This window comes from Ptychodera flava, chromosome 21 (assembly GCF_041260155.1).
Source record: "Ptychodera flava strain L36383 chromosome 21, AS_Pfla_20210202, whole genome shotgun sequence".
NCBI classification, from domain to species: domain Eukaryota; kingdom Metazoa; phylum Hemichordata; class Enteropneusta; family Ptychoderidae; genus Ptychodera; species Ptychodera flava.
This window is the reverse complement of record NC_091948.1, coordinates 22,765,622-23,009,414: the sequence shown is the minus strand read 5'-3', so window position 1 is coordinate 23,009,414 and position 243,793 is coordinate 22,765,622. Positions and strand designations below refer to the sequence as shown.

The 243,793-nt window shown below is 36.8% G+C and overlaps 13 protein-coding genes and 1 long non-coding RNA gene across 20 annotated transcripts; 9 read left to right on the top strand and 5 right to left on the bottom strand.

Moving 5' to 3' along the window:
• Positions 1-229: 229 nt before the first annotated feature.
• Positions 230-23,655, top strand: LOC139121751 (monomeric sarcosine oxidase-like). The gene is made up of 6 exons (XM_070686881.1): positions 230-334; positions 12,507-12,645; positions 13,099-13,240; positions 20,507-21,082; positions 21,718-21,858; positions 22,358-23,655. Exons 2-6 carry the CDS (start codon positions 12,511-12,513, stop codon positions 22,609-22,611), a joined length of 1,248 nt encoding a protein of 415 aa, XP_070542982.1. The 5' UTR covers positions 230-334; positions 12,507-12,510; the 3' UTR covers positions 22,612-23,655.
• Positions 14,268-15,623, bottom strand: LOC139120992 (uncharacterized). Its single transcript, XR_011549187.1, has 2 exons — positions 15,378-15,623; positions 14,268-14,495 (listed from the first exon to the last, which is right to left on the bottom strand). It is a non-coding gene; the product is annotated as an uncharacterized lncRNA (long non-coding RNA).
• A 516-nt stretch (positions 23,656-24,171) lies between the features above and the next one.
• On the top strand, positions 24,172-34,783 carry LOC139121754 (peroxisomal sarcosine oxidase-like). Of its 3 annotated transcripts, none has more exons than XM_070686886.1 (7): positions 24,172-24,266; positions 28,636-28,781; positions 29,153-29,294; positions 30,205-30,780; positions 31,084-31,224; positions 32,653-33,510; positions 33,615-34,783. In XM_070686886.1, the coding sequence occupies exons 2-6, from the start codon at positions 28,647-28,649 to the stop codon at positions 32,892-32,894; spliced, it is 1,236 nt and encodes a 411-aa protein (XP_070542987.1). In that variant the 5' UTR covers positions 24,172-24,266; positions 28,636-28,646; the 3' UTR covers positions 32,895-33,510; positions 33,615-34,783. The 3 variants fall into 3 exon arrangements, with proteins under 3 accessions (XP_070542987.1, XP_070542988.1, XP_070542986.1); XM_070686887.1 differs by having other exon boundaries at positions 24,182-24,391; positions 33,615-34,452; XM_070686885.1 differs by lacking the exon at positions 24,172-24,266 and adding an exon at positions 25,750-25,868 and having other exon boundaries at positions 33,615-34,452.
• LOC139121750 (monomeric sarcosine oxidase-like) lies at positions 34,776-43,165 on the top strand. 2 transcript variants are annotated; one of them, XM_070686878.1, is made up of 6 exons: positions 34,776-35,710; positions 37,113-37,251; positions 37,720-37,861; positions 39,076-39,651; positions 40,822-40,962; positions 41,494-43,165. In XM_070686878.1, exons 2-6 carry the CDS (start codon positions 37,117-37,119, stop codon positions 41,751-41,753), a joined length of 1,254 nt encoding a protein of 417 aa, XP_070542979.1. In that variant the 5' UTR covers positions 34,776-35,710; positions 37,113-37,116; the 3' UTR covers positions 41,754-43,165. The 2 variants fall into 2 exon arrangements, with proteins under 2 accessions (XP_070542979.1, XP_070542980.1); XM_070686879.1 differs by lacking the exon at positions 37,113-37,251 and having other exon boundaries at positions 35,614-35,710.
• A 1,432-nt stretch (positions 43,166-44,597) lies between these two features.
• Positions 44,598-52,611, top strand: LOC139121755 (monomeric sarcosine oxidase-like). Its single transcript, XM_070686888.1, has 6 exons — positions 44,598-44,699; positions 47,300-47,441; positions 48,405-48,546; positions 49,295-49,864; positions 50,313-50,453; positions 50,914-52,611. Exons 2-6 carry the CDS (start codon positions 47,307-47,309, stop codon positions 51,153-51,155), a joined length of 1,230 nt encoding a protein of 409 aa, XP_070542989.1. The 5' UTR covers positions 44,598-44,699; positions 47,300-47,306; the 3' UTR covers positions 51,156-52,611.
• A 339-nt stretch (positions 52,612-52,950) lies between these two features.
• LOC139121752 (monomeric sarcosine oxidase-like) lies at positions 52,951-67,117 on the top strand. Of its 3 annotated transcripts, XM_070686882.1 has the most exons (7): positions 52,976-53,070; positions 61,562-61,734; positions 62,781-62,919; positions 63,687-63,828; positions 64,645-65,220; positions 65,881-66,021; positions 66,488-67,117. In XM_070686882.1, the coding sequence occupies exons 3-7, from the start codon at positions 62,785-62,787 to the stop codon at positions 66,739-66,741; spliced, it is 1,248 nt and encodes a 415-aa protein (XP_070542983.1). In that variant the 5' UTR covers positions 52,976-53,070; positions 61,562-61,734; positions 62,781-62,784; the 3' UTR covers positions 66,742-67,117. The 3 variants fall into 3 exon arrangements, with proteins under 3 accessions (XP_070542984.1, XP_070542983.1, XP_070542985.1); XM_070686883.1 differs by lacking the exon at positions 61,562-61,734 and having other exon boundaries at positions 52,951-53,070; XM_070686884.1 differs by lacking the exons at positions 52,976-53,070; positions 61,562-61,734 and adding an exon at positions 60,824-60,887.
• Positions 67,118-69,142: 2,025 nt separating this feature from the next.
• LOC139121747 (amiloride-sensitive sodium channel subunit gamma-like) lies at positions 69,143-95,724 on the top strand. Of its 2 annotated transcripts, XM_070686872.1 has the most exons (11): positions 69,143-69,854; positions 76,972-77,204; positions 77,398-77,504; positions 78,616-78,779; positions 79,123-79,236; positions 79,764-79,887; positions 80,247-80,325; positions 80,983-81,040; positions 93,105-93,193; positions 93,635-93,710; positions 94,365-95,724. In XM_070686872.1, the coding sequence occupies exons 1-11, from the start codon at positions 69,207-69,209 to the stop codon at positions 94,506-94,508; spliced, it is 1,836 nt and encodes a 611-aa protein (XP_070542973.1). In that variant the 5' UTR covers positions 69,143-69,206; the 3' UTR covers positions 94,509-95,724. The 2 variants fall into 2 exon arrangements, with proteins under 2 accessions (XP_070542973.1, XP_070542974.1); XM_070686873.1 differs by lacking the exon at positions 93,635-93,710 and having other exon boundaries at positions 69,165-69,854; positions 94,365-94,523.
• A 5,185-nt stretch (positions 95,725-100,909) lies between these two features.
• Positions 100,910-114,791, top strand: LOC139122256 (uncharacterized). Its single transcript, XM_070687686.1, has 3 exons — positions 100,910-101,032; positions 111,491-111,700; positions 112,204-114,791. The coding sequence occupies exons 1-3, from the start codon at positions 100,915-100,917 to the stop codon at positions 114,789-114,791; spliced, it is 2,916 nt and encodes a 971-aa protein (XP_070543787.1). The 5' UTR covers positions 100,910-100,914.
• Positions 114,792-127,135: 12,344 nt separating this feature from the next.
• Positions 127,136-133,852, top strand: LOC139122255 (amiloride-sensitive sodium channel subunit gamma-2-like). Its single transcript, XM_070687685.1, has 7 exons — positions 127,136-127,762; positions 130,335-130,501; positions 131,137-131,246; positions 131,847-132,010; positions 132,636-132,743; positions 133,428-133,545; positions 133,848-133,852. Exons 1-7 carry the CDS (start codon positions 127,259-127,261, stop codon positions 133,850-133,852), a joined length of 1,176 nt encoding a protein of 391 aa, XP_070543786.1. The 5' UTR covers positions 127,136-127,258.
• An 884-nt stretch (positions 133,853-134,736) lies between these two features.
• LOC139121746 (degenerin unc-8-like) lies at positions 134,737-136,939 on the top strand. The gene is made up of 3 exons (XM_070686871.1): positions 134,737-134,869; positions 135,168-135,243; positions 135,882-136,939. Exons 1-3 carry the CDS (start codon positions 134,835-134,837, stop codon positions 136,245-136,247), a joined length of 477 nt encoding a protein of 158 aa, XP_070542972.1. The 5' UTR covers positions 134,737-134,834; the 3' UTR covers positions 136,248-136,939.
• A 6,108-nt stretch (positions 136,940-143,047) lies between these two features.
• LOC139121745 (amiloride-sensitive sodium channel subunit gamma-like) lies at positions 143,048-160,056 on the bottom strand. Its single transcript, XM_070686870.1, has 11 exons — positions 159,767-160,056; positions 152,247-152,694; positions 151,705-151,895; positions 151,280-151,386; positions 150,364-150,527; positions 149,931-150,023; positions 148,030-148,144; positions 147,315-147,393; positions 146,736-146,867; positions 146,443-146,518; positions 143,048-145,319 (listed from the first exon to the last, which is right to left on the bottom strand). The coding sequence occupies exons 2-11, from the start codon at positions 152,685-152,687 to the stop codon at positions 145,164-145,166; spliced, it is 1,554 nt and encodes a 517-aa protein (XP_070542971.1). The 5' UTR covers positions 152,688-152,694; positions 159,767-160,056; the 3' UTR covers positions 143,048-145,163.
• Positions 160,057-167,405: 7,349 nt separating this feature from the next.
• On the bottom strand, positions 167,406-177,371 carry LOC139121744 (amiloride-sensitive sodium channel subunit gamma-like). Its single transcript, XM_070686869.1, has 9 exons — positions 177,158-177,371; positions 176,735-176,841; positions 173,425-173,588; positions 173,045-173,137; positions 171,224-171,338; positions 170,638-170,716; positions 170,125-170,256; positions 169,839-169,914; positions 167,406-169,142 (listed from the first exon to the last, which is right to left on the bottom strand). Exons 1-9 carry the CDS (start codon positions 177,265-177,267, stop codon positions 168,987-168,989), a joined length of 1,032 nt encoding a protein of 343 aa, XP_070542970.1. The 5' UTR covers positions 177,268-177,371; the 3' UTR covers positions 167,406-168,986.
• Positions 177,372-205,133: 27,762 nt separating this feature from the next.
• LOC139121743 (amiloride-sensitive sodium channel subunit gamma-like) lies at positions 205,134-211,997 on the bottom strand. Its single transcript, XM_070686868.1, has 10 exons — positions 211,517-211,997; positions 209,888-210,066; positions 209,558-209,664; positions 208,570-208,733; positions 208,141-208,233; positions 207,563-207,677; positions 206,812-206,890; positions 206,452-206,583; positions 206,193-206,268; positions 205,134-205,797 (listed from the first exon to the last, which is right to left on the bottom strand). Exons 1-10 carry the CDS (start codon positions 211,952-211,954, stop codon positions 205,642-205,644), a joined length of 1,539 nt encoding a protein of 512 aa, XP_070542969.1. The 5' UTR covers positions 211,955-211,997; the 3' UTR covers positions 205,134-205,641.
• Positions 211,998-218,602: 6,605 nt separating this feature from the next.
• Positions 218,603-235,194, bottom strand: LOC139121742 (amiloride-sensitive sodium channel subunit gamma-like). Its single transcript, XM_070686866.1, has 12 exons — positions 235,090-235,194; positions 234,138-234,580; positions 232,583-232,666; positions 227,483-227,658; positions 227,047-227,153; positions 226,430-226,593; positions 226,016-226,108; positions 222,670-222,784; positions 221,556-221,634; positions 220,304-220,435; positions 220,004-220,079; positions 218,603-219,738 (listed from the first exon to the last, which is right to left on the bottom strand). Exons 2-12 carry the CDS (start codon positions 234,576-234,578, stop codon positions 219,577-219,579), a joined length of 1,629 nt encoding a protein of 542 aa, XP_070542967.1. The 5' UTR covers positions 234,579-234,580; positions 235,090-235,194; the 3' UTR covers positions 218,603-219,576.
• Positions 235,195-243,793: the final 8,599 nt, after the last annotated feature.

Genomic DNA, 243,793 nt, shown 5'->3' with positions numbered 1-243,793 from the left:
TTACAAAAATTGAGTGATTTTGCTTTGACTCTACTAGTAAAAAAATTGCCTTGAAGCAACCTAAGGGGAAAAAAATACTGCAAAGGTTGGTTTAAAAAAATTGTCACCATACCCATGTCCTCCAGCCCCCCACCCCTAAAATCTAATGGGCCATCCCTAAACTTGTAATCAGCTATGGTGACGTAAAGCAGGACGCCCGCCAGGTTACAAAAACAGAAGTGATCTCAAGATGGCGCTGTTCAAGTCAGCTGATCGACACACACAAAACTGACACTATTTGCGTTGTACAAGAGCGGAGACATGAACGGTTATTAGCACTGCGCAGCAAAATAAGGTATGAAACCATCACCTTTCGATGTTTACTGTTACAAATCATCCCCACAAATCTACGGTTGTCCCTGATGATATCGCTGCCGTTGCAGAGTTTCCTGGTTGTTGTATTTTGTCCTGCTTCAGTACTTGAAACTCTGATCGTAAACGATATCCAGCGTCGACCATCCAGCTCAGGCCAATTGGGCAAGGACGTTTGCAGCCGTACGAGTACAGCGAGAGTGTCCGGCTTTGGCTACACCGCGGATGTACAACTATTTTTGTACTTCCATCGCTACGCTACCTCCCAACTCAAACTTTCCGTAGCTTAGCTCTGCGTACAGTGCCTGCGTACCGTTCGGCGTTGCCGTATAACGCCGGTGATTCAGGACTATGTGTAGCCATGGAGGTAGAAGGAGAGAATCTCTCTTTCTACCTCCATGCTTCAGTCTCTTGGCGTACTATGACGCATCTCGCCAGAGCAGATACTGTCCGGCATATCTGAGGTTCACCCAACGATCTGAGCACCAGTCTATCACCTAGCTTTATAGTCTGCTGAAGTTCATTCCTTCAGTTTATTCTGTTTTGATATTTATATGCCAACAGACTTGGAGATGTCAAGTCTCTGCTACCTCCATGTTCTGCCATACTCTTTGCCATCTGTACTCCGTTTGACCTTTGGTACATATATGCATGCTACCCAATTGTTATGCAAATGACCATCAGTGTGAGTGTTGATGGCTGAGTATGCTCTCTTGCCATCTATACTCTACGTTTATATTGAGAAGGAATGATCGTTTTCCCAATATTAAAGAATCGCAATAGAGATAAAATGCTTAATTTCATTTCGGAACCCACTGTATACTCCTAAGATCACCGGACTGATCTGTATGTACGTACTTCACAAATTCATTTCATTTCCAACATTTTTTCTTTCTAATAAATCTTATGAATGGCATCATTGTCCCGTCTTTTTAGATAGCAATGCTATCTAAACTCCCAGCAATCATATACCGGAGTCGCTGACAGCAGTAACCGTCTTTGTGAAATAACGGTATATTCACGGTCCCTCTGGTATATTAATATCATGTCAATGGGCTTTTATAAGCTCCGTATCAATTTCACTTTGGGACCCATCATGTACCTTTGAAATTAATCTCTCTTCTCAAAAACCGAATGCTCTAAAAGACTTGCTGGCTGTAAGTATAGAATAGCAATGGATTACAGATTGCAATCACATCTGCCGTCTATATACTCCTGCCATCTAAACTTCATCCAATGATATCAATACTCCCAGCAACCATTTCTACTGGTAGTACTGGTCATGCACCTTGCTAGCTCACAGTGATCTGTCATGTCATTGTCAAACTAGTCATATAAAATAAATTTACTTATAAGAAAAATATAACAACAAATGAACAAACAAAACAACAGTTGAGTGTAGATGACAACAAAGTACAGCAATTGAGTATAGCTGACAGCAAAGTATAAATAGCAATGGAGTACAGATGACTGACAATGAAATATATATAGCAATGGAGTATAGATGGCATTGAGTATAGATGGTAAGTATATATACACTTGCCATCTATACTCCTGCCATCTATACTCCATCCATTGCTATTCATACTCCCTGCAACCGTTTCTACTGGTCATGCACTATGCTAGTCCTTGATTTGTCAAGTCATTGTCAAACTTTAGGTTGAAAATAAACTGAATCCTCATGAAACATAACAAAGAAACAAATAACGTACCCTGTTCTTGGTTATTTCTCATCATTTTGTCGCTTTTGAATTATTTTTGCACCTGGTTAGTAATGGTGTAAGATGTGGAATTCACGTTCATTAAAATGTTTGCCCTCCCATATGAAACTTTTATTTCAGAAAGCATCATACTGGAACTAAAACAGACAAAGGTTAGCAAAAGATACCAATGGAGTATAGATGACAATGGAATATGGATTGCAATGGACTAAAGACCGGAATGGCGTATAGATGGCAATGGACTATAGATGGCAAGTACCCTTGCCATCTATACTCCTGACATCTATACTCCCTGCAACCATCTCTACTGGTCATACACTATGCTAGCCCTCGGTGATTTGTATAATTATTGTCAAACTTATTGTCTGAAATAGAATCTTCATGAAATATAACGAATAAAGAAATAAAAGATATAATCACAAATTTCCTGAGTGGTATCGAGTGCAGAGTGTAGGGTGAGTGAGATCTTTTAATTTGCATAACAATAGGGTGATGGACATGCATAATGTCCTATGGAGTATTGATGAACGCTCCCTGGTCATCAAAATTAGTCATAAAATCATAGAAGTCCTCTCATAATGCTACACTACTGGTACACTGAATTTATGTAACCGACATTTGGTAATTAATCAAACAGTAATATTTAAGAAAACAAATTACTGGCTTGGGGGGTTTCGGTGTGATGTTTCTGTACAAATCATACCCAACATACAAGATTATTAGTCAGTTATTTAGATTTCCACCAAGTTTACCCTTTTGCTGCTCATAAGCACATTTTTGGTAAATGATAACTTCATAGGAACAAATTCCCATTTACAGTTGAGCATGCAACTACACACCAAATACAAAGGTGCGATGTGCAGCAGTTCTGAAGTTACAATTGGACCAGGGAATTCAATAGTTAAGATATTTTACCATTGTTTGGGCCAGAAATAGCAATAATCGTCCCCAAAATAGAATACTGCAGGTTTTGTCACAATTTTAACAAAACTGATATAAATCATCCCTTTAAATCTTCATATCAAATTTCAAAGCAATGGGAGCATATATTTCAGACAAGATTTTTTGACAAAATGGTGAAAATGACCCAAAAATATAAATACACAAAATTTACCACAATTTGAGCAAACCTAACAGAGGTTAGCCCTTGGACTATGTATTCCAAATTTCAAAACAATTGGACAAGTTGTTTACAGGTTTTTTTGACCAAAAGAAAAACTGCCTTGAAATACAAATAAGAAAATTTAGCTTTATTTGATCAGTTGTAGCTTAAGTCACGTTAAGAATCCTGCATACTATGCTTCAACCAAATCTTGCCAGTTGTTGCAGAGCGTTGGCAATCTGCAGGATTTTGACTGTTTACCTCTTTTGAATACTTTTGACACTAACATTTTCATTCAACAAGTTCACATCTCCACCCCATTGTGCACCAAAATCGGTATTTGAGTACTTGATGTGGACCAACATACACACGGCATAGATACACACATTCTTACATGCATGTAAAGCGATGTATTAATTGCACTGATAAAGTTTATGTGCAATGTGTAGTAGTGAGTGTGTAAGTGCAAGTGCTTCATGAACTCTACAGCATGTGGAGGGATCACAGTCAGAAAAATTACAACTTAGCTTGGTTATTGAACCACCCCTATATAAGAGTGGGGTTTTGAACGAGCGGTTTGACTGTGATGTCTTCGCTAGAAGACCTAGTGCAGTCAGTACCTTGTGAGTTGGAATCCGATCATAAATGTACTGATTACATACATACATACATACGTACATACGTACATACATACATACATACATGCATACATACATACATACATACATACATACATACATACATACATACATACATACATACATACATACATACATACATACATACATACATACACAGATGCCACTGACTTAAAACATAAACTCTCTTTAGTATATACACATATACTAAATGTGAGCTAAATTTCTCATTCAGTAATGATGATCAATATACTCTGTATACATATATCGAATTGTGCTATGTTTTTAGAAAAGTGTACCACTTTTTAATCGGTGTTTTACATTCTTTTCTATTACTTTTGCATCATTCCATAACTGCACTAAACGCTTCAGTTCATTTCAAAAAAACCCCCAAAACAAAACTAGTAGCCCCCTCTACAGTAAGTGAGGCTACCCACAATTCCCCTTGCTTTGTGCACTCAGACACTATTTGCTCAAGGCGTCTTCAATTTTATCGGTTTCTGAACAATTTGAAACGTAGAATTTAATTAGAGGATTATTGGTTAAAACTGTGTTCCAAAATTATTGATTATATTTAAAGTTAAAGAGTAAATTGAAAAAGAAGTCGATGTTTGGAGGTGCTAAAATTGTACACTTGTCAAGATAAAGTTATCAGCAACTAAGATGGTCTCATCAGCATACCACCTGTCAGACATGCAAATTTCCTTTGTCACAAACATAAAAAAAATCAATACCCTTTCTTTTGCCAACACAGATGCAATATGACATCAAATCGATTCCAGCAATCATTATCATTCAAGGCAAATAAATACCAGGTCCAATAAACAGTAAAACAAACACACAAAGAAACATAAGATCACTGACAAAATCGGTAGTACAATCTTGAACCACTATATAAGTGGTGGTACCAGGTGTCCGGAATGGGTAAGCGTACCCTGCTAGCATGCTACACCCGTCAAGATTGAACTAGTGTGACAAAGTTATTGTACGGTAATTCAGCTATCTGCTAAATTACCGTTCTGAGTCAAAGTCGGGAATACTGTCTTTCATCATCTGAGTGACAGATTTGCCATATTTAGATATAAGATCTCCATATCTACCATAGAACTTCTTAAAAGATCTAACCAACCTACTTTGTGAAAATCCTTGTCTCACCAGCTTTAAGACTAATAAGCTGTGTCTCTCTTGAAAATCTCCATATGAATCACAAGCTCTACAGTATCTCAGTAGTTGTGAAATGTACACACCATAAGCTGGACTCGACGGAATATTACTGGTCAAGTAGGGAAAGTTAATGATTTCAAAATTAAAATCATCCCTTTTATCATACAACTTGGTGTGTATTGCATTGTGTCTAATTTCAATAAATAGATCAAGATACGATGCTGAGTTCATGCTCTCCGTTGTTTCTTTAATTTCTAATTCATCTGGATATATGTGATGGAGGTAATTAGAAATTCCAGGATTGTTCAAACTGATGAGATCATCAATATATCTATAGGTATTATTAAAGGACTTTGCAACGCTTTTAGATCCTGAACTATGAAGAGTCTGCATGAACTCAGCTTCATATGAATACAGAAATAAATCAGCAAGAAGTGGTGCACAGTTTGTACCCATAGGAATGCCTATAGTTTTCCTGAATGTCATACCGGCAAATGAGACATATATGTTGTCAATTAGGAAGTGTAGCATCTTAATTACTTCCGTATCAGTGTATTTGCATTTGGCATCACTGTTGTTACTAAAATAGCCTGAATTGTGTTTGATGACAATGTAATCATACCTACGACTGCCATTCTTGTAAAAGAAGGCCTGCTTAACCAATGATGACAACCTAGTTTTAAGCTTGTTGTGTGGGATGGTGGTGTAAAGTGTAGAAAAATCAAATGTGCGGATTGAACCATACTTGCTTTTGTTGGTATCTAGAGTATATAATAATTCTTTAGAATTTTCAATATCCACATCTGATTAATCCCACTCGTTTCATAAACCTTGTCACAATATCGTACCAGACCAGATTTGATGGTTGACAAAATTATGGTCAAGAGTTGTGACAAGCGTTTGGTTGTACATCTGCTGCAACCTGCTATAAAACGTTGCTTATATGGATTCTTATGGATTTTGGAATCCAATATAGTCGAGGTAGAACATTGTCATCATTTGATAGCAACTTATTCCTTTAGTTTCCTTGAAAATATTCGGGTCAGTCACAATCAGGGTGCTCTAGACAGATTTCGACATGTTGCGCTCTAATATAAAAAATGTCGAGCAAAATTAATGAAACATTGTTCTTAATATGAAATAACCAGTAGAACCAAACAGGCCCCATCGCAAAAATGGAGATGTTGTGATGATTTTGAGCTGAGCAGTGAAAAAAGTACCCTAAAAATGGGTCAAAATGGGCGTTACGCTGTTTCATCTGAAAAAGCACATTTTGTAAACTCGCTTTTTGAAACTGTTAGATTATTTTTTTCGATTATTCAGAATATTTAAAGTATCATATAGCATTCCTTCTTTCTTTTGCAAGTTATTTCATCTGAAGACATGGATTTGAATGAAAATGGCGTGATAAAAAGTGAAATTTTTGTGTCGTTACGCTTTTTATATTTTGACAACAGCATTGATTTATCTCTCTATTATCACTTGGAAAACATTACCCTAGAATGTTCCTAAAACATTTATTTGATAGGAAGACCAACTGTGATTAGTTGGTACTAAATATTTATAGGGTCAACGTATTGATTATGAATGACAAATCATGATAGTTGCCCACATTTTTTGTCCCAAAATTTTGTAGTGTCCGTGACACCCTCATAACTTTCAGCCATATTCATATAGTAGAGATCTGATGTCATTAGCCAAAGTGGCCCTGTTTGCCTTCCTTATGTGTTATAAAAATATAATCCATTTACCACTTGTATTGTTTCAGTATATCAAAAAGGGGCCAAATGTAGTGTCCGTGACAGCCGTAGTGTCCGTGACACCAAATACCGGTACATACATTACTTGTTACAGTGATTTGAGGTGGTAATTCTATTGTTTACCAGCTGAAGTTACATTTTTATAAGAGAGTAACTTAGTTTTTGAGTAAGACATCAAATGAAATATATTAAATCAGTGAAAGATGTTTTTTCTACCTTTCAAGATTGTAATGTTAAAAAACTGTCCTGTGAAATAACAGTATAGGGGTTTAAAAAAAGGAACAGCAATAGTGTTAGCAGTTACTTCCCGATATAACTTTAAGATAGAAATGTTATTTATAGTGAAATTAAGGCATAACACTGAACAAACTAATTTACTTTCACATTAAACCACTTTCCATTTGCAACTGGCTTCATGTCACGGACACTTCACCTAACAAGTGGTTAACCAGTTTTTACTGCATTGACATTTAAATTCACCTGACATCTGAAATAAACTTCATAGACCATAATAAATCCTTTTTAAAAACAAAAGAAAATGTGTTTTTGAATTATATAAGGGGGAAAGTGGTTGCAAATCTGACTATTTATGATGATGATGCAGTAGTGTTAGCCCCAGTAGATCTCTGTCAACAGTGATGCATATAAGGGGAGGGTGTATGTCCCTCTTCAAATTACTTTTCTGTTTTAACCCTTTGTTTGCATTATAAGGCTGTATTATTAGTGTTTGATGAAATTTCAGTCGTGTGTTTGTTGTTAAGGGAAAGCTATGGTGAGACATAGTCTGATCTATCTTGTGATGTCTATTGAATGCTGTGATACTGAAATCTGTTTGGAAACCCAAATGTGTGGTTTCTCCAAAGTCGCAAAGTGCTGTCTTTTATAAGTTTTTGGGTCAGATATTTTGTTGTTTTTGTTATACTAGTTGATGTTTTCACGTGTTATTGGCTTCATATAACATCAATATTCCTATATTTTATCTTGTGTTGAGATTATTGTTAACGTTTTGTCTCTTTTTGTGAACTTTGTTTTGACAAGTGTGTCTTTTATGTTCTTGTTTCTTTTTGTGGGTTATTATTAGGTGGTTTGGGAAAAGGAGTTTTAATGCTTCGGCCTTTTCAAGTTCCTGCCAGTATTTTGCAAGACTTTATTTCAAGTCTTTGGGCTATTCAACAATAAAGTCTACCGCCAAATATGTGGCTGTTTAATGGGCTGAAATGGATTGCTGGGGATTGCCATGATTGCATTTCATAAACTGGAAGTGGAAATCACCTCTGAATATCAAAATGTGAAGCACTTTTGGAAAAGATTCATGACATTTTCATAATTGTTACTGGAACACAAAACCAACTGGCAGAGTTTAGCTATAGAATAAACAAAATGCACCCACATTTAAATTTACAGTTAAGAAATCACTAGAAAAAAATAACATTTCTCGACGTCAAAATTTAGAAGGTCCCAAGGCACAACCAAGACAATATTTTGGATATTAAAACCCACACAAAACTAATTGGAACATTCCAATACCTTGACAGAGAATCATGTTACCCAAATCAAATTTTAAAGGACTAATTGAAGGTGAAATTCTCAGATACTTCTGTACGTCCAATGACCCAAACGATTTCAAGGAGATAGTTGATTTCTTTACAAGCAAATTAATTTACAGAGAATACACGGAAAAAGAAATAACTAGAATTACAACAGAAATCAAACACAGGAATTGAACTCAACAAAAAGTACAAGAAAAATAAAGAAGGAAACAACAAATAATCTAATCTTCACAACAACATATAGGCCATAAACTAAAACAAAAGACTTGAAAGAAAGTCTTGCAAAATATTGGGAGGAACTTGAAAAGGACGAAACATTAAAAACCCCTTTCCCTGAACCCCCAATAACAGCCTACAAAAGAAACAAAAACATAAAAGACACACTTGTCAAAAACAAAATTCACAAAAAATCTCAACACAAGATAAAAATATGGAAATATTGGCTTTATTTTTTAAGCCAATAACACATGAAAACGACAACAAGAACAAGCATATAAAAGTCAAAATATCTGACACAGGATCACAGCATTCAAAAGACACCATGTGCTAAATCCGACTATGTCTCGCCATAGCTTTCCATAAACAAACAACACAAGACTGAAATTTTATCAAATACAAATAATACAACCTTATAATGTAAACAAGGGGATAAAAGAGAAAAATAACATTACGGGACATTCATCCTCCCCTTATATACATCACTATTGACAAAGATCCGTAATGGAGCCCACGCTATTGCAGTACAACCATAAATAGTCAGCTTTGCAACCTCTTTCCCCCTTATACACAATAGACGCTGACCAAATACTTAAAATACTCAAGTCACCTACAAATATCACTATGAGTGGCAAGAGAGTATTTAATACTCTTCATGACTTTAATTAGACTTCTGATATAGAGAATCTGTGTTTAATATCGTCTGTTAAAACTGGTAAAGAAGTTACCTCTTTAATTATTCAAATATGTATTGTCCGTGACGCTACTGAAATACAGATCACAATAATATGTTGGAAACCAAATGTTCAGTAAATCATTTTTTGTTCACTTTATAGTGTTAATAGGACAGTTTTGTATTGTTTAGCATTTGTACATACCAGTTATCATTGTCTACATACCAGTTATCTCAAGAATTTTGCATTCAGTGTTGTATTTCTGATAAAATTTCCTGGTTATTGTAAAATACCAGTACTACAAATATTCTTTATGTCAAACTTCCTTAATAATATGTTTTTGATTGTTTGTAACCAATTCTTGTCATAATTTTATTGTTATTACAGGTTTACTGGTTATAATAAACAATAGTTTATTTCACACACATATACCTGAATGTGTAGTGTCCGTGACGCTTTTACCATACAACAAAAATGAATAGAAAACTAACAAAAAATGAGCAAAATTTTGCTGCAAATACTATTAAAGACTTCAACAATTGCAGTAAAAAAATAATTTAAATGTACTAAAGCGCAAATCGTAAACTAGAGGAATCATAAGCTCATGGGGAGAAAAAAATGAAAATTTTTTTTTTTCGTAACAAATCATTTTGCAGGAAATCATGCAAAGCTGGGTAAATCCTGATACATTCACCTTATTTTCTACAACAGATGTATATATTTTCTGGTTAAACTTTTAAAAGAATATTTGTACAAATGTTGTATAGTCTACTATGTTATTTCTCCATCAACTCATAATATTTTGTAGTGTCCGTGACGGTGTGTTAACACAATAAAGAACTGGTTGCCATGGAAATACTGAGAAAGTTTGGTTCACAACTTTTCAAGCAAATATGTACCAAAGCTTAAGCTTTGTGAATTTAGTAAATTTAGATATGTGTCTACAAGATGAAATTTTGACAAAAGTGAAACACTCTAGAGCACCCTGATTGTGACTGAGCCGATTGCATATGGCTGTCAAAATCTATGTCGACAAAATTACAAAATTGCTATCTCCTCCGCGGAAAAGGGGTTGATCTTGTCATTATTCACAGTGAGAAATCAGAAAATTGTGATTATCAAAACTATGTTGCCAGAATTTTAAATACGGACCGAGCTGTTCTATGTACAGAAGATATTTGCTTCAGTTCAGATCTCCGTGTGTACAGATCATGGAGCATTGTGGGTAGCCTCACTTACTGTGCCCTCCTTCTTCCTCTCAAAATTTTTAGCATCCCAACTTGTAGCTTTCAATTTTTTGAGTGACCCCCTCACATTCCTTCGACCCCCAGGCCGTAAATAACGACGGTTCCCTCATCGAGCGCTTTTAGTGCAGCTGTGAACGTAACCCACAAAGTAGACCTGTGTTACGGCCTTGACGTCATGTCTATTTTCATGCATGATTAATGATTTAGGCTAACCTTGAATACTTTAAGAGATAGGGGACAAACTGTTATATTATTCCGACAATGTCATCAATGTATTTACAGTAATATTATTGGTATGGTTTGTTGACCATGGCTTACTTATTTTTAGCTCATTTGCACATTGAACGAACTATTGTAATTGGGGCATGTATGACAAACTAATCCTTTTTCTTCCAAGTTGTAGCTATTTCTGTGGTTTGTCTATGGCGCTTGTTAGAAAGAGGATTAAATGCACCGAAATTAATCGGACTTCAGAATTTCATTGTTCACAATGAGGTAAATTTATGCGAAAAAGTTTGATTCGCGATACACTTTAGTTTATTTATATGTGAGGTTGGCATACTGATGATCAGTTCTTTTGCATATTTTATTGAATTTCTGTAATCAGAATTTGTATCACATTATTATCAGAACTCTGGAGTGCATAGCTAATACTACAGTTTAGGTGTTCTGAAGTTATGATCATGACACATTGGCAGACTATGAACTATTTGTATGCGTCATTAATTTCTATAATTTGGCCCTTTTCTATTTTTACGTACTTTAATTTATTGACGAGCATGGCATACTGAGTATGAGTTCACTGCATTTGCATAATTAATGGATTGCTGTCACTAGTATTTGGCTGTATGTAACAACTGAATGTATGGAATTTTACCAGAGTTCTGAAGTACGTAAGTCATACTTCGTTTCGTAATGGTTGAGGTTTAGATAAGCGAGACATTCTGATTGTCAGCTTTCCTAAATATCCAATGAATATTTGTAAGTGGTCTCTGCAATGATACTATATAATGATATTTGAATCAAAAGACAATAAAATAAGATTGAAGATAATTGCAGTAATATCAAAACCCTTCTTTCCCAGCAGTTGATGCTCTTTGTGTGTCTGCGCACCATAGCATTTATAAACATAAAGGGTTATGTATTTGGTTGACCTTCAAATGAGGTCACATCACATGTGCATACCGTAACCATGTATGCATTACCGAAATTGAGGTCACGCGCAAAATTGAGGTCACGCGTATATACTGCAGGGAGGCATCATGGCGCGGCGCTGTGCTCCGAGTTCTGTGTTAGGAACTTCGCAAATTTTGCGTGTGTAATCAACCGAATCTTTTGGTTATCATGGCGTGAAATCTACAATGTGCAGTGTTGTATTATATATCTCCATATTACAAGAACATCATCATACCGCACACATGTACCATCTTCAGGAAACTTAAGGTAGCTACATACCTTATGGACACATTGAGACTTTTACTTTTTCCTCCGTTATAGAAGTCCCGAACCCCAATAAAGTATATATTTTCTGAAAGCCCTGATATTGGGAAATCCAACCGTTTACAGTACACAGTCATAATTTGCATAATAGTCACGTGGTAAGCATTTTGCTGAACCTTAAAAAATCGGTTTTTCCTCTCTTTAGCTAACACGCTGCACGATTTCCGGTGAAATTTGTGCATTAACAAGCCTTAGCAATACCCTTCAAATCAGTGTTCTGCAATTTTTTCTCCATTCAAATTATATGGCGCGGCAATTATAATTCCTTTAAAACCACCTTAGTCTAACACCTTTAATAGTGCATAACAAAAAAAACAAAGGCATAAACAGGATATGCGAGACACAGATTTTAAGGATATTTCCAAGCTTTTATTTAAAGATATTTTCAAGCTTACGAAATATTTCAACCGCATATCTCTCGGAAAAGACGGGGTTTAATTCCTATTTTAATGTAATCCACATTGCATTATAGTATCAGATTATTGATCATAAGCGGCAATATAGTCTCTCAATCGGCGCCTTTGGGCATTGATCATGCAGCACATATCTTGAATGCCTCCTCTTTATTCTTTACTTCTTTTAGAACTATGGCAGCTTACAGTCACAGACTCTATGATTTATGTATCGTTGGCGCTGGTCCTATGGGGTCGGCAGCGGCCAGGCATGTAACACTACTTAATCCTAGGTTGAAAGTCTGTCTCATTGGACCGAAAGAACCAGAGGTAATCGTAATTAACGTAGGCGGTTTATATTTGTGGACACTTTAGTTGTATTGCCGCTGTATGTTAGAATGGACCAAGTGAGTAAATCACACAGCATGTGATGGCATTTATCCAAGTATGTATGAGGTCGAGGGTATAATGTTATCATAGATCGGGTCAATGTTACATACGGGGTCAATATTACTTTTTGAGTTAGTTACATGGACATCTACAATTTGTAATTTGTGAGAAGCTGAAGTAAGCGGTCGAAGTGACAGTGCTAGAATAAGTAACATGTTTTCACAGCTTTAATCTTTAAACTGCACGGCACCAAAATCGTGATATGTATAAACATTGTGTCTGTGAAGGTTAAAATTTCAGTATTTGCAGGTGTTGTTATGCCCATTTGCTCACTGTCTACCAAAGATACTTAAAACCAACCGAAGCACTCATGCTTTTTAAAACTATTTTTAGGATAGACTTGCTTGCAGTCACAACATATTCGGATCCCATTATGACGAAGGCCGAGTTATAACAGTGCTATTGGAAGATCCTGTCTGGAATGAACTCACAAGAAGAAGTGTTAAAAGATATAGAGATCTTGAACAAAAAACAGGTATCGTTAAATCTTTGAATTGTGTTCATTGTTTCGGTTAGGGACCGAGCACAATTAACGGCAGGGGGGGCCGGAAGAGAAAATGGGGGGGGGGGCACGAAAAAAAATGAGTATTCTTGGGGTGGGCCATGAAAATTCCAGGGAAAGTAAGGGGTGGGCCACCAAAATTTTTTACAACATGACAGACAGAGAATATTTTTCAGCATTTTTGTTCCCTGTTGAAGCTGGAGTTCCTTGTTAAACTTCTTGTAGAATGATGAAATACCAAGTCTTAAACCTCACAATGCAGTTGTTATGTGTAAAATGAGCAATATTATTATTGAAAATTGACTTCATTTGTCAACAGTAATAATGGTTGGTAATGATACAGAGGCTCGGTTGAAACTGGTTATTTCATCATGCTATAGGAATCCCTTATAGAACAGGAATGCCTGTCAGTACCATGTGAAATTAGCATTCACATGGCTAGTTGGCATGGCTTAATGCATGTGCATAGGGAATAGGCAGTCAGGCAGTCCACATTCATTTCAGAAGCACGTTGGTAACATGTGTATAGGCCGAAATATTTAAATGAGCTAGCCATTCGCATACATGTGAATGAATGGTTATTCTGAATCCACTCACATGTATGTGAACGAATGGTTATTTTGAATGCACATATGAATGACACGGTCATCCTGGCAGAAAAAGAGCACCATGAAAAGTACTGATTTGACACCCGATTTCACTTATTTTGATGTTGCCGTTATGAATTTGGTAAACATTGCTACATTTGCATGTTTGCAAGGTGTAAGCAAACATCATAAGCAAACATCAATAGTGAAATCAAATTCCAGTAAAATCAAGTACTTTTACACAGCCTCTTTCGGTGAATTATATGATACAATTGGTTGGATATGTAATTTAACCATATTTGGCCTAAAACTAAGACAGGCCAAACAGAGTTAAAAGCAACTCTGACTCACCTGAACACAGCAAACACAAGCAGACTCACCTTTCCAAACGTTAAAAATAAAAAGCACAAACATATCTGTAAGTCTGATGACCAATTTAATAAATTTTTGGCTTTAACAAATTTCATAGACACAGTGAAAAGTGATTTAGTCAAAGATTAGTTTTTAAAAGAGTTCATTTAACTCTGGCCAAGTCTCGTCTTTCATGTCCTATTTTGTTTGAAATTTGACATTGAAGACTTCTTTACGTAAGTCATGATTATTCTTGCCAAATTTCTCTTGGGCCTTGGCTGACATGCACACTGAAATGAAACAGAAAGAAGAGAATGAACTTAGCAACATTTATTAAGACGACAACTTTACAATAAAGTTTCAGAACATGTGTGTGATTTGTTACATACACATAGAGGAATTTTTTACATACATCTTTGCGAGTGCAAAATTAATACATTGAAAGTGTAACATATATGTCTAGAAATGTATTGGGCTTGTGTACGTTGTATTGACTTGACTAGTTGCCACAGCCACTATACCGATTAATTTATGTTCATCTTTACAAAGTGAGGGCATCACAATTCATAATTTGAATCAATACAAGAAAGTATGTTAATACATGAGGCAAACAAGTTATTGAACTCATTAAAAATTACAGCTGCTGTCCCTTGAAAATTAAGACGTATCACATTTCTAAATATTTTTTCTGTCTTTCAATACAAGGCTTCTTACCTGGCAATATCATATTAACAATGGATTTTAAAAGTAACCATGTACAAAAGAAGTAAAAAATGCAAGTAAGACCGGGTGGTACAAACAATCATAAGTTTACATAGCCATGTTCATCCTACGATCTACCGGTAGTTTGGGTTTTTTTTAATATTTTCATTTCGCCTATTTTTTTTATAGCAGTGTTTTTGCACTGAGTGAGACCATGGACGCAAACTAAGCTTAGGCGTTGTTCAAGCCCAGCTTTGTTTGCGTTAATGGCCAAACTGTACACCTCCCTCCGCCCTGTCCAGGTATACAGATACGTACTTTCTTTTCACCCCTAAAGCTCAGGTTAAAAATGTCGGGCCATATACAAAACCAAGCTTCCCAGGAAAACATCAATGTGCAGAGAAAAGCCTCTCTATAAGGCATACTAATTTCGTAATTGCCCTTTATAAATATGCATTTCAAATACTTACCGGATGAATGGAAAATTATCGTCCACGACGACTTGCTATCTCGGTCACTGCATCCATGGAGGTAGTAGGTAGTAGGTAGTCTGAACAGCCATTACTTCAAAAAATCAGTCTCATTTGAGAGATGCAATGTGATATCCGACAACGATCGTGTGGGAACACAAAGCATTGGTCAAATTCGAAAGGTCAAGGGTCGTGATCGTCGCAAAATTTTGACATTTCAAGTACGCGTAAACTGTTCCTTTAGATTTTTCCAATAAGCAAAAATGACTTTATATAAAGAGATCAGTTAAAATACGGACGTCCAACACACTAAGTGAACCCTGTTGCAATTCTGATCAGCCTTGTTAATCCAAGCGTACTCATTTACGGGACCCTTACGTCATACCCTGTTGCGTCCCGTCCACTCTTCCAACACAACTCTTTCCAAAGTCACGACATCATACATCGTCAGAACATGTACCCACAGGCGTACGGAACGTTTCCTAGATCGTCGTCGGATGGGAAGTGACGGACACTGCACTGTGAGGCCGAAGGCCGAACCTCGGTACTGTATAACAATACAAGGTATGTCACGGAAAAATCGACCGGTGGCCCGAAACAAACGAAATAAAGCATCTACCTCAAAAAAATTACATCGACCGGTCGGAAATACCTTCAAACTTTCAAATCTTTACTCTGGTTACAGAATTCTTTCAAATCTGCCAGTTATGGGCGATAATTGACTGTCCGGCGAATACTCGCACTTGCATTGCCACTCCGCCATTTTGAATAGCTTTTTTACTCCCAAAAGCCTTTGCGAGTGGACGAGTGACCCCGTGACCCCACAACCGCTAAATTCAACCGTTAACCGTTAGGTAAATTTCATACTGTCAGTGAATACAACTTCAGCTATCTGGCAACAAGGCAATCAACGCAAACCATTGCTTCGGCAGCGTGATGTTCAAATCCCGCCATCTGACATTTGTAAACAAACTCTTCACGGGGTCACTCGTCCACTCGCAAAGGCTTTTGGGAGTAAAAAAGCTATTCAAAATGGCGGAGTGGCAATGCAAGTGCGAGTATTCGCCGGACAGTCAATTATCGCCCATAACTGGCAGATTTGAAAGAATTCTGTAACCAGAGTAAAGATTTGAAAGTTTGAAGGTATTTCCGACCGGTCGATGTAATTTTTTTGAGGTAGATGCTTTATTTCGTTTGTTTCGGGCCACCGGTCGATTTTTCCGTGACATACCTTGTATTGTTATACAGTACCGAGGTTCGGCCTTCGGCCTCACAGTGCAGTGTCCGTCACTTCCCATCCGACGACGATCTAGGAAACGTTCCGTACGCCTGTGGTGAGAACGCTAGTCCATCCGGCTCGACTTTTGAACGGTTTGGGGATGAACAGTACCTGTACTGCGTTTCCATTAAGTTTTATGTAAGTTGTAATCGCGAAAGTTTTACAATGGCAGATGCAGAACCGTCGCAAGTGTGTTCGTCGTTGTGTGATGATCTGACGTACATGTACATGACTGCACATCATAGCCAGTTGCTGACGGACGTACGCGAAAACGTGGACCGTATGAGAAAAATTTAATGACAGATCCAACCATATTACGTCTGGAAATGTGAGTACCTTTCAATAGAATGCAGGTTCCGATCATATGGAATATTAGCGGTGAACATGTGTTTATTATTGCACATTTTGAAAATAAAAATAAACGATGTTTAAAATTTGATCTGTGCTGATTTAATTTAGAGGCTGCTCACAGACGTTTGTAGCCATCTGCATGACTTCCCTCTTGTCATATTCATTGGTTTATACTGAAAATCCCTGGTCTCGTTTTTTGAATGGAGATGAATGAAACCAATGCTAATTATATTTAAGGGATAGGCTGTAACTTCATTATTTTGGCAGAAATTGTGTTCTTCGTACATCGACTACAGGTTTTTCTCTCTTTTCAAAATCATGTTAGCCAGTATTGCTAATGTTATTCTATTTCCTAAAACACGTTCAAATATCCAGTCTTCACAACCTGTATTATGTACAGTCAGCATTGTTATTGTTGGTAAACACATTTTGGTCTGGACTAAACTTCAATTGAACACAATAACAGTGAACTTTTATAATATACATGCACACAAAGTGTATGTTGGTTGTATTGATAATATCAACGAGCTAATCAACTTAAATTTGTGAACCAATGAAGTAAGTGCAGTTGATACATAACAAAAATATTAACAAAATCAAAAACTTACAGCTTTATACTGTCACTTTAAAATGGCAAACCGTTGCTTCTGTAGCCACTAAATATTTAAGTCTGAGAACAATTTAACTGGTAAATGTGACCCATGTGGCATTTCTATAGTGCAAACATGAGTAATTTCACCTGAAAAACTTAACCCAAGTAAAATCAACTCTACACACGAGTGCCGCCTAATTTATTTAAATTAAATAGACAATAGGGATGTGAAAACATGAGAATTGACAACAAGTCAGTCCTTGGAGTTTATTAATGCATGTCTAAATTTTTACCGCCACATGTGTAAGCTACCATTCAATCCATTGATTATCTTCCCTTCTATCATGAATTCAATAGGACTGCTAATGAATGGTTACTTCACATGGCTGAGTCTGATTTCACATTCATAGCCAGTGATGAATGTTCAAATTTTAACATGTCATATTTCCAATACTGGCATGTGGCAGGTTGGACTGCTATGGACTGCCTATTTTTCCTCAAATAACCATTCAACCTGTTCCACACAGGAATGTGGACTGGCTAATAGGCAGTTCAGAACTAGAATACGTAGTGGACACACAGGAAAAAAATACTGAAAAAAAGGGAGGAAAAAATGGCATTAATGGGTCTTTTATAGTTAGCCCATGAAGGACTATTCCAATGGCAGACTGTCATTACAGTGGAGTAACATTGAATATCTTGGGTAGTCATAGAAAGGCAGACACTGGGTGTGGAAAGTGCATTGAAATCACAACGGTCATGTTATATATTTTTCCCCAACATCTGAAAACATCATACAGATACTCAGTTGAAGTTATTTTATTTGTTTATTATTTATATATTTATTTGTTTATTATTTATTTCAAGAATGCAAGAATGTTGTTTTCACTATAGCATATATTAAAAGTTATAAGGATTATATATATGTGTACAACTTTGTACCTATGTAATCTTTCTTTTTGGGGAGGGGGGGCCACAAAAATTTTGTTGCCGGTGATGGGGGGGGGGGCCACTAAAATTTTTGCTGGTGTTAGGGGGGCCTGTAAAAAATATACGCACCACATATTTTCTCTTCCGGCCCCCCCCCCTGCCGTTAATTGTGCTCGTTCCTTAACTGAGTGAGAATTTTGTATAAATAGAAAAATAATGTATTTATTTTTAGTAATTTCAGTTTATGTTGTCCTTTGATATACATCTCAAATGCCCTATGTATACTGTAGACTGAGCTGTGTTATTCTCTCAGTGTCCTAGCTGTGGAAATGCAGCTATCTGTTGGGGTGGGGGGAGGTGGGGGTAGGTGGCATGCGTGGCAATACGGGTCAAAGGTCAACCCCGCCACGGATAGCTGCGGGCCAACTGGTGGCGAAAATGGGTCCATTACGAGGACACCACCTGTGTCGGAACTTTGAACGGCACAATAAACCAAAGTGAGTGTAATTCAATAAAATGACCTATACCTCCCTGAACTCTGATTATTGCTCATTCCCTAACTCCTTTTGTGAACAAAATTTCTGGTTCGTGTATGTAATTTGCTGATTTTCCAAGGAGTACTCAAGATTTTTATTCTTACCGGCGGTCACGCTATTCACGTTCGAACGCGCGATGTCCTTATTAGCATATCAATGGAAGTCAAAGTTCGCTGCTTGAGTGAAAATCTTGAGTACAGGCTTGTAAAAATCAGCCGAATTACGTAAACGAACCAGAAATTTTGTTCACAAAAGGAGTTAGGGAATGAGCAATAATCAGAGTTCAGGGAGGTATAGGTCATTTTATTGAATTACACTCACTTTGGTTATTATTTGCCGTTCAAAGTTCCGACACAAGTGGTGTCGTTGTAATGGACCCATTTCGCCGCTAGTTGGCCCGCAGCTATCCGTGATGGGGTTGACCTTTGACCCGCATAGCGACACGCGGTTCCCCGCCAACAGATAGCTGCGTTTCCACAGCTAAGAGTTTCCTCGCTGTCTTTCTGAGTGTGTATCTTTTCAATGAAAAACATAGAACCAGTATATTTATTGGTGTGTCTTTGCATTGTATGCTTACTAATACAGGCGGAGAAGGGACTCAGCGCCTGACAGTATGTAACATCGACGCATTAGAAATGAATAGTGTCATCTTTGTAGACTTTCCAGCAACTCTGTTTCTGTATCTTGATGACCTCTTGCTGGCTTCGAGAGGAGACAGTGAACAGTAAAATGTTTTGTGTTTGAACTTTGTGCCAAGAATTTCCCTTCAAAATGCCTTGAAATTCAGTGTGTTTTGGTTACGCTTGATGTGGCAGTGTACTTTGTTCATCGCATGACAAAGTCATAAGTACCGGCAACCTGATGTTACTTTATTATGTGCCTGCATAATTCTTTGCTTGTCGTGAAGCCTTTGGATTCTATATACTCTTACGTATTACAATATAACATACCGATCATGATTTAAAGGACCATGTTATTTTTTATTCTCAAGTTTGAAAAGTGTAAATTTAGTCCGAAAGTGATTAGGCATTTTATTCATCAACAAATATTGGACAGCAGAAACAAGGCATCCCTTTCCAAGAAGATTAGTTCTACGGAAACATGTTTTTCTCGGCCGGATGATCCGTCGTTATAAATTGGCGCTTATTTCTTTGTTTACATTAATTGATTTGGGTACTTGGAGTGATTTAATCTCCAGGTCGCTCCCTACCCACTTTCTCTTCCATAATAGTTAATGTACATACTCTAAACAGAATACATGAATCTATCCAGCTGTAATGTATGTATTTGGTATATTTCCAGTGACTATATATATAGGGGGGGGGGGGGGGGGGCTATCGTGCTTTGAACTGTTCCTTTTTGAATCCTTCAAAATGCAATCTTGAAGGGTAGCCTCTATATCTCAACATGTAACACATTTATTCTTATTGTCATTTCACAGGTATTGAATTTTTTACCGATACTGGGCAGCTCGTAATAGGTAGGCAAAGTGACCCTCATATGAAAAAGGTTCAACAAGTAGCTGCAAACATGGGGTCGCAAGCTCAAACATTGGATAGAACGACAGCAATCGAAAAATTTCCCTTCCTTTCGATCAGACCGAAGGATGACGCATTATTTTATACAAAGTCTGCAGGATTTGTAAGTCCAAGGAAACTAGTTCTGGCACAACAGGCAGCTGCCATTTCCCAAGGATGCAACGTATTCAATGACGTAGTTGATAAGGTGACCGAACTTGACCAATCTGACGGATCAAGGTGCATGGTGGTAGCCACAGCAAATGGACAGACATATTTTGCGAGGAAAGTTCTTTTGACTCCAGGAGCATTTATTGGATTTCGGGAGTTACTGCCGCCTGGAAAAGAACTTGACCTGGCACTGCGTAAACAGAGTCTTGCATTCATTGAAGTGACAGAAAGAGATGCAAGTAGACTGAGGAACATGCCTGTCATTGCCTGGAAAGACAAGATTGATAAAAGACGCTGTTACATTTTGCCACCCATTAAATACCCAAACGGTAAATATTCAATGTCAAGTTAATCAATTAATGGCAAATAGTACGGTAGTGTTACTTGTGCAAATAATGTATACCTTCCTGGACATAAATGGAGGAAAGGAAACACCATGATGTACGAGGCGAACCGAGTACATTATGGAGTGCAAAGTTTGCTTGAGTTCATTATGAACTGTGAGGGGTGCATTATGGCTATTATTTTATAGTTTTGGGACTGCCAGGGAATTTGTAGATGTATAAAACATCTAGAGCCACAATACTGGATAATTGGATACATTATCAGTAATGATCAGGGGACATCGCAATATTTACAGGTATTGACAAAGCTGTCATGGAATATCTTGTAGGGTCGGTATTGACATCTTTGTACAACCAGTCACTGGATTGATACCGATTGGCATTCTCTCTCCTACCCTCGGCATATCTCGGCCTCATTGAGGGGAGTCTACAAAACGTTTTCACCTCGGATCTTGCAGTGTATACTCAGTACTTAGTAAATCTCCACATTCAATAGTTGAATACACTACAAAGTATCAAACCGATATCAAAATGAAAGCACACAATAGCACTTTGTCATTCTTTTACCATTTGATCAGATCATTGGTCTTTTAATCAAACAATTTCGTTCTTATTTCCAGGAAAATATTATCTTAAAATAGGACGACGGCCAGAGGAACAAGCTAAATCGATGGAAGAAGTTGTTGAATATTTAAAGAGAGACCCAAGTCATGTCGTTGCAGACCGACACGTTCTGGATTTGTTACTGCAGCTTGTTAAAGGTTCAGCCACAAGATTTTTGTTTTTATCCATACAGCATTTTATGTTTTTATTGATATTTGACACAAGAATTCCAATAAAGTTTATCGAGACCTTCCTGAATAGTATTAAAAGTGGTCAAATACATGTTGAGACTTCCATCCCTTGCCTTTTTATCTATTTTTCGCAAGCATGCGCTTTTCAATGAAGATTGTTTGTCTCTAGCGGATGTGATGAACCTATTAGTGAAGTCTAAAAGGCAAATACTTTGATTGGTGCTGAAATGTACATCACATTCAAAACGATCGATTCACTGCGAAATAAACACCTTGTTATGACAGAGATCATGGTACTTTTAATCGAAAACAAGTTGAATTCATCGCCTGTTTATGTGAAATATGCATCATGTCAAAATTTAATTTAATAGCTGTATTTATGAAAGACGCAATTCAATTTTTCTGAAGTGAATATCTGTTACGAGCACACCAATGAGGTGCTAAGTTCTATTGTCATTAATTACAGGTATTGAAGTTGTATCTACTCGTGGAGACTCGTGTGTTTCAGCCCACACCCCAAATGGCTTGTTATATTGTGATATGGTAACACCTAGGCTGGGAGTCGCGACTGCTGGCAACGGTGCAGGTGTCACGGGATCGGATGAAATCGGGAAAATGGCCGCCCGGATGATGATTTCTGGAAGTTGGGATCACGATCTTCCACGAGAGAGCTTTAAGGCAAAGTTTCGAGAGAAGTTGACATTGTCGGCTAAACTTTAGTAAAGTAAGCCCTTCTTGATCAAATTTCCGTGTGTAATTAGACACAAGCTTCCTTAAATTTTGTCGTTTGCTATGGACCATATGCATAGCGAGCAACACAGGACCATACTATAATTTGCAAACTAACGTACCACGATATCAACCGATTGTTCAACTTGGAAACAGGTTTTCGGAAATTATTGAAGACTAATTAACAACATCATGCACAGCTGAAGTTACGCCAAGACATCTCTGAACGCTGCATGTAATTCAAGTGCAATCCTGACTTTGGAGAAATGAAGTAAAATACGTACTGCAGCAAGTCTTTTAGTCTCATAAAATATGGCCTGAATAACCACGGTGGAGGACGACTTAACTTCCAGAGTTTTCGCTTTCAACGACCGTTTACAGTGAACAACAGGGCAGTATAGGCCATCATTGCTACAGTTATCACATCTGAACTACACATTCTTTGATACCATGATGTAGGCACATCACTGCGCCACCTCGTTTGCCTTTGGCCTGTCACTGCAACTCTCATACAAAAACTCATATTTATTTCTTGAGACCATATCAGATATTTGTTTGTTTGAATCAGGCCCGAGACAAACTATATGCTCAGCTCATAGCTTTTACCCAGACAATATGTGCATGCTGTTCCACGTACAGTTACTCAATCGTTCAATGTGAATAGATAGAGAGGGAATCCCTCATATTCTGTCAGAACCAACAAGTACAATTCAATCTGGCAACTGAATACACACCTTCGGTTTGATTTATCTGCTGTAGAATACTACAAATATTTGTCCGTAGACGAAACTTCCATCCCAAACATTTTGCGTTCAACATTCTCTTGAAGGTATACAATCACGTGTGATCTAAATGTCCATATATGGTCAAAGGGGCGCTCCTTCGCATCAAAAATGTCCATGTGAGGGCGCTATTTTTAAAAAGCAGCCACCCGTTTAAAATCTGTGATTGGTTAGATTTTCTCTTTCCATGGTAACTGGTAAAATTGGAACAGGTGATAGTATACCTTTAACACAATAAAGATATTTGAGTAGATTAATGTGATTCGTGTAATTATTTATGTGTGCGAGAGAAAGTACCTTTTTCTTTTGTACGTGTACAATAAGCACATAAAATATAGAGTATAAACATTCAATATATAAGTGCACAAATTTATATTGCGGTTATCATTATTCTCCATTTATTTTCACAATTCCCCCTTTCATTTTCGCAGTTTTTTGAAGTTCTTCACTCATTTACGTGTTTTCGAGCCCCTTCCCCAATCGAATCTTCCGCCTTCCATGGGATGCCTGTACACAGCCATGAGCTTATTATGACCCCATTTAGTCATTCTTGATTCTATATATTGCACCCCTTGGTTGAGCCAGCAGTTTAATTATTTCGCGTTGAACGATGCCGTGTATAGCAGGCGAGTGCGAAGAATATCAACAAATAAACCTAAATATGCATTCAGTGCAGTTGTAAGATGAACAACTGGCCATGCCGTGACCTTCAGAGCTACACAACAAGTCAAGAAGGCGCTGTTAAGGTCAATGACTGCACACAAATATGTAAACCTGACACCATAAATAAAGCTTTCGTTGTCCAAGGCCATGCACAAAGAGCGACAAAGAAGAGGATACTATTGCCACGGCGCAGCACGTAAGGTATGAGACCATCTTCATTTCAATATAGTGTTAAGTGCTACCAATGAACCGATCTATTTCACTCTCTCAGCTAATGACATTGCTGCCATCGCAGTTTTCACGACAGTGTTTCAAATAAGCATCATGTAGGTTTGCTCGATTGCAGTAGCAGCCACTAAAACATGTCAGCGTCTACTACGGCCAATCCGGGGTCACTTGTTATGATTATGGCGTCCCTCTGTGCTTATCGTGAATCTTGTCAACATATGTAATTTGTGTTTTTTATCCTCGGAGAGTCAAAAAACATTGTTGGCATATTTTCTTCAGTTTCCACTTCGTAAAGGCCAAATTCACAGTCATTTGTTTAAGTAGTAAATGCAATTAATTTAGCATTGTAGTATGTAAAATTGACAATTATTTTTATGTAAATAACAACAGTAGAAGTTTAATGGTGTCGGACAATATCGAAGACAGTGTACAGCTCATAATACGTGATGAAACTTTGTAGGGGCATGATTTTTTGGGGTTTTTTTCACCCGTTTGTATAAATTTGTATGCAATTGTAAGGGTTCGTGTATTTTGCAATTGTATTGTTGAATACATGCTATGTGAAGTAAGGGAACGGACAAGTTTTCGACCTGAGTGCCTTAGCAACTATATTAACAGGAATTAATGTATTTTCCCGTTTCCCTGAACCACCCATAGTGGCTCTATTGCTAGTTCACATCATGACATAGCTCAGGGTCACATGGCGTAGGCTGTAAAATTCTGGACTCTGCAGACTTGTAGCGGCCTAGACTGAAACGATATACAACAACCTACTGTCTATGAACAACTATGTGCTCTATGGTTGTACTCGGACAAGTCACCTTTATTCCTCATGTTTCTCCTATAAACTCCTTCCACATATTGTGGACATTCTCTGTTCAGTGAAATGCAGCATTTCTTTAACCCTTCAACATACTATTGAACTGTGCATGCTTTACTAAATAAAATAAGATACCCATTGTAAAAAATAATGCATGCTGAGACAAATGCCAGGGGGCTGATCATATATAGGAGACACAAATATAGTCAATTTCTTACTATGATTCTTAAGGTCTAAGACAGCGTATGCCTGCATAGGAGAATATTGACTAATGGTTATGAATCATGATAGTTAGAAACTGACTCATTAGACCAGAAAAACTAGCTTAAGATATTAAAGTCAGCTTAATCTCAGGTTTTAGTTTTAATGGAGTGGTAGTGTCATGTCAAATTTAAGGATGCTTTACTTTGCGTGTTGTGTATTACTTTTCACGCATGAGTGTTTATTTCTGAGAATTATTTTCGACCGACGACGGCCACTTTCGACCGACGACGGGGTGAAGGCCAAAATAAAGTGATTTTTGACAGATAAGCACGTCTTGTCTCACTGATACTCGCCCTGTACACATTTTCTGACACTGCAAAGGACATCAGCGCGAGTGAGAGAGTTCATTATCTCCTGCCCTACTTTGTGCTGGCACCGGCAAGTGAACTCTGACATTTGAACTCCTAGACTATAGGAATGACCGGGAAGCAAGCCTGTTGAAACATCGCTGTGAAGCAGCACGAAACGCTGCCAAATTACAGCAAAATCAGGTATGGTAACCCTCATCGTGTAACATGAAGTACTCGCATAATACCCGTATTAATGAAGAAGATGAAATTATTTTGTAAGATGAAGAGGACAGGCGATGATCTCGACCGAGCTGAGCACTTTATTTGACGTTATGCGCGATGCTTCATCAGCAAAATTTCATTAGAGGAAGCCGATCAAATTTAACCTTAAGCGGGGTCAGAGTCAGGGTAAAGGTAAGGTTAAGCTTTAATTTATTTTGGTTGATTTGTTTCCACCGAAGGATTAAACGGAAGCTCACTGCTCAAGGTTGCACTAAGTAAGTACCCGGAACTCATATAGAGGTCATGTCCTGTACGAATGCAAGCACCTCAAATTATAATAATATTTTGCTTTGCGAGGGGAAGGGAACAAGAGCACAGGAATTCATTGCCAGAATCTATTTGACAACGTAATGCATAATTAGCCGACGTTGAATCCGGCACAGTTTTCGTCGAGCGTTTTTCGCGAACTCACACTTTGTTCTTCCGTGCCATTCTCTGTGCGGCATCATCCAGCTGTTCCAGATATGGAACCTTTGCCGTGCAATACCTAAATATCGCACCGGAACGTGCTGTGCAATATTTGAGATAATACACTGCTGCTCTGGTCCAATATCTACATATGAGTACTGCAATATGTAGAATCGGTGGATGTTATCATACAGAGAATAAGTCTGAGTTCGTGATGTGTGGCAAGAAACGGCATATGTGCAGACAACAGTTCAGCGATAGTGGACGTATGCTCCGCTGTTTCTACAAGTCTCTGCTGTCTTTGATGTATGTGCAGTTACTTTATGTTATCAAGCAAAGTTGTTATTGTTGAACTGTTGCCATTACTTGTTGCTTTGGCCCTTTCTTGCTGTCGTCTTGGTGTAAACAAGTCAATGTCTGCTCAACTCGATGTCAAGGGTACAAACCCGAGTCTGGAGGGTGTCACCCGTCAGGTTTATCTTCCGTCGTCAGGTCAAGGCCATTTGAGCCATGTGACAGGACTTTAGCAAAACAACTTATCATTTATTGAATAGTAGACTCCGACCTACGCCCTCAAAGTGTAAAATGAAAGTGCAACAAGTTCCGATGGTAGGATATCGCATCAGTGAAGCAGCAAGTTTTGAGAGAGTGTAACCAGAGACACTTTTAATGTGTAAATATATGGTAATCTGACTCATTTGTAACTAACTTAAGGTAGCTACATACTTTATAGACACTTTCAGATTTTTACAATTTGTACATTTACAATTCTTGGTTATATCCTTCAAATCTGTGTCTGGGATTTCCTTAAAATACATTTGTTCTATTAAAGGTGTTAGACTAAGGTGCTTTTCAAGGAATTGCAATAGTCGCGCCATATAATTTAAATGAAGAGAAAAAATCGCAAACAAAGATTTAAAGGATATTGCCAAGGCTTGTCAATGCATAAATTTGAACTGGAAATCTTGCAGCGCTCGCTAAAGGGAGGAAAACGTTTGTCACGTGACTATTATACAAATAATGAATGTGTACTGTGCGCGGTCAGATTTCCCTATATCAGGGCTTTCAGAAAATATATATTTTATTGGGGTTTAGGACTTCTATAACTGAGAAAAAATACAAAGCTGAAAGTGTTCGTAAGGTATGTAGCTATCTTAAAAATCTGCAGTTTAAAGTACCACTTGCTGGTACTCGAAACTTTTCTCCTTGAGATTTGAAAAATGTCCCCTCCTGTTCATTACCTTTACCTGATTTCTCGTGATATCCCCTCCTTCCTCCCTCCCTACTGTCGTACCCCAACAACAAAAGTCCCCAACGCCTTTTCTTTGACAGATGGTTAAAGTAAACCTTTTATTGGTGTGAGTCAGTATACCGAGAGACCAACTGCATAATGGTTATATTAAACTGTATATTCAAGGATGGCAAATTCTATGACAATAAAAGATATGTGACAGGGTTGAAAATTCGTATAACTGGAGCACTGCAGTCAATAAAGGGGAGTGCAGTAGCCACAGTCAAGCTGGAGCATCTTTTGAAAAAAAAACATTTCATAAATTATTATTTCATATCTGATTTAGTGTGACACTTTACTTAATTTTGACATGAACATCATTTTATTCACAGTTTTCCTTCAAAATAGTTTTATTTGTTCATTGCTGGTTTCCTTGGTTCCGGGCCTATCCCATGTTCCTTAGCATTAAATGTTGTAAGAGCCTACCAGGATTCATTGAAGTTGCGCCCGTCAAGCTGAAGAGAGTAAATTTTCCATCTGCCAAGTCAGTACCCCAGCTGACACCAGCATGGGAGGGAGGAGGACGCATTCACTTCAGAATTGGTGGGAGATGTAACCTTGACAATCCGATTTCGAACAACAAAGCACAAGTTCTACGTACACTGGTCTCAAAAGCCTCCAGCATAGCATTACACATAACATTATACACATACATATAGTAATAGACATGCACACTGTCCATTTTGACACTTACATCATATTTCAATTTTTTTGCTGCTGCATAACAGTGGGGATTTGTTAATTTGCAGACATGATGGTACATTCTGTGGTTACTTCCGAGAACATCGCAAAAGCTCACGTGTAAGATAAACCAAAATAGTTTTGACCATCGTACTTTAAAACCTATGCTGTTCTGCGTCGGAGTATGAATGAATGAAATGAAAAGTAGGAATATGATTCATATTGCATGGAAGCCAAACGAAGCCGTTCTGAGGAAACTTAATGTGAAGTGTCCATCTCGGAACTATTTTTTTTTTACTTTTTCAGGTTGAATTATCATGGCAAATGATATTCACAAGCTCTATGATTTGTGTATCGTCGGGGCTGGTCCCATGGGATCGGCGGCAGCTAGGCATGCAACACTCATCAATCCCCAGTTGAAAGTCTGTCTCATCGGACCGAAAGAACCGGAGGTAAGTTAACATTTACCTTTTCATCAAATTTGTCGATATAATTGTATTACCTTGTAATAATGAGCTCACTGAGTACCTATAGCATATGTAATACTTACCCTGATAGATATGGCATCATGGGGAAAACGTCGTCATATATATTAAATTTTCAGGTCAAGTTTGTTCACTGTAGGAATCTGCAGTAGCTTGTGAAATGTCAGAAAGGGTACTGTCTTTTGGCTGCAATCTTGGCAAGCCAAACCGCACTGTGATGTGAGAAGTTTGGAATTTCAGTGCTTACAACTGCAGCTGTTCCTATCTTTGTGTCTACCAAATTTAAAGATATCAGGAGATCAGCTAAAGCTTTTATATTTTTTCTATACTATTGTTAGGATAGGCTTGCTTGCAGTCATGACGTATTCGGATCTCATTATGACGAAGGTCGAGTTGTAACGGCGCTTATTGCAGATCCTATCTGGAGAGAACTTGCAAGCAGAAGTATCAATAGATTCAGAGACATCGAAGAAAGGACAGGTATTTTATCTTGTTATCATCTTCTAGTGCTTTTCATTATTCTGCTTGAATTAAAACACATTTTTTATGTTTCAGTCCTGGTTCAAAACTTTGTTCATATTATAAAAAAATCATGTGTCAACGTTCTCATCATTCCTCCATTGTGTGCAGTTTTATTCCATGTGGATCTTCGAGCTCTGCCTTCAAAAGCTACATGTAATATTTGTTAACATTTTAAGGACACTGACTAATTCATGGCACGGAAACGCTGGCTTACTGTATTTTCCAGACAGATGAAAATTGTTATTTTAAAACATCAAGATATACAGCATAGCAGATTGTGTAGCAGTAATAATGTACTATTGACTTGGAATGAACGCGTTTTCTGTCGGCACTTAAGCATTACATATTAACTGCTAATGGTTAAAAATCCGCTGATGCAGAAGTTCGTAAAAGGAAGGTCCTTGTCTGCGAAAGCACCATTATAATAGTTTCTGGCGAAAGTGAGGACATGGCTAAATTAATTATATCTCCGTCCTTCTATTGCCCAAAAATGATTCAAGAAGGACCAAATCCGTTAACAAAGATTTTGGAGATAAAAACAATACCTTTCTTTCTTCGGCAGTATTTTTAGTATAGCGTTTCTCTCGACTCGATGATCCGTTTTGCCAGATCGCTCATTGTAAAACAGAAGAGGGTATAAGGAGGTAACTGTAGTCCTTTCCACTACCTTCCAGGCCGCTCTTTACCCACGTGCACTTTGTCCTGACAATACTTGTACCTTTCCAGATCACATGGACGTATTCAATTATTCGTTGAGACTGCAAGAATAGGAGGTTGTCCCGCTCTGCTGTCAGTCCCTGCATTCCACTACTTGTGTAGCCCCCATATCCTAACACGTTACACAATTTTTCTCATGATCATTTTATAGGTATTGCATTTTTTACCCAAAGTGGACATCTCTGGATCGGTAGGAAAAGTGACCCCCGCATGGAAAATGTTCTAAAAATTACTGAATGCATGGGTCCGCAAGCTCTGGTTTTGGACAGAACGATGGTTTCGGAAAAGTACCCCTTCCTGTCGATCAGACAAGTGGATGACGTTTTGTTACAAACAAAGTCTGCAGGGTTCGTAAGTCCACGGAAGCTAGTACTTGCGCAGCAGGCAGCTGCTCACTCTCAAGGTTGCGACATATTCAATGACGTTGTGGATAAGGTGCATGAAGTGGATAAATCCGACGGCTCGAAGTGCATGATGGTAGCCACACTAAACGGACACACATATCTTGCAAAAAGAGTTCTTTTGACGCCGGGAGCCTTTATCGGATTTCGGAGCTTGCTTCCTGTTGGAAAGGAACTTGATCTGACGCTGTTAAAACAGAAACTTGCCTTTATTGAACTCAACGAAAATGACGTGAGGAGACTGACTAATATGCCTGCTATTGCGTGGAGAGTTGAGCTTGATAAAACGCTCTGTTACATTTTACCACCTATCAAGTATCCAAATGGTAAATATACAATAAAGCATTCGCAAATGATGCAGTCATGTCATTGTCGTGTAAGGATTGTAATGTTGCAATTGCGATATTCGTACAACTAGTCATACTCACGGACTGATACTAGCAGATTTTATTCTTTCTCTTTGTGAATATTGGTATTAAGGCTGTGTACGAATTCGATATTCTATGACAAAATTACTTCAAAACCACAGACAGAAAGAAAAGTTGTGAAATCAAAGAAAGAGTCTGCGGCATTCCTCCTCAACTTGAACGCATTGTCTTTAAATTGAACGATTTTGTTCTTATTTCCAGGTAAATATTATCTTAAAATAGGACGTCGGTCTGCAGAACAAGTTAAAACGAAAGAAGAAGTTGTCGAATATTTAAAGAGAGACCCAAGTAAGGTCGTCGCTGACAAACACATTCTGGATTTGCTACTGCAGCTTGTTAAAGGTATATTAAGTCATAGGTCTGTTGATATGTTTCAACTTCGCTCGTCGTGTATATTCTGATACAAGATCTTCGAGGAAACTTCTATAAAACAATCATTTGCAGCGTCACAAATTTTCCGATATACTACCCATAACACGAAAGCGGAGCGTTTCGACTGTTTGCAACAGTCGTTTCTTTTGTACGCAGTCAGTGTAAAAGTATCAACGTTTGGTTGTTTTGACCTTAGCGCAAAGCCATTAATATACGCATATTGTAACATTTTTACTCCGCGCTTTCTTGTCAATCAAGTCGTTTCCCGCAAACAAAAAATTTACCTGCAACATTCTGTCGAAGCATGTGCAAACGTGATTGTTTGAGCTCGTGTGAGGGGCCTGGGTATTGTTAACAGCGTTTTGATAGAAACTGCCATTGTAGCAACTTTTGTCGCTACTCACTGCGCTAACCGTCAAAACAACTACAGCGACTACAATTTATGATTGTTGCAAACAGTCGAAACGCTCCGCTTTCGTGTTACGGGTAGTATATATTAATCCTTCACTTATGTTTCCTTAGATTTTAAATCAGGAGTATCCGGCATTAAAAAGGGTACCAGGGCGGGAACTATCAATTAGTGCAGTATCAGGCAAAACCATTGGTTTGCACATAGAAATGCATGAAAACCGCATTGAAATATTGTCATTTTCATGGAACTTTCTCAAAAGATTTCGTATTTTAAGTCATTATGAAACGTTTATCCTAAACATGATGTCATCGTGCTAGATTTTATGATAAAATTGCAAAATTAATTCTTTCTCCATAAAATGAGATACAGACGTAAAATTGCTTACCTGGTACATTTGTTATAGATATCATTGGGTACCTGCATGTTGTGGTCAGCAACACATAAAATATATTCATACAATATCTTAAGGTCATTGAGGAATATATTAGAACTCTGTGCTGTCTGGACTGGCGTTGTTTCAGTCTTAATAAACTCCGTACAAGTTTGAGGACTGGCACTGCTCAGAAAGTAGGATGATCTGCACAAAATGCAAGGGTACGGCGTATTTCTGTACGTTGTATCTTAAAACTTACGACGGGAACACTACTTTTTCTCAATACATTTCTTATTCACTGTAGCCTACAACATAAGCAATTATAAAGGAAATGGCAATAATTTTACTTTTGTGCACTTATCAGTCTTGAAATGTTCGCCAAAATGGTCAGTGTGTAGCAAAGGAAATATCCGCGTATAACAAAATGACTGTGTTTAATCGAAAATGGCAAACATTTCAGATTCATTGTATCTCAACGGTTTCATGGAGTACCAGCATGCAATTTCAATATTTCTTTGAATAGCTTTGACCATGGAAGAAGCGAATTATTCTTTAAAATTATCTCCTTTAAGAGCACACCAAAAGATTTAATGTTTCATCTTGTTAATTACAGATATTAAAGTTGTATCGACCCACGGGGACTCGTGTATCACAACCCACACCCCGAACGGCCAGGTGTACTGCGATATGGTGACACCAAGGCTCGGAGTTGCGACTGCAGGACAGGGAGCAGGTGTTATGGTATCTGATGAAATCGGAAACATGGCCGCCCGGATGATCATTTCTGGAAGTTGGGATTATGATCTGCCGAGAGAGAATTTTAGGGCAAAGTTTCGATCAAAGCCGGAATCATAGGGTTAAATTCAATCGTAAAGCCCTTCGTAGATCGAATGCCCTAGCATGATGCATGTACTAAACGCTTTCAATCGACTCTGCAAGAATTTCATACCGGCAAGACAATCTCATTAACAAAACTATCTTACTTTTTCAATTTATAGTTTTCTTACAATCACAGGAAGGATTCCATTGCTTTGAAAACAAGTAACCATAGTGTTGTACATTACGAGGAGTCATAGCAATGCGATAGTATAGACACTTGCGGATTTCAATGACATTTCATTTGTGTGTTCAAAAGAGTTCTGTTCATCCGATTGCAGATCTCTTGCAAGAAATCAGGACAACTGTATGACAACCAAAATAGCTACCTGGTGAATAAGGTCTTGTAGTACCAATATTCATGTATTAAATCCCTTAACTGGAACAAGATATAACGCGTGGCAAACAGTAACATGCTCAAAGTCGTCTTCGCACGCGGCACACATAGACACCCACAGACACAGTCTCTCTATCTCGCTCTCTCTTCATAGTACATATATGTTGTATAATCATATCTTTGCATGTACATACATACATACATACATACATACATACATACATACATACATACATACATACATACATACACACATACATACACATACATAAATACATACATACATACATACATACATACATACATACATACATACATATACACACATACACACACACATACACACATACACACATACACACATACATACATACATACATACATACATACATACATACATACATACATACATACATACATACATACATACATACATACATATACATACCAATACCAATGGAACAGATCAAGAAGTGTGCAAATTATCACTGACACATAAATGCCATTATTTTGCAAATTATGAATGGACTGTTTAGCAGCTTCACCCACTGTCGTCAATTGAGTGTATCGATTTTCTGTCATATTATTTGTTGTGGTTGTTTAGTCGGCATTATGTATTCTTAAGGATGCACTGTTTCACTGAGCAAACTAATGTAGTCAGATTAAGCGATTTACAAATGATATATGCACTAAATTTATGTTTAGTTTCACCGGAGGTTATTCAAATTCCATGTCATAGCTACATACAAAGAGGAACATGAATATTCCATCAAGAATGAAGTACCCGTTATGTCACTGTTTGTAATCTGGTAATGTTAAATATCTTTACAAATATAGACAGTTTACTGAACAATCAAAATGAGATATCGAAGATTGAACTGGACAACGAGTTATAACTTCTGACAGATAGATAGGTTCCAATGCTGTGATGCTGAGAAAAACAAACGAATTAGAAAAAATTATAGCAATTAATGACGACGTCTGTATGGTTGAATACGATTAATCGTGGATTATTATTGATAATTAGCAAAAGATGATGGATGTAAATGATTTCAAGTATGGATGGGCACTTTTCCCCATTTTTAAAAAGAGGGCGTTAAGGCAAAGTGATTGCATTCATTACTGTAACATAAAGTCATAACATGATAAGGTTGTGAAGTATGTCTCCTCTTTTAGTGTAAAAAACATCAAAAAAAAAAAAAACTTAAAGAGAACGCAATGACTTTGTTAACATCTTGTATATCACATTCCAAACTTGAAATTTTAAATCGTGAAAACTTTTAAAGTGGTGAGTAATAGGACACTTTTAATCGGATAACAATTAATACTCGATAATTACAATGTCTCTTCTGTCATGGCAACATAAACAGACTCCCTATATAATTTTATCATGCTTCTCCGTGACGTAATTAAAAAAAAACTTAGCCATGGCAACGAGGGGAGGGTAACCATTTTCTGAGCAACCACTAGACTTTTAGGCTGTAATAAGTTTCTTGTGTGTACAATTACAAGCCAAACTATAAATGAAGGCAAACATAACAGCTATATTGTCCCTTTTGCGATCACATTCAATAGGTTTGGAAACAGGATGACTTCCCCACCTGTCAGGAAAAGAGGACATAATTAACATTTTGTATAAAAGAGGCATTAACTGTACTTTTGACTAATAATGTATGTTTTGTTCTGTGTATCGACTGAAGTTTCTTGTTCTACTCCCCACAGCATGTAAGAGTAACAAAATGCTGTTTGGCAAATACTCTGTGTATGCATGTTTAAAGACCGACACCATTATTATTGATGACAAATGAATTCTAATCCGGTCTTGAATTTCAATTTTAAAAAATAACAATGCTAACTGTACACATATGGCTGTGTTGGACTTTTCATGACGCTTCAGGGAAGAGAACAAGAAACTGGATGGATACGCAAAGCAAACCCACCAAAAAATTAGCGAAACATCATAGCTTAAAATTGACAACCCAACACATATTTCATATCAATCGAGTCCCCCTCCCCAAATACCTTCAAGTGCCCCAACATGCCCTTGATATTTTCAAGTCCCCCACCCCTCAAGCGGTGTTTATGAATACAGCCTTAGCTCGGGTTTTAGTTTTAATGGAGTGGTAGCGTCATGTCAAATTTATGGATGCTTTAGTTTGCATGATGTGTATTATTTTCTCGCGTGAGTTTTTATTTCAGAGAATTATTTTCGACCGACGATGGGGTTACGGCCAAAATAGAGTGATTTTGACAGATAAGCACGTCTTGTCAGATACTCGCCCTGTACACATTTTCCTTAACTCCTGTCCCACTTTGTGCTGGCAACGGCAAGTGAACTCTGACATTTGAACCTCTGGGCCATACAGCTGCGTCATGACATTGGAATGACCGGAAAGCAAGCCTGTTGAAATATCGCTGTGAAGCAGCACGAAACGCCGCCAAATTACAGCAAAATCAGGTATGGTAACCCTTATCAATTAACATGATGAAGTACCCACATAATACCTATATTAATGTAGAAGATGAAATTATTTTGTAAGATAAGGAGGACAGGCGATGATCACGACCGAGCTTAGCACTTTATTTGACGTGATGTGCGATGCTTCTTCAGAAAAATTTTATCAGAGGAAGCCGATCAAATTTAACCTTAAGTGGGGTCAAAGTCAGGGTAAAGGTAAAGTTGACGTTTTATTTATTTTGGTTAGCTTTGATTTACACCATTTTTCCTCCGAAGGATTATAAACAAAAGCTCATTGCTCGAGGTTGCACTAAGTTAGTACCCGGAACTCATAGAGAGGTTATGTCTTTTATGAAACTCCGGTGAAATACAAGTACCTCAAATTATAAATACAATTTTGCTTTGCGAGAGGAAAGGAACAAGAGCACAGAAATTTATCGCCAGAATCTATTTGACGATGTTACGCATAATGAGCCGACGTTGAATCCGGCAAAGTTTTCGTCGAGCATTTTCATTAACAACACAATATGTGCCCACACTTTGTTCTGCCGTGCTATTCTCGTCAGGCCAAGGCCATTTAAGCAACATGACAGGAATGGTATGACGTTAACAAAACAACTTTGACGTTGGTTTACCTTGCTCGGAGGTTATCCATTATTGAACAGTAGATTCCGATCTACGCCCTCAGAGTGCACAATGAAAATGCAACAAGTTCTGACGGTAGGATATCGCGTCAGTGAAGCAGTGGGCTTTGAGAGAGTGTAACCAGAGATTGTTTTCACATGCAAATACGGTAATCAGACTCGTTTTGAACTACTTAACTCCCCAAACCGAATTATTCTCTGTGCCCGTTGTGGAACCGTTTCAAATTACCGCTGGAGGTGCCATAATAAAAAATGTCACCCACTAACGAAGACAAAAAATCCCGCCCGCTGATTCCAAAATCGCCAAGAGCGCGGCCCTTTTCCGCCCACCTTATCAAAGGGCATTTTTCAAAAAAGTAATTATACTGTCACCGTGTATTCCTTTGAACATCAAAACGCCTTCCCTTTAATCTTAGTGGGTGTGTGTGTGTGTGTGTGTGTGTGTGTGTGTGTGTGTGTGTGTGCGAGAGAGAGAGAGAGAGAGAGAGAGAGACAGACAGACAGACAGACAGACAGAGGGGAGGGAGGGAGATGGGGAGGGAGTGAGACATACGAGCTTGTACAGAAAAATGTTAAATAGTCCCGTAGGATTAGCAACGTACATATCTTTATTTGATTTACCGTCGTTCTGCCAATTTTACTGTATTTCACATTCAAGTGGCGATCTTTCTCCTGATTATAGTATGATACACTGGGTAAAGTTAGAAATCATGCAGCCTTTATCTTGAATGACTTGTCTTTATTTTTAATTCTTTTAGAACAATGGCAACTTACAATCACAAGCTTTATGATTTGTGTATCATCGGGGCTGGTCCTATGGGATCAGCAGCAGCCAGACATGCAACACTCATCGAGCCAGGGTTGAAAGTTTGTCTCATCGGACCGGCAGAACCCAAGGTACATGTCATCGAACGCAAAATTAAATTTGGCAATAGCAGTGACAATCTCTTGTTTACTATAGATTGCAGAATGTGCAGTTGCGGCAATTATGAGATGCGCGTATCGTCTTTTCCGGCAAAGCTGATACAGAAGAATTTTGCACCCACAAAAAAAACATTACAATTCATCATAATCCTGGGTGGGAGTGTCAAATTGCTTGATCAAAGGAGAGGCCTTCTCAGAAAATCTTTTTTTAATGAAGATTGACCCTGTCGTCTCCTCGTGCGCCGCTTTTTCTGGCTTCCGTGACCTTGTAGCAATGACTGTTAAAAAGTGTTGTGAAACTATGTATAGTAGTGATTCAGGCATCCAGGGTGTTTGCAAGTCTGTCGTCATGTGTTTTTTGTTCTCTCTAAGCTGTTTGACATCGCATATGCAAAGGAAAGCAAATTACATGTTGAATTTTTCTATAAACTTTTTTTCCAGAGTAGGTTTGCGAACTGCCATGAAATGTTTGCGTCTCACTATGACGAAGGTCGAGTTGCAACAACGTTTATTGCAGATCCAATATGGAGTCAACTTTCGAAGAGGACGATCGACAGATGTAGAGATCTTGAACGTAGGACAGGTATTTCAACATTGTTAAATCATTTTGCGTTAATTTATTCTCCGGGACTGTTCACTAATGTGTAAATAGGAAATGCATTATTTCAGTGACTGTCGTTTCCTTTCAAGGCCTTTTCACTATCTTGCACCGTCAAAATAGATAAGACTGCCTCTTGAAGAAGACAGCAGGCGGTTTTGCAGACGAGTGGTTATCGGACATTTTTCATTATTTAGTATCAAATAATTCTGTAATACTTAAAAGTGTTTAAGGTAGAACGCGCCTCGGGGACAGATATTCGGACAATCAAACTTCTACAATTCTTTTCTTATCTACTACTTATGGGGGCTCATTTTAAAGTTCTTGGAAAGAAAAACTTTCACTGTCTTGGTTCTTTGAAAATCCAAAATTTTATATCCCCCGTAGAGTTAACACAGGGATGGCGGCCATTTTGAATTTCAAAAATTGCAAATGTTAGGTGATTTGTTTCGCTCTTTCCAAACTTTGCACGGTGACCCAGATTTTTATTTTTGATTTGGTAAGAGAATGGTTGAAAGTTTCTTAGGAAAGTTTGAGCAAAAGTTTATATAAGTCTTTCACTTTCGAGGTGCATACTACCTAAAAGTCCCACAAGCTTTGTCTTTTAGCATTATTTTTATGATTTTACTTTCAAGCTAAAATAAATTTGTGAGAATGAACTAATTTAGGTGTATGTATACACTTATTATTAGCTACCCGTTGGAACTGTATATGTAATTTTGAACAAGATAAGGATTACACTGCCATTAAATGTTTGCCCAAACATCAAGTTAAATCGCAGACCCATCCGGAAAAGCAAAAAACGTGGATACTGTGCATATCTGCACTGAAATCTTATTATAAACTGCACAGAGTAGTCCAGTGTAATGCAAAGGGGTGAATGTTTTCAACTGTGACATTGTATGTTCTGTTTCCTTTGTAATATTACCAATTTTTGAAAATGGCGGGAAATCAAATTTGCCATTAAAATTCGAATTTACTTATAAAATGTTTAACAAAGGAGTGGTTTCCTAATGCAGTAAAAGCCCATATCCCTTATGAGGGTAGAATTCAGAGAATACCAGGAGCGAATAGAAAGATATATTTTAGGTCAACAAATTTCAAGAGGTACAGCTAGTGGGGCTTTAATACAAATCACCGCCGTCATCACTCAGATCATTTTAAGCGTGCTTTACGCAGAATGTATTTTTTCTTTATAGGTATCGAGTTTTTCACCGACAGAGACGAACTGGTTATTGGTCATAAATCTGACCCACATATGAAATATATCTATCAAGCAGCTGTAGATATGAAGAACAAGGCTCAAATTTTGGATCGAACTGAGGTTTCGAAGCAATACCCGTTTCTGTCTGTCAGACGGAAGGATGACAGCATTATCTATTCGAAGACCGGAGGTTTTTTGAGTCCAAGGAAACTAGTTCTTGCACAGTGTACAGCTGCTCATCTACAAGGGTGTGACATATTCAATGACATTGTTAATCAGGTGACCGAACTGAACCAATCAGACGGTTCGAAGTGCATGGTGGTAACCACAGCAAATGGACAAAAATATTTTGCAAGAAAAGTCCTTTTAACACCCGGAGCCTTTATTGGATTTCATAATTTGCTTCCCCCTAAAAAGGAACTTGTCTTGACGCTTCTGAAGCAAGATCTCGCCTTCGTTGAAGTGGGAGAAAAAGACGTATCGAGACTGAAGAAGATGCCGGTGGTGATTTGGAAAGACCAGATTGATAACATATTCTGCTACGTTTTGCCGCCTATTCAATACCCAGATGGCAATTACAACTTACTTTATCAACTTTGCAAGACTAATCGATAATGTGATGATCGCATAGTCACAAGAGATCATTTAAACGCTTGCGGATTATTGTTTACTGGGATGCACTACCACAGATGAGTATACGGGGGAGCATCATTTTGCATCAATGTGGTACAGCTCTAGTCCGATCTATCTTTCTTTATTGATTTTTAAAGTGACTTATTAGTTGGTAAACGTATTTACAGACCGTTATCTATAATATCCAAATATTTAAAATTAGTCTTTTTGCAAAAGGAAGAAGCTAGAACAAAAGGACCGCCGAGCAACTGATCTTTCAAAAAATACCATTAAAAGTTTTGACAAAGTAGAATTTTGAAACAGGTTCGGAGCAGAGAATATGTCAATATGAAAGTTGGAAGATATTTCACGAAAATCTGCTTTAATTTAAGAAAACTTTACTTTCTTTCAATTAAAATAAGGGATTCACAGACGAAACGAGTTGATTTATGTACGAATTAATGCCTTGAAGAAGAAGTATTGCCTAGACTGACAGATCCGTCGCTCGAGGGCAATCTCTTGGCTGGAAAGCACCTTGAGCGACGGATCTTTCAGTGTGAAGTATTATCCCACTCATTGTGTTAATCACCAGCTGATAAGTAGTATATAACGTATATTAGTTAAAGTGACCCTGCTGCTGTACATTTACAGTATACTTTTATTTCACAGTTTCTTTGATGAAATATTAAAATACAAATGTTCAAAGAAAAACAGCAAACGGGCAACACAAGATATAATATCTGTTAATCTCATGCAGTTACCCCGTTTCCAACAAAATTTGAAGTGTTTCAAATGGTCTGCTGTTAACTGATATTTTGAAGGTGAACGCTGTCGCGAGATCTCGTAATCAGGATGAGCAGCAAATAGCGTATTTATAGCTGAAAGTCGACTTACTTGACCTTGTCAACTTGAACGAATGCTCCGTGAAAGCAATCATTTGCCTCAGGCCAAGCGTAAATACTGGCCGACGGTGGGGAACATATGCTTATCACAATTTCTATAATCTCGTGAGATTAAATATCAATCCATTATTTCATAAAATCGTTACATGCAAGTGACGTAATAGAGTACTCATTTGTTATTAGACCCAAAAAGAATTTCTAGAATTTGTTTGATTTCATTTTCTTAGGGAAGCACTATATCAAAATAGGCCGACGCACAACTGAGGAACTTTGTACCCAGAAGGAAGTTATTGATTATTTACAAAGAGATCCCTCAGAAGTTGTAGCAGACCCACATCTTTTGGACTTGCTTGTAGAACTCGTGAAAGGTGAGATTATGAACTATGTTACAGAGCAAATTCCTTTTTGTGGCAAAATGTCGAGAGCAGACTTAAGATATTCAGCATCTATTAACGTCGATAAGAATGACTGGCAAGTTATTACTAGCAAATGCTTTAAGTTGCCACTGCTGGTTTATTTGTACTAGTATAATTGTCCGGTCGCTTTGGACAATACCGTACTTATAGTTTTAAAGGTCTCAATTCCGCGTTTCTGTTGCATTGAGTCCAATTTTGTTGCAAAATACATCTTAAAATTGTGATATGTCTTTTGAAAATTTGTAGCTAAGTCTTCATAAAACAACTTTCGAGGCTAAGCACAATATCACAGCAAAGTGGAGTTTTCTCGTATCATTTTCCTACAATATTTGCCTCGTTTACATCTAGTTTTAATTTCATATAGTCACAAGCGACGTTTCATAGAAATTGAATGTTATTTTACGTATCATTTTATGTCTAGAAAATCTAAACCCAGAGCTACCTCGTAATTTCATATCCTATTTTCTAACTCACTTTGTGCAGATCTCGAGGTAATTTCGACTCATGGGGATTCCTGTGTCACAGCCCACACCCCTTCAGGCTTGTTGTACTGCGACATGGTTACTCCGAGGCTTGGGATTGCGATTGCCGGTAACGGTGCCGGCGTCACGGCATCAGACGAAGTTGGAAATATGGCCGCCAGGATGATAATCTCAGGAAGCTGGAATCACGATCTTCCGAGGGAGAAGTTCAGGGCAAAGTTTAGGGTCGCGATTAAAGCGAAAATCTCTGCGAGACTTTAGCGAAGACCCTCCAGTAACTTCGTGTACTAGTTTCCTGTGATATAGTAAACGATTCAGATCGGAGTCACTAATGTTTAAAATGTTGCTCTTTCTTGATATCTTTATAAGACGCAAGTAATAAAACTACTTACTCAACGCAAAGGAATCGATACCTACTCGTTCGGATAATTGATGTGTGCGAGACTAATGAACCAACATAAATAAGAGACATGTAAATTATTTTTTCATTCCAGTACCACATTTCAAAAGGAGATGAGATATACATGTGCAGAGAAGAGTTTCTGATGCATTTAGGTGCCTAAGTTTCCATAAAGTTAACCTTTTCAAGGAAAACAGTGTTCATATAGTGGAACAGCTCTTTTGCAAATCCCATACAATGAACCAGTGCTTTGAAAAGACAGATGACCTAAGATGTCACGATGTGCACAATTCCTGAACAGCTTAATGTGCTCACAAAATAAATTGAGTATCCTTCACTTCACTAATGAATCAAAGTATAAACAGAAAGATAAATTAAAATGCCTACACAATATCTCTCATATCATTCACATCTTAAGGCATCACTGAGCAAGAAACTGCCGTAGTAGAGTAACACTAAAAAAGGGGAAATATAAATTCAAAAAGCAGTTTATCAGAATCCCCACAATTCATTTAAAAAGTTGGTACAAGTCTATCAATAAAATGTAAAGTTGAATGCGACGTAATAGAGTAATCGCGACGGTTATTTCTGACTGCCGCGAGATTCCGGGAGAAACTTGCCGCAGAATTCGTTCACTCTATACGCAGGCGCAAATTCATTATGCAGCGCTTTCATGTGGCTTCACACATGTGCAGCCGAAGCAGATCGTTTTCCGGTCATCTCAGTGAAAGTGTTTGACACGAAGGTGACATTGATCCTTCATAACTTGCTGAAACTCAGTTTCCTTGCGGGAACTGTCATAGACTAAATTTTCGTTTGCCTTGTAATCTCAAAATCTGCTTAAATGTGAGTGAACAATACGAACGGTGAGACCTGGGCCTGCGTTGCCATTATTGTTTTGTGTCATTAATACTTCTCCATTGGTGTGGACCATGAGATTATGACGAAATTATAAAATAAAGAAATTATAAGAAAATGCGTAGCACTTTTATTCGAAAATTGTATAATAGATGCAGATTATTCATGTAACTTTCGTGTCTTTGATGCCCATAGAGAGAAAATTAATTATTTCCAGTGAGGTGTTTTTGAATTACTCTGAACCAACCAGTGATGGTAGTTCATTAGTGATTGGAATATTTTCCAAATTAGTCTACATATCATGCAACGACTCACGTTAAAAAGACTCTCGGAGGAATGCAGAACATCCTCAGTTGGCCATCACTGATGTGTAACCTTGCACCTAAGTAATAAATCCAAGAAGATTGATATTCGCATACTTTGTGAGTCTCCACTCTGTTCAAGGCCCGCTGTACCGCTAAACCGGCGATGCACTTCCCCAGATCGACTAGGACCAGTGATAACACTTTGTGGAGATAACGAACAAGCTCACCTGGATATGAGGACTCGTAACGGGAGAGCCTAATCAACGAATGTGGGAACGGCAGCCACTTCAGCACGATGCTGAAGAGACCACCGATCGGCAGCGTAAAGTCATACGCGTGGACAACAGCGATGATATGCATGGCATTCCCGGGATGGCATTGGTCCCGGCATATTTCGAGGTCGTAAGACGAAAATGCACGGAGATGGCAACAGTACAAGGACTAAGTGCAATGTAGAAACGGGGTATTTTAGACACAACTAAGAGGAATCAGAGTATGTCTGACAGGCGAGGCTAGGCATTAGGCCAGCCAGAGAAGATCCGAAATTACATTAAATACTCAGACTTTGGGATTACATTATTCAGTCTGCAACAGAACCACATCGTATCGGACATTGAATTAGCTAAACTGTAGTCAGAGTTAGCACTGATCAAAAATAACTTGCAAGATTATTGGATCAGCACTCAACTGGAATTGCTATGAGTGGGGTTATTTCTTGTACGGAGCTCCCGTGAAATTTTAGTTTTCTAAAATTGGAATGAACATACGTCAACAGAGTTTCGTGTGGATATTAATGTTTTCTTATGTAGGATCGAAGCTTTCCATTACAAGAATAATCAGTGTGCGACGCACGTCTGGCATGCTAGGTGACCTTTAGTGTCTCTAACACGATATATTTTGTCCTTGTAGAAATTTGATAATACTGTGGGAACGATCAAGGCTTTTGTCCGTTACAAAGTGGCCTAGAGGAGATTGCCTATCATGAGTGAAGACTCTCTCTCTCTCTCTCTCTCTCTCTCTCTCTCTCTCTCTCTCTCTCTCTCTCTCTCTCTCTCTCTCTCTCTCTCTCTCAAATCTTTCTCTGGTGTGATGTCTCTCTGCAAAATCACCATTGATATGAACTGCATGCTCTTGCATATTGATTAAGCTGGGAAATGTATACCAAGCTGGTGAGAGTGGAATATTACTGATGAGGTGTGGGAAATTTATGATACTAAAAATCACCTCTTTTGTCATAGCCTGGTAGAAAGGTCACCATTAGAGTAAAATTCAAGGAAAATATCCAGTCATGAAGCAGAAGAAGCCGTTTATGTAGCGCATAGTCAAACAATTTGCTGTTACAACTTTTTTCTATTTAACCTACGAGACTGGTCTTTCAGTCTACCTGAAATACATTACAAACGCCCTGCGCATTATAACAGCTACGTGTTCAAGCGCCCCCATTGCGCCAGAATGTCAGCAAGCAATACGCTCGGTAAAACTTATCTCTTATTCTACCCTATGATGGCGCTATGCAGGTGAACTCTGACATTTGAACTGTTCATACACGCTACACAGTTGACTAGGGAATGAAAGAAAAGAGTAGGCGTCTTGCAACATCGGACTTAAAGTAGCAAGAAATGCGCCAAGTTACTACAGAATAAGGTATGACAGTCCTTATAGTGTAACATGAAACACTCACATAATACCTTTCTAAATGTGGAAGATGGGATGCTTGTAATAATTGTGTGCGAAGAAGAGGACAGTCAACAATAGAGTCGTGACTACAACGATGTCAGTTTAATATCGTACTCAGGGTTCTTTTTTTAGCTACATGAAATAACCGTGGCACCTATCAATGTTTCCACCACTGTGGTGGGGAGGAGTGCGGGCTTAGCATGGAACTTTGCGATTCCCCCTAGCGATGTCAAATTCCTCACCAAAACGTTGAAAAATATGTCAAATACCCAGGGGGGATAGAGGCTACGTGTAAAGAATTGAGGACCTGATATCGGTCAACGTTCTGGGCACATGTTTAGCAGTTGCCCATCGGGTCAACGATGATGCGATGGACACTGCCACATTTGCGCAAAGAGTTGGGATCGAATTGTGAGGCCGACGACCGAACATCGGTTTGTGTACCGAGGTCGGCCTTCGGCCTAACACTTCGATCCCAACGCTGCGCGCACCTACAACCTAAAATACTGCGTATTAGTACGAGTATACTGATTTCTTTGTTTCCGTACCGGGCGAGTTGGTCTTTTGACATGAAAAGTTGTCTTATGTACAACTTATACATCGAAAACATTGTTCAACTCCGTAGAATCTTCCTGGGATCTCCCGTCAAGACTCAGTGTCGAAGATTTCCTCAATAAAATCACGTTGGATTTTCTAGAAGTGCTTTCCAGTATGTGGTGTTGTTTTTATGTCATGACCGCTGACAGCATATCCAGTTGTTACCGTTTTTTTACTGTCATTTTTTCGAAGTCGGAAAGAAATTTCGTGTTTTCGCAGCGAAAGCGTTGAGCTCAGTGGCAGTTGTTAGCAGAGAGAGTCAGTATTTGAGGACGCCTCAATTCTGTCATCGACAGCTGAGGTTCAGATCACTTGGATCAACAGTAGATGATTGAGTCAGTCACATGGGGACATTTGTTGGAAGATTAACTGCTGTCTTCAGAAACGTTTTCACTTAATGACAGTTCTTTCTTGGAAAAGAAACAAGTGACACACTTCTGCTTAATGTCTCCCGCTATAATCTCACGTTCTCAGCACACTTTTCAAGCACATGCTCATGACATCAAGTAACCATAAAAACGCGACGATAAACCTGTCAACGGCGCACAAGTATAATTTTCATTTTCAATATGTCTCGAGTGCCATGGTTACAATTACAGGCTGTTGTCGGCGCTGCGGTTGCTATGCGCATAGATGTTCTGCCAGAATAAACTTACAATACTTTATTGTTAAGATCAACCATTTTACATTAAGCTCTCAGGGTGCGCCAGCTGTGAAAAATGCAAAACATACATGTATTTATCATCAAAAACTGACATCTGGCAGCAACACTGAAGTTTCCATGCCGTGGTATTTTAATAATTTCTCGCTGGGTTTTCTGTTTGTCCTTCATTCGGAAAACCTGATGTCGGCAAATGCCGTAAAACGTGACGACTGTAACGGAACGTCGCAAAATAAAATGAAAAGTTTTTAAATGCCAATAGTTACTCATTTGCATAGTGACAACCTAACAGATAAAACAATCAGGAATGATGCCGTATTAAAAACATATATTTTTTCTATGATCTGTGCAATTTTAAAGTTTGTGCACAACGAATCTAATCACTCTAACTATCTTGGGTGTTCTGCATTGTACTGTAGATCTTCAAACTAAGAATCTCTCATATAGTATGGTACCTATTGAAGACCATCCTGAGGAAACTCGATCATGAAGCATCCGTTTACCGAATGAGTGTTAAGGTAAAGGGCGACGAATTCGGACGCGCACACGCTTTAGAACATTTCTGCGCAGATTTAACTCCAGCCTGCCGCAAATGGGTTATTTTGTAGCGCATGTATTTAACATCACCTGTCATTATTGAAATTGCGCTTTTACCTAATTTTTTGACCCAGTCTCTTAGAAATACATATGACCTTTAATCTTGTCATATTTTGACCCCTAGGAAGCTGGTTTTTATTCAATATGAGCGCAAAATTAACATTTCTCTCCCATTTACATGGCGCATATTACCCATTCACCTGGAGATATTGTAAAAAGTAGCGTGGTGACACCCTTTTATTAAAAGTGTAAACTAAATGGTATTATGTCCGGATTTTATTCGCCAAGTTTGGTCAAAATAACACCATCCAAAGCGACAGGAAAAAAGTTTGAAAATCATGTAGTGATATAATTTCGATATCGTCATTTTGTAATCGATACTTATGTTAAAATTTCTTTACAAACATCATGAAAACTATACATTCGATAGATATGGATCTTAATTCTTTGTATTTATTAAAATTAACTCATTTGCTAAGCGTTTTATTATTGCTTTCTGTAGTTTAAGTGAATTATATCATTTTTATTTATTCTAACGACGCCATTTTAACTTCCGTTCCATGGAAACGAACGTGGTGACCCCTATTTTTTATTTCATTTTTGCACTTGCACAACGTTCAAGAATATTTGTGCAAAGTTTCAAGAAAGTTACACCACAACCTAATTTTGACGTAATTCGTAGTACTTCACCTAAATATGTTTTTTCTTGTAGAATAACAATGGCAAATAATATTCACAAGCTATATGATTTATGTATCGTCGGGGCTGGTCCAATGGGTTCGGCAGCAGCCAGGCATGCAACACTCATCGATCCCCAGTTGAAAGTCTGTCTCATCGGACAGAAAGAACCAAAGGTAATTGTACTTAACGGAGAATGCGCCTCGGAGTCAGATATTAGGAGTCTCAAACTTTTACAGTTCTATTCTGATCCACCATTTGTGGGGGCTTATTTGAAAGCTCTTGGTGTGAAAAACCTTCAGCGTCTTAGTTTTTCGAAAATCGAAAATTTCATTTTTCCCAATAGAGTTAACATAGGGATGGCGGCCATTTTAAATATCGAATCTCTGAAATCGCGGTAAATCGGTTATTTGTTTCTCCAGTACCATAATTTGCACGATGACCACCAATTTTAATTTTTGATTCTGAAAGTGAATGGTTCAAATATTCATGGAAGAATCGAAAGTTCGAGCAAAAGTTTAAATCTTTCACTTTCGAGGCGCAATACCTTAAAGGGAAACAGTCGTATAGGAACTGCATCTGTGTGAATCTTGTTTACAAACAACGTATATCGTGCACGATATCTAGATGTACCCCATCATTATAACTGCAACATTGAGATTATACGATGTTGATTATTACAGACATGTTTTAACTTTCATCAATCACCATTGTACCTTGGATACAGTGTGTGCATTGGTCATATGGGTCCTATACTACCTTTGAGAGCAGTCCCGATGACTGTATCCCTTTTATATTTGCGATATTGATTTGTCGGACCATAGACCTAATGGTTGTAATAAACCTGAAGGAAGAAATTGACTCATCAGGTAAATAATTCAGTATGTGATAAGTGTGACATCATAAGTTAGGTCAGTCTTAATTATGAGGTTATATAGAATCTGCATGCAGCAAGTTGTGGCAGTAAAAATGAGGTACGTTCTTCAACCTTTACGCCTATTTTTGACAAACCACAACAAACAAATGATATGGAAACGTATTGTGCTTGTGATTTAGTACTTGCAACTGTTCCCCTGTCGATATCAAGCGTCTTCCAATTCAGTTAAACCATTCATATTCTTTTAAAAATCTATTATTAGGATAGACTTGCTTGCAGTCACGACATATTCGGATCCCATTATGACGAAGGTCGGGTTGTGGCAGTGCTTATCGGAGATCCTATTTGGAAGGAACTCACAAGAAGAAGTGCCAGTAGATTCAGAGATCTCGAACAAATAACAGGTACTGTCCACTTAAACTTAGAATTATATTGTTATTGTTTTTTTTTCGGTTAAGTCACAAACGGATAGTGCAAGTCATTTTAATCTATGCTGTGTCGATATCTCTCAATTACTACCTGCGTAGGATCTCCAAATGTTGGGATCATCCGGTATCATCCTGTAATATACGTCTTTCAGCGCCGAATGTTTGCCCGTCCATCGTAAAACATTACATTAACAGATCAAACAGATACTCAGTTCACATAAGTATTTGGTTAGTAGATGGATGACGGGCTACAGATTGGCTAAAACTATACTGGCTCAGAATATGTCTAAATAAATCAAAATGTGTAAATAAATGAAAATCAAAAACGTGGAAACTAAGGCCGATCAATGGGCTTTGATATTTAAGTCCGAGCAATCTTCAGTATCATTACACTAGCCTTGTTCATTGGACAGTTTTAGTCACATCTTGATAATTTTATCATTTTACACATATACCCCTTTTTAGGGTATTGCCTTACACGGGAAAAAACTTCTATTAGGCCTATGGAACGAAATGCCTTCGCGGCTGCTCCCTTATCACTTTTCTTGATAATACTTATTCCTTCATTTCAAGACCAGGTATTTGAAAGTCTTTAGATAGCACTTAATAGGGGTCATCTGAGTCGTGCTTTGCTTTTAGTCCCGAGTTCCCAACAGAGCAGCCTTTCAGGGTATAAAATATGTCTCGACGTGTCACACATTTACTCTCATTATCAATTTTTTAGGTATTGAATTTTTTACCGAAGCTGGTCAGCTGATAATAGGAAGGGAAAGTGATCATAACATAAAAAGGATTCAACGAATTGTCCCAAGCATGGAGTCACAAGTGCAGACTTTGGACAGGGCAATGGTTACCGGAAAGTATCCCTTCCTGTCAGTCAGGCAGGCGGACGACACCATATTTTACACAAAGTCGGCCGGTTTCGTAAGTCCGAGGAAGCTCATTCTAGCGCAGCAGGCAGCTGCCCGTTTTCAAGGTTGCAACGTATTCTATGACGTTGTTGATCAGGTGACCGAACTTGACCACGGCGAGTCGAAGTGCATGATGGTAGCAACAGCAAATGGAAACATATATCATGCAAGAAAAGTTCTTTTGACACCAGGAGCCTTTATCGGATTTCGGAAGTTGCTTCCTGTTGGAAAAGAACTTGACCTGACTCTGCTTAAACAGCATCTTGCCTTCATTGAACTGAGACATAAAGATGTTAGGAGACTGAGAAACATGCCTGTTATTCGGTGGAGAAGCGAGATTGATGAAAAGAACTACATTTTGCCACCTATTAAATATCCAAATGGTAAATATACAGCGATGCGTTAATTAAGTTATTCCAAATAGTGCGGTGATGTTGTTGTCTCTTATGATATGCCTACATTCACGTCCCTGTGTAACATTTTTGGGGAAAGCGCCCTCATCATGCATCCATGCATTTTTTAACGTATCACGCCCCGGCCCGGTGCCTAAATCTGGGAAAATGCGTGCATTTCTGAACTACCTCGATTCTGGTTACTACGCGCGTTACCGATGATGCGACATTTATACAACCGATCACTGGATTTCAGTCAAACTCTAAGTATACCTTGTTATAGTAATGTGAGAGTGCCGTATTTTAGAGTAATATTTACTTCAAAATATTCCTGCAACACAGCATGCAGGAAGAAGGAAATATGATATCAAAGCACGCACTTTCTCTTTGTGAATTAAATTCATGTCTGTAAGTAAAACAATGTCTTTCTCGTTGCCAGGTAAATATTATCTTAAAATAGGACGAAGATCAAAAGAAAAAGTTGAAACGAGAGAAAAAGTCGTTGAATATTTAAAGAGGGACCCCAGTAAAGTCGTTGCAGACCCGCATCTTCTGGAATTGCTTCTGGAGCTCGTTAAAGGTTAAACCAGAGATTACTTTCTTAATTTGTATCAGCTTTACAACTTTTATTTCTGGTAATTTTTTTTTGATACAAGAAATACAAGGAACCCCTAATGAGGATAACTTTTATAGAATAAGGTTCTTTCATCAATTTTCATCAGTTGAAAATGTTATTTATTGTTTGAAAAACAGGTTTCTTTAATCAATGTAAGTAAATACTAAATATTTGGTATTTTCACAGCCCGTCACGTGTCTGTGGATGATTCCTCGCACCTGACGTAAGAAATGAGAAACGTGCTTTCAAGTCGATTGCTTTGAATTGTATGTACTTCAAATTTCAAAGGAGAGAGATAGAGCTATAGTGCGAAAACAGAAACATTTTTGGGGTAATTGTATGTAAGATATGACCATCTTCTTTACAGTTACTTAATTTACAAGCATACCAATAAGGTGCTTAGTTTTATTGTCATTAATTACAGATATTGAAGTTGTATCGACTCATGGAGACTCGTGTGTTTCAGCCCACACCCCAAATGGCTTGTTATACTGTGATATGGTAACACCAAGGCTCGGAGTCGCGACTGCCGGCAACGGTACAGGTGTCATGGCATCGGATGAAATCGGAAAAATGGCTGCCCGGATGATGATTTCTGGAAGTTGGGATCACGATCTTCCACGAGAGAATTTTAAGGCAAAGTTCCGAGTAAAATCGAAATTGTAGGCTAAACTCTAACCACGAAGATCCCCCTTGATCAAATGCCCGTGCATAATACGACACAATGTAAATTTCATACCCTAAAACTAGGACAAATGCTATTAAAAGCAATTCGACTTTTTTATTTATCTGGTTCGCAAAATCACAGAAACTTCAACTGTTTCGAAATTTCAGTAAGTAAACTACTAAATTCATAAAGAGTCCAGAAAGTGCGACGAATTTGTGGCTGCTGGGCTATGTTTCGGTACAAAGTGAGGATCTTCTCTTTAAATGATTGTCGGTCTCTTAATCCGACGGGAGCATCGTGTGACCATCATCATTAAAGCTGGTTAAAAGTGAGTGCACACATTGTTCTTGACAAAAACTAGGATCTTATACTAATTTTCTGTCAAATAATCCCCGAATCATAAGATGAGATAACACCTTACTTACGGTAACCATTCAGGTCACTACTATGAGAACGTTGCTTCTGTGAGAATGTTATCCGCGCCCAATACTCAACAGATAAGAAAATCAACTGCAAACGTCGATGAATATTACAGTCACCGTAACTTTTTGTCCGCTATAAATTGGAAAGGCTGAATGTCATAAATGGAATGAAACTCTGAACGCAAGACGAAGAAATACCACAAGGTTGTGCTGTGTGCCTCCTTTGTTTGTGTAATAAATTCTAAAGAAACCTTGGATTCTGCTAGTATCGAAATAAAGTACACAAGCTCTATACTCATTTTATCTCTTAAGGTAGGAGACTACCCATGAATAGCGCAGTATCAGTCAATTTCATTAGTTTGCATGTAGAAATACAAGAAAACATCCTTGTAATATTGTCGTTTTCTTTAAATTTTCACCAAAGACTTGGGATGAGAAAATTACATTCAAAGAGTGGTGTCACCGTGCGTGATTTCTTGGTAAATGCCAAGGTTATTCCTTTCTATACAAAAGAACGTGAATAATGCTGACTCGGCGGTTTTTCCTTGTGGCTAGCGCTTTTGATAAATGTATTATCATGTAACTTCAAACACGATTGGAACTAATTTGGGATAATTGGATTCTGAAGTAATGTCAGTTTAATTTGTAACTGTAAGCTCATCTGCTTTTTTTAAAGTTATACACTTGTTTTATGAGAAATTTGTTGCAACATTCAATATAGGGTACCTAATATTTTTGAGAAATTTAAAAACATATGAAGATCCAATTATCCCAAATTAGTCTCGATCGCGTTTTCATCAACTGGTCAGCAACACTCATTTTCCGTATACAATCTTACAGCAACGTGTAAAGGACTTTTTGAACTATACACCGCAGGAAATGGCGATATTTTAGTCTTAATCAACTCCCTACATCATGTTTAAGAGCTGAATTTCATTTTAAAGCGGTAAAAACTACATAAAATCAGAGTTATGTCATATTTCTATAAGACGCGTCTCAAAAAGCACAGATGGAAGACTATATTTTCTCTTCATTTTTCTTGTCTCATTCTGTACCCTAGGTATACGTGTGTTTGCTGGAATTACCAAAACCATACCAAAAAGTAAACTGTTGAATAAGCTTGGTGATGGGGAACTGTAGGACTGCCTAACTAAAATGTTGGACGGAAACCCCGTTTTTCTGGGTTTTTTTGGTCATATAATTGATTAGAGCATAACATATGTAAAAATCCGAAAGAAATTACAATACTTTTTGATATTTAGTAGCCCCCCCCACCCCACCCGAAGTGTTCCACCGCCGCCAGGTACGACAGCGAGAAATTTACAATTTATCGAAGTAATCTCTTATTCTACCGTATGGTGGCGCCTTGCAAGTGAAAATTGACTTATGCTCCTACACGTCATGCAATTACGTCATTAGGAAGTGGAAGGACAGGCAACCAAGGGTGTTGAAACATCGTCGCGAAGCACTACGAAAATACACCAAGAATAAGGTATGGCAACCCTGAAGTTCACTCATAATACCTATATAAATATAGAAGCGTTACGCATTGTGAGAACACCGTTAAGTTCTGTGTGTGACCTCGTCTGGCAACATTTTTCTGATTCACACCTTATCTTATCTTTTGTAAGTGATTGACAGTAGATAACAAGTTCCAAGGCTGTTAGGGAGCCGTCACTTTTACATCTCTAGGGGTCGGAGGAATCGGAGGGGAAAAGTCACTTAAAAAATTGAAAGTTACAAGGGGCACGTGCGGTTACTCCAAATGTGGAGAGGAACTTGAAGAAAGGAGGGGGGAGGAACAATTTTTTGATAAATGTACTGAATCATTTAGTGCAGTTATTAAATGACACACACAATATATATATATATATATATATATATATATATATATATATATATATATATATATATATATGGGTTGACCTTTGACCCGCATAGCAACTCACGCTACCCCGCCAACAGATAACTGCGTTTCCACAGCTAATTGAGGATAGGCCTTGGTCATTTTCCACAGTGCTGATTGTGTGAACATGCATTTGTATTGTGCATACGCCAGGGTCACATAGCGTGTACGTGAACTTATGGATAGGCCGGGGTCAGCTGCGGGGTCACCTTCTGCTTGTGTACATGTACTGCGTAATTGTATCGTGAATAGGCCTGGGTCACAGGTGTCCGGAGTTAACGGTGTACATGCATAGAGAGAAGGGATACTATGCAGTATATACTATACTCTATACTATATACTAGTACTCTATACTACACGGCAACTCCACGGACCTGTGGCCTGGGTATTCTTATTTGTACGGGTCATAATATTTGCATGAAGATAGGCCCATGACGTCGTCCAGTTGAAGGTTTACCACGCTGCCACCATGGAGCTGGTTTACCATGCCGCCACCGAGCTAGCCGGGCTATTGAGGCTACATACAACGTTGAGGCCCTAGGGAACAGTTGTCATGTCCGTCCTCATGGGTTGGGTGGGGTAGGTGTGTCTTGGTCTCAGCACAGGTTTCTTAATTGCTGTCATACGTTTGAGTATGATATATATTGCCAATATACCATCAACATAAAATGTCTTGTTCGTATTAAACTGGTTTTCTGAAGATTTCTCGTTGAAGTTATTCTCTTCACTGCATCATAGACCCTAATTTTCTCTACAGGCTACGACTGCATGCATTTTGTCATGTATTTGTCCTGTGATAATCTTAGCTGTTTTATCATCAGTTAGTTTGATTGCTTAATGCGCCAAGCGAGTGTAAGTTACTTTTGTCAAAGTTGACCCAGTGATGGCATGTAATCCTGTGACTGTGTCCACAGATTAGTAGCTTACCCTTGCTTGCCATGGAGCATTAGGCAATCAGATGCATCAGATAATAGACAAAACACAGTGACAAAACTCGTCAAAGGACAAATGCATGACAGAGTGAAGAAGACACAAAACTTTGCATAAGCAGTTCCAACAAAAATCTGAGGCACCAAAAGGTTGGGAGCTTAAATCTTTATTGGCAATACATATTATAACGTACAAAAATAAACGATAGCAACAAGAAACCTGTGCTGAGACCACGACACACCTACCCACTCTCCACTCATGGGGATGGACATGACAACTGTTCCCTATGGTGAGGCAGGTAGATACGAACATATGTATGTGCTTTTCAAATTGGAAAGTAAGCCAATCATAATCTCATGCTCAAGCTTCAATAGTGTTAAGATGGGTTTATTTAGTAGCACTATAGAGTAATAAAGTACTTGATAAATACCATTGCTCAAATTTATGAGTGCTAATAGCTTAGTAAAATCCGGGAAAATAAGCAAGCCACACCCACCAAAAACTAATCAGTTCTTGCCAATTGCAAACTGAATCTATATACCAGATTTAATTCTGATCTGATGAGCCGTTTTTGAGATATTGAGCACACAGACAGACAGACACACAGACAGACAGACAGACAGACAGACAGACAGACAGACAGACAGACAGACAGACAGACAGACAGACATCGCTGCGACATATGCTCACGTGTGTCAACACGTGAGCAAAAAATGGCTCAACACATTGGCTATTAAATTATGTTAGGGAGCCTTCAGTAATTACAGGGGGGTGGGCGGGGGGGGGGAATTGGGGGGAGGGTCACTTTTTAGAAAACACTTCAAGGGGGAGGGTCACTTTTTATAAACCTATCTTGGGGGGAGGTCACTTTTGACAGAAGCTGATTTTATTGCCAAAACTTTGATTGTCCTTGTGGTATTTCCTGAATAGGAAATCATCAACAAATACGTACACATTATCCACAAGTTTCACAAGCAAAGAAGATGCAGTGGTATCCTACATTAAACACCTTGAACAGTTAAAACTGATAAAAGACAAGCGACAAAAACATATGCAACAGGTGGAAAAGTGTATATCAATTATCAAATGTACATAAATGCAAAGATATTGTCAGTTTTATATAGGAAAAAATTGTGCATAGTTCTCTCATAGACCACCATGTACAGTAAATCAACTTTTCAGTGAAATTCCAAAATCAAATTTCTTGCACAACCATGGACTTATAACCACTCTAGTTTAATCAAAAACATTGATATAAGTAATCAAGTGCACATATACATGCACAGATTTACCTAGTTTTGTATTGGAAAAAATTTTTCATAGTTACATCATAGGCCCCCATGCATAGTGAATCGAGTCAACATTTCGGTGAAATTCCAAAATCAAATTTCTTGCGCAACCATGGACTTGCAACCACTCTAGTCTAATGAAGAAAAATAATGCAAATAATCCAGCATACATAAATGCACAGATTTATTTAATTTTGTACTGAAAAAAAATTATAGTTTCATCATAGACCCCATCGCATAGTCCATCGACATTTTGGTGAAATTCCAAAATCAAATTTCTTGCACAACCATGGACTTGTAACCACTCTAGTCTAATGAAGAATAATAATGTTCATAATCAAGCATACATAAATGCACAGATTTATCTAATTTTGTACTGAAAAATAAATTATTCATAGTTTCATCATAGACCCCCATGCATAGTGAATCAACTTTCGGTGAAATTCAAAAATCAAATTTCTTGCACAACCATTGACTTGTAGCCACTCTAGTCTAATGAAGAACAATAATGCAAATAATCCAGCATACATAAATGCACAGATTTATTTAATTTTGTACTGAAAAAAAATTATTCATAGTTTCATCATAGACCCCATTGCATTGTCAATCGACATTTTGGTGAAATTCCAAAATCAAATTTCTTGCACAACCATGGACTTGTAACCACTCTAGTCTAATGAAGAACAATAATGTAAATAATCCAGCATACATAAATGCACAGATTTATCTAATTTTGTACTGAAAAAAATTATTCATATTTTCATCATATACCCCCATGCATAATGAATTGACATTTTGGTGAAATTCCAAAATCAAATTTCTTGCACAACCATGGACTTGTAACCACTGTAGTCTAATGAAGAACAATAATGTAAATAATCCAGCATACATAAATGCACAGATTTATCTAATTTTGTACTGAAAAAAAAATTATTCATAGTTTCATCATAGACCCCCATGCATAGTGAATCAACATTTCGGTGAAATTCCAAAATCAAATTTCTTGCACAACCATGGACTTGTAACCACTCTAGTCTAATGAAGAACAATAATGCAAATAATCCAGCATACATAAATGCACAGATTTATCTAATTTTGTACTGAAAAAAAAATTATTCATAGTTTCATCATAGACCCCATTGCATTGTCAATTGACATTTTGGTGAACTTGAATTCCAAAATCAAATTTCTTGCACAACCATGGACTTGTAACCACTCTAGTCTAATGAAGAACAATAATGTAAATAATCCAGCATACATAAATGCACAGATTTATCTAATTTTGTACTGAAAAAAAAATATTCATAGTTTCATCTTAGACCCCCATGCATAGTGAATTGACATTTTGGTGAAATTCCAAAATCAAATTTCTTGCACAACCATGGACTTGTAACCACTCTAGTCTAATGAAGAACAATAATGTAAATAATCCAGCATACATAAATGCATAGATTTATCTAATTTGTACTGAAAAAAAATTATTCATAGTTTCATCATAGACCCCCATGCATAGTGAATCGACATTTTGGTGAAATTATAAAATCAAATTTCTTACACAACCATATGTAAACACTCTAGTCTAATCAAGAACATTAATATCAACAATCAAGACTACACAAATGCAAAGATTTACCTATTTTTGTATTGGAAAACACTATTCATAGTTTTATCGTAGACACCATGATTGGATAGCCTGAACCAACTTTTTAGGTGAAAATCAGAAATCAATTTCTTGTACACAAATGCACATTTTACTTCCCAATTCAAGCAAAGTACATTTAAATACATTATCGAACATACATAATATACAGATATAGCATGTTTTGTGGGGGAAAATTGTCAATAATTTGCCTGATAGACTCCATGTATTATGATTTGATATTTTTGGATGAAGCTCTAAATCAGCCACATCTTGCCTTCTTATAGTTGCACAAAATATGGTGACCCTCCCTCAAATGTATGAAATACTATATCTCTTAAAAAATTCTTGCGTGACAAATTGCGACTGTCCCTCCAAAAACACTAGCCCTTCCCTCTGTAAGTTGTCCCTAACATAACAATTGAACCAATTGTTATGTAAATTAGCTGATACTGTTTCCGTTATTCCTGGGGAGAATACCGCAGTGGTTGGGGGGAGGGTCAAGTTTTAGAATGTCGGACAAGGGGGAGGGTCACATTTTAGACAGGAGGATAGGGGGAGGGTCACATTTTACGTTACAGGTGTGCGTGAAATTCCCCCGGCCCACCCCCGTGTAATTACTGAAGGCTCCCTTAGGACTTGAATGTTATAAAAACTCTACAAGAACTCCTTCAATTCCACGAATATTGTAATTTAATCCATCCATCACTCACTCAAATTCACCATTGAATACAGCGACACCGAAATCTCCTTCTTGGACACTAAGATGATGATGAGGGAAAATAAAATACACACTACGGTTTACAGCAAGCCAACGGACAAACACTCTTACCTCTTGCCGTCATCGTGTCACCCTCGTCACATTTTTAAATCAATCCCCAAGGTCAAGCCCTTCGCTACAGACGTATATGCTCATCCACTGATCTATACAATAAAGAAGTTGAGAACCTACATAGACATCTTACGGATAGAAACTACAAGCAATCATCAATCGTCACTGCAATCAACAAAGCAAGAAATCATTCCCGGGAAAAACTCATTAACTACACAAAAAATAAACACACTGATCAGCCTACGAGGATTCCATTTGTGCTGACGTACCACCCGTCACTACCCAGCATCTCCTCCATAATCAACAAACACTGGCCTATCCTTCAATCAAATCAAGAAACAAAAGTTACATTTGACAAACCACCTGTTGTAGCATTCCGACAACCACCAAACATAAAGAAAATGCTGGTAAAAGCCCGGACTAAAACATCCACACAGAACGACACAGAACCAGGTACTTGTACACCCTGCAACAAATGTAGAGCATGTCCCCACATGTTGAAAACAAAACAAAATTCCATAACTAACCAACTCACTGGAAAATCTCAACCTCTTGTCGGACATGTAACATGTAAGGCCGCGTTCAAAAAAAAATGGTGAGGGGGGGGGGCTGGAGGAATCGCAATTGAAATCTTATTTTTTTCAGATCCCCCCCCTCAATACCCTCAAAAATTTTCAAGTCCCCCCCCTCGATACCCTCAAAAATTTTCAAGTCCCCCCCCCAAATTACCATATAGCCGCATATTAATTAGGAATGCACACAGAGTAAAAAAAACATGTAATGTGTCGTTCTGCACGCAAATGTTCAACACTACCTCTTATCAGCAGGTTGTAGAGCCATATACCTAGGGCAAGTTCTTAAATTGATTCATTTTTAAATGCATCAGTGAACTTTTTGGATTTCTCAGTCTAAGCCGACTTGAGTTTATCCAACTGTGGCCAGTTCAATGGCACCAGCTGAAAAGCACACAAAATGACAATCATGAGAGAGTATGAAATTTGTGTATTCCTAGCTACGTTTAACCAAATTGTGAAAAAATGAGCACAGTGACCTACCGAGAATTTTTTTTCATAAGTACAAGACATATGTACAGCTTAGATGCCACTTATAAAATGTTTTACAAAATTGACAATACTGGAAGGTTAAAATATTCCATGAAATTAATGTTTTAATCTCAGAAATTTTGGGTGTAATAATGGCAAATTTGATAGAAAATTAATGATTCCATTTAGTCACACATTTTTCATTTAAATTAGAGTCTTTACTGTTCAAAGTTTTACTTTTGTGTTATTGGTACGATGAGATGTGAAAATTTCATTCACTGCATGAACTTGAAATGAATGGTTTTATATATTGATTTTAAGTGATTTTAGAAAAACTGACTTTTCATCGTACATATGATCAAGTATGGTGACCCCATCTTTTTTCTCTAATATTTGATTCTTCTCATATGCCAGAATTCAAATATCCATGGTAACTGTTAGTCCCCTAGTCTTCTATGCGTTGCTCTCTGGCTGGATCTTGTGTACAAGTAGATGTATGTTTCACTGTCAATTGAGTGTCCTATGACCGAAACTCTTCTTAAACTACATCAGAGTCAGAGCTACATGTATCACTGTCACTGCCAGTATGTAGTAGCAGGGCAGTAGTTGTACTAACTTTTTATTTTGACAATATTTTTGTTCAGTTTATACAATTGTGTTCTTGTTCTACTCCCTACAGAATGTTGAGCTATCCAGTATTCAGCTTGCCAACACAGCCTACGTGTACCGTGCATTTGCATCATTCAATTATCACCAGTATTTAGACAAACGGGCTTTGTTGACAAACTGAATATTGTGTTTTCAGCAGCATGCTGTAGAGAGACACCAAGAAACTGTGTTTGATACATTGCATAGAAATATTGAAAAATTATAAACAGTTGTAGCTCCTGCCCCATTACAAGGCCAACTTGTTCTACGAAAAATTAATGGCATTCATACATTTTTAGACTTTTTTGAGATTTAAAGACATAAAATATGACAAATCGGTTCTAGATTTTGTTAATTATTACTAACATTAGAACCATTGGACGACATCAAATGTTGGGAGTCAAAATATTTTCAGGTCCCCCCTCTATAGGCAGAGCAAAACTTTCAAGTCCCCCCCCCCCTCGACTACCCCAAAAAATTTCGAATCCCCCCCTGAATTCCTCCAGCCCCCCCCCTCACCACTTTTTTGAACGCGGCCTAATACACGCAATATCATCTACGTCATTATCTGTGATAAGTGTAACAAATTATACATAGGCGAAACGAAGCGTGAACTCCATACTAGAATTAATGAGCATTTATACAGTATCAGAACTCATAAACATACTCTAGTAGCCCACCATTTTCATGAACCCGGGCACAACATCAATAATTTTCGTTTCTCTGGTTTGTAAAGTGTATTCAAAAGCAGATAAAATAAGAAAGCAGCTTGAACTTCATTTCATTCATAAGCTTGGTACACTGTCACCCAACGGCATCAATAAAAAGGACTGGTGAATAAAGTACAGTTCCTATAGGTTTTCAAATCCGCTTCATCTACAGCTAGGGAGTCCTTTCCTCATGTCTGTAAGTTGTTTGTTCTGGGGAGCCCTCCCTTCATTGTATTTCGCGCCATTGGCTTTGTACGATCCGGCCGGTCAACATCGCTACTTTTAGACTGAGTGTTCACTCGTCTTCTGATTGTAAGTTCAAAACTTTTTTCTTCTCGTCTGTACAGATTGATTTTTTAGCTATAGTTCCTTTTATAAACCAACAACTCAGCTTTTCGAATAGTTTATTAATGTTTTTACGCCAGTGTTGCTCTCTTTCGTTTTTACTAGTCCCATATTTACTGTAATTTGTTGTTTTTTAGATTCCTGATGAAGATTCCCTGTGTGGAATCGAAACGTCGAAGTTTTAGAAATAAACTCTATTTTGGAACAGAGTCTTGTTTTTCATCCGCTCAATACTACTCTCAAGACCAAGTTTCATTGCCATCTGGTACCTGCTACTGTAGTTTGACTGACACCAGTTCTAAAAACAAACTCGTTATAAAATGTTTAGTGATATACTCAGACAGTGTGTTCAGTAATTTTTTGTGTAGTATAATGTTGTAATTCATGTTGTATACTGTGTCATGTGTCGGCTATATATTATGTGTTAGAAATTAGCCATGTCGATTGAATTTTAGTTCACCTTGATTTAGTGAACAGAATGGCAACTCTGCGCAAAGGATTAAGATACTGTTGGTATCAGCACGATCTGCAGCCTCAAAGAGCTTATGTAACTTGTAAAAGCCCTCTCTTTTTGTATGACTTGTGACATTTATCATACCAATCCATTGAGAACAATTTTTTGACCGTTATTGTGTTATTAGCGAAAATATCCTCTGTGTGGCCAGAAGCCTATACGAGGGCTGTCCGGAGACCGCGTGTGTGTTATTGCCGCCGGATCGGCTACAGTTTCCCTGGGAATTTGCAACCATAGCAACGGGACAGACTTGGACTCTGAACTCGGGTTGAGTTGAATGATATATATACAAGGATAGAGGTGCGTCTAGAGCTGGCTTTTGTATAGTTGCAGAATTGCCTGTGAACATACTTGTTTTTCCTTTTTACTCCCCTTTAATACGGTATCATGTAATTAGTCGTAGTTTTATTTGTTTATGGTGAAGATCGATATAGTAAACCTTTTTAAGTGTACAACGCGACACAAATTTAAATTATTCCCTCTTTTCTTGTTTGGTCAATATACATGGTCGATGTTGTGTATTGGTTGTCAATCTGGGACAGTCTAACTTCAAGTTACAAAGTTTTCATAATTCATTTTCAGATGATGCGTGATGTCGAGTTATTCACACCAATTCGCACACGACAGCACTTTTAACTACTTTACAGTCACTTGAAAGGAAGAGAGAGAGAGAGAGAGAGAGAGAGAGAGAGAGAGAGGAGGAGAGAGAGAGAGAGAGAGAGAGAGAGAGAGAGAGAGAGAGAGAGGGAAGAATGGTGGGGGAAGTTGCAATCTACACCGACATTAAATGCTAGACTTGGTTCAAGTCGATGAATTTTAAAAAAATAAAATCATTTATAATAGTTTCTCTTGTGTTTCTCCTATTTCGTACAAACCTATCCGGAATTTGGCAGCTCACGCCAGGTTTTCCCAGCGATTGAATGCGCCACGTTTGAGTCTGCGCAGTGGTGAGTTAGTTTCTGCCGGATTCACCCTGTGATTCCGGGTGAAACTCCGCTGTATAGCGTTCACCCTACTCATCGCGTCCACTCACGCGCGCGTTTCACATGAAAGCAGAATACAAATCATTGCGTTCACTCCACTCAAACATTCACAAATCACAGACTTGAACCAAGTCTAATTAAATGCATGAACTTGTAGAGAACAATTCGAATAAGTTCTCCAGGAAGCTAAGCGATGTATATAATCCTTGCTTAATTCACCTCATTCTTCCTGAAGTTATTTTTTATGTGTTCCACATTCCGTCTAATTACATGATGCATAATCTTGGATAGCCCCTCCAAAAGTTAATCGTACAGCATTTATGTTGAAAGACAGTTGTCTTTTCTTTTTTTCTTTTGGTATAGAACTATGTCAACTACTATTCACAAGGTTTATGATTTATGTATCGTCGGCGCTGGTCCTATGGGATCAGCAGCGGCCAGGCATGCAACACTCATTGATCCACACTTGAAAGTCTGTCTCATCGGACCAAAAGAACCACAGGTATGTCATTGAATAAAAATGGTCATAGCAATTGTAGTTACAATCTATACAATCTACTGTTTATACATATAAAGATAGGAGAACGTGTCATTTTTGCTATCATAAGAATGAATTTGTCGCCTCTTCGGTAAGTACATTTGGCAAATAATGGAAAAGTTAACTACGGTACCGTAATTATATAGGGTAACGTTGCTTCATAAAACCAGGGACGCCAGTCAGAAAGTCTTGTTGCTTTCATAATGAAGCTTTGCCAAAGTGATATTCAGATATGCTGATATCTCTTGCGTAAATAGAAGTGCCTCCAAAGTCGATGCAATCATCCGCGGGACTCCAATAGATAGTGAACGGGTGTGTGTCGCCCAAATGGGGTCATTTTTAACGAGCAAGATTCCTAAAAATGGGCTATTTTTCTTCCGAAAAACTCAGTAAGGGTCAGAAACAAAGGAGATTTCCCCATACTTCAGCAAAAAAATAACATGTAGTAGAATAGCGTAAAAATGTCCCGCTATTTGTCAAGAAAATACCAAATAATGTGTCATATATTTTGGATTGTTCATTGGTAGATATTTTCAACTCCTGTGTCATACCTTTGTTAAAAAATGTAGTGGAAGTGCCTCCCCCACGTGCAATCACTGTTACAGCAGGGCTGCGGGAGCCGCTACTTATGGTTTTGGCCCTGTGTTTGTGCCATGACTTTTTACATGTTGCGAAAATATTGGTGTAATCAACGCTAGAATACAGGTCGGCGTTTTCGACTTTTTTTCCAGAATAGGTTTGAATACAGCAATGAAATATTTGGGTCCCATTATGATGAAGGTCGAATATTAACAGCGCTCCTCTATGATCCCATATGGAACAAGCTTTCAAGAAGGACCCTCGACAGATGTAGAGATCTTGAAAAGAGGACAGGTATTGCAATATTGCAAATTTGAAAAATTTATTATAAAATATTATTTATTTATTTATTTATTTATTTATTTATTTATTTATTTATTAGACCTTGTTTAACAAGGATAGCTTGGTCACCTCAGTCTGGAAAGAGTTTATCTCTCGTGGGCACTCAAGATTTACAAATCTAAAATACAACCATCATATAGAAACGTATGAAAGGAAAAATACAACATTTATAAACAACACAAAGACACGTTAAATTCTTCCCAATAATGTTTTACATAATTGTATTTAAATGACGCAAGTGCCTCCGAGAATTTATCTCCAATTTTCAGTTTTTTTCACTAAAAAATTATTTTGCTGTCGTCAGCAAAATTCTCTTAGACTTGGTGTATTTAAGTCGTCGGTGTAAAAGTGATATGAAAAGGTAAATGTTTGAATTTATGATGACTGTTTTATATCAATTTGAAAAGTTTAAACCAACACGGCTATTTTAAAACTTTGAGAGTTTTCGCAAGCATTGGAGGGTTATGTACTAAAATATAAGTAGAAATTGCACTGTCATTGTCAATGTCATTTGTCTACTTCTTAATCCAGTGGATATATTTCGCTGTCTTGCACTGTACCATATCAAAATAGCACACACACTGTCTCTTGAAAATTGTGTGAAGTTTTAAAGTTCACACCAGTGTGCGTGTTCAAGTTTTTCACTAGAGGGATTCTAAAAGTTTTTCTGTTATAGCAGTATTTGCAACAAAAAATATCACCGGTGTCATAATTTTATTCCCTCTTCACGATGCTTAATAAAGCGATGGTATGTTTTTCTATTCACAGGTATCGCGTTTTTAACCATTAGAAGCCAGCTGTTTATTGGTCGAAATAGCGATCCCCACATGGAAAATATTTGTCAAGCGGCGGCAAACATGAAGGAGGCGGCCCAGATATTGGACCGGGATGTGGTTTCGAAACGCTACCCCTACCTGTCCGTCAGATTGAGCGATGATGTCATAGTTCATACTGAGGAAGGAGGATTTGTAAGTCCAAGGAAACTAGTTCTCGCACAGCAGACAGCAGCAAATTTGCAAGGCTGTGACATATTCGATGACGTGGTTGACCAGGTGACTGAACTCGACCAATCAGACAGTTTGAAGCGTATGGTAGTAACCACAGTGAATGGACAAACATACCTTGCAAGAAAGGTCCTTTTGACACCCGGAGCTTTTATCGGATTTCGCAATTTACTTCCCCCAAAAAAGGAACTTGACTTGACGCCACTCAAGCAGGATCTTGCCTTCATAGAACTGGGAGAAAAAGACGTAACAAGATTGAGGAAGATGCCGGTGGTGATGTGGAAAGATCAAGTTGATAAAGTGCACTGCTACATTTTGCCGCCGATTCAATACCCAAATGGCAAGTACAAAATGCACTATCAACTTTGCGTGCGTCGTCGATGTTTTTATTGTCACAATCACAGAAAGCGATCATCTATAGTTAGCAGTTCAAATCTATCCCTCAGTGACGCCAGAACAAACGCTTGCAGTTCATTGTGAGCACATAAGGAAGAATGCGCCTCTGGGAGATATATTTGATCGAACTCTCAAATTTTTAACAAGCCGTTCCTGATCTATAGCCACATGGTGTTCATTGTAAAACTCCTGGATAAATAAAAAATTTCTCCGTCTTAGTAGTTTAAATCGAAAGTTTTATTTTGCCCCATGGAGTTGGCAAAGGCATGGCGGCCATTGTAAATTTCAAATATCGGTAAACGTAGAGTAATTTGTTCCTGTATAGTACAAAACTTTGCACCGTGATTTCATTGAGAAAAGTTTGACCTAAAGTTTAAGTCTTTCACTTTCGAGGCACATACTACCATAAATATGGAATGCAGATGAGTAATGTGAAAGAGAATGACCACTTGGCATTGTGCTCTCAACATGACAGAGCACTAAAATTCCGATCAATTTTTTCTTTACTGCATTCAATTTTCATAGTAACTAATAGATTGGTGAATTCACGTACAGAGCTAAAATATAGAATATCTAAACTCTATAGTGTCTTTAATTTTCCCAGGGAAACACTATATTAAGATAGGACGACGCACAACTGACGAACTTCGTACACAGAAGGAAGTGGTTGATTATTTGAAGAGAGATCCCGCAGAACTTGTTGCAGACCCGCAGCTCATGAACTTGCTTTTAGAACTCGTGGGAGGTGAGACCATTATCTAACATCTGCAGTGCAAAATCTCTCAGTTTGGTGTACAGTGTTGATATGGTACTGAAATTAAATACCCATTCGTTTCTATAATAATTTGCTTCGCCAAAATTTGATTTTACCGTCTCTGTAGCCTTAAAACTATTATGCTGGCTCTTCCTACAAAAATCTGCATTTCATAGGTTTGTTGCGGCAAGTGAAGTCACACTGCAAAATATTCTCGAAGATTCTTATGACGTTTGCAAATTTATAGATATCAATGCACACTTACATTAACTGTCTGAGCCAGATACAATAGGAAAGTGGGGTTTTATGTTTTGAAAATTTTTAAGTGACTTTGCTCCTGGCGATCCTTATTTTGTATTTAAAACCGAAAGTGTAGCTTTAGGTCTCACTTACACTTTGATCCCAGAATATCTCGATTAAGTGCTAGCCGCTGAATTTCCATCTCGCTTTCCCTCAGATATCAAGGTCATCTCAACTCATGGAGATTCCTGCGTCACAGGACACACCCCCACGGGCATGTTGTACTGCGATATGGTAACGCCAAGGCTTGGAGTCGCAGTCGCCGGCAACGGATACGGCGTCATGGCGTCGGATGAAATCGGAAACATGGCCGCCAGGATGGTCATATCTGGAAGCTGGGATCATGACCTTCCGCGAGAGAGGTTTAGGGCCAAGTTCAGAGCTAAGCCGAAAGTGTCATCAAAACTTTAGTGATACAGAAGAGCCAGGATGATCTGCAAGACTTCTCAGTTACTGCTTAACTAACAGTAGTGCATGATTGAGCACAACTTGACCCGTTTATGACAAAACATTTTATTTGTGAATATCGCTTGTTTACCCTGTTGTTAATCTTTCATCAAAAGGCATATTTCAAACGCATTACTTGTCAATTTTTACACCAATTTTCTACATTAACTTTTTAATTGTGATTTTACGTTTTTCACTGAGTAATGGTACAATTTTTCCGTTAAACAACATTTGCGTATAGTCCATTTACCGATCAAGATCAGAAAGTCTAAGAAGTTTCCAACATCTCGCGTGCAATTATTTAAGTCACAATAAAGTAAAATGTCTTATTCGTATAAAATCGTGACTTTAGTATCATTTGTGAATGTTTTTATAAGAAGTAAAAAAGAACTATAATCAAGCAAAGGAATCGATACCATTTTCCTGTAAATTTTGGTATCCGAGACTATGAAGACACAGCATGAGTAAACAATTTATGCTTTGCACCTGCCAAGAAATCGGTTTCCAACGTGATCACAGTACACGCACATTTCCAGACATAACGAGAAAACAATTCCATGTTGAAATGCATAAATCGTTTGTGGAAGAAAAGTACATAATTACAATGAAGCAGCCCTAAAAAGCCGAGCCTATTGAAACATTGAGCTTGTCACCCCCCCCCCCCCCCCACGGAGTCCGCACAGTTTGAATGAATTACTGATCGTGGTGGCCGCGGCCAAGATATGTGGTTGACCCTAGGGTAGTCTTTTGTAATCCTTTGCTTGAGTTACTCTTCTACCGATAATGTTTTGCGAGCAACGGACAACATCTTTACTCTTTAAAAACAAACACAAAAATATTTATACAGAATACATGAAGTCTCATAAAGAGTTGAGATCCCTGACCCGTTTTGTTTTGATGTGCTAGGGTGCCAGTGGAAGTCCTTCTGTGACAAACTAATGTGTTACCGCTAGATGGCGCTGTCTCACAGGTTACCCACAATCAAAACGAATGCCCGCGGCAGTCATAACGATGATGGCTGATTCCGTTATAGCATATACCTAGAAATTTTATCTTTTATACATTACTGGAACGTTTCTGCATTATATTTTAGATTTGCTAAGCCAGTTGTACATTGTTAGCTATGTCTATATCTCAAAGTGAAATTGACGAGGCACAGAAACACTGAGAAATCGAACGATAAAACAACATAATAAATCAGCTATTACCTTTATGGTGTACTACTCATTTCAGTTTCCAAATAATCTTGTTTGCGCGAGCATAGAAAAAGACTAGCAGCCAAACTGTAGTTTAATGGCTCACACAATTTGACCATACAGCTCTTCCGTTTTGTATGAAGCAAAAGAAAATGGGAAACCTTAAAGCATGCGTATCAAAAGAATTCGTCGCAGATGAAATATTACTCGAATATGGTGTTCTTTTGACTGGTGAAAATTCAACAGATGGCGCTTTTATGTCTTTTACATATCTGCAGCCACAGGTCTAAAATGTACTCGCCGGGTACAAATGTAGGGCTCCATATATCGTTCGTTCTCAGTGGTTTCAGTGGTCCCTGGTGATAACCGTGCGTTTTAAGTTAAAGTTTATGAAATGCAAGTCGACCGGTCACCATTCGGATATCCTAAGGTGGAAATTGGTTAAAAACATCGTGGCTCTTGTCACTCTCGGGGATAAAAGACGGCTATCCGATATCAAAGACAATCTACAATGATAGTATCATTTATCTATGACGAAGTAGCACGGCCAAATGCAGCACTAATTAACTTAAATGATTCTGACGCCAGACAGGTTTGTCTTGTAATTCTGGTGGTACGTGGTTGGTGTTTACCAGTTAGTTCCTTCGTGTGCTTGTCGTAATGATATTAGCATTACTAATTGACCAACACACTATATAAAGTACCTCATTATCGTCGTTTTGATAATATGTGTCCCAATAACAATTAAATGTATTCAACTATATTTCATAACCAACATGGACGCGTACCTCGATTATGCTCCCCGCGGAAGTTTGAGACCTCAACGGTTTGAATAAATCTCAGTAATTTCCCCACCGGCTTTTCATTCCTATACAATACAGGAACCAATCGCTAATAGTTTGTGTACGCATTTAAGCTTCCATTTATGGTTTTTATGGTGCGAATGTTTTCTACCTTCTGTGAAAATGAAAATGAGCTCAGACACACATTTTGTCCGGCGATGGGAAAACTCGGTGACTTTCACTAACCGTTTAGCAAATCGGATCCTCACAATATGCGCACTGTAATAATTCATTAATTAATTTGGTACCAGTAACAACGTTAAATTTCCTTTTGACATTTGTATGTTGTTAGAGTTGAAACGTTCCGAACCTAGGGAGTATCACGTGGTTTGCCCGCTAGAGGGGAAAGTGAACGCCCATGAAAAGGTGACGCACTTTAAACGTCTTTGACATGGAGCTTAGTATTAAGAGAACGCCCGTTAAGGCATTCGTAAGACAGCCTTCTGTGGCTATTGCGATGGCAGATATCGACCGCAGTCGGAATGAATCTTTCGGGGTTCTCTTGAACAACTTACTGCAGAACTCGTCAGCTCACGGGCTGCCAAATATCAGTCGCGCATCGTCCATACCTCAACGATTGATGTGGTTTATCTTGTTCTGGGGTGCCGTTTCTGCTTTCGTCATCATCAGCGTAGACTTGGTAGAACGCTTGCTCGCCAACGGTGTTAAGGTCGACTATGATATGAAGTTCAGCCGAAATCTGCCTTTTCCTGCTGTCACGATCTGCAATTTGAATCCGTTGAGAAAGTCCGCTATTGAGAAAAGTGGCAACGACGACCTTCGAGAGGCATTCGACAAGAATTGGACCCCACCTCCTCGGCCAACGAGACAATATTACACACTCCATGCTCGTACCAATCCACCCAGAGAACCGTCGACAACGGTCAGAATTCGTCCCACAGCCTCAGACATTGGACCGATACGAGATGTGTCCGGAGATCAGGGCGGAGAAAGAACGAACATAAGCGGTTCCCGGCCCCTAGATTCTGCTCAATCAGTAGCAAACGAAGGCACACAAACCTTCGACATTTTAAACACGGTGAGTAGCAAGCGATAGCACACAAACCCTCGATATTTTAAACGCGGTGAGTAAGAATTCTGTCATGGTGGACGACCGTAGAGAATGGAAACGCGCACGCGGCAAACGAATCTAGTCGCGTTTGATCTAATACCTCCTCCCTTCTCTCAATTGAATGATGAACTTTAAATTTTTATGATTGTCAAGTTTAGAAATGATCTCGTATCACATCTTGTCATATTCAACAATACAAACGTGTTATTCAGAATCAGTTATAACTGACCCGCTGTTTTTTACACTGTTAGGCAAAGGTGCCATCTGTTGCTCTAATTATTGCCTGCTGTAAGTGTTAAGATTTTTTTAAATCATTAAAATTATCTGCTCACCGATACTGGCAATATTTCTAATGGTTCATTATTACAGATGTCAATTTGAAAACAAAAACGTCGCAAATCAATAAAAAAATTGTAATTGATGATTTTGTCAATGCTCATTATGCGTGTGGTGTGTTAATTGAGTACAGCGACAAAACAAATGATTGGCTTCCGACAACATTAAGCAGGTTTAATCTAAATAAAAAGATAATGAAACGAAATGTCTCGCTGGGTTATGAACACGTTATAGGATTCGGAGACAACGTCAAAAACAGTTGTACCTCGAAATGAGAAAATGATAGTGTACTCTGATTATGTAATAAGTAATCTTCAAATCGAAATACTTTATTTACTCCGTTAATCATTTATCAGTCTTTCAGTGTTAATGCGACTAACTCCTTTTGGACGCAAGGTGCATAAATTTACTGATGCAATTACATCATTGGTAACTATACTGCAATATTAACTGGACACCCTTTATTGCACTAGATCTAATGAGTTAAATTGTCTGATGCACGTGTTTGTCTGCCTAATTGTCGATAATTGATTTTGTTACATTTTTTCCAAACCAAATTTTCTTATCAAAGATTACATGAAAATCCCCTTATAAAAATCTGAGAACCTAAAGTTCTGTATGGTAGCAATACTTTACTCGAAGGATGTAGGGTCACATGTTTGGGGTAGAAAATCTCAATTTTGGTATTAATGATCAAAATTAATTTAGGTCAAAAACTTGGCACTACATTATGCTATTGGATATCTCATTTGAAACCGAAGCAAACGTAGAAAATAACTTTAATTTTGTTTAATTTACATTATCTATTGTCATTTTTCAATGACAGAGAGGTTGAAAGACTGGCATTCAAAAAAGTGATCAAAATCATGATAACCAAAATTGAAATGACTTACTGAAAATTTCAGACCCATATTGCCAAACAAAATTGTTGTTTTGTTATATTGAATTTAAGAGTGATAATGTAAAAATTTTACTTAAGTTTAATTCAGCCAGAGCAGAGTTACTATTTTAAATGTTGTAAATGGGACAGGTAAAGACGCCAAGAAAACGGGCGATTTGGATAAATGTGCATAAATTTGTACGTTTTAGTCATCAAACTTACGACTGTTTGTTATGCTGAAAGGTGAACCAAACCAATATTCTAATGTTTGGTCAACAAATTAATAAAAATTGAATGAATCTTCGCAAAAGAAGTGATTTTGAGCAAAATACTCCGTTTTGTACATTGCCAGCTTAAATGATTATTAGTGTTTTCTCATTGGAGCCTGAGATTTTTGCCGACTTGCACATTTTCAGCCCCAGGAATGCTACGATCTGGGGCCGCTACAGCTTCGTTCAGACATCTCACACGAAATAGCAACGAAGCAGGAGTTTCACTTTGTAAATTTTGAATCCATATAAAGGATTAATATTGACCCGTAGAGTTACATTGATTGGCTTGTACATTTTGAAAAAAATTCCTGTCAGTAGCTCTGGACAATCTAATAAATAAAATCTTTAATCAAATAATCTGATAATTCTTTTAATACTGAAAATCGGACTGAGTTAAGAGTAATTGTAATTTAATTTTGGAATTCAAGCAAACCAAGCTGGCGGATGTCTTCGAACAGACAAAGTGTTATTGAACTTACTTGATTTTTTGACAAAATGGATGAAGTGTTGTTTCCAGATTAGTCACAGATTTAATGGGTCGAGAACACTAACAGCACCTAAAACTTTAAAAATCAAACAATGGGATATGCATAAAGTGAGGCAAAATCTCGAAAAAATGTATATTCGAACTTACGTCGTCATTATTATTATTTGAAATCCGATAGCAGTAGTACATTCCAACTTTTCCCCACACAGAAACTGGGCAGTTTGGATTATTCATACCTATCTTAATCCTACTGTTCGTAATGTTTATGTTGTAAAGACATCTATCGCACACTTTAAACACCTTTCCCGGGTTCTTGAACCCGGTTGGTCAAAATTGGCTGTTCTGGCCTTTTTGATCACCCCTCTTAAAATGCTTGGATAGTTGACTTGGAAAACATTTTAAGCCAAACACCGGAGACATCATGAGACACGAACAATCGCAACAACACCAATTCAAAGAAAAGTCAAATTGGACTCCACGAACAGCAAAAAATACAAAAACCTGAAAGCTATCTGAAGCTGCTAAACTCGCACTTCTAGAGATACCCTTTCAAACAAGGAAACAAAACATGTCGCGTGCCCAAAGCATCGCGATAAACCAGCTTGCAAACAGTAGACAAATTCCGTAAAAAACCTTTGACAAGGGTCGGGTTTTGTCTTTGTCAACGCAAAAGATTACGTACACGAATGCGAAAGGCAATTACGCAACACTAAGTATTATACACAACTAGCAGTGACGACACAGAACAAATAGTAAACAAAGTACACGAACTATTAAACAAAATGTACGAGAACAAACACATCGATCATGATACTTGTAAGTATCTTGATCAAGAAAACATAAAATCCGTACCCCGCAGTGGTAATTATTGCCTAAAAATTCACAAACCTCGGCAAAATTCTAAAAGACACACTATTCAAAACAAAATTTACTGAAGTAAAGAAACATAGAACAAACAAACTGAACCACCAAACGGACTCACAACGAGACCCAAACATTAATATACTTGCCTCGCTACTCGAAGAGCAAGACCACTAAAATGCATTAAATAATTTTTCACAAACACAAACTAAGGAAAGAATCTACACTGCGACTGATGAGAAACCACACTCGGGTTCGAAACGCAAGCGTCAAAGGGCCACTCTATCAACTCTGTTACACAATAGGTCCGGCTGCGTCTCGCCATAAGCTTTCCCCACACAAACAAAACATTACCGTACACACTGATCCAAACTTCCCTACAAATATCCGAGGCGAAACAAACATTTTGTTAACACAAACAATCGGATAAGAATGTAGGAACACATTTTTGAAACGAATCAAACACAAACTCGACACAAAAACATTTTGGATAGTTAGGTGGGAGCGTCTTTCACACTTTTTACATTCATTGCTCTCGTGTGGGGGGTTGTCAACCTGATGTAATCGCAAATCCTCAGATTTCCATCTGATATAGGTATGTACGTAAACAAGAAAAGTAAACTCATGAATTTTAATAGACGGGGTGGCTGAGACCAATTTCAATAGAGATTGGTCTCAGCCACCCCGTCTAAGTCTGTGTGGGGAAAAGTTGTCATGATAAGGAAAGCAAACTTGCAGGCTACAAACTAGAAAAAACCTTGTCGCAATGATAAAGAATTTAATGAACATGATGATATAAATCACCCTTCCTCCCTTGAGCAAGCTCGATGAATCAGAATCTTTATCAGCTCACATGCAGAGCAAACAATAAATATCAGCCAATACCATTGCCTTGCATCATGTAGAAATACTACTAAAACATCCTAGTAATATCGTGGTTTTCCTGCACCTTTACTAAAGATTGAAAATGAGAAAGAATTTTTACAAAACTTATTCAAAAAGTAGAGTCTCCATGCCAGATTATAAGATGAAGTGGCAAGATCTCTCCGTTACGTACAACGTGCGGAAAAATACTCCGCAGTTTTTATCAGTGTTTTTAATGAATACACCATTGTTTACCTTCATTCCGTAGTCAGCGGGAAATATATTTCTTCATACAATCTAAAATTTATTTGTGAAGGAAGGTTTTAATACTTTGCTGTGTAGGAAATAGCAAGGCTTCAGTCTATATCAGGTACAGCGTACATGTTTCAGGGCTTACATATGCCGTAAAGATGTGGGAACCGCACAAAGGGTATGGTATATTCCTGTGCGATTTATGTCTACACGCCAGTCAGGAATGTTAATTTACCCTTTCTCTTGATATTACCTGTTTACTGTACCCCAGATATTTACAATTATAGAAAGGACAGCCCAACTGTTTTTGAAATGGAAAACTCATAACTACATGTACCAAGGATTCTATCTTCACTTTGCGTCATTGAAAGCGGATCAAAATATGCCCCCACGAAGTGCCCTTTTCCGGTCATAACCTCACGTTCGTCCTGAGCTTGAAGCTGCATGTGTATCTTTTGATCGATGGGACACCGTTCCCAGCAGCCTATTAGATATTATAAATCTTACTTCCTTGTCTGTTATTTCCCTTATACATTTTCTGTTCTGAATGTATGATTATAAGACATGGATAAGCGATACAAAAACGGGACAAAAGTATGTCTCTTTATACCATGCCAAATTCATTACCCTTACATAACCTCGTTATGGAGATCGAGTTGAAGCGTGACTGTCAAGAATCCAGTGTATTCCAATGTAAACTAAGAACGTGAAAGAAAGGAAATATTTTAAAGAATTTTTAAAAGTCGATTATTCCTTTCATGTGAACTTCCGTTCCGCAAATGTACTAATATAAATTGGTGTTTCAATAGAATTGTTCCTTTAACTCCTTGATATTGGATGTCTGATTAATGTTACTGATTTTACCTAAGGGTGGGCGGATTGAATAACATGATTGTTAAATTACACTTCCTGTTATGGAGGTATTTCGCTGGTTTAAGGAACAAAAGCTAGATTTGCACAGCACTAAGGTCGAATATCAATAAAAAAACTCGCATCTACAAGCTCGTGTTGATGTATACAACGACTACTTGATGATAGTAAAATGACACCGCCATCGACGCAAAGCCCCACAGCACGGCAAATTTAATATACTCTGACAAAAGAAGCTAACCTTAATGCGTTTCCTGATGGGTTTTACAAGCTGAGTCATCGTCAGTTTTTTAATTTAAAATCGATGCCACACAGCGACAGCTCACATATATCACTAGGCGTTTTGATTCATCGGGGAGCCTCCGGTCACACACGCGATTTTGTCAACATGTCACTAATGTCTCTTTGATCGTTTCGTTTGCTATCGTTTAGACTTAACTTGACAAGTTAGTCTGAAAGTAAAGAAAATATACGGCGATAAGAATATCGTAAACAACTTCACGAGATAAATCGAGCGATAAGTGACTCTTTGTCATCTGTAGATGTGAATGGGAAAGCGGCGTATTCTAAAGAATAATCACATTAATGCATCAACGTCAAAAGTCATATTCACGATGTTTTTCCAAATCGTGTTAAACATAATGGCCCGGGAAGCGTATGGTTTGTTAAATTAAAAATTGACGTGCGTTTATATTTCATAACATTCACCACTGCACTGACACAATACGGACTGATGCTTTCTAGGGATGTTAAAGTTTATACCTGTATTTCACAATAATAATGGGCAAATGACAGGTCATCAGAAGCGCATATGCCGAGATTTCATCAGTTTTTCAAGAACAGGGTGTAAGACTTGTTATAGCGTTAAATTATGAAATGCTTCGTATCACATTATATCATTTTAAATCATGACATAACACACAGCATAATAGCGACACCATAAACATTTCGATAAAATTTATAATGAAATGTCGTCCATCGTCCCACCATCCCATTCTCCTTTCCAAGTTGGTTGTCGAAGATAATATCTTTACCTACATGTCAGCAGTTAACAAGTCTAGTATGTTAAAAAGAGTTGATGAGGAAAGCCTACAAAGCAGTGTAGTGACTTAAAGAACTGGGTCTGAGTCTGTGCCAGAATAATGATAAACACTTTACCATCACGCGTCGACCTGGGTCAGTACCGTGTTGATATCAGTCGGCATACAATTAGAAGTTCCATTTGAATTAATGATCTGTACAATTGAAGATAGTCTTTTGAAATCGCACGAATATGAATTACGATGTAAAGAGTGATCGTGCTGAGTTGGTTGTTTTGAAAACTTCTCTTGCAACACTTTAAATACAGAACAGGCGCAGAGAAGTGTAAAGGATAAATTAAAATGACATCTGCACTGAGGGCGTACAATCGTGAATCGAAGTCTGCTCGGAGAAGCAGACGATTAACAAGATTTGGAGTAATACATACTTTTTTTCGGTGGTAGAATTCACCTCAACGATATTGCATTCTCTTCAAACCGTAAATTTCTCCGCTTGCCTACAGCATGTGCAAACACATCGCATATAGTGCACAGAAACCGTTTGACAGTGACTCCTATCTTGGTGAAAATCCTTTTCCGCAATGTTAATCATCATTGTAAAGTATTGTGGCACTTTTAAGTTTAAACATAGCACAATTTTCTTGTTTGTTGTCTCGATAAAAATTCTTCATGGCTCTTGAATTATACTTTCAAGATTCCTGATGAAAAGTGCTGGAATACTGTGTTCAGAGGTTTCGTCGTTTATCGAATATAATACGGTTTGTCAAAGTTTTGATTTAAATCAGGCAGAATGCACCTCTGGGATTGATATGCGGACTTTTCAAACTTTTATAATATTATTTTGGCCTACAACTTGTAGGGGCTTATTTTGAAGCTTTTGTAGTAAATAAAGTTTTCAACGGCTTAAGTTTGCGAAAATCTGAAATTTTATGTTTTCTCCAAAGAGATGACACAGGGGTGTCGGTCATTTTGAATTTCAAATATCAGTAAATGTTGAATAATTTTATTTCTCTAGTACCAAACCTTACACAGAAACCCCCCTATTTTTATTCTTGATTTCGAAAGAGAATGATTGAAAGTTTGCTTATGGTGAAAGTTTGAGCATAATTTTCAGTCTGACAAATAGGCTGAAACCGTTGTTTACATCTAAGTAACCATGTAAGCTTTGGTCACGGGTACCAGCTTCATTCACTTTTCCAATGTTTTTAATTTGATCGTTCAGGATGAGGAGAACAGCGAGGGTGAAAGTAGTTGGGAATCAGGAGAATATGACGACTGGGATATGGACGAAGCACGCGAGGAATTGTACACGCAGCCTTCTCAGTTCTGGAACATGACGACCATTTTCACCCAGATCTACTCCAGTCTCAATGCATCAGAAAAACAAGATATGGGGCATCAGCTGAAAGATTTCCTCATTAACTGTCAGTGGAACAATGTCAGATGTTCTACACAGTAAGTAAATAAAAATTACAATTTGTCAATAACAGAAAGTTCTAAATCACGAGAAATTTTATTTACATACTCGTTTTAAGAAAAGAATGGAGGCACTGTAATGACTTATTTCAAGATCCAAAGTCAGAATAGCTGAAAAGCTTCAACTTATATCTACTTGTATTTACGGAGAGTTTTATATGATTACTTACAGAAATTTCACGAAATTTAGCAGCTCTAGATACGGCAACTGCTTCACATTCAACCATGGTCAGAATGACTTCGAGATCGCCTACACGAACTACGCTGGACCGTTTTACGGTAACAAAATGTCCCTTAATTATATTTTAATTATGTCGGTTTACACTTTAGCAGTGTGATGAATACGATTTACATTTTAATGATTGACTCAACCATAGCAGTACTATAGAGACGGTCTAAAGGCCAGCATTTAACAAATGCATTGTTTTAATTCGACAAAACAGAAAGGAGTTTGTCTCTCAGCGTCGTGCGTACCCCGTGTCGGTATACCTTCTCAGTCTGTTGTTCGGCATTGGCTTGAATATATATAAAAAAAAAATGAAAAAAAAAAATATCTGTGGAGCTTAAAAGTGTTCTACACACTGCAAACACTGCAAAGAATATCAACAGTGAACGTGCCGTCGTTATTGTGCTGTCGTAGGAATTGCATCTGTATTTCCACAGCCTTTTGTTGTTGTTTGCTAGCAGTGGGCTAGATCTTTAGAGCAAAAATTCAAATATCTGACAAATAAATAAAGGTAAAAAGAAATTTAAAAAGCGAGTATCACCGCATCATTTTTATGTACAAGACATAGGATAGACAAACCTATAATATTTCGGCCTTAGTTTGCAGTTGAAATCCGCAAGGCAATTGTCTTCCATGAACTGACACCAGAATACGGCCATAGACACCATTACAAGTTGTGGAAAATAAATTGTGAAATTTTGATGAATGGTCTGCGAAGAAAAACAGATGATAAATTAGACATCAACACTGCGAGCCAAGAACTTTCCGTGGCGTCTCCGAAGATATAATACTGACATAAACTGCCTCCGAGACGCTCGTCCGCACATTCCTTACAAATGTTAACATACCTCCGAAAGATGTCATGAAATGAAATCACGACAAATAGAGAGTATCATCGTAAAGTTAAAGCAAAGTTTTTTTTGAAGCGTATCACAATATATATACATGGAAAAATGTTGCTGTCGCCAAATCTCTTCTGAAGTTTCTTGTTCACAGATATTCAAGCATCTACAGAGCCACTATATGCGCACTGTATACAAGGTCATGTATATTATAAGTTTCATTACTTGATTAGAAGTCGTAAGCTAGCTCTCTCCCTCTCTCTCTCTCTCTCTCTCTCTCTCTCTCTCTCTCTCTCTCTCTCTCTCTCTCTCTCTCTCTCAGGCCTGACACTACAGTTGAACATTGAACAGGACGATTATCTGGAAGAGTATTCGGAAACTGCTGGCGTTCGTGTGTTGATCCATGCACAGGACGTGGCCCCGATGCCCGAAGATGATGGTTTTGATGTCAATCCAGGTGTCCTGACATCGATTGGAATCCGAAGGGTATGATCTTCATGGGTTGTAATTTTCATCGATGACAAAAACGACCAAAAAAACAATTTTTCAGTTGTTAGAAGCATTTAAAGTATGCGTACTCGCTTCGAAGAGATATTAATTTCATCGAAATTACTACAAGGTCACCAGTCGATCATAGCTAATACACGTACTGTCCGAGAGTCCCGGCTTCTTTCCATATGTAAATGTACACTTACGAACTATACCGTACTAAATATACTACCTACAGTACTCGTGTTTCAAACCATTAACATAATAAGACTAGTATCACTTTTGTAATCTGTTATTCTGAATTTTTCACAAACATGCATCTTATTGTTTTTATTTTCAGACGGAAATCACACGTTTAGGAGATCCATACTCAAATTGCGTTTCCAAGACAGGTGACATTGGACAGTATTCAAATGTCTTCACTGATATGTTCAATGCCAATTATTCCCAGGAGGTACGTACAGTTTAGTATGACCTTGTCAATCAGCTCAGTCACAATCAATGATTGTGTTCAATGCTAACGTCATAAAACGAGATCGCAAGTTATTGGTTATTAAAGGTAAATCAGAGGTTCATTAGAATATTTTACGTCCAGTTATTTTCGTTTACGATTGATTCTACCGACAGTGTTTGTTGTCTTCTTAAAAATGTTACCTTAATCTTTAAATATGTCTCATCGGCTTCAAATAAATGAAATACAAGTGTGTACATAAAATAAATTGATAAATCAATAAATACATAAATTCTATGCAAGAGACCTGTCGGAGAAGTAGAATCAATTTCCGTATAGATTGTTTAATTATTGGATATGTTCCAAATAGTAATTGAATACGCTCATATATACATATACAAATAAATAAATAAAACAAATAATAAATAAATACAAATAAATAATAAAAAATAAATAAATAAGTTATGTGTGTAATGTCTTCCATAAGGAGTATATATTCTCTTAGCTCGTTCATCTTCTTCCCTAACTAGACATGTATGAAAGCTTGTTACCTGACACGCGTTGCTGAAAGATGCGATTGTTATGACGGCAGGTACCCCAAGCCGAATTCAACCGAGGACCTGGATTTTTGCAACACCCATAATAACACTCACTGTAAGTAAGATAGATTAATGTGAGGGCGTGATTCCGAACTACTCGAAATAGATTAATATAGTCACAATCTATGACTTTAGTGCGGCTGTCTTTGGTCTGATAATTCTTGAATGGATTGGAAAGTCTATGTTGTTTCAACGACGTGAAACCCGGTGAGAATCTAAAGTTAAAACACAAATCCATTCTCTATGAAACGTGACTGTTATTCCTAAGTATTTAAAACATCGAGAAAATAATAGCCTAACGTAGAAACTAAAGATACCTTTCCCCTGATATTTAAGCCACCAAAAGAAGCCAGAATTCAACGTGGCTTGGCAAAACTGGTTAATTTACCGAACGACACTCTTATTTTTTTTCAGACAGGTGCGTGAAAAATATCGAAGAAGAAGTTCGAACCAATTCGACATCATTTAGATGTGACAGCCCTCAACCATGCGAGTAAGTTATGATTTTGAAAATCGCATTGTTGTGTTCGAAATTCTCTGAACTTGTAAAACAGGCCGTTGATGTGTCGTATATAATTGTTATTGATTTTCGTTTCATTATGATCACCAGTGCCCGTAATATTACTAGAATCAAGACTGTCTATTCTTTTACCTATTGAGTTGTCGCTCGTTATGTACTCATTTTTGTGATGACAATTCAATGCTGCTGTTTTTAATCCACTGTGAAGTGAATGTTACAACGGCTCTTTCGTCACTATATTTTCAGGTATGGAATGTGCTCCGGGGATAAATATTCAGACTCTCAAACTCTTAAGTTGTTTTCTGACCTACCACTGTTAGGGGCTCAATTTAAAGCTCTTGGTGTATCAAAACAATTCAATGACTTATTTTCGAAAAATCGAAAAAAAACCTATTTTTTTCTCTATTTACATAAGGATGGCGGCTATTTTGAATTTCATATAGCAGTAAATCTCGGGTAATATGTTTCTCGAGTTCCAAAATTTGCACAGTGACACCCCCCTTTTTATTTTGATTTGGATAGAAAATGGTTGAGAGATTCCTTGAGGAACGTTTTAGCAGAAGTTTAAGTCTTTCACCTTTGAAGCGCATACTACATCTTAAACAACATGACTTCTCCATACTTTTTCAGGCAGGTTACCTACACGACGGAGTTTTCCACAGCCTACTGGCCTGCGAGGAATTCACAGGTAAGAAATGGTTATACATGTACGCATCAGCTAGCTATGTAAAATGCTTGGCACACGCAGGAACATGACTATTTTACATGCATCCGTCTGTGCGACAGACGCTTGGTATTAGTCCGTGGGCTAGAGGGGTCTACGTGCACCCCCCCCACAGGATAACAAACCTGTATTTTTCAGAACCCTTGGGATCCCTAGAATACGAAATGGAATTTTACAGAAAAAATATAGGGACGCAATAGCTGTTATGGTCATGTTTTGAAGGGTACCGCAAAATCACGATTTTTCAAGCCAAATGCATTTTCGTCAAATCTGTCTTCTTGTAAGTCAAGTGCTGAGCTCATTTTTAACATAACCTCACTTGTTTGGTATCATTAGAAAGGGAATTTATTCCTCTTTAAGATGACATATTGCATTATGCAATATCTGCTACAGTTTTTGTCAAATGTAACCAAAACTTACCCCTTACCCCAAAATTTAACATTACAAATTACAGAAAATCTCAATTCTACCAATTTTTTAGCTAGGCATAATGAAAAATGCAATGCTTTGTCTGAAATCTGTTTTATTTGGTACAGGGACATGTAAGATTATGAAATAGACTTTTAACAGAAAAAATATTGGGAATCTACATCTGTAACAGTCATATTTTGAAGGGTACCGCAAAATAATAGTGTTGCAGATTTGCATGCATTTTTGTTAAATTTGTCTTCTTATAAGTTATCTGCTGAGCTTGTTGTTGAATATAACCTGGTTTGTTAGGTATCATTAGAAAGATAATTTACTAATCTTTAGAATGACATATTGTAACATGCAATATCTTCTATAGTTTTCATGATATATAACCAAAACTTACCCCATACCCCAAAGTTTACATTGAAAATTTCAGTCATAGCTAAAACCAAATTCTACCATTTTTTTAGCTTGACACAAAAATTCTGGCCATTTTTGCTATTAAATCTGTTTTATTTGGTACAGGGACATGTCAGAATTATGAAATAGACTTTTAACAGAAAAAATATTAGGAATGTACAGCTGTAACAGTCATATTTTGAAGGGTACCGCAAAATCACAGTGTAGCAGATTTGCATGCATTTTTGTTAAAATTGTCTTCTTATAAGTTATCTGCTGAGCTTGTTGTTGAATATAACCTGGTTTGTTAGGTATCATTAGAAAGATAATTTACTAATCTTTAGAATGACATATTGTAACATGCAATATCTTCTATAGTTTTCATGATATATAACCAAAACTTACCCCTTCCCCAAAGTTTACATTGAAAATTTCTGTCATAGCTGAAACCAAATTCTACAATTTTGTTAGCTTGACACAAAAAATCTGGCCGTTTTTGCTATCAAATCTATTTTATTTGGTACAGGGACATGTCAGAATTATGAAATAGACTTTTAACAGAAAAAATATTGGGAATCTACATCTGTAACAGTCATATTTTGAAGGGTACCGCATAATCATAGTGTAGCAGATTTGTATGCATTTTTGTTAAATTTTTCTTCTTATAAGTTATCTGCTGAGCTTGTTGGTGAATATAACCTGGCTTGTTAGGTATCATTAGAAAGATAATTCACTAATCTTTAGAATGACATATCGTAACATGCAATATTTTCTATAGTTTTTATGAAATATGACCAAAACTTACCCCGTACCCCAAAATTTACATTGAAAATTACAGTCATAGCTAAAATCAAATTCTACCATTTTCTTTACCTAGACATATAAATTCCGGCATTTATTTGTATGAAATCTATTTCATTCGGTAATGGGTCATGTCAAAAATATAAAATAGACTTTTAACAGAAAAAAGATTGGAATTCTCTAGTTGTAACAGTCAGATTTTGAAGGGTACAGCAAAATCTCAGTATTCCTGACTTGCGTGCCTTTTTGTTGAATCTATCGTCTTTTAAGTCATCTGCTGAGCTTCTTATAGAATATAATTTAAGTTGTTAGGTATCATTAGTAAGATTATTTACTAGCCTTTAAAAGGGCATATTGTAACATGCAATATCTTGTACAGATTTTTATGAAATATGACCAAAACTTACCCCATACCCCAAAATTTATATCGAAAACTACTGTCATAGCTAATGTCAAATTCAAGCAATTTTTAACGCAGACATAAAAAATAAAAAATTAGGCAATTTTTTTGTATGAAATGTGCTTTGTTGTGTACTTGGCCATATCAGAAATATGAAATGAACTTTTAACAGTGTTACGTGCAGAGAAAACGAACAAAAGGGTGAACTCAGCAGTTAACGTTTAAACAAAATTTATTACGAAAAAAAAACTAATTGCTAAGTCAGGGATAGAGTACAAGCTTAAAAGTGTACAGACTACTTATCTCAGCTGGGACGGCAAAGCTCCAGTCTCAGAGTTGTAACAGTCAGTTGAATGAATGAACAGTCCTTGCAGGCTTGCAGCTGCACAAAGTCCACAGTATAAATCCAGCGTTGACAGTGAAGGTCTTGAAAAGTCTTGAGAATGACTACTGCTGGAGTTTATAGTAACACACAAGAGACACGATCCCAAAAGTCTGACTGGAAGCTGAGCGCGTCCCTCTTTATAAAGGCATATAAGAACAATCTAGAACTTTTATTGACATGCTAATTACAGTTCTAAAATTATCTCCCTTACACAACTAATCAACTTTCCAGAACATTCCAAACATGACTATTGAATTCAAGGTTGTGAGGTCATCAAGGGCAGTGACCTTGGGAATGTTCTAGACTAATTGAACTCAGGTCATGATGAGTGTGGGGTAAATGACCTACATAACACACCCCCTCTTCAAAAAAAAAGAAAATTTTCAAAGAAAATCTTTCTTTTGCAAATGTAATCTTGAAAAAGATTTAAGTACTCAAAATTTGTTTTACTCTAAAGTAAAATTTCTTGAAAGTGAACAACAATAAACTCTAAATACGAGAGAGACAGTCTGCAATAAATTGTCTCTGCCTTTGATATGTCTAATGTCAAGATTAAACTCCTGTAACATTAAACTCCATCTTAGCAATCTCTGATTTTTGCCTTTAAATTTCTGCAGAAAACAAGAGGGTTGTGATCAATATAAACCACTATGGCTGATTTGAAGAAGTAACATAAACTTCAAAATGCTGTAAAGCTAATATCAAAGATAAACACTCTTTTTCAATTGTAGAGTAGTTTCTCTGGGATTTGTTAAATTTGCGTGAAAAATAGCAAACAGGATGTCCCATGACTATCTTCTTGCAATTTGTTGTTGGAAAACTTGAAATGGCACTGAATTTGGCATAAAGTATGCATGGCAAAGTCCGGTTATTTTTACTGAGTTCGATAAAGTCATTGTTCGGCAAATACTTGGCTTCCTCCTGGAGATATTCCGCTTTCGCAGGATTCAGTCCGTCTGGATGTTGTTCCACTGGATTACTGTCGCAGACATCTTCGTTGTGGTAGATGATGTTTGTCCTCGTTGGAACATCTTGGAACAAATGTTCATGGATTGGTTCTTTCAGCTGTTGTTGGTGTTCTGGCTGGAGGTGTGCCAACTTTGTAGACTCCAGCTTCTCCAGGATTTCTGAGTTCTGAAGCTTGACCGAGCCCAGCTTTGAGTTTAGAGTATTTTCACTCAAGTCAGTTTCAGTATCACTATCTTCATAATGGTTTGAACTGACTGCACTGACAGGCTGAGTTATAGTAGGATTATCCCTATCAAAATATGGCTTAAGCATATTTATGTGACATAGCTGTTTTTGTTTTCGCCTGTCAGGTGTTATTATGATGTAATTTAAATCACTCAATTTCTTATCAATTAGATATGGCCCAAAGTAACGAGCATGGAGTGGTTTGCCAGGAACCGGAAGTAGAACAAGAACTTTTTGACCTGGTTCAAACTTCCGTTTTGAGGTGTTTTTATCGTATTTGGTTTTCATTGACTGCTGAGATGACTCAAGATTTTCTCTGGCTAATTCACATGCTTTAGAGAGTTTTGTACGAAAATCTGACACATATTGCAAAATATTCAGACAATCATCATCGTCTGATAGGAATTTCTCTTTAACGAGCTTAAGTGGCCACGGACTGTATGTCCAAATACAAGCTCAAATGGGCTAAAACGAAGAGACTCTTGAATTGACTCTCTAACAGCAAAGAGCAGAAAATGAATTCCTTCATCCCACTGCTTCTCTGTGTCAAAACAGTAGGTCCTAATCATGTTTTTTCAAAGTTTGATGAAATCGCTCAAGAGCACCCTGACTTTCTGGATGATAGGCGGAGGACCTATACTGTTTAATGCCTAGCTGATCCATTACTTGTTGAAAAATACCAGACATAAAGTTGGAGCCTTGATCGGACTGGACACATTTAGGGAGGCCAAATAAAGTGAAAAATTTGACTAAAGCTCTCACTATAGTCTTTGTCTTTATATTTCTCAGTGGTATGGCTTCTGGGAACCGAGTTGATGTACACATAATTGTCAACATGTACTCATTTCCTGATCTTGTTTTTGGTAGGGGCCCAACACAGTCTATTAGTATCCTACTAAATGGTTCTTGAAATGCAGGAATTGGCTGTAAAGGGGCCTTTGGAATGGTCTGATTTGGCTTTCCTACCATTTGACATGTGTGACAGGTTTTACAGAAATGTGCTACATCCTGCCTGAGATTAGGCCAATAAAAGTGACTGAGAATTTTATGATAAGTTTTCCTGACTCCCAAATGACCAGCCCAGGGGTTTCATGGGCTAGGCGCAATATTTCAGCACGATAGGGCTTTGGAACAACAATTTGATGTTTTATAGCCCAATCGTCATCAACCAAAACGTCTGGAGGTCTCCATTTACGCATGAGAATACCAGATTTTGTATAATAGGAAACAGAGCTATCTGAAGTTTTACCTTCATCATCACCCTGTCAAACAAAGACAAAATATCTGGGTCTTTGTGTTGTTCTGCAATGAGATTTGATCTAGAAAATGTCTGACTTTGGTCAGCAGAAGTTTTACTGGAAGTTTCAAATCCACGAGGGATAACGGAAGGATCCGTGTCAAACACCTGACTGAGAAAGGTGTCATTTAAGTCAACATCTGTGACATTATTTTTGAGAGTATTTTGATTCTCGGAAGTTTTCTTTGACATGGCTCGAGTAATAGCACATGAAGAAATAAATCGGGTATCTCTTGTTCAATTGGCTCTGGATCCTGATCTAAACTAGGATTATCAGTCACAAGTGGATTAGTAATGACCTTGTCCCCAGCAAGGTCGTTTCCAAGAAGAAGGTGAATCCCTTCAAAAGGCAAAAAAGGCCTAATACCTAAAGCCACAGGTCCAGAAACAAGTCCGAGACAAATAGACATTATGGAGAGGAACAGGAATGTAGTCATTACAATCTACCCCCTTAATAAGAACTTTAGAACCTGAAAATGACTTTTCAGAAACGGCAGGGTATCTGCCAACAAAAGAGACTGGGAAGCCCCGGTATCTCTTAAAATTTTGACAGGGGTAGCGGAAGAAAAATCACTAGAAAGTGATATAAAACCATCATGAATAAATGGTTCGAAAATACCCATAATGCTATCTTGAGAAGAATTGACCTTGACCTCATTAATTGGGGATGAGAGGGGTTTAACCTCAGAAAATGTGTTGCACACATTATTAGACTCTAATTGAGTTGATGAAGAAATAAAGCCGGTGGCTTAGATCCACTTTGACCACTCTGACCTTCACGTTTTCTTTTCAATTTGAAACACTCTGACATTAAATGGCCGTCTTTCTTACAATAATTACAAGAAAGTGTACCAAACTGTTTGTCAGAAGGAGATTGAGACTTGGGATCTGATGATGTGGGAGTGTTACTTGAACTCTGTGAACTGTTGTCATTTGATTTCTACTGTCCTTTGAAAAATTCTTGGATGAAAAGGAGGAGTTAAATTTACCTGCATTGTTTCTGTATGAAAAGGACTGGGATGGTTTGCTGAGAAATGAAGATTTGTGGGTCAATGAATAATCATCGGCCAAACGTGCAGCAACCTCCAATGTATCTGCCTTTTGTTCATTGATAAACGTCTTGACGTCACTCCGGATGCACCTTTTAAATTCCTCAATCAAAACAAGCTGTCGTAATTTGTCATAATTCTGACTGACCTTTTCAGAAGAGCACCAACGATCAAACAGTTGTTCTTTTGTTCGAGCAAATTCAACATAAGTTTGATCCTTCACCTTCTCACAATCCCTAATTTCTGACGGTAAGCTTCAGGCACCAACTCATAGCCCTTGAGAATTAATTCCTTCACAGAATCATAATTTGAAGCCTGCTCTACTGACAACTGAATGTAAATTTCTCTGGCTTTACCCACCAAGCACTCTGCAAAAGCATAGACCAGGACTCCTTAGGCCAATCCAGACTCTGAGCAATTTTCTCAAAATGAAGGAAATATTTATCAACATCCTTTTCTTGGAAAGGGGGAACTAACCTGAAATGCTTAGTGATGTCAAAACTGTCTGAAGGGAAGAATTTTCCTGACTTTCTAAGCTCTAAACGTCTCATTTCTAACTGCAGTCGGTGTTCTGCTAATTCTCTTTCCTTTTCTTTTTCCTCTCTTTCTTTCTCCCTTTGTCTTTCTTCCATTTGTAATTCTTTTTCTTTCATTTCCAATTCCCTCTCTTTCTGTCTTTCTTCCATTTCTAATCTTTCTGCCTATCTTTCTCTCTCTGTCTTTCTTCCATTTGTAATTGCATTTGTATTTTTTCTTTTTCTAATGCCTGTCTCTCTTTTTCCATTTGTAATTCTAGTTTCTTGATCTCCAAATTTGTCTGCATTTCTAATTCTAATTTTCTTAGTTCAAAGGTAGACTCGGGCTCATAATCTTTCGAGGTGGATTCCTCAAATTGGCCTAAATTAACTAAATGTTTTGCAATGTGGTACTGTATTTCCCGCTTGCGCATAGATCTTTTGACATCTACTTTAAGGAAATTTGCCAGTGCTATGAGGTTGTCTTTTCTGAGGGAATTAAATGTGTCCTGATCAAGGTCATCCATAAATTCGTCTGGCTTGAATTCCGCCATGATTGAATTTCGCTGAGTTCACAGTATACAGTAGTTTTGAAAAGGCAGGCAAAATGTTGTCAAACGGCTCAAAATATTCGGATCCCGGACAAGCCCCCAATTTGTTACGTGCAGAGAAAACGAACAAAAGGGTGAACTCAGCAGTTAACGTTTAAACAAAATTTATTACGAAAATAAAACTAATTGCTAAGTCAGGGATAGAGTACAAGCTTTAAAAGTGTACAGACTACTTATCTCAGCTGGGACGGCAAAGCTCCAGTCTCAGAGTTGTAACAGTCAGTTGAATGAATGAACAGTCCTTGCAGGCTTGCAGCTGCACAAAGTCCACAGTATAAATCCAGCGTTGACAGTGAAGGTCTTGAAAAGTCTTGAGAATGACTACTGCTGGAGTTATAGTAACACACAAGAGACACGATCCCAAAAGTCTGACTGGAAGCTGAGCGCGTCCCTTTTATAAAGGCATATAAGAACAATCTAGAACTTTTATTGACATGCTAATTACAGTTCTAAAATTATCTCCCTTACACAACTAATCAACTTTCCAGAACATTCCAAACATGACTAATTGAATTCAAGGTTGTGAGGTCATCAAGGGCAGTGACCTTGGGAATGTTCTAGACTAATTGAACTCAGGTCATGATGAGTGTGGGGTAAATGACCTACATAACAACAGAAAAAATATTGGGATTCTATAGCTGTAACAGCTGTATTTTGAAGGGTACAGCAAAATCTCAGTATTCCTGATTCGCATGCGTTTTTGTTAAATCTGTCACCTATAAAGTCGTCTAATGAGCTTGTTGTTGATTATAACCGGGTTTGTTTAGTATCATTCAAAAGTTAATTAAATAGTCTTTACAATGACATATTGTAACAGGTAATATCTTGTATAGTTTTCATGGAATATGACCAAAGCGTACCCCATACCCCAAGGTTTATATTGAAAGTACTGTCATAGATAACGTGATCAAATTCCGTGAATTTTTAGCTAGACATGATAAAAATAGCTCTGTTTCGGTATTAAATCTGTTGTATATGGTACTGGGTCATGTCAGAAATGTGAAATAGACTTTTAACAGAAAAAATATTTGGACTGTATAGTTGTAATAGCCATATTGTGAAGGGAAATGCAAAATCGCAGTACCGCAAATTGGCACCTTTTTTGTTAAATTCTTCTTCTTGTAAGTCATCTGCTGAACTTATTTTGTGACACAACCTGGCTTGTGAGGTATCATTAGTAGAAAATTTATTCTTCTTTAAGATGACATATTGTAATATACAATGTCATACATAGTTTTCGTGGAATATGGTCAAACTTTACCCCATACCCAAAAAGTTTAAATCGCAAATTACAGTGTATCTTAAATTCTACCATTTTTTGCTGCACATAATACAAAAGGCAATTCTTGTTAAAATCTGATTTATTTGTTACAAAAGTATGTCACAAGTATAAAATTAACTTTTAACTTGAAGATGATACAATTTAGTAGCCATTTGGATCATTTTTGGAGGGGGAACCCATATATTGCAAATGTATGTGTTTCGGCAAATTTGCCCTGATACCTGGGTACCCTTCCAAATATGATCCAAAAGGCTACAAAATCATATTATGTTCTTGTTAAAATTAATTTCATATTTGTAACATACTTTTTAACAAAAACACATATTTCATAGATTGCATACAAGCATTGCCTTTGGTATATAAAGTTAATAAATTGTAAAAAATGGTAGAGTTTCAGATTTGCAGTAATTTGCTGTGTAAACCTTGGGTATGGGGTAAGCTTTGGTCCTATTTCATGAAACCTAAACAAGACATTGCATATTACAATATGTCATTTTAAAGACTAGTAAATTACCTTTCTATTGATACCTAACAAGCCAGGTTATGTTAAAAATACAGCTCAGCAGATGACTTTTAAGAAGACAGATTTTACAAAAAAGCAAGCGAGTTGGCAATACTGTGATTTTGCGAGACCCTTCAAAATATGACTGTTACAGCTGTAGAGTCCCAATATTTTTTCTGTTAAAAGTCTATTTCATAATTCTGACATGTCTCTGTACCAAATAAAATAGATTTAATAGCAAAATCGGCCAGATTTTATATGTCTAGGTAAAAAAATGGTAGAATTTAGTTTTAGCTATCACTGAAATTTTCAATGTAAACTTTGGGGTATGGGGTAAGTTTTGGTTATATATCATGAAAACTATAGAAGATATTGCATGTTACAATATGTCATTCTAAAGATTAGTAAATTATCTTACTAATGATACCTAACAAGCCAGGTTATATTCAACAACAAGCTCAGCAGATAACTTATAAGAAGACAAATTTAACAAAAATGCATACAAATCTGCTACACTATGATTTTGCGGTACCCTTCAAAATATGACTGTTACAGCTGTAGATTCCCAATATTTTTTCTGTTAAAAGTCTATTTCATAATTCTTACATGTCCCTGTACCAAATAAAACAGATTTAATAGCAAAAACGGCAAAGTTTTTTGTGTCAAGCTAAAAAAATGGTAGAATTTGGTTTTAGCTATGACTGAAATTTTCAATGTAAACTTTGGGGTACGGGGTAAGTTTTGGTTATATATCATGAAAACTATAGAAAATATTGCATGTTACAATATGTCATTCTAAAGATTAGTAAATTATCTTTCTAATGATACCTAACAAACCAGGTTATATTCAACAACAAGCTCAGCAGATAACTTATAAGAAGACAAATTTAACAAAAATGCATGCAAATCTGCAACACTATTATTTTGCGGTACCCTTCAAAATATGACTGTTACAGATGTAGATTCCTAATATTTTTTCTGTTAAAAGTCTATTTCATAATTCTTACATGTCCCTGTACCAAATAAAACAGATTTAATAGCAAAAACGGCCAGATTTTTTGTGTCAAGCTAAAAAAATGGTAGAATTTGGTTTTGGCTGTGACTGAAATTTTCAATGTAAACTTTGGGGTATGGGGTAAGTTTGGGTTACATATCATGAAAACTATAGAAGATATTGCATGTTACAATATGTCATTCTTAAGATTAGTAAATTATCTTTCTAATGATACCTAACAAGCCAGGTTATATTCAACAACAAGCTCAGCAGATAACTTATAAGAAGACAATTTTAACAAAAATGCATACAAATCTGCTACACTATGATTTTGTGGTACCCTTCAAAATATGACTGTTACAGATGTAGATTCCCAATATTTTTTCTGTTAAAAGTCTATTTCATAATTCTGACATGTCCCTGTACCAAATAAAACAGATTTAATAGCAAAAACGGCCAGAATTTTTGTGTCAAGCTAAAAAAATGGTAGAATTTGGTTTTAGCTATGACTGAAATTTTCAATGTAAACTTTGGGGTATGGGGTAAGTTTGGGTTATATATCATGAAAACTATAGAAGATATTGCATGTTACAATATGTCATTCTTAAGATTAGTAAATTATCTTTCTAATGATACCTAACAAGCCAGGTTATATTCAACAACAAGCTCAGCAGATAACTTATAGGAAGACAGTTTTAACAAAAATGCATGCAAATCTGCAACACTGTTATTTTGCGGTACCCTTCAAAATATGACTGTTACAGCTGTAGATTCCCAATATTTTTTCTGTTAAAAGTCTATTTCATATTTCTGACATGTCCCTGTATCAAATAAAACAGATTTCAGACAAAGCATTGCATTTTTCATTATGCCTAGCTAAAAAATTGGTAGAATTTGAGATTTTCTGTAATTTGTAATGTTAAATTTTGGGGTAAGGGGTAAGTTTTGGTTACATTTGACAAAAACTGTAGCAGATATTGCATAATGCAATATGTCATCTTAAAGAGGAATAAATTCCCTTTCTAATGATACCAAACAAGTGAGGTTATGTTAAAAAATGAGCTCAGCACATGACTTACAAGAAGACAGATTTGACGAAAATGTATTTGGCTTGGAAAATCGTGATTTTGCGGTACCCTTCAAAACATGACCATAACAGCTATTGCGTCCCTATATTTTTTCTGTTAAAATTCCATTTCGTATTCTAGGGATCCCAAGGGTTCTGAAAAATACAGGTTTGTTATCCTGTGGGGGGGGGGTGCACGTAGACCCCCTCTAGCCCACGGACTATATGAGATTTCGCACTGGCATGAGATTCAGAAACTGTCGCTTAGGAATGTGTTTTGGTTTCTAGCACTGTATTTGTTTATTACACCTTTAAGGTAGTTCGAAATGAAATACTTAATCTTTTGCTACTGTCTAAAAAAGTCAAGAAAAAAAGGGGGAGTGACCGCCCAAAATTTGGTACTTAGCCATAGCAATAAATTACTAAAAGTTTAAGGATAAAAGTTTTCAAAGTTCGAAATGCCCACCATAACTGTGTTATCTTTGCGAAGGAAAAAACATCCTTATATTCACAAAACTAAGCTCGTGAAGTTTACTCACTTCTGGAGCTATAAAAAATACTGCACAAGTGGCGGACCAAAACAGAATTGTAAAAGTCCGAAGATGTGTTTCCAAGGCGCATTTTACCTAAAACAGTATTGTAAAGGGCACACAATATATCCTCGTACAACACTCAACTGGGTGCATGTGGATCAGCTCACAAATTGTTCTCGCCGGTAAAATCAGAGTGTACACGGAAATGAGAGAGGAAGACAGACAGATTCTCCTGTAAATTGTAAGACTCAATCTATAGTTAGGATATTTCCCCTTTATCTTTATTCAAGCGATATCTGAAAATAGTTCATTTGGGGGGAGAGAGAGAGAGAGAGAGAGAGAGAGAGAGAGAGAGAGAGAGAGAGAGAGAGAGAGAGAGAGAGAGAGAGAGAGAGAGAGAGAGAGAGAGAGAGAGAGCACGTGTGTTTTCTAGAAAATAACCTTCACACATTATATCTTTCAAGTCGTATTATACTACAGTGGTATGCGTGATAATTTGACTATGCATCTCCATCACTTCAAACAAAGCACTGTCCTACATCATTCAGTGCTGCCATAATATCTATTTTTAATATGTTCTCATTTTCAGAGGTATGTTAATGACTGGTTGACACAGAGAAACCGTGAGCTTCATCGAATGGTGATGAAACAGGAGGACTTGAACGAAGATCTCGTCAGGTAAGCCATCGTTTACACAAAGCAAAATTTACTTCAGAAATATTTTTTGAGTCGGTATCCTTGTCATAGCAGGCGTCAGCCTGAACCGTTTAGAATTCGACATAGTATTTTCGAACATGACACTGACGGCATATCACAAACCAGTTGTTCAATATCAAGTGACAAAGGGAAGACGCTTTATGCTGCAATCTCATGCATTTCGAGTCCTTCTGCCCATTCAAAATATAGCTAGTTATACTCTGACTTTAAGATAACTCGTGTTACATAATTTTACACTTTTTTATTGAATTGTATTCTATTGGCATCAGGTACACGTTCCGGGAAGCATTTCCCCTTCTATCGATACTTTCTTATGGCATTGCGTATCCCTTAAATGCTAAATCACAGTTCTTTCAGATGTTAACGCTATAGACATGTCACCTTCTGTTTCCTTTTCCCAAGGTTGAACATACTCAAACTTCGTGTTTACTATCGAGATTTGAACTATGAGACCATCACACAATCTCCATCTTATACGGTGAGGCAATTTTGTTCAATCCTATGAAATTCCTTACTGTTTTCATTGTCCTAGCCATTTCAAACAATGTTCAGCATGTTTCATGTTTGCTCCTAATCTGTGATAGAGCATACAGCGATCGAGTCGTTTTATATAACTTATGTAGGCGAGGGAACAAGAGGGCACAATGATCAATTTTAGTCCGCAAGAGGGCGCTACACGGGGCTAGCCAAAGTAGTAGAATGTTTATTGCTCGCCACAGATCATGTGAAATGGGATACAAGCTTTGAAAGACGGAATGAAAGTAAATGTGCGTGTTGTACTTGCAAGCCTAGTTTCATCTTGACTACTCTGGTGAGCTCAACCTTAAGATAATAGTTGGTATTTCAATGTGATAGAAAGATAACCGGCGATTAATTTTTATTTTGAAATTATTTCTGAGTCTAAATACAATTCTCATTTTCAGTAGCATTTTAAAGTAGGCGATGAAAATTCTATAGTTGCTTACATTTAACCGTAAGGGAGAATGCACCTCAAGGGCGCTTTGGCACTCAAATTTTTAAAGGGCCCTAATTGTCCTGAGGTAAGGCTTAGCGAAAATTGACGTGGCGCGTGTATTATCTGTAGGTATCAATCAGTGAATGCTTTACGTTGTATTCTTTTCATGCAACACAGAAAGAAGATTTACTGAGCGACATAGGCGGCCAACTCGGTTTGTGGATTGGACTTTCAATGCTGACTGTGGTGGAGCTGTTCGAATTCTGCTATCAGGTTGTTCGGGTATTTTGCGCTCGCGCATGCTCACGAAGGAGAAAGTAAAGCAGTGCAACTGTTGGCAATGACAGGCTACACAATGCAAGAAACGAGGCACATGAATATTTCACATTCATAAAGAATCATCAGCATAAAATTTCAATACCAAAACAATGCTCATTAATATAATTTGCATAAATGAATACTAATATACCTCGCATCTTGCACAAATAGTGACCGGAAGCACGATTTTGTCGGGATCACGATTTTGTCGGGATATCTCTTTCATGGTGTTAAACAGTGTCATAACTTGTTTGGGAGTTGTACAAAGGATTATATTTGTCCTTTTTTAAAGTTCATAAAATAACAACACACGATGAGTGCTATGTCTGCGAAAGTGAGTGATATGATTTCAATTGAAGTTAGAATGCGCCTCGGGGACACATATTCGGACTGTCAAAATTTTAAAATCCTTTTCTGATCAACAACTTGAGAGGGTTCATTTCAAAGCTTTCTAATAAGAAAATTTTAACCGCCTTAATTTTCGAAAATCGCAAGTTCAATTTACCCCATAGAGTTAAACAGGGATGGGGGTCATGTTGAATTTCAATTATCAGTAAATGTTCGATGTTTTTTCAAGTACTAAATATTGCATGGCGACTTCTGATTTTGTTCTACATTTAGTATGAGAATAGTTGAAAGTTTCATTCTTGAAAGTTAACGGAAAAGTTAGTCTCACTTTGAGAGGCGCACACTCCTGCCAATTACGTATTGGCTTATATGCACCTCAAGTATGTGCACAGGAAACATCTTTGTGAATATTCTTCAAGTACGCTTAGGAGCAATTTCAACATGTACTAAGTTGCATACGATTGGAACTAATTTGGGATAATTTGATAGTGAACTTATGTAGGTTTGATCTGCAAATGTAAGCTCATCTGCTTTCCTCCTTAAGTAATATACATGTTTTATGACTAATTTGTAATATTGCAACAATCATTTACAGGCACCAAGCACTTTTGAGAAATTTGAAAAATATAGAGATCCAATTCTCCAAATTAGTTCCAATCGTGTTTTTGGTAGAAATCACAAATCTCTTTGCAAAAGAAATTCGACGCAGACTATACTATAATCAATACAAATTTCCTATGGAACGAGGCATAAAAGTTTCACATTCAGGATCGGTTGTAAAATGTGCAGTGGTGGCCTTTCATGATTGACCATATCAACCTACTGAAGACAAATGTATTGTTTTGTTAATTAACCCATGCTCCCATAATTCAAATGTGATCAAAGACTTTCATCATACCAACTGTTCCCAAAGTTTTGTGAGATTTTTTAGCTGCTCACAGTCTTTCGAGGATGCACGTATACCGCCTCATGCAGAATCTCATGGAAGTTGAGAGTAAACAGTCCTTGAACTTAACATGCAATCTCCGAGTTTCATTATGGTCCGCCTTGACAGTTTTTAATATGTCGTCCGTGGGATACAAGTTACGTTGAAAGCACACAAACAAAAGTGCGTATTGAAAGTGCACATATTAGGTAAAGTTTGACTCGAGTATACTATTGCATTGGGCAATGCCCAGTTTGCCTAAATATCCCCTAATAATATATATATATATATATATATATATATATATATATATATATATATATATATATATATATATATATATATATATATATATATATATATATATATATATATATATATATATATATATATATATATATCCCTGCGGTGTGATCAAAAAGAGGCAGGGCAATGTTGTGACACCCCCCCCCCAAGGCACTAATGAATGGAACTCTATTTGCCGTAGAGGGCAGTCTACCCTTGAAAATATGAAAACTACAACTGCATGTATATAAATCCGATTATCTTTCTATAATCGTGGTTATATATATATATATATATATATATATATATATATATATATATATATATATATATATATATATATATATATATATATGGCAAAATAAGAAAAATGAAAGAAAATTTTTACTGTTTTTGTTTGATTTTTAAACCGTAAACTATTATATAATTATTGATATTATGGAACATTCTTGAACATATTGTACCATAAAAGTTTAGTGTCAACAGTCGTTGCTTTATGGTAATTTCAAAAGCACCGTGTTCACATCATTTAACATGACACCTTGATGTAATTTGGAATGCGATTGTAAGTTGGAAAATTACATTTGTGTATTTTAAGTATATCGTGTATTACACAATCATCGTACATGCAAGTTTACATGTATATTTTATATGACAATCTTGAATAGTTTTGTATATATACGTTCCAATGTCACTATGGAAATAAAAGTAGAACAGTAAGGTATCGAAAGGAAAGTATTTCTTGCAGCAGCCTAAAAGAATTTTGCCGTATCGATGGAATGATCATTTTCAATATCGACATTTTATTGTAGGTTTTTAGTACACCTGTGCCATTCCATGTGATGCTTTACAAGAAATAATAAATATCGTATTATTTATTATGTAAAATACTGACTGTCCATGTTGAATGACGTGTAATGACTTCCTCAAACAATTAGTAAATTTGCGGGAATCTGGTGAAAATCACACACCCATTCACTGGGTAGGTGGAGACGCCGGACAAATTATATGTATGAGAGGTGCGACCATGCGAATGTCGGAAGTTTAGACAGGTCTCGCCAACTGGTAAATTTCATCTTTTCACAAAACCATTAAACATGTTTCGAAGGCAGATATATTGATTTTGGGTATTTTCGACCTTGACCTAATTTTTGGAGGGGAAAGTTGAGCTGTTCGTAACTGCCCTCCCACTTGCGTACGCGGAAACTTGCCCTCGACTAAAATTATGATGCTCATTGCCCTCCAGTATCTGTGGTCTGCCCGCTCCCCACAACATTTTAAGCTCCCCACTCCCTCTCCGTACTACTGAAATTTACCATTGCCCACTAGATATACATAATCCCACAAGTACATTTCATTTACGCAACTATTTATCTATCACGCAGATTGCGGTTGTTCTGTGATATATTCGTATGTAGCCCAAAAACTAGCGGACCGCTTGACTGTCCCTGATCACTTGGCTTTTATCGGACATATGCAACAGTTGCAGACCGGCAAAGTTACTGTGGGACAGTCGCGTCTACTTGCGTAAAGTGATGTAAATATGTGAATAATTTACCCGGTTTTGATTTATAGCCATGCCTATACAGACTCAGGACACTGACTCACTTTTTTCAGAAGTAATGAAGAGCGCCCTCTTTGGTATACGTACGGTGAAGCAAGGGTGACCACAACAATCTCGAAATAGACTCTTCAGCATTCTGTCGTGGAACCGAACAAATTTAGTATACAAACGCAGAGTTTTAAGATGATTGGCTAAAATTAGTTCCTGAAGATTTAATTGAGAACTGGCTAAACACCCATGTAAGTTTTTGATGTGTTGCTCTTCTCTCATTGATATTCATTATTGACAGCCATTTACATACAATAGTTCTTGAGATCTAGTTATGTATAGAAAGTGTGAAATACATTTACAGCTTATTGAAAATACTGTATTCAAACTTCAAACTTTCAATTTAATGAAATTCCTATCTTGCAACTGATATACCAACATTGTCATTAAAACACAGAATGACTAAATTTTTAATATATATATATATATTATATATATATATATATATATATATATATATATATATATATATATATATATAATATATATATATAATTTATATATATTTCACCTTTTGTTTTACCTTTGTTGCGGAGGGGAGGGAGAGAAGGAATGGGAGAGTCACTCTGTTTCCATTAATTAGGGATTTATCCACTTTTGAACATCGATAGAAATTAATCCACCCTAGGCCGCAGAAACTGCCCGGTCCCTAAATCAGGACTGGGTATTATCAGGGATGGCAAGGAAGCAAATAACAATGCGAGTTCTTCAGACTGAAATATTCCTTATCTACGTACATCCCCTCTCCTGGAAACATGGAGAACATCTGAAAGCGATGCATTCTTCAATCTGGAGACACCTGGGATCTAATGTAATTACTAGTCAGGACTTCAAATGAACGAAGAAAACAGCTCACCATTTTTTGTTAAAGAATGATTTTGTATTATCATTAAAAACAATTTACTCATGGACACTTCACCTGACCATGTCAATAACAAAATGAATATTTTATTAGAGAACCACATTATTTCAAATTTACAATATTGTAAATTCTCTGTGGCTGCCATACTGTTAAGCACATATGGAAAAAAAATTGCCTCATACACACTCTCGTTTCTTTTCAGTTTAAAAATGCTCTAAAAACGTACTGAATAGAGCCAAGACTTGATGAAATAAGAGGGTTTGTTTTGAAAAGTAGGTTTGTAGGATGTATTCAAGCTTCACATGATAAACTCCATCTTAAAAGCAATTAGAAATAAATAAAGATGAGCGGCTCTGCTCTGATAGAAATGAATTATATTAGAGAATTAATGTTCTGATTTTGTCAATGTGAACAAGTGATGATAAGGTGATCACTATTGGACTAAGACCCATTACAAAGAAGGAATTTGTATACCGAATTTAAGACGATTGGAATGCTGTTTCTGAGAAGTTTATCTGACCAAAGAATGGGACAAACCTACGCTTGTAAAATTAGACTCTACTCATATCGTCTCAAGATTTTGTATCAGTCGGGTTGCTGCAAACTGTTCCGAGTGATTTAGTTTGGAGGGAAAATATAGTCCAAGTGTCATATAGTCTCGTATACCCAGACTGCGGGGCTTTGTTCCGGCCGTTTCTGAAATAAAAAGGGTCTCGTATATTAGTCATATCGTCATCTCAAAAAATAGCTCCTTCGTGCTTCGTTATTGATGGCTGCCAGCAAAGTTCAAAAAGGTCACTTATCGATAACCAAGCATGAAAGAATGTCCAACGCTGGTTTCAAACAAACGGAGTAAACTCGTGTATCAAGAAGGGCTGCGTGGAAGCCATCAGGCCGGACTACGTTTTGTCATTACGCCACTGTCGCGTCTGTCGCGTCTATATGCAACATGCAGCCGACCAGGTCCCATGTTAGGCACGGATATCATTGATCTACCTGTGGTTTACGTGACAAAATGGCGTGCTTTTTATGTCGAGCTAATGTATGGCATCGCAACAATCGAAAGAAGTTAATCATTAATGGTTGTATGGCATCATAATGGCAAACGAACTGAAACTCTTAACATCACATTTGGCCTCGAAACCTTTCCCTTATCCCCTAAACGAAAGTATAGAAGTGTGAAAATTTGAAGAAGAAATTTTGACCTTAAATTTCTCCATATAGGCTACAGTAGCGGTGTATGAGGCATTTTTGAAATAGGCTGTTGGACGGAAGTTTGTAATGATGAATGGTTTTTAAACAATAGACATTTGAAACCAAAAATCTGATCGGACCGAGTACTGAGTATCGCATACGATACGCTTCCAAGACATAATCACGGCAAACAGTTTAAGCAAATTTTAGCACAGCAATCGAAATAGAGCCAAAGTCATCCCAATCAACGCCTTCAGACTATTTCGTCATGCGCAATAACATGCGTTCAATTTCCACGTCAACAAAGACATGGAATCAAGGGAGTATTCAAAATATGTCGAGGCGGGGATAGATTCAGACCCTTTTACATTAAAGTCTATATAGGTTTTTATAATTTGAATTTACAAATTAGCAATATACCTTTGCGCATAGTTAGCAGGAAAGGACCTTCAGTTGGTACGTGTGCTTTACGGAAACAAGAATATACAATCATTCAGCAACTACACATCAATCACATTGCCTAATTTGTCTGACTTTTGATATATTGAAACGTTGACGCACACTGATATACACATGAAAATATATTTATGTCAAAATGTGCCTTCGGATAGTCATTCGTTTTTATGTTGTCTCATAATTGTCGCAGATACGTCTACATTCTGACAAAACTTTGTACCAAGAAAGGTCTGTTCAGATTCGGAATTAAAATGTCAGTTACTGATACTATTTGGTGACGATCCAAAACAAAATTATAAAGGGTGTTGAAGTATCAGAAATTAAATAGAGGTATTTATAGACTCAACTACTTACGTCGGTTGGAACACAATGAAAAGTATCCGAAATTGCATTCACAATAATGTTGTTACAATATGTTTCGGCCTTATTTTAACTGTCAACCGCACAAATGAAAAGCATGAAAACAGTTATTGCCTGTTAGACTACTTGATTAATTGATTGGTTAATGTTGATTAATTTCATTCGAATAGGAAGGTTGAGAAAGGTCAGGGGGATCCTTAGATTAGAAAAAACACACTTTACTTGAAACCTCGTTTTCAAAATATTGATAAAGATCTTTCGCCTTCAAGTGAGACCAACTAAAGCATAAAGCCATTACCCCCCCCCCCCCAATCCATTTTTGACGTTGCCCTGGGTGCAGTTGGGCCCTCACGACATTACAACAAAAATGGCTACTTCACAGCATGGTACTCTCAGAAGTGACGAGGACGAACTCGCAAACAAGACGCCAAGGATCGACGAATTCAGACGTTTACTGCTCAAAATATCTCAAGAGATTCCCAAAGGTATGTATCCTCATTATATGTATTCCGACATTTACAAATAATCTAAAATTGCACCTGTGAAATTGAGATTTAATACTTGACTACAGCGACATGCTCCAGCAAACCTCTCTGCTGTGTTGGGTTTGGACTCTCAAATACAGCAGCAGTCCTTTGTATACCAACTCAGTAGGATTATGGATCCAAGCATGGAGGTAGTCTGGTACGTCCATGGTCCCAGAAACCACTGATATTACGCTGCACACCAGTCGATGGATATACAAAGTAATATAGATATTAGCGTTTTCAGATAATATTTCACAGAAATGTTGATGCTGCAGCGGTTTTGTTAATCAGTGGAAAGCCATATGATTATGAATACCTTATAAGAAAACTTGTTTCTGTGTTTGATTATGTAGAACTTCAATTCTATGCAAGTTGAATCACTTTGAAAGCCCTTATTGCCTGGCGGACTTTGCTTTCGTAAAAGGGAACTTAAAAGGGAATTAATGGTAAGCTAACAGATATTTGTAACGGAGACCGCGTTATGTATATGGAGAAGACAAAGGAGGAGCTGCCGAAGTTTATTAAAGTAGGCATGTTCCAAGCGAGACTGTTTATAGCATCGAAAAATGATAACTCAATTCAAAAGACGTGGTGCAGCAATTGTTTACAAGAAGGCCATTTTCGGAGGCAATGTCAAAATCAAGTTAGATGCAGATTATGTAACGAGACTGGACACTTTGCAAGAGACTGCACATCTGCCAAAAAATTCCATTCAAACTGGCAAAGACCCAATAGGTGATAATCATTCATTGGGAACGGCACTCGATACAACCCAGTCCACGAATTCCAGCAACTCTCAGTCAACAGATGTGTCATCAAGTCACAAAAATGCACCAAAGTCACGCATAGAAGCTGTAAACAACCAACACGGTGAAGGGCCAAAATCTGAGCCTTTGTCAAAAACTACTGGAAAGCGTGAAGGGGAGAGAAATCTGAGCATTCCTCTGAGTGACCAAAGCAAACCACCTGCAGGAGTGTCATCGTTGGCTACATCTGCTACTCAGCGACCAATTACGTCGTATTTTACCGAGTTTCAAGCCGAGCGCGGATCATCCCCTGTGCTACAAACATCGGACAAGGAAGAAGAAACCGCGAAATGTGAATCGTCAACCAAAGTGAGTGTAAGCGACGACAACAGCTTTGTCGACTGCGACACTACAAGAGAAGTTCAGTTCAATGTTCAGTTCAGTTCAGTTTGATAAGGGAATAGATATCCTATGCTGGATAATGGAACATCCCTCTGTTGTGGCATAGTAAAAGCTGGTGAAAGTCAAGATTTTCCGTGCATGTAGCGGTCAAACATGTTCTTGAAAGAGTTAACACTGTTTGCGTTGACCACCCAATCTGGCAAGCTGTTCCATAAGTTGACGATTCGTGGTGCAAATGAGAATTTCCTGATATCCAGTCTAGTGGTTGGTTTTATCAGTTTGTGCGCGTGGCCTCTGCTCCTTGACGATGTGTTTAAATTCAGTGATATGTTACAGGAGTCAATGTGGTTTACTATTTTGTAGACCTCGATCATGTCTCCTCTCTCTCTGCGACTTTTAAGACTTGTTAATTTTAAGACCTGCAACCGTTGCTCATATGACATATTGTGGAGTTGTGGAATCATTTTTGTTGCCCGGCGTTGAACTTGTTCAAGGATACTACTGTCTTTAACTAGCCAAGGTGACCATGCCTGAACTGAATACTCAAGTCTTGGTCTGACTAGTTGCTTATACAGTCTTAAAATAATGTCTGTAGATTTGCATGAGAGTGTTCTCTTCATCATACCCAGAACTTTATTTGCCTTCTTAGCTGCTTCTACACACTGCCGTGACGGTTTCAGGCTTTTATGGACGATAACTCCAAGATCCTTCTCTTCATCTATGCTTTCCAAAGGGATACCATTTATGTTATAAATATGATTTGTGTTTCCACTTCCGAGATGCATTACTTTACATTTGGTAATATTGAATTTCATTTGCCAGTCACATGACCACTTGTGTAGCTTATCTAGATCTAGCTGCAAACTCTTTATGTCATCGTTCTTGCTTACAGTTCTGTATAGCTTAGTGTCATCTGCAAATTTCTTTACTCTTGAACTGATGCCCACCTCGATGTCATTTATGTAAATTAGAAATAGGACTGGGCCGAGGACTGAACCCTGAGGAACACCGCTAGAGACAGACTGCCATATAGATGCTGAGCCGTTTATCACAACACGCTGTTTTCTGTCACTTAACCAGGCCTCAATCCAGTTTGCGATATTGCCGCGAATTACATGATTTGCTAATTTATTGCAGAGTCTACGGTGTGGTACCTTATCAAATGCTTTGGCAAAATCCAAATAGACAACATCCACCGGGTCTCCTCCGTCGATAAACTGCGTAATCTCGTCGAGAAACTCCAACAAGTTGGTCATACAAGATTTACCGTGGCAAAAACCGTGTTGCGAGTCAGTAATAAGATTATGTTTTTCCAAGTGCGTAACTATCCGATCCCTGATGATGGACCTCAAGATCTTTCCGCATAGGCTGGTTAGGCTGATTGGTCGGTAATTTCCTGGCTCACATTTTAGACCTTTTTTGAAGATAGGAGTAACATTTGCTACCCTCCAATCGTCCGGCACATTTCCTGAGTTCAAAGATTCGTTGAAAAGCAAGGTTAACGGTAAAGCAAGCTGCTCAGCACAATTTTTCAAAACACATGCTAGGATACTGTCAGGCCCAGGTGCTTTGAAGGAACAAAGACTGGTAAGTTTCTTGACCACATCTTCTCTATTTATCTGCACACTGTGTAACTCCTCTTCTTTGGATAGACTACTTGTCATGACTAGTTGTGGTAAGTTCAGCATATCTTCATTCGTGAAAACAGACACAAAGAAGTGGTTTAGAATGTCAGCCATGTCAGCATTTTCACCAATAAGTGCTCCATTTCTGTCGGTCAGAGGTCCTATTGAGTCCTTTGTTTTCTGCTTAGAACGAGCATACGCAAAAAATGCCTTAGGATTATCCTTTATGTGTTTTGCTAGGTTAATTTCATACATTTTTTTGGCTTTCCTAATCTCTGAGATGACGTAGCTCTGTTGCAGTTTATATCGTTGATAGTCTTGTAGACTTCTGCTCTCGGTATAGATACGCCAAAGCTTCCTTTTCTTCCTCACCTGATGCAGCACATGACTCGTCATCCACTTAGGTTTAGATCTGTTCTTGCGCCGCTTCATTGGAATACATTGAGAAGAAACAGTGTTTACAGTGTCTCTAAAAAATTTCCACATGTCGTTTGCTGTTTTTCCGTCAAGATTATTGTGCCAGTCAATATCAGCTAAACTTGAAGACAATTTGGGAAAATCAGCTTTGCGTAGATCAGGAGCATAGCCAGCTGGTGATGAATTTACAGTCACTACTTGAACTTCAAAATCAATAATTACATGGTCACTATTACCAAGATGGCCGATTGCGGTAGCTTTGTTTATCATTGTTGGCTCACTAGACAGGATCAGATCAAGGCAATTGTTTTCTCTTGTAGGAAAGTCAACGTGCTGAGTCAGAAAGTTGTCTTGGACACACTGTAGGAACTTTTCACCTTGATTGTCAGACACGATTGATGACCAACTGATGCCAGGGAAATTAAAATCCCCACAAATAACAGCATGGCGAGCAGCTGCCTTTGAAAGTACCTTGTATAAATTATTATTGTTTTCTTCAGAGCTGTTGGGTGAGCGGTACACAACACCAAACAATAGAGGGGGAGCTCCAGTCAAGGAAATTTCACACCAGACTGAATTTGTGAAGTTGTGTTCTTGTAGCTTGGTGACTTCTACAGCCATGTAGTCTTCTTTTACGTATAGTAGTACACCTCCTCCTCTGCCATTGAATGTGTCCGTTCTATCTTGCCTGAACGGAGCATGATAACCACTGAGACATAACTCAGCAAGACAAATGTCGGCATATGTCCATGCTTCTGTGATGGCAATTACGTCATAGTCCCCTTCAGTGATTAATGTCGAAAGTTCGTCACGTTTATTCATTATACTACGGGCATTTGTGCAGATACAAGATAGCGTAGTTTTCCTCTCCACGTTGACATCATGTAAGTGTTGGTTCAGCTTGATTTGATCAGGATACTTGGACTTAGAGATTTCTTCATTTAATATATTACTATGTACACTATTTACATGCTGGTCTCTCTCAACTAGTCGTTTTTTGTCTGGTCACAGTCATCCAGCTGGATAATGTGGCCTCTTCTTATCCTCAAGTTCTTTTCACCCTGGTCAGTTCTCCTTTTTAACTCAGTTCTCAACGCCTGATCTTCCTCCTGTTGTTTTCTGGTTAAGTCGGGGGTGATGTACACTTTATTTAACTCCTTGTCGTCACTAGATTTTAACTTCTTGGCGTTCTTGAAAATCCGTTGTCTGTCGGCTTTTTTCTGTAGTGTCATTTTGATTGGTCTAGAATATGTTTCACCTCTCCTCAGTCCAACGCGTTGGACTGTGAAGTCAGCATGAGTGATATCGGGTAGACCTATCTCTTCCATAAGTTGATCCACTAATAGCTCGTCACTCTTTCCTTCTTGCTCTTTACAGTTTTTTATCATCACATTACTGCGTCTTCTCACTATATCCACTTTCTTCCCTTACGTATCGGGTACACTATTTCTCAGGTCAGACACACTGTCTTTTACTTCGTTCACAGAATCGTCTAACTGTTTTAGCGATACACTCATGTCTTGCATTTCCTTTTCCAGTTTTTCCTGCTTTTGTTCGAAAGTACTCATCATTTTCATTATTCGTGCGGCGCACGTGTTACACTTTTCACAATACCAATGGATTGGGCTGTTGTCATCGTTCGCGTTTACACTCAGAAACTCGTACGTCGTTTTTGACACGTTTTCACACACGATGTGATGCCAAAAGTTACATATTCCACACAGAATAGCATCGTCGCCTTCCTTTACACCCTGCTTACACGTTCCACATCTGCTGATGGACTCTGTCACAGGAGAACTGTCGACTTTGTCTTTCTGTTTTGACGTACTACCTTTTCGGTTTGTGTTTTGTCTTACAGATGACCTCACCGCCGCCGCCATATTGGATACTCAAAGACCACGTTGTAGTTCAGAAGCTCAAACTGACGCTACTTTCAGGTCGATGGTAGAGCAAAAAAAACCAAGTTTTACCTTCACTGGAATGCAGGATACTTCACAAACACATAGCAGAGGTTTATGACGAAAAAACTCAAGAACAAAACGTATAAAACGGGGGGGCTAGAAGCGTGACTTTAACTTGACCGTCACCTCATACAGCGCCCTCAGTGAATTGTTAGAAGAAATGTCATACCTCGCACCAGAGTCACCACCCATTCTTCCGAAAGACAAGCACGTAAATGACAACGAAAGGAAAAACAGGAAGAGAAAGAGGAAACAGAAGAAAAAGTGACTATGAAACTGAGTATTGTCACTCTGAACGTGCGTGGCCTGAATAATCAGGTAAAACGCAGAAATATTTTTCATTGGATAAAATGTCAGAAAGTGTCTATTGGAATTTTACAAGAGGTTTATGGAGAAAATGATAAAATTTCTCTACGGGAAAAAGAATGGGGCGGAGAAATTGTTTTTGCTGAAGGTACCAGCAATAGCAAGGGAGTCGCCATTTTAATTTCTCGTAACTTTAGCTTTCGTGTTAATAGTGTTTTCAGTGATCCCGATGGTAGGATCGTGATTGTAAATGGCAATGCATAATGGTACTGGTTTCTCAGTATGCAGTGTTTATGCACCAAATGATTGCGTTCATAGGAACGATTTCTTTTTAAGCTTGTTGAATGTTATTGAAGAGAATTGTATGTACCACAATATTATACTTGCTGGCAATTTCAATTGTGCTCTCAAGGAGAACGTTGATAGAATGCCTCGTTCTGCTCGTCGTGACAAATCCTCTCGTTCACTACAGAGAGTGTTAAATCACTTCAACCTAGTTGATGTCTGGAGAATTTGTAATCCCTCAGCTCGCCAGTTTACCTGGAGGAGGCTGCAACCAAATCCAATCCACAGTAGATTAGATTATATTTTTCTTTCACAGAATCTGGTTAAGTGTATAAAAAAGCCGATATACGGCCTGCCTTGAAAACAGACCATATGTCAGTGTATCTTGAAATTCTTCTTGAGGTAAAAGAGAGAGGTCCAGGACCATGGAAATTCAATAAGCAACTTTTGAAAAGGCAGAAATATGTCGATGGCATTCGAAATGTCATTACACTTTGTAGAGATAAGTATAACAGTATCAGTGCTAAAGCCAGGTGGGATCTGACTAAAAAAGATATCAGAGAATACACCATTAATTATACTTATAATGTGAGTAAAAATAACAGTCAGGTCGTCCCGCAACTAGAAAAACAGTTGTTGATAGTAGAAAAGAACATGATTCATGAGCCTTCAGATACCAATATTGAATGTTATGGTACAATTAAGAAACGATTAGAAGAGCTGTATATGTTGCAAGCTGAAGGAGCACAAATACGCTCTAAAGCTGCATGGGTTGAAAAGGGTGAAAAAAGTACAAAGTATTTTTTGGGATTAGAGAAGTCGAGAGCGATTAAAAAAGAGATGAAGGTACTTTACACCCCACACGGGGAGCACATCACTGATACAGAGCATATTCTTGAAGGGCAAAAGCAATTTTATTATAATTTGTATGAATCAAGGGATAGAGAGATTGACTTGAATGAGTTTTTAGGTGATACACCTGTGCCTCAATTGACAAATGAACAGAGAGACAAGTGCGAAGGAGAATTATTAGAAAGGGAATGTTTCGCAGCGCTTAGTAGCATGGTTCATGATAAGTCCCCTGGTTCTGATGGACTCACTGCCGAGTTCTATCAACAGTTTTGGCCAGAAATTTCAGATCTTGTTCTTTCATCTTTGAATGAAGAATACAGAAGTGGTTCCATGTCTGTTTCTCAGAGACGTGGAGTCATCACCCTTCTGTAACCCTAACCCTGAGGTGCAGAGGGAGATCTTAATAACTGGCGTCCAATTTCACTCCTTAACACTGATTACAAGATTGCCACTAAAGCTCTGTCTAATCGATTGAAACATGTCCTTCCGTCAATAATCCATAGAGACCAAACAGGTTATATAAAAGGACGTTATATTGGTGAGAACATTCGTTTGATTTCTGACATTTTTCATTTTTCAAAGAAACGTAATGTAAGTGGTGCCACCATTTTCGTGGACTACGAAAAAGCTTTTGACAGCGTTAATTGGTCTTATATTGATGAAGCGTTACAAAAATTTCAGTTCGGTCTTTCGTTTCGTCAGTGGGTAAGAACTTTGTATACTGACATTCAAAGTTGTATTCTCTATAAAGGCTGGTGTTCTAGCTACTTTAATATACATAGAGGTGTTAGGCAAGGCTGCTCTCTTTCAGCTTTGCTATTTGTACTAGCGATTGAGATGCTTGTCTGTAAAATAAGACATGATAATGATATAAAGGGTTTCAAGTTACCGAAATATAACAGCAGAGTGTATGAAGCAAAGATTTCACTTCTTGCAGACGACACAACTATTTTTGTACAAGATCAAGCATCTGTTTTAAAAGTGCTATTTGTTATGGAACAATGTCATAAGTGTAGTGGGCTAAAAGTCAACAAAAATAAGACAAAAGCAGTGTGGCTGGGTAATTTAAGAACAAATGGTAAAAATGTTGGTGATATTAACTGGACCCAAGAGCCTGTGAAAACTCTAGGTGTTTTCTTTGGGTATGATTCTGAGCGTTGTAAATGTCTTAATTGGAACGATAAAATTACTTCTCTTGAAAAAGTGTTACAGTCCTGGGGTCGACGCCAACTTTCATTTTATGGAAGAGTTCACTAAGTCCTTAGCACTGTCCAAAATAGCTTATTTATCTGCAGTAATTGGTATTCAAGATGATATTTGCTGTACAGTTCAGACTCCAATAGATAATTTTGTAAAACGTAAAAAGAAAACATCAAATAGAGTTCTTGAAAAAGATTACCATTGTGGTGGTCTCAAACATGTAAATGTCAAGCTTCAAATGCAGGCGATTTCTGCAATATGGGTAAAGAGGCTTGTTGAAAGCAAAGGGGAGATATGGACCATTCTGCCCTGGTCACTTTTTCAATTAGATCAGACAACAGATTTGTTACAACAATTTACTTTGTGGAGAACTGTTCCAGATCACATCAAGTCACTGCTACCAGAGTTTTATGTTAATGTTATAGATGCATGGTACAAAATTAATTGTAAGAATAAGACAGTTAATTATTTACAGCTTGGGTGGTCAGAGAGATATAGATGCTTTTATGCAATACAGACGATTGAATATGACTATGCTGTAGTCACTGGCAAGTCAAAAATTACTCTTCATAATTTGAAAGGCAAGACACTTTATTGAATCTTATTCAGCAACACTTATGTAAAACCTCAAGGAGTCTTCAAAAATGGTGTAACAATTTAAATGACACAGCCAGAAACAGTAACAGTCATAGCAGCATCTGGAAACAAGTTTACAGTGTAACCAATGAGACAAAACTGAGAGAATTTCAATGGAACTTCTTCTACGTGTATTGCCATGCAACAAATATTTATATTTTTGGAAATTGAAAGACTCTATGTATTGTCCTCTTTGTCATCAAGTTGACTCCTTAGAACATAGATTTTTATATTGTAACATTGCTGAAAGATGTGGGAAAAGATTGAAAATGTAACCTGTAGATTTATTGGAGAAAGGGTGAAAATCACACGATCAATGAAAATGTTTGGTGACCCCGTTGAAAAACATGGTCATCCCAGACATTGTAATACGGTAATGCAACTTCTAATTTTATCAGGAAAATGGTGCATGCGTAAATACTGGATATCAGAAACAAATATTCCAATTGGAATTTTACTTAAAAAAGAATTTACTGTACGTTACAATATAGAAAAGACAATGAGCACTAGACCTGATGTAATGAAAATTTACGAGAGAATTCACAACCTTTTGTAAATTCTTTATGTGACCTTCTACCGTAATACATTAATGTAACTCTGCAATCACTTGATTTTTGTTTGTAATAAAAGAGAAAAAAAAGGGAACGGAAAGTTATAAAATTGTTCCGTTTTAGAGGTGTGTGCTGTGGGAACAAAGTCGGGAGAATATGGCCGCATAAGGATGGCGATGACGTCATTTCATGACCATTAAGTATTCAGTCGTAGGACCCCCTAGAAAACATATAAGTTTGCCTCAAGAGCCTCAGGTTCAACGTACTCTAGCCGTTGTTGCTGTAAGAAATGAAAATATGCCGGAGCGTTGAATGTTACTATAAAGGTCTACGGCAATGATTAAATATGTGTCACGAGATAAACAACTCGCGCGCCCTTTATCGAGGAGTGCAGGCCATGCCCGCAGGAGTCCACCTACCGTGACGTAGTGATCACATGATGTCAAGAGTCAAACGTAGTATGTTTGTTATAGGATCAACGTCGCGAAAATAATTTGATCTACGCTATGTTCACCCTCCTTGGGGAATACCGTATGTTTAGACGAAACTAGAAATTCATATGTTGAGGGTAGGTGACGTCAAGCGTATATTTTTTCGACTGTTCAAAGTTATTGACTTGAAGAGAATCACAATATAATGAATTTAGTTTCAAGACGCTCAAACGTGAAAGCGTGAGTATAAGCCCACTTTCGTAGTCTAGGAATTCATTTAATTTTGGAATTCTGGTTAATGAACATTCTCTCCACTGTATTTATAGAATGATTATAGATTTATATTCCCAAATGACTGTTCAGAATGATTTATTATCTGGCTGTTAATATATTCATACTGCGTTCAGCTTGCTATTTTCAGTCCCGTTTTCGATTAAAATGTACCTGGCAAATGATTAAGTAGTTTCCATTGAGCTAAAGTGTATGGGCAAGTAAAGATTACATCCTACTACTACAATGTCAAAACGTTGTGTGTATCACTGCAAAATCTGCCGATTCTGACCGAAGATGTATTATCATATGCCTTCACATTAAATATCATGCACTTAAAGTATCTCAAGTTGTCGGTTATGATCGGATATAGCCCAATTCTGCCGAAAGAACTCATTCCTTTTTTTTCTGTGCAGGAAGAACTTGAAATTGACATGACTGGCAGTCATATTTTACTATCATTGTCGGATTACGCTCAAATTACATGAGCTATGATCATTCTGAAAACAAAACAAAACATTACATTTTGCTTTTTACGAGTTTCTTAGCGTAGAGGAAGTATGGCATGAAAGTAAAACCACCTTGTCTACATTGGTTATGATAGTGTATAACACCTGATGAATGATTTTGTTCTTTCATTAATTCGCCTGAGTTTTCGTACTTTTTTATATAGGCCTCTGTGTCTTCGAAATTTTCTAGCAGTTCGTATTTGATATATATATTACTCGTTACAGAAAAACTTCCGTCTTTAAAATGGTTGTGCGGAGCCCAGCTACAAAGACAGACACTGGATAATATCGATTCACCGATTGGTCTATTCTCGGAACTGATGGATCGAGGCCTGATCGGTGAAGATAACAAGGCGATGCTAGTTGACTTGTTAAATGCCGTTGAGCTGTATGGATTAGTTCAGAAGTACATGCTAGCGAACAATCAAGCGTCAGGTATTATTTACTTCATTTCCATGATTAGATTATTTATATTTCTCATTATTTGTGCTTAACAGTCCGAACGACTTAACATAATGTGTACAAATCGACCTGATGGATGTGTAGTTACAGGTTGAGCGGTATTCTAATATTACTGAGTCGCTATTATTGTTATCATAGTATCATTGCGAGCTCCGATTCAGACAGCACATTTAAATTCTAATGCAGCCGAAGAAGTGTATAATGAAGTGTTGTAAATACACTGTGTGCAGTACATCAGTACGCACAAAATACAGGTGCCTCTGTATTTTTTAACTCATGCACCTAAATCTGAGAATGAAATAACAGAGTCGCCGTTCTAGAATTCGGAGGCCAAGAGCATTTGGTCCCATTGGTGCACGACAAGGTAGAACCAGGTGAAATAAAACACATTTAATTTGATTCGAATATATTTATTCTTATAATACTGCAGTCATACGGTGTTAATTACCGCACTTGTTTACAATTATGCTATCTAGATCTCGACGGAAAGAAAGCCAAGCTGATCAAATTCCTGAAGGATTTATACAAACGTCATTATGCTAATGTTCAGCCGATTCCCTGGAATGACGGCCTGAAACTTGAACTGAAGGATGTCTACACCCGGCTTGAAGTTAGAGAAGTAAAAAGGGGCTCCGCAAAAGTTGGTAAGGATCTAAATGATCTCCATGACATTTTCCAACCAAACAGTGAAGGAGACCGTGCAAGGCGTGTGCGAATAGAGGGCGCCCCAGCTATGGGAAAGTCAACTTTATGTAGGAAGATCGCCTATGACTGGTCTTGTGACGGGCTCAGTCAATTTTCTCTGCTTTTCTTTTTAGAAATGAGACATGTAAGTAAAGGCGAAGTGGTCGATGAAATCTTCAATCAACTGCTGAGCAAAGATACCGAATTTACTAAACAAGAAATTTCTGAATTAATTTCCCAGAGTGGGGAATCAGTTTTATTTTTGTTTGACGGGCTAGATGAAACCAGTGATGCAATTTTGGAGGACTCTGACATTCCTGATCATATCAATGAAAAGTATTACAGTTGGTGTATAACTCTGATCACCACTAGGCCTCGTCTCTGTGATGAGCATTTAAGTCAGTGTGACTTACATTTGATCGTGAAAGGGTTTACATCTGAGAGTACTAAAATATATATTCTTAAGTATTTCCAGATCGACAAGGAGAAGGGAAAGAAGCTTATTGATGAAATCAGCAAAAGGAGGAGCGACATGAGTCAGATATTTGTAAAAGATCTTCTAAGAAATCCACTACACATTTCATTTCTATGTATACTTTGGGAAGATCAAAAAAGAGAGGAAAAACTCGATTTTCCGGAGACGCTTTCCGGTTTATATCTTGAAATCCTGGACTGTATTTTAAAACGATATTGTGTTAAAAAGAAAATACCTTTAAGTAAGCAAGGCAGTGTACCCCCGGAAGTCCTAAACGACATAACGAAATTGGGTTTAGATTCACTTAGGGCGTACAAAAGCAACAAATCGGATTTCAGACGGGATGATCTTTCTTCTGAGACATCACTTGAATTGGGATTTTTGGTCAAAGATCTCGGCCATTCAAGAGTCAGGATACAGGAAATTTATTATTTCTCCCACAGAACATGGCTTGAATTTTTCTCAGCGTTACACATTGCTTTTTTATTGAGAACAGGGTTAACGGAAGACCGCGCTTTTCAGAACGAAGGTACAAAACATTTAACGCTACTCAAATTTGTCGCTGGTGTTACAGGTGTAGAAGAAGGTAAACTGTTTTTTAGGGAATTCAATGAACGCCTTACATCATCAACCATGAGGGGAATCTGTTGTGAATGCATATGTGAATCAAAAAGTCCTAAAACTTCGATCACATGTGTAGATGCATGTAATGTGCTGACAGTGATCTATTGTGGAAATTCAGGGAAAAAGGTAGACGCAAAATTTATCTCGTGCTTACAATCAGAAGCACACTTTATTGTAGAGAAGAAGTCTTGCACCTTTGACTGTTTTCTTCATATTATGAAACTTAAGCAGGGTGTCTTTGAAAATTTGGTTTTAGTTGGACCAAATCAAACAGAAATTTCTAAATTAACAGAAACACTCAGAACTCTCTCATTAACGTTGCATTCTGTGATGGTTTTCCTGTCGACTGATGAAAGCGTGGTTAAGGTAATTGATAAATTATCGGACATGATAAAAGATGACTCGGTACAGGCACCAATTACATCTCTGACAATAGGATTTACCGTTTTATGCAATATTTCCTTTACAGAGACGAGTGCTTGCTTGGATAAATTGTTCAAAAGGATCGAGGAAAATACGATGATAACGGAAGTATCAATATGTATAATGCAGGATTTTTACACTGGACATTTTTTCGATGCCTTCAAAAAAATCATACTTACTTTGCTAAAATTCTGCAGTAAAAATATACAGATTGGAGGCTTTTATTCAGCACTCCACTCTATGGGGAAGGACTTGAACAGCACCCTGAGAAGCTTAAATACGCACGTCAAATCCCTCTGCATTTATGAGGACAACGACGCTCTTGTAGACAGTGAAACACTTACTATACTGTCAGAGAACACAACATTGAGTGATATATCAATAGGTGTTTTGTCACCTGAATCAATCCATGGTGTATGTGACCTCATTAGACGTAACACACATGCACTATCTCTGTCTATTTACGCTGCAAATGTTGATCATTGCGTCTCTGTACTAGAGGCGCTGAAAGAAAATAAATCCCTCAACAATTTCAAAATCGCGATAAACGCGGCGACGTTTTTGGAGAAAGTACTTGAAAAACTGATGAGTGCTTTGCTGATACCCATCAGCAAACATATGGACTCAGGTCAGAGTGGACTGACTTCAATCAAGGTTTCTGCAAGAAACATTTACAACAAAAGATATGATAAGATAAGTAACATGATACTATGGCAACAAACAAAAGGTGAATGGTCGTACGAAACGGAGCTTTTATTGGATTCTATACAATTTATTTACAGTACAAAGTCTCCAATCACTGTTCGGTACCATCAATGGCATACAATCACGTACAGTTACGATCAACAAGGTTCTTAACGTAATTCATAACTCTCACATCATGTTCAAAGACAGTTGGTATTATCTTTATCATTAGCGCCCTATTTATGTATAGGTTTATTTATATTTTCATGCATTGATTTATAAATTCTTCATTTATTTATTTATTTATTTATTTGTCTGTCTGCTAGTCTTTTGCTTAATGTTCGTCGATAAATCTTTGTTAGCCTATTTGCCACAAGTTACATGATGTAACGGTCGTTGTCATTAAAACAATCACAAATGATTTAAATGTATGCACTGAGAGGCAACCTTTTGTATCTAGGAATTATACTCGATCCCAATACTTTCGAGATTAGGCCGCTTTATTGTACTTCAGAGTGTAGGAAAACTTGATGCATTAAAAAGAATCGATATTTTACCAACCCGTTTTGCGTGTCTATCTCTCAGATTGAGCTAATCGGAAGATTGTTTTAAGGCATTGAATGCAATTTCTTAGTTGTCTTCATATTAACAAAACGCAGCACTCTGAGAAACTTGTATTGCGTTAACATTCACTGTGGTAGGAGTGTACAAGTAAATTGACATTCATTTTTGTTATCGCAAACATCAAAACTGAGAAAGAAGCCGAGCCGCAAGATTTTCTGGGTAATGGAATGAAGTTCAAGTTGCTATCTCAGTGCTTGTTGATTCAATGCAGTGGCATTTTTAGTTGCTTCCAAGTTGTATTTGATCACAATGAACAGGAAAGTCGGGAATTACCGAGGAACGAAATTGAATTTGAAGATGCATGCATACAAAATATATTTACAAGCATTGTCTTGTTTTCTTTCAAAGATGATCTTGAATTTTAGTAGTCTTTTTAGCAGATGAAGACTTCTTGACGAGATAAGTTGTCAAAGATTTCTATCGCAAATGTCTTCATTTCAACTTTCTTGCATTTTAAATTGATTTGAATATTTTAGAATACAAGGGAAAATACATATTGAGAAATTGATAACACACTGCAGGTGGGCGAAATTTCCACTCCACAATCAACGGCCCTGGTTGTTGCCGCCAAGAGATCATTTGATTTATCATGATTCCCCCCCCCCTAACAAACTGTACAATAGCCATTAATAGTCGCGCCAGCGGCTTACTGACTACGCATGCGCTTATTCATAATATACTATGCGAGTAACCGGAAGTGTACCCTTCTTTCGTGGGTGCCGCCATGTTTTTTTTGAGTACTCGTAAATAAACAAATACGAACAAATTATTATTATATAACATGCCATTTATAAAATATACCTCTTTATTAGCCAGTAAATGTTATTATATGCACCTTGTCGCTGATACAGAATATCGTTAATATAGATAAAGGGAGAAAACAGTCGCGCATATGAACGGTGGCATACGCAAAGAATGCTGGGATTGAATTTTAGAAAAGCGCCTCCAGTGTCAATAGTTAAATTCAAAATTGCCAGTTTTTAGACGGAACGCTGTAGTTTTCAGCTTGCAAGTGGAAGTTGGGCAGTGCGGTTACCATTGCAATGATAATGATTGCATGATACGTCCCTTGTTTAACGCAACAGGCTGTTATCAATGTAAAACTTGCCAATTTTTGTCCAAAATTTTTACACGTTACAGAAAATCTATAGGCCTACCTGCACTGCTGCAGGGTTTGACGTCCGCGCGTGTACGTACGTGAACTGCTTTCATCAGAGGGAAACTGGGCATAGTTGTAATATATACGTTTATGAAGTAACAATTAATTACATTTTATCTGAATCAATACAAATAACATCGCCAATCTTAACCCCTGGCGCGACACCAAGGGCTGAGCCCTATATAATATTATATATATGATGCCGTCACAAATTTTCATCAATATCTGCACATAAATTTTAATTCGAATGCGGTATCGTTTGCTTAGTTTTATACAGAATGATGTTAAATTTCATTGAACTTCAAGGGCGCTTCACCCAACAGAGCGTATTCTGCTAAAAATCACTTTTTTTTTCAAATATTCTTTCATTTTAATTAATTGTTAGCCCAACATAAATACTGGATGGGTTAACCTTCAGGCAGTCGTATGTTGCGTGGTGAAGAAGTGCTACGTTATGCAGATTTATGCAAATCACCCGCTTTTCTGGCTTCTTTTTCTTCCTATTTCAAGATTTCCAAAGAATTTAACTCCACTCTGGCTGTGTCAAATTTTCTGAAATTTTCACATAATGTTCTTTAAATGCTACATAAAAAACCAACTTATTTGGCAATAAAGTTTTTAATTTTTTAATAAAGAAGCATTTCAATTTTGCTACTCATGTTTTTAATCACTTTTTTGAGTGTCAGTCTTTGAATCCATAGTAGTCCAGTCAAAATAGGGTTAGACCCACCACAAATTGCAACAGAATTTTTTTCTTCGGAATGCATTTCAGAGAGGTATCCAGAACAACATATTAAAAGTTTACTCGAATCCACCTTGGGGAAATATGTCTAATTTGCATAAATCAAATATGGCGGCCAACCATCCAACAAAATAACATAATTGGCTATATATCACATGTTAAAAAAGCTATTTCAGTTATTTCAAAGTCTGACACAAGTTATTTGGCTCAGGGAATTATTTTGGAGGTATTATGTTTCATATGGGTACTTCATTAATTTGCATAATTCCAATATGGCGGCCAATATTCCTACAATAGACATTTTCGGTCATATACCACGTATTAAACAAGCTATTACAGTGATTTTAAAGTTAAAAGTATATTTCTTTGGCATGGACAAACGATTTTCGAGATGCCATGATTTGCATAGGTAATTTGTTAATTTGCATAAATCCAATATGGTGGCCAACATTCCTACAAAGGACATTGTCGGTCATATATGACGCATTAGGCAAGCTATTTCTTTGATTTTAAAGTTTTAATATTTTTCTTGGGTATGAAGAAACACTTTTAGTGGCTCAATTTTTACAAAGGCCCTTTGATAATTTGCATAAATTAAATATGGCTGCCATATTAATGCCCCATGGCTTAATAGCTCCTAACATAAATAACGGTTTTGCTATAGTTTTTAGCACTAGGAAATTATCAAGAAGAAACTGTTAAGTCCTTGGACATTTATTTTTAAAAAATTTTGATTTTTCTGTGTATGACGACTGTTAATTAATGTTAGTCTTCTGAATGATATATTCTCTTTCTAAATATAACATTGAATTCATCTGTGTGTGGCATTTTCGAAATTTGTAAGGGTCTTTAACACTCTACAGTGTCAAAGCATGTAATCTGTAATGTTTACTGTTAAAAAAGGGTTGTTCAAAATCTTAAGTTTTTAATTTAGACTGAACCCCCTTCTTATGGATGGGTGCATCTTTGTAGGATCCCTTAGATGATAGGCAAGAAGTCATCACACATACCAGCAAAATACAATAAACACAACAAAGCTAAAAAACAGAAAAAATGATATGACCGAAATAAAAAATGTCGTAATACACACAAACTTAGCAATATTACAAACAATGTCAGATTCAAAAAAACTTTCTGGACACACAAACTCAAAAAATCTGAAAACTGCATGCTTTAGCAACGACTTACAATTAATTAATTAAAAAAGGGTTGTTCAAAATCTTAAGTTTTTAATTTAGACTGAACCCCCTTCTTATGGATGGGTGCATCTTTGTAGGATCCCTTAGATGATAGGCAAGAAGTCATCACACATACCAGCAAAATACAATAAACACAACAAAGCTAAAAAACAGAAAAAATGATATGACCAAAATAAAAAAATGTCGTAATACACACAAACTTAGCAATATTACAAACAATGTCAGATTCAAAAAAACTTTCTGGACACACAAACTCAAAAAATCTGAAAACTGCATGCTTTAGCAACGACTTACAATTAATCCAAACACATAATCCAACTATTACCCAATACAAAGAAGTACATCTTGAGTCATTTTTCCAAGTGTCATTTTTCCAGATGTACATGTTTGTATCGTGTAACAGTTGGATTCTGTTGGGCTAATGAGTTGTTTGAATTAATTTTAAGTCTTTGCTAAGCATGCAATTTTCAATTTTGTGAGTTTGTGTGTTGATCAAGTTTTTAAGAGTCCGACATTGTTTAATTTGTCTGTATTGTGGCATGTGTTATTTGGGTCACATTATTTTATTTTTTGTGTTGATATTATCTTCGTTGAGTTTATTGTATTTTTGCTGTTATATGTGATGACTTCTTGCCTATCGTCTAGGGGGATGTACCAAAGATGCACTCGTCCATAAGGAAGGCGTTCAGTCTAAATTAGAAACTAAATATTTTGTCCACGACTTTTTTAAAACAGTAAACATTGAAGATTACATGTTTTAACACTGTAGAGTATGAAGCACCTATAAAAATCACAAATAATGCCGTACACAGATGAATCCAATGTTATATTCAGAAAGAAATTATTATTAGATGACTAACAATCATAAACGGTTGTCATATTTAGAAATATCACAAAATAATTAAAATTGCATGACTTTCTTACACCTCAATAGTAAACGCACATCAACATATACGTATTTTAATCCGTTCGGAAGTCATATGTAAGTCTACCAAATTTGCTTTAACATTCTTATCAAATAACAATATATTCATGGGGTATTTTAACGAATTCAGGTGTCACAGACACCTATTAAAATAAACTTTTATTCTTAAATGGATCGTTATTGTAAGTAAATTTATTGTATATTTTCTACATTTTTAAAAATAAATGTTCAAGGACTTAATGTGGAGCTGCACGTTGCCAACACAGTTTTTTTCGAAGGAATATTTTTCATCTAAGATGACAAGGAAACCCGTACAAACTATTTTGTGAAATGTAATATTTCACTTGAAACAAGAGTAAATCCTCATTCTAAAATGGCATGGGCTGAACGACTGACTCTCAAAAAAGTGCTTAAAATCATGGTTAGCAAAATAAAAATGCCTCTAATTCAAAATGTAAGAATTTTATTGCAAAACTAAATAGTTGTTTTGCTATATAGCATTTAAAAACACAATGTGAATACTTCAGAAAATATGACCCAGCCAGAACAGAGTTATATTCTTTGGAAATCTTGAAATTCAGATAAAAGGGAAGCAGGAATTCGGGTGATTTGCATACATTTGCAAACATTAACCCTTCTATATCATACAACTTACGACTGATTGCCAAGCTAAAAGGTGAACCTAACCAATTTCTAATCTTGGGTTTACAAATAATAAAAATTGGAAGAATATTTGCACAATACAGTGCGTTGGTTGCAGTGCCCTTTTGACATTTTTTTCTTGATATTCCTGTTCCTAAAATCTCTACCATAACCTTATTTATATTACAAGCTTTTTGGGCATTAATTTGGCAGCCATATTTAATTTCTGAAAATCATCAAAGTATCCTTTAAAAACATTGAACCACAAAAGGTGTTTCTTCATGCTCAAGAAATATAATTAAACTTCAAAATGGCTGAAATAGATTGTTCAATACATTTTATGACAGAAAATTCTTTTGTATTGGATTTATGCAAATTAAAGAAGTGCCAATGCAAATCATTGCACCTCAAACATCATTTGACCATGCCAAAGAAATATACTTTTAACTTTAAAATCACAGAAATAGCTTGTTTAACCCTTTGCCTGCTGTAATTTTTTACACCAAAATTTAATGCAATATTTTACCGATTTCTGTGAACTTTTCTGTACGGTTTTTTCATAATTTTGGACCAAATGGATATCATTTTTCAGCAGCTACATATTTTATCAAAATTTTAGCAAAAAGCAGAAAAATTTACTGTGGTACATTTTATAAAGTTGACAAAAATAGACTTTGGCGCCAAAAGGGTTAATACGTGGTATATGACAGTAAATGTCTTTTGTAGGTATGTTGGCCACCATATTGGACTTATGCAAATTAACAAATTATCTATGCAAATCATAGCATCTCGAAAATCGTTTGTCCATGCCAAAGAAATATACTTTTAACTTTAAAATCACTGTAATAGCTTGTTTAATACGTGGTATATGACCGAAAATGTATTTTGTAGGAATGTTGGCCGCCATATTGTAATTATGCAAATTAACGAGGTGCCTATTTGAAACATTATACCTCTAAAATGATTCCCTGAGCCAAATAACTAGTGTCAGACTTTGAAATAACTGAAATAGCTTGTTTAATATGTGATATATAGCCAATTATGTTATTTTGTTGGATTGTTGGCCGCCATATTTGATTTATGCAAATTAGACATATTTCCCCAAGGTGGATTCGAGTAAACTTTTAATATGTTGTTCTGGGTACCTCATTAAAATGCATTCTGAGAAAAAAATTCTGTTGCAATTTGTGGTGGGTTAGGTGCCAAAATCTCGTAGATTGACTGGACTATAGTGTGAAATAAATAGTCATTTTTTAGCTCACATTTGGTATACCAATGTGAGGTAATCGTATAAGCTGAATCAGTTCATTTGCATGCCATTTGCATGTATGTATGTATGTATGTATGTATGTATGTATGTATGTATGTATGTATGTATGTATGTATGTATGTATGTATGTATGTATGTATGTATGTATGTATGTCCGTCCACATCAAAAACAGCTAAACCGCAGCACCTACTGTCTTAGTATTTGGTGTACAGGTGCACCTAGGGTTGGAGATGTGAATTTGTTCAAATGAGCTTGTCAGTGTCAAAAATATGCAAATGAGGGGAAAAAGGAAAACCCTGCAAATTGCTAAAACTCTGTAACCGTTGGTCAGATAGGGTTGAAACTTGTTGCGTAGGTTTCTTTAGGTATTCTAAAGCAGATGTGTAAAATTTAGAATGAAATTTGCATGTTTCTATTTTTAGGGTAATTTTTCAGTTTTTAGTCAAAAAATGTTTAACTCTGAAACCATCATCTGATTGCTCTGAAAGTTGGTATACATGTTCCTCAGGATGACATCAGTCAAGTGTATACAAATTGAATTGAAATTTTTATATTTGTAATTTTGGGGCAATTTTCCGAATTTTTGGTCAGAATTTTTTTATTCAAGTAACTAATCTGATAGCTTTGATATTTGGTATACAGGTTCCTAAGGTTGATCCAAATCAGTTTGATGAATATAGTGAAGATATCTTGAATTTTATATTTTTGCTGAATTTTTTGGTTATTTTTGTCATTTTAAGTAAAATTTCTTCTTCTCTGAAACAGCCCAATTGCTCTCAAATTTTGATTGGATGTTTGCAAGGGTGTTACCCTGCTAATTGTTGAAATTACGACAAAATTGGAAATATTACTGTTTTGGGGCAATTTTTGGTATTTTTGGTCAAAAAAATCGTAAAAAATATTTTCATTTTAAAGCCCCTGGACAGACGGCTTTTACATTTGGTGTACAGATGTCCAGGGATGACAATAGTTAGATATGTGGAAATTGTCCTGAAATATACAAATTAATTTGTATTTTTAAGACAATTTTGTCATATTTGGTCAAGAAAACTTGTTCTCAAAATTTCTTGTCTGATAGCTTTGTAATTTGGTACAAAAGTCCCGAGGGATGTTATTAGATAAATTTTCTGCTCAAAGTGTTGGGAAACCCACAAATATTTATATTTTAGGTAATTTTCTTTTGTAACCTTAAATGACCTACACCAACCAAGGATTTGTTGTGAGACAGTTTCGAAGGCTGTGAACATAATTTTGTCTTGTTTAATATCAATTTGTAGTAAAATTTGATCCTGAAAACAGAGCTGAGGTAAATTTTTTCATTGCGAACCAATTTTTGCAACTTTCGCATGTAAGACACACAAGAACTGATGAGAAATTTGGATCCAGGATAATTCCAGATGTCATAATCCCCCCACAGTGGAAGGAATTTCACTATCTGTAACTGATTTAAGTGCTGTTTACATTTGAATGATATAGCACTCATAGTATAATTAAAACATCCCCAAAGTTGTAAATATACTGCCAGCTGGTCTTATGTAAACATGGTCAATCAAGGGGTGGAACATTTGATATTCAGGAGGGGGTAGGGGATAGAAGATTGATGAGGTAGCATCCTTTTTAAAAGATCCCTTTATATTTTTTCCTACTCTTTTTTCCCCACTCTCCCACCTTTTCTTTTTGTCAACTTCTCTGGCTAATTTTTTGTTGACATTTGCTAATGTATATAGGATCTGCTTGTCCCATTGCTATAGAAGTTGATATGCATAATCCTAAAGATGACCTCCAGCACCTAAGTTGACGACCTTACTTGCTTTTGTCATTCTTGTTTCTCTGGTTGATCTTTGGTACCCATACTGGTATGTACCAGTTCTGATAAAATGTGAGCGACACCGTATAATTGCGGTATTTTTTCTGGTACAAAACAATGATGATGACCAGGTGACTTCTTACCAGCCTGATTCCTTGTACTGTACTTCTGAATTGAACGCTACATTATGCAAGCATCTGGACTTGTACATTTTCAGGAGAACTTCATTGTGCCATTTCAGCCTGAGCAATTCAATAATTTGTGATTCACTTATTAAAGACCTTTCTCTGCAAACGATGAAGATTTTTTCAGCACAGATATTTTTTGGTAAAGAGAGTCTCAAAACGAAGTAGAAGACGATTTTTAAATTTGTCAAATCCGAGAGCCTTGAGCTATCACCAGAAGATGAGGAAGTCCAGACTTTCACACAAAGCCGATAATGACGATGAATCGAAAGCAGGGAAATCTAAACTGAGTTTCAATATTAAAATGTGATGTTAAACTGTAAAGCTAAAAATGAAAAGTGTCAAAAATTAATCTTAAAATAAAACTAAAAAGCGCACAAGTTTTATGATAAAACTTGAATATAACATTGTAAAATATATGACTTCCAAACTTCAAATTAAAGTTCAAGCAGTTAGACTTGTCAAAGCAATAAGTACGCAACAAGTGGAATATTATAATACTTCACATCGCATTTCAATTAAACAGCACATGTTAGACAGCATGATCAGGGGAAGTTGTGCAGAACATGGCTTTCATTTGTTAAGATAGAATGCGCAAATGGGCAGTTTGCTGGACATTCAAGTTTTTTACAATGCTTACGTGGTCTGCTACTTATATGAACTCGTTTTGCAGCATGTGGAGTGAATCATAAACCCTCGAGAAATATTCTCGAGAGTCTGTGATTGAATGAAGTTTTCACCGTCTTGTTAATTGTGACAATCGAACAATTATTTCCCCAGAAATGTAAATTACACGGGGTGAACGTAGCATTGCCGAAACTGAAGAAATATGTCACGCTTTTCTGCTCGTAGTCTAAACTTTAAAGTTTCTGAGGTCAGTATCATGAAATTGATTGGGGGGGGGGGGCAAAGAAGTGACGTAACCTTTCAGTCCTAACATTTGTGCATTTACATCAATTGTCTGTCACTATATTAGTTCAAGCACTGGAGGCAAACGACTGCTATACTTATTCAGACGTCAGCAGAATTCTTTAAATAGATTCAGAAAGTATAGTTTTTTCTGTACCTGATCATCGAAGGCAAAAAATATGACAAAAATGTATTCATTTTCAATGCTCATATTAAAATAGAAGAATATGATTGCTGCACAAAATAACTCATAAAGTAATTCGTGTCACAACAATAATTCGACATACTATTCGCTTGTTTTTTTGGATTAATCCATTTTCTATTCTCAAAATAACTCTAAAAGAGATGACACGTAGTTGCATATTCGGAACTTGACAGATTGAGTACATTTACTATATACTCACCCTAAGAATCAAGCTAAAGATCTTAATTCAGAAAATTCATAAACTACATTCACTGCTATCAAAGATCAGGTAATAGTTTTTACATTTATTAATACGACTTTCTATTTCATGTGGGTAAAATTGACACGTAATGCCCTGATGTAGATGTTTGTTATTAAGAACTGATTTCATTTTTTCAATTAATACATTCGGTATGAAACGATCTTCATTGTCACAAATACTGTCTCCGTCCTAGAATCATGAGAATTACTTCCTTCAATGGAAGGGTTATCTACCCTTAAACCGAAATACATGTAATTAAAATCGTCGAAATAACATGGTTTTACACTTTCGAATTAATCAACGGAAAAGGGACCATTTTATAGTGATATCAAATCTCATCTACAAATAATTAAGAAAAGTGACCGTTCAACACAAACAAGGAATCTTTATTTTTTTCATATAAAGAATTTGATAGGCAGGGTTTTCCCAAATTCATATGCAGTATAACCCACGATATGTAATTCACACAACATATGCAGTATAACCCACGATATGCAATTCACACAACGGTTGTGAGTGTTTTGGGCAAAAGCATTTACACGAGACTTCCCCGCAATAAAAAAATCATCCTTCAATTTCCAATGTGAAAAGCTTAGTCTTCTCGTTGCATTGCGCCCTCACCGATAAAGCTTGCTGATAGCCTCTTTCGTATGAACGATGTCGCTGTAGTCATCAGCACGAAGCACAACATGTACAGATGTCGGTTACGAAGTAGGAACCATAATAGAATGGCAGGTATTACACTATTTTTGCCTCAGGTACCGCACAATTAATTCAATGTACAGGAAGAATCAAATATATCCAGTGTGGGCTTGCTAGTATTTAACAGATGACCGTTGTCTGTTGGTCACCGCCGTAATTGTTAGAGAAATTGAACATTTTCATTCAATGGATTGGGCAAATAACTCTTTTTAAAATACAATTCGGATACTACGACTGGGTGTAAAAGTTGATATCCGGATCTTTCATCGGTCGAGAAAATAACTGCTTGTTTTGCATTAATAAATTAACGTATTATGCTTTTAAAGAGTCGTTACGGTGTGTCAAATCAAAGATATCGATTTTGACTTTAAACTTTACTCATTTCCATGCTCTTAGTGTTCCATAATTCAAATGTTTGTAGTTTGTGGGAGCGAAAAAAATCCGGAGAAGTATTTGGTTATCGAGTCCGACATCTGTTATTAACACGATTGGAATTAATTTGGGATAATTGGATGGTGGATGTCGATTTCATCTACAAATGTCTCCAGTGCTTTTCTTTTTACGTTACACACTTGTTTTTTGTTTTTTTTTGAGTAATTTGCAATATTGCATCATTCAGCTATACGGCACCAACACTTTTGAGAAATTTGAAAAATATGAAAATCTAATTATCCCAAATTAGTTCAAATCGTGTTTATTATTGACAGAGACGTGTTCCACAAGTATGTACATCTCATTTTGGTACCGTATTTTTTCAATTTTGGAGATGGCGCTGTTTACGTTCAAAAGTCGAGGTTCTATAAAAGCGGTGACCTCAATGCCGAGGTTCTACAATAGCAGTGACCCCAAAAGTCAGAGTTCCATTCGTCCCATCACAACAAATGGGGCTATTGGAGTTCTTAAAGCACGTATACCGAAGTAACTAACATTTAAGAACGAACTAACATTTAAGAACGAACGTCGTCTGTCTTTTCAATATCGTGCTGAGATATCTAGAATGTTTGATGTCATCGTGCAACCGTCTGATATGTTAAACCAAAGGAAAAGTCTAGCCCTCCTATTGAAAATAATGGATATTTTTTCGAATCCATATTTGGGTAGAATCTTCAGCATTTTCCCTAGGGATTTTCGACTTGGAAAACGGCGTCAACAGGATGGAAGCAACTTTGAAGGCAAACACCCTGCTAATAACTTACTGAGAAAATTAAATTTAGAGCGTCACATTGAATACAATTTGACTAGATTCTGGGTCGGTCGGAAAGTTGAACGTGACTTTTAAAAATGACTCATTCTAAATGGTTTTCTTCGTTATTATCAATGTTAAATTTTTACTAGTTTGTTGATATAAAATGACTTGGTATGTCGTACATATACGCCGTAGTGTCTTCACTCTAATTACATGTATCTCAGGACCGTGACGAACCTGCTTTGTTGTCATCACAGAGTACATAGCATCTATTGTGTGATATAAAGTAGGTTATCATAGTTGCATTCTCAATTTCGTTTTCATCGTACCCCGAGTCTTTTGTCGACTCAAATTAAAACTGTTCTGTGTTTGAGATTTGGCGTTTCATCCAGTCTTTTGCATATGGTAGAAATTAGCTTTCGCTAGTGATTACGTATTCCTTCCGTTTGCTCTTATAGAGTTCAAAGTCGTGATGTCGACGACGTCGCTAGCACTCTCTCTGCTGTCTTTAACAAACATACCTGTCTGTCTGTTTACTTAAATTTCTCGGCCTCCGCCCCGATCCAAGGCAAACGTCACGATCGAACAACTATTACCTGGTCTTATTTGCAAAAGAATACAGCTGCTTTCAGATGCAGATGAACTGTGTACACTGTTCTTGCCAAGATTTGTTCAAACCGACTAAGAATTTGATGGCTATTCAGCCATTCAGAGTGAGACAATACCGAGGCCTTGTTAAAGAACAGTGGGAATCCTTGCGTCACATAGGACCGGTGACCGAAACTTAGTGTCAGTGTTGTTGACAAGTTTACAAGTTTCATCCCATGAAGACGGTCGGACATCGATGGCGCGAAAGGACACGGACGAGCGCAGCTTCCGACAGTTGTTTGTTGAGCTCGTCCAAAACAGCTCCGCTCACGGGATTCCGAACGCCGGCAGGGCAAAAACCAAATTTAGAACGGTAGTATGGTCGATCATCTTCGTCATCGGCGTTGCTGGCTTCCTCTTCCAGTTTTCCGAGCTTTTCATTCGTTTCATTGATTTCCCCGTCACTACAAACGTTGATGTGACATCCAACCGGTCCCTGGTGTTTCCAGCCGTGACGATCTGCAACCAGAATCCGGTCAGAGTCTCGGCCTTGGAGTACGCGTCGGACCCGAAGCTGAGGGAGAATTTCGACGATACCTACGAACCTTCAACGTCATCTCAAGCGCCCCAAGATGTCACAGGTAACACGGCCTTCACGTCGCCGGACATTGCATCCGCCCCACCAATAGGAAACCCTCCACCACCTCAGGGACGTAAACGTAGAGCGACTGATTACCTTGAAAGGCAAGGAAACAAACAGGTAAATCGCATATACTGTAAATTTTGTCCTGACCCTTGAATGTATTACATATAGTTACTTACGTAACTCGTTGTCCTGGATGGTTGTTCGATGAGCCATGCATGAAGTCTTAGATGTGTGACGATGCACGATTGATTTTTACTTGTAATTGTTTGATTGAATGGCGATCGTATGAAACTGAAGCTTTCTTTCGATGTAAATTCTCGGTATGTAGCACAAAAGGCCTTTCATTGCCAGGCAACAATGCTCATATCAAGGATTTAAATTAAAAATTTTGACTTTAAAAGTCACGACCGTCCTTACATGCAGGACTCCTTTGCAGACAATTAGCTTTATTTTTTGATAATATTTATACTTTATTCAGTGAAACAAATAGATATGCTTAGTAATTTGTCTCCTTAACTCTCGTTTAATTACAATTACGCTTGTAATTAAAGGGCACTGAGTACAATACGGTGTAATTGTCGACAAATGAAAACTTATCGACCGGAAAATCAGTTGTCAGCCTTGACAAAGGCTGTTGCGTTGTAAAGTTGAATAGTAGGTGTATGTCATGATTTTCGAAGGAGAAAAAGAAACTGTGTTTTATTTATTGAATGAATGGAAATACTAGAAAATAAGTCAAAAGCTACAGAAAATGGGTCTTATAGATAGGAATGTTGACGTGTGGAGAATATTAGACGGGTGGACGACCAAGGAGGGGGTTAGCCTCCCTGCATCCCTATCCATATGCATGTCGCTCAAACACATGACTGTCTTCAGTGACTTCAAACTCTTTAGATACGAATTGTTATCAATATCTTATGTTGTGTGAAGATAGCAAAATTTCAAATTTGACTCTTTTTTTCTTTGAGATGTAGACCTTTAACGGTGAAGCTCACGCAACACGACCTTGCCGAATATTACGATCATAAGCTCTTGATTCACTGCAGGCGAACCACCAAACCGCCACCGATGCAATGGAATAATTCTATTGCATCAGTGATGGTTTCGCGGTTCCCTTGCATTGAGTCAAGAGCCTGTGATTAGGATCAATTTGTTTTCCGCAAGCAACTGCCTCATAACCGTGTTACGCTACGCTCAAGTGAAGACTAACCGTGACTTAATATGTAATATGTTCCCTTGACGTTAAAACCAATGAAACATCAGCGTTCATTTATTCTCGACATTGTAAATCCTAAAAACAAGTTGATTTCCACTCTAAGACTTTTCAGTGTTAAAATCTGAATTTTCGTCAATACAGATACTAAATCTGTTCTGAAGTCCATTCCATAAAGACTATTGTTAGATCTGATGATATGTGAGTTAACTTGAACAGATGTAATTTAAGCAAATTTACTATCGGTCAAACTGAGAGGGAGTAGTTATTAATTGCATGTACTTTCACGCCATCAAGTGCACAATATCGGTATAACTTGCATAATTTCCCGTCATTTGGAAAAAAAACTGTCATACTGACCAGAATTTGAATAAGATTTACAGTATTTTTTCACGGAAATCAAAGTAAGTATCATTGAAAACGTAATGTTTGTCGCCGTCAGTAGTACGTAAATTTAAGAAAAAAATGATTATACAGTTTATAATCTCGTACACTACCGTTTTAATCCTTTTTTACTGAAACTAAACAATCTGCCAAGATGGGAGACATTCCATCCCTTTAACTAGAATCAACTACAGAAACGTAGATTTCCTACCGAGAGAGGAATAGGAATTCAAAAATGTCGTGCAAGCCAAAACCTTTTGATAATCAACACGCCTATCAAGCAAAATTGTAGGCGGCCTCATGTATTTGTATGTTCTCTGGCGATAACATGCAAGGTCGGTGCATCTCACACCGTGCTTCAATGCACTGTTTTTTAATCACTAGTTCAAACACATCATGGCACTATTGATCGGACATAATTAAATGATCAAATATGTCTGGTGAGATTTCACAAGATGAAACAATGACAGCTTCAAAAACAAATATTTGTTTGCTTTTACTTTCTTTGACCTACCTCTGAATGGACACGCCATCGATCGCTGGCTAGTTATGACATCAACCTTTATCAACCGTAATTGTGCTTAGTGTGTCTACTGAATCTATAATAGTCTAGCGACTTTTTCAAATTCAAAAGCAATCTGAATTGACTCATCAAAACGAAATTTTCATCTATCAAAATGGTTTGTATGTATGTATGTATGTATGTATGTATGTATGTATGTATGTATGTATGTATGTATGTATGTATGTATGTATGTATGTATGTATGTATGTATGTCTTGTTTATCAATAGATAATGATATGTTCAATACATTTAATGTTTCAAACTAAGGCAAATACTATGCAAACACTCAAAATGACACATGGGTATTACCTTTAAAGGTAAGGGAATCGATCCCAGGGATCGAGTTTGTTCTAGTCTGTCAGAGGATTATGAAATTGTCATAGCCTTTTGTTCTCTTTTGGAATTGTAATCCAGTAAGTAAATTTCCTGGCAAGACAATCTGATGCCTGAACCATGCCTTTAAGGTTATGACTCGTAGATTTACAAGAACAACAACTACAAAGTGATAAATTAATATCTTACAGCCTCCTTCACCTGACAGCTATAATGGGCCCTCGGCTGGACTCGCACAAGTGTCCTTGTTGACCGAGTTGATGTCAAAACTGTCGATAGAGGAAAGGATTGAACTTGGACATCAGGCGCAGGATTTTATCGTCAACTGCACATGGCAAGGGGAGAGGTGCTCGTCCGAGTAAGGCATCAACACGTTCTTTCTATGCAGTGTGACTAGAGACGTCGATGGTAGAGACTCTTCCTAGACTATATGGATGTCCAGGCTACGGATTTACATAGCGTACAGCGTTTGGTTAAAAATTATACTCTTTGGAAACATAACGCTATCAAACCTGTGATTCAGATCATTTTCATTCACAATACGTAGTCATATTGTGAACACGAATCAATGTCGATTATATGTCAATGACATTTGTAAGTTTGAAATTATGTGTATGTGTATATCTAACTCTCGATCTCTCTATGCTTTGTGGTTATAAAGGGATATATATATATATATATATATATATATATATATATATATAATATATATATATATATATATATATATATACGTATACCTCATATTTGTGCATATATACATATATATATATATATATATATATATATATATATATATATATATATATATATATATATATACGTATACCTCATATTTGTTTGTTGTGCATACAACCAAAGATGTTACTTACCGTTCAACCTTGGTATTACAGATATATTACAGAAATATTTTGTCACATTATTTTATCGCAAAGAAGTCTATAAATGACTGTGCTACACATTGATACTGTGTTTTCTTCTGTTTACCTTCAGCAATTTTACTGTATTTAATAATCCTGTTTACGGAAACTGTTTTACTTTCAACGGCAAAGACGTTGCAGATGGAGATGTTCTGTTGACGAATTTCCCCGGTCCTCTTTTCGGTGAGTTGGTGATCAAAATACACTTTTTAACTCATGAGAAAATTGGTATCCCGCTGAGGCTATCATAATGAGATAGTAATCTAACCATAAACATAATTTACAAATGTCATTGGATTTAATTCCCGTATTGTCACTGAAATATAATACCCTTGCTGGTCCGTTCGTCATTGACTTTGGCAAAGTTAACCCGGTGATAATTAGCGACAGCGCAAGCGTCAACAGATTTGTAACATACCCTTGCTTGCTTCAAGTTTGGCGCATTAAGCAATCAAAAGAATCAGATAATGAACGCAACACACTGATAAAACTTCGCGTAAGATTGTCAAATGACAAATACATGACACAGTGAAGGAGACAAAAAAATCTTAATTTGCATAACCGGTGCTAAGACTCCGAAGGACTCCTATCAAAGTCAAACGTCAAGATAAAATAAGCAATAGCAATAGAAACTTGTTCTGAGACCGAGACACCTCTAACCCCACCCAAACCCTGGGGACGGGCATTTAAGCAACCCCCTACGAACGTAATCGTACCTTCGATGCGACGTCGAAATTTTCTTTGTATTCTATATTTATGACATTGCTTATTTTATTCTACCAGGTTTAAGTTTGCAGCTGTTTATCGAACAGGGAGAGTACCTGGTAGATTATACTGAGATAGCAGGGGTAAGGATCGTCATTCATGACAGGGACAAAATGCCATTTCCCGAAGACACAGGATACACTGTCCCTCCGGGTGATTCCACTTCGCTAGGGGTAAGACGGGTAAGTATTGGCCAATTGAAACTGGTACTTGAACAAAATTCAACAAACCTGCAAGCAAGAAGTGACATTCTGTCTTCCCGAGATTACAGAAGTCCATACGATGTTTATTTGTTTGCATGTACGTATTTTACGGAAAGCTTCAATATGATAGCCTGCTACTGTAAACAGAGCAAGTGTTGACACTGTTTTGCTTTCTTGGACCGTAAAGCAAATAAAATTCGATTTATTTCGTTGCGAATGGCCACCATCGATCGATAAATTACCATCTTTGGCGTTAAGTGTCCTAGTTTGACACATACCAGTCGTGATTTTAGTTCCATTGTCAACAAAAACTGCCTACATACAGTCGTCTCCTCTTATGCACGCAACAGCTGCGTGAAAGGGTTTGTGGCAAAATAGCGAGTAGATGCTGTTTCGCACGTTTCATACCCAATTCTTCAATACAGATGGTATGTATTTACCGACATCGACTTTTTCATTAAATCATCATACTTTACGATTCATTTGATATGTCAGTGCTCAATATTAACTGCATTAGTTAACTGTAAAATGACTTATTAAGTGATAATGGTTTTAAAAAGAGCTTGACGACCTTTGTTTTGACAGTTGATTTGTTTCAACTTAGGTGGAGATAACGAGAAAGCCTTACCCATACTCAAATTGCGTGAAGAAATATGACAGTGCATACAGCAATGGATACAGCGAGCTGTACGGTGTTGGCTATAGTGTTCAGGTAAGTTTGGCATTCGCGTCTTTTGAGTTAAACTCGCTGATGATACTGCATTCACCTTAAAGAGTGTAAAACATTGTGGTCTGCACTTAAAATCATATGATATTACACATCAGTGACACCACTCCTGCGTTTTTTCTAATCACCAAATCGACTTTACTCTGATGGTCGAGAATATTTTTCAAATAGAAACACGATTGGAACTAATTTGGGATAATTGGATAGTGACGTAATGTCTGTTTCATCCGCAAATGTAAGCGCATCTGCTTTTCTTTTTAAGTTATAAACTCGTTTTATGAGTAATTTGTAATATTGTTACATTCAGCCATGATAGGAAACCTAACATTTTTGAGAAATTTGAAAATATGAAGATCCAATCATCCCGAATTAGTTCCAATCGTATTTAGAGCAAACACATGAACGTGCTTTAAATCTTCTGATCAGTAATGATCAACATTGGCTTCAGAAACCATTCACCTATACGAAACGATTTCTCTACCTGACATTTTTGGATACGAGCCAAGTGTGGAATATTAATTTAGTACACTCTTGTGCCAGCATTTCCGTCGCACTGGTATGAATGTGCACAATCGCAAATCATATGTATTACACATTTGTCTCGCAACAGAAGACAATTCTAAAGCTACTTCAAAATAGACTCAGTAATCTGAGCGTTTTCTGCTTCAGGCGTGCATGAAGGATTGCTATCAAAGGCACGTCATTGAGAGGTGCCAATGTGCAGACCCATACTACCCCTTCGACGCTGATCAATATCAACCATGCTCTTCAGAAGACAGCGACCAAAGTGAGTCTTATGAAAACTCTTTCTTCTTATTTCGTACTTCAAGTAATTGAATATGTTATTATGATAACGGTCTGCTTTTGGCTATCCTTCTCCTTTGTCCAATGGTTTATTGGCGTATCTCTTTACGGATACTTTCTCTCACCACATGTTTCTAATACACCAGAAGGAATTGAATTGAATGTGATCGACAAAAATATGTCAGTTCATGTTTCCACAAGAGCCACGCTTACTTTTGGTATACCATAGTATGTCGACAAGCGAAGTATAATCATGTCACTACTCTCTCTGTCTTTGTCACACAGTTTGAGAATTAAGGAAAAATGCACATTAAAAATGCACATAACTGTCGTAGGTGTAATATTTGAATATTTGTAATGTAAAAGTATAATGCCTAGGACTTATAAGGAATATACAATATCAAGTTCAGACTAATTATTTTTGCGATAATAAAACAAAATTAAAACAATAAAATTTCGGATTGTAATTATAGAGCTGCGTCGAAATAATCTTGCCATGAAGTGGAAAGTTAATTAAAGGCACACACACGAACTAATACTGGTATTTTGAAAACAAATTTCAGTGTACTGTAAGGCTGTCGTCGGATACGAATATTCTACTCAGTCTTCCGATGTGTTTTGTGACTGCCCTCAACCTTGTAGGTAAGAGTAATTATGTTTAATACCGAAGTTACGTATTCAGAGTTTCCGTTTTCTAAGCGTGATGACGTCAAAATGACACCTTTTTAGACATTCTGTACGATCGCTTGTTCGCATTACAAACATTTCATCTGTGACATTTTCATGAACATTTCAGAATTCATTCCCCAACTTTCATCATGTTAATATTTCTTTCCTTACAGCGACACGACCTTCGTGAGCGAAGTATCAGCGGTAGCGTGGCCGGCAAAGATTTCAATGGTTAGTGAACAACCTTTAAAGCTACGTATATAATCATAATCTCTCTGGTTTCTTAAGATTTCGTATGTGTATCAATGGACGGTGATTAAGCTGATATTTACTAATATTGCTCTAAGCAGAGTATTATGCAAATATATCAGTTACTGGTTTACCTTTGTCCTATTCCACAAAGGAAAAGGTCGCCAAATGTCATGCAGAGCTACCAAGAATTGAATTTTCAAATTAAAGTACGCAATGTCAAGTAATTGAAACAAATGCAGAAACGGACGTAGAGGGCGCACATGCATCACGACATAAATTCGGCAACTTATCTTTCAGAACACCGTATTCAGCAATTTGAGACAAAGCAGTGATAAGTTGGCCGAACTGATCATGCAGGATTTAAGTACCGGAAACGGAGCGATCAGGTAAAATGCTTTCAAAATAAAATAAAAACGACGAGGATGAGTATTAACCACTATACACCAGAGAGTCTGCCCTGCAAACTGGCCTCTGTTCTGAAATGATGTCAATTAATACTCACAATGAGTGCAAAATCGTACTTCAGGTTATAGGACCGGCCAGCTCTCTTTTGATTTTGACGGAAAAAGTAATATACTTATTTATTTTCATCTCGAAACCCTGACTTCAATAATTTATCAAGCGTACCAATGATGCAATACACTCCCCGTGACAACAAACAGTTTCTACGCTTTATTTCTTCAGTGAAAATCTACTACGAATCGATGTCTACTACCAGGAACTGAATTTTGAAACCATTTATGCAGAAGCCGCATACGTGGTATGTATTCTGAGTACATAACGAAAGGTTTGAATATAAGATTTTAATATAGGGGAAGATATTATTTGAATACGAGTATAGAATACGCTTCGGGACAGATATTCAAACACACATTTCTCTAACGCCTTTAAGATCCACAGCTTGCGTGGGCTCATTTGAGCTCTTGGGGTTAGAAAAAGTGTGAATGACTTAGCTTTCGAAAGCTAGCAATTTTATTTTGCCAATAGCGTTAACACAGGGCCATTTTGAATTTAAAATATATTATTATTAATCTTAGGGTGATGGTTGAAAGTTTCATTGAGGAAAGTTTAATGAAAATCTTTCACTTTCAAGGCTAATACTACCCGGAACATTGTATTTTTCTAAAAGAATATTATCTATTAACAAAAGCCCTTCCCGTAACCCTACATAGTCACAGCCAGCCATCATCATTTCACGCCTTTACATTCTCTTTGTCTATTGAGGCTTGCTTTTAAGAATTTCATTTTCTAATAATGACTGTGGCAAGGCTTTTTTTTGCGATCAAAGTTGCCACAATTGTAATTTTGGTTGCTGCACGTTTTGCTAGTCATCGTGTTAGTGTGAAATCTGTATGATAATCGTGACTTAACTGGTTCGATTTTCCCTTTCCTTTTCAGTGGAGTGATTTAGGGAGTGATTTTGGTGGTCTTATCGGCCTGTGGATCGGCGTTTCCATACTTACTTGTTTCGAGTTTATCGAGTTTCTTATAGACCTGGCCAGTCTTGCCATCGCTAGGGGCTGCGCACGCCCCAAGAAGTCCAAGCCGAGAGATCCTAAGTTTTCAGATCACAGCAAGGATGTTTTCTACCTTGAACGGAGACAGCAAGTGTCAGGGACTGCGTCACCGTACTGGTCAAACGCTATAGAAAGATACGACTCTCATTACAATCAAAGACACAGGGCAGAAAATAGAGTTATGCCTTACAAACAACCATTTCAACAAGGAACAGGTCGTGGAGACCAGTCCTATTCGTATTATTGAAAAATAAAACCCGTCCGAAAACACAGTACAAAATTTATTAGAATGTTGTGATAAAGATTAAAATGTTTTGTCGTCTGTATTTCCGAAAATATAATTTTCTTGTTATATATTTTAATATTGAAAGATACACGCAGAACAAATCGAGAGTAAGTCTAGTTGCTTTACAAGATATGCATCTCGAGGCATTTTCTTTAGCCATGAAACTATTACGCACTGCACAGGTCTTTGATCTATATTCTGGAAGAGCAACAATGCGAGAGTGATGTAGTAATTTGCAATCTTACAAGCTCCGACATTAAATCATGCCTGGAATAAACTCGACGTGTTACGTGTACCATGCAGAATGAGACGAATCTGATACATTTAAGGGACCGTTGATAATAAAAGCTGACGCACGACAGACGTAATTCTTTCGTTTAGGGGGGAGAGGGTAAAAGCTCATTTCGTTTTGTGTGCGTCAAAATCGCATAAGGATTTTCTATTGTTTTCGAAGTGCGACTTTGCAGCGAGAACGCAAAACTACCTTCACGTTCATCGAGAACACAATGACCGCAAAATACGGAGACAGAAAAGACAACGAAAAACATTAATGTGAAATAAAAACTGTATGCTTTTTCAACTTGAAACATGTATGTGAAACATTTTCCTATGTGCAAAATACATTAAAATATTAATGTCTTAAAAAGTGAAAAGCGTAAAGTGGAGGTTTATCAATTAATGTGCCCTTCCGGTATTTTTTCATGAGCGTGCGGATCAGAGAGGTGCGTGTGGGTTTGTCAGAAACGGCATCATAATACAAAATTGATTTCGCATAAGAAATTTCGTTTTGAGGGGGGAGGGAAGGGGTTTCAAGAAAAACGCAGGAATTACGTTTCTTGTGCGTCAGCTTTTATTATCGACGGCCTCTAAATACACCAGGTTACTTAGCGCTAAGTTTTTAATTTTAATTCATCTATATATATGGCAATTAAATTTTGAAGTTTAGAATGTGCAGTGATAAAAATGGGTCGTACGTTTTGATCAAAAATAGGACAAGACAGATAGAAATAGAGACTAGAAAAGAGAGAGACTGACGGACGGACGAGGGATGAGAGGAAATTGGCAAACTGATCAATTAACTCATGACAATGTTTCTGTTCATCATGTCCCATTGAAGGACACAAAACGATTAATTTACAATATCATGCAGTTTAGCTTGTTGTCCACAAACTCTAGGACACAAATTGCAAGGCTTTGTGCTTGACAAGTATTCTATTCTAATGCCAATTGACATCAAGAACGTATTAAATGATTAGTTTGAAAAAAGGGAAGACACACAGAGGTCAATGTACTCAAGGATTTAATAACCAGCGATACGTATAGCTTAACATGTCGAAAGAAAATTAAATTATCGACTCATGCTATCGTCACAGAACAAGTTATATTTTGTATTACAAACTGAAAGGCACAACGCTTTCGGGTTCCTTCATGTTGTTCAAATCGATAAATGCATTTTTTGTCATCATATGAATTAAGCAACGTCTTCTTTACCCCCACAGCGGCAGGCCTTGGGAAAATGCAATGGTGTTCAACAGGACGCCTATACAGTTATATACGTAGACAGTGCGATGAACGGATCGCAGGGCACCTCTTTGAGTAAAGATCAATGAGACATTGATAACTCAATATCATTATGACGTTTAATGCGGATCCAGTAGCTACACAACAGAAACATGCCCTCACTCCTTTTGAATGATGAACGTTTTTTCGTTAGAAAGTTGAATACACTCTGCAGATGCTAAATTTGATACTTATAAAACAAACACGGCAAAATCGGGTACTGTTTTGGAATTCAAAAGTGTGTGGGAGTGGACACGGAGTATGCTGCATCTTTCAGAGATAGAGATATTTCGATGCTTAGTCCATGAAAGAAGGCCTTGAGCTCATTATAAAGAAATTTCCAGCAACACGGAATTATTCACGTGTGAAAATAAATTGTGAAACTAATGGAATGAGCACAACATCAAGGTAGAAAAATTAATCACTTCAGTTTAGATAGAAAATAGTGAAATTAAAAACGTCTCATGGTAGCCTTGAGCTGCTTGAACAAAAGCGTCTTTGCAAACAACAATGTTGATAAAAGGAATATTCACCACAGCCTGCAAGAGGTCTCGTCCAATGAGAACGGCGTATTGGCGTACTTGACAGTGATACAATATCATTTAAAATAGTTGACAGCATGATGTTGCTGTATTGTTAACCTCATCCAGCCCGATGTATTCAGCTGCCAACTTGTCATCGGAAAAGTTTCTCACATTTCCATTAAATGATTCTTTCAAAGTGCCACCTATACATATATCATGCATCAACATGTCGATCGAATCGTGAGGAAGTACCCGACGGTAAGATGGACGAAGTGTAGAAAATCTTCTACACAAAATCGATCTTTTGACCAACGAAGTTCTAAAATCAAATGATCAGATACAAAAAAGCATATGATAGAATTAATAAAGTAGGGGTCGAAATGAAATGTTTAGGATAGATTAATACTCTATGGCTAGGAACAAAGTGTTATGACTTTTGGGATCAATCGGAAGAGACATTACGAAAGTTCATCGAAAACACTTGACTGTGGATTTGAACTCGTGCATAGACTGGATACATATCGTAGCAAACTCAACAGATCGCTACCCAATTCACCCTAGCCAAAGACCTGAAACTTTAGAGACAAACGAGAACTTCATCGTTATCGAGACTCGATTACCATTTGGAGATGATTTTCTGGCACAATTAAAAAGGAGCCGTGGAGCATGTATGCTATGCAAGTTTGACAGTGGATTCATAGGATACTATTGCCAAAACACTACCACCTTCGAGATTTTTGAGGTGAAGCTGCATGTTGCCAACACTTTTTTCAAAGCTATTTTCTCATCAAAGATGACAAGGAAACACCCTCATACTATATATTTTCAAAAAGCAGAGATTCAAAAGGTTAAGTATTGTAGCAGTAGTTTACTCAAAGGATGAAACCTCAATTTTGGTAATAATGATAACAATAAATTTAAATCAAAAGCTTGACACTATTTTCTGAAATGTAATATTTCACTTGAAAGACGACTATTTTTTTCATTACCTATCCTCATTCTAAAATGGCATGGGTTGAAAGGTTGACACTCAGAAAAAGTGATTAATATCATGAAAAGCAAAATTTAATTGTCTCTTATATGTATGAAATAGTCGTTTCGTTATATAGAAAGTAAGAAACATAATATGAAAATTTCAGAAAATTTGACCCAGCCAGAGTGGAGTTAAATTCTTTGGAAATTTTGAAATTTGGGAGACAAGCATGAAAATCGGATGATTTGCATACATTTGCATAAATTAACACTTATTTATTACGCAACTTACGACTGCTTGACAAGCTAATAGGTTAACCCAACCAATATTTTAATCTTTGGCGAACAAATTAAGTAAAGTTTAATGAATATTTGCAAAAAAGTGATTTTTGAACAAAATACACTGTGTTTAGTGCAGCGCCCCCTAAATTATCATGCAAACTGTAAAATTCAGATGATCAAATATACATTCCGTTCTGTGTACCATACTGCATTGAAGTCGAATTAAGTTTTTTTTCTAGGTTAGACCTAATTATCAGAGAGAAAAAAGAGATAGACGCAAACTCAAAAGGAACAGATTCACATTGTATGTGACAGTGGATCCTGTAACTGAATTGCAAGCTTTGGTAAATAAGGAATGAATATAAATTTCTTCATCGCTATAATAATTTTTTTATTAAATATTCAAGATTTTATAGTATTTTCATTACATTACTAATAACTTTATTGTTTTCTTTTCAATATTTTATGGGTTTTCTATTACATTATCTCAACACATTCTAATTCTATATATGTTGCTGATATCTCTGTCCGCTCAATTTGTTTATCTAAAAATGAGATATCACGGGTCATCCTCTTTTAAAATCTAGTCTTTTTCAGAATGTCAACTTTTGAATGCACTTAGAGTGTCATACTTGTACTGTTATATTGACTTTGTCAGTAAAGCCGGGCGGGATGTCTTGTCTTCTACTTCTAATTACATCGCTGTGAATATAGTCACGATTGAATGACCAAGTTTAATTCGTCTGATGTCTTTCCAAGCAGAACAACACGCTTTTGAATCATTAAACGTATTAATTCATTCTGAAGGTAAAACCGAGAACACCGCCACATTAAGCACGTCATCGTCTTTTTGATATAGTCTATTTAAAAATATTTCTAAGCTGTTATCCCCGGTGATTCAAAAAGAACTACTGCAAAATGTGATGGGTCTGTAAATAGATTTTGTCCCATTGAGTATGAGCATGGACGCACAGATACTTTGATCAATTTATATTTTTAATGAAAAGATTGGCCAAACGCTCTGAGAAGCCTCTGTTGACGTAAGTAACTGAAATTATGTGTTAAAGTTACTGCATGCAATGAGAAAGGTCTGCTAATGAGATGCAGTCAAAATTACAAAGTACGCAACATTAAGGGTAGAACAGAAGTGTTTACGTTATTTCACTTTGGCATTTTAATGGCTTTGTTACATTTGTGAACTTTTTGGTTCATTACGTAAAAAGAAATGCCCATCAAATCAGTTTTTACTCCAGTGATCTGTTTCGTCATTGACACTTAAAATTAGAAATAGAAAATAGAAATCACCTTCAGCTTAGGTGAAGGGTTATCGCAATTTGGAAGGATTATCACGATAACAACAGCTAATGCACAGATATGACAGTAGAAAAAGACAATGAGAAGCTTTGTCGGCTAATGTTTGTTTAACAATGAAATAAGTTGTCATAGTCGATGTTATATCCAACAGCTAGGTCATCATGTCATCAAGGTCGGTCCAATTCTACAGATATTGCTATCAACAACCTATATGTGAGCTGGCGGACATGTAGGAGTTTCACGTAAAATAATTGGTATCTGAATATTTAATGAATAGTGTGTAAATTTGACTATTATCTCAAGAATTGTATATGTACTTAATTTGACGAATTCCTCTAGTAATGTAGATAATAAAAAGACATTTGCAAATTAGATGACATTCATGTCTCTGCGTGAGGGACAAAAGGCTGTAACTTTTGATGATGTATTTGTTTACTTTTCTTTTTAACGTCTATTGTATTCCTCAAAGGATGTTGACATACACGTTATTTCGCTTGTCAACACAGCCGGTACGTGTGTATAGCCTGTGTTGTTATTGTTGAAAAAAGAATTCTGGTCTGGGCTACAATTCAAATGTAAACTTGGAATAAAGCGCATTTACATGTGTAGAGTCTGTGCTCCCAAGATAAATAGATGTTTCAACATGCTTTGGAGTGTACAACAAGAACTTGTGATTGGAACACAGACGAAGTATCGAGAAAAAAAAATTATCAGAGGATGCTGCTACTATATCTGTATTGAAATAACACGCTTTTCAAACTAGGATGATCGGAAAAAACAAAAGCGTCAATATTTAGACATTTACAATATACAATGACATGGCAGTACCTGCTGTTCGCATCTGATTGACGTTCTTGAAGAGTGAATTAAATATTTAAGTATTAAAATGACATACCGAGAACTCGAGATTGATTTGCTGTGAAAATGATTGAACAATAAGGATTCTTAATCATTAATCTGAGGACTGCCAAGAATTTGTAATATATTGCTAATAATTTTTGTGCTGGAATTTTGACAGTTTTCTGCTCGAACAGAAATTATAGCGGCAAATTTCCTAATACGCCCAAGTGACTCGGAAAACGACCTTATTAATGCTTCTCTTCGATGTTATTACAGTTTTCATTAAGGTTCTCGACATGCGCGAATTATTTCCTTTCTTGTTAATTGGAAATGGGCCTTCTGAAACGTAATTCATCTCCATTTTATATCGAAAATGCTTTTCATCAAGGGGCCAACAAATAGGCTGGCCAAACATTAAAGAGATATTAGCCACAAACACTCGAGTGAACGATTCTCATAATGAAACTACTCCTGCGGGCGTAATTTCTTCTACTTCAGCACTTCCTAACCCCGTAACATAAATTTCATGTGTGTGAATTTGAATCAATGATGTGTTTTTAGTGCGATTGGAGTAGTCAATCATAAAGGTGCTGTGATAGTAACGGGACCTCTATTTGTAAAACACTGCTATCACCATATATTTGCTTCTGAACAACACCTCTTACATACCAAGAGCAAATTTCAAGGTCATCGGTTCTGTCTTTACAGGGGAAAAAAATTTTTTTATGTATTACATTTTTTTGTTTTCCATACCTTTTCGTGCAAAATGTAACCTCATTTGCATTAAAGTACTCCGAAAACTCTTCGAAAGGTTCTGATTAATATATCCTAAATGCTAAATGTTGAATTTCAAGGTCATCGATCCTGTTACTATTGAGCAGGTGATTTTAAAGTTATTTGAATTTTTATGACACCCTTGACGTGTTTTTTTTTATATTATCTGCGGCGCTAATTTTTATAAGTCAGAGATTTGGTTTTCATGGGCTTGTGCTGAATAGGACCCTAAAGAGTATATGAATAATTATCGGCTCCGAGATATTATAGTGTATTTCATTTTCATTCTTGTCTACATTAAATCTCGACAACTTTTGTCATCGTCGAATATAAGCAATGAATGCCATGAAGAAAATCAAAGCCACTACGTTGATTACTCAAATAAATGGCAGCTGAAATCACAGCTGCCATGATTCATGAACAGCGAGAACCAGTCTACAGTACCGTTAGCAATTTCAACTGATTTTCACTAACAGATGACAACAAGTCGACGCATTTTGTTAGTGTAAAGAACTTTATTTATCAATATTACACCAGTGTTTATATTTCCTACTATGTCTGTTCCCTGATTGACATAAGATACAAGAAACGGCCTCGTGACCCAGTTCAACAGTGAAGTCAACTTTGTATCGAGTGCAATTTTATGACGTAAATGCATAACGAATTTACAAACATACAATTTCTTTAAACTTTCTACGTCCTGATACCAATCAACGGTTCTAGTTTCAAAAGCTAAAAATCAATTTGCTGAAATACAATTAATTGCACATCTACATCTGAGGTCTATGAACATTACGTCCAACTGACGTAGGAATTCAGTGTGGTATTAACAAATTACTAGTGCTTTGTATGAATTACCACCTTTTGTCAATAATTGTAGTTAATAGGTTTGCTGTAGCCTACTGCCCGATTCTCCACCTAAACGACTGCAAGTTTTCATTAAATCGTCTTCTTAGCATCAGTGATATTTTTCAAGTAACCTAATACTTTGCAGGTACACATAACATATAGTAAGATGACCATATTTTTGTGATAGGTTTTGTCTGTAATGCTAACATGTAAAGTGTATGGCGCACGTCTGTGCTCATACTTTACAGTGATGTTGTGAAAATACATAGTAATACAAATGACTAGCCAATGAACAGACAACAGTTACAAACAATTCTGTCACAATTGCAAAAACCTGGACTTAATTATGTTAAATTGCATTTACCAAACTATTTTACATATATAAAATCATTAAATTATCTTTAAAAGTGCATAATTTTCAATAAATAGCAATAGCAACGTATATACTAGACAAGCAGGTTTAATATGTTTCAATTAAATTAGCATGAAAGATATGCCAAAACAGTCTATGTCATTTATTGCTAAAATTTACCTAAATTTTTGAGATCATACAATACAAATTTAATGAAAATTGCAGGCTAATGACTGAATATCACGTGCACTTACACTGTGTGCTGTCAGTTAGACTGTAGTGATCGATGTCTGTGAGTAACAAAAGTAATTTACGTGGTTAGTCAGAGTAGGTTATGAAAGTAGTAATAGCTATATAGGGTATTTATAAATGAAAAACGGTGCTACGACTACATGAACTGTCGGATTAGCAGACAAGATGACACGATTTAAAGTTTAGGTAATTAATCATCAAGCGTCCTATCTGGGTAATTAATCATCCAACCTCCTAACTAGCTCACTTGTGGCCTGACTTCACGACAGGCATCGCACCTATTCGCTCATTTCCTTCAGCAAGTGTCGGACATACTTCTCTTCTCGTCCTACGGTTAAATTCACAAGTTAGACAGCAAGCCTACCCTTATCCTCATACATAACTTTTGTATTTTACTGTATTTTACTTTGCAAATGTATCATTAACTGCTTAAAGTTAAACTGCTTCGACTATTTTGCGTGATTTTAAATACGAACAACTTGTTGTCTATGATAGTTCTGGCTGTTGATTGATGGTATTCAGAAGTCAGTTAATTTTGAATACATTCTTATCTAAATATAATTGATTGCAAATTCCTCATAGATAAATAGATTAAGTATAATCAGATAAAATACCTGACATGCGTTTGCAGGTCATAATGTCTTCTCCACAGTTGATATATCTAGGAATATTTCTTGGTGAGGGATATTCGGTATAGTCAACTGGAGTTCAACATCTTAACTTCTTAGGCTAAATAGTAAGTGCTATTTAAACTTAATAATTTAAAAGTAGTTAAAATACTCATATGGCAGCCTCATTCAATGAAATTAAAAACCTTACATCCTTATAGGAACCGTTAATAATATATCAGACAAAATGAAGCCAAATTCTACAAACAGGTTCAGTTTTGTCTGATGCTCTTAACGAAAAAGGGCACGTTAAAGGACCAGACTAATACTTCTCAGTGGGAACACGACGAATAGTTAATACTTATTCAAGAATGTTTACTGACTTGTGGATTTAGCTTCCTAGATTATACTAGATACACCTGACAGAGATGGTATTTAGATAATTATTTGCGTGTAGTAAACAGTTATTTAAATTATAACTTTTAATTTCCCATAAAAGTCAATGGTTAAAGCCATCAAATATTTTATTAAACAGAGTTTGTCAACATAGCTACGCCTTCGTGTTAGCATCATCCAAGACGTTGCGTTTCTTTGGGATTAAGCAGCAGACTTTGCCTACAAACTCCAAGAACTCGAACAAAGATATCACCGAGGCACCGATGTAAAGACCCATCAAGCCGCCAAGACTACTAAGCAGGTCTATGCGCTGAAAAAAATATAAAACAAATAGATATATAAATACGCATAATATAGGCAGATTAGAAATGGTATAGCTTAAATAGAGTGACGTGCATTTTCTTTAGTTCGGTAAAGTATTACAACCATTTTCAGTAATAGAGCGCGAAGCCACTGCAGTGAACTGCAATAAAACTGCTTACACTAATTAGTTTCAGCTGTAGCCGTGGCCACTTTGGTGTTGAACAAGGCTACTAGATACAGACAAAAAGTCTGCTTGTACAAAGGCAAAACTAGCTCTGTCTGAGGCTCGGGTTGTAAATGAGAGTTTACGATTGGCACCCTGTGTTCAAGATTAAGATACAATGTAACATTACCATGCACTGGTCCATGTACAAATCTTTTTCATATCAACTTCCCCAGACAAACTGTCTGCATGGGACATACAATGTTGTCGACTTTGCCAGCTGGCTACAGCTGAAACTAATTAGTGTGAGCAGTTTTATTGCAGCTCACTGCAGTGGCTTCGCGCTCTATTACTGAAAATGGTTGTAAGTAATTATATTGCGTATGATGGCCGTTAAAATTTCCTAGTAATTTAACTAACTTTCTGATGATGTCATTACAGTATTTAATTCAGGATGAAAGAGCCATAAAAGTGATGGTATCAAACGTCTCTTTCAATAGTCTTTGGATGATATTCTGTCAATCTATCATGTCATGTGTTACCGCTCTTATACAAGGAATGAAAGGAAATACCTAACAACAACAGTAAATGCTACAACGGTTGTCACTGTAAAGAATAAGTTACGAATAATAAGTTATGGTTCAACTAAATGTCTTTTTCTGAAATGATTAGTAATTTCAGAAAAAAGGACGATTCAGTAAATCCTCAATAAAAATGAAACTCACATGAAAGGCACCCAGTCACCTAGCGAAGACACAACTGCTCGGCTATATTCCTATCCGAATTTATAAATGGTATGAGAAAGCTACAGAGTAATGCTAAGTCTGAACGTAGAATAAGAAATTGAGTAACCTTAGCTACGCAAACCTTGGTACAAAAAGATATGCAGGAGAAACCTCTGGCCTTTAAGTTGCCAGGTATATGTTAGATAATCCCATAATTTCAAGGCTTTGAATCTAGGACTTACACCAAAGGCTGGCTTTTCAGTTATGCTTTCAAAGTTCAGCTCAGAAAAGTAGACCTTTAATTTGATCAGATTTCGCCTGAAAGTAATAAGAAATTGATTATCGGCAGCAGTAATAAAAACAATAGGTTACACTGACGTGGTCTAAGGCTAACAAATTGTGATTTTAAGATCTCGACGTGTCGTGATGGTGCTAATCTGAAATTAGTCTGCAAATAATGCCCTGTCTTATCGATAAATGTCCCTCTACTGTTCAGCGTTTTATTGTATTTACAAGCGAACAAGCCGTGGCTTACCTCGATTCCTCAACCGACAACAACTGTTCAGTTATTTTCCGACTTTTCTCGCTGAGACGCTTGTAAAGTTTGTTATCGTATGCATCGGATGGCCACTGGGACATTGACAACGTCTCTTTGTATGATCTTCCCCTGTAAAATTCATTCATTGATAATATACAGTCGTCAAATTTTATATTTTGCAAATGTAAAGTAGACGACGGAAAGCGGAAATATACGTAGTATAAGAAATGTTACAGATTATTTTTCTACCGAGCATTAACACTTGCATGACAAAATTTAAAAAACAGTGAAAAACAGTGCACTAATTTGCATAATTCCTCAGCTTTAGCAGATATTATACATGCGATTGACAATGAAATAACGTTGGTATTCAAAATAACACCCCTGAACAAAACTCAGATGTACAGTTGGCGAATTTCCCACTTGTTACTTTCTACATGGCATCGTTTCGAACCAGTGATGAGAACTGCAAGAAGACGTAGCAATAAAAAGTCCATATTTAAATGTCTGATTTTAATCAGATTAAAGGCTACAATTTACGTGCATTGGCAGTAAAATGAGTGATAAAGGTCTTACCTGCAGGGTTGGTGACAGTTCTTTCTACAGCCCAAAGCGTCGATCTTCTGTTTCTCAGCAACTTCATTCATGCAAGTTACTATGTATGAAAAAGGAGCAACAACAAGGACAATTACTCCACTCTATTCGTTTACACATTTCAAGCTTTGCTAGTTGTTCGGGAATAAATAACAAGGTGCAAAAATTGTATCGTCCAGGCTCTGTAAACTGTATTTCGTAACTAATAGCGAACTGTGTAACGTGTTAATTCAATGAGTATTTGGGGCGGTGGCCTACGCGAAGGGATCAATCAGCAGCTAAGGTAACGCATTGTCTATAATCTGTCACATGAAGTAAAGATTGGTTTAGCTAGATATAGTGTTTTGCCTTTGTTTGGTAACAATCAAATCAACGTAGTTAATTTATATATGTACCATATGAAATCATTTGTATAATTGACCTCGATGAGGAGGCAGGATGTGCGTAAATAATTTGACTAATCGGAAGGTAAAAAACATAAAATTTGTCCAATAATCATTTCAAGTCTAATAAACAATAACATAATTCTAAGCCAATGATATCGTGCCAGGGGATGATATCGGATCCTTGATTCGATTTAAAGTTACCTAATAAGAGAAACCTGTCACGTGTATATATTTACAGCACGTGATGGATGACCCTTTCGTCGGAATGAGAGGATAGTTGTAGTCTTGGTGTTTCAGGAAATGCTACTTACTTCCCTTTTCCTTGTCAACACATGGCAGGATTGTCAGATCATCGTTTGGAAGAGTAGTATCATAACACTGACATTCTTCGATGAGGTTCTTCTGATGGCAAGTTTTCACACATGCCTGTAGAGAATATATGTCTTTTAGTGTACAAAATGGAGCAACAATCAAATGTATTTCCTTCAGTGTCCTGGCAAAAATTATGCGAAAACGTATCGTAACATCTATTCCTTCAACTAACATAACCAACGGAAATGAGAAAGAAAACACTGGTCTTCAACGTTTGAGCAAAAGTGCTATATAGCCATTGATATTTTTCTATAATTTTTTAACCTCTTTGAGAATTTGCGGTTTTAATTTTTATTCTTCCTTGTTACAGAAAGACAATAGCGTAAAGTTTTCTTGACGAAAGTTTGTCAAGAGAAAAAGCCAAAATGTTTGATTTTCGAGGCGCTAACTACCTTTATAATTTGAAATGATGTAAACTTTCAGTCAACAAACGTATGTAAAATTCAAAAAGAGCATTCCAGTTCATAGAAAGATGTTCATTCATTTACTTTATATTAAATAAAGGACGTGTAGGAGCATAAAGTTTAATCACAACTAGGATCATTCTTTCATGTAATCTGACAATTAAGCGAGGGTCACCATCGATCTCTATTCACTTACTCTGCTTCTGTAAAATTTCTTTTGTGTTTTTGTTAGCTTGGCAAATATCTGACTCTCTGAACATTCCACGTGCAAATTCGAAGTAACAAACCTACGCGAGACTAAAACATTTCAAGATTCTTGCATCAAAGAGAGGTTCGATGAAATATCTTCACAAGGCTGATAATATTGTATTATATTTTAACCGCACATTTTCAAAAAAGGTTTGAAAAAGTAATAGAAAAATATCAATAGTTGCTATACAGCACTTTTGCGCAAACGTTGACGACCAATGTATTCTTTTTATTTTTTATAAAAAGCTGTGAATATATTGTATTTTCCGGTCATTTCGTTTGAGACAAAAGAAACGGATCCTCATGATGACTTCCTATCAGTTTCATGTAAACACGGAAAGCTAATGTTTATTTCATTTTCTGAAAACAAAACAAATTCGTATTGCACAAAAATTTTTTGAAACAGAACGTAGCAGTTTCAAAGGCGAGAAAAATCATTCTTGCATCAAAAAAATAAACACACGTCAAAGGCAAGGTTTCGAGATACATAATATACGAAGGCGGTAATATTACGATCGCTTTTGGTATGGCAGCGAGAATGGTGATTAATAGTGTGGAGTAAATATTCATATAAAATTAAGAGAATTAACAGCATAAACACAAGAAAATAAGTTACGCCTTTGGTAATCATGAGGCCTTGCCGAAGGTTTTTCTCAGATTTTCAATATTGGCCATTATAGGCCAAAAACGTTATTTTGTAGTGTTTATTAACATGTACGACCTGTTTGGCTCTTGTTTTCTTTTACTCATAATTAGTGTCATTGATTCTTACGCGTACGTAATTTTTCCTTATAACCAAAAAGCATTGGTAGAACGTACATAAGATATAAAAAGTATCAATGTTGAAGAATTTGACTGATTTGACTTTGTTGTTTGCACAGGTACATGTATTTTGTCTATTTATGCTGTGCTGTTATTGTTTGTTTATAGAGTTTGTCACTTTGGAACTTATTACAATGTTGTAGATTATGGCTTGGTACTGTTGTTCTAATAATCATACGTTCGCTCGTCGTTGACGTATACTGTCAGGACAGTAAATTCTTGCAGTAATAACTCAAGTTTTCTATTTATATAAATGTGAAATTCTAGGTATGAAATTCATCTTGCTTATAGAGTTGTACTTCCACTCTTAACGCCATCGGGTGTTTATATGGTAATTGCTAATAATAAAATGATGAAACACTAACCTCTACAGAATAGTTGTAGCCTTCATAGAGCAGAGGTTTTTCATCACCCTTGAAGCAATCGCTGTACTTTCCGCCTACACGCTGGATTATAGACTGTATGGAAAACAAAATTAAATACAGGCTTCGTAACAATGAAGAGGCGTACCAATGGTTAAGCCTGAAAAAGCGAATCTCCACGTCTTATTAAATTTTGCAAGACGAGAATGTCAGTGGTTGTCCAGTCTTTGCTTAAGATGAACGTATAGAAATAACAAAGTGTTGAAGAAACGTTTTGCATTATTCGTACGCTATAATTCATCCCATCTAACAGAATACAAAGCGTTATGATTTTATTGACTCTGCCGTAAATATTAAACTCTTTATAATATATTGTTTATTTTATTGCCTTACGTGGTGATGAATTAGACAAAGAGTATATAAGTCAATGACGTACGAGGCGGACTCCAAGCGACGTGGAGAATCCGGGTGGCAACTCCAAACCTTGTTCTTCTGGAAAAGGAACATTATCAGGCGGATGCACCAAAACGACTGCTCCGGCATTCTCGGTGATATCATCTAAATATTCATCTTGCTCTATAAACAACGTCAATCGAAGGCCTGTAAAAATCACATAGAGGTCACATCAACAAATCCACAGCCAATAATTGTCAACAATTTTCCTAGCTACGCTATATGTTCGCATTGGGATATTATCTCGTTTCGTTATGGTTTAATTTTGAAATTTAATTTGAATCTAAAAAATGAGATTGTTTCTTTTTATATACGTATTGCGTCATCTAATTCATCCATATGGTAAAGTTGTGATGGAGTTTTGAAAGGACCTTTGATAGCTTTATACTTTAACCTTAACTCCCATGTAATTTCAAAAAGCTTAATAAGATATCGTCACGAATGGTTTGTCAAACCTGCATGTGTGACTAAAGCAAAGGTTCAACTGAATGAGCCTATGCATATATATAAGACCGTTCCATATTAACAACTGTTATACAATAATAATGCGACGGCCTGAGAACTTAAAGGGACAGCAGTTTCAGCAGTGGGCCTGGTCTTTACTAACGATCTGTCCTGTTCTGTTCCTCTTATACTATTAAATAGAAAATTTCTGTAATATATGCATGTTACTTTTTATCGATGATATATTCAATTTCATTTGGAGTCCTGTTATTCGAATTTGTCTATTCGTTGGCATCGTCGATAAACAAGCATGTGCGTCTGTGTAAGAGTGGAGATTTAACTTGAAGCGTCACAGTTGAAACATCTGCTGATATATATTGAAAAATCTCCCGTTATTGTGCATTAATGTGATTGGGTAACTGACGTTTCACAGTACGTATCTTGTATAACCTTACCTGTTGAAGGGCCCGGTTTCGACGTACGAATAATGCCGGTGTCATTTGCTCCTGTGTTGAAAGAGTAGCAATTCCCGTACTTTGGATTCAGAACGAGGGTGAAATTCCTACAAACGCGTGCATAAAGTAAATTAGATTTAGTGTCGTGGTTTACACCAAGGAGGAATTATGATCAAATATTACATGTATCTGACACTCAAGCGGATAACATGTATCTGAGACTCAAGCGGAAAAAAAATCGTCTTGAAATTTTAACTATGGAATCACAACAGAAACGATATGTTGATAGATTAAATATTTTATGTGCATGCTCTCTCTCTCTCTCTCACTCTCACTCTCTCTCATTCTCTCTCTCTCTCTCTCTCTCTCTCTCTCTCTCTCTCTCTCTCTCTCTCAATTTTCGATTAAAGCATTTTGTAACATACTTCGAAGAACATTTGACGCCATTAACAGAACACTCCTGTATCAAATCTTCCTTCTGATGACCGATTCTGGCTCTGAGTTCCCCTGGAAGTTGTGACATTATAGCCGATAGATTCAGACCCTGGACGTGGTCCAAATCATAGAAGTCTTCAAAAGATTCCTCCTCTTCGCCTTCTCCAGATACATTCAAGATCTATAAGAGGTAGTAAGCTTTTCAATGTTAACGTGCTCAAGCTCAAATCTACCTACCTGCCTGCTACCCACGTATCTACCTAACGTCATCTATAAATACAGCTAGAAAAATATCCTCCTTTTTCTCTAAGAAATGACTTTGCAGTAGCTCTCATAAAGTTTGTGTGGACTGAAAAACCACTGACCAACGATGTTTTGAATGTACTTACAATTTAGATAATTGAATAAACTAACTCACTTATTGTTTCCCTTCTTTATAAATTCCTCCTACAGTAATTTCAAAATTAGTTGGCAGTCTGTATTATAACTCAGATTACTCTTAGTAACTCGTAAACAGGCATCAGTAACTTACTTGCTGTGTGACTGCAGGAGCGGCCCAGTCGAATTCCTCATCCGTTTCATTTTCAGTCCGTTGCTCGAAGTTCAAGAAGCCGAGCTTTTCCTTGTATTTGTCGTCGATTTCATCTAGTTCAGACTGCCTCAGCGGGTTCATGTTACACACAGTGACTGCAGGAAAGGGCAGTTCTCGGAAATCGACGGATATGGAATAGGTTACTTCGAACCTAAAGTACTTTTCGATAAAGTCGATGGCTTGCCAGATGAATACACCCCAACACAAGCAACAGACAAGCACCCAAAGAAACTTCAAGATCTTACTATCGGCGGCTACAACCCTGGCGAAACCATGTGCTGTTGTGTTCGAGCCGAAATCGGCCAGGGTGTTCCTGATGCGATGGTCTTCTTTCTTCGGTTTCGCTGCCTTGACATCTCCTTCCATTTCCATTTTTTCCATAGCAACTCTGTGGAAAGACAATTACAAATGCTCAGTAAATTATGTAAGTTTTGATTTAGATCATGGCATTGGCAACGAATTAGGTACGACTCTGTCGATGCGAATGAACAGACCACGAATTTGTTCTTCAAAATGTTCAACAACAGAGTTATCGAAGATACTGACTTCTGTTCTTTGTACTGTTAAACGGGGACTTCAAGCATACTGTGATGTTGTCTTTTCTCGGAGTGGTATAAATCAAATGTGGATATTAAAAAATTCGAAGGAACTCTTGGAAAATTTGAAATCAAGATGTTTCAAAAATAACATCTATTAAAACTTTCGATTTTTCCACATTGTATACCACAATACCACATGATAAATTGAAAGAAACGCTTGAAAAACATCATCAACCAAGCATTTTTCTACAAAAACGGTTCATGCCGTTACAAATATGTGGTACTACGGTATAATTCTACATATTTTGTTAAAAATATTACTAACGCTAAAGTGTTTTATAGCGAGAAAGACATTATCAGTATGCTTGATTTCCTCATTGACAACATATTTGTTGAATTTGGAGGACACATTTTCCAACAGTCTATAGGAATTCCCATGGGCACTAACTGTGCTCCCTTACTTGCCGACTTATTTCTGTTCTCATACGAGGCAGAATTTATCCAGAACCTTATCAAGCAGAAAAAGGTCTCTGTAGCTCGTACTTTCAACCTTACATTTAGATACATAGACGATGTTATTTCATTGAATAACTCTGAATTCAGTAAATATGTCGCTATGATTTATCCTCCAGAATTGGAGATTAAAGAAACTACAGAAACGGCCTCTTCTGCTTCATATCTGGACATTTTACTTGAATTTGACTCTAATGGTCACCTTTCTACTAGGCTATATGACAAGAGAGATGATTTCAACTTTAGTATAATTAATTTTCCACACCTCATCAGTAATATTCCACTCTCACCTGCTTATGGGGTATACATTTCCCAGCTTATTCGATATGCAAGAGCATGCAGTTCATATGGTGATTTTGTAGAGAGACATGGCCATCTCTCTTTCAAACTGTTAAATCAAGGTTACACCAGAGCAAGACTTGTCTCTACATTCAAACGCTTTTTTGGCAGGTATCGCAAGCTGGTTGATAAATACGATATCTCTCTTCGACAAATGATCACTGATGGCATCGGTGACATGAGGCCTTAGTTAGTGACCACTGCCTATCTGACTTACAGATTGATATATGGCGGGTGCCACATGTGGGGCAGGATGCGCTTACTATTTTCGAAACACCTGACATCACTTCTTGGTCTTTTGGCCAGAGGTCCATATATCTTTCTTTCATGAATTTGACTTTGTTTGTGTATCGTCTATTTACTGTCTGTTCTGTGCTGTTTTGTGTCTATGTTTACAACTATTGTCTTACAAATTTTGACCTAGTGTTATTGGATTATGGATTGGTATGATTGCGATTATTTTTCAACTCTGTTCATTACAAGCCACTTCAATACGTGCATGCAATTTATGAGGAAACGTACGATATTATATTTAGTTTCAAGGGGTGGTTCATATCCAGACTCGAACCTTTGGTCACTGTGAATATACCTGGCCGAGTGTAGTGCAAGTGGATGTTGCTTTTGGTGGAGAATTGGTAGATGAATATTCAGATTAAATGCACCGTTAGTTGGAATTTATCGTGCTTCACTCTACATCAATATTCCAGTCCTTCAATTGTAAAATGTACAACGTGCAGTTGTGCCTTTCGATAACGCCTTTCATTATTCCTTCAACCTTGTACAGCCGTCGCCTACAGTTATCTTTCTATGTAAGCCTCTGATGGTTGGACATTCACCCTTATTCTCGTTGAAAATACTGTCCTTATTACGCGGTTATAATTATTGTTAGTACGCATCATGATCGCTTATTAACATCAATTCGCATTTTTCCCCGGAAACTTTGTACTTATATTTTAATTTGACTGCCAACCGAAGAGAAAACATTTAACGTATTGATCACATAGAAATTTTAAATATCACAGAACTATTTTTCCATGGTTGCTTTTCTTGTTATATCATGATGTAATACATTCGAGAGAGAGAGAGAGAGAGAGAGAGAGAGAGAGAGAGAGAGAGAGAGAGAGAGAGAGAGAGAGAGAGAGAGAGAGAGAGAGAGAGAGAGAGAGAGAGAGAGAGAGAGAGAGAGAGAGAGAGGAGAGACAGACAGACAGACAGACAGACAGACAGACAGACAGACAGACAGGGACATAGACAGGTAGACAGAGACACAGCAAAAAGACGGAATAACAGACAGAAAGTATGATAGACAGATAGAATGACAGACAGACAGACACACACACAGACTGACTGAAAATGTTAAGAGATTCTTTTGTTATTGTAGGTCTTTTGCAATTATTTCAACGCGTTTTTTGAACTTTCTAACTCTATTCAAGAATATGAACATAAAGAAACAAGGGATTTTGAATGCGGTGGTGTGCGGATATGCTTACGCTGGAAGATGATGATCAGTTCATTGCTCAGACATATTAGTATGTTTGTGTGATCTTACGTCGTCAATTTACTTACGCAGTCCGTTTCATAGTTTTCACTTTCAATCAAAGGAGAAAAAGACTAACACAAGCTACCTTGACGCACTCAGGGGTGAATTTAAGTAGGTTAAGCTTGAAAACAACTTTGATGTTTTAAATTCAATGGACGTCACACGTCTTGAAATCATACATCACAAAATAATATCCTCAAAGGAATTTTTCAGTTTAACAAACCATAGACCTCGGCGTAATGGTGTCTCTTTCTGATTAAATATCAGGCAGATTCTGACAATAACGAATAGTAAAGTGAGAAGTGCCTAACGAGGCTTAAAGATTACTTTCAGTTGGACAGCTGGCGTTGGGACATAATGCATCATACAAACAGTTCAACTGGGTGCTGTCAACGTCACTGTAAATTAGTCCAGCTCGACTGTCTTTCACACATGAATGCATTCAGTTAAAAGCACCGCAATTCAAATTGCCTTATGTCGGCTCAATATTCACAAATTATTGTAAAGGTCTCTCTCCTGCTAAGTTTGCTATAAAGCTATAGGTTTGTGTATTAAAAGAACAAAACTGGAGACAATTGTGACGGAATTTGAAGGAAACGATGTAAATTAATGAATTACTGTCAATAAGTAATGAGCCAGCATAAGGTCGCCTTCTTTTGAATTATCATGGTACAAAGATTTGATGAGATGGCGAAGTGCTGGATGTGAAAGCTAATTATCGAAACCAATCATAGGCTTGCTCTTAGCCCAGTCTATAAAAGAATTGATTACTTCGTTAGCAGTGTATCCATTTCTCTCAATACTTCCACCAGCGGTGATCTATTATAATAAGAGACATGTTTATCCTTCATAGTCCAATACATGGTATCTAAATAAAATTTCTGGTCTCTAGTATCATTTGTCACGTAATAGCCCCTTTGATGGTGTTAATGGAAGTAGGCCTCATTGAAGGGCACTTGCCTTACTTCAAGGGTTGTTGATGAACTCATTTGTCAAAAAATAATTGCAATGAACTAATGTTGATGACTTCTTATCAATTGTAGCGCGTTGACCTTACTTCAAGAGCATGTACTCGTTCATCAACAATTAAATGTGTTATCAACAATAACAATTACGTTAATGATGTAGGTGCTTTCACCTTACTTCAAGCGTTTGTGATAAATTATGTCAACAATAACAATGTGCAACAATTGATGGCGTTCATCTGTATAATAAAATTAACCGTACTTCAAGGTTATTAATTAAGTAGGAACTATCAAGGATACAATATACTGCATTGAAGGATAAATCGTCATATGATTGTCATTTTGTGTTCGCCTACAGAAACATATTTCCTAATTGTTCTCCCGGAATTTGAGAATGTAAAATTATCAGACTCGCAAAATCAATGCATGCGCATGATAACAACCAGAATGCTATTGTTGACAAATGAATTCTTTCGTGGACAGTCTACACACACACAGCTTTACTGACGAGTATGGAATGTAGCATTCCGACATAATTTTAAGAGTAGAACAATGAATTTTGTTTCAAGGAAGAAAACGGTCAGTGGAAGGCAAAAATGCGTGGACTTTTACTGGTTAATGAACCCTAAACAGGTTGTATATTTGGCTTTAAATTCAGAACAAATGACGGCAACTTTTCTCAGGAAAATGATCTAACTTGACGAGTACTGTGCTTGTCTGCTTTCCTTGAGCTCGTCCGCAAAGGCCTCTGGTTAAGTTTATTCATTATTCGTAATTCAACTCGAAAGTATTTTTACAAATCTAAATATGCTCTATTTGCTATCTGGTACAGCGACAACGCTTATTGATATTTCTAGAATGAGCATTATCTGTCGGCTTATTCATTTTACTGCGTCAATGGTCACGGCTGGTTAACTTTTACGAGAATTAAATATCAATTCTATAAGAAAAGAAGCTGAAATTTACAACGTACTACTGTGTGATTAGTGGACAAGTACACTCTGAATTTCTTACATCCGACATCGATATTGCGCTGGTTTCTGCGTTAAAGCAGCATTTACACGTATAGATGTTATAGATTTTCGACGAAGAGTCTTCATGGCATGACATTAAAGGGAAAACAACCTCGCGTATAACATGCGTAAAGAACATGTCCCTGTATACAGGTTACGTTGCACGATAAATTTTTAAGCTTCGCGTAATTTCTGCGAAATAATGATATGAAATAAACGTGCCGATCGAAAATATGCATGTCAATGCATGAAACCATATTCTGCTACTTTTGCAATATTTAAAAAAGAAAATGATTGTTTTGACTCATACTCGGCATTCCATGTACAAAGTAAATATCCGACGACTCAAATTCCTCTTTTGGATGTATTAAATCCCTATTTACGAATTCTAATGATATTTGCATATTTTCATTCGCAGAATAATGCATGTCATATACATTTCTCTAAGGATATGTATGCCTACTTGCTATTGCACTTTGAAGAGGAAAAAATGACGACATTTTAATTTACAAATGATGTCTCAGGCTGTATTGGAGTAAATGGCCACATCTCTGTACAAAATCAAGATATTTTCTTTCTACTCAGAGCAAAAACACAAAGTCTACTCTGCAACAGATTTATTAGGTAGCTGCAATACAATAAAATGGTTATTACTTCATCCTGTAATTGGGCTAACGCCTGTTGGATGATGGACTGAATAAAAAAAATGATGGACTGAATAAAAAGAAGTCATAGTTCTGATGCAGACCTGTTGAAAGGCAGTTTGAGGTTCACTCTGTCCTAGGTTTTCATGTTTGTTATCTAAGCTAGGTCGGCCTTAGTTAGACACCAACTCTTTCATGTTGAATGTAGTAATTCAGTTAGTGCCACTAAGAAAAAAAATTAAATTGAGATATGTTTTGAAGGAAAATGAATCATATCTCGACTCGACGTGAATAGTTATGCTTACGTACTGACGGTACAATATAAATATTTTCATCATTGAAAATTATCCTTTCGGCAGGGTATGGCTGTTGGGCACCGAAGTTGTGGTACCGAAGGGTCCGACCATGATAGGGCTTGTAAGACGCACGGATTATGCTTGTTGGAGTGTCCGTTGAGGCAAAACTTTTGCATATTCCTTGAAGAAATGACGCCTGACAAAATGGCCCTTTGCGGCCCCTCGATTCAAAATTCATGTGTTCAAAACTGTGCCATCTCACCGACTGACGGGAAATTTGTGTGTCCAATGCTGATCTGTTCACGAGCAATAATGCCATTGAGCAATCGCTTTCACGGACATCCTGGCGCATCCTCTTTTTGGGAGGTCAGGGAATTATACTGAAAATCTAACTTTTGCGGGCAGTTATCGATGGCCGCATGCGCGATCGTGATTTAGGTCTACAGGTATATGTACACGATGTCAATAACACTTTATGGAGCGCCAACAGAAAAAGTGCAACAGTTGGAGGACGTTAACCGATCATATCATGCATGACTCATTTATTGTAAATAGCAGTTTGCAGCCCTTGTTATGACAACATCATTGAAGTCTCCTATAGTAATGCCGTGACTATGCAGAACCACACACAAGGAGATATTAATTAGCCAGGCTTGCTAGGTCTGTGACAGAAAGTGCCATTCGCCTGGTTTGATGTATTTTTGCCAGACAACAGGCAGTCACAACTCAGCGGTGTCATTTCCATCCATTCTTTACCTCTGTGTACTCGCCAAACTTTTTACAAAATACGCAAGAAACGCTAAAAAGCAATACACTTTCTTGATCCATGTTAAATCTGCAAATATAATTCCTTCATTCTTAAGCCGGTGGGCGGAAAAAAATTGAGTCGGCCGTTTGGCGATTGAACCTATAAAATCTACTTATAACTTTTTGTCCTTTCTTTGAACTATACATGTCCACTACAATTACAGGAAATTGCAATTTGCATCCCTCACAAGGACCTGATTCAAGCTTCACAAGTTATGCTTTTTTTCGCTCGTTATTCACTTAGTAGTTTTTAAATAAGAAGTCTACCCTCAATCACGTTGTCTGCTGCACGCTACTTTACCATTTTCACGTGTTGCTATTGCTTATGAATTCACCACATTGTGCCGCCACACCAGACAACATATCAATTAATGCGTCGATTTCTACACAAGATTAGTAGCATCACCTATTGTTTAATATCTTTAATCGGTAAAAAAAATCAGAATTGTTTCGCGAGTCTGGAAATATTGTAACGAAAATGTTTTAAGCATACTCTAGGACGATTCGCAATGGTAAAATAAATATTTTTGTCAGAATGCCACTTCCTATGAAATGTTGTATACTATTCCGGTGCATCTTTTAACCGTAGAATATCTCGCTCTCAAAATTCAAAATGTATCGGGAACAATGCCTGTTGCATTTACTCGACTAAAAACATCAAGCCTTTATTGAAAAATTTTGAAATAGCGTTAACTACGTGCATGTGCTTTGTTAAGATATCACAATTCTACAAACTGCATTTACCGTTCTGTTAAGAAAAATGAAATGACTGAAATGTCTGCATAAATGAGTGCATGAACTTACCTCAATCTGAAGACAGTGTTGTATCATACAACGTGAATCGCAATCTGAATACAGAATACCGATGTGTACTTGTCAAATAGTAAGGTTGGATCTACTGATAAATCCAAGGATATACCGACAAATTAGAAAATTAGACTGTTCCATATCGCGCCTCTCAAAAGGGGTGTTCTGTCAACATCGTAAAACATTACCGTATGTGCTTTGCGGATTTCCATTGCATGTCTCGACTGTGAAAATATGAGCTGAGATATACTTTAGGGACTGTTCTTGTGACTGGTCAGAACACGGTCTTTACTTCTTAACAAGTCAGGGAATATTATTATTTAAGAACACCTTTATGATTTCTAGAAACCTCGAAACGACCTCATCACATTATAGGTGAATTATTTTCACATATGCATGTATGTCATCCGACACCTGTATATGTCGTTTATAAATAAAGTATGGCCTGAAAGTGCAGGCTGTAAGTGGTCCCTCATTGTTTGATACATTGCCATATTATCCGCTTGTTGCTATAACGGGTTGCGTCACAGCGGTAACATGAAAGGTGGATGAATAAGTAAGGTAAAATGTCAACATAATGCTAAATTAGTGCTCACAACTCCACAACTTTTGTTGTAGTTGTAATCGATTTTGTTCGGGTATGAAGTTCTCATTCTACTAAAAAATCGAAAACAAAAACATGTCAAATGCTAATTTTTAAACTTGTAAATATAGCCGCTATGTATTCGATATAAAATGTCATTGTTGACAACTGGATTGTGCTCGAGACGAGAATGTATTCTTCAATATTGACATAAAATTAGAAAATATATACACTTTTGCCATTTTTTTAGAAGGCAAACACATTTTTTTCTTTTTATGACCATCATGGACGAATCAATGATATTTTTTATTCCGAAAAAATGGCTAAATATAATCGAAACGTACCGCTATATCCCTCAAACATATCTGTGGCCTTTTGGATACGCAGTCAATGCAATCGCGTTTTCCAAATCCTCTAAAATATGTTGTACTTTTAAAGAAACTTCCTTTTTATCTGAATTTGAAATTAGAGTTTAAAGATACGTAAGCAACATCTTTGGTGTAGTATCAAGAATCATGTTATGTACAGAAATTCGACATGTTCAAGACATAGCAATAAGCCCGAGTGTTCATGTTACGTTGTCAGTACAGTCTGTGGGTGCAATTAAAGTCAATTTTTGTCGACAAATGTATTTTTTGTACGGCATATATTATGAAAACAAAATGGATACTACTTTGTGGTAATAATTTTATGATAGTGTAGTTTTTCATTTGAAGCACGTACAAATATTATTCTTTCCAATATTTACGACTATTGTGGCGCAAGTTTCGAAGCCATGGCGAGTTACCGAGACATCACAACTTATTTACGTCCAAAGACGATATCTTTGTCTTTATGATCGTCACGGTCCGTGTAGACCTGTTCGTCCCTGATGATTACTAGTAGTAAATTAGGCTTTATTTCAAGGCGAATTAATGTTCATGCTTCGTTTATTAACATTGACGTACTTGGCTGGAAGCCAAAATTTGATACCTGGCTTCAAATGACACTTTGAAGCGCCCCCACTTCGTATTTCACAACACTGGCTTCAACAAGTCTTTCAAATTGACGTTCGCCTCGCTTTAAGTAGTTCCTTCGCCGAGCACCACGGTCGCACTCACACTGAAATCAGATGTAAGATGATGTAGACCTTTGTATGAAAAGAGCCTATGGGAACAACAAAGAACAATCAAAGGCGGAGACATCTCCATGCCAACTTTAACTTCAGATTTTGATCAGTTTGGCCTTGGACGCAGCCTTGCAATGCTGGGAATGCACGTAGTTTACCCATTACTACCCGGTACAATATGTTCGCCCTTCTTTACTTTAGCCTGGGCCATAAAAATGCAACAATGTCAACCCTTGATTGAGCGAAGTCATTTACATTTCGTAGGACGACAAATTAGATTTAAAAATTACATTATGAATTATAAATGACGGCATGCATTTTGTCAGATTATGAAGGTCATGTGCGACAATGCTTCAAATTGATATTCTGGTGCTTGAGATATTTTCTCCCAGACGAAATTCGAGCACTAGCAAAGCGGAATAGTGTACAACAAATTATCAAAATGATGAGTCAAAACAGTACACGGCTATCAGTCATAGGACTAAATAATTTCGATGAAAGGTTTGTAAGAAATGGATTATTAAGCTGTCACTTTCTTGATGTTATCCGATTTTATTTGTTATGTTTGTGTTTAAAATAGTTCAGTTTCTTGTTCTACTCCGTGTTGAAAAGCCAGGTGTTTAACTGTTCAGCATAGCACATAACAAATGTACACCATGATAATTGTTAAACAAAATCTTTGTACCCACGTGAATAATCTCGTCAGTAAAAACAACGTCACACATCTTACGGAAGAAAACTGTTTTTTGATTGAAATTTTATGTATTTCAATAAAATTTAGGTGAAAGAAATAAAAAATTCACATAAGAATTCATTATTTTCTTTTTAAAGCTTACAAAACAGTCCGAGCCTGAGAATTTTCAAAGGTGACAAACAAAAGAAATCAACAGACACTGTCAAAATTGCCAGTCACTAAATTGCATTCAACATGATATCAAAGTGACACAACTTCCAAGACAACATGTAAGACAATGCTTGCTTTAGCAAAACTGTCTTTGAACGTTCTCTGACGTTGTTTGCTTATATTTTGAACATTTAAAAATAATGCGCTTTCATTCGATTTTTAACAAAAGGCTAGTATGCTCTTCCACTGACATTTTGCATGAACTCACTCTTAGTATCAATAAGTAAGTGCCAACAGCAACCTCTTCATTACAGTAGTACTTAGCTGTGTAAGGTTTATAACTCTGTCATTATTATTAATCTACGGAAACACAAAACTTGACAATTTGCAGTTTGTTTAAACAATTACCTCGAACTCGAGGCATTGTCTTGCTTTCTCACTGACCAATTATCACCAATTATTTGTCCACATTATGACAGTTCTCGGATCAACAAATGCTGCTTAGGCCAGGAAAATGAGTGTTATTTGTTTGTTTTTCATGCAAAGAGACAGAAGCGGCGAACGATTTTTTTCGAATCATGGCCAATACTATGATAATGCATGCTGCTTCATTTTACAAGAAACTCCGCGGTATAATATTTTCCTAAGGTCACCTTACTTGTACGGGTAGGCAAAAGCTCCACGCTTCGTTCGAATCCAAGGATATTTTGCTTTACTCTCTCTAATGACAAATCATCACCTTCAAATGGCATGTCACGTTGCTGTGCAGATTTACAAAGATAAAATAATTCGAATGGAGCGATTGAATGAAGCTTTAACTACCCGCACAAATTCACAAATGCTTACTATACAAGGGTAGGTCATTGATGTACCTTTACCCGGTTACTGCCCTATAATCTTTCCCAGATATAGCATATAAACAGCTTAATGTATCTGACAACCTTATGTTTGGTAGGGACTAAAATTTCTTACACTTCGACTCTGCAGCCTGTGTTGCAGTAAAGAGCAGTCAGCTCGTGTTGAGTAAATTTGATATTCACCGATTATCCGTTATCGATCATCAATGTTTATCTGCTGTGTAAGATCGTTTGGACCAAAGTCGCTCTGATATATTCATAAAAGCATCGATTTCAATGTGTTTCTCTGTATCGTTCCACTGTAGTCATGGTCCTTCAGCATCGTGAGTAAGTATTGCACCGCCAACGGGAAAGTGCATGGTATAAATTCTATAATTGCTTCAGTCCAGTTATTGGGCAAACCATACGGAGTTGAACGTTGAACCTGGAGCATCTCACAGTGATCTATGATGGTTTTTCAAAGCATATAATGTGTTCAATATGAAGGAGTAAGTACATGATGCCAGAAACACTCTCTGTAAAGTAACTGCATGGGGAAAGTAATCGAATACAATCACTGTTCAAATATGTTGTACTGTTATCATCGCTTGGCAATGTTTACAAAGGGACAAAATACACATACGTGTACGTACATACATACATACATACATACATACATACATACATACATACATACATACATACATACATACAAAATTATTAAAAGAACCTCGACCTCTCAAATTCAAAGATATGTGACTAGGTAAAACCGAATGCACTGTGTCACGTGAGGGGGTCGTAAGGTTTATACTCTTGTAACAGCTCTTTGAACGATAGTGGTAGTGATTGCGTTTGCAAGTTACCAAGAAGCGGTGTACATACAGAGCAAAGGCTTCCAGTCTACTATCTGTGTCCTTTACTTCCTAATATCATACAAGGCTCAGCCCTTGTTAACGTGCAAGAGTTTAAGATTCGAGATTTTATTTCCGTCTTAAGATGGGCAGTCGACGCTTTCATGGTCAATAATAGTATTGATTCAATATATGTCATGAGAAAGAATCAAATGGAATTAGTTGGAACATACATTAGTAGAACCACTGCTTATTCCGTGAACAATAAATTCAAACACCCATTTTTCTTAGTCACCCACTGATGCGCACAGTCACATTTTCTTGGAGCCGGGTAGGCAAGATTTTCTCTATCAAAAGTTGAACATTAATGGCAATCTTCGCACATAACATTTACCACGATACATGTAACAACCCATTCTTTTTAATATAGGGCGTGTTGTGCCATCATTATTGCTGCCATAGCATCTATGCTGCCAAAAATCCTACTGCACTTCTGAAAACTGCAACATTTGCATATAGTTATTGACAAAGAGGGCGCTGTTCTAAACGCCAACGCTGTCGTTTGCAAGTTCAGTTCATTTTTGGTGTGTGTTCTCGTCCAGATGCATGACGGTTTTCTTTCTTTCTATGTTTATGGCGTAATTGTAATGATATTTTATGACACGGCTATTAAGTGTCATCAAATGAATTTGAGTTCTTGTGTCCTGAAAAGACTGTATACAAGTTTAAAAAGATTGTCCATTAGTTCTAGAATGTTTAGCTTTATTGACACTTTTACGGTCTTTCAAACTGCTCAGTACTAGTGCTATATCTATACACTTATAATATGCATAATATTTATTTCATCACTATTTGAGTCTCAGCAAAATACGCGATTTCTCTCATGATACATTCACGGTAATCATTTTGATCAAGATTTGTCTCTGGTTCTGAGTAATACATGTTAAGTTTCTTCACGTAAGTAACCGATACGTAGGTCATTCTGAATCTCAACTTCGGAGTATATAATCAACAGGTAGATCACTTCAGCCATTCTTAGCTTCCGAAATCCATACTCACTGCAACATCTGTTGATTGGCCAGGCAGGCTGCTGGATGTTCATGTAGCAACACTCAAGCTGGGTTGACAACAAACATTTTAAGCCTCATGTTTTTATAGATTTTTGAATCCGATATAATTGTTTCTACCACTCCTTGTGTTCTGATTAATTTTACATAAATTATGCAAAATCATCAAGCTCTTTGTTCAAAGCTACTCAAAGCAATATAAGAGAACATGTAATTTTTCCTCGATAAAATGTGAGAAAGCTCCCCACGTCCCTTCTATGGGAACGGCAAAACATTGGCAACGCGAGACGGACACTCTGCTTTGCCAGAGTTGGATCCTTTCTTCTACTTAGACATTCTTGGATGTTAGATAAAAGATGCGACATTGGTATTTGTCATGTTACAAAAGAAAAAAAACATTTAAGGATGTACGATCGGAAAAAGTAAAAGTAATGTCAATTTTTTCAAATGGGGATTTTTGAATACCTACATATGTGAATAGTCCAAAACTGCGAAAAAAACATGGGGTCACCGCGCTTGTTTTTTTACAAAATGACATTAAAAATTCACGGTTTTTCACAAAATCACTAAAAATCAATAAAACAGGTCATCATTTTCATATTTATATCATGATTGCATTTTTCACGTTTACACTGTAAAAGAATAAAGAAATTATAAACCTAAGCTACTTTGAAGATTTTACTTACATTAAAATTGAGTTAAAAAGTCATCATATTTATTTTTAACCAAAATTGCAACAAATATGCCCCAAATTTTAGGAATGGGAGAGGGTAATTTATTAATATTTGATAGTTTCTACTAATGTCAATTTTCTCAAAACTTTGCCAAATAATAGCACTTTTTGTGAATTTTTCAAAACCACATTTTGTTTAGTAGGTCACCGAGCTCGATTTTTCACAATTTTGCAAAAACTAACTAGGATTTACAGGTTCTGGCGATAAACCATGCTCTCCCGGGTTCGTCGCACGAGGGCGCTCTTCAAATGCTGCTGACCTGCCGTGGCTACCTGCAGTGGCCCTGTCCAGGCATGGTCATGATTCAAGCCTACCATTAAACTTTAATGAGAGGGAAATGACAGAACAAAGCAGAGACTTTTAGGTTCTTCTACTTTTTAGAGTCTATACAGACGTAATATTTATTGCCGTGACGCTTATCGGTTGGGAATAGGTTGACTTCGCTGCAGGCTAAGCCTAAGTAAGTTGTCACACACTACGTGGAGCCAGAAGCCGAGGCCGTGAACTTGGCGTTTCTCCAATACACGATGACAATCGTAAAGGCAAGCCCGCAAATGACACAAGTGTCAAGATTTTCGGCTAGTTCACTCAAATCGACAATGCGACGGCCATTCTTCCATTCTCGGTAGGTCTACCAGCGACACTATCATTGGAATTATAACCACGAATAGCGAATCAGACGTCATACTTCTGACTTACGCTGTACAGGCTACGGTCATGTTGCATTTTTTTATCTCTTTGCTGAATTCTCGTACCTTCCAGCGTGTTTGAGGGCACGCTGAACATTTTCTCGGCGCGATTTTCCTTTACCTGCACACGACATGTTGTACAACGCAAAAACGTTCGGAACGTCACTATGCGCGCGTGGTTACTATGGATACATTTCTGCGTGGAAATCGGCGCAGTACGCTTATATTTTTTCCGATCGTACATCCTTAGTCAGCGATTTTCTTGTCAGGTAAATTTACTTAAAAGTGACAACCAAAACTAAAGGGTTAAGTTGTAGATTGACAAAAAGTTATAAAATAATGTGAGATCATAGTTCAGAGCAAGGCAAAGAACCTATTGTTACAAGTAACTTCTGCGAATGAAACAATATGAAGTACATATACATGAGAATGTCGATCAAAATACTCAGTCGAACGTCAAGTCTAACCAGCTACCTATGCCATGCTTTAGGGCTAAAAACAACCTTTCCAGCCAATCTTCAAGTTCCCTTATTAAAGAAATATTTACACAGCGAAAATAAAAGATGACAAACACATAGTCTTACAAAGTTTCAAATTCATGTGTACATTACAGGGCTGAGGATAATCTACCAGCAGTAAATGTGGCCACGTAAATGACCCTCTACATTCTACATAACTTGTAATCGAAGGAAAATAACGATATATTTTTCGACAAGACATTCTTGAGTTGATAAAACATGTATAAGTACATATATTCACTCAATATTGCAACACATCTTTCGATTTATCATAATTTCATTTTGCAATTGTGAAATATACACTCACAGAAATGAACAATGCAGCCGGCAGACTGCTATAGCATATCATCACGCACCATAATACCATACATCGTCATTGTCCTTAGATTAATATGTTTCTTCTTTTAATTTCAGGAAATTCTTTGCAAAGCAAGATACAAGGTATGTAGTAGTGCCTTAATCTGTAATGAGATGGCCCCTGATGAGTTACATGACCTCGACCTCTCTGTGCCATCTGAGGTGAGTGATGTGTTGTAATATTCCATTTTGATATGATTGCTGGACAGTAATTAAGGCTGTCTTCAAGCTCAATGGAGAAAATGAACTACATCTTGCATTTGAGTCACCAATAAAAAGACTGAAGTTCTAAAGTAAGCGTCAACTTAATCACAGTAAACGTTGTAATACAATAGCACAACATTAACATTCGTTTTTTCTTTCAGTTAATGTGTCGCCTACTGATTTGTGATAAGCCATCATATAGTTCTAAAACGTCTTATAGTTGGCATGTCCAAATAAAAGCATTTCCAAATCAGTCTCGAGACGAGACTTGTGACTTACACATTCAAAGTCTAAGTTGTTTTACATCCTGGCAATTCCAATGGCAAGTAATATCAAATACATATCATGTTTGGTAAACGTCTAATTATTTTAACAAAATGTCTAAATATTATGATAGAACAAGATAGGGGAAAAGGAGATAATATAATAAATCTTATATAAGATTTGAAAAAAACATACTTTTGACTGTACAAGATTAATATGGAAGGTTCATTTTCGACCTACATTATACATCTTAGATAAATGCTTTTTCAGAAATTCCCGTAATATTATATTGTAAAGAAAAGCAACGATTTGATAAAATATCTGTAGTAATAATGAAAGCAAAAGCATTTCATTGATGGAATTTACCACATTTCACAACCAAATATGATAAGCAACGTTATTTCGAAATGCTTGATAATGTTATTCATCCCAAATTAATTCAGTGAGAGAGACCTTTCAAATCTTATATTCTACACGAAAATATTCTATTATTATTACTTTTCAACTTTTCGGAAATAAGAAATGTTAGGAGTACTTCCCTTACTAAAATGAAACTGGTTTGGATAAGTCAATAAATAGCAACTGCTCTAATTTTAAAGCAAACGAGTCGGCTAACGGCCGTATATAAATCTGGTTTCATGAATTCCTGTGTATATGACAGTATCTGATATGGCTGACAAGAAACCAACTTGTCCCCTTTTTCAGTTTAAATGGCTCTAATTCAATTTTCTAAACCGATGAAACTTCATATGACAGACTTATATTGAATTTAAACGCAAACCAAATTCAATAGTACGTGTAGAAGATTTGCAATTTGTAAAACAGTGCTGCAATTAAGATTGAACGAAATGCTTTCAGCCTTGTAAAAAGCTCTTGTATAAAATGACAAGTGCAAGGTCAGAAACACAAGCCGATCCTTTCTCTATGAAAACCCCAGTGGGACGACTTTTTTATCTATAAAAACTGTCTTGTACATGAGTTCAGCTTTTCCACCACAATATCTGACCGATTAATTGCATTTGACTATAATTAATTCATTAATTAATTAATTGATTAATTAATTAATTAATTAGTTGTAAACATCTAATAATATGCCTATCACTTCTTCCATGAAATCAGTAGTTTAAGCTATCAAGGGCTTAACGAGACTGTGTTACCATATTTACATCTCGGTATTAGCTTCAGCCGATACTCTCGATAACTTTGGTAAAAGGTAACAGACTTTTCCTACAAACTCCAGGAATTCAAATAATGATATCACAGATGCACCGATATAGAGACCCATCAAACCACCTAGGTTACTAAGAAGGTCTACAGCCTGAAAGAAATATACAAACAAATAAATTAATACACTGGATACAATAATAACAGTAATGGGAAATCCTGAATATTAATAAGCTGCTATTAATAATAGTTTCCCCTGGATAATAGAGTACATGAGCGTTTATCCGAGGTGAATCCACCTCTTTGTCTTACTAACAATTTTTGCTAGTGTCTGCTCTTAAAATATACAATTCAGGATCTAAGATCCCTGAAGGTAATGATATTGTCTCTTGAAATGATATATGAAGAAAGTGTCATCAATATCAAAAGCAAAATCTTCGATACTTATGTAGGGTAGGAATACTTGTTCAACCAATTTAAAGAAAACTTGATCATGTAGACTTATTTCAAAACCCGCCGCGCACGAGAAACTTGGCTAAGCAACATTTCATTTGAAGCTTTCTCATTTTGCTCATTGGAACTTTCCTCAACAAATTGCTCTCACGTTTGACAAGCTGTAGTTAAGCCCGAATATAAAGCTAATGATCCACTGAATTTTGTCTCATAGGGATGAGGATATGAGGAAATTCAAAAAATGGGCGATCGCAGGATAAACCCTAAAACAATTCACCTCTATATCCTAGTACAAAAATTAAGCTAGAGGGTACTGGTCTATTTGGTGGGTACAATGTAGGTTTACAGATTATGCTGTAATCGGCAAGATTTTTAAATATGATCTTGTAACACTTACATCAAACGTTGGGTTCTCAGTTATGCTTTCGAAGTTCAGGTCCGAAAAGAAGACCTTTAACTTGATCAGATTTCGCCTGTAATTTAAATGTGAGATAGAGACACGGGACCAGAATATAAAAATGATCAATAATTTATAATAATAGAATGAACAAATTACTCTACGAGTCTTGTGCTGGTGACGCTGATTTCAGGCTTTATCCCAACTTTCTCGCCCTTCCTCTCCCGAACTGTTTTCTTGTTATTCATCTTTTTTAGCCATAAGATGCACATAAGCCCAGGCATACCTCACTTCCTCGATCGAAGAGAATTGCTGCCCGAATTTCCAACTTTTTTCGCTGAGAGGATCAGACAGTGTTTCACCATAGGTATCAGACGGCCACTCGGACATTGACACTGTCTCTTTGTATGACTTTCCGCTGTAAGTAACATTTATAGTCAAGGCAAGATCATCAGCTCATAATAAATGGTTGTTTCTATATTACGATAGGAAATTGTTTAACCTTAGGTATATTTAAATGTATATTTATTATATTCTCTCCAGCATGCGATTTGTTTGACATTGTTTACACTGTTCACCCTGACGAATAACAAGCTGTACCATCACTACACACGATCATGACACATGCCTTAATTACCTAAAATGTTTCTATTCTGATCAAAGTATGAAGCTCATTGTATATCTATCTGATGACCAAGCTGATTTAAATAAAATTGCCACATTCACTTCTAAGTCAATATTGCCTCTTAATTTATACAATTTATACAATTTGCATTCAAGCAAGTGATACACGTGATACCTGCAGGGCTGGTGACAGTTTTTCCTGCAGTCCAAAACATCAGCCTTCATTTTCTCACCCACACCACTCATGCAAGGTGCTATTTATAAAAAAAGAAATGTACAGGGACATTATTTGGCATTACATAACTATATTAGCTTTGTCAATGCCGGTGAATCCCATTATCCAACATTGTGGATATCTACAAGTTCAAAGGCATCGAGAAAGCTATAAAATAATAGCAATAATTTACAGCCTCGCCAGTACATTAAATCGTGCAAAGTTTGCTTTTGTAAATTAATATATGGATATTTAGTACAGCGAAATGTACCTAATATTGTTTTTATTTTTATTTGCATTGTAAACTGCCAATTTGTAAGTGAGTTTCTTATGGTTGACAATACATGTAATTACTAGAATTCTGCGAGAAAGAAGAACGAGTATATTAAGTACTTTTCCATCAATTGAAGGGTCAACGGATGAGATAAGAGCCTGACTTTGATCCAGCATTACCTGATGTGAAAAAACTGTCACATAAACATACAATAGCTGGTGAATGCAAGTACAGGAAGGCTACAATTGTAGTGTCTTTGGAAATTGTACTTACTTCCTTTATCGGTTTCAACACATGCAGGAATAGTTCGATTATTGTGTGGCAAAGTGGAATCATAACACTGGCATTCTGCAATCAGATTAAACTGGTGGCAAGTCTTGACACATGCCTAAAGATAACAATATGTTTCAGTGAGTAAAACCGAAGTCATCAATTCTATACAGTGCCCTGAAATGCCATGAAACAACTTTTGAACTTTTCGAAGACCACTGTTAGTCCAAGAAGGAGTTGCAGTTATCATTACAATTTACCTATCGACTGAGCATTAAAGATAAAATAGCATTTACTATTAAGTAGGTAATCTCATAACTAGAACTTTGTTAAATCACCTTTTAATTCTATTTCAATAAATGCAATGATCTCCCGCAGCAATTATCCTAGCCTCGGTCATTGAGAAACACTGAAACAGTACACAGTATCTAACAAGAACACAAATAAATGAGTAAATGATTTTATTTACTATGATTGAATGATTGAAGCATATCAGTGCATTTTTATTGTATTTTATGGTCTTAAGCAAAGATATGCAGCACAGCCATTTATTCAACTGGTTTAAAAAGTCAAAGGGATGCGTCTTGCATCACAAAGAAATTTGCATCATGAGCAAGGCCACAATCTAAGAAAGCGAGCACGATCACAACAATCGTCTCTTTTCAGTTATACAAGAATGATTATTAACTCAGACAGGAGGGATTGGCCGGCACAAACCACGTATCTAGGCTAATCCCCTGAACGCGGAAAATTTCCGCGTTACCGAATTAATGGCTTATGACGCCCCAGAGAGTAAATAAACTACCGATAAAGTAGAACAAAAGATCACAATGTTTATGAATATGATATCACTCGTGATATTTGCAGAGCAATCACCGATTGACAGCCAGTTCACACCTGAAGTAAGTTATCTTTTCATATAGAAATGATTTCGAACCTACAGCGTTTGTGCCGGGGAATCTTGGCATGGAGTCTGTAGACTTAGTAGTGTATTGAAGAACCTCGAGTATACGTGTTTTACACAGCGGAAGATGAGAAAATAGGAACGGTGTTTTTGGCCAAGCTAGTTTTATTTGCCGTACAGAAAGATTATCTTTAGTTTTCCAGATAAAGTACTTAAAATGCGTAAAGCTCCCAATCATAAGAATGAAGAAAACATATGCTAATACTATTACTTGGCTTGGTTGTAAGCTTTCATGTTTGATTTCAAATTACCAGTTGAGGTTTAGGGCGAATTGGAGCGTATAGGCGAAAGGGACGTTTGAAGTCCAGGTACACGTGTATGGCACATACAACTCTGGTAAAGTCAACAAGTCACACTTGAAATTATTTTGGCTAGCTCTCCTTGGGTTTTAGTGCCCTGTTGCTTTGTTGCTGATTACTTGGAACATTTATTTTATACCAGTACCAAAAGAAGATATGAGAATGTATCAGATTCTTCAAAACTATTTTCTCCACTTCAACATCTCTCTCTCTCTCTCTCTCTCTCTCTCTCTCTCTCTCTCTCTCTCTCTCTCTCTCCACGTATTAGATCTATTATTATGATGATGATGTATGTCTATCAGCCTTTATCCGTTTATTTTTTTATTTGCTGCAATTTCCTTCATCAAAGATCATGAGCAATCGGCATAGATAAATGTAGAATATTAGCGTGCTAAGATGTCGTTCATTTGCATGATTAATGAAACTCCTCAGGCAAGAATATTTATGTTGCCAACGATCACGTTTTTGTCTACTTTTACTGACCATTTTAACACTACATTCAGTTTGGTAGTTACCAGTGTCTACCGAGTTTTGTGAAGAATAAACTTATGCAAGACGAACCTCTACAGAATAGTTGTAGCCTTCGTAGAGCAGGGGCACTTCACCAGCCATGAAGCAGTCACTGTACTTTCCGCCAAGACGGTTGATTGTAGACTAAAGATGGCGCAACATTAAAGGCGTTTATAAGAGATAGAGACAGAAAACGGGGAACTTCATAAAGATTTCTACAATACCACATTTTGTCCATTCTAAAGTTAAAGTTGAATTTATGAAACAAATAAAACTGTATAAGCAATATTTTATAAGTGACCCCTTAACGGTGTAATTCAATTCGCAATGCGGTAATACAATGTTGTAATTATATTTAATGTTTAATTTCTTTGGCTTATTGCCTCACATAATTATGCATTTGACATAGAGTAAATAAGTCAATAACATACGAGGCGGACACCAAGCGATGTGGAGAATCCGGGTGACAACTCCAAACCTTGTTCTTCTGGAAAAGGTACATTATCAGGTGGATGCACCAAAACGACTGCTCCGGCATTCTGGGTAATAACCGGTATATATTCAGTTTGTTCTATAAACAGTGTCAACTCTAGACCTGGAAAAAGTTATGAAGAATTGACCTGTATTACAACTGCTTAATCCTATTTAATCACTGGACATCTTTCCAAATCTGGTTAAAGTTAACTGCATTTATGTCGTCGGTCGATGGTAACATGACATAAATCGTTATCATTCTAGGCAAGTAAATCACCAGGTCCAAGAAACAATACAACAAGTCATCGTTGATGACACAATGCCCACTTGCTAATAATTAATTTGATTACAAGTTCTCGGAGAGCGAGGATAGAGTCCTGTACATTAAGTTGGTCTGTTATTAAAAAGTCTACAATACGAATGGCCGAGAATGAGCTCCGTGGTGGTGAAAACGTAAACCCTATCTGGGCTGCCACCCTAATAACATAAGGTCATTAAATGACTCAAGTAGTAATTAAGCGACAGGATGTTGCCAAACATATTTCATGCTATTATAACACTGACAGATTATCACCGGTACCGCATTTCATACATTTGATGCAGTGCTTCAGGACAAAAAAAATATTCATTATGTATGAAAATTAGCAATTAGTTTAAATGACACTGCTAAGTGTCACTGAATTGTATTACAGCACTATGAGATCAACATCTGTACTATATTTAATCAAATTTGATGTAGCATTTATGGGCATATCAATCAAATCAGGAAAAGTCATTAACCCTTTGAGCACTTAAGTCAATTTTTGTCACCTTTATTAAATGTGCCAAGTCAATTTTTTTTCAAATTTTGGTGAAAAACTGTAGCTAATTAAATGTGATATCCATTTGATTCAAAATTATCAAAAAAAAATTACAGAAAAATTCACAAAAATTGGTAAAATGTTGTGCTGAAATTTCGGAGGGAAAAATTACAGCCCTCAAAGGGCACTGATAAATGTCTTAATTCACCATTAAAGCAATGTGAGCACTCTATCTGTACCAAGTTTCATAAAATTTGATATACCATTTTTGGCATATCAGCCCTAATTGCGAAAATGCATTAAATATGCAAATAATCAGGTAATTGACATGATACTGCAACAAATCTGTGCACGCCATTACACATCTGCACTACGTTTCATCAAATTTGATTCAGCGCTTGTAGACATATTAGACTAATTATGAGAGTTCATCAAATTTGCAAATAAGCAGTTAATTGACATGATGTTTCGAAAATTCTTCACACAGTAGTACAGTTCTTTGAGATTGACATCTGTATCACGATACTGCTACATATCATTGCACGTCATTACACTACTGGAAGATTAACATTCGTACAATGCTTCATCGACTTTGCTGCAGTATTTCTAGACATATCATACTAATTATGAAAGTTCATAAAATATACAAATTAGCAATTAGTTGACATAATACTTCTTAATGTCTTCACATATTATTATAGTACTCAGACATCAACATCTGTACCATGTTTCATTAAATTTGATGCAGGATATGAGGACCTATTACTCATATCAGGAAAGTTCATTTAATGGAAAATTAAAAATTTATTGACATGACACAGATAAACGACTTTATTAACTGTTAAAGTAATATGAGCTCAACATCAGTAGCAATTGTTATGAAATTTGTTGAACTATTTCTTGACATATCAGCCTAATTACGAAAGTGTATTAAATATGCAAATAAGCAATCAATTGATATGATACGGCTGCACATCTTTGCATACCGTTACACTACTTAAAAAACAAGATCAGTACCACGATTCATCAAATTTGATGCACCGTTTATAGACATATCGCACTAATTATGACAGTTCATTAAATATGCAAATTAGCAATTTATTTATTCCTTAATGCGTTTCATTTCAATACCGACAGATCAATATCTGCACAACATTTCATAAAATTTAAATGAGAACTTCTGTAGATAGCCCACTAATTCAGAAACGTCATGAAATATGCATATTAGCAATTAATTTACATGATACTGCTACGCGTCTCAGTACACTATTGTAAGACTGTTTGCTGAAGATTTGTAGCATGTGTCATTACATTTGTGGCAGTATTTCTAGACTTATCACCCTAATTATAAAAATTCATCAAAGTATGCAAATTGCAAATTAATTGACACAATACATACATATGTCATTGTGTGATATTAGCACTCTGTATGACCAAACATCTGTACAAAGTTTCGTCAAATATGGCGCACTCACAGCAGAAACAGCGTTGTAGTCACCAGTTATGTAAATTAGCACTGATAATGCATGCCAAACCAAAACAAATATATGTATGTATGCCATAGTGTACTATCCTTGTACTAAGTTTGAAAAGAATTTGTTCCGACATGTCTTAGACATATGCATTCATGAGCCCCTTGTCCGTGGACGTAGCATTATTCTTTATTATCTCTTAATTGGCCATCCTTGAGCCCCTGTGGGCGGATCCTTGAGACCCTGTGGGTGAACATCAAATACAGGAAACAAAATGGACATATTTGATCGGAGTAGTCCATGTACCAACTTTAAATGGAATCGCCCCTAGCATCGCTGAGAAATTTGCCTGAACAGACGCACCGACATAAAGTATAGTATCCGAATAAAATAAGCCGTCAAGCGGCCATATTGGATCGGATCACAAAAAAATTACGTGCACATGTATGACATGGCGAGTAATCTTTTAATTAAGTTTGAATGAAATCACTCCAGGCATCGCTGAGATATCTACGTCAACCGACGGATGGACGGACGGGCGCTCGCACGCACGCACGCATGCACGCACAGACATTACCAAACTTATAAGTCCCCCCGGACGGTGTCCGTGGGGACTAAAACACTCTGACAAATTCAATACCAGGTGTCCGGAATGGGTAAGCGTACCCTGCTAGCATGCTAAAGCCATCAAGATTGAACTTGAGTGACAAAGTAATTTAATGGAAATTCAGCTAGGTACCAAATTACTGCTATGAGTCTAAGCTAGGAAAACTCTCTCTCATCATCTTAGTAACAGATTTGTCATATTTTGATATTATGTCAATATCTACCATAGAACTTCTTAAATACGTTGTTGCTGTATTAGAACATTGAGTAAGGAATTAAAGCGATTTTGCGAAAAATCAACTTATTGATCTTGTGAGATGCACCAATAATATCACATTAGTTTTAATATAATTTATTATATCATATTATTTTGCTTTGTATAGGCTTACCTGTTGAAGGGCCTGGTTTCGACGTACGCCTGATATCAGTGCCATTCGCTCCTGTGTTGAAAGAGTAACAGTTTCCGTACCTTGGATTCATAACCGGGATGAAATCTCTGTAAACACACAGTAAATAAGCTGAAAGTCTTGCTTGACACCAATAAGGAATTTTGATCAAATATGACATGTGTATGACATTCAAGTGGAATAATCTCTTTACATTTTCATCATTCAGATCATTGACTAACAAGAGAAAAGGATAACATGTGATGGTAGATTAAATATTCAAAGTACTCTCTCTCTCTCTCTCTCTCTCTCTCTCTCTCTCTCTCTCTCTCTCTCTCCACCAAGTACAGTCATGTTTGTAAGTACACTGTAACAGCAAGTTTCGATGTCAAGAGATTACAAACAGTTTTGCCTCCTGTAACTTACTTTGAAGTGCAGTTGAAGCCATTAAACACACATTCCTTTATCAAACCGTCATTCTGATGACCGACTCTGGCTCGGACTTCCGCTGGAATCAGTGACATTATATCCGACATAGTTGGATCCTGGATGCAGTTGGTATCGAGTGAATTGACTGACCGGCTAGGCTCCAGTCAAACAACAAATAAAGAAGTGTTCGAAAAAGCCCTGATGAGACATGTTAGTGTTCGGCAAAAGGTGGGAAACCATTAATCCCAACAAGGGGAATCGAATATGTGTTTAATAATGATGCGCTCCTGCCAAGAATACCTATCTTTATACTTAAGTTTAACTACCTACCTCAACATCTATCTATCTATCTATCTATCTATCTATCTATCTATCTATCTATCTATCTATCTATCTATCTATCTATCTATCTATCTATCTATCTATCTATCTATCTATCTATCTATCTATCTATCTATCTGTACAGAATATTAATATACCCAATAATAATCTTCCAAATCACATACCCTTCTTCCTATCTTGGAAATTCTCTCTTTTGATTTCATCACTTACATTAGGATCTAAATTGTTTCATATAAATGTAGGCAGGATAACTATCATCGTCTTAGATTTGGCAGAGCATAGACACTGTATGGGCAGAGCCACTGTAATGTGTGGTTCAGAGTATTATTCTTATTCCATAAGATTATGAGACAGTTTACCAAATAAAGACGATGTGTTGAAACTGTAACAATTTAGGTAAGTAATTGAAAAATCTCTTGTTTTCAGAGATGACGATACGGTTTATTTTCGGCGTCTATTTCTTCTCTCTTTGTAAAGGTAAATGTGCATCGAGTTTAAATCCATAGCTGTATAATAATTTTATTTGTTCAACTGCGAATCATGTTTGTTAAAAGTTTGATGTGTACATGTGAATGATTTTATTAACCTTTCAAAATACCACCATCGCTCATCGCGCATGCGCCTGCTGAATTTTGGGCGAAAAGACATGAATTAACACGAAAAGCACCATTGAAACCATCATTTCTATCTTCGATTGAGAATTTCCCTGCAGTGAACAGTCCATGTGTGATGAATTCATTGTTAACAAAAGTTATTCAGACAGAGACTACAAGTAGAGCTTTATGAATATTTACGCAATGGAATATATTATGATTTTCAAAACTTGTATCAAATTTTGAGTACTCCGATCCCTCCCCCTAACTGAGCGAAATTGTGAACCTCCGCGACAATCTCTGTAGACCTAACTGTTACCTAGATGTGCAAAAGTAGAACATCACCTTCATATTTTGTCTACTTTGTTTAATTAAGTTTTGGCATATGTGACGACTCAATAAAGCTATTTGGGCAAAACCAAGATGAATATAGTTTTCGATCAAACATTCAATAAGTCATAGAAATTTCAAAAGAGATAGATCAAGTCAAGAGTAATCATCGATAACTTCACCTTCGCCTCAGTATCGGTCAAGTAGTATTCCTCGTCGGTGTTTGTAGAGTTGTATTCCTCGTCGGAATAAATATGATTCTCCTTTTCATCGACCAAAATGCCAAGTCTTTTCTTGTATTTGTTATCGATCTCTTCAAGTGCCGACATTCTCAGCGGGTTCATGTTACACACAGTGACTGCCGGGAAGGGCAGTTCTCGGAAATCAACAGACATGGAGTACGACACTTCGAATCTATAGTACTTTACGATAAAGTGGGTGGCTTGCCAGATGAATAAACCCCAACAAAAGCAACAGGCAAGTATCAACAGGGTTTTCAAGATCTTGCTGTTGGCGTCCACAAGCCTGGCGAAACCGTGCGCCGTGGTGTTTGAACCGAACTCGGCCAGGATGTCCCTGATGCGATGGTCATTGCCTCTGTGCTGTTTCGTCGCCTGGACGTCTCTTTCCATTTCTAATGTTTGCGTACCTATCTAGTCGAATAAGCACCTGCAAATTTTAATAAAGATCTCTACTTAGAGATAAAGACCATTGCACTTGCAATGACAGATTCAAAACATTTTCTAAACAAACTGAAAGTTCGAAGCAAATTGGACATGCATTCACACATACATGTACATACACTCTTTCACATTGTCTCTGTCTCTGTCGTTCTCCTCCTCCCTCTCTCTTAATCAATCAATTAATCAATCAACCATTTGATCAATAACTCCGACAATAGATGACATAACGAAATTACAATAAACGGAAAAGGCAATCAGGAGAGACAGTTCTTTCATAACGTTTAAAATTTTATTTTTAAAAAAGCAGAACTATAGTAATTCAAAGGGGTTAACGTTTTTTATGAGAATTTAATAAAAAGAACACTATTGGAACTAACTTGGGATAATTGGATAGTTAACTTATGTAGATTTGATCTGCAAACGTAAGCTCATCTGATTTCCTTCTTAAGCATTGTACATGTTTTATGACTAATTTGTAATATTGCAACAGTCAGTTATATGACAACTAACACTTTTGAGAAATTTGAAAAACAATCTAGAGATCAAATTCTCCCAAATTAGTTCCAATCGTGTTAAAGAATGAAACTCCAATTTTAGTTGGAAAAGATCCTTCCAATCTGGCAACTGTTGACATCAACAACATTAATGTCATGGGTTGTAGATGTAAATCAAGGATTTGCGTGATGCAATTGGCGCCAGTAAGTCCACGGAAGCACTGCAAAACTGGGAAATTATGAACATCGGGGAAGGAATCGAGTTGCTGAAAGAAGCTTGATTGTTTACTGTAACCACAGTCCATAACAACGTTGGTATGACAGGCGACAGCGACGCAATAGAGAATACTCAAGACACGTTACTCAGACGTTGTAGCCTCAAGAAATTCTGATGATCACAGAACAAACTTACACTTTGATCGAGAAAACCAAAAACGTGAAGGGTTCTCTAACATTCAGTGACGCAGAATAAATGGAGGACATCTTCTAATAGGAATTTTCCACTTCATCAGCATCATGAAATGACCGCCATACCCACTTACATCATTGCACTAATGAGGATGGTATGGTGACAAAAGCTGTTATTTTCGAAAATGTTTTTAGACTTTATGTTCAATAAAGTAAGTTTTTGCTCTTGTTCGCCTTCCTATATTATTCAGAAGTATCAATGATTATTCTCGAAAACAATAATATTGTCAATGAATACAGTTTGTCTTGTTGGAAAAAATAATACTGTACAGCTGTTTGTGAAATAAAACAAGTTCATGTTTTTATTCAAAATCCTACATTATGTCCAAATACTTAGTATTATTCTTGTAAACAGTAATATTGCAAATTACCTTAAATTGATTGTGTAGATTGCATTTTTATTCTTGAAAAACGACTTTTACTCCGACCATAATTTCGCCACGAACAGCTAAGTTACATACTTATCTAATCATTATAATTAGATAGATGATTAGATAGATAGATAGATAGAGAGAGAGATAGATAGAGAGAAGACATACATACATACATACATACATACATACATACATACATACATACATACATACATACATACATACATACATACATACATACATACATACATACATACATACATACATACATACATACATACATACATACAATTTTTGCCCTTTTCCTAAGTTGCATGTATGCATGCATGCAACTTAGGAAAAGGGCAACATTTCAACAATAGCGTTTTCCGACCGTTTGTGAAGGGCCCTTGATCGCACTTAAGAAGTGAAAATCAAAATTTTAAACCTATGCTCCGATTTCCCTGAAGTGAGCCTTTCAGTCGTTTCTAATCTCTAGTTATGTTGTTTCTTGTCAACGCTCTTTTTCGCAACGCAATTGAACTTTTTGAAAATGGACAAAAGCAAGCAGAACAGACTGAATAGCCTAATTATTACGTTTGGTATACTCTGGCTCAGATATAAGAAATGCATCCTATCCCAACTCAGGGACAAGGGACTGTGCGAATATTGCTATATTATTGAATCAATGCTTAAGAGAGCACGGGATGCCAATGGACTATTTGAAGCTGTGCAGTACAATATTTGGCAACTTTGTCAGAGTACGTTTGAATTGTGTACTCCTGGTTACGGAAGATAAGTTGCAATACCGGTTATGATCACTTATAAGTGTATTATTGTGAGGACAACTCGCATTTGTGATTTTTGATTGTACGCTTCGCAGTAGAAATTATAAGTTACTTTTGTGGCCGTCAATATGCAGAAAATATCTTATAAATTTTGGGCTTCAAAATACGCGAACATCAAAAAATTGAGTAATACTAGTAATACACATCGTCATACGAGCACGAGCGATAATTCGCGCCTTACATGTCTGAAATGTCTCGGTCTACATATTTCCGACCGCCAGTGAATGATAAGATAAAGTTAATTTTACCAAAGGATAATAATCGTAAAGCTCGTGGTAAGTGTAAATACGCAATGACACAACAGAACAAAATGTGAAGGAATCACTAAAATGGTGTAGCAGTACAAAATGATAAAAATGATGTTTAAATCAGAGATATAATTTATTAATGGTAAGTGATAAGACGTTCGTGTTGTTATGCATTTTACAACCTTTGAGACGATCGTAACATTTCGAAGCAGGTGTGAAGGGGATATCGATGATGTTTATCAGAAGCGATTGCTCGCAATTTGTGCCATATTGCGTTCTTAGTAAGGTTTAACAGATATGCAGTAGGTTGAACTGTATCCTTATAGCCTTAGAGGCAGTGCAGCTGATTTTCAACTGTATATTGCAATTTATATCAGAAACCAACGCGTAACAACTGAAATGGGCGACCAAAGTTATCAAGTCTCTGAAGCGTTGGAATCAATTTTACAGTGTAGCAGTACAAACTAATAAAAATGATGTATAAGTCAGAGATATAATCTCTTCATGGTTAGTTGGTAAAAGCGGTTGGTTTTCCTGAGCTTGAGAAAGAACGATCCCCTTAAGGGTCCTACTCTTATCGGCATTATTTGTGACAAAAGAGATTGCAAAGTTTTGACGGTTGCTAAGTTTCTTGTTTACAGAAAAAGATAGTTGTTGTTCCGCTAGGTTTTGTTTCGAGTCATGCTAGCATTCTGTTGACCTTATATTTAGCGTACCAAAGGTAAATACGAAGTGGAATGAAGTAGAATGAGGTGTCACGACAAAAAACACACCCAAGCAATGACGAGCGTGCTAAACTAACAACATTGTGACAGCATCACAGCATGAATAGTGGGAAAACACATTTTAAAATTGATTCTCACGCTTCATTGTCGCTTTTAAAAGTTTTCTACTCGATTCAAATAGGTTACGGGAACTGAATGTACATTTACTGGAAAAAAATAAAGCTCTGACATTTTCAATCGACTGTGCAGATGTAAAACAAGATTTAACATTACCATGCCTACGAAATTCTGTCCTTTTTGATGTGCCGATATTGAAGTTTTATAAAGGCTTTCATTCGTAACTGAACACTAAACACAAAACAGCCGAATTTTTGGCCAAAGACAAAATTACTCAAGGGTATACATCCGATGGTACTATCATATCTCCTATGGCGCATTATCAGTTTAATATATAACGATTTGAAGATGGCCTTAACTTGCACTGCACAATGTTGACGCCGAAAATAACCAAGGCTTTTTACTGAGCCATGTCCTTCCGACTTATAGGTGTGTTATTCAGTGTGTTATGTTTAACAATAATACTATAACTACATGTATTTTGAATTTGCCTACCTGTTTTCAATTTCTTATTTTGAAGTTAAGGACTTCATTCCTTAATTTTTTATCTTAATTTGACGTTAAGAAATAAAGAATACGTTTACTTTCATTTGTTCTCACTTGTTTATGTTTCTTAACTTTTTGAAGATTCCGAATAACGTTTCTCAATTCTACAAAGCTAGAAACTATCCGATAAAGATCAAAAATTTCTATTTCGCCACACGAGACATATGGCAAGACAACCTGGGGTAAGATTGCAATAAATTGCGCCAATTTCTGATACACTTTACGAATTCAAAACCGAAATTTTGCTTCACTCGATTAGAACTCTATAGGAATAAATCGTTCAAACTTTGATGCGAAGTACGCTTGAGATTGAGATTGAGAGAGACTGTAAAAGGAGTTCACATTAGATAAGATATTACTATGTATAATAACTCACTGTCCTGTTAGATAAAACCACAATACTATATATTTAAGATCTTACCTCGATGTTGGAAACGGTGTACTATCCTTCACAATGTCAATCTGTAAAGATATTACAGATATGCACTTATCTAACAGTTAGGTCGAATCTATTGATGCCAGAATCAAATAATACACCTATTGATTAAATATTAGGATCGTTCCATTTATCGCGAGCAGAAGGGGTGCCCCATGAATACGCCAATGGCCATCGCAAGTGACTTTGTGAATTTCTATTGCACAAACTGATTGGACGACTGTAGGACAAGAAAATTATGATTTCTCTTATATATATATATATATATATATATATATATATATATATATATATATATATATATATATATATATATATATATTATATACATATTTATATATATAAATGAGTGTACTAGCTGTGAAGATATTCAGAAATTGACTGATATCACACGCGAATATATATATATATATATATATATATATATATATATATATATATATATATATATATTATATATATATATATATATACTGAAGTATACAGATGTCCTCGAGGGAAATTACAGTGCTCAATGCAAAAAGCAGAGCGTTATAAATAAACAGATTACTTCAAGTACAAAGAAATGAAATCTATTACTTAAGTTTCATGCATCTTGCAATCCTCAGATAGAGTGAAAGGATTACTAGCTCGACACTCTTACATATATGATCGGGACGAACCATTCGTCCCGATCATATATGTAAGAGTGTCGAGCTAGTAATCCTTTCACTCTATCTGAGGATTGCAAGATGCATGAAACTTAAGTAATAGATTTCATTACTTTGTACTTGAAGTAATCTGTTTATATATATATATATATATATATATATATATATATATATATATATATTCGCGTGTGATATCAGTCAATTTCTGAATATCTTCACAGCTTGTACACTCATTTTATATATATAAATATATATATATATATATATATATATATATATATATATATATATATATATATATATATATATATATATATAATAAAAATCTCTCCACACTCAAACTGATCAACAATTGTCTCGCCAATTAGGAAGATGTTCGATCTACCTGTAAATCAATGATGATATCATGAGCTTAATTCCTGTTTTGTAATTCCGTACCTGTGTATTCAGCAATTTAGATTATACATACCTAGAGTCAAATTTTGAAAGACCTTAACATTTCATTGGGATGTTTATTTTTTCATTAGAATGTTAATTGCTGTACTTTTCCAAAAATTAGGAACAAGTTTTTTGCAAGTCTACATGCAAGGTAGTCCTTCTTCTTACTCTTAACCGTTTTTGTATATAGGCTTCTATGGGAAATTCATCATCATTAATATATCAATCTTCCATCTTCCTCTTTAGTTCGCTGTAAACTTTTGGTAGTATTTGCCTCGAAAGAGAAATATTTAAACTTATGCACCTACTTCCTCTAACCTGAAATATTAACCCATTATCTTACTAAATCGAGAATGAAACCAATGCTCACTATGCAAAACTTGGTACTAGGGAAAATCTTACTGGCTGTAACAGTCTTTATACACTGTTTATCTTCAAAGCCTATGGACGTGATCAGAAGCCCATGTCATCCTTGTTTGTTTTCATTGGTTGTCTAGTTACTGATTGAGTGAAATGTTGACACGATTAAAAATTCAGCTCATTTACCTTTTATTTCTTTTGAAGCTTTCATCGCTTTATTACTGTTTGTGAAATAATGCTTTTGAAATTGTTCTATTGAAAAGAAATGACAAAGTCCCTATCAAATAAAATAATCCATTTGCTAACATAAACATAATTTATTTAATAGTTTAACATTTTGCGAATTGTGTGGAATATGAATAGGTCTGATAAAGCGATCGGAAGATTAATATTAATAGACTACTTTGTTACTGTACTAACAATAGATATAGTGGCTACATATAATGAAGCATATCATTCGGGTGAGGAACAGTGCAATATCGACATGGAGTTCAGTGGCATGAAGTGTCTCTCTTGAAGGTAGAAATATCTCTTACTTGGGAAGGCTAGGTTTCCCGTTCATAAAGCTTGGGGGGGGGGGGTTATGAGTCACGGGAAGGTACAAAATGGATTAAACATGTTTTTCAGCAGATGGAATCTCTGGTTGGTAGAATGTACAGCGTTAGGAAGCAATGCCTCAAGCTGAAATCCTAGAAGGAATGTTATCTGAGTATCAACGGTATAATCCAGTGTACTAACAGTGACGTAATACAAGAATATCCTTAAATGAATTCCAAATTAATAAAGACGACAAAGCTAGTTTGAGTGTCAATATGTTCAAAAGACATTGGAAACATGCATATATGTATATCAGAGGGCCCTTGGTTAAGAATGGTCGATTAAGACGTAAGCGTCATTGCACTTAGAGCTACAGTTTGTTTTCACTTATTATTATACACAGCATTAACTACATTTTGTAGTGACATAATGTCTAATATTTATGTAGTAGGGGCTAGAAATATACTGCCGACAGTTTGAGGGGCTATCATCACTGTAGAAGAACACCTGAGCTCCGATGTTTAAGGATGAAATACAAAATATTACATCGTAGAAATGAGAAATACGCCTTAACCGATAGAGATCGATCATATTTGACAAATTTAAAGGTTCAGAAGCCCACAAAGACTAACCGGAAAAAATGATTAGCCGAACTATCAACTACAGTAACAATACAATCACGCGTTGAAGGATTGTTTGTCCTCAACCATAGACCCTCGAGAAATGTTCGTTCCTAAACTAAATGGCAGTACAGGAATGAACATCACGCAGGGCCACAGATATTTACACAGTCACCGTAATTACCAGCATATTTTGTAACGATAACACCCTATGGTTCCATCTAGGTCTAAGACAATTAATTGACAATTTTTATGCCGTAGAACACCCCTGACAAATTACCAGAGTTGCCAAAAAAGTGTGTAACCTGCAGCTTCATTATGCCAAGTTCATAATTCCATATGTAATAAACATATAGAGATTGGTGAGATAAGATGGAGGTTTTCCGAAGATGGTTTCAACAACCCTAGTCCTCGGCATCTGAAAATTTCCATGCGTCATGGGTGACTAACCCTAGAGAAATGATGACCGCCGCAATAACCGTTCAAATGTCCGTGCGCGATTCAAGTGTGCCCCCAATTAACCAACATATTCATACCTTTTATCTCATGCTGTTGTTGTCACCTGGTTAAATACAGACACCAGGCTGCAAGAAAATTGGCCATGTCATCGGATCTATACGCGTCAGTGAGACTTTGTTATCAATGCGCCGACATTTTATCAGGATGAACATGGCTATTAGTAATGATTCTCGTAATTTTGAAAACTGACGTCCATGCTTACTGGTATACACTTAAACGCAAACGGCCCCTCCAAAAGGGATTATGGTAAGACTAAGCAGATGTGAAAAAGCCACGCTATGGGTAAGACGCACTCGATTTGCTCCGAGATTTCCAGAAATTCGATGTGTGAATGGCGTTAATTTCCATCCAATCTCATACATGACACCTATGAATGTATAGCGACTGCCTTTTGAGTCGAAAAAAACGTTGAAAAACACTGTTATTGAATACAGAGAACGCATGTTTTCACAAAGCGTGGTTCAAGATGTTAATGTTAATGTATGCTGCCAATCATAATTACTAAAATTCAAATTGCGACCTGAGCGATCTTGATCCCTGCGGAGCACAACTAAGCGTACTGACTTATCACTGAAATCACTGTTATGTACATAAACATACGCATACACAGCCACTTACAACGTGCACGATAAGACACATGTAATGAAAACGCAAGAAACGGCATTTTCTTTTGGAGTGGTTGGTGGTCCAGTAAAAGTTATGAACATTGAGAATCTTCACACGTCGTTAAGAAGGCAATCAAAATTTCATTTCTTCCTTCTGACATCGACACTGATTTGTGGGCATGATCAAACAAGAAATGGTTGAGACAAAATAAATTATGTTCTGGTAAATGTGTACACGAATGACAAAGAGAAGTAGTATGAATGGTGCTATATAACTCACTATACTTTTATTCCGTAATTATGAAACTTACAGAGACAGGCATAGAAATGCACAATGAAGTTAAATAAATATACACACTATCCAAAAACTACTGTTAAACTCAGTAGCCGTATCTTCTAATGATTATCTTTTGTTTTCTCTTAACTTATGTCATATTATGTTACGTATATATATATATATATATATATATATATATATATATATATATATATATATATATATATATATATATATATATATATATATATATATATATTATATATATATATATATATATATATATATATATATATAATATAAATAAATGAGTGGTGATTAAGATATGTACTGGTACTTTAGCTACCTCAAGATGTAGCCACCGATGACCCATGTACAGCTGCAGTTCAATATATATATATATATTAATATATATATATTATATATATATATATAATATATATATATATATATATATTAAATAAATGTGTGGTGATTAACTTATGTTCTGGTACTTTAGCTACGTCAAGATGTAGCCACCGATGACCCATGTACAGCTGCTCTTCAATATATATATATATATATAACAGCTTCCAGATTCCGTTTGGAATTTCCATTTTGTTTCGGACTCACATCTGGTTTCGTAACTTTTAGTGTCAATTCTATCACTCCCTATCATGTGCTATAAAAATATGCAAAAAATAATTATTTCATGCTTTCACTTTTGAGATAAATTCAGTTTTAAATTGCTCTTATGGCCAGATAAATGGCCATAATTGGCTCAATGGCTGCATTAACAGCCACTATCTAATCACTGTTTACAAAACTGACCGGTATCAATTCACTGATTACATAACTAGCCAGTTTTGTTTACCACAGCTAGAATATCTGTCAGTGCATTACTCAGCATCACATTAATGGCCATTAGGGGATGAGCATTTTGTTTAACCTCTAGAAATATTGCCATTAAAATTATCAACTTGACTTCTATCGATATACACCAAAGATGATTTTTGTACATTTTTACTCAGAACATCCCTAAATGAAAACGCATAGATGTCATAAACCGTACACAACAACCATTAGTTAATCAAGTAGAACGCGAATTTTTGAAAAAAATCACAATTCAGTCTCTCGTCATGGGTTACTCAAGACTTACATTTAGGGCCACTGATCAAAATAACTATTTGGGTGGATAACACATATTTTATAGGAGTGATTGAACTCAGTGCCTTGCATAGATAAACTGGCGGATATTTTTCTCTTTTGACTCCCACTATAACTTTACTGCTGGTACAAATGAATGTGCTGACAGTACCATATTTATTAGTTGCATTTCTTTCAAGAATATATCACTTCTCACCATTGTCAAAATTTTAATTCTGAATACAATTTGGTCGGAAAACATGTCACAGTGCTGATTTGATACCTTCGTGTTGATGTAATTACATGTGACTGTAGTAAATAGAGCTATGTTCTCGTAGTCAATGCAAAAGTTCGTAGCGCTGTAGCCAAGAAAACATTCACACACATATTTATATGGCGATTCAATTTTTATTTTTTATTTTCTATCAAAACAAATGATAATTGCACAGTGTACATCTCATGTAACGGTTACTACAATTGCACCATGCAAAACACCTTTCTTTTTACCCTTGGTTTCCTCGTATGTCGATCATTATGGACACAAACAAAGAAAAACAAAATGAATTTTCATCGCATATACATTTGAGCTGCTTACTTTGCATATTTAGCGTTGTCTTACATGGATTGTGTGATTGCATTTTGATATTTTGGCAGGAAAAAAATTGCACTTGTCGGAGATCTCCTAGATACACGTTAAATTTACCTGTATTTCCAACAAACACCATAACTAACTAACTGTACCACTCCCAATATTTTTATTAGATTGAAACTAAATTGAGACCTTATCTTTCTCAGAAGCAAAATAAAGCCGTAATATGACAATTTCGATGAAATAAAATAGACAAAAATAGCAGACATTTATGATAATCATCATGACACTGTAACCTGTTAAGAGGTTGGATCACAAAATAATGACCAATTTAAGTTAGAATTTTGTGGTGAAGTACAATCTTGATTGAACACTCTCTATTCAACGTGATATGGAAAATCAGTAAATCTCATTGGAAGCGGAATCCAAAGATTCATCATTGTGAATTTCCTTTCTATATTCGAGTATACTTCATATGGCATTCCTGTAGAGAAGTAAGTATACATAAAATTAAACACTAAATGTTTCACTTAGCTAAGAGCTTTCTGCCCTATATGCACTTTCAGTAATATTTTTCGTTCATACCTTAACTAACGTGAACTCCTGTGCTGAGAGCATGATTCCCAAACACTTGTAACTGACACAATAAATATTAATTCCACAACATCCAAAGTACCTCTACGATATGTTCAATACTGTCTGACTTTTTACCTAAACTGAGTGTAATAGATCTTTATTTACTTTAACAATTTTTCCTTTCTTTGTTTATTTTGGCTGAAAACAGGAGTGGATGACGAGATAAATGGACAATTAACTCAATTTGCATACGAAATATTTACATCATAAACATTTTTGAATACAATCTTGACAGAAATTCAAAGAACAAGTCATCGTTGATGACACAGTCCCCACTTGTTAATGGGTACTTTGATTACAAGTCCTCAGAGAGGATAGAGTCCTCTTCATTAGGTCTGTGATAAAAATACTTTGATACAGATGGCACTCAATGGCCAAGAATGAGTTCCATGGTGATAAAAACATAAACCAATGTAGGCCACTATCCTAAAGGTCATAGAATGAGTCAACTGGGAATTAGTTGACAGGATGTTGCAAAACATTTTTTCATACTATCCTAACACTAATAGATTATCACTGGTACCATATTTCATAAAGTTTCATGCAGTATTTACAACACTATGAGATCAACATCTGTATCAAGTTTCATCAAATTTGACGTTGTATTTGTGGATATATCACTCTAAGTCTAATTAGGAAAGTTCATTACATATGCAATTACAAATTAATTAAAATGACACTGATAAATGTCACTGGGGGTCAATGCCATCACTCTGTGCCAGTCTGTGTATGTCAGTATGTCTGTATATGTATGTCCATGTTTCATACAATTGTTGACTTGTTTTGATAACTATATGGGAGCGAACAGTGATGTTGTCACTATTTTTCATGTCCGCAACCATAACCCAGACACGTACCAAGGGAATTTATTCAAAGTTGGTAAAAGGACATTGAGTTATGTTATACATATGTACGTCGATTGGTTTAACGATATGGTCCAATATGGCCACTAGGTGGCAATTTTGTTATGGTTGTTTCATGTCGAGAGCCATTACTCTGGCAAGTCTCAACTGATTTTATTCAAAGTTGGTACATGGACATTGACTTACTGGTATGTCATACATACACGTGTTGATTTTTAGCTCATATTTGGTTTTATATATAAATACCAAAAAGAGCTTATATGATGAGTCTGAGTGGCGTCTGTATGTCTGTATATTTGTTGGAATGTATGTGCAGATGTATGTCTGTCACATACAAAGGCTCCCATACCGCCAAAGCTACCGTCTCAGTATTTGGTGTACAGGTAGATGTAGGGGTTGAGATGTGAATTTGTTCAAATGAACACATCAGTGTCAAAAATGTGCAAATGAGGTAAGAAAAAGGGAAGTACTGCAAGTGTGCAGGAGTGGTGGCAGTGAACTGAATCAGCCAACACATCTGAATAAGAGAATTTTGACCTTTAACCTATTTGTATGCAGGGTACCTATTATGTTTGGGAGTGGTAGCAGTAACTGAAACAGCTAATTGGTCATTTCCTGTCATTGTTTATGAACTGTGACATATTAACAGATCTGCTGAAACCATGGATGTCTATTTTTGTACGTCCACGGTAGAAAGATTCTCTGCTATGCATGTTGCTAAAGTTGACCTTCAGTACCTAAGGTTTCAGACCTTATTTACTGTTGTCATTCTTAATTTTCTCCTTTAAATATTTCTTGTTGTTTTTCTGGTTGTACTGTGCAGAAATTGTCATGAAATCAACGTATAATTTTCCTGCACTGAACAGATAGAAATAACACTTATTGTTGATCTTTGGTATGTACCAATTCTGATCAAATTTGAGCGACACCGTATAATTGCGGTATTTTTTAAACAGTAAGATCAAATATCGCTGCATGGTGGCAATTGTGTTACGATTTTCTCATGTACAGAGCCATAACTCAGACATATTTCCACCAGTATCATCCAAAGTTGGTACCAGGACATTGACCTATTTCATACATATGCTCGTCAATTTGTTTCACGTCATGTAGCAGTATCATGTCAATTATTGAAGTTCCGTTATTAGGCTGATATGTCAAGAAATATTGCAGCAAATTTCATGAAATGTTGTACAGATGTTAAGCTCGCATTGCTGTAACATTGAAAAAGACATTTATCAGTGTTATTTCCATTAATTTGTAATTGCATATGTTATGAACTTTCGTAATTAGAGTGATATATCCACAAATTAATACAACGTCAAATTTGATGAAACGAGATACAGACGTTGATCTCATAGAGTTGTAAATACTGCATCAAACTTTATGAAATATGGTACCGGTGATAATCTGTTAGTGTTAGGATAGTATGCAAAAATGTTTTGCAACATCCTGTTGATTAATTCCTAGTTGACTCATTTTATGAACTTTAGGATGGTAGCCTACATTGGTTTTATGTTTTCATCACCATGGAACTCATTCTTGGCCATTGAGTGCCATCTGTATCAAAGTATTTTTATCACAGACCTCATTAATGAAGAGGACTCTATCCTCTCTGAGGACTTGTAATCAAAGTACCCATTAACAAGTGGGGACTGTGTCATCAACGATGACTTGTTTAAGTATGTAATGAACTTGCCTAATTTGAGTTATGTCTATAATTAAATGCTTCATCAAATTAGATGAACTTTGTACAGATGTTATCTCACAGTGTTGTAATACAATTCATTGACACTTGTTGGTATTGTTTATAAAATGTGGTTCACGTGATAATCAGTCAGTGTTTTAATAGAATGCAAAAATATTTTGAAACATCTTCTCGATTAATTACTGTTTGACTTATTTAATGACCTTTTATAATTAGGAAGGCAACCCCACATTTGTTATACGTTTTCACCACAATGGAACTCATTTTTAATGACAGGCCCAATTAATAAAATAAGATTCTATCCGCTAAGCACCTGTGATCAAATTACATTACCCATTAACAAGTGGGGACTGTGTCATCAACGATGACTTGTTGAGCTTGGAGCTGCAATAAAATGCCAAGCTTCCAAAACAATGAAAAAAATAAAGAGAGAATTATTTTTCTCGCAAGAAATTTATGAAACTATTGTGCACAAAATTGTTAACCTGACAGTTGTGCAGCACTAATGAGGTTTCTTCAAATTCCGCACAATATTATACATATACCTTGAACTAAATTGTCACGCAACCCTCTACTAACCACAAAATGTTTCAACCGCCAGCATTCCTCCAGCCCCAGCTCCCCAGTATTTGTGAATGTAGCTTATCTTGTCAAATTTTACGAGACCTATGTTGATCAGCATCCTTGGTTAGTTCATCTGTTCACTGTATGAATGTTGTCCTTGTGTCCAATAAAAATTTAGTTTGTATACATTGCAAGATCACTAAAAATTGAATCCGGCAAAACCTTAACCAGATGTATTATTACCCAGGTGTATTATAAATATCACGACTGAAATGAAAACATGTTCAAACTAACCTATAGAACTATGAGAGATACAAAAGACATACGACAGTGTGCATGTAGGTGTTCAATTACCACTATTCATTATTTCTTTCTCTCCTCAGGTACAATACATGATGAACAATGAATATGGATATGAGAGAGAGTAGGTTCTTACCATCAAAGATGAGCTGTGCTAATGGAGAGGGACATATATTTAGCAGAAACTATCATCGCATGTTCTTACTGAGACATCTGTCTAGCTCTACACTCTTTCAAAGAGTAATGGGCAAAGGCAAACAATACTGTACTTTTTAAAGTTCATATTTAAAGATCAGTGAATGACAGTGACGTTTTCTATTACTGTTGGTAATAATGTCAAGTGCTTTGAAATGGCCTACTCAAAACAGCCTTCGTATCCGTTGTGAAGATATACTTGACATAATCTTATTATTATTTTTCCTTTTTTAAATAAACTCTTTGTACGTTTGTTTTTAGACAGTTTGTCAGAACGGTTTTAACATTATTACAACATTTAAAGAATACAGTTGTGCTGCATTTTCATGATGTGATATCGGTCTTGATGACCTTGTTTGTTACAGAGGTGTGAATAAGTTCAAAATATTCGGGCAATTAATATGTATTTAGGAATTCTCAGTCAGCTGTATTTAAATATGCCTTCATTTGCCACCAAAATATTCATTGCAAATCTAACAAACGAAAAAAGAGATTGGATAACGCTCATTATATGTAAATGTGATAAAAATTCAATCTGTTTTCTTCGTTTCTGTCTATAGTGATCTACCATAAGAGGAAACCAAAAGTAAAAGAAAACATTATGTTATGCACTCTGTAACGGTATTTTCTATTTTATGAGATTTACACTTTGAATTGCTTAATTTTTTGAACAGAAAAATAAAAATAATGTCTGAATCTATGTATAAATATGTCTGTGGATGTTTTATTAACTGCCGCACTTAATTTTGTAATGCCCTGCAAATGTTTACATGCATTAAAGAAATGTGTGATTATTTATTTGCTCTACTATCGAATGTGATTGCATCAATAGGACAATATCGAATAGGCTAATGTTATGTAAACGAATGGAAAAATTATTTTTCAATATCAGAAATTTTGCATATAGTGAGAACTCTCATATTCTTAAAAGAAATGGAACCAAGAAATTAAGAGATATCAGTACAGTGAGCACTTTTGTAAGTGCCAGTAGGAAAGTTACAGCAGGGGTCAAAAGAAGAATTGCCTTCCAGCTAAAATCACTTCTATAAAATATATTATTCACCCAAATATCTCTTTGATCAGTGCCCAGCAATATACATCTTGAGCCACCCATGACGAGAGACTGAATTGTGATGTTGTCTAACGAATTCCCGTTCTACTGGATTAAATAATGCCTCTTGTGTACATTTTATGCCATCTATGCGTTTTCAGTTAGGGATATTCTGAGTAAAAATGTGATAATCATCCCGTCAAAATTATTGGTAGAGGTCAAACTGATAATATTAATGGCAATATTTCTAGAGGTAAAACATAATGTGCATTTCCTAATGGCCATTAATATGATGTTGAGTAATGCAGTGACAGATATTCTAGCTGGGGTAAACAAAACTGGCCAGTTATGTAACCGGTGAATTGATACCGGTCAGTTTTGTAAACAGTGATTAGATAGTGGCTGTTAATGCGGCCATTGAGCCAATACTGGCCATTTATCTGGCCATAAGAGCAATTTAAAACTGAATTCATTTGAAAAGTGAAAGCATGATATAATTATTTTTTGCATATTTTTATAGCACATGATAGGGAGTGATACAATTCACACTCAAAGTTATCAAACCAGATATGAGTCCAAAAAAAAATGGAAATTCCAAACGGAATCTGGAAGCTGTTATATATATATATATATATATATATATATAATATATATATATATATATATATATATATATATATATATATATATATATATATATATATATATATATATATATATATATATATATATATAATATATATATATAATAAATGAGTGATGATTAAAATATGTACTGGTACTTTAGGTACCTCAAGATGTAGCCACCAATGACCCATGTACAGCTGCAGTTCAATATATTGTTTTTACTGTGTATAAGTGCATACTCAATAAAATGGCATAATCAAACTGACACGCGTACAACGATGTGAGAATTCTCATTGTTATTGTGTTATGACGCCTCGATAATTATCCTGTGCGGAAAAGAGAGTTTCCTTCAAATTGAAACGACAAATTTGATAAACTGGAACTATGAACTATTGCCTAAAAAATGAATTTATTACTTAGTTACGTAAGTCATAAGATAATATACATATTTATCATACATGCTATGCCTGTATTGCCATTCTTCTATTGTTCAGACGGTACTGATATGAGCCCATATTTTAACTAGTGAAAATACGAATTATATTTTCACTGTAACCGAACTACTACAGCGACGCGGACGCGTAACCTTCGCAGTATTCATGACCTTCGTTGGGTATATGTACGTATAAAACAGCTGAGCGAATAAGACAAATGACAATCCGAAACGTCATTATGATTATGGTCAAAATTCTGTTGTTTGCAGTCACTTCATGGGCATTGCCCTTAGGCACAAGTACAGTTGTACCAAAAACATACAAACAAACGTATTGAAAATTTGTATAATTTGCCGACACCTGTCAATTCACGGCCGGTCCCGTGGCGGTGCACGGTGCAGTGTTTTCGTGTCGTCTACGCTGCTGAATATTTACACCATGGAAGTATCATTACACGTAAAAGATATCGGTTGACAGAGCATCATGATAGAATCGGTTTACGACAAGTTTCCTGATGATGAGCTTAAAGTATCTGGGCGGTGAATTACATCGCTCACAGTCGTAAATGAGCCACGAAAATCCAACCGCACTGAAAATACTCGCGACAGACAAGATTCAAGGTGCACATGATATTTCCGATTTGTACCTGTCACTTCACAGGTCATGATCGTGTCTGGTGGCACCGATGCGGTGCGGGTTTCAGATACAATGTGCCATCTAGGGAAAGTCAAACTTTCGCCTCGGTTGTTAAAGGAAGTTTAGTTCTATTTAGGCAAGCCAGGAAGGAAAATATACGAGCAGACGACGGAAATACCTTTGAAATGTACTTTTATTCGTACAGCAACAAAATCACGAACGAGTTACGACACTACAGCTTACAGTGTACTCACTTCATGTTTTCACTAATCCGCTTACTGAGATGGTAAATTCAGCATATTTGACGTCTGGGAACATGTATAATTCTTCCAGATAAACTGACTGGTACGGGTTTTATATCCACTGTATGTGCATTCATAGATGTCGCAGAGCTGCTTGCTCTGTGCTCTCAGCTGTTCATACTCGATAAGAGTTTGAGCGTGGCGCGAGTATTTTGACCCGATTTTGGCGGCCTCATAACTTTCACGCAGGGATCAGGTTATGTATTAAAACACGAAAACACACCCATTTTGTAGACTTCCTCCTATGTTTTACATCCACCGTCATTTTAAACTAAAAGTAAATCTTCTTCAAATTGTGAAAACCTGTGTCGACATCGTAATATTTAAATTGTTTGCTGTAAAAGTACTCCATAAACCCTCCTTTGCAGTGGAATGGCCCAATAGCGGAATAATATCAAGAAGTGATACGGTTGTCATCACTCCTTAGCAACCAACTTTTTATAAGTACAGCCTGGAGGAAGCAAGGTCGATTTCAAGTTGATTTCGTCGTTAATTTAGGAGTGTCTGTAGGAAAACGGTCATAACTAAAGCATGCATGTATGATAAAGGGGTTATTACACGAAGTTAGGGCGATACCGCGTCGTATTCTCGTGATGTGTCCGTATTTTGACTCGTTGCTGCGCAACTCGTCAAAATACGGACACATCACTCGAATACGACGCGGTATCGCCCAAACGTCGTGTAATAACCCCTAAGTACATATTTTATTATACTGAAACCTGAATCAAATAGTTATTGCTGAGCATACTGGTAAAATCCAAATATGTCTCTGCGGAGAGCTGCTTTTCTCACAGCATGATACCGTAGAATGTATTACCCCTATTTGTAACAATCAACCCTATTTGTAACAAAATTTAATTTTCAAAAAAACTTTGCCGTATATGTTGAAATATTAATAAAATATGCATATTTGTATGTTTGAGGGCAATTTTCTTTTTTTTCCTTGTCAAAACTCATTTTTCCGAAACTGCTTTTGTTACAAATTGGGTTGATTGTTACAAATAGGGGTGACATGTGTCAACCCTATTTGTAACAATCAACCCTATTTGTAACAAAACCTCAATTTCAAAGAAACTTGGCCGTATTTGATGAAATCTTGATGAAATATACATATTAGTATGTTCGGGGGCAATTTTCTTTGTTTTCCTTGTTGAAACTCATTTTTCCGAAAATGCTCGTGAGATTAAATTTCGTTGTGCAGGTTCCTAGGGATAGAGCCCTACTCGTAAGATATAATCAAGTCGAGCGGATACATGCCAAAGGTTTGTTTTGGGGCAATTTTCACCATTTTCGGTCACAAATGTTAAAAATCTTGTTTTCTGACCGAAATCATACTAAACCTATATGGGGTTAACTTTTGTTACAAATTGGGTTGATTGTTACAAATAGGGTTGACGTGTCAACCCTATTTGTAACAATCAACCCTATTTGTAACAAAATTTAACCAACTTGAAACAAAACCTAATTTTCTACAAAACTTGGCCGTATTTGATGAAATCTTGATGAAATATACATATTAGTATGTTTTGGGGCAATTTTTATTTTTTCCTTGTCTAAACTCATTTTTTCCGAAAATGCTCGTTAGATTAACTTTCGTTGTGCAGGTTGCCTAGTATAAGAGGCCTACTCGTAAGATATAATCGAGTTGTGCAGATAGATTTGTTTCGGGGCAATTTTCCCCAATTTCGGTCGAAAATGTTAAAAATCTTGTTTTCTGACCGAAATCATACTAAACCTATATGGGGTTAACTTTTGTTACAAATTGGGTTGATTGTTACAAATAGGGTTGACGTGTCAACCCTATTTGTAACAATCAACCCTATTTGTAACAATCAACCCTATTTGTAACAAAATTTAACCAACTTGAAACAAAACCTAATTTTCAAAAAAACTTGGCCGTATTTGATGAAATCTTGATGAAATATACATATTAGTATGTTCGGGGGCAATTTTCCTTGTTTTTTCCTTGTCGAAACTCATTTTTTCTTAAACTACTCATTAGATAAAATTTCGGCGTGCAGGTTTCTAGGGATAAAAGGCCTCCATCTAAGAGGTAATCATGTTTTTCAGATACATGCCAAAATTTGGTGGGGGCATCAGTCACTAATTTTGGTCTAAAATGCAAAACAAATCTTCTTTTCTGACAGAAGTCATACTAACCCTATTTGTATCAAAAGTTAACGCTATTTGTAACACTTAAAACATAAATTTTGCTCTTCCAATAACATGGTTTCAAAATAGGGCAGTTAGGTCGGCTGGTTTTCTTTTCCCCAATATTTTTTTTTAAATATGCACTTTTCAGGGGTTCAGGGCGATCTAACACTTACCACAACATTTCCAGAAAAAGCGTATCATACATATTAAAGGACTAATTACATAAAAGACGTCGACGTCCCAAGCAAAAATCAAATATCAGGTGACGAACACGTGATTTTACGGGGTTTTCTGTCTTTTTGTTTCTTCCGTGTTTACGTTGCTAAAAAGTTTAGGGTCGCAGTCTAAAAAATAGGGTAGGTCGGGTTATCGGAACAGGACAGCTTTTTTCTTTTGCCTAACCTATCCATCTGCAGGCCACCGAGACTTTGGTCGGCCTCTGTAAAGGATGCTTCATAGTAACTTAAATCATCATCAAACTTTAAATTTTAAAAATGTTCAATGACGTCGCCCTCGAGTTCTATATTTTTTTCCTCCTTCAGTCGTATTTTTCTCTGTATTACTCCACTAATAATGCCGTACAGCAATGACAATGCCGTAAAATCGATAATTTTATCAAGCTTCAGTAGCCGAAAACCATATGGAATTAAGGCAGAAAGGACCCATCATGTAGTTACTCATAACCCAAGCCAGGCACAGATAGGTGAGACACTACACATACGGTGTCCAAAGTTAGAGAGTGGAGTCGTTTATGTTCCAGATACCTTAGATCTGGTATTTGACCTTATAGTATCGGTCACCCAAATAACCGAGTAGTTCAGAATATCATAAAAATATAATCAAGTGCATTGTTTTAGAATTCGAGGGACAGATACTTCTCGATCTTAGTAATCATAATGTTATTGAATGTTATCGTGATCCCTATGAACATAAAAAGTAGAGATGAAACGTGATTCTGAAGAGTATTCAGAATGAAAATCTCCGAATCTAAGAAGTGGTGCGGCCGATGCAGATAATAACATCGTTTATGATAGTCTACCTCTTGAGGTTTATGATACGAAATATGCCATGCACTTGACTCATCCCTTCATCAAAGGTCATAAGGTTACTTATCCATCAGCGCTCGGCAGCAACATCGAGTGGGAAATTACCCTTGTGTCTCTGTCTCCTAGTTAATTGTCAGTGAAAATCTCCCTACAGCAGGTTATACAAACTGACGAATATTCATTTGAATATTAAAATGGTTGTAGACTTCATGACACTACTGACACTGGAAATGCATTCAACATTTGAATTTACAGTTGAGAAATACCTAAAAAACAACATTTTCCGACGTTGAAATATTTCAGGGCTAAAAGCAAAACTAAGAAATCATTCTTGATATTAAAACAAATGCAAAACCAACTGGAACGTTCCAATGCCTGCTCAGAGGATCAACCAAAACCAACCTTTAAGGGACCCATCAAAGGCAAAATTCTTAGATACTCGCCTACATGCAATACCCAATCGATTTCATGAAAAAATGTAGCATTCTTCACAAGCAAATTAATAGACAGAGAATGCACGGCAACATAAACCAAACCGAAACCATACTCAAAACCGTAAATAGAAAAAACAAACAAACAAACATTCACAACATAAAATGACTTGATCTTCACAACAACATTTAGGCTCAACACATATCAAAACAAAGGATAAAAAAGAAAGCCCGTCAAAATATTGGAAGAACTTGATAAGTGGGAAGCAATAAAAACCCTTTTGCCGAAACAACCAACAAGAGCCTACAATAAACAACAAGTGTATAAATTAAAGCAGCGGCATTGAGGGTTCAAATGAATCCAAACAAATGCCAAGGCCGTATCTGTGATGAATTATCTGAAAATTAGGTAAAACGTCACCACAAGGAACCTTCATACGAAATGTCAAAGCAATAGGACGAGTAGATTCTAAGAAGAAGATTTTTGAAATTCGTTTCTTCGCTTCGATAAAGTGTGTATGTGCGATGTATGATAGTGAGCATGCGTGCGTGAGTGCTTCACGAACTCTACAACGTGTTGAAAGGTCTCAGTCAGAAAAATGTAACAACTTAGCCGGCTATTGAACACTCTTTTTTGGGAGTGGAGATTTAGCCGACTGGTTCTGTCTCAGGCCTCTCAGCTAGGCGACTGATGCCGTATGTTGTGGGTTCTAATCCGATTGAAAACTATCCGTATTTTAGCAAAATGGCGAAATTGCCAAAAAAGAGTCGTGCATAGATCAGCACAATTCAATACGTCTTGAAGGAATTATCTCCAGAAACCTGTATACCAAATTTCAAAACAAACCACCTCGCAATTTTAGAAAACATAGTTTTTTGAAAAACGACATATTTCCCCAAAATATAGACCTAAATATGCATATTTCATCAAGCTTTCATCAAATACGGCCAAGTTTTTTGAAAATTAGGTTTTTTTTACAAAATTATTAATTTTGTTACAAATAGGGTTGATTGTTACAAATAGGATTGATTGTTACAAATAGGGTTGACACGTCAACCCTATTTGTAACAATCAACCCAATTTGTAACAAAAGTTAACCCCATATAGGTTTAGTATGATTTCGGTCAGAAAACAAGATTTTTAACATTTTTGACCGAAAATGGTGAAAATTGCCCCGAAACAAACCTTTGGCATGTATCTGCACAACTCGATTATATCTTACGAGTAGGCCTCTTATACTAGGCAACCTGCACAACGAAAGTTAATCTAACGAGCATTTCCGGAAAAAATGAGTTTCGACAAGGAAAAAATAAAAATTGCCCCAAATCATACTAATATGTATATTTCATCAAGATTTCATCAAATACGGCCAAGTTTTTTTTGAAAATTAGGTTTTGTTTCAAGTTGGTTAACTTTTGTTACAAATAGGGTTGATTGTTACAAATAGGGTTGACACGTCAACCCTATTTGTAACAATCAACCCAATTTGTAACAAAAGTTAACCCCATATAGGTTTAGTATGATTTCTGTCAGAAAACAAGATTTTTAACATTTTTGACCGAAAATGGTGAAAATTGCCCCGAAACAAACCTTTGGCATGTATCTGCACAACTCGATTATATCTTACGAGTAGGCCTCTTATACTAGGCAACCTGCACAACGAAAGTTAATCTAACGAGCATTTCCGGAAAAAATGAGTTTCAACAAGGAAAAAATAAAAATTGCCCCAAAACATACTAATATGTATATGTCATCAAGATTTCATCAAATACGGCCAAGTTTTTTTGAAAATTAGGTTTTGTTTCAAGTTGGTTAAATTTTGTTACAAATAGGGTTGATTGTTACAAATAGGGTTGACACGTCAACCCTATTTGTAACAATCAACCCAATTTGTAACAAAAGTTAACCCCATATAGGTTTAGTATGATTTCGGTCAGAAAACAAGATTTTTAACATTTTCGACCAAAATGGTGAAAATTGCCCGAAAAAGCCTTTGGCATGTATCTGCACAACTCGATTATACCTTACGAGTAGGCCTCTTATACTAGGCAACCTGCACAACGAAAGTTAATCAAACGAGCATTTCCGGAAAAAATAATTTTCGACAAGTATGAAATAAAAATTGCCCCAAAACATACTTATATGTATATTTAATCAAGATTTCATCAAATACGGCCAAGTTTTGTAGAAAATTAGGTTTTTTGTTTCAAGTTGGTTAAATTTTGTTACAATAGGCTTGATTGTTACAAATAGGGTTGATTGTTACAAATAGGGTTGACACGTCACCCCTATTTGAATTAATCAACCCAATTCGTAACAAAAGTTAACCCAATATAGGTTTAGTATGATTTCGGTCAGAAAACAAGATTTTTAACATTTTTGACCGAAATTGGTGAAAATTGCCCCGAAACAAACCTATCTGCACAACTCGATTATATCTTACGAGTAGGCCTCTTATACTAGGCAACCTGCACAACGAAAGTTAATCTAACGAGCATTTTCGGAAAAAATGAGTTTCGACAAGGAAAAAATAAAAATTGCCCCAAAACATACTAATATGTACATTTCATCAAGATTTCATCAAATACGGCCAAGTTTTGTAGAAAATTAGGTTTTGTTTCAAGTTGGTTAACTTTTGTTACAAATAGGGTTGATTGTTACAAATAGGGTTGACACGTCAACCCTATTTGTAACAATCAACCCAATTTGTAACAAAAGTTAACCCCATATAGGTTTAGTATGATTTCGGTCAGAAACAAGATTTTTAACATTTTTGACCGAAAATGGTGAAAATTGCCCCAAAACAAGCCTTTGGCATATATCTGCACGACTTGATTATATCTTACGAGAAGGGTTCTTATCCCTAGGAACCTGCACAACGAAATTTAATCTCACGAGCATTTTCGGAAAAATGAGTTTCAACAAGGAAAACAAAGAAAATTGCCCCCGAACATACTAATATGTATATTTCATCAAGATTTCATCAAATACGGCCAAGTTTCTTTGAAATTTAGGTTTTGTTTCAAGTTGGTTAACTTTTGTTACAAATAGGGTTGATTGTTACAAATAGGGTTGACACGTCAACCCTATTTGTAACAATCAACCAATTTGTAACAAAAGTTAACCCCATATAGGTTTAGTATGATTTCTGTCAGAAAACAAGATTTTTAACATTTTTGACCAAAAATGGTGAAAATTGCCCCGAAACAAACCTTTGGCATGTATCTGCACAACTCGATTATATCTTACGAGTAGGCCTCTTATACTAGGCAACCTGCACAACGAAAGTTAATCAAACGAGCATTTCCGGAAAAATGAGTTTCGACAAGGAAAAAATAAAAATTGCCCCAAATCATACTAATATGTATATGTCATCAAGATTTCATCAAATACGGCCAAGTTTTTTTTGAAAATTAGGTTTTGTTTCAAGTTGGTTAACTTTTGTTACAAATAGGGTTGATTGTTACAAATAGGGTTGACACGTCAACCCTATTTGTAACAATCAACCCAATTTGTAACAAAAGTTAACCCCATATAGGTTTAGTATGATTTCGGTCAGAAAACAAGATTTTTAACATTTTCGACCGAAAATGGTGAAAATTGCCCCGAAAAAGCCTTTGGCATGTATCTGCACAACTCGATTATACCTTACGAGTAGGCCTCTTATACTAGGCGACCTGCACAACGAAAGTTAATCAAACGAGCATTTCCGGAAAAAATAAGTTTCGACAAGTATGAAATAAAAATTGCCCCAAAACATATTAATATGTATATTTCATCAAGATTTCATCAAATACGGCCAAGTTTTGTAGAAAATTAGGTTTTTTGTTTCAAGTTGGTTAAATTTGTTACAAATAGGCTTGATTCTTACAAATAGGGTTGATTGTTACAAATAGGGTTGACACGTCAACCCTATTTGTAACAATCAACCCAATTCGTAACAAAAGTCAACCCATATAGGTTTAGTATGATTTCGGTCAGAAAACAAGATTTTTAACTTTTTTGACCGAAATTGGTGAAAATTGCCCCGAAACAAAGCTATCTGCACAACTCGATTATATCTTACGAGTAGGCCTCTTATACTAGGCAACCTGCACAACGAAAGTTAATCTAACGAGCATTTTCGGAAAAAATGAGTTTCGACAAGGAAAAAATAAAAATTGCCCCAAAACATACTAATATGTATATTTCATCAAGATTTCATCAAATACGGCCAAGTTTTGTAGAAAATTAGGTTTTGTTTCAAGTTGGTTAAATTTTGTTACAAATAGGGTTGATTGTTACAAATAGGGTTGACACGTCAACCCTATTTGTAACAATCAACCCAATTTGTAACAAAAGTTAACCACATATAGGTTTAGTATGATTTCGGTCAGAAAACAAGATTTATAACATTTGTGACCGAAAATGGTGAAAATTGCCCCAAAACAAACCTTTGGCATATATCTGCACGACTTGATTATATCTTACGAGTAGGGCTCTTATCCCTAGGAACCTGCACAACGAAATTTAATCTCACGAGCATTTTCGGAAAATGAGTTTCAACAAGGAAAACAAAGAAAATTGCCCCCGAACATACTAATATGTATATTTCATCAAGATTTCATCAAATACGGCCAAGTTTCTTTGAAATTTAGGTTTGTTACAAATAGGGTTGATTGTTACAAATAGGGTTGACACATGTCACCCCTATTTGTAACAATCAACCCAATTTGTAACAAAAGCAGTTTCGGAAAAATGAGTTTTGACAAGAAAAAAAGAAAATTGCCCTCAAACATACAATATGCATATTTTATTAATATTTCAACATATACGGAAAAGTTTTTTTGAAAATTGAATTTTGTTACAAATAGGGTTGATTGTTACAAATAGGGGTAATACATAGAATTCAAAAATCCTAACTTTATCTTGTCAATATTTGATGAACATCTCATGGATTATTTTAACTTTAAAGAATATACCAAAATCATACTGTTCAAATTACCTTTAATCGTATTACACACACTTTTGATGAGAAAAAGTGAAAGATTTACAATTATATTTACAATTATATTACAATGCCCTGCCCGTCGCATATTTATTGGTCGAGCTGAACCACGTGACTGACCACAAATACACAGTAAATATGAATAATAAGATTAACAACTCAAAGTATCGTAACTTTACAGCTCAAACGTAAATCATAATCAATCACAAAATAAAATGGAGCACTTGTAGGTCAAGTTGAGATACTTATTTCTGAAAACATATCTGGATATGCCAATTTTTATAGCGCGCGTGACAGTGCGTCGCGTATTGCTCAGTTTCTGGGGCCCAGTTGTCGTTCGCTCCGGAAATTTTCGCAAATTTTGACTGTTTTCTCGGGTTCGCTGATAATATAATGGAAATAACAGACTCCGCTCTGACCATTAACGTTTCTTTGTGGGCGCGGGCTCGAGGAAAGCCAAATTAACGGGCTCGGCAAGCCTCGCCCGTTAATTTTTGGCTTTCCTCTCGCCCTTGCCCACAAATAAACGTTAATGGTCAGCGCGTCGCCCGTTATTTCCATATTGACAATCCTTGTTCATCACTTCGTATAGAAAATCAATCGTAGCGGCTATCAAATGCTTTACGAGAATGCGCTATCATATCTATTTCTTGGCGTTTCCTCCAGGAAATACGCTCGATAACTTTGGGACTAGGCAGCAGATTTTACCCATAACTTCTGCGAACTCGAACAAGGATATCACCGAGGCACCAATGTAGAGGCCCATCAAACCACCTAGGTTACTAAGCAGGTCTACATGCTAAAAGAATATACAAAACAAATAACTTAGTACACTTGATATGTTAACAATATTGATGAGGGATAATCTGAATGAATGGTATACTATTAATTTGTAAATAGACGTTAGTTTTTGCCTAACCGACCCATTCTAGTCTCACGAACATTTTTGCAGCTCTCTCAAGTTATCAATGCACTGAATTTTCTCGTATAGGAATAAAACTTTCAGAAAATGGGCGACAGAAGGAAAGAAATATTAAATACTGCCACGTCTTGAACAATGAGAATTGATAGTGTGATCAAAAGCATGTACTCTTATTGCGAAACAGTAGCTAGAATAGTGCAAGTCGTCTTAGCCTGTATATAGCCTACTCGGCAGATATAAACGCTTTTCATATGTAATCGAGTTACACTTACTCCAAAGGCTGGTTTCTCAGTTACGCTTTCGAAGTTCAATTCCGAAAAGAACACCGATAACTTCATCAGATTTCGCCTGCAAGCATAGATACGAAACAGAAGTATCAGATGAAGAATAACAAGCTTCAGCTAGGTACGCTCATTCGATTGTAAAAAATAAATTATTTTTTTCTCTGGGTGTGCAGGTTACCCTACCTCCTAGTGACAATTTTACTATTCATTCTTTTTTGCCAGGAAATGCAAACAAGGCGAGACTTACCTCGATTCCTCAACTGACGACAACTGTTCCGTTATTTTTCTACTTTTCTGACTGAGACGAGAATAAAGTTTTGTAGCGTATACATCGGATGGCCACTCGGACATTGATAACATCTCCTTGTATGATCGTCCACTGGAAGTAAAATTCATTTACACTAGAGTCACCATTTTACTTTAAATGTTTCGATGTATAAAAACACTCAAACAAACACTAGTCATTATCACCTGGACCAATAGTTGACGAGAACATCAAGACAAGGTAAGTTTATAAGAACCTGCCATATCTACATCCGATTTTATCATATTTACTTTTTACAACCCATATATCCCAATTTATTCGTACAAGTAATAAATACTATACCTGCATGGCTGGTGACAGTTTTTCCTGCATTTAAGAGCGTCAGTCTGCATTTTCTCAGCCACAATGGACATGCAAGATTCTATGTGTGAAAAAGTGAAATATCAAGCAAAATTATTCTATTAAAATTACGTAAATATCTCTTCATAACAACCGCTAATATAGCTCACAGATACCGAATATAGTAACAATGTAGTAACTTTCGATCATCACTCTATCAAATTACTTGAAAAACAAAGAGAAAGAGAGCTATTTTTAAAGGCCAATGTTTTCCTTCTTATCTCGGTCAAGTGTGCCTTGTTCATAATTAACATGATCGGAACTAATTTGAGATAATTGGATATTTATATTTTTCAAATTTCTCAAAAGCGTTAGGTCCCCTGTAGCTGAATGTTAGAATATGTAAATTACTAATAAAAAAAGGTATGTAACTTAAACAGAAAAGTAGATGAGCTTACATATGCAGATTAAATCGACATTACCTCACCATCAAATTATCCAAAATTAGTTCCAATCGTGTTAATTGTAATTGTGGTAGTAGTATGCCAGAATGAGCTGCTCATGATCACCTATTGCTTTTCGAGATATGAATGAATACCGTAAACAAAATTTCGTAACAATAGAGCTTGACTTGGTCCAGAATTACCGTATATGTATAATGTGTCTTATTAACATCTAAAACATACGATGAATGACTCGACTATCGGAAGTCCATGAATGCTAAAGGCCCCATAGGCTTGGAAACAGTACTTACTTCCACCTGGTGTGTCAACACATGCGGGGATAGTACGGTCCTTGTTAGGTAAAGTGGTATCATAGCACAGGCATTCTTCAACGAGACTGTTCTGATAGCAGGTTTTAAAGCATGCCTAAAATAAACCACGGCTCTTTTAGCGGATAAAAGTATTAATCGAAGTGTCTGGATTGCACTTAGGATGTGCCGATCGATGGGTCCACAGATCTTTTGTCAATTATGTTAAGCTCGATGACATAGTCATATATCTTAGAAATCAGATTCTTTCTTCGAACTACCTTGTGCTATTTTTTTCTTTATGATAGAAAAGTCACCCTATTAATGGGCACACGCAGCAAAATGTATAAGACCATGTATTGCTTCATCACAATCAGTATCATCCTAATCTCTCTCTCTCTCTCTCTCTCTCTCTCTCTCTCTCTCTCTCTCTCCCATTTCCAAATAACACTTCGAGGATAGCGTTTGTTTTTCCCGTCTTAGGCTATTGTTGTACAACAATTTATCCTTGAAAAGTGTTTTTGAAGGAAAATGTGGTGTGGGTTTTCAAATTGTGGAAAATGAAACACTATCAGATTTACCTCCACGGAATAGTTGTACCCTTCGTATAGCAGGGGCATTTCTCCGGTTTTAATGCAATCACTGTACTTTCCGCCAATACGCTTGATTATCGACTGTAATGTATGGTAATAAAATCGAAAGAAAAGTTAGTAACAACGACTAAATTTATATAACTACCATATATAAATACAGAATGAGGGAATTTTCAACTCTTTACAAATTTCATGTTTCTCGAATATAACATTTTGTCGATATACTTTGAAATTATCTTGTGGAACCCAAAAAAGGATAAATGCACATAAAACTTGTTTTATGTATCAAATTTGATAGGATAAGACTAATAACTTACATTACTGTATGGCATTTTATACAATCAATATTGAATCTGTTTGATTTATTGCCCTATAAGTAGAATTATAATAACTTTGATGAATGAATAAGTAACATACAAGCCGGACTCCAATTGATGTTGAGAATCCGGGTGCCAACTCTAACCCCTGTTCTTCGGGAAAAGGTACAATGTCAGGCGAGTGCACCAAAACGACTGCTCCAGCATTCTCGGTGATATCATCTAAATATTCATCTTGCTCTATGAACAGTGTCAATCGAAGACCTAAGAGTTGCAAAGAATATCCCCTGTATTACATCAACCAATTTTTAATTAATCTATATTTGAGAACCTGACACCTTCTGAAATAAGGCTGCGGTTTTCTGCATTCTGATAGTTAAGAAATCAATTTCTTAAACTTCATCTTAATCTGAAAACATGTTGCTTTGTGACAGAATGACGTAATCGATTTAATCTAAATGCAGTCTAAGGTTAGAAGTATATAAAGCCATAGATTATCAAAAACATTTGTTGGGTTTAGGTAAAGGGGCAACTTTTATGGGCCTATGCATATTCACATCTGAGATATATTCGAGATTGCAGTTAAATTGACTTTTTAACCAAAGTTTCATGAACAAACGTGAAGTTTACATATCAAAATGATAGATCTTACCCGATTTTAGGGGGCCTTACAGTTTGAATTTTCAAGGGATCGCTGTTTTAGAGTTTGTCCAATACGTCATTTTGATGTCTTTTCCTTTCTGTTTTTACCATTTGTTTTCCTATGATAAGCCTACTTTTTGCAGCATTGTTTTTACTTTTACAACTTTTTTGCGTCCTGTTCTTTGGCTTTGACTGTTCGATAGTATTGTAACAGTGGAAGAGATTGTTTCTATCTATTTAATAATCAAATAATGAATTGGAACCGTCCTGACGTTTGAATTCTAGCGTAGATCATAATTCACTTTTGAAATAATTCCAATGCTTTCTATATATATACAAGAAGTGCAGTGGGTATTGCGAACAAAATCGTGCAAAATGTCATCAAATGATATTCTGCTGGTCTTTTGATATAGATGACTAGAGGCTGTTTCTTTATGTTACCTTACCTGTCGAAGGGCCTGGTTTCGTGGTCCGAAAAGTAGCAGTGTTATTCGCTCCTGTGTTGAAAGAGTAGCAATTTCCGTACTTGGGATTCAAAACGAGGTTAAAATTCCTACAGATACATAGGAATTTACCAGAGCGTCAGTGAAATAGTTTGAGTGTAACCATATAAAAGGAGGGAAAAATGTGTTGGTACATGAAGTATATTTCTAATTTCTTATACTCTCTCTCTCTCTCTCTCTCTCTCTCTCTCTCTCTCTCTCTCTCTCTCACACACATTATCGACTAGTTTCTTTATCAAAGGATTAAAGCAAATTATGTCTCACGTAACATACTTTGAAGAACACTTGACGCCATTAAACACACACTCCTGTATCATATCTTCCTTATGGTGACCGATTTTGGCTCTGACGTCTCCCGGAAGTTGGGACATTATCGCCGATAGATTTAGGCCCTTGGCGTGGTCCAAATCCAGTAACGTTTCATCAAAATCCTCATCTGACGGTTGAAAGCTCTGCAAGAGGTAACACACAAATAATGAAATTGATCTTTGACAAATACCTAAACATCACATGCCAAATTTAAAGTGAGACATTCCAAGCAATTTGTCAGCAAAAGTGGATGAAGCGATTAACAATTATAACCTAATGCTCAAACTACCCACCTGCATGCACCCATTTACCTATCTACCTACCTTTCTAATCCATCTATCTATCTATCTTTCTATGTATGTATGTATGTATGTATGTATGTATGTATGTATGTATGTATGTATGTATGTATGTATGTATGTATGTATGTATGTATGTATGTATGTATGTATGTATGTGTGTGTGTGTGTGTATGTATGTATGTATGTATGTATGTATGTATGTATCTATCTATCTATCTATCTATCTATCTTTCTATCTATCTATCTATCTATCTATCTATCTATCTATCTATCTATCTATCTATCTATATACTCTGGCTAATTGTTGGTCTCTCTGTCTATGTTATTATTTTTTCATTTACATATCTGCCATGTACTTAAAAGTCTGCTTGACTAACGGAACCTATACACTGTCATACAGAATGTCAATATAGCTACCCAAATATATGTGTATATGCATGCATGCATGCTTGCATGCATGCATGTGTTTATGTATGCATGAATGCAAGCATGCATGCATGCATGCATGACCAATTGCATTTGTTTCATGTCGCTTATGTCTTCGCCAGGACTTTAGGTGCCGGGCGTCGGGAGTTTGAAGTCCATCGAGAAACGGCCAAATTTTATCATTGCCGTTTATCTTTCGTTTTCACTTTGTATTTTTGATTTGTGCACTGTGCGAAATAGACACACATTTGCACACATGTTGACATCGTTTGACCGAAAGACTGCGTTCATTCACGGAAAAACATGCCTCATCAGCTCACAGTCTACTCCTCTTCTGACATTCCGTTTACTGATTCTTTTAGCGGTGTAAGATCATTTGATGACCCGCGTGAATTCTACTAACTTTCGGTCCAACGCCTTACCCCATGACAGTGAAGGAGTTAAATTAATAATTCTTGGGTAAGTGAGGTTTAAAACTGCAATCCTCGATGGATGTGTTGTCGCATTACAAGAACTGAAGACAATCAGCTTCTAATTTTGAACATTGTTTCAGAGAGAAAGTGTAAATGCCATTAAAACTCCGACGCCTGGATGCAACTTTTCGCAAATGTCATTATAACAATTTTTACGGAATTCTTGCTCAATTTAATTTGAAATTCGTGTTTTAGAGCAATACATTATGGGAAGGCTGATGGTAGATAGGAAAATCTACCCAGATCTCGAGATTGAATATGGTTTTTTGGGTTTTTTAAATACTTTATTTGCAAATTTAAACATGGAAGCAAGTAAATCGATCGAATTTAATCTTAAATATATCCACTTCAATGGAGAAAGAATAAATCTATAACGGCACTGATGACTTTACCTGGGTTGGCACAGTGGCGGACCAGTCGAATGCCTCATCTGTATCATTTTGAGTCTTCTTTTCAAAATTCAAGAAGCCGAGTTTTTCCTTGTATTTGTCGTCGATCTCATCCAGAGCAGATTGTCTCAGCGGGTTCATGTTACACACAGTGACTGCTGGAAATGGGAGTTCTCGGAAATCGACTGATATGGAATAGGTTACTTGGAACCTATAGTACTTTACGATAAAGTGGATGGCTTGCCAGATGAATATACCCCAGCAAAAGCCACAGACAATCGTCCAAAGAACTTTCACTATCTTGGAGTTGGCGGCTACAATCCTGGCGAAACCATGTGCCGTTGTGTTCGAACCGAAATCGGCCAGGGTGTTCCTGATGCGTTGGTCTCCTTTCCTCTGGTTCACCGCCTGGACGTCTCCTTCGATTTCAAGATTTTCCATTCTTACCTTGTCGATTTTCACGTAAGGTTCGAAGTGACGTTACGATGCAACATAAAGTTTCGCTACCTGAATAATGAAATTTTCTCTCTTTGGTTAACAGTCCACTGAGGATAAAATAATAAACGTCACAGGAGAACTATGTATCACAGATAATTAAAATCATGATGCATGAAAATAATGATGATTACAGCCAAACAAAGAAACAAATGCTTCCAAATGAGTTTGTCCAAAAGGTGGCACAACATTTAAACTCCTTCGACTATATTTTTAACACAAAGTGCAAATGACACGATGAATACATAAGTCTTACCTTGGTCTTGTTTATATTAACATTGACAAACCTTTAACAAACCTGATATTCAACGGTAAGCTACATTGCTGCGTTGGTCTCTAAGAATTTATTTTAGCGAGTTCTGAATGAAAGTTAGGTATTAGTCTTATAATCGTTTTGACGTACTTTTGTATTCATAAATTATGTAATGACATATGAAAACGATTATGCTTCATCCTACATGGGCATTCCTATGATCAGTTGTTGGTAAAATTCACCACAAGTAGTTGTACCTTGCCATAATTGTATTCCTTCTACCTGCAGCTTTCCATTACAGTGATGTTTTCAGATACCCGCTAACATAACTAACTCGTTAAACTATTGTCCTCTTTTGGCGGTTATTTGATCATTATGAATTGTATGCACCATGAGTTTAATTATCACCGATGCATGACATTTTCCCAAGGACAGTTGTTATTGTATTCAGCCGGACTTTCAAAATGAACGAAGTAAATTTCACTCGTTCGGCCCTTAGAAATTTTAAACGTAGTATGAGCTGTCTCTCAAAACGTGCTTTTTATTCCATATATGATATCATATATTGAGGAAGTGCAGTGGATGGATAGATTGATGGATTGATGGGTGGATGGGTGGATGGATGGATGGATGGATGGATAGATTATGGATGAAAGGAGGTAAAGAGATAGAAAAATGACGACAGAAGCAGTCAGAGACAGACAGACAGTAAGACAGACAAACAGACATATCTGACGGTCTTATTATTAGTAATGGTAATGGGACAGTTGGATACAACCGCAAGCATCAGTGCTCAAAACGTCGGAAACATGTTCAAGATTGATGAAAAGAGGAATTTGTTTTATTGTTTGCATTACTTGCATAATGAAAAACGAAAGAAAGATGTGGGCGGATTTTTTACGTGAATCATAAAATAAATCAGCCAATAAATTATAGAATTTTCTGCCCTCTGCTGGTGAACAAAACTATCACCGATGCAACGTAAAGCCGACTTTGATGGTGATGTGTACTTTGCTGTGATGATGATGTGTACTTTACTTAGATTGAGTTTGTATGCGATGTATGCTTGTTAGTATGTTTCATCGTATTTTGCAGTTGTGTGGAGGGGTAATGTAAAAATATTCAATATTAATTCGATTGTAGAATGACACTTTTCAAAGTCGGAATTTAGCCGAGTAATTTGATCACTCTCATATTCGCTCTTTCTAGTACAAAAGTTGTGAGTTGAGTCCGCTCGACCAAGAAATTGTTTAGAGTTAATTCTTTTGCACTGGGTTGCCTTGCCTGCAGGATTTTCCAAACAAAGGCTATCTGAAAATTTGCTGAACTTGATGTACGCTTTTCAAGAATAGAAAAATGAAACAGGGCGATTAGTTAGAGGTAAGAGTAATTGAACCAAACATGCCATGAATGATTCATTAATCACTAATAACAGTTTACAGTCTATTAGGACTACAGTGTTTCAGTTTCCTAGCGACTGAACAGAATCCCAAACAAAGTGAATTGAATTATTCATGCAGAAAACATGGGCTTAATTGTTTCGTCTTCAATTGAAAGTGCCAATCGTCTGTTTTGGTAGTTATTTTAGCAGAAACGAACGGTTCAATTTCATCGTGTCTATACGGATCGCTTACAAAATGTTAAAATAGAAATTCTTAACAATCTAAGTTGACTTTGCAAAATGTCCATCGCTTCTCGGTATAATTTAGCTTCATTACATTGTGTGAATATAAATATCTAGAGAGGGATATTAATGTTACCACTACCACATTCAGAAGCTTACACTCTCCATCGTTCTCAATTAAACGTACCCGTACTAAGCACAAATATAATCTTTCAAACGAGATTAACCAGTGCTTATATTTGGTTAAGAAATAAAAACATTCCAAACTGCACTTTCTTTCTATCAGGACGAAAACCGCTTAAATGTCAATATATAAGACTATATGAACTTAATTTAACCGGAAAAGTATTTCATCCATGTACGTTCGATTGATCAGATACCTAGTATGTGCACTGATCGAATAGTGAATTCGACTGTGCCAATCGCAGAATCCAAGGTTATGACTTCCACTTGGTGAATTTGTTCCGTATTGCCAAGCGTATTTGACTGATATTATAAAATGTCAACGTACAAGATTTTACGGATTTCTGTCACCTGTCTGGTTTGGCATTTGACTGGTTGTTGACCTGAACTCATTCCTCGCTAGCTATAGGATAATTCTTGTTCACTAATGTCGTGCTTGCGATAAACCTTACAGCATTGTCTAAAGGTGAAATGTATATGACTGCATGTCATCCTATCCCGGTTGATGTCTATTGAAAATAATGCGGGCAGTAAGTGGCCGTAAAATCCTATGTTCTTTTAGGTCAAAGAACGCCATGAGATACTCGTTTATTATCCCCTCGTCTGATACTTATAATTATGGGTTGCGTGGTAATATGAGGGATAACGTATACAGTAATATCTTGACAAAATGCTAATTTGGCGCTAACAGGTCCGTTAACTCAACCATTCGTTGTTATTATGTTTATGAAATGCTCTTTCTTTTTGTACTAAAAACCGCCGACATACAACATGCCGACCGTGCCAAAACGTATAATTTCAAAATGGTTGTTGAAAACTCAATTATATTTAGGTCAAGAATTAATGTGTCAACAATATTATAATGTTTCAAAACACAAAATACTTTTTATTTACAGGCTACCACTTTCAACATGCGTTGGACACAAGTTGAAAACATTCATTACTTACTGGAACAAAACGTATTCAATATCGTCGAAGTTAAAAACAGACTTCTACCATAGTACTGTAACCAATGGGCCCTGAATTGTCAATTCTGTAAACTGTTTACTACTACAAAACCCCATATTATGAGGTTAGATATGAGATATGCTAGATTTATGACCGTTTAGATGTGGTTTTTCATGTAAACAAGTTTTCAAAAATTGGTAGATAAATATTCTGGTCAAATGCAATGATACATGAAAACAGTTGTGCTTCAATCTTCAGGCAATTAAAATATGACATACATAGCTTTATTGTTGCCGCTGTCGCCTTTAGTGACGGTTCAACGCGTCTGCGGACTCTATGTATTTGCAGTTATTTTTCTTTGAAATTGTTATCCTTTTTTCTTACGATGTCGTAATATTATCATTTTCATGCAACATTATCTTTAATTATCGATGCTCATTTTGCCTAAGATCTTAGTTGTTGCAGTTAACTTCACTCGAAGACTTCAAATCGAAGACAGTATTTTAACTTATATATGACAGACAGACAGACAGACTGACTGACAGAAAGAACCACAGACGGGCGGGCGGACGGACGGACGGACAGACAGACAGACAGACAGACAGACAGACAGACAGAGATAGAGACAGGGAGAGAGATGGCGAGAGAGTGTGTGTATGTGGAAGAGACAGATACAGACAGAGACACAGACAGACACAAAGACAGACACAAAGACAGACAGAGATTCAAACAGATACCGATATAGATACAGAGCGAGACAGACAAACAGACAGACAGACAAAAAGACAGACAGACAGAAAGACAGACAGACAGGCAGATGGACAGACAGACAAACAAACAAACAGACAGATAGACAGGGAAAAGACAAAGGCATAGGCAGACACAAACAGACAAAGACAGACACAGAAATTCAAACGAATATAGAGACAGGCAGACAGATAGACAGATCGAGGCAGACATAATTGCAGAGAGACAGACAGACAGACAGACAGACAGACAGACAGACAGACAGATAGACAACAAACAGTCAGTCAGTCAACAGTGACAGACATGATGGGAGACAAGGAGAGACAAACAGACTGAGAGGCAGACATACAGACAGAGGGAAGAGAGAAAACTAGAAAGAACAGACAAAGACAGGCAGACAGGCACATACAGACATACAAGCAGACAGACATACAATCAGTGATTTGCTTCTTATCATTTTGTGACGATTGCTTTTGGTTGTATACAATTTACATTTACCAGGGGTTGTACAGTCTTCTGTTTCCAACGACCCCACTCCCCACAAATTATACTTGCTTATGATCCCCTGGGTTCGAGTTTCTTCATCCTTCCTGGACTCGCACAGTCGATGTGCCCCTTATGTATTTACTCCCCGTTCTTATCACAACACATATGATCCCCGAGGGATCTAGCTTTCCAAATACCAGTCTCTGGTATCATCCCTGGCACGGATCTAAATATCCACATCACACCTGCCATACTTCATATCTCCACAAATTCCCTTTTTCTGGGGGTAACTTCAGTCACTGTTCCTTCGTTTGGACCTTGAATTCCATCCAGACCCCATTACTCGGGAATTCTGATAGTTCCCACACTTTCGGGCTCGCAGGATGGATTCCGACCTTGGGGCAGTTGCTTGACTTTGGCTCTAGGTCATCAACTACCCAATTTCACTCTGCTTGCTTGACTGAAGGGGGACCCTCCCAATTTTCAGAGGTAGTCGTATTTTACTTTACTTGGATTCACAGCATAGTTTTGTATAGCTTTCTGGAGAAGATTTTGTGTTATTACATGCACTTACACTTTCGTGTTGGTTGTTTGTTTATTAGTAATAAAACTTTTGTTAGTTTATCATCAAAGCAGTATAGTGTGTTCAGATAGTGTAATCTTTTTTTAACACAGATATATTTTGTGAACTTGATACACTGTTTCTTTCCGGCCCCTTGATAACTATCAGCTGTCACTTCATTCCCTCCAACTTCCTCTCAGCCTGTCAGCTCCTCCTCTGCACACGGCACACAGTCTCAGCAGTCTTTGTTCCCATACTTTTCCCCATCATCCCGTTGTCATTGTTTGCTGTGGGCTGACGGCCGTCAATCCCACCTTCACCCCTTTCTCCACATATCTCTCCTTACCTTTTCTCTCAGGCATGAACCTTGCGACTGTGTGCTGTGTGCAGAGGAGGAGCTGATAGGCTGAGAGGAATTTGGAGGGAAACAAGTTGACAGCTGATAGTTATCAAGGAGCCGAAAAGGAGCAGTGTGGCAAGTTCACAAAACACATTTGTGTTAAAAACACAGATTACGCTTGTCTTGTTTAGGAGCTCAAAAGTTCCGATATAGGTGTTGGGCGTTGGCACGGTACACTGCGCGTAATTGTGTCCCCCACTCTGCCGCGCTGACTTCAGATGCTGTAAATGCGAGAAGAAGCATTTTACCACGAGAAAAAGAGCAAAAAAGACCATTGTAAGGGTTCACCACTAATATTGACATTTACGACGATGATGGATATGGTGAGAATCGGTCTAGATGTATTCCACCAAGGTCAAACGTAGAGTTGCATTCATTATATTGTACTGCTAACAACAGCAGATTCGATGTGTGAAGTTGCCTTCATTTCATACAAAAATACATTATCACTTATAAGTGACGACGTGAATTTTGTCAAGTTATTTATGGTTCGTGTATTCACGTTGATCTTCTAACGTCTGAGAGACTTTGATCCATCGCGATAATCCTACTTTGATCCATGGTGATAAGCGTTCTTGTAAATATTTTAATAGTATCAAGGTTTTAAAAACATTGTATGTCTCCTACGTCAGAAGCCACGTTGAATACTGCTCACCCATCTGGTCCCCTCATCAATTATATTTAATAAAGAAATTAGAAAGAGTCCAAATAAAATTTATCAAGTATCTTTGCTTCCGTTCATCGATGGCTTACTCAATGGCTCTGTATAGTAACCTATGTTATGAATTTCGCCTTCCCACATTGGAGAACAGGCGAACATTTTTAGACACTCTGTTTTCTTTATAAAATCCTTCACTCAGTTTATAGTGTACCAGATGTTCTTGCACAGATTCATTTTAATGTTCCTGCTTTTACCTTGCGTCGTGCTGTTCTTTTTAGACCAGTGTCAGCACGTACGATTATCTTGAAACACTCATTTTTATCACGATCTCAGACATATTTTAATTCTATCTGTAACAAGCAAAATTTAGATATTTTTAATAACTTCAGTAATTTTCGTCGTGGATTATGTAAGATCCTTTTTTCTGAATAATTACTTTTATCTTGATGTATTTATGTGTATCCTTCGCTATGTTGCTGTTTTTTGGGTTTTTTTTATGTGAATTCTCCTGTCTGTTTATTTTCGTTGTAACTGTTATACATTTTTCGTTTTTGTATTATATTTTTATTTTCAAACCAACCTGTTATTGGGACAACCTGTTGGTTCGAGATTAAATAAAATAAAAGAAATAAAATAAAATAAAAATACTAGCATTTAGCAAGGCGCTGCATGGGTCGAAAACTCATTCAAGTCGTGGATAAAAATAGCTTTTCCCATTAATCAATGTATCATTTTACGCGATGGTTTATTGCAAGTATATTAAACTTAACTGTTGTTGTTTTCTAAGGGGAAACATAACTCATAAAATACTGGCGAAGTCCTCTTGATTTTACAATAGTCGGCTTTTGGTATTGTTTTTAATGATTGTTTTCTTCATAAATGGCATGTCAATTAGACAAACGATTGTATACCTTACATCAGTTTTAACATTCTTGGAAAATCAAATTAAAAAGGTATAACAATGATGAAAGCTGAACTTTGAAATTGATAAACTAATAGTACATTGAACTTTTCAAAGATAAAACATTTTACAAATATTTTTCTTTGAGGCAATGAAATGGAAAAAATTCTGATCCTTTGTACGTGTTTTTTCTTCATAAGAAAATGAAGTTACATAACTTTTCAGTTTTATTCTCTTATCTTCAAAAGCTTAACCTTTCGAAAAATTGGAAAAGGTTGTTGTGATGTTAATACTCACATTCGTCGATAAAAATGAAATTACATCATATATGTAGATAGCATTGCACTAAAACAAATGACCCAGGGAGGCCAGATAAACGTAAATAAATTATTTCATGTATATGATAGTATCTGAAATGACTAACAGGACGCAAACTTCTATTCGTCTTTTCTTGAGGAATGGTTTTTGTTAGTTTTCTTTAAATAAGGAAAATATTTGTCTGATGGCCGTGATTTTACGCAAAAATGTATAATTGTACATTAATACTTTTGATGGGGATGAAAAACAAGAAGCACGGTTAGAAACTCTGGCAAATGCTTCCTTGTTGGTAAAGCCAACGATAATGACAAAAACATCTACAGTTGATTGTGAATTACGCCTCGTCTACTACGCACATCGGACAGATAAATTGTACTTTCATAATAAATACGTGAAACAAAAAACTAGTAAGGTTGCTCTGTGATTATCCCTTCTTTTACAAAATCATAAGCTAGGGCTATCAACAGCTTTACGAAAATGTGCTATCACATCTGCATCCCTATGTTAGCTTGATCCGATACCCTCCTTTTCGGCTTGAGGAGGTAGCAGACTTTACCAACAAACTCCAAGACCTCAAACAAAGACATCACTGAGGCACCGATATATAGGCCCATCAAACCACCAAGGTTACTGAGTAGGTCGACGAGCTGAAAATTATATACAAACCAAACAAATAGTTTCATACCATGAATATAATAAACCATGCTAAAGGATGATTTAGCTAGAATGTTGTGCTAAACTTTCATATAATACCAGTAGTTTCCCCATATTATCGATGAACGCTGAAAAACCATGCTCGAGTCTCTTGTGCCTTCTTATGTTCGATTCTGCCATGTGGCAAGATAATTTTATGCCTCTGAATATACGACTAACGCCAAAGTGGCAAGATAATTCTAAGGCTTTGCGACTTACACCAAAGGCTTGTCTTTCAGTTATGCTTTCAAAGTTGAGTTCCGAATAGTAGACCTTTAACTTGATCAGATTTCGCCTGTAAGCATAAATAGAAATTAAATGTCAGCAGCAGAATTGCAAACAATAAAGTAGACTCATATGGTCGCAGGTAAAAAAATTGTAATTATACATAAATCTCTACCTCTCGTGGTGGTGTTGATAAGAAATGTCTGTCTTAAGCATAATTTACTGTCTTCTTGATGAATTTTCGATGTTGTTCAGCGTTTTATTGTATTTACAAGCGAACAAGCCAAGGCTTACCTCGATACCTCAGCCGATATCAACTGTTCCTTTATTTTCTGACTTTTCTGGGTGAGGCGAGCATAAAGTGTGTCATCATATGCATTGGATGGCCACTGGGACATTGACACTGTCTCTTTGAAAGATCTTCCACTTGAAGAAAAATTCATACACAACATAGCGTCGTCATTTTACTTTAAATGTTGGCTCGAGATTAAACAAACAAAGGAACATTGTACATCGTGTAAGTTTTATTGATTATATTCTTTCTCTACCGTGCGGTTAGTACTGTAGCACAACGTTTACAGTTTACCTTCCTTGTTTGGTAGTCTACAAACTCGTATCTTTACCTTTCGACTTTCTATTTTCAACATTAGATGTTGCATGTGCTCATTTCACAACATTCGAGGTTGCATTTTCAGCATTCGACCTCTCTTTTTTACTCTCGAATTCGCATTTCGTAACCGTTTTCAAGCATTAATAAAAGTCACATTTTGATAGTCTGCCTTTACGTTTCGGTCACAAATCGGTGCTGTTTACTGCTTCATTCCTAAGTATTCATGTGAAGCATCACCGAAAAACTACAGTCCACCACTTCAGATTATCCGTAGCAACTGGACATCAGAACGTGCCATAGCTCTCAAGAACACTTACGATGTGAGATATTCTGATCTCGCATGACTACTTCAAATTCATGTGGGTTCTGTTTACCTATGAGAGACCTTCAATCAAAGCCTTGAATGAAATGTGCTCACTTGCACCGTAATGAACAGGGAGATACCGATTTAGTTTAGCAAGGCACTAGATAAAAATAACCAATAATATGGGGCTCTCTCCTTGTGCATACCCCTATGAACCAATTGATGAGTTCCAGCTAATTGAAGGAGATACATGTGGTAGTACCCAAGGCCTTCCCTATAACAAACTGATGAGTCAAATCAAGAAATAAGTGATTGAATTCACCTGATTCGCCCTTCTCTCATTTTTGGCATTCGTGTATCAAATAGTACTGAAGGGGAGCTCGAGCTAGTTTTAAAGTGAATATTGCTAAAAAAACGGATGTGAAAATGTTTAAAATGAGAGGTCGAAAGTTTCAAAAACGCAGCCAGCTCTGTATGTTTAAAATTGAAGGTGTGGAAGTTGGAAATGCAACGCCAAGTGTTAAAATGGCAGGCAGAAATTAAAAAGTGCAAATTGGAGTAAAACGATAGAGGGTTGGATGCTTGAAAAGCGCGCATGAATTGATTCTTTGATTTCGCGACATTGCCGATACCTGCACGGCTGGTGGCAGTTTAGTCTACAATCCAAAGCATCCATCTTCTGTCTGTGATTCATTCCAGACATGCATCGTTCTATGTGTAAAAAGAAGATATAACAAGAGTAATTCTCTATTTATAACTTTCAACATTTTCATTTTAACGAGATATCAAGAGAATTGAAAAGATTTCAATTTTTTGCAGTTAATGACCCTATGTAGAGCGCTGTTCCTTACTTGCCTCTATTAATTGGTAAATGCTGTTAAGGTAGTATACGCTTCGAAAGTGAAAGACTTAAACTTTTGCTCAAACTTTCCTAAATGAAGCTTTAAATAATTATCTTACCAAATCAACTTTAAATATTGTTGGTCACCGTGCAAAACAAATTACCAAACATTTTGCAATATTTGAAATACAAAATGGCCGCCATATCTCTGTTAACTCTGTTGGTGAAAAACTAAGCCGTTGAAAGTTTTCCTTTCTCCAAGAGTATTGAAATGAGCACCAAAAAGTGGTAGATCAAAAACAATTGTAGAAATTTGAGAGTCAAGACCCGGACACACATATCTGCATGCGAAGAGAGTTGCTTTTTTACTTTGAATCAGTTTGTTTTTAAAATAAGATTCAGGTAAGCCAGGTAATTTTGTGCTAATTTAAGGTTTGTATATGGGTAGCTTTAGGGAAGGGATGAAGTAACAACTAGGCTACTATTGGTATGGGTGTCTAATGGCAGGGCCAATTCAGCTATGCCAGGTGTATTCACAAACATTTCATCACATTAAAGACGAGATATTAAATTGTGATTTGTACCGAAGTGGTATTCGGTATATGAAAGAGGCAATACCTTTTCCACTGACCTCGGTGAAGACTGAATCCTTTTTTGTGTGTTTACATATATCAAAATAGTTTCACTTACAATCAAATAGTTTTTTAATACAGATAGTCACTAAAAGAATGCTACGGAGAAATAATAAACGTAAATACTACAACTTTGATGATTGTAAGTGTCAGCAATGAGATCAGAGCCTCGATTTGAATCAGCTTACCAAATAAGTAAAATTTGTTACATTCTACAAAATTTGTTGAACGTCAAGGGAGGCTTTCCGCTTGTATTTTTTAAATAGTACTCACGTGCTTCCTTCGTGCCGTCAATACATGCAGGGAAACTCTTGTTGTTTGGTAAAGTGACATCATAACACTTGCATTCGTCAATGAGCTTGTTCTGGTAGCAAGATTTTGCACATGCCTGAAGAGAATTATGATTATGATAGTGTCTCACATGGATTCAACCTGGTCCCCTTAATCAAAGACAGTATCTTAAATGACCAAACTAAAGTGTGCAAATATTGAACAACAGTTATAGTGGTTTTATCAGGTAAACTTGTCTACAAAGGATATTTGTACACAGCTAGCATACTGCATCCATCATAAAGAACCAAAGTGACTGGTTTAGTTTAATTAAGCAAGCAAGCAAATTAATTTTGAAACTTAAAGCCAAGAATGCTAACATATATCATTATAACATGCCTCGTATATCGAACGTCGCGCGCTCCATAGGATTCAATGGTAACTTGTTGATGACGTCGCGGGCCGCATAGGCATCACTGGACTGAAAGTGAACCGGAACTATTTTCAACTTGACAACGTTTTGGTGTAAAAACGTTGAAATTTCATGTTTTGCATAGGAAATCCGAGTTTAGGAAAATTTGGGGGAAAAATGATAAACCGTATAACAGTAGTTTAAATATATTAAAGCGCCATTCCATGATAAAAATCGTTCCATTTTTAACGTATTTTAATCTAAGATGGAAATAAAGCATTTGATTATCATTTGCCAATAAATCTTAATATTTTGAGTGAAAACTGTGTAAGAAACATGTAATAAAAACATTATAGCCTAAACAAGGGACTATGTAGACTTGGTTCAAGTCGGTGAATTTAAAAAAAATAAAAGCATTTATAATAGTTTCTCTTGTGTCTCTCCTATTTCGTACAAACCTATCCGGAATTTGGCAGCTCACGCCAGGTTTTCCCAGCGATTGAATGCGTAACGTTTGAGTCTGCGCAGTTTAGTTTCTGCCGGATTCGGGTGAAACTCCGCTGTATAGCGTTCACTCCACTGATCGCGTTCACCCTACTCATCGCGTCAACTCACGCGCGCGTTTCACATGAAAGCAGAATACAAATCATTGCGTTCACTCCACTCAAACATTCACAAATCACAGACTTGAACCAAGTCTAGGGACTATCTACCCTCGGGGCAGGAGACCATTTGCCCTCCTCACGTCGGGCAAATGGTCACCTACCCTTGGGGCACATAGTCCCATGTTTGGGCTATAATATATATTGTAGAAACAAATTTATTATATTTTGATGCCATATTCAGGTATCTACTGTAGAATACCTCCAACCATTAAGCTTATCATACCTGGCAATCATTTGTTCTAGTTTAATGCTTATAAGATTTGTCTCAATCCGACATTAGAAACTTTTCATATGAATTACAAGCTTATATCTACAATACCAGCCATTGTGGAATATGTAGACCATAAGTAAGATTGATGGTATACCAAATGACAAGTAGGGAAAGCCTATGATTTCAAATTTGAAATATTGTTATACAGATTATGTACATTGTGATTTGTCTTTTTTCGATAAATATATCAAGGCACCATCAAGATGTATGAATAGACTGTGTAAACTTAAAGGTATACTGTAACCCGTTCCAATTTGCCACAGTTACTATGGAAAGAGAAAATCTAACCAATCATAGATTTTAAGCGGGTTGCCGCTTTTTAAAAACAGCGCCCTCACATGGGTATTTTGAATACCAAGAAAAACCCCTTTGACCATATATGGGCATATTTAGATTACAGGTGACTGTATACCTTTAACTTATTAGGAATACACAAGTCAACGTGGGATTCAAGTATTGCCTGGCTTTCGAGCACTCCACGATACAAAAATCTCCCGAATGAAATTCTCTCTAGGTTAATATGTGGCAAATTTCTAAAAGGTATAACAAAATGGAAATGAACAAAAATCAGTTTTCTGTGCCCAATATATGGCTTCATTATCAAAATGCATAAATATGCAAATGAACGAATTACCAGATTTTCATGGTCATAAAACTTTCGCATTACTAATCCAAAGACTAAACAATGTACCTAAGAAGTTGTATCACATTCAGTGCGTTCAGCTTTGGTATATATAGCCTTATTACAAACATTCAATAAATCTCTGCAAATGAGCAAAATTTCACATCTTTGATGCATGGTATAATAACAAATATTTATTTTCTGTGAAATTTTTCGTCCATTCAATAAGAGAAACCTCTACTCTCCTTTATTTTGTACGTTCATAAATAAGTCGGCTGTTGATAATTCAGTGATATAAAGTCCATCAGCGGACATCTCCCCAAAATGACATCAAGCCAGGTCTAATAGTTAGTATGTTTTCGTTGAACAAATTACTAGGTATTAGAAACAATATGAAAATGGCAAAATTAAGAAACACATCTTGAACCACTGCAAAATGGTGGTACCTAGTGTTTGGAATAGGTAAGCGTGCATTCATAGCGCTAGAGCGCCACATCTGTCAAGAATGTGCAAAAGTGACAAATTAAGTGCAATGTAATTATTCATCAAATTATGGTTTTGAGTTTAAGCAGTGAATGCTGTCATTCATCAATTAAGCAACAGATGTGTCACATTTCGATACCACATCTCCATATCTACATTAGACCTTCTTAAATGATGTGCCTGATATACTTCCTGGAAATCCATGGAAATCCGACCGTGCACAGTACACAGCTATTATTTGCATAATAGTCACGTGAAAGGCGTTTTGCTAAAATCGGTTTTCCTCCCTTTAGCGAACACGCAGCACGATTTCCGGTTAGACTTAATGAGTTGACAAGCCTTAGCAATACCCTTCAAATCCTTGACTGCGGTTTTTCTCTCAGAGTCTTCATTCAAAGTATTACAACTCCTTGAAAAACACCTTAGTCGAACACCTTTAATAGTGCATAACAAAAAAACAAAGGCATATATAAAGGACGGGTACAACCAAGGCTTGTCAATGTACACATTTCAACCGGAAATCGTGCGCACGGCGTGTTCGCTAAAGGAGGAAAAATAAAAAATAAAAATCTGAAAGTGTCTATAAGGTATTTAGCTACCTTAAGTGGTCTAATATTATGTTGTCAAGAGTATTACCATGTTGTGATGTGCATTAACATATCGTTTACAGCATTTACAAGGTTGTCCGTAGGAACAAAAAATGATGTCAGGGGCATTCAGCGTGTTGCTAGGGTAGAATATTCTCATTATTGCAGTTATACGGATTTGAAATTTCAAGAAGTATAAAGATGTTTTGCGTGGCAGACGTCTCTCTATTTCTGAACGCTATATTGTTGAATTTGTTGAAATGAAACGTCATCTTTGACATTTTTCAAAGAAAAGATTTGTATTCTTACCTCCACTGAATAGTTGTAGCCTTCGTATAGCAGGGGCATTTCACCGGCTTTAATGCAATCACTATACTTTCCGCCGATACGATCGATAACAGACTGTAAGAAAGTATGAAGATTTCATTATAATGAAGAGGTTTACTAGAGATAAGAACGGAAGAGAACTTTTGACGTCTTCACAAGTTTTATATTCTAGAATTAGATATTTTTTCGGTTTTATAACTAATATTAACCGTAGAATCATTAGAATGTGAAATTTGTTTATATTTCTATATTCTACAATTACTCACACCTCTTGGGCTACGTCATGCTACAATTAAATTTACTTAGTCGTAACTCTGTAACAGATGGTGAATATGATTTATTTAGTTCCCTTGAAAAATAAGAATCTTATGAAGAGTAAATGAGTTGAAAACATACGAGGCGGATACCAAGCGATGCGGAGAATCCGGGTGGCAACTCTAACCCCTGTTCTTCGGGGAAAGGTACGGTATCCGGTGGATGCACCAAAACGACTGCTCCAGCATTCTCAGTGATACCATTTAAGTATTCATCTTGTTCTATATACAGCGTCAATCTAAGACCTGCAAATGTCACCAAAACGTTACCCCGTGTTTTGTATACATGAAAGATATTGGCTCAATCTATAGTTAATTACTCGACCATCTTCCAGAATCGGATCATTGGTGCAAGGTACAACGTACTTTATTCTTCGTACGTCGACTTGTTTTCAACCTTTAGCGTAACAGTTACAAATCTCGAGGGGGCAAACCTTTAATTGTAGGTCAAAAGGTCTATAATTCAATTTTCGTTTCCATTCTGTTCTATTCTCTTCTTACTTTTTGTCATCTTGTAATATTCGAATGTCTACTTTAATGCTGATATGTTTATTATTGGATTCCTTAACTTTGATTAATGCAGTTATCCGCATGTATTCGATGATATTGCCAATGGACACCATTTATGCCTGTAGTACAATTCCACATGCGGAGTTTGATTAAATAAAGTTCATCGTTAGTTTCTGCGTGTAACCTTACCCGTCGAGGGGCCTGGTTTCGACGTATGAACGATATCGGCACCATTCGTTCCCGTGTTGAAAGAGTAGCAGTTTCCGTACTTCGGATTTAGAACGAGGGTGAAATTCCTGCAAACATATAGTGGCTCAGCTAAATGTGTGTTTTGATCAATATCTTAATGTGTGTTTTGATGAGTATCCTATTGTGTACTCTGAGACAGCTTTGTGGGAAATCTCTCGCTATTCTGATGATCAGCCTTGAAATAGCTGGGAAAGTGGAGTATGTTGTTGTGATCTGTCACATATTCCAAAATGCGCTCTCTCTCTCTCTCTCTCTCTCTCTCTCTCTCTCTCTCTCTCTCTCTCTCTCTCTCTCTCTGTTTGAAAAGTTATGTTTTTCGATATATTATTTACCGATGTCAAGAAGTTGCAGACAATTTGTACCTCGCGGAACTTACTTTGATGAACACTTGATACCATTAAACACACATTCTTGTATCAAATCTTCCTTCTGATGCCCAGTTTTATTTCGAACTTCTGAGGGTAGATGTGACATTATCATCGATAGATTGAGTTCTCGGGTAAAATCAAAATCAAAATCAACGGGCTCTTCCCAAGAGTAGTCACTAAAGCCCTGCAAGAGATAGTAAAACTATTTGGTTGATATATATGGAAGTGGTGACTGATGAAGCTACGAAGTTATGCTCATCTTTTCTTTTGAATGTACTTCCTGAACATTTTATCTTACGGTTTCAAAGCAAAACGTAACACACTTTGACTTTCATTTTCTTTTTAACGCGGATAAAACGAGCTAGTACAGTTTTCAAAGTTCGGTGTTCGAGCGAACCCAACCGTAATTCTTACGCTGAAACATTTGCCAAGCAAGTTTTGCTATGTCATTTACATCATAAATCTATGGAACATTTTCAGGCAAACATTATAGCATGTTGACAATGATTGAAAAACACAGAAAGTTGGCAAAGAACTTGCAGCTGAGAGGAATATCCGAGTGACAGATGACGAGTCGGACCTTCAGCTTATGGTGGATATTAGTACCTCTCCATTGCACCGCGTATGGCAAATCGAATTCAACTACTCAAAATGAATGGGAAGTCATTTATATAACTGCTTGACTTGTATATGTACGGAATTGCGAGAAGCAGGCTTTAGACTAGGATCCTATCAGACGAACGAAAGTACATTTCAGGCTAAGAAAAATAAAAATTTAGTGTCTCATCGTATTCATATTGCCTAAAGGATGCAGTGACACAGTTTTTTGTCCCCATGGATAAAGTCCAGGGGGCTTATAGATTGGGTCATATCCGTCCGTGAGTCCATCAGTGAGTCCATCGGTTCACGAAGATATCTCAGACATTTTGACAAAATATCATGTGACCTTGGTGACCTTTGACCTCAAATATACATTATTGTCCATAAGTCAGTAACCACAAGTGCTAAACCTGTCATATTTGGTATGATGGGACACCTTATGACGCCACATATTGTACCTCATTAATTATGCGCATATCTAATTTTGAGCGAGCCAATAGAGCTAGAGGTCTGATTTTTGGTATATAGGGATAAGTTAACAATATAATTTGTTTGACAAAACGTCACATGACCTCAATGACCTTTGACCTCAAATATACATATTTGTCCACAACTCAGTAACCACAAGTGCTACACCCTTCATATTGGGTATGATAGGACACCTTATGACACCATATATTGTACCTCATTAATTATGCGCATATCTTATTTTGACCGAGCCAATAGAGCTAGAGGTCTGATTTTTGGTATATAGGAATAACTTAGCAATACAATTATTATGACAAAATATGACGTGACCTCAATGACCTTTGACCTCAAATATATATATATATATTTGTCCACAACTCAGTAACCACAAGTGCTACATCCTTCATATTTGGTATGATAAGACACCTTATGACACCACATATTGTACCTCATTAATTATGCGCATATCTAATTCTGAGCAAGCCAATAGAGCTGGATGTCCGATTTTTGGTATATAGGGATAACTATAGGGTAGAAATCTAAATATGCCCATCTAAATATTAGACATCTACCACCGAGAACAAAAGAAATTTGCTGTAATTTGAATATTTAAGGAGTGTAAGCAATTTCCACTGTAAATAAAGAACCCCTGCCTCAAACTCCACAAAAGTTGCTAGACATATTTTGCCGTTGTCATGCCATTGCTTCGTTTAATAACCAGTTAATCAAATGCCTAATTGACAGGAGGAAATTCAAGACCATATTTGAATAGTAGTATATATTGTCCTCAAAATTACTCTATCACGGCCCAAGTACTCATTGCCTTCAGCAATACTGCCTTGTTATTATTATTATTATTATTATCATTATTACTATTATTATTAAAAACGAAAAGACTTTCTTCGGCTATTAACCAGCATAAATATTACTGCAAACAGTAGCTGCAAAGTTGTATTTCCTATGCGTGTCCTCCTTAAAAGCAGCTTCTCCATACCACCTATTTCGCTCAATACATTGACACTTTCTTAAAAACTATCTACTGTTGATTGACCAATCAGAGTGCTCAATTCAGGGTGTTTTATCTACTCGTAAAGCCTTGGTCACCAAATTCCAGAAACGAATGACAGCGCCGTAGTAAAGTACTGTCCAATCAAAAGTTAACATGTCATATTCTGTAGACATCTGACACGTTTTAATATTCAAATTTGGTAACACAGTGGAAACCAGCTGCAACACAAAATCTGCTGTGCCCTAGGGCATTTATATAATGTGCCCTAGGGCATTTATAGGATGTTCCATTACACTGGAAGGCTATTTCACAAATAGAAGTTTTAATTAATATCCTAAACATGTTACATTGACAAAGGGGACGGCTGACGTAAACACATTGAAAACGAAAATATATCAGTTAAGGGCGATAGTTTTTAAGTCGGATAAAACCCTCATACTCGGGCTCTTCTGGTATATAAAGTCCAACCCTACGATAAAATGTCTCGGCCTGCGGCCTCGACATTTTATCGTTGGGTTGGACTTTATATACCAGAAGAGCCCTCATACTCGGGCTTTATCCTATACATAACGAGTGCGATTAAAACATAAGTATTTTTTCTGCAATTACTAATCCCGTCTTACAATTTTTTTTCCGATTCACAGATTGTTCGCAACAAGTTTTCTTGTCACTAAATGAGGCTACAAACATTGCGCTTGCGTAATTGTACCCTTGCTTATATCGATGTTTGCCAATTTTTAATATTTCTGCTTTGAGTTTTAAAAGAAAAGCTAAAAGCGTTTGTTTTTTTATTTTTTGCTTTGTCCTCGTTTTGTGTGTTTTGTTTTAACTACTTTTCTTGTCCTGTAACATCATTGTTTGGTTTTTTTTTTAAATCCTCCTGTAAGTGCGGATGTTTATGGATTTTAACTGCATCATGTCTGTGTTGGAGTTCTAAAAAATAGATGAATAAATAAATCTCGCTGGCCCGCATGCTGGAACCTGCATCAGCGCATTCAGCACGAAGTGCGCCATAAACGGTGAAACAGCAATCTGTGAGAGTAACCACAAGTGCGCGCCGCAGATGGCGTTTTTCGTGCGCAAAGCACAACAGGTTGCGAAGTCTTTCACAAAAACGGTTGCGAGATCTGTCAAGCGAATCTACCTCGCTTGCCTTTACGATCACAGGAGCATGTTATGTTGGGCGATGTGCTGCTTGTTAGTTTTAAGACACTCGGTCTCATTGTGAGGCGCGTGATTATTGTGGGAAACGTATCGCTCGTTTCACAAGGGTAATTGCTTTTTTATTTTTTTCTAATATCTGAATTACTTTCTTTATTTCTTAATTTTCGTCTCTTAAGTTGTTAAAAACAGTGTACCGTTGTAGCGTTCTTTTATAACATGTTTCCAGATTTGATACTGCAAAATTAAAATTTCCCCTGCCCTGAAAAATAGCTCCTGGAATAGCTTTTTCGATGAATAGCTCCGTTGGCTGCACCTGTCGATTGCAGTGAGGGTTTGCACTGTTGACATAAATGCTTACTTCGATCGACGCCTGGTTGGGCAGAACGACGTGATATGCCTCGGTAACCCCGTGAACATTACGCTTCTATACTAAAATGATCAATGAAGTCGAACGGGGATATCGTATAGAAGAAATGCAAGTTTTAACCAACTCGAATACTTGTTGGGCCGACCTAGTCATGAATAATGAATACGTCATAGCTGACCACGGTTTGCTTTACAGACAACGCGATTGGCTAATTTCAAAAGTTCATTAACATTGGAACCATTCGAGCGCCCGGGCGCTTCAAACCGAGTAAAATCATCATACAATGACGTGAAAATCGCGATTTTTCCAGGGATTTTTGAGATATGAGGTAAAAGTAAACCCTAAATTAGCTTTGTATGTCTATTTCAGGCCTTCTCATGCTACTTTTCACTCGATGGCTCGTGAATCGAATAGGGTGTTATTTTAGGGCTCTGAAATTTGGATGCATGAGCTTGAAGGCGGCTGAGCTCGCACCCCTTGTTACTAAGTGTATGAAGAGAGTGTACGTTAGCAGAGATTGCATCGGGTCGAATAATGATAGAGTCCTTGTAGCGTTTCTTATGACATCTACATTACGTCTGAAACAACAACAACATAACAACAGTCATCTTCGTTGAATTTTATAGGTCAACAACAAGAAAAACACGACTACTAGACATAAACAACAATACAAACAACAACAACAACAACGACAACTTGGAGATTTATGGGTTCCCTATGTCTCGAAATGACGTTTTTAAGCTTATGCAGTCGCTCTCAACTATACATAACCCATTGGTCTGCGCGTCCCACTGAGGCTAGAATAATAATAATAATAATAATAATAAACAATATTTATAATGCGCCTAATCTCAAAAGGGAGCTCTCGGCGCAGGATAAAATACTCTATTCCCTAAAGAAATGTCTTGAGGCCATTGCGGAATGAATATGTGAATCCATATGTAACATCCCAAGCACATTCAATGCGAACTTAGCGGGTTTACAATTAAAGAAATCCTGGACGCTCTTCCGATCGAAAGTTCCTTTGTGATAAACAACTACCAACGGAGAATTGTCATCTCTTTTATCGCGTTTTGCTAAACCGTAACTACTACCAGTCCGGGTATAGACTGGACGATTCGTCGATCGAGGGCGCTCTCTATACTCCCCAGGGCGGGAGAGGGTAGCGGAAAGCGCCCTCGAGCGACGGATCTTTCAGTCTGCTGAGTACACGTTACGGATATGGATTGTCGCTATGTTGATTTTTTGTTGCCTGCAAAAAAGAATATATGACGTCATAGATTCGACTGCTGTTTTCGCGGACTTGTATCGCTCACGTAATTTCACCGGTTTTGTCTTAGTTTTTGTTTTCCGTTTGAGTGAGGATCTTACGTCGGCCGGTAAATATTAGGGTAGATTGGGTAAACAGAACCACTCAAATTTTCACTTGGCCTCATAGACACTACAAATAACAACATGGGGAGGTTAAATGTATAACTAGCATTTAATTGATAAATTTACCTCGCTTTCCAAAGAGAAGTCAGGGCTGGATTCACCATCGAAATCATCATCATCTTCAGACATTAGCATCATCTTCGAAATGTTCTGCAGATTACAAGAATGAAAGTTTTTTCTCTAAATGAAGTACAAATGATGCGGTTTGACAGTTGATACCCTTGCTTGTATCCCGCACCTTGGAACCTGCATGGTCTGCGCATTGCGCTCAAAGTGTGTCATATTGCAGTGAACTACCAGCACCCTGTTGTTCTGAATATTGATAGTCTGAATAACTAAGCTTTTATGTTGACAGATAACTTTGTAAGAAAATTGATAACAGAATGCCGTTCATCTTGCAATGACAACGACAGAACGTATTGAATAGGCTACATCACCAGCTCAGCAGATCACTGTCGAACCGTGGCTACCATCGAAACGACATACACATAAACGCGTACCTACGCTCTGTCGTCTCACGTAACAATGTACAGAAGTGTGCATGTGCGAAATCATTTGTGGACGATGTGTATTTGCCTATGATGTAAGTCGAATTCAATTGCAAAAACGACGTATAAATTTTAAAATGGCATAAACATCAACTTATGACAATGGCAGAAATGTAGTGGACAAGCTTCATGTATACTGCAAATGCCGTACCGTTGTTTCGTCATGCGCAGAAGAAAGGTAATATTTTTTTTTTAAGTTTGTTTCACTTTGTAGTGAAATCCTTTCAATAGACTTCGAGAGAAAAAATACATCTGTCCCCTCTGCCTCTCCCCAACACACACTTTTTGGTAACGCACATCGTCAGGTTTCATATTCATATGAGCACAACCTTCTATATCTAACGTTTCTGAGGCCGGGACAGCAAACGACACTGACTTCAGGGGCGCGTACGTGCATAGGTGTCGTCGCGTGCATGTTCCAGGAAGTGCTCATTGTACCCAGTGTTATTCTTCAATAGTTCAAATAAGCCCAACAGAATTTTGAAAAATACACGCTGATAAGAACTTGGCGGTGGAGAATGACCCTGGAGTGTATTTGTGAGTTGAAGAACAATAGATTTGGTAAATAAAATCGAACCAGCGGAATATAACATTACTGTATCTATTCTCTTCTTTTATAGTGATATCCCATTTATGGTGAGGCTATTATTTTCTAAAATCAGGATGTAAGCTCCTCGATGGCAACAAAAAGCAAAACTACGAAATCATGTATGCAAAGTATGTCAATTATATAACGCTAATACACCATCAATTAAGAATAGCAGAACGTCCATGGTGAAACGTGCCGCCAATTTGACTGTTTGTTGCGTGCAAAATAAGATAATATGTTACGTCATAGATTGCACTACAGTTTTCGTCGACGTGGGTTCCTCGCGCAATTACAAAGGGTCTTGTTTTAGTTTTGTTTTGTTATTTTGTTTTTTTTTGTTTTTTTTTGGTTTTTGTTTTGTTAGGCTTTAAAAAGTTTAGAATCTCACGGCGGTGGGTTAAATGAGGGACGATCGGGCAAACGAAGGCACGGTTTCCAGTGCGCAGAGAATGGATAACTCCATAATCAACATTGATAGATTTACCTCGCTTTCCGAAGTGGCAGAGTTCGATTCTTCGTCGGCATGGGCATTATCTTCAGACTGCGCTCCAGATTTCAAGAATTCAAGAAGGTCCTTATATTTGTCGTCGATGTTCTCAAGAGCAGACTGCCTCAGTGGGTTCATGTTACACACAGTGACTGCCGGGAAGGGGAGTACTCGAAAATCAACGGATATGGAGTAGGACACTTCGAACCTATAGTACTTTTCGATAAAGACGATGGCTTGCCAGATGAATACACCCCAACACAAGCAACAGATAAGGATCCAAAGAAATTTCACGATCTTACTATCGGCCGCTACAAGCCTGGCGAAACCATGTGCCGTTGTATTCGAACTGAAATCGGCCAGTGTGTCCCTGATGCGATGGTCATCTTTCTGCGGTTTCTCCACCTGGACGCCCTCTTCTTTATGCATTAGGTCCATTCCTGCATTATTGTAATTAACAATTGTAAGTGCTTAGTATTGTAAAATTCCCCTATTGAGCAATACAGCAGTGGCACAAGCAATACTTGATTTGAAGCCCATTTTGCAAAACCTCTATTTCAATTTTGCAACGAACTGTACAGGTTCGAAGCATACTTAAAATTTGATCTTGTCACACTAAGAGTTCTTGGCAGACCAAAAACTTGAAATTAATCCACCATATGCAACTCCATAAAGCGCACATTATGTACGAGCAAAACCTAGAGTATTAAGTTGTCCTGGTTTATACAAATATTGGCAAGTTTATCGAAAACAAATCAGGTTCAAAGGCAAGCTAGCTGTAATCTGACGAATTACATGCCAGGCCGAGTTTAGTACCAGCAGATGTACGTATTTTTATAATCGTTTTGCCACGCTATTTTGATCGGTCTCTATCCTAGTTAAATTTCGATGATGGTTGACAACTATTTTGATTCAGTCTGCACGTTTATTGTAATGTATACGGATTTACCTTTTAACTTCAGTGACGCATGTTGTCGCCCATGGGATAAGCGTTAAATCCAAGCTTTAACTGGCTATATTCTTACCATTCACCCTCATTTACCTTATTTATGAGTTGTAATCAGGTAATAATCATTTAATATTAAGCTTTGATCGTATATTACGTCACATATTTCATGAATATGCAAAATAACAAGTAATCTGAGAGTCCGGGCAACGCAAAGCTGTAGTCTCGATGACCCAGGCTCTCTGCATGATGGCGGTAGCGCTACTCTTCGGCCCGGAGAAGGAGTGCAGCGCCACAGCTCAACAGAGAGGCTTGGTCACCGAGACCATTACAATTATGTTGTTTGTCGGAATTACAAAACTGACCATGAAACGTGGTAGATTTTTCTGTGTTTTCGTTGACTTTACGAAAGCCTTCGATGCGGTAAAATGACAAAGACTCTAATATACTCTTCTCAGAGGAAGTGCAGTCGGTAATATGTTCATAAATGCTATATACTGTCACAGAGTAACATACGCCTGCATGCCTTTTGTTCCATGGTCGTCTTGGTAGACTATTGGCTTTTCATATTAAAATGAGCTTCAAAGGTGTTAAACTTTTTGGAGGCTTTGTTTGTGGTTGATAATTACACGAGATTATGCGAAATATACGACGAGATGGCATCGTACTGCCAGTCGCGTAGCAACCATAGTTACTTTGTGAGCTCTCAGGCCAGAAACACTGCTTCACGCCAATCAAAACATAACACGCCAGCAGTTTCATAAACATGTCCTTCCTTGACGCACGTGTGAAAGACGGTATGGATGATGACCGTAAACCATTGAGTAAAACCAGACAGTATCGATAAAAGACTTTCAAATTTGGTTCAAACACATTCATTATATATTCATAAAAATATGAGAGGAATTTTTAAAACGGTAAAACTCACTTTCCTGAAGCTCAAAACACTCCCGTTTTCGCCAGCACGTCGATTCTGCTCAGCACCACACGAAAACAACAACACAAACTTTGCCGAACATACTTTCGCTTAACAATTGGCGAAAATCCGAAAATTACCGAAGGATGCATGGTCGGCACTCTTCGGAAAAGAGAGGCGAGAGCAACCTGAGGCGAGGCGAACATGGATGGGTTACGTAACCGCTTCACGCCTTACACAATACCCGTTGCGACTCTATCTATCTTTCTCTATGATACTGTATATACTCTGCTGTAAAAGCATGCGTTAGATCTTACTGTACTTTTACATACTACATGAGGGTCCTTTTGGAGTTAGACAGGGTTGCATGATAAGTCCCTTCCTTTTTCCATTTTTTATGGACGAATTATCGAGGAAACTCAGTAACGACGGGCTACGTGGAGTACAATAACGCCTGATTTAGTTGAAATTCTTTGTCTTTTGTTTGCAGACGATGTAGCACTTTTCAGATACTGTGATATGATCAACAGTTGCAAAATAATTAAGTTTATATTGCGATGAGTATAGGAAACATGAAACTAAGGTCATTGTTTCTAAAACAGGTGGTAAAATTTCAAAACTGGAAAAATGGGTATGTAAGGAAAACAAGTTGAAGTAGTTTCCTACTAGTAGTATAAATATGTAGATATCGTGCTTTTGCAATGGTATATGGCTACTAAGACAATTGCAAATCAGGTAATGAAATCGTTTTTTCGGTTCAAACCAAGCTACGAGAAAGACTGGAATGTTGACTTATGAGGCATCCTTTAATATGTTTGATATAATGATTTTTGCCTATTCTAACTTATGGTTCTGAGATCTGAGGATACGGGCAGTATGATTTTTTAGAAAGGATTCAGCTACCGTCTTGGAAATTGTGTATTTTACATTACGGGAAGGCTCCATTAACTTAGGAATACCCTACTTCTCTATGAGGATCAATTTCACAGACCTGCCTGTCCTACAATGGCACTACAATGGCACCAGCTGGATAAGATAAACATAACAATGGAACATTCACACCTTGAGGGATTAAAAGTCTTCTGTTTGTCAAGCGAGTTGGTCAGGCAAGGACTCGGGTTTCAGGTACCATGCAAGTTAATGCAGTCTTCCCCTAATGAGTGTTCCGGAGAATGCGGCAGATATCCCATATTTCTCCATACTGCCATGCGTTGATCAAATACTGGGCACCATTATTACATATGCCAAAATGTCGACGCCCAAGGAAGTATTTTGATATGCTCCTTAACATTCAACTGTGTGGCGTCCAGGAGAATTTTTATTTTTGTGTGATTTGCAAGGAGCTTTGGAGAATAAAAAAAAGTGAAAGACGTGACAGATTTTGTGAAAAAGCTTATTGTTAATTTGAAGAGTTTTTAATTTTCGGATCGGCAAAGCAAGATTTGTACTCCGGAAAAGCTTGACGTATATCACACTTTTAAAATGTCACTAGAGCCAGAAAAATATCTATCTATTGTTAAATTTCTATCCACATGGAAATGCTTGCACGTATAAGGTGTTTATCTCATAATTTACAAATCGAAACTGATAGAAAGTATAACATTGAAAGAAGTCAACGTCATTGTGCAATTTTTGTCCAATTGTAATGCAGTAGAGGATGACTTGCACTTCTCATTGATTGGTTCATTTTCCAACATATTAGAAAAGGGTGTGTAGATCATTATTATACACCTGCGTGTGTAACCTACGGAGTCTTGTCTTACAGTAAGGTTTGGTATCGGAGGGCGTGGAGTTCAATAACTTTAGTTGTTATTCGACGCTATTTGACCTTTCAGCTCACAACACCTTTACTTCAACACAAGGGAAAATGAAAAATAATTTTAATATTTTACAAAACATATACTTCTAAACATTAAATATTTAAGGAACTCCAAAACCTTTCCAAAACCTGTGAATTTGAATAAAATTATGCTGCTGACTTACAATTTCAAACACGTGCACTACGCTGCACTGCGGTGGTTGAAATTTCGTTTTGTGCGCTTAGCGGACGCGCTGAATGCGTTTCCAGCCTGCTCGCGATCGCTCAGGTGCAATGCATTTTAATTTCGACTTTTTCAGGTAAACTTGGACTCAAAAAAGTGTAATTTAATAAGGTTATTCAAAAAATACCGGGCTTTATGACCTCATACATAGTACGCTTTGATATTGTCCTAGATGCGTAGTGTCTCGGACAATACCCGCTGGTTGATGTACTTGGAATTAAGGTAGGATGCGCCTCGAAAGCGAAAAACTTAAACTTTTGCCCAAACTTACCAAAATGAAACTTTCAACTGTTCTCTTACTAATCGGGAGGGGTCATCGTGCAAAGTTTTGAACTAGCGAAACAAACTACCTAACATTTTGTGATACTTGAAATTCAAAACGGCAGCCATCCCTGTGTTAACTCTATGGGGATAATAAATTTCGGATTTTCGAAAAACTAAGACTTTAGTAGTTTACTTTCTCATAGAGCTTTAAAATTGGCCCTAACAAGTGGTAGATCAGAAAAGAATTGTTGAAATTTGAGAGTCTGAATATCTATCCCCGAGGCGTGTTCTACCACAAATCCATGTATTTTATGATTAACTAATATAATTAAAGTTATTCCATTATGAGCCGATGGCCTTGAAATACCCAAATGAACCAACCAATTTGAGAGTGTAATTGAAATTCAAAATGGCGCCGGAAATGCGCAGTTTCGATCTCTCCATTTAGTAACAAACAAAAAATCGCGATCAAGACCAGAATCGTATTTTTGAAAGGAACTTGGTAATGTCACAATCAATTAAGTAATGTTAAGAATCACATGGACTTTCAAACGCGATGGAACTTGCTCTCTGTGGTTGCCTTTTCCTGCTATAGCAATGTCATACGTTGGCAGGTGGATAAAAGAATGAATGGATGCATGGATGGGTGGAAGGGAAGAGATACCAGACAGACAGACAGACAGACAGACAGACAGACAGACAGACAGACAGGCAGGCAGGCAGGCAGACAGACAGGCAAGCAGGCAGGAAAGCAGGCAGGCAGGCAGACAGACAGACATATTTTTAACGTCATCTTTAACATATGGCATTAAAAGCGCACTGGTTCGTCTCTCCTGCTGGGTCTAATAAAAAGAAGATGGCTTGTTATGTTACTGTTTTTGATCTCAAATGATCTAAAATAAAAGAAGCGAACTTTATATCGCAGCACAGACCAACATTAACTAAGATGATGCACACGTTGTTCTGAACCTCACTGGGTATGATCCTATTTACATTGCATTGGTATTTTCGTGCGTGATCGGTGCAGTCAATTCTTCAAATTTGATTTTGCAAGCGAAGGAAAGAATTTTAGTCTGAAGGAGCTCTTTACCTTTACGAGAACGAGGCTGAAAAAGTTTGCCAACATGCAATAGCGTTCAATGCGCTTCTACAATGAGAGATATTGTCATTGGGTCACGTGACTGGCCGTATACTCTTGCTTGAATACCTGATAGATTTAATGTTTTTGAGCCAGATAATGTGATGATTAGTATTTGTAACGCAGTTTAATCTCCTACACAGACGCTAACTAAAATATCTATTAAGGTATATTTAAAATATTTGAAGTGCGCATTTCCATTACAATTAGTTGACACGCAGCCTACGACGCACTAGAGCCTATCAGTAATCTCCTTTGAGCAGTGACTCTTCTTTCGAAGCGAACAGAACGTTTTGCTTTTTGTACGTGCTAACATACTTGTCCGTGTTCCATGGAAAGCACTCTCTTGAGCACATTTCTTGGTGAACAACGAGGATTTTCCTTGGTTTGTTGGTAAAGCAGCAGCACTAAAGGGATCCACATTGACCATTTTGTTTTATTATTATAATACCACGCCATACGCGTAAACACTTTTAGACTCTTTCATTGGCCAATTAGGAACACGTGTCTGAAATACAGGTCTCGATATACAGGTCGTTTTTAAGCCTTTTTAAGCTTGAACATGTGTAATAATACACAGTTACGATGAAATGTTTGCAAAGGACGAGAAAAAGCATGTACTTGGATTAATTTAATCTTCTACCCGAAGGATATGTAACACATTCGTTTCGCTGACCTAATTTATACAACACACGCGGCAGACGACATCGGCACTGTGCTTTGCAAAGTGAGTGTATGGAAGAAAACACTGTAGGCATCGTTCTTAATTCATGATATCGCACTTTTTGTTCAATATTTACATTTTGTAAGAAAATGCGATCAGTTCGTGGGCTTGTAGACAAGTTGCAAGATACCACGAGAAGAGCAAAGAGCCAGTCAAATGCTTATTATGTTTGGAGTTTCAATATCCAGTCCTATGCTAAAATAGTTACGGTCGGGGGAATTAAGAGATTGCAATTAGTCAAAGCGAAGGTAGAACATTAAGTATTGACTTATTTTTAATTAATTATGAACCAACATAATTGGTCATAATGGTAATGGAGTTGAATAAATTCCAACTGATAATTAGTTATTGAATTTAATGAGGTTGCTCCTTTTACGCGAAAGGTAGGACTTAAATATTTACTTTCTGTAGTTTAAGTTTATTAAGGGCTAGCGGCCATCACATATCTGTAACCAGATATGAACTGAATATGCTCACGTGTTTTACAACAGGTTCATTAATAGATATATGTTATCACTAAATGAAGCAGGTTTTTTCAACATCGCACAGTACTCTCTGATTTTATTCACTAATTACAAAACTTTATTTAATATGCAAATGAGCTGTTCATTGACTTGATACTACTCAATGCTTCATGGGACAATTACATATCGTTCAGATCAACATTTGTAGCACGTTTAATTTAATTTAATTTCTGCAGTAATTTTAGAGTAATGTCACTAATTACAAAGTTCATTAAATATGCAAATAATCCCTATATATATTAACTTGACACTGTTCAATGATTCATGGCACAATTAAATATTTATCAAATCAATATCTGTAGCACGTTTCACAAAATTTGGTGCCGTAATTTCAGAGTTATATACCTAATTACAAAGTTTATTAAATATGCAAATGAACCCTTAATTAACTTTACACTACTAAATGCTTTACAACACATTAGATATCTGTCAGATCAGTATATGCAGCAGTTTTCATCACATTTGATGCAGTTATTTCGGAGTTATATGACTAATTATAAAACTTCATGAAATATGCAAATGAGCTAATTATTAACTTGACACTGTTCAATGCTTCTCAGTACAATTGGATATTTATCAGATCAACATCTGTAGCAAGTTTCATCAAATTTAACGCTGTAATTTTGGAGTAATATCACTAATTACAAAGTTCATTAAATATGCAAATAAACCCTTAATTAACTTCACACAAGTAAATGCTCTACACCACAATTAGATATCTGTCGGATCAGTATCTGCAGCAGATTTCATACATTTGGTGCAGTTATTTGGAGTTATATCACTAATTACAAAACTTCATAAAATATGCAAATGACCTATTTGTTAACTTGACACTGCCAAATACTTCTCAGTACAATTAGATATTTATCAAAACAATATCGTACCCAATTTCAAGACTTTGGCACCGTAATTTCAGAGTTATATACCTAATTACAAAGTTCATTAAATATGCAAATGAACCCTTAATTAATTTCACACTACTGAATGCTTTACACTACAGTTAGATATCAGTCGGATCAGTATCTGCAGCACATTTCATCACATTTGGTGAAGTTATATCGAAGTTATATGACTAATTACAAAACTTCATAAAATATGCAAATGACCTATTTATTAACTTGACACTGTCCAATGCTTCTAAGTATAATTAGATATATATCAGATCAATATTTGTTGCAACTATCATCAAGTTTGGTGCAGGAATCACCATGTAAGTGTTCCGTATCCACAGACCTATAGCAATATCCTTTTGATGGATTCTTACAGTATACAGCAGAATCCATTAGAGTATCCATCATTATCCAGTACTGAGAATCCAGCACCGGAATACATAATGGATTCCCCCAGTATCCAGCAAAACTAAGGCTGCGGGGAATACATGCCAAAATCCATTTTGGATACTATGGATTCTAGTGTCACAATGCATTGTGGGTCTAAAAAACACAGACCTGGCTAGATTTTGAGAATCCATAAAAGTATTTATGATGGATACTAGCCTAGCCAGTGTAACGGAAAGTATGACTACTGCAGACACTTTTTTATGCTGAGTGAAAGCGTTGCAAAAGTTGAAACACCTAAAAATATTACCACTTGTAAATTCGTTTTGCAATCAACATTGGCAGTGTCAAAAACGCTTTTTCCTAAAGATCCTATACACATACAAATAAAACAAAATTCCAAAACTTAATGTACGTCAAGAACTACAACGTTAACGATAGAGGACTATGGCCTTTCATGATCAATCATTTGAGTCAAGACATGGATTGCGTTTATACTTATCAGCTTGAAACCCCCTCCCCCGATCAAATTGACCCCTCTCCTGCTGCAAGTTTACGTTTATCGATACCAGGATTTGTTCGAGCTCGTTACAATTTGAGACGGTATATAGTGGACGGAATCGTTCATTACCATCTGTGTAATAAAACCAAGCAAATATGTCATCGTGACGACGAGCTATACTCTCAAGAACTTGCGTCACATTGCTGAAAAAACTAAGAAAATCGCAGAAATGTACAAGCACAGTCCTCCACCAAAGGTGGAGGGACTGTGGTACAAGTGACCTTTACTAGCTCACTGGATGAAAATCCAAATTTAACATTCTTTATGCAATTGCATAAATTTGCATAAAGTTGGTCAGCTCCTTTACGCACCTTTATGCAGTGCATAAAGGTGTGTAAACATGGTGTCAGTGGTGGTGCCTATATGCATCTGTATGCACTTGTATAAAAGGGTTTAATGGCTCACTAAAATTATGTACCTTTATGCAATCCAATAAAGTTGCATAATTTTACGTGTGAGGTAAAGATTGTAAAACAACACTGAGGATGACAACTTACAGTCTCTACAAATTGAAAAGGACTATATGTGTTAAAGAATAGCTGGATGTATAGTGAGAAACATATAATCACTTCCCTGGCTCACATTTCTAACGTTCACTCTATATACCTATCTGGAAACCATCTTGAAGGGCTTAGCGTTTGCACTTTGGAGTCCCCGCACTGTAGTAGACACATATCCCTCCTTCAATCTTATCATTTTGCAACTGTCTTTTTATCTTTCGACTGAAATAAAGCTTGCGTTTTGTATACCACAGTATATGTTGCTGCAGTCATGACGAAAATAGCTAGGTCAGGCAATGGCAAGTCATGCACGGCTCTGATTCATTGCTCCATTGTCTCAAGGTGTAAATAGCCATATGTCATTAACATATCAGGAAGGTTGCCATTGATATCGCCACAGCAGTTACACATGGGATACTTCCCTTTTCGTCACACATCATTCATTCAAATGACAAATGTGTGGAGTCAGTAGACGACAGCCTATCTTGTGATAGTATTTGGTAGCCGGTATCATGACAGTTTGTGTTCGTGTCGGCTACACAGACGATCTGCCCTCTTGCGAGTTCGACTTTGTGAAAAAAAGATATGACCTGCGACCAAAATTGCTTATTTGACACCACAGTCCCTCTGTGTTTGACACATAACCAGGAGACCTGCATTACATTTTGCACCGGTATGTCATGAAGAAAATAGTGATAGGTCAGGCAATGGCAAGTCATGCAGGGCTCTGATTCATTGCTCCATTGTCTCAAGGTGTAAA

Coding starts and splice junctions, on each gene's coding strand:
- LOC139121751 (XM_070686881.1), top strand. CDS start 12,511: ATGGCAGCTTACAGTCACAGACTCTATGATTTATGTATCGTTGGCGCT. Junction 12,646..13,098: donor TTGGACCGAAAGAACCAGAG/GTAATCGTAATT, acceptor AACTATTTTTAG/GATAGACTTGCTTGCAGTCA. Junction 21,083..21,717: donor ACCCATTAAATACCCAAACG/GTAAATATTCAA, acceptor TCTTATTTCCAG/GAAAATATTATCTTAAAATA.
- LOC139121754 (XM_070686886.1), top strand. CDS start 28,647: ATGGCAAATGATATTCACAAGCTCTATGATTTGTGTATCGTCGGGGCT. Junction 30,781..31,083: donor ACCTATCAAGTATCCAAATG/GTAAATATACAA, acceptor TCTTATTTCCAG/GTAAATATTATCTTAAAATA. Junction 31,225..32,652: donor GCTACTGCAGCTTGTTAAAG/GTATATTAAGTC, acceptor TGTTAATTACAG/ATATTAAAGTTGTATCGACC.
- LOC139121750 (XM_070686878.1), top strand. CDS start 37,117: ATGGCAACTTACAATCACAAGCTTTATGATTTGTGTATCATCGGGGCT. Junction 39,652..40,821: donor GCCTATTCAATACCCAGATG/GCAATTACAACT, acceptor TCATTTTCTTAG/GGAAGCACTATATCAAAATA. Junction 40,963..41,493: donor GCTTGTAGAACTCGTGAAAG/GTGAGATTATGA, acceptor CACTTTGTGCAG/ATCTCGAGGTAATTTCGACT.
- LOC139121755 (XM_070686888.1), top strand. CDS start 47,307: ATGGCAAATAATATTCACAAGCTATATGATTTATGTATCGTCGGGGCT. Junction 49,865..50,312: donor ACCTATTAAATATCCAAATG/GTAAATATACAG, acceptor TCTCGTTGCCAG/GTAAATATTATCTTAAAATA. Junction 50,454..50,913: donor GCTTCTGGAGCTCGTTAAAG/GTTAAACCAGAG, acceptor CATTAATTACAG/ATATTGAAGTTGTATCGACT.
- LOC139121752 (XM_070686883.1), top strand. CDS start 62,785: ATGTCAACTACTATTCACAAGGTTTATGATTTATGTATCGTCGGCGCT. Junction 63,829..64,644: donor AGATCTTGAAAAGAGGACAG/GTATTGCAATAT, acceptor TTCTATTCACAG/GTATCGCGTTTTTAACCATT. Junction 66,022..66,487: donor GCTTTTAGAACTCGTGGGAG/GTGAGACCATTA, acceptor GCTTTCCCTCAG/ATATCAAGGTCATCTCAACT.
- LOC139121747 (XM_070686872.1), top strand. CDS start 69,207: ATGGAGCTTAGTATTAAGAGAACGCCCGTTAAGGCATTCGTAAGACAG. Junction 77,505..78,615: donor CTACGCTGGACCGTTTTACG/GTAACAAAATGT, acceptor TCTCTCTCTCAG/GCCTGACACTACAGTTGAAC. Junction 79,237..79,763: donor ATGCCAATTATTCCCAGGAG/GTACGTACAGTT, acceptor TTCCCTAACTAG/ACATGTATGAAAGCTTGTTA.
- LOC139122256 (XM_070687686.1), top strand. CDS start 100,915: ATGGCTACTTCACAGCATGGTACTCTCAGAAGTGACGAGGACGAACTC. Junction 101,033..111,490: donor ATCTCAAGAGATTCCCAAAG/GTATGTATCCTC, acceptor TACTCGTTACAG/AAAAACTTCCGTCTTTAAAA. Junction 111,701..112,203: donor AGCGAACAATCAAGCGTCAG/GTATTATTTACT, acceptor TATGCTATCTAG/ATCTCGACGGAAAGAAAGCC.
- LOC139122255 (XM_070687685.1), top strand. CDS start 127,259: ATGGCGCGAAAGGACACGGACGAGCGCAGCTTCCGACAGTTGTTTGTT. Junction 130,502..131,136: donor GGGGAGAGGTGCTCGTCCGA/GTAAGGCATCAA, acceptor GTTTACCTTCAG/CAATTTTACTGTATTTAATA. Junction 131,247..131,846: donor TTTCCCCGGTCCTCTTTTCG/GTGAGTTGGTGA, acceptor TTATTCTACCAG/GTTTAAGTTTGCAGCTGTTT.
- LOC139121746 (XM_070686871.1), top strand. CDS start 134,835: ATGCAGGATTTAAGTACCGGAAACGGAGCGATCAG. Junction 134,870..135,167: donor ACCGGAAACGGAGCGATCAG/GTAAAATGCTTT, acceptor TTATTTCTTCAG/TGAAAATCTACTACGAATCG. Junction 135,244..135,881: donor ATGCAGAAGCCGCATACGTG/GTATGTATTCTG, acceptor TTTCCTTTTCAG/TGGAGTGATTTAGGGAGTGA.
- LOC139121745 (XM_070686870.1), bottom strand. CDS start 152,687: ATGGAAAAAATGGAAATGGAAGGAGATGTCAAGGCAGCGAAACCGAAG. Junction 150,024..150,363: donor CGTCGCTTGGAGTCCGCCTC/GTACGTCATTGA, acceptor TTTTCCATACAG/TCTATAATCCAGCGTGTAGG. Junction 146,868..147,314: donor AACTGTCACCAACCCTGCAG/GTAAGACCTTTA, acceptor TGAATTTTACAG/GGGAAGATCATACAAAGAGA.
- LOC139121744 (XM_070686869.1), bottom strand. CDS start 177,267: ATGTCGGATATAATGTCACTGATTCCAGCGGAAGTCCGAGCCAGAGTC. Junction 170,257..170,637: donor AACTGTCACCAGCCCTGCAG/GTATCACGTGTA, acceptor TGTTACTTACAG/CGGAAAGTCATACAAAGAGA. Junction 169,143..169,838: donor CTGAGAACCCAACGTTTGAT/GTAAGTGTTACA, acceptor TATTTCTTTCAG/GCTGTAGACCTTCTTAGTAA.
- LOC139121743 (XM_070686868.1), bottom strand. CDS start 211,954: ATGGAAAATCTTGAAATCGAAGGAGACGTCCAGGCGGTGAACCAGAGG. Junction 207,678..208,140: donor GGTACAACTATTCCGTGGAG/GTAAATCTGATA, acceptor GGTTTATTTTAG/GCATGCTTTAAAACCTGCTA. Junction 206,269..206,451: donor TCGTCAGTTGAGGAATCGAG/GTAAGTCTCGCC, acceptor CTATGCTTGCAG/GCGAAATCTGATGAAGTTAT.
- LOC139121742 (XM_070686866.1), bottom strand. CDS start 234,578: ATGGACCTAATGCATAAAGAAGAGGGCGTCCAGGTGGAGAAACCGCAG. Junction 227,659..232,582: donor ACTTCTCTTTGGAAAGCGAG/GTAAATTTATCA, acceptor TATCTCTTGCAG/GGCTTTAGTGACTACTCTTG. Junction 227,154..227,482: donor GGTATCAAGTGTTCATCAAA/GTAAGTTCCGCG, acceptor ATATGTTTGCAG/GAATTTCACCCTCGTTCTAA.